This window comes from Homo sapiens, chromosome 1 (genome assembly GCF_000001405.40).
Source record: "Homo sapiens chromosome 1, GRCh38.p14 Primary Assembly".
In the NCBI taxonomy this organism is placed as follows: Eukaryota; Metazoa; Chordata; class Mammalia; order Primates; family Hominidae; genus Homo; species Homo sapiens.
Window position 1 is genome coordinate 236,345,989 of NC_000001.11, and position 287,005 is coordinate 236,632,993.

Genomic DNA, 287,005 nt, shown 5'->3' on the forward strand with positions numbered 1-287,005 from the left:
TCACTGTGGGATTACAGTGCCTGGAATCTGAACATTTTCAGAAGCCCAGGTAGCAGAATCACTTGAAGCCAGGAGTTGAAGACCAGCCTGGTCAACAAAGCCAGACCCCATTTCCACAAAAAAAATTTAAAAATTAGCCAAGTGTAGGGGCACATGCCTGTAGTCCCAACTACTTGGGAGGCTGAGGTGGGAAGATCCCTTGAGCCCAGGAGTTTGAGGCTGCAGTGAGCTATGATTATGCCACTGCACTTCAACCTGGGTGACAGAGTGAGACCCTGTCTCTTAAAATAAAAAACAAACAAATTGGCCGGGCGCAGTGGCTCACGCCTGTAATCCCAGCACTTTGGGAGGCCGAGGCGGGTGGATCACCTGAGGTCAGGAGTTTGAGACCAGCCTGGCCAACATGGTGAAATCCCATCTCCACTAAAAATACAAAAATTAGCCAGGGATGGTGGCAGGCGCCTGTAATCTCAGCTACTCAGGAGGCTGAAACAGGAGAATCGCTTGAACCCAGGAGGCAGAGGTTGCAGTGAGCCGAGATCACGCCATTGAACTCCAGCCCAGGCCAACAACAGTGAGACTCCATCTCAAAAAGAAAAAAAAAAAATGTAATTAAATCCTGTGGCACCCACCTCTCTTTGCACACACTTGGGGGAGGGGCAGATCTGTACAAAGAGTGGAAAACAGGCTAACAAGGAATCTCAGGTACAGAAATGGGACATAACCAGTCACAAACATTTGAGGAAAACCACAAGCGGAAAGAATAACCTTATATATTTTTCTTTCTTTTTTCTTTTCTTTTTTTTTTTTTTTTAACAGAGTTTCACTCTTGTTGCCCAGGCTGAAGTGCAATGGCACTGTCTTGGCTCACCGCAACCTCCGCCTCCCAGGTTCAAGCAATTATCCTGGCTTAGCCTCCTGAGTAGCTGGGATTACAGGCATGCACCACCACGCCCAGCTAATTTTGTATTTTTAGTAGAGATGGGGTTTCTCCGTGTTGGTCATGCTGGTCTCGAACTCCCGACCTCAGGTGATCTGCCGGCCTCGGCCTCCCAAAGTGCTGGGATTACAGGTGTGAGCCACCACACCCGGCCTCATTTTTTTTCGAAAGGAGAACCTGCACTTGGAAAAAACAGTTTAAAAGAGTGAAAATCAGTGTAACTAAAATATGTATAGGGATAAGCAAGAATATCACAGCATGAAATGAGAGCAGGCAGTTATGAAAAGAAAGCCAGGCTGGGCCAGGTGGCTCATGCCTGTAATCCCAGCACTGTGGGAGGCTGAAGCAGGCCTCACCTGAGGTCAGGAGTTCGAGACCAGCCTGGCTAACACGGTGAAACCCTGTCTCTACTAAAAACACAAAAAGTAGCCAGGTGTGATGACGCGTGCCTGTAATCCCAGCTACTCTGGAGGTTGAGGCAGGAGAATCGCTTGAACCCAGGAGGTGGAGGTTGCAGTGAGCCGAGATCTCACCACTGCATTCCAGCCTGGGCAACAGAGCAAGACTCCATCTAAAAATAAGAATAATAATAAGAAGAAGAATTAACTAGAGATCTTGGACACACAAACAGCTACTGAAAGAAAAAGAAACCCTCAAGAGGTGGGCAAAACAGCAGAGCGGGCACTGCTGAAAAGCAAACCAGAGAGCTGGAATAAATACGAAGCCAAGGAATTCTCCCAGAAGGTAACTTAAGGGATAAAATGATCAAAGCTTTATGAAAGACAGACAAAGAATTATGGAGGACAGATTTAAACGCCGCAGCATAATCCACAGACATTCATCCCATTGATTTGGCTGTAGTCTTTCCTGCCATCTTCTTAGCCAAAATTAAAGCACCTTAGCGGCTCTGCTTTTTCCCAATTACAATCGGCTTCCGCCCCGTGGTGCTGGTTTGGGCTTGGGGGTCCTGGGTGGGGACCCCCGGGGTTGCCCCGTGGTTCCCCTCTTAGCACTGTAACTTCCTGGGCGCCAAACAGGCTGCCCAGGCAGCCCGGAGGAGCAGCAGCTTCAACGCAACCCAGTACCCAGCCCTGCGACTCCCCAGCCACTCTGGAACATGCTGCCCGTCGAGCAGTGGTCCGAGGTGACCTTCGGGGCGGTGAGAGAGTCCAGAGGTCAGAGGAGGAGGAACCCGTCGGGCGGTGAGAAAGCTTTACCCCGCCCCCTGGAAGCCCACCGAGGGCAGGCAGATGCCAGGCGCGGCGACTTCATTTGCGTCTCTGCAACGCCCACCCTGCAGTGCCACGCCCCCGAGCGCGAAGCCTTCTGGGAGTTCTGATCCCGGACGACCGTAAGGTAGGGCCCTACAGACTGACTGGGGAGCCAGTTGGGGAAACTCGTGAACAGCAACTGCGGTGGCGGCTCCGCCTCCTTGGGGCTGGAGCTCCCCGACGGCCAATGAGGCGGGACACGTGGGCCTCCAAAACACCCTGAGGTGCCTGCCGGGCTGCTGGGCGCGCTCTTCTTGGCCCAGCCAGCCGTCGCCGCGCCCCTCCCTGGGTCCTCCCACATCCCCGGTTACAGCCTCTAAATGTAGCATTTGCGCCCTCACCCTGCACAGCCTTGATTTTCCAAAGATAGGCCTGGACTTTTGCAAACAGGGGGCTCTCCTCCTTCATGAGTCTTTCTGTAGCCTCATACCTACAGGCTATGTTAGAAATTACACCAGTGACTTGTAGGATCCTGGAGTAAACAGAAGCTGCTTTCGGAAATCTGGTACCTTGCTCGGTCCGCAGGTGCAAACTCAAAGACCTACTTCCAAGCTGCCGTCCATGTGCTGCCCAATGAAGCTGCAACACGTGAACCTCTGTGGAAGGCGCCCACCTTTTCTCCAGTCCTTCTCTCACTGAGTGCCCTATCAAAATGGAAGAATCCCTGAATGAACCCATTTCAAGTTTGAATTGTGGTAAAATATTGCAATCCCAAGTGTTGGTTGCCTACAGCTTCCTACTGATTTTGGCTGGTGTCTAAAAAGAAGGTACCCCCAAAATAAAATAAAAATAAAAACAAGGCCCAGAAATGTCTCCTGTGTTAGCCCAGTAAATAGTTGATTTTCTTTTCTTTCCTTTTTTTTTAGAGACAGGGTCTTGCCATATTGCCCAGACTAGATTCAAACTCCTGGGCTCAAGTGATCCTCCTGCCTCAGCCTCCCAAGGAGCTGGGACTACAGGCAGGCACCATGGTGTACTCAAAATTTTTTTTGAGAGGGAGTTTGCTCTGTCACCCAGGCTGGACTGTAGTGATGGGATCTTGGCTCACTGCAACTCCATCTCCCGGGTTCAAAGCGATTCTCTCCTGCCTCAGCTGCCCCAGTAGCTGGGACTACAGGCGTGTTGCCCAAAAGAGTCAAACTCTGTAAAATATTTTAAGAGATTTATTCTCTTAAATATGAGACGGCCAAATATGAGTGGCCATGTTGCGTGACATGTGCCCAAGGTGATCAGAGTACAGCTTGGTTTTATATATTTTAGGGAGGTATGAGACATCAATCAAATACATTTAAGAAATACATTGGTTTGGTTCAGAAAGGCGGGACAACTCAAAGCGGGGTGGCGGGGGTGGGGGTGCTTCCAGGCTATAGGTAAATTTAAACATTTTCTGGTTGACAATTGGTTGAATTTATCCTGGAATCAAGAGAAAGGAAATGTTCAGGTTAAGATAAAGGATTGTGGAGACCAAGTTTTATTGTGTAGAGGAAGTTCTCCGATAGCAGACTTCAGAGACAGCAGGTTGTAAAATGTTTCTTATCGGACCTCAAAGGGTGTCTGGCTCTTAGTTGATTATCTCCTGGATCTGGAAAGGAAGGAAGGAAAAAAAAAGGGCAGTGGTGGGGGAGGGTGGTGGCAGGCGCGGTGGCTCACGCCTGTATTCCCAGCATTTTGGAAGATTGAGGCAGGCAGATCGCCTGAGGTCAGGAGTTCAAGACCAGCCTGGCCAACATGGCGAAACCATGTCTCTACTAAAAATACAAAAACTAGCCGGGTGAGTTGGTGCACACCTGTAGTCCCAGCTACTCAGGAGGCTGAGGCAGGAGGATTGCTTGAACCCAGGAGGCAGAGGTTGCAGTGAGCCGTGCCACTGCACTCTAGCCTGGCGACAGAGTGAGACCCTGTCTCAAAAAAACAAAAACAAAAAAGAACAATGAAGAAAAGGGGGAAAGAGGATTCTCTGTAGATGTGGATTTTTCCCACAAGGGATGGCTTTGCAGGGCTATTTCAAGATGTGGCAGAGAAACACGTTTTGGGGTAAAATATTTTGATTTTCTTCCTTGTTATGCCAGGGTCAGATTGGAAAGTAAGTCATGATATATAGGGTCAAATAAAACCCATGTGATGAGAATTTATGGTTTGTAGGGCATATCCCTTAGATAGGAATTTGGGCAAGATTAAAACAAAAAATCAGGTCTTAGTCCTCAGGTGTGTGCCACCACACCCAGCTAATTTTTTATTTTATTTTTTGTATTTTTAGTAGAGACAGGTTTTCACCAAGTTTGCCAGGCTGGTCTCGCACTCCTGACCTCAGGTCATCCTCCCGCCTCGGCCTCCCAAAGTGCTGGGATTATAGGCGTGAGCCACCAGGCTGGGACAGAATGAGAGTTCTGTTGAGCTGAGCAGAGGCGGTTGGCTTGGTAGACAGAAAAAGGCTGAGGAAAGTATTAGTAGAAGCTGAGAACAAAAAGCAGATTGGTCCTTTCAAAGTTATTTTCCTCCTACAGCTTTGAGAGAAGAAAAATAGCTCCAAGCATTCTGAGCTCTGTAAAGTACTCGGGACCAGAGAGACAGGAGTGTGAGACTTCAGTCATGCCTGCCTCCAGCCCTCCCCTGCCCCATACCTGGGGTCAATTGTTTAAGGTAATTTTGTTCCTGACTAGCTGCCTCACCCAGTGTCTTCCTGTTCCTGGAATTTGTGATACAAAGAATAATGTATAGCCAATCAATAGCTTATATTATTTTAATGTGAAATCTTGGTAAACAATTTAGGAACTGCCTCTTCTTTTCCTTTAAAAACCTCAAGGTAGTAGGTCCCTGCATTCCCAAGTACTTGGGAGGCGGAGGCAGGAGGATTGCTGGAGCCCAGGAATTGAAGGCTGTGGTGAGCCATGATTACACCACTGCACTCCAGCCTAGGCGACGGTGAGACCCCATCTCTAAACAAAACAAAATTTTAAAACCCTACTTGTAATTGTTACTAGTCCCAGTGAATATTCACTGGGCAGCTTGAATCTATGCTCTCGGGAAGCAATCTCAAGCTTGGCCCAAATAAACTATTTACATTAATTTTGCCTCAGCCTCTTCCTTTTAGGTAGACAGGTTAAAGCAGAGGGGGCTTCCTTATCATGTTGATACCGGTGGGCCAGAGGAGGTCTCCAAATACCAGTGGGACCTTGACCGTGGCCGGTGTCCAGGCTCTTGACACCCTCTCAATAAGGAATTCAAGGATGAATGAGGAGGCTGGGCGCGGTGGCTCATGCCTATAATCCCAGCACTTTGGGAGGCCAAGGCAGGCAGATCAAGAGATAGAGACCATCCTGGCCAACATGGTGAAAACCCATCTCTTCTAAAAATACAAAAATTAGCCGGGCGTGGTGGCGCATGCCTGTAATCCCAGCTACTCGGGAGGCTGAGGCAGGAGAATCGCTTGAACCCAGGAGGCAGAGGTTGCAGTGAGCCGAGATCACCCCACTGCACACTAGCCTGGCAACAGAGCGAGACTCTGTCTCAAAAAAAAAAAAAAAAGAATGAGTGAGGAAATAGTGAAAACAGGGAGATTTATTGCAGAGTGAAAAGTATACACTCAAGAAAAGGGAATGTATGTGTACTCACTAGAGAGTCACACACAAGGGGGTTTGGGGGTGCTACCTTTATGGGTTTTTTTAATCAAGGGGCTGAATATTCATGAGAATTCCTGGAAAAAGGTGGAGGTTTCTCGGAACTGTGGTGCCACTCATTTTTACACCAAATATGGATGTTCCCAGAACTGTCATGGCGCTGGGGGGTGTGTGTTTGGTATGTTAATGAGTGTATAATGAGGTCCCAGGTGAAACCTAGGTCACTCCAGTGCCATGTTGGGTCCAGTCAGTCTTAGCCAGCTTGGCCCACACCCTGGTTTTTTCAGGGTCTTATCAGCCCATAGCTTCTGTAGCTATTTACAGTTTCCTTTGGCTGCTCATGTGAAACTGCCGCCTAGAATATTCTATTCTCCTATGACCACCCTGTATTATTTCCGTCTCAATGCCCGCTAAAACTGGCCTTTTAGTTATTGGTTAGGTTATTATCTCTGTCTCTCCTGATTTCTTGGAAGATCAGATAAACAACTTAGGTTTGGCTTGGTGGTGTGGAACTTCAGCATGAATGGCTCCATTTTAGTTTGGTCTGTTGAGCCAAGTGCAGGAGCTCAGTCTAAACCAATAGCCTCCCGTAAATTTTATCTAATAGACTGGGTTCAGTGGCTCGTGCCTATAATCCCAGCATTTTGGGAGGTCTAGGCAGGAGGATCATTTGAAGCCAAGAGTTCAAGATCAGCCTGGGCAACAAAGCAAGAACCCCATATCTACAAGAAATAAAATAAATTAGCCAGGGCCAGGTGTGGTGGCTTACGCCTGTAATCCCAGCACTTTGGGAGGCCAAGGCGGGTGGATCACTCGAGGTCAGGAGTTCAAGACCAGCCTGGCCAACATGGTGAAACCCTGTCTCTACTAAAAATACAAAAATTAGCCGGGCGTGGTGGTGGGCACCTGTAATCCCAGCTACAGGGGAGGCTGAGGCAGGAGAATCGCTTGAACCTGGAAGGTGGAGGTTGCAGTGAGCCAAGATTGTGCCACTGTACTCCAGCCTGGGCGACAGAGTAAAACTCCATCTCATAAATAAATAAATAAGCCAGGTGCAGTGGTGTGTGCATGTAGTGCCAGCTACTCGGGAGGCTGAGGCAGAAGGATCACTTGAGTCCAGGAGTTCAAGGCTGCAGTGAGCTATGACCATGCCATGGCACTTGAGCCTGGGCAACAGAGCAAGACTCCGTCTCTAAAAAAAAAACAACAACAACAAATTATCTAACAGTAATAATGGTACTAACAGTAGTGAATTTAGGGCAAGCACACCACATGCCTCATGGCTCATCCTTTCTTGGGATTGTCACAGGACTCCAGCCTTGAACTGAGGCAGCCTCACTTCACAGGCCAGGGTTGTTACCTCTCATCCCCCACAGACCTGGGATTTGTTTCAGCTCTGCAGGAGAGAACTGTGTGACCTTGGGCAAACTCTTCCCCTCCTGGTCTCCCTTATCTGTATCTGCACACAGCTATGATAAGTGGTGGTAAAAGTCGTTCTAGCTCTGAGTTTGTAGGATTATTGGACACCCACTGTGCATGAGGTGACTGCTTACACAAGGAGATGTTACATTAAGATGTTGGACAGCCAGGCGCGGTGGCTCACACCTGTAATCCCAGCACTTTGGGAGGCCAGGGCAGGTGGATGACGAGGTCAGGAGTTCAAGACCAGCCTGGCCAACATGGTGAAACCCTGTCTCTACTAAAATACAAAAATTAGCCGGGCGTGGTGGTGGGCACCTGTAATCCCAGCTACTCAGGAGGCTGAGGCAGATAATTACTTGAACCCGGGAGGCGGAGGTTGCAGTGAGCCAAGATCGCACAACTGCACTTCAGCCTGGGCAACAGAGCGAGACTCCAACTCCAAAAAAAAAAAAAAAAAAAAGATATTGGACTAAGGTTGGTGTTTAAATGGACCCTATTTGGTAGTTACTCGACTGTGTGTAATATTTTAGTTGTTAAATGAGGTGGCATCTTTTCATCATTTGGCTTTTCTACCTTTTACCCAGAACAGGCACCAGATAATCAGCTTCTGGTGTTGCTTAGCAAAATGACAGCTCTTTCCTTAAAAAAAAAGTTTTTTTTTGCAAGAGAAAAGACAGATTTGTATTCATGTATCTATGGGAGTTCAGGGGAAAATGTGACTCTAGCTCTTTCATTTAAAGCTCGTTAGTTCTCTTGTAGCTGGAGACATTTTTTCTCTTCTGCTCTTCGGGTTGCGAGGCTTAGGGATTCTAAGACACTAAGCCTTGCCTTTGTAATCCTGTTTTATAAGGCTATTTTCTCCTTTGAAGATGAACTCTCAATCATTTAGATACTTAAAAGCCTAGACACAGCACAATTTATTCCTATAATGTACTGACCTCAAATACCAAGTAGGTATTGCAGCGCCTACCCAGGAAACAAACCTTGGCTTGTGCACAAATGACTTACACACATGAAAGTGCCAGGATAAACCCAGGGGTTTTCAGAGAAAATATCAGAATGAGGGAAAAGGCTAGAATATAGAATGTCAGATATACTTGGGTTCGAATCCAGCATTCTCCCTTCTTGGCTCTGTGACCTTGGACAAATTAATTAAACTCTCTGAGCCTCAGGTTCCCCAGCCATAAGATGATGATAACATCTGTGATCTGGGAGAGCCAAGTTGGCATCCCTTTATCAACTAAGACAAACCTTTAGGTTACAGAAACAAAAGTTACCAACGAATGAAGGGTTCAGGGCTCAGCTGGCATGGCAATTTCCTAAATTCCTGTGGCTACAAGAAAAACCACACTCTTGCTAAACTCCCTAACAGTAGGAATTATCAGGCAAATTGTCAGACACTTCCTAAGTCTGATGTACAATCCAGACCACTACAGCCCTGATTGGACAGAGACCTGGCCTTAGAAACACTTTCCTGATAAGTAACTGCCAACCTCAAGCCAGTTTCAGCAAATTGTAGAGACTGCACACACAAATTATCTCTGTGTCCTGTAGGTCACCTTTAACGTAAAGAGCCAAATTCCATCTCAGTTTAAAGCCAAAACCCTTCCCCAAAGTGAACATGGGATGGATATTACATATATGTGTAGCCATTGTGCATGCATTTGGCTCCCCTCATAAATATGTACAGCTTTCCTCCAAAACCTGAATATATATGACTATTGTGTAATACAGACCCTGTGAGGCACAAAAACCATCCTGCCCTTTCCCTCTTTGAAGAGAAAGCACCTTTATTACATGCCAAAACTGTCTCTTCCTGGTTTGCAAACCGATATCACAAAGCTCTCCTTTCTACTGTTAAGCCATCCTGGTGGTCTTTTGGACCATACATCTCATAGATTAGTTTTAAAGACTAAGTGAGAAACAATACAATATGAAATACATTCAGTATATCTGAATTGAGTGAAGTAGATGGCCCATATTTACTGCTACGTTGCTGTTGTGATTGTTATTTTCTTCCTCTTGTTGTCATCCACTTGTGTATTTTTCAAAGTACTTTCACTCATTCCATCACTTCTTTTTCTGTCACTCTTTTATCCTAGATTAAGACATGTTCAAACCATGACTAGCTTCAAAATGTATTTGTGTGTTAGACTGTTAGCCCTCTCTAATCTCTCTTTGATGTTTTGCTAATGCATCCTGTGCATGCTCTGTGCTTATTCTTACATTTCCCATCCACTCATTCTCTTCTGCTTCTTCTTCTTTTTTTTTTTTTTTTTTTTTTTTTTGAGACAGAGTTTCGCTCTTGTCACCCAGGCTGGAGTGCAGTGGCACGATCTCGGCTCACTGCAACCTCAGTCTCCCGGGTTCAGGTGATTCTTGTGACTCAGCCTCCCAAGTAGCTGAGATTACAGGTGCACACCATCATGCCTGGCTAATTTTTGTATTTTTAGTAGAGACAAGGTTTCACCATGTTGGCCAGGCTGGTCTCGAACTCCTGACCTCAGGTGATCCACCCACCTCAGCCTCCCAAAGTGCTGGGATTACAGGCATGAGCCACCACTCCTGGCTCACTCATTCTCTTCTGGACCTCACAGCTGATTGCTCCTGTCTTCATCACACCAAACCCATGACCGGTTCTAAGGCTCCTGTCAGTGGATATTTGTCAGGCTAAACTCTTAAAAACATGGGGCACATGTTCCCAGGACCTCCTGAGGGCTGTATCACAGGCAAAAAATATATATGTATATATTTTAAAAATAGAGTTTATTTTATGCAGATAAAAAACTCATCAGTGTCTGCCTGCAGCATCTTATCAGACTCCTGAGACTGGATTTCAGATCTTCCAAAATTTGGGAAGATTGCTTGACAGGCCAGCAGAGAGTAGGGCAGAGAGGAAAAACTTAGCAGTTATTTTATGGCTTTCAGGGCTCAGTGACTTCATCTCAGGATACCAGCAGTAGCCTCTCCCTAGTCCTTCAACCCAGAGCTCTGACATGAATTCTGGATGAAGGTTATGGAGCAGGGGAGGAAGGGAGGAGATGAATATTTCTGGAAACAGTAGAGATTCTCAATGAGCAATCAAAATAGCCTCCTATCAGAGGAGATGCACTGATAAGAACAAGACAGCCCTTTATGCCATTTTCTGGAGCAATTATGTTTACCGGGCACTCTGGCTTAGCCCGGAGAACAATGATTCTCCCCCAGGGATCCCCAGACCCCAGTTTGAGTATCAGTGTTCTTGCAGCTAGGCCAGAGGACCTTTCTGCAAGGGGCCTGTGAGGTCAAAGCTATTTTCATAGTATACCATGATATTCTTTGTCTTTTTAACTGTGCTAACATTTGCACAGTTAAAAACAATGGTGGGTAAAATGGTAAAATTGATAAAATGGCAAAATAAATTAAATGATATGTAAATGGTGGGCTATAGCAAGAATCAAGGCTGTGGCTTCAAACAGTACGAATAATCATAGTCTCTACTACCGTGTACTTACAGCCCCTTTAAAACAAAACAAAACAAAAAAAAAAACCACACCAATTTGGCTTAAGAATGTTCTTGATGAGGCCAGGGGTGGTGGCTCACACCTGTAATCCCAGCACTTTGGGAGGCCGAGGTGGGCAGATCACCTGAGGTCAGGAGTTCGAGACCAGCCTGGACAACATGGAGAAAACACGTCTCTAATAAAAATACAAAAATTAGCCGGGCATGGTGGTGCATGCCTGTAATCCCAGCTACTATGGAGGCTGAGGCACTAGAATTGCTTGAACCCAGGAGGGGGAGATGGCAGTGAGCCAAGATTGCGCCACTGCACTCCAGCCTGGGCAACAAGAGTGAGGCTCTGTCTCAAATAAAAAATAAAAAAAAAAAGTTTTTGATAGAGCAATAAAAATGATTGATTTCATTAAAACTTAATCTTTGAGTACATATCTTTCTAATATTCTGTGTGACAAAATAGGAAGAATGCAGAAAGCACTTCTGCTGCAAATCCAAGTACAATGGTTATCTTAAAGAAAACAGTCATCTGGTTCAGCTGTGAGCTGAATCAGCAGGCTTTTTCACAAAATACTGCGTTAGTCTGTTTGTGTTTCTATAAAGGAATGCCTGAGGCTGGGTAAGTTATGAAGAAAAAAGGTTTATTTGGCTCAGTTCTGCGGGCTATACAAGAAACATGAGAACCAGTCAGTTATCTTTCAGTTGTTCTGTCTCCCTGTCCTTGCCTGTATTAGGCCATTCTTGCATTACTATAAAGAAATACCTGAGACTGGGTAATTTATAAGAAAAGAGGTTCTTCCAGCTTTACAAGCGTGGCACCAGCATCTGCTTGGCTTCTGGGGAGGCCTCAGGGAGCTTTTACTCATGGTAGAAGGTGAAGCAGGAGAAGGCACTTAACATGAGGAAAGCAGGAGCAAGAATGAGTGCAGCAAGAGGTGCCACAGACTTCACAAACCAGATCTCCCGAGACCTCACTCGCCAGTGTGAGAATAGCACCGAGACGTGAGGGATCTGCCCCAGTGACCTAAATACCTTCCACCAGGTCCCACCTCCAACATGGGGATTACAGTTCAACATGAGATGTGGCGGGGATGTATATTCAAACTATATCACCACCTTACAAGGAAAGTAACTTTATTTTATTTAATTTTTTTTTTTTGAGATGGAGTTTCGCTCTTTTGCCCAGGCTGGAGCGAAATGGCATGACCTCGGCTCACTGCAACCTCTGCCCCTTAGGTTCAACCAATTCTCCTGCCTCAGCCTCCTGAATAACAGGGATTATAGGTGCTGCCACCACACCCGGCTAATTTTGTATTTTTAGAAGAGATGGGGTTTTGCCATGTTGGCCAGGCTGGTCTCAAACTCCTGATCTCAGGTGTTCCACCCAACTTCACCTCCCAAAGTGCTAGGATTACAGGCACGAGCCACTGCACCTGGCCACAAGGAAAGTAACTTTAAAATGACCAGTCTGCTTTTTGTTCTTTGTTTCTGATTTATTCAGCCCTTTCTGTTTATAAAGACAATTCCCTTTGCTCAACTCATTGGAATACTTATTCTATTTTATGGAATGAACTGTTGCCCAATTCTACAATCACAATAAAGCCAACTGAGATCTTTAACTAAATTCATTATGAGTTTGTCTTTTGACAATATGCAAAGAATTTTAAAAATATTTTTGGTTATTTCTTGTCTTCTGCTAGCTTTGGCATTTGTTTGCTCTTGGTTCTCTGGTTCTTTTAGTTGTGATGTTAAGGGGTCAATTTGATGTGGGCATTTAGTGCTATAAATTTCCCTCTTAACACAGCTTTAGCTGCATCCCAGGGTTTCTGGTACATTGTCTCTTTGTTCTCATTGGTTTCAAAGAACTTCTTGATTTCTATCTTAATTTCATTATTTACCCAAGAATCATTCAGGAGCAGGTTGTTCAATTTCCATGTAGTTGTGTGGTTTTGAGTGAGTTTCTTAATCTTGAGTTCTAATTTGATTGTGCTGTGGTCTGAGAGACTGTTTGTTATGATTTCAGTTATTTTGCATTTGCTGAGGAGTGATTTACTTCCAATTATGTGATCAATTTTAGAGTAAGTGCCATATGGCACCAAGGAGAATGTATATTCTATTGTTTTTGGGTGGAGAGTTCTGTAGATATCTATCAGGTCCACTTGATCCAGAGCTGAGTTCATGTCCTGAATACCTTTGTTAATTTTCTGTCTTGATGATCTATCTAATATTGATAGTTGGGTGTTAAAGTCTCCCAATATTATTGTGTGGGAGTCTAAGTCTCTTTGTAGGTCTCTAAGAACTTGTTTTATGAATCTGAGTGCTCCTGTATGAATTAGTAGATGGTCCTAAGCACAGTTGTAAAAGAGGTAAACTTGATCTTCAAATTCTCCACATCTTTTTGGAACCTTTTTGTCCTACTAGGATCCCTTTCCTGATGTCATCTCACCCTCACTCTCTAGATATTTAGTCCCCTATTGGCTGCACACTGTCCTTTTTAACCACTGCTGTGGTCTGAATGTATCCCCCAAATTCCTATATTAAAAATGTAATTCCCAATGCAACAATCTTAGGAATTGGAATGTTTAGGGAGGTCATGAGGGCTCTGCCCTCATTAATAGATTCATTCCATTATAAAAGGGCTTGACTGAAGGGAGTTTGAGCTCTTTTGGCCTTCAACCTTCCGCCATGTGAGGACATAGTGTTTAAGGTGCCATCTTGGGAGCAGAGATCTGATCTTCATCAGACAGCCAACCCTGGTGGCACTTTGATCTTGAACTTCCCAGCTGTATTAGTCCATTTTTACACTACTGATAAAGGTATAACCTAGACTGGGCAATTTACAAAAGAAAGAGGTTTAAGGGACTTATAGTTCCCAGTGGCTGGGGAAGCCTCACAGTCATGGCAGAAGGCAAGGAGAAGCAAGTCACGTCTTACGTGGATGGCAGTAGACAAATAGAGAGAGCTCGTGCAGGGGAACTCCTCTTTTTAAAACCATCAGATCTCATGAGACTTACTCACTATCATGAGAACAGCATGGGAAAGACTTGCCACCATGATTCAGTTACCTCCTACAGGGTCCCTCCCACAACACATGGGAATTCAAGATGAGATTTGGGTGGGGACACAGCCAAACCATATCACCAGCCTCCTGTTAGAAATAAATTTCTGTTCTTTATAAATTACCTAGTCTGTGATATTTTGTTATAGCAACACAAGTGGGCTAAGACAACTACTAAAATCTTCCCCTAAATAGATATCTATTTCTCTAGAAAGCCAACAAAGCATGACATTAAGACTGTGGGGCCAGGTGTGGTGGCTCACTCCTGTAATTCCACCACTTTGGGAGGCTGAGGCAGGAGGATGGCTTGAGGCCAGGAGTTCAAGACAAGTCTGGTCAACATAGCAAGAGCTTGTCTCTAAAAAAGAAAAATTAAAAAAAAATTAGTTAGATGTGGTGGTGTACACCTGTAGTTCCAGGTACTTGGGAAGCCAAGGCAAGGGTAAATTGAGCTCAGGAGGTCAAGGCTTTAGTTAGCCATGATTGAGCCATTGCACTCCAGCCTGGACAACAGAGCTAGATCCTGTCTTAAAAAAAAAAAGAAGAAGAAGAAGTGGGGATTTCAGGTACTTAGGAGACTAGAAGGAGAAAACAGGTAGCCTTATGACATCCATCCAAGGTCACACAGAGATTCATCTACTGGCCTGGATAAATTATTACTGTGTGGTTACCAAATATATCAGACAGGATCTATCAGGTAAATAGAAGCAACCTCAAATATTCAGGACAGAGGGATTTTAATTCACGGTTTTTTTTTTTTTTTTTTTTTTTTTTGAGACAGAGTCTTGCTCTGTCACCCAGGCTGGAGTGCAGTGGTGCCATCTTGGTTCACTGTAACCTCCACCTCCCAGGCTCAAGTGCCACTTCCACCTCAGCCTCTCAAGCAGCTGGGACCACAGGTGTGAGCCACTGTGCCCAGCTAATTTTTGTATTTTTTTGTAGAGACAGGGTTTTTCCATGTTGCCCAGGGTGGTCTCAAACTCCTGAGCTCAAGTGATTTGCCCACCTTGGCCTCCCAAAGTGCTGGGATTAGAAGTGTGAGCCACCACACCCAGCCAGGGGTACTTTTTTACACTAGTGATGAAGGAATTGGGAAGCCAAACTGGATAGTGAGGTGAATCAGAGATCAGCCAGAGTAGGAAGGCAGCCAACATTAAGGACACAAGGAAAGAGGCAGCATTGCCAGGGCCTGGAAACAGGTGTTGGAGTGACACCCAAAATAGTCTCATTTTAAGGTTTTTGTAAAAAACAAAAACAAAAACAAACGAACCTGCTGTATTGACATACAGTTGACACACAACAAAGTGCACATATCTAAAGTATAAAACTTGATAAATGTTCATGTATGTGTACATCTGTGGAAACATTACCATATTGAAGACAGTGAACAAGTCTATCATCTCCAATGGTTTCCTCACAACCCTGTGTAATCCCTTTCCCCTACGCCACCAGTCCTTAAGCAACAATGATCTACTTTATACCACTGTCAATTCCTTGGTTTTGTTTTATATTTTATCTTATTTTATTTTATATTTAATTTTATTGAGATGGAATCTTGCTCTGTCACCCAGGCTGGAGTGCAGTGGCGCGATCTCGGCTCACTGCAACCTCCACCTCCGGGTTCAAGTGATTCTCCTTCCTCAGCCTCTCCTTCCTCAGCCTCCCGAGTAACTGGAATTACAGGTGCCCACCACCACACCCAGCTAATTTTTGTATTTTTAGTAGAGACAGGGTTTTGCCATGTTGGCCAGGCTGGTCTCGAACTCCTGACCTTCAGTGATCTGCCCACCTCGGCCTCCCAAAGTGCTAGGATTACAGACGTGAGCCACCACGCACAGCCAAATTTTATATATATATATATTCCTTCATACCATAGGTATTCTACTTTTGTCTAGCTTCTTGCATTCAGAATAATTATTTTCGGATTCATCTATGTTGTTAGTATCAGTGGTCCCTTTTTATTGTTCCATAATACTATGGCTTTTGTGTGGCTATACCACAATTTGTTTATTCATTCACCTACTGTTGGTCGTTTGGGTTGTTTCCAGTTTGGGGCTATTACAAATACTTTTCTGAACATCCGTGTATACGTTTTTGTATAATTATATGCTTTCTTTTATCTTAGGGAAATATTTAGGCATGGAATGCCTGGATTGTATGGTAGACGTATGTTTAACATTTTAAGAAATTGTCTAATGGTTTTCTAAAGGGGCTTTGTCACTTTACAGTCTCACAAGCAGAATAGGAGAGTCCCAGTTGCTCCAATATTTACCCGCAATTGGTATTGTCATCTGTTTCTTTTTTGAGACAGGATTTCGCTTTGTCATCCAGGCTGGAGTGCAGTGCTACAATCATAGTTCACTGTAACCTCAAACTCCTGGGCTCAGTGATGCTCGCACCTTGGCCTCCCAAAGTATTGGGATTACTTGTCATCTTTTTAAATCTCTGCCATCTAAAGAGTCTGCAGTGGCATCTTGTTGTGGCTTTAATTTGCATGTATGGAACAACCGATGATGTTGAGCGTCTATTTGTGTGCCTCCTTGCCACCCATATATCTTTCTGGTGAATTGCCTGCCTAGATCTTTAGCCTAGTTTTAATTGTGCTGTTTGTTTTCTTATTGTCAAGTTTTGCGAGATATTTATTTATGATGGATACAAATCCTTTATCAGGTAGATGCTTTGCAAAACACTTCCCCAGCTTGTGGCTTGTCTTTCTGTTCTTTCAGCAGTGTCTTTTGTAGAGCAGAAGTTTTAATTTTGATGAAGTCCAAGTTTTCCTTTGATGTTATTATTTTATGGATTCCACTTTTGGTGTTGTACCTAAGAAATGCCTAACCCAACGTCACCAAGGGTTTTCTCCTTTGCTTCTTCTAGAAGTTTTATAGTTTTAGGATTTATTAGATCTAGAATCAATTTTGAGTTAATTTTTGTATATTGTGAAGTATTCAAATTCTTTTTTTATTCCTAATCAATATCCAGTTATTCCAGCAACATCTGTTGTAAAGGCCATCTTATCTCTGCTGCCTTGCCTTGTGCCCTTACCAAAAACCTATTGTCGATTTATGTGTGGATCTACTTCTTAAAATTATTTGTGGGCTGGTTGCAGTGGCTCATGCCTGTAATCCCAGCATTTTGGGAAGCTGAGGTCAGAGAATCGCTTGAGCCCAGGAGTTCAAGACTCTGTCTTCTTTTTTTAAGAAAAAAAAAAAAAAAAAAAATATATATATATATATATATATATATAAAATTTGTGTACAGACAGAGTCTTGCTATGTTGCCATGTTGTCTAGACTGCTCTCAAACTCCTGGCCTCAAGTGATCTCCTGCCTTGGCCTCCCAAAGTGCTGGGATTACAGGCATGAACCACTACACCTGGCCCAGAGGCCCAGATCTATTTCTGACATCTCTACTCTCTTTCATTGATCCATGTGTCAATTTTTGTTTGTTTGTTTTATCATCTGATATGGTTTGGATCTGTGTCCCCACCCAAATCTCATGTCAAGTAGTAATCCCAATGTAGGGGGTGAGGCCTGGTGGGAGTGATTAGATCATAGGGGCGGATTTCCCTCTTGGTGCTGTTCTGGTAGTCAGTGAGTTCTTCTGAGATCTGGTTGTTGAAAAGTGTGTCACGTCCCCCACATGTTCCTTCTCCAGCCATGGTTCATGCCTGTAATCCCAGCACTTTGGGAGGCCAAGGCAGGAGGATCACTTGAGGCCGGGAGTTTGAGACCAGCCTGGACAACATAGCAAGACTCTGTCTCTACACAAATGATTTATATTTATTTATTTATTTATTTTTACTTAAAAAAATAAGACGGGGTCTTGAACTCCTGGGCTCAAGCGATTTTCCTACCTCAGCTTCCCAAAGTACTGGGATTACAGGCATGAGCCACCACAACCAGCCCACAAATAATTTTTAAAAAGAAGTAGATCCACTTTAAAAAGGAGTAGATCCAGCTCCCCTTTTGCCTTCTGCCACGGTTGTTTCCTGAGGCCTCCCTAGAAGCCCAGCAGATGCCATCATTGTGTTTCCTATACAGCCTGTGGAACCATGAGCCAAGTGAACCTCTTTTCTTTATAAATTACCCAGTCTTGGCCAGGCTTAGTGGCTCACACCCGCAATCCCAGCACTTCGGGAGGCCAAGGTGGGCAGATCACTTGAGGTCAGGAGTTCGAGACCAGCCTGGACAACATAGCAAGACTGTCTCTACAAAAAATTAGCTGGGTGTGGTGACATGCACCTGTAATTCCAGTTAGGAGGCTGAGGCAGGAGAATCACTTGAACCCAGGAGGTGGAGGTTGCAGTGAGCCAAGATTGCACCACTGCCCATCTCAAAAAAATAAAAAATAAAAAAATAAATTCCCCAGTCTTGATAGTATTTATAATATTTAACTTAATTACTATAGTTAAAGGAATTAACAACAGTTTTCATTTTATAGCAATGCGAGAATGAACTAATATATTATCCCAGATATATGTCTATCTTACTGCTAATATGAAGCTATTTGGTCTGTCATAGCCTTGTCTTGAAATCAGGTGGTGTCAGCCCTCCACCTTTGTCCTTTGGCAGAGTTGTTTGCCCACTCTATAAACTCTGCATTGCCACCCCACTTTTTAAATAGCTTCTCAATTTCCACAAAAAAAACTAGCTGGGATTTTGATTATAATTACTTTGAATAGATAGATCAACTTGGAGGAAACTGACATCTTAACAGTATTGAGTCTTCTAACCCATGAACAAGGTATACTTCACCATTTATTCATATCTTCTTTAATATAGCTCAGCAATGTTTTTAGTTACCAGCATACAGGTCTTTCACATCCTCAGATTAATCCTTAAGTATTTCATCATCTTTTAGAATTCTATTGTAAATTGCAGTTCTTAATTTCCATTTCTGATTGTTTGTTGCTGGTAAACAGAATATAATTCATTTGAGTATGTTGATTTTGTGCTCTGCAAACTTGCTAAACTCACTTATTAGTTCTAATAGCTCTTTTGTAGAATCTATCACATTTTCTACATAGATATCATGACATCTATGAATAACAGTTTTAATTTCTTTCCAATCTGATGCTTTTTATTTCTTTTTCTTGGCTTGATTCCACTGGCAAGAACCTCTAGTGGAATACTGAATAGAATTGGTGAAAGCAGACATCCTTGTATTGTTCCTGATCTTAGGAGGAAAATATTCATTTTTCACCACTGAGTATAATGTTAGATGTAGTTTTTTGGATTTTCTATATCGGTTTGAGGAAATTCCCTTTTATTCCAAGTTTACTGAGACTATCAGGAATTGGTGTTGGATTTGGTCAAAAGTTTTTCTGCATGTATTGAGGTGATCACATAGGTTTTCTTTTCTTTTTTTTTTCTTTCTCTCTCTCTCTCTCTTTGAGACAGGGTCTTTCTCTGTCACTCATGCTGGAATGCAGTGGCACAATCAGGGCTCGATGCAGCCTCAACCTCCCAGGCTCAAGTGATCCTCCCACCTCAGCCTCCCAAGTAGCTGGGACCACAGGCACGTGCCACCACACCTGGCTAATTTTATCTTTTGTAGAAACAAGGTCTCACTATGTTGCCCAGGATGATCTCAAACTCCTAGGCTTAAGCAGTCCTCCAGCCTTGGCTTCCCAAAGTTCTAGCATTACAGGCATGAACCACTGCACCCAACCAATTTTTAAATTTTTTATATTTTGTAGAGACAGAGTTGCTCTCGCTATGTTGCCCAGGCTGGTCTTGAACTCCTGGCCTCAAGCAATCCTCCCACCTTGGCCTCCCAAAGTGCTGAGATTATAGGAATGAGCCACCATGCCTGCTTGGTTTACTTTACTTCATGAATCTTGGGTCTGATTTCTTAGATTTGTAGGTGCATAGTTTTAATCAAGTTTCGAAAACTTGTCTGTTCTTCCTCCAAATAGTTTTCAGTTGGCCTCCCTCCTTTGGAGACTCTTTTTATCTATATGCTAAGTAGCTCTAAGTTGTCCTACAGTTAACTAGGGCTCTTATCATCCTTTGTTATTCTGATTTTTCTCACAGTATGTCATTTGGTTTAGTGTCCACTGCTATGTCTTCAAATTCACTAACCTTTTTTCTGCAATGTTTAATCTGCCTTTAATTCCATCCAGTGTATTTGTCTTCTCATAATTTGTCATTTCTTCTATAGAACTTTGATTTGGGTATTTTAAAAATACATCCCATATTTCTACTTTAACTTCTTGAACACATGAAATGCAATTTTGATAGCATCTAAACATAATTCTAAATGTAACAGATATAACGCTAACATCGGTGTCAGTTCTGGGACAGTTACGATTGATTACTCTCTCATTATGGGTCATATTTTTCTGCCTCTTCGCATGCCTGGAAATCTTTGGTTGGCTGCCAGACATTGTGACTTTATCTTGCTGGGTGCTGGATATTTTTATATTCCTATAAATCTTCTTGGGCTTTGCTTTTTGAAAACAGTTGGATCTTCTCGTGTCTTGCTTTTAAGATTTGTTAGGTGGGTGTGGAGCAGTGCTCTGACAGAAGCTAATGACTCCCTACCACTGAGCTGAGACCTTTTTGAGCATGCTACTCAATGCCCTGTGAATTATGAGTTTTTCCAGTCAGCCTGGTGGGGACAGGCACTGTGTCCTTTGTCCTCTGTGTACACTGGGCACCTCTAATCTTTTCTGATAGTTCCGTCCTTGGCCTTGTGTAGATTCTCTCCACACTTGTGATGATTAGCACTCCACTGAGTACTGAAGGAAACCCTCCACGGATCTTTGTGCAGCCCTTTCCTGTCTGATGTTCTGACCTATGAACACTAACTGCTTCGGTCTCCCTAAACTCTTAGCTCTATTTCTTCAATGCAGGAAGTCGGCCAGATTTGGCCTCAGTTCTTCTTTCCTGCATCTTGGCCTGGAAGCTTTCTCAAGGCAGTAACCTGGGTCAGAGAGCTCATCTCTCTCTTTTTTTTGTCTCTCAGGGATCATTTTTCACCTTTGCTTAATGTAGAGTGTCTGGCCAGGCGCGGTGGCTCATGCCTGTAAATCCAGCACTTTGGGAGCCCGAGGTGGGCGGATCACCTGAGGTCAGGAGTCCGAGACCAGCCTGGCCAACATGGTGAAACCCCATCACTACTAAAAATACAAAAATTAGCCGGGCATGGTGGCACGCACCAGTAGTCCCAGCTACTCAGGACGCTGATGCAGGAGGCAGGAGAATTGCTTGAACTCAGGAGACGGAGGTTGCAGTGAGCCGAGATTGTACCACTGCGCTCCAGCCTGGGCGACAGAGTGAGACTCCATCGCCAAAAAAAAAAAAAAAAAAAGTAGAGTGTCTTGAAAACTACATTTTCACAGATCTTCCCTGTTTTTTGGGTTGTTTCAGGCTAGGCAATACCTCCAGTTCCTGTTATCTCATCTTGGCTTGAAGCAGAAACTAAGTGTTTTATTTATTTTATTTTATTTTATTTTAGACGGAGTCTCGCTCTGTCACCCAGGCTGAAGTGCAGTGGCACGATCTTGGCTCACTGAGACCTCCGCCTCCCAAGTTCAATTGATTCCCCTGCCTCGGCCTCTCCAGTAGCTGGGATTACAGGCGCCTGCCACCACGCCCAGCTATTTTTTCTGTTTTTACTAGAGACGGGTTTCACCAAATTGGCCAGGCTGGTCTCAAACTCCTGACCTCAGGTGATCCGCCCACCTCAGCCTCCCAAAGTGCTGGGATTACAGGCATGGGCCACCGCACCCAGCCCATTTTATTTCATTTTTGTAGAGACGAGGTCTCACTATGTTGCTCAGGCTGGTCTCAAACTCGTGGGCTCAAGCGATCCTCCAGCCTTGGCCTCCCAAAGTTCTGGGATCATAGGTGTGAGTCACCATGCCCAGCCACAATATTTTTCAAACCCTAAAATGAGACATTTGGGCTAAGATGTTTTGGCTTATTTATTTATAAAAAGGGACCTACTCAGACACAGGCTACTGTTGATATACATTTCATAACTGACTCTAATGAAAAATAAAGAGGAAAAGCATAATCGGAGTATACTCTTGATTGGGCATTGTGGCTCATGCCTGTAATTCTAGCACTTTGGGAGGCAGATGCTGGAGGATCACTTGAGCCCAGAAATTCGAGACCAGCCTGGGCAACACAGCGAGACCTAGTCTCTACAAAAGATTAAAAAATTATTCATTTGTGGTGGTGTACACCTGTAGTGCCAGCTACTCGGGAGGCTGAAGCAGGAGGATCACTTGAGCCCAAGAGTTTGAGACCAGCCTGGGCAACATAGTGAGACACTGCATTGCAGCCTGGGTGACAGAGTGAGACCCTGTCTCAAATAAAAAGAAAAAATCCAATCCCAGTAAGTAATATAAAATATTGGGAATCCAGTCAAAATTAAGTTCTATACCTCCAAAAAGTCATAAAACTTTCATCATATAACTCATAATATTTGCCACCATCAGCATCACAAGGAAGCCTCTGGCCGGCATTTAAGGTCTTCAGTCGGGCTTTTCCACCTCTTTCCAACCTTATGTCCCGTAGAAATCTTTACTTCAGCCAAGTGTTATTTAGCTATTGTTCGATTTCTCATTGTATAACCATTCACATTATTCTCTTGTCTTCATAATCTTTGTTCTCTCACCCCAGCCCCAATCCAGTCTTTTCTTTTTTTTTTTTTTTTTTTGACAGAGTTTCACTCTTGTTGCCAAGGCTGGAGTGCAGTGGCGCTATCTCAGCTCACTGCAACCTCTGCCTCCCGGGTTCAAGCGATTCTCCTGCCTCAGCCTCCCCAGCAGCTGGGATTACAGGCAGGCGCCACCACACCTGGCTAATTTTGTATTTTTAGTAGGGAAAGGGTTTCTCCATGTTGGTCAGGCTGGTCTCGAACTCCTGACCTCAGGTGATCCATCCACCTCGGCCTCCCAGAGTGCTTGGATTACAGGCGTGAGCCACCGCATGCGGCTTTTATCCAGTCATTCTTACAACACTTTTACCTCTTGTTAGTCTTGTGAACTTTACAACTCTAAAAAATCTTTCTCTTATATTTCTATTTCTTTTAAGCTTTATAGTACTTGCTTTCTGTATCAATCATTTGACAATCCATGATCCAGCTATGTATTTTTCTTTTACTATCTGTGTATGTCTTCCCAAGAATATGTAAATTTTTGAGGTAAGGAATATGCCTTTTTAAAACAAATTTTTAGAGACAGAGTCTTGCTATGTTGCCCAGGCTGGTCTTGAACTCCTGAGCCAAGTGATCTGCCTGCCTCAGCCTCCCAAAGTGCTGGGATTACAGGTGTGAGCCACTGTGCCCAGCCTATAGCTAGCTTTATAGTAAGTCTTGAAGCAAGGTATTGTCAATCCTCCAAATTTGCTATTCTTCTTCAATATTGAATTGGCTCTACTAGGTCTTTTGACCCTTCACATACATTTTAACATCAGTTTGTCGATATCCACAAAGTAACTTGCTGGGACTTTGACTGAAGTTGCATTAAATCTATAGATCCAGGTGGGAAGAACTGTCACCTTGATGATATTGAGTCTCCTTGCCCATGAGCATGAAATATCTTTTCATTTATTTAGTTCTTCTTCGAGTTCTTTCATCTTTTCTTTTATTGTTTTCCTTATACAGATTGCAGAGGCCAAAGCAACTTCATTTGGATCCTCATCTGCCATTTTGGCTTCTGATTAACCCCTGTTCCAGGAAGCCGTCTAAGATTTCCAGTTTATCCATTGTTTTTTGTATAAGAGCCGGTACTTATCATAAAATTGTTATCATACATCGGCCAGGTGCGGTGGCTCATGCCTGTAATCCCAGCACTTTGGGGGGCCGAGGCAGGTGGATCACCTGAGGTCAGGAGTTCGAGACCAGCCTCAACATGGAGAGACCCCGTCTCTACTAAAAATACAAAATTAGCTGGGCATGGTGGTGCATGCCTGTAATCCCAGCTACTTGGGAGGCTGAGGCAGAAGAACTGCTTGAACCTGGGAGGTGGAGGTTCGGTGAGCCGAGATTGCACCATTGCACTCCAGCCTGGGCAACAAGAGCGAAACTCTGTCTCAATAAAAACCAAAAAAGCAAAAAAAAATTGTTATCATATTTCAACTATCCTTGATGTTATCATACTTCAATTGTCCTACACATCCCTTCTGAACCACCACTTCTCTTTGGTATGTAAGTGCTGGGTCTAAGGGATAAGGTTGCAGGGATCCACCATCTTGTCTCACTGCCACCCAAGACACAGTCATGGCTTCTGTTCAGAAGTCCCTATTAACTATTTCTTTCTAAGAAACATGTAACCACCCAAAGGGTTCATCTTGCCCACTGCCTAGACAGAGCCGATTCATCAAGACGGGGGAATTGGCCAGGCACGGTGGCTCACACCTGTAATCCTAGAACTTTGGGAGGTGCAGGCGGGCAGATTGCCTGAGCTCAGGAGTTCAAGACCAGCCTGGACAACATGGTGAAACCCCCTCTCTACTAAAATACAAAAAATCAGCCAGGTTTGGTGGTGTGTGCCTGTAGTCCCAACTACTCAGGAGGCTGAGGCATGAGAATTGCTTGAACCCGGGAGGCAGAGGTTGCGGTGAGCCAAGATCATGCCACTGCACTCCAGCCTGGGTGACAAAGCAAAACTCTGTCTCCAAAAAAAAGGCAGGGGAATTGCAGTAGAAAAAGAGTAATTCACACAGAGCTGGCTGTGTGGGAGACCAGAATTTTGTTATTACTCAAATCAGTCTCCCCCAGCATTTGGGGAACAGAGTTTTTAAGGATGACTTGGTGGGTAGGGGGAGGCCAGTGAGCCAGGAGTGCTGATCAGTCGGAGATGAAATCATAAGGACTCAAAGCTGTCTTCTTGCACTGAGTCAGTTCCTGAGTGGGAGGCCACAAGATCAGATGAGCCAGTTTATTGATCAGGGTGGTGCCAGCTGATCCATCAAGTGCAGGGTTGGAAAAATATCCCAAGCACACTGATCTTAGGAGCAGTTTAGGGAGAGTCAGAAGCTTGTAGCCTCCAGCTGCATGACTCCTAAACCATAATTTATAATCTTGTGGCTAATATTACTCCTACAAAGGCAATCTAGTCCCCAGGCAAGAAGGAGGTCTTTGTTTAAACTGTAAACTATAAACTAAGTTTCTTTCAAAGTTAGTTCAGCCTACACCCAGGAATAAAGAAGGACAGCTTGGAGGTTAGAAGCAAGATGGAGTCGGTTAACTTAGACGTCTTTCACTGTCTCAATCATAATTTTGCAAAGGCAGTTTCAATCTGAGTTTGTCAGCCTCTTTCTTCAGCCTCTCAGCTTCCTTGGACTTTAGGGGTAGGTTTGCATAGTACCCCCCAAGAAACATAGATCTTGTACATATTTTGTTAGATTTATACCTAAGTATTGCATTTTTAGAGGAGCTAATATAAATGGTACTGTGTTTTTAATTTCAAATTCTACTTTTTCATTGCTGGCATATGAAAAAGTGATTGGCTTTTGTATATTAATGTTGGATTCTGCAACCTTGCTGTAATTGTTTATTCGTTTCAGGAGGTTTTTTTGCTGTTGTCATTGAATATTTCAGATTTTCTACATAGACCATCATGTTATCTGCAAAGACAGTGTTAATTCTTCCTTCCCAATTAATATATTTTATTTCCTTTTTTTGTCTTATTGCCTTAGCTTGGACTTCCAGTATGATGTTGAAAAGGAGTGGCAAGAGAAGACATCCTTGACTTGTTATTGATCGTATCAGAAAACTTCTAGTTTCTCACTATTAATGGATGTTGGCTGTAGGTTTTATTAAGATTTTTTTTTTTTTTTTTGAGATGGAGTTTTGCTCTTGTCGCTCAGACTGCAGTGCAGTGGCACGATCTCGGCTCACTGCAACCTCTGCCTCCCGTGTTCAAGCCATTCTCCTGCCTCAGCCTCCCAAGTAGCTGGGATTACAGGAGCCTGCCACCATGCCCAGCTAATTTTTTTGTATTTTTAATAGAGACGGGGTTTCTTCATGTTGAGCAGGCTGGTCTCGAACTCCTGACCTCAGGTGATCTGCCCGCCTTGGCCTCCCAAAGTGCTGGGATTACAGGCATGAGCCACCGGGCCCAGTCGTAGATGTTCTTTATGAAGTTGAGGAAAGTTTTGCTCTATTCCTACCTTGCTAAGAGTGGTTTGTTGTTTTTTTAATTTTTATTTATTTATTTATTTTTTTGAGATGGAGTCTCGCTCTGTCTCTCCCAGGCTTTAGTGCAGTGGTGCGATCTCGGCTCACTGCAGCCTCTGACTCCCGGGTTCAAGCAATTCTATTGTCTCAGCTTCCTGAGTAGCTGGGACTACAGGTGTGTGCCATCACACCTGGCTAATTTTGTATTTTTAGTAGAGACGGGGTCTCACCATATTGGCCAGGCTGGTCTCAAACTCCTGACCTCAGGTGGTCCACCAGCCTTGGCCTCCCAAAGTCCTGGGATTACAGATATGAGCCACCATGCCCAGCCCCATTTTTTTCTTTTTTATCATGAAAGGCTGTTGGATTTTGTCAAATGCTTTTTCTGTATCTATTGATGTGATTACTGATGTTTCATATTTAACCTCATGTTGCAATAGGTTACATTAATTGATTTTTGGGTGTTAAATCAGTCTTGCATATCTGGGCTAAATCTGCTCAGTCATGGTGTATAATTCTTTATATACATTGTTGAATTCAATTTGCTAATATTTTGTTGAGTATTTTTGAATCTATGTTCACAGAGATATTGGTTTGTAGTTTCTCTTCTTGTAACACTTTTGTCTGGTTTTGGTATTAGGCTAATGCTGGCATCATAGAATGAGTTAGGTTCCCTCCACTGCTATCTTCTGGAAGAGAGAATTGGTATAATTTTCTTCATTAAATGTTTGGTAAAACTCACCAGTAAATCCATCTGGGCCTGGTGCTTTCTGTTTTGGAAGGTTATTAATTATTGATTCAATTTCTTTAATTAATAGATAATAGGCTTATTCAAATTGTTTCTCCTTATGTGAATTTTGGTATAGTATTTATTTAAAGGAATTGGCTCATTTCATCTAGGTTATTAAATTTATGGGCATAGAGTTGTTCATAATATTCCTTTATTATGTTTTTAATGCCCATGGGATCATTGTGATGTCTCTTCTTACATTTTTTTTTTTTTTTTTTTGAGACAGAGTCGCTCTCTGTTACCCAGGCTGGAGTGCAGTGGTGCGATCTCGGCTCACTGCAAGCTCCGCCTCCCGGGTTCATGCCATTCTCCTGCCTCAGCCTCCCGATTAGCTGGGACTACAGGCGCTTGCCACCACGCCTGGCTAATTTTTTGTATTTTTAGTAGAGATGGGGTTTCACCATGTTAGCCAGCATGGTCTCGATCTCCTGACCTTGTGATCCGCCCGCCTTGGCTTCCCAAAGTGCTGGGATTACAGGCGTGAGCCACCATGCCCAGCCTTCTTTTTTGAGACAGAGTCTCCCTCTGTTGCCCAGGCTGGAGTGCAGTGGTGCCATCTTGGCTCACTGCAACCTCTGCCTCCCTGGTTCAAGCGATTCTCCTGCCTCAGCCTCCCGAGTAGCTGGGATTATAGGCATGCTTCACCATGCCCAGCCAATTTTTGTATTTTTAGTAGAGATGGGGTTTCACCATGCTAGCCAGGCTGGTCTTGAACTCCTGACCTCAAATGAATCACCTGCCTTGGCCTCCCGAATTGCTGGGATTACAGGCATGAGCCACTGTGCCCAGCTCCTTCTTACATTTCTGATATTAGTAATTTATGTCTTCTTTCTTTTTCTAGGTTAGCTTTTCTAGACACTTATTGATTTTACTGATCTTTTTAAAGAACCAGCTTTTGGTTTTGTTGATTTTTTTCTATTGATTTTCTGTTTCCAGTTTTATTGTCTTGGGCTCTAATTTTTATTCTTTCTTCTCTTCTCCTTTCTTTGGATTTAATTTGTTCTCCTTTTTCTGTTTTCCTAAAGTGGAAGCATAGACTATTGATTTAAAATCTTACTTATTTTCTAATATATACATTCAAACTATAAATTTCCTTCTAAGTACTGCTTTTGCTGAATCCCACAAATTTTGATAAGTTGTACTTTCATTTTCATTTAGTTCAAAGTATTTTTAAAATTTATCTTTTGATTTCTTCCTTGATCCATGTGTTATTCAGAAGTATGTTGTTTGATCTACAAGTACAATATTTTGAGATTTTCCAGATATCTTTTTATTATTGGTTTCTAGTTTAATTCCACTGTGGTCTAAGAGCAGATACTGTGTAATTTCTATTCTTTTAAATTTGTTGTGGTGTGTTTATGACCAAGTCTGTTTGCTATCTTGGTGAATGTTCATGTGAGCTTGGAAAGAGTGTGTGTTCTACAGTTGTTAGATGAAGTAGTCAATAGATATCAATAATATCAAGTTGATTGATGGTGCTATTGAATTCCACTATGTTCTGTTCCTACTCATTTTCTGCCTGCTAGGTCTGTTCCCTCCCTCCCTCCCTCCCTTCCTCCCTTCCTCCCTTCCTTCCTTCCCTCCTTCCCTCCTTCTTTGAGACAGGGTCTTGCTCTGTTTCCCAGGCTGGAGTGCAGTGACATGAATCTCCTGGGCTCAAGTGATCTTCCCCACCTCAGCCTCCCAAGTAATTACAGGTATGCATCACCATGCCTGGCTAATTTTTTTATTTTTAGTAGAGACAAAGTCTTGCCACGTTGCCCAGGCTGGTCTCAAACTCCTGGGCTCGAGCTATTTCCAACCACAATAGTAGATTCATTTAGTTCTCCTTGCACTTCTGTCTGTTTTTGCCTTGTGCATTTTGATGCTTTGTTGTTAGGTGCATACACATTAAGGATTGTTATGTCTTCTTGAATAATTGACCCCTTTATTATTATGTAATACCCCTCTTTAGCTCTGATAACCTTCCTTGCTCTGAAGTCTGCTCTTTCAATATTAATATAGCTATTTTCACTTTCTTTTGATTAGTGTTATCATGGTATGTATCTCTCTAATTTTTACATTTAATGTATATGTGCCTTTATATTTAAAGTGGGTCTCTTGTGAACAACATCTAGTTGGGTCTTTTTTTGATCCACTCTAACAATCTCTTTTAATTGGTGTATTTAGATCATTGATGTTTAGAGTGATTATTGATATAATTGGTATCTACCATATTTGTTACTGTTTTCTATTCATTGCCTTTATTCTTTGTTCCTATTTTTGTCTTCTACAGTTTTTCTGCTTTTTGTGATTTTAATGAAGTATTTCATATAATTCCATTTTCTCTTCTTTCTTAGTATATCTGTTATACTACTTTTTTAAAACTTACTTTTTCTTTAGTTGTTGTCCTACAGTTTGCAATATACATTTACAGCTAATACAAATCCACTTTCAAGCAGCATTATACCATTACACAGGCAGTGCAGGTACCTATAATAACAAAATAATCCTTATTCTTCCCTCCTATTTCTTAAATCATTATTGTAATTCATTTCACAGATACATAAGCATACGTAAATATATATGTATATAAGCATACATAATTGAGTACATTGTGGTGTTATTATTTTGAACAAACTGTTATTGTTAGTTAAATTAACAATAAGAAAAATAACCAGGCCAGGCGCAGTGGCTCACGCCTGTAATCCCAGCACTTTGGGAGGCCAAGGTGGGTGAATCACCTGAGGTTAGGAATTTGAGACCAGCCTGGCCAACATGGTGAAACCCCATCTCTACTAAAAATACAAATATTAGCCAGGTGTGGTGGCTCATGCCTGTAATACCAGCTACTTGGGAGGCTGAGGCAGGAGAATCGCTTGAACCCAGGAGGTGGAGGTTGAAATTTGCTGAGATCATGCCACTGCACTCCAGCCTGGGCAACAGAGTGAGACTTGGTCTCAAAAAAAAAAAAAAAAAAGATAAAAAAAAATAACCAGCCTGGGCAACATTGCAAGACCCTGTTTCTACAAAAAATTTAAAAATTAGCTGAGATTAGTGTTGCATGCCTGTAGTCCCAGCTACTTGGGAGGCTGAGGCAGTAGGATTTTTTGAGTCCAGGAGGTCAGGGCTACAGTGAGATATGACTGTGCCACTGCATTCCAGCCTAAGTAACAGATTGAGCCCCTGTCTCTAAAAAGAAAGAAAGAAAAAAAAAAGAATGTTTTTATTTTACCTGCACCTTTTTTTTTTTTTTTTTTTGAGACAGAGTCTCACTCTTACCCAGGCTGGAGTGCAATGGTGCGATCTTGGCTCACTACCACCTCTGCCTCTGAGGTTCGAGCGATTCTCCTTCTTCAGCCTCCCAAGTGACTGGGATTACAGGCATGCACCACCATGCCCAGCTAATTTTTGTATTTTTAGTAGAGACGGGGTTTCACCATGTTGGTCAGTCTGGTTTTGAACTCCTGACCAAAGGTGATCCAGCTGCCTTGTCCTCCCAAAGTGCTGGGATTATGGGAGTGAGCCACCATGCCCGGCCTACTTTCACTTTTTTCGAAAGATCTTCCTTTCTTTATGTAATCTGAGTTTCTGACCTATGTCATTTTCTTTTCCTTTAAAGAACTTCTTTTAGCATTTCTTCCAAGCGTGACTACTGGCAAGAAATTCTCTTAATTTTTGTTTATCCGAGAAGCTTTTTATCTCTCCTTCATTTGTGCAGGATAATTTTGCAGGATATAGAATTTCAGATTGGTGCCATTTTTTCTCTTTCAATAACACTTTAAAAAGTTTCACTTCACTTTCATCTTGCTTACATGATTTCTGAAGAGAAGTTGGGTGTCATTCTTACTTTTGGTCCTCTGTAAATAAGGTGTTTTTTCTCTCTGTCTTTTTTCGAACTTTTTTCTCTGTATTTGATTTCCTACAGTTTGAACATGATATGCCTACATGTAATTTTTTGGCATTTATCCTGCTTTGCATATTCTGAGCTTCCTGGATACGTGGTTTGGTGTCTGACATTATTAATATGGGGGGAAATACACAGTCATTATTCTAATAGTTTTTCTGTTCCTTCCTGTCTTTTCCTTCTGATATTCTCATTATGGGTATGTTAAACCTTTAGTAGTTGTCTTACAGTTCTTAGATATTCATTCCAGTTTTTTCCAATCTTTTTTCTCTTTCTCTTTGCTTTTCCATCTTGGAAGTTTCTATTAACATATCCTCAAGCTCAGAGGAGATTTTTTCCTCAGCCATGTCCAGTCTACTAATGAGTCCATGAAAGACATTCCTTCATTTCTGTTACAGTATTTTTATCTGTAGCATTTCTTTTTTGATTTTTTCTTAGAATTTCCATCTCTCTGTTTACATTGCCCATTTGCTCTTTCATGCTACCTACTCTATCCATTACAGCCCTTAACATATATATATTTTATATATATATATGTTATATATTTTGTTTATTTATTTATTTATTTATTTTGAGACAGAGTCTTGCTCTGTCACCCAGGCTGGAGTACAGTGGCATGATCTCGGTTCACTGCAACCTCCACCTCCTGGGTTCACGCCATTCTCCTGCCTCAGCCCCCCGAGTAGTTGGGATTACAGGGGCATGCCACCACACCCAGCTAATTTTTATATTTTTAGTAGAGATGGGTTTTTGCCATGTCGGCCAGGCTGGTCTCAAACTCCTGACCTCAAGCTATCTGCCCATCTTGGCCTCCCAAAGTGCTGGGATTACAGGCGTGAGCCACCACGCCCAGCCCAGCCCTTAACAAATTAATAATAGTTATTTTAAATTCCCATTCTGATAATTCCAACATTCCTGCCATATATATATGAGTCTGATTCTGATGCTTGCCCGGTCTCTTCAAACTGTATTTTTTTGGCTGAGCGTGGTGGCTCACGCCTGTAATCCCAGCACTTTGGGAGGCCGAGGTGGGCAGATCATAAGGTCAAGAAATCGAGACCATCCTGGCCAACATGGTGAAACCCCGTCTCTACTAAAAATACAAAAATTAGCTGGGCATGGTGGCGCATGTCTGTAGTCCCAGCTACTCGGGAGGCTGAGGCAGGAGAATCGCTTGAACCCGGGAGGCAGAGGTTGCAGTGAGCCAAGATCGTGCCACTGCACTCCAGCCTCACGACAGAGTGAGACTCCATTAAAAAAAAAACAAAAACAGAAAACAAAAAGCAAACTGTAACTTTTTGCCTTTTAGTATGTCTTATAATTTTTTCTTAACCTGCTGGACATGATATACTGGGTAAAAGGAACTGATATTCATAGGTCTTCAGCAATGTGCTGTTAAGGTGTCGGGGGAGAGAAGCTTTCCCTAGTGCTATGGTTACATCTCAGTCTTTTGTCAGCCTATGACTCTGAACTGTGAACTTCACAAGTGTTTCTCAGTCCCACCCACCCCCCTTTAGGTGGGATCTGATGGTTAGAGTGGGTTGGAGTTGGGTATTTTCCTTCCTCCAGGCCAGTTAATTTCTCATAAAATAGTTTCTTCTAAGATCAGGCCTTGTTAAGAAGAATAGAATGCTCTGGTATATTTCAAAATGGTTCTTTCCCCTCCCTCTTCTACAAACACAAGGGGATTTTTCTCCAGGAGTCACTGTGTGAACCTGGGGGAGCTTCTAAGGTGAATACAAAAGTGTGGTGAGGGAGCCTGAAGTTTTCATTGCTCAGAGAATTGCTAGCAACTCAGCAATTCTTCAGTTACAGTTCAGGTTTTCCTACCCCAGAGCTGGTTCCTGGGGAGGTTTCTACTCCCATCAGTTGTGGGTCTCTATATCCACCTGTCTGTGTCTCCAATTCTGGGGGTAGGAATTTGCCCTATGACCTTACTTCTCTGACAAATGTAAGAAGAGTGTTAGATTTTTCAGTGTGTGGAGCTTTGTACTTGTTAGGACAGAGTGATGACTTCCAAGCTCCCTGCGTGCTGGCCATTATAAAGTTTTAAGTATTTGAGAGCAAAATAACTATTTTATTGTTGAATTGATATATTTTGCAATCTTCATTAATGCAGCATGATTCAACCACTCTACAACTTCAACCACCTACTGAAGTTTTAGATACACTTTTTCCTTATTTATCTCTGAAGTATTTATACTTCAGCTAAAATGATCATCTTGTGTACTTAAAATTCTTCTTTTTTGGATTATTTTCTTTTTATATTCAAAATTTAGATCCATAATCCTCAATCCCAAACTCTATTTTTTAAAAAAGACTACAGTGTTTGTAATTGATTAGATCACTAGATGTGGAGAGGGGATGAGGAGAGAGGGATAAAAATTATTCTTTCCAGAGCTACAAGTCTCTGACTGATTGAAGTAAAAAAAAAATCTGAGGAAAACTCAGCATTATTGGAAGTTGCCCGTTTAAACAACTAAAGTCAGTCGGGCGCGGTGGCTCACACCTGTAATCCCAGCACTTTGAGAGGCCAAGGCGGGAGGATCACCTGAGGTCAGGAGTTCGAGACCAGCCTGGCCAACATGGTGAAACCCTGTCTCTACTAAAAATACAAAAATCAGCTGGGTGTGCTGGCGCATGTCTGTAATCCCAGCTACTTGGGAGACTGAGGCAGGAGAATCGCTTGAACCTGGGAGGCGGAGGTTGCAGTGAGCCCAGATCATGCCACTGCACTCCAGCCTGGCTGCCAGAGCGAGACTCCATCTCAAAAATAAATAAATAAATAAACAACTAAAGTCACAATCCCTGCCTTCTCAAGAAAACAGATACCCTTGAAACTGAGAAAGCTTCTATTGAAATACCGGTGATAGGCAGTTCTAAAATTCAGGGTCAGGGCCAGGTGCAATGGCTCACGCTTGTAATCCCAGCACTTTGGGAGGCCGAGGCGGGCAGATCACCTCAGGTCAGGAGTTCGACACCAGCCTGGCCAACACGGCGAAACACCATCTCTACTAAAAATACAAAAATTACCCAGATGTGGTGGCGGGCACCTGTAATCCCAGCTACTTGGGAGGCTGAGGCAGGAGAATCACTTGAACCCCGGGGGGTGGAGGCTGCAGTGAGCCAAGATGGTGCCACTGCACTCCAGCCTGGGCGACAGAGTGAGACTCCATCTCAAAAAAACAATAAGTAAAATTAAAAAATTAAAAATTGAATGCAAATTCTTAATGATCACAAGAGAAACGTAAATTAATTTGTTAACCTATGATAAATTATATTCCAAATACAATTGAGCTAAATTTATCTCTGTGCTAAAGGTACCAGGTATAACTTGCTTATTTTAAGTAGGCGTTTCTGCCACTAAAATTGCTGTGTTACAGCTATTAATAACACAACAGCAGTGCTGGTTTGAGGTTGCTGATGTGCAGGTCCTCTGAGCTGCTGTTTGCCTTTGGTGCCCGTACCTGCCTCTCAGTGTACTTCCATTTCCTTGTTGCTTTCATTATTTCCTTCCTTCATAACGCTCCCATGCCTTCTAGAGAAAACCTGATTGGATAAAACTTAATAGCATAAGACTATTTGCGTCTTGAAAAGGATTAAAATAGTGTGACACAAAGGCATAAAGTGCTAAAGGTGTAAGTTGAGATAGGAAAAAGTCTGAAGTCACTTCACATATGCTAACCACAACTCTGTAAAATGGAGGAAAAATCCATTTTACTTTCATTTTTTTTAAAGGAAGCAAGTGTAAATTAATATTACTTTTGTTTTTATTTGAACAATTCATAGTCTGGAAAATAAGAAGACTGAAGGGAAATTTTTTAGGTGACTAAATGTTTGGAACAGATTACTGTGTGAAACATGGTTTGTTGGGGGACAGGGAAGGTCAAGACTTATTTTGCTAAGCAGGTGCCTTTGTAAAAAATCATTTCTAAATTTGCTATTAAAATTTTTTAATTACATAAAAATACATAAATAAGTTATTTATTTTAAATGAAAGAACATTACAGACAAAGCTAAAGTCCCCTTTAAGCATTACTTTCTCCCAACCCTAGTCCTTTCCTAATTGCCCAGAAATAGCCATTATTAGCTATTGTTATGAGCTTGGCATGTATCTGTTTGTTTGTTGTAGAAATGGGGTTTAGCTATGTTGCCTAGGCTTAATGCAGTGGCTATTCACAGGTGCCATCATAGTGCACTGCAGCCTTGAACTCCTGGCCTCAAGTGATCTTCTCGACTCAGCCTCCCCAGTATCTGGGACCACAGGTTTGTGCCATCAGTGCCTGGCTATTTATTTAAAGTAGCTTTATTGGGGTATAATTGCCATAGAATCAACTGCACATATGTCAAGTGCACAACTTGATCAGTTTTGACATACATATAGGCCCATGAAACTATCATCATGAGCAAAAGAATGAACATGTCCGTTAGCCCCCAAAGTTTACTCATCTGCCTTTGTAATCCATCCTTCCCGCCCCACCCTCAATCCTGGGCACCCATTAATCAGCTTTCTGTTATTATAAATTAGTTTGTGTTGCAATAGATTTATTATCAGTGGAGTCATACAATACGCATGCTTTTGTTTTTTTCTGGCCTCTTTCACTCAGCATAACTATTTTGAGATTCATTTGTGTTGTTATGTGTATCAATAGTTTGTTCCTTTTATTGGTAAGTAGTATTCCATTCTAAAGATACACCATTCATTTTTATTTTTATTTTATTTTATTTTTTATTTTTATTTACTTTTTTATTATTATCATACTTTAAGTTCTAGGGTACATGTGCACAACGTGCAGGTTTGTTACATATAAGCTTGTGCTATTTTAGTGTTTACTTTAGCGTTTATCATATACATCTTTAACATGTCAGAGTGTATTTTTAAGTGATATTACAACAATTCATGCATAAAAATCCTTAGCTTCCATATCTCCCTTCTAGGCTTTTGAACAATTGTTTTCATTAGTTTTATCTCTACATATATCATAAGCCCTAAATACATTGTTACTATTTTGATTTAAAATATATTTTTTAAGCTGGGCATGGTGGGTCATACCTGTAATCCCAGACATATTTTTCTGTCAATTCTTTAAAAAAATAGCTCCACTGCCTCCTGCCTTACATGGTTTCTGATGAAAAATCTGCTGTCATCCTTGTTTTTATGCCTCTGTAATATGTCTTTTTTTTTTTCTTCCTGTGGTTGCTTTTTTTTTTTTTTTTTTTTTTTTCAGAGTTGGATGGGATCTTATGTTGCTCAGGCTGGCCTGAAACTCTTGGGCTCAAGCCATCCTACAGTCACAGCCTCCAGAGTAACTGGGACTACAGGCACATGCCACCATACCTGGCTTAGTCTGTTAAAATTTTATCTTATCCATGGCTTTGAGCAATATGATTATGTTGGGTTTTGGTGATTTTTTTTTCATATGTCTTGTGCTTGGTGTTCATTGAGCTTCTGGTCTGTGAGTTTAAGGTTTTCCTCAAATTTAAAAAATTTTTGGCCATTATTTCTTCAAACATTTTTGTCCTTCCTCTTTACATTTCTGGGATTCCAATTACATGTATATTAAGAGATTTGAAGTTACTCCTAGCCCTTTTCATTTTCTAAAGTTACTTTTCCCTTCAATTTCTATGTCTCCAAGTCACTAATATTTTCTTCTGCAATATCTTATCTGCCATTAATTCCATCCAGAGTATCTTTACTCTCAGGTATTATAGTTTTAATTTCTAAAAGTTGTAGTTTGGACCTTTTTATGTTTTGTGTGTCTCTACTTAGCTTGTTGAACCCATGGACTACAGTTACAATAAAAGTTTTAATGTCCTTCTTACTAACTGTATCATCTGTGTCCATTCTGGGTCTGTTTCAATTGACCAGTTTTTCTCCTTATTGTAAGCTATGTTTTTCTGCTTCCTGCAAGTCTGGTAATCATTGTATTCCAGATGTTATGAATTCACTTCATTGGATACTGGATATTTTTGTATTCCTATACCTCCTCTTTAGCTTTGTCCTTGAGCAGTTAAGTTGGTTGGAAAGAATTTGAAACTTCCAGGTCTCACTTTTAAGGTTTGTTAGGTGGAACTGGGGCAGGGTGTGCTCAGTCTAGGACTAATTATTCTCCACTATTCAGGCAAGACCCTTTTGTGTACTCTACCAAATGCTCATGAATTATAAGGTTGTTTTCCAGTCTGGTTGGCACGAACAGGCACTATTACTAGCCCTGAGTGAGCACCAGGCACGGTTCCCTCTGAAGTTCCCACATGGTTCTTTCCCCAGCCTTGGATAATTTCCAGGATGCATGCGCTGATCAATAAGTGTTCTGCTGGGTCCTCAAGGGGGACATTCTATAGATCTCTTAGGATCTCTCTGGGAAGTCTTTACCCTACAGTATTCTGTCCTGAGACTTCTAGATGTTTTGATTTCCTCAGACTCTCAGTTCTAGCTCCTCAAACCAGGGAGTCCAGCAGTCTCTGTCTGAGTGTCCTTTCTCTGCGCTGCAACTTAGAAATCTCTCAAGGAAGGCCGGGCGCAGTGGCTCACACCTGTAATTTCAGCACTTTAGGAGGCCAAGATGGACATATCACCTGAGGTCAGGAGTTTGAGACCAGCCTGGCCAACATAGAGAAACCCTGTCTCCACTAAAAATATAAAAATTAGCCAGGCATGGTGGTGCATGCCTGTAGTCCCAGCTACTCGAGAGGCTGAGGCGAGAGAATCACTTGAACCTAGGAGGTGGAGGTTGCAGTGAGCCAAAATTACACCACTGCACTACAGCCTGGGCAAGACTCCGTCTCAAAAAAAAAAAAAAAAAATCTCTCAAGGCAGTAAGCTGAGTGCAATCATAGGAATCCCCTTGTTTGTATTCCAGCTCCCAGAGAGCACCATCCTTCTTCACCTGGTGTGCTGTCTTAAAACCTGTTGTTTTATATATTTTGTCTGGGTTTTTTGTTGTATTGTTTCAGGCAGAAGGGAAAATCTTGTTCCTGTTACTCTATCTTGGTTGCAAGACAAAGTTGACATGTATCCATTTACAAAGGAATTACATGTAGTTATAGAAAATATACAGACTGGATTTTTTTTCTACCTCTGATATTAATCTGCAACTTATTTGGTCATTTAAAAATGTTTTGGCTGAGAATAGTGGCTCATACCTGTAATCCCAGAACTCTGGGAGGCTGAGGTGGGAGGGTCATTTGGGGTCAAAAGCTGGAGACCAGCCTGGGCAACGTAGTGATACCATATCTGTACAAAAAGTTTAAGAACTAGCCAGGCAGTGGCACATGTTTGTGGTCCCAGCTACTCAGGAGGCTGAGATGGGAGGATCACTTGAGCCCCGGTAGGTCGAGGCTGCAGTGATCTTTGATTGTGCCACTGCACTCTAGCCTGGGTGACAGAGTAACACCTTGTCTCAAAAAAATAAAATAAAATAAAATAATATTTTTGAGTTTATATCGTGTAACTTCTGTAAAATATTCTATTACATGAATGTGTTGTATCATATTTACCCATACCCCATTGATGAATGCTTATGTCATTTCCAATCTTTGTTATTACAAACAATGCTGCAACCAGTGTCCTTATGCATGTCTCCTTGTACCCACATGTAAGAGTTTGCTTAGGGAAAATACATCGGTCAAATTCCTCTACAGTGTAATCATATCAATTTATATTCCTACAATGTATGAGGGTCTATGTCTCTGCAATCTTGCCAATATTTGATATGAACAAGCTTTAAAAATTTGCCGATCGGTTAACTCATTAGTATTTTAATTTGCATTTATCTTATTTCTAGTGGGTTAAGTACCTTTTTCAATTTTTTTGTTTTTAAAAGATGGGGTCTTGCTCTGGAGTGCAGTAGTGCAATCATAGGTCACTGCAGTCTCAAACTCTTGAGCTCAAGGGATCTGCCCACCTCAGCCTCCCAATTAGCCTGACTACAGGTGCATGCCACCATACTTGGCTAATTTTTAAATTTTTTTGTAGAGACAGGATCTTGTGTATTGCCTAGGCTGGTCTCAAACTCCTGGGCTCAAGTGATCCTCCCACCTCAGCCTCCTGAGTAGCTAGATTACAGGTCTGTGCCACTGCATCTGGCTAATTATTATTATTATTATTTTTTGTAGAGACAGTGTCTCACTATGCTGCCAAGGCTGGGCTAATCTCAAACTCCTGGCCTCAAGCAATTCCTGGACCTTCCAAAGCTCCTGGCCCATTTTCAGACAATAATTTCATTGCCTATTTTTATTTCTTCTAGAAATTTTCTGTTTAGTCTTTGTTTACACTTATATTGAATTATTTTTATTATATTTTAACTTACTTGAAAAAATGCTTTAAAATTTGGATACTCACCTTTGTTATATAGCAAAGATTAATAATTAATATAAATTAATTTATCCAAGTCTATTCCCTGCTTTAGAACTTCTCTTGTCTTGCTGCAGATAATTTAAATTTGTATCTGGTTGGGTTTATCAGATTTTTATTCTATGCCTTTTGATTCTTTTTTTTTTTTTTTTTGCCTTAAGAAAGCTCTTCCTGGCCGGGCGCGGTAGCTCACGCCTGTAATCTCAGCACTTTGGGAGGCCGAGGTGGGCAGATCACAAGGTCAGGAGATCAAGACCATCCTGGCCAACACGGTGAAACCCCGTCTGTACCAAGAATCCAAAAAAATTAGCCAGGCGTGGTGGTGGGTGCCTGTAGTCCCAGCTACTCGGGAGGCTGAGGCAGGAGAATGGCATGAAGCCGGGAGGTGGAGCTTGCAGTGAGCCGAGATTGCACCACTGCACTCCAGCCTGGGCGACAGAGCGAGACTCCATCTCAAAAAAAAAAAAAAAAAAAAAAATGCTCTTCCAGGCTGGGCATAGTGGCTCACGCCTGTAATCCCAGCACTTTGGGAGGCTGAGGTGGGCAGATCATCTGAGGTAAAGGGTTCCAGACCAGCCTGGCCAACATGCTGAAACCCCGTCTCTACTAAAAATACAAAAATTAGTTCGGTGTGGTGACAGGTGCCTGTAATCCCAGCTACTTGGGAGGCTGAGGCAGGAGAATTACTTGAGCCCAGGAGACAGAGGTTTCAGTGAGCTGAGATTGTGCCATTGCACTCCAGCTTGGGCGACAAGAGCGAAACTCCATCTCAAAAAAAAAAAGAAAGCTCTTCCTTTTACCAAATTGTTAAGAGATTCTCTTGTATTCTCTCTTAATAATTTGAAAGTTAGCTCTCTCCCTCTCCCTCTCCCTCTCCCTCTCCCTCTCCCTCTCCTCCCTCTCCCTCTCCCTCTCCCTCTCCCTCTCCCTCTCCTTTCCCTCTCCCCTCCCTCTCCCTCTCCCTCTCCCTCTCCCTCTCCCTCTCCTTTCCCTCTCCCCACGGTCTCCCTCTCATGCGGAGCCAAAGCTGGACTGTACTGCTGCCATCTCGGCTCACTGCAACCTCCCTGCCTGATTCTCCTGCCTCAGTCTGCCGAATGCCTGCAATTGCAGGCACGCGCCGCCACGCCTGACTGGTTTTGGTGGAGACGGGGTTTCGCTGTGTTGACCGGGCCGGTCTCCAGCCCCTAACCGCGAGTGATCCGCCAACCTCGGCCTCCCGAGGTGCCGGGATTGCAGACGGAGTCTCGTTCACTCAGTGCTCAATGGTGCCCAGGCTGGAGTGCAGTGGCGTGATCTCGGCTCGCTACAACCTCCACCTCCCAGCCGCCTGCCTTGGCCTCCCAAAGTGCCGAGATTGCAGCCTCTGCCCGGCCGCCACCCCGTCTGGGAAGTGAGGAGTGTCTCTGCCTGGCCGCCCATTGTCTGGGATGTGAGGAGCCCCTCTGCCTGGCTGCCCAGTCTGGAAAGTGAGGAGCATCTCCGCCCGGCCGCCATCCCATCTAGGAAGTGAGGAGCGCCTCTTCCCAGCCGCCATCACATTTAGGAAGTGAGGAGCCTCTCTGCCCGGCCGCCCATCGTCTGAGATGTGGGGAGCGCCTCTGCCCCGCCGCCCCATCTGGGATGTGAGGAGCGCCTCTGCCCGGCCGAGACCCCGTCTGGGAGGTGAGGAGCGTCTCTGCCCGGCCGCCCCGTCTGAGAAGTGAGGAGACCCTCTGCCTGGCAACCGCCCCGTCTGAGAAGTGAGGAGCCCCTCCGCCCGGCAGCTGCCCTGTCTGAGAAGTGAGGAGCCTCTCCGCCCGGCAGCCACCCCATCTGGGAAGTGAGGAGCGTCTCCGCCCGGCAGCCACCCCGTCCGGGAGGGAGGTGGGGGGGGTCAGCCCCCCGCCCGGCCAGCCGCCCCATCCGGGAGGGAGGTGGGGGGTCAGCCCCCCCGCCCGGCCAGCCGTGCCGTCCGGGAGGGAGGTGGGGGGGTCAGCCCCCCGCCCGGCCAGCCGCCCCGTCCGGGAGGTGAGGGGCGCCTCTGCCCGGCCGCCCCTACTGGGAAGTGAGGAGCCCCTCTGCCCGGCCAGCCGCCCCATCCGGGAGGGAGGTGGGGGGGTCGGCCCCCCGCCCGGCCAGCCGCCCCGTCCGGGAGGGAGGTGGGGGTGTCGGCCCCCCGCCTGGCCAGCCGCCCCGTCCGGGAGGGAGGTGGGGGGGTCAGCCCCCCGCCCGGCCAGCCGCCCCGTCCGGGAGGGAGGTGGGGGGGGTCAGCCCCCCCGCCCGGCCAGCCGCCCCGTCCGGGAGGTGAGGGGCGCCTCTGCCCGGCCGCCCCTACTGGGAAGTGAGGAGCCCCTCTGACCAGCCAGCCGCCCCGTCCGGGAGGGAGGTAGGGGGGTCAGCCCCCCGCCCGGCCAGCCGCCCCCTCCGGGAGGGAGGTGGGGGGGGTCAGCCCCCCTGCCCGGCCAGCCGCCCCGTCCGGGAGGTGAGGGGCGCCTCTGCCCGGCCGCCCCTACTGGGAAGTGAGGAGCCCCTCTGCCTGGCCACCACCCCGTCTGGGAGGTGTGCCCAACAGCTCATTGAGAACGGGCCAGGATGACAATGGCGGCTTTGTGGAATAGAAAGGCGGGAAAGGTGGGGAAAAGATTGAGAAATCGGATGGTTGCCGTGTCTGTGTAGAAAGAAGTAGACATGGGAGACTTTTCATTTTGTTCTGCACTAAGAAAAATTCCTCTGCCTTGGGAATCCTGTTGATCTGTGACCTTACCCCCAACCCTGTGCTCCCTGAAACATGTGCTGTGTCCACTCAGGGTTAAATGGATTAAGGGCGGTGCAAGATGTGCTTTGTTAAACAGATGCTTGAAGGCAGCATGCTCGTTAAGAGTCATCACCAATCCCTAATCTCAAGTAATCAGGGACACAAACACTGCGGAAGGCCGCAGGGTCCTCTGCCTAGGAAAACCAGAGACCTTTGTTCACTGGTTTATCTGCTGACCTTCCCTCCACTATTGTCCCATGACCCTGCCAAATCCCCCTCTGTGAGAAACACCCAAGAATTATCAATAAAAAAATAAATTAAAAAAAAAAATAATAATAATAATAATTTGAAAGTTAATGTTTTACAATTAGATCTTTAATCTATCCAAAGCTTACTTTTGTGTATAGGGTGAGACAGAAATATAAATTGCATTGTGTATGTGTGTGTGTGTGTGTGTATCCTCCCAACACCATTTGAACTGTCTTTTGACCATTTAAATGTGTCTATCATTTATCATATTCCAAACACATACATGAGTCTGTGTCTTACATTTTTGTTCTGTTCCATTAATCTTTTTTTCACTTTTCTTGTACCAATATTCAGTGTTTTAACTACTGTTGTTTTATCATATCTTGCTATATTGTAAGACAAATCCTTGTTATTCTTTCTCAAAGTGATCTTGAATTTACTCTCCCATATGAATTTTGCAATCAGTTTTATGTTCCAAGAAAGTCTTGTTAATTTGGTTGAGTTAGCATTGAATCTGTAGATTAATTAAGGAATCATGACTATCTTTACAATATTGAGACATTTTATCCATTAACATGGTATAGCTTGCTATTCCGTCAGATTTCTTTTTATGTTTTTCACTAAAGCTTTGTAGTATTTGCAATAATGCTCTCACACAGTTTTATTGAATTTATTTCTAGTTACTTTATAGTTTTACTTGTTGATTTAAATGGGACCTTCCCCCCGCACCCAGTTGGATATTGTTGTCATATAAGAAAGCTCTTGGTGTTTGATAACTCCCCACCAAGCTATATTCACTTATTAGTTCTAATAGTTTCTCAGGTGACTCACTTGGATCCAAGTCCACCTTCTTGTCTTAGCTCAGAATAAGTTCTAAATGACAATTTGTTAAATGAATTTTTAAAGTGATTGATCATTTTGTAGATTCCTGAGTTACCAGTCTGAGCCTGTGTTCTCCATTCTGGGAGTAGAAAGATACTGAACGCTAGCTATGGTCACTGATAACACTAGATTGTTTTTCCATTTGTCCTTTTCTTGCAACAGCAATAACCAAAGCAAACATCCCTCAAAAAACTTCTCTAGCTGAATTTCATTACTTGGGTTTCAGGTTTTAATATATGAAGTTCATCTTTTGGAACAGATTTTATCTCAAAATCTGAAGCAAGAAATAAATTGCTATGTATGAAGGCATTCACTAAAAAAGCAGCTGGAAATGGTGCTGGGTGTGGGAGCACCCATGATCAAGGCACCAGGAACACCTGCAAGGTTGTGAGTGAGGATCCCGAGGCTACAGGAGGATATGTAGAATAAAAGTGCCCTCTGCACAGCCACACTTTTTCACCCCATCCCATCCCTCCTCTCTGCTCTGCACCTACCACTCCCCACCCAGGGCATTCTAAGTGTGTTTAGCAATACACCATACTAAGAATCACCCACACTTTGCCATTCTGTTTGTGGGAAACCAAACACTGCTCATGCTTCTAGTGAGTAAACAATTCAAAGTAAACTGCAAGTAGACAAGAGAGATTTAATCTCCTGTGTGAGGAAGGGTATTGCATAAGTGAAGAGAGGAACTTAAGATTCATGCTTAAATACACGCACTGGAATGCTGTGTCTCTGACAAACAGAAATCAAATCAGCACAAAGGTAATATTTTACTTAAGCTTCTGTCCCTCTGTTGACATTTTGGAATAAAACTTTCCAGATAATTTTATGTATGTATGCAAAATCTACAAGGCAATTGACTCCTGTATAATAATGAATGCTTAAGAAGGTAACAAGACTAGGCATGGTGGCCCACACATGTAATCCCAGTACTTTAGAGGCCAAGGCAGGTGGATTCCCTGAGCCCAGGAGTTCGAGACCTGCCTAGGTAATGTAGTGAGACTCCTGTCTCTACAAAAAATAAAAATAAAAAAATTGGCCAGGCGTGGTGGGGTACATCTGTAGTCCCAGACACTCAAGAGGCTGAGGTGGAGGGACTGCTTGAACCTCAGGACGACGACGCTGCAGTGAGCTGTGATCATGCCACTACACTTTGCACTCCAGCCTCGGAGACAGAGCAAGACCCTGTCTCAAAAACAAGAAGGTAGCAAAAGAAGATTTAATATTTTCTGATAGGAATGGAAAACCAAACATCGTGTGTTCTCACTGATGTGTAGGAGCTAAGCTATGAGGATGCAAAGGCATAAGAATGATACAGTGAACTTTGGGGACTTGAGGGAAGAGTGGGAGGGGGCAAGGGATAAAAGACAACCAATATGGTGCACTGTATTCTCCTCGGGTGATGGGTGCACCAAAATCTCACAAACCACCACTAAAGAACTTACTCATGGCCGGGCGTGGTGGCTCATGCCTGTAATCCCAGCACTTTGGGAGGCCGAGGCGGGCGGATCACGAGGTCAGGAGATCAAGACCATCCTGGCTAACACGGTGAAACCCCATCTCTACTAAAAATACAAAAAATTAGCTGGGCGTGGTGGCGGGCGCCTGTAATCCCAGCTACAGGAGGCTGAGGCAGGAGAATGGCGTGAACCTGGTAGGCGGAGCTTGCAGTGAGCTGAGATCCAGCCACTGCACTCCAGCCTGGGGGACAGAGCGAGACTCCGTCTCAGAAAAAAAAAGAACTTACTCATTAACCAAATACCACCTGTACCCCAATAACGTATGGAAAAAAAATTCTGATATGTTTCTCCTGCATTTGGATGAGGATGTAAATTCAACTCTAATAAATTACAGTGTATCAAAAGGATTAAAGGGTCTCTCCCTGCATTCTCTCCTAGCTCTGTTCCATCCTACACACAGCTGCTGGATTAATCTTCCAAAACACCAATTTTCTCATGCCACTTTTCAAAAACTAGCTTCCTGGCTTCCTGTTGTCTAAAAACTAGTTTCAGATGCTTTTGTCTGGCATTCAAGAAGGTCAGTAGTCTAGAGCCTCCTAAATGTTTCACTCCTGCTCCTTCCTTCTACCACTTACCACCTGTGTGCTCTTGGGTTAGTTGTTATTATTATTATTATTTTTTGAGATGGAGTCTCACTCTGTCGCCAGGCTGGAGTACAATGGTGTGATCTCAACTCACTGCAACCTCCCCCTCCTGGGTTTAAGTGATTCTCCCACCTCAGCCTCCTAAGTAGCTGAGAGTACAGGCGCCTGCCACCACGCCCAGCTTGGGCTAATTATTTTAAGACCGGTCCCCCTGTCCCTGTAAAGATCCCACGCACCTCCTCCACTCAGTGGCTCACTGTAGCAATGCCCTGAAAGGCTGTAATTGAGTCATATTCCAGCCCCTGGACTCAGGAGTCAGGGGTGATGTCGCCACCACCTAATTGCTTGGATTGAGGATGGGAACAGTGATTCTCAAGAAGAAAACTTGGACACTATTACCAGAAGTTAGTACAACTGCCTTAAAGCACTCTGGGCAAAATTTAACAACTGTCTGTTCCAAAAATGCAGAGACATGGAAACTTAGTAACTCTTGTTGGGGCATCTTCCATCACATATGATTCACTAAGGGTATATCAAGCAAATTCAACTGTAGGAACTGGCACATTCTGAGGCATAGGGTCTCTTATGTTCCTAAATTTATATTTTACCATCGTGGTTCTAGCCACTTTTCTGTAGATCAGTCCCACTTGAGCAGCCCAGTTTGCTGGGTTTTATCTGTATGGAATGTACATATCCTTTGAAGTAAGACACATGTGGTTCAATAATGTAACTTTTTAGATTGCAGAAATTTCACTGTAACACTTACCTCAAATGGCATAAAATAAGCAAAAACATGTATTCTGTGATGAATCAAACAAAATATATTTTGAGTTGTTGTTTCCCCCATTTAAAACAGCACATTTCTGATCATTGTCATCTGTTTGTGAAAAGACATGAGACCAACAGTCCTTTCCACACTTACGGCTGCAGCCTTGTGCCCATGAGTTAAAGCCTCGGAATTTGCCTGAAACTTTCCCTGTCAATCCGAGATGGTCATGACCAAGCCACTTTGCTTCCATACATCTTCAGTGCCTCCTTCCACACACACATCTTTCCTGGTTTAAACTTTCATTTCTCCAGTACTATAGCAAAACAGTATTTGCAAATCTCTTTTGACCACAAACTCCTAACAGTCAGGGACTTCTCATTTGGATTTCCCCAGGGCTTGGAATTTTGTTTTGTTCATGGGGAGGGGGTGAGATTTTTAAAATTGCATTAATGAATGAAACCAATCAATCCATTGCTCCATGCTGTGTACAAACACTGTAATAAATATTGGTTGACTTCTTATAACTAAGGCAATAGGAGCTTCTCTCAATAAACTAAATTCCAAGGAAAGAATGAAGGTAGGAAAGTAGCTGGTTTATTTGCACCTACTATATGACAGGCCTTAGTTTAGGTTTGTTTGTTTGCTTGCCTGGAGACAGGGTCTCATTCTGTCACCCAGTGGTGTGGTCTGATCATAGCTCCCTGAGGTCTGTAACTCCTTGGCTCAAGTGACCCTCGTGCTTCACCCTCCGAGAGTAGCAGGGACTACAGGCATGTACCACCATGCTCAGCTAATTTTTTTTTTTTTTTGTCAGAGTCTTGCTCTATCACCCAGGCTGGAGTGCAGTGGCACAATCTCAGCTCACTGCAGCTCTGCCTCCCAGGTTTAAGCGATTCTCCTGCCTCAGCCTCCCAAGTAGTTGGGTGCCTGCCACCACACCTGGCTAATTTTTGTATTTGTATTTGTATTTATTTATTTATTTATTTATTTTGAGATGGAGTCTCACTCTGTCACCCAGGCTGGAGTGCAGTGGCATGATCTCAGCTCACTGATCCTCCACCTCCTGGATTCAAGTGATTCTCCTGCCTCAGCCTCCCAAGTAGCTGGGATTACAGGTGCCTGTCACCACGCCCAGCTAATTTTTGTATTTTAAGCAGAGACGGGGTTTCACCATGTTGGGCAGTCTGATCTCGAACTTCTGACTTCAAGCGATCCACCCACCTTGGCCTCCCAAAGTGCTGGGATCCAGCTAATATTTAAATTATTTTGTAGAGACTGGGTCTCAAAATGTTGCATAGGCTGGTCTTGAACTCCTTGCCTCAAGCAATCCTGCCACCTTGGCCTCCGAAAGTGCTGAAATTGCATGTGTGAGCCACCATGCCCAGCCAGTATTTTCACATAAACATTATTTCAGTGAATTCTCACAATCCTGCAGACACTTGCAGACTCAGTTTTGGTTTCTTACTTAATGTAACACAACCTTAGAGTGACAGGTCCATCAGCGAAATCCAGCATATTTGACTCCATGATTACCAAATGCACTATCTCCATTTATTGGAAAAGGAAAATTGGAGGTCACTCAAAGAGCAGTGAAGTTATGGAAATATGAAATTTTTCACATGACTCTGAGATTGAGTGTTTGGGTACTATCGGGAAATGTTAAAAATGTCCATTTTCTTTTCTTTCTTTCTTTCTTTTTTTTTTTTTTTTTTTTTTGAGACAGAGTCTCACTCTGTCGCCCAGGCTGGAGTGCCGTGGTGCAATCTCAGCTTACTGCAACCTCCACCTCCCAGGTTCAAGCGATTCTTTTGCCTCAGCTTCCTGAGTGGCTGGGAGTACAGGCATGTGCCACCAATCCAGCTAAGTTTTTTGTATTTTTAGTAGCGGTGGGGTTTCATCACATTGGCCAGGCTGGCCTCGAACTCCTGACCTCAAATAATCCACCTGCCTTGGGCTCCCAAAGTGCTGGGGTTACAGGTGTGAGCCACTGCACCCAGCCCAAAAATGTCTATTTTCAATAGTGGTTTAAAACACTCTTGGACAGCAAAAGAAATAAAAGTTGAAGGACATTGTGACAGCAAATTGATTGTATGGGAACTCTGGTGAATGCGAATCATTTTTAAATTACTTTTTTTGTAAAGTGCAAAACAACAATAGCACCCATTTGCGTCATACTTTATAGTTCGCAAAGCACATGGGAAAAATAAAGGTAATGATGGGGATCGTTGCAATTCATAGGAAAGGAGGCACGAGGAAATGAAAATGAAAGGGAGTAATAACTACGTAACTAGTCAATCTTCCTTAAAAAAAAAAACCCTTAAAATATACCACCATCTTCTATTTGATATAATGCAGAATGGGAATGATAAAAACATGAATTACATTTCAGAGTTTCAAAAAGCAAACCAGCTTTATAGCAATGCTTGAGGTTGGGCTGCTAACAAGCTCACTCAACTAGTGTTTCCTGACGGCCAACGTCAGAATAATTCCATCTCCATGAGAAGTACAGAAAGAACCACAAACCAAACCTCCAAATTGATTCTAAGATAAAATACCCTTAAAAAAAATTTCCCTTCCTATCCGAAGGCAGACCAAGAGGAAGTTTATCCTCCCACCTACAAATTCCCCAGAGAGCTTTCATCTAGAAGGTTTGACTCTGGCCAGACAACCAGCGAGCATCTTCTCGCAATCTGTTGCTTCTTCCATGGCAAACTCCAGAGAATTAAGAAGCCAAACTCAACATCGCCATGGGCCTCAGGACGACTAAACAGATGGGGAGAGGCACTAAAGCTCCTGGTCACCAAGAGGGTATGTAGGCATTTGCTGTCTTCCTGGATTTCTCAGAGCTGAGTTTTTAGCCAGAGGTTGCTTATTTACGATAATTCTTGGATATATTATACACTAAATACTATTATTATCTTTTTCGACCCGACTTTTATCTTTCTGTTCTTATGTGTGAAGGCAGAGAAAGATTATTTAGAGCTCTTCAAAGATTCCTATTTAATTTAAAATGCCTGTCGCCTTCCTATAATAGGCTTATGATGGATGATAGCTTTAGTTAAAATGTAGCAATCTTAAATATATTCTTCATAACCAATTCCAACGTGTTCTCACTTAAGTAATGGGTATAAAACCCCACTTAAGCGTAATATTTTAAATATTTGAAGCCATCTTTTCTGAGAGAACCCGAAGCTGTTTTTTCTAGAGAAGCTGTGAGTGTGTATTGGGCGACTTCTGTTCACTCCTTTTCTGCAGCACTCACCCTGGAGGTCATGTAGTAACTAATGCCAAAGAAAAATCAAAATAGAAAGTACCAGCGTGTGCCATCATGCAGCGGCAGAGCCTGCTTAAAGATCAGGAAATTTGTCTAAATATCAGATCGCCGGCGGGCATCTCAGCCCAGGCCTGTGTAAGGGGAGTTCTGGTGTCTCAGCTGAGGGCGTGAGTAGGGAGCCAGGAAAGCGACCCGCGACTGCAGCCGTTTCTTAAGGCCAGTCCTTCGCTCGCAGTCTGTCCCGGGCGGCAGTCGTGTCAGCCCCCCGCTAGGACCCGCCCAGGGGGACGTGGGTACCGGGCAGGACGCGCGCTCTGGGCGCTGGGGACGCCCGGGACACTCGGGGCCCCGCCTTGCGTCCCAGCCCCGGGTCGCGGCACCCCGGCTCCCGCCCCGCGCCTCTGGAGGGAGGTACCGAGGGACGCGCAGCGAAGGGGCTTTGCTAATTGCCAAAGCAGGAAGTGAGCTCGTGGAAGAAGCGAAGGAGGAGAAGAAGAAGGGAGGGGAAGGCGGAGGAGGGCAGGGGCGCGCAGAGCCACGGTTTGCTCCAGGCGCGTCGGAACCGCAGGACTTTTCATCCCCGTGGTCCCACGGTCCTCCCGCGCCCCGGAGGCCTGCCAGCCCCGCTCGGACGCTCGTTTGCCCCTAACCCGCCGCCATGGCTTCACCGGACGACCCTCTGCGCGCAGGTAAAGGGACACAGCGCCGCGCCCGCTCCTGGAGCGAGCACCGCGGGGCGGGAGCTCGGGAGGCGCTCGCAGCAGCCGCAGGGCTATCGAGGCCGGGCCTCGGCGACCCCCGAGGGAGGCCCGGGAACCACCCCCGACCCAGGCGCCAGACCCGGAGTCGCACGGGGCTCCCAGTCCAGCCCCGCGAGCGGCTGCTGACCGCCCCTCCCGCGCTCGCCAGGGCCCCTGCCCCGCGTCAGCCACCGCGCGCCTTCCCCCTGCCCATGCCGCAGCCCCCGTGGCTTTTGTTCTGGACTCGGGATGCCAGGTTGAGACACGTCCTGCAAACCTCTGGCAGAAATGGGCGCAAGGGGGTGGATTTCGTTTTCGCCTCCCGGGCTTTTTCTTTCTCCCCGCTCACATGCCTTCTCATTACTCCTCTTCCTCTCTCCCATTGCACTTTGATGAAATGGTTTTGTCTGTCTAAACATTGGCCCTCGGAGCTATTTCATCAGATAGTATCCGCAGAATCGAGAGGCGGATCCCACCTGTGGGATCCCATCTGTGATTAGAATGGCCTCTAGTTCTGTCTTTATTTTAAAATATTGTGTGTTGGTACCCGAGGTCGGAGTGGAGATTTTTCTCTATTCTCTCACGTGAATCTAAAATCCGTCCCAGACCTCGCTTTCCTGGAGTTCTCTCTCTCCGCTGTCCTATAACCTAGACGGTGACATCCGTGGGTGTTTCTTGAACACACGAATGAATGATCTATCCCTCAGAGTACACTGGGGCTTTACTTGGTTTTGTTGAGGTTGGAAACACTGAAGAGAGTTACACAGAACCTGATATAACCGTTTAGATAAACGCGTTTCCTATTTCATTTCTTGAGCTTGGGCAGGGGCCGAGTTTGAATGTTCCATCCTTAAATTGTGGCTTCAGCAGTCAAAAGGAGACAGTGTGTCTGCAGGTGGTCAGAAGACTACACCCAACAACTAAGTTGGCATTGTGATGGCTGGGTTTGGGGGCGTTTCTTGGAAACTTCAAAGAAAGATCTACCTTTTTTTTTTTTAAGTGGGGATTGTTAAACATTTTATCAATTGGATGCGGAAAATAAATACATTGTCTAGATATTCTTCCCCATCCCCATACCTATTGTTTGAAAAAACAGAAGGGGAAACAAAGGGAGAAACCCTCCTACTGCCCCATCCCACTCCACTCCTACCCTAGCATCCACCTCCTTTTCTGAGAACTGAATTGACAAGGTGCCAAGGGGTGTTTTAGGCTGGATTTTACTACTAGTGGCCTCAGATCTCATTAAATGATGATTGCAGGGGTGGGGGGTGGGGGAATTCAAAAAGATCTTGAGAGAGATACACTGCATGGAGATAAAATGTAAAATCTACTTGGGCTCCCCTAAATCGACAGTACCAGGCAAGATGGGGGCTGGGAAACAGCTCAGCAGTGACCACAGTGTGTAAAAAGCTCAGTGGCTGGGTGCAGTGGCTCAGGCCTGTAATGCCAGCACTTTGGGAGGCTGAGGCAAGAGGATTGCTTCAGGCCAGGAGTTTGAGATCAGCCTTGGCAACATAGTGAGACCCTGACTCTACAAAAAATAGAAAAATTAGCCAAATGTGCCAGTGCATACCTATAGTCCCAGCTACTCGGGGGGCTGAGGCAGGAGGATTGCTTGAGTCCAGGAGGTCGAGGCTGCAGTAAGCCACTGCACTCCAGCCTGGGTGACAGAGCAAAAACCTGTATCTCAAAATAAATAAATAAATAAATAAAAAGCTACAGGTTCCAGATTTCCCAAGATGGTGTTCTTAGTCTGCCCAGCCCAGCCAAAATGGATGTGCACAACCTGGAACAAATGGGCAACATGGAACAAAGGGATTTCAAAATCCCAGGACATGTGGAGGAGTGAGAGGACAGAGGATATGATGATAAGAGGGCGTCATGTGGAAAGAATCTGTCTCTTTGACTTCAAGAGGTAGAACCCAAACCTGTCGGTGAAAACTTTAGAGAGAGATGGATTTGGGCTTCCTACAAAGAGAAAGGAGGCCTCCTAAGGGTGAGAGCTCCCCACCAGTTGGCAGAGGATGCTGAAGAACATACTTGACCATCTGAAAGATGATCCAAATGTCCATTCCCGCTCTGGGACTCTATTCTGTCTATAAAATGAGCGCTCCTCCATTTAAACACAGGCGCACACACACACCCCAATTTCCCCTTCCTAACATATTGTTTCGTTTCTGCAACCCACAGGAGACATCCCCTTACTCCTATTTCTGTAATGAAACCATAGATGGTGCCCATATCTTGAGCTCGCTTTACCCCAGACCAAGTGACCATACTCTCTCGCCTGATTTCCCACACTCTTCTCCCGCCTGGTGTTTTCACACCATTCCAACGTAGGTTTTCACACCCACTCTTGCCTTCTGGTAACCTATTCTGCAAAAGGTTGCCAGGGCCATCTTTTATTTTATTTTTATTATTATTATTTTTCAAGATGGAGTCTCACTCTGTCACCCAGGCTGGAGTGCAGTGGCGTGATCCCCACTCACTGCAACCTCCGCCTCCCGGGTTCAAGAGATTCTCCTGTCTCAGCCTCCCAAGTAACTGGTATTACAGGTGCACACTACCACACCTGGCTAATTTTTTGTATTTTTAGGCTGGTCTCGAACTCCTGACCTCAAGTGATCCACCCACCTCGGCCTCCCAGAGTGCTGGGATTACTGGTGTGAACCACTGTGCCCAGCCAGTCGTCTTTTAAAAACAAATCGGATTCTGCCATTTGTCTGTGCTGGCTTTGAATCCGGTGCTGGCTTTCCAACACTCCGACAGATCCTCAGTCCTTGAGGCTTACACACTCTGTGCAATCAATCCCTACCTGTTCCTTCACTTGCCTCACCTGACACCTAGCTTGACCCCTGCTCTCTGCACGCAGCCGTGCTGCCTCCTTTCATTTCCTTGAAGCCTCTTGCACCCTCGTGCCTCCTGGCCTTTGCAAACTTTGTTCCTGCGGCCTGGAAGGACCCCTGCATTCCAGCCCTCACCCCATCCTCCACCCACCCGTTTCCTTCTACTTAACCTCCAGATTTCAGCTCATAGGTCACCGGGATCCAGCCCGATGTTATACATGCTCAGCAAACCCTGTACCTTTCCTTTCTGGCACCTGTCACAATTTCTAGCTGTGATTATTTGGCCACCGTGGCTATTTCCAGTAGGAAATAAACTCGTGGACAGAGGTCATGTCTGTGTGGTAGCTCTCCCTAACACTCAGCATAGTACTCCGCACATAGTAAGCCCTGGGCAAATACCACCTCAGTGAATGAAGGAAGGTTATAAAATTTAACCACAGGCTCTTTAAAGAGTTGGGGGGAGAAAAAGCTCTTCCCGTATTGGCATTTTAGGAACTTACTCATCGAGTTAGCCGTATTAACTAAGTTTTCTTTGTAAAGTTAAAGTAAGATGTTTGTATATCCACGTGCATATAACAAAAGTATGTATATGATTATAGTATATTATGAGTTAATTGTATTTATTTATTTATTAATTTTTTTGAGACAGAATCTCACTCTGTTGCCCAGGCTGGAGTGCAATGATGCGATCTTGGCTCACGGTGACCTCCACCTCCTGGGTTCAAGCAATTCTCCTGCCTTAGCCTCCCAAGTAGCTCGGATTACAGGGGTGTGCCACCACCCCTGGCTAATTTTTGTATTTCTTTTTTAGTAGAGACGGGGTTTCACCATGTTGGCCAGGCTGGCCTGGAACCACTGACCTCAAGTGATCTGACTGCTTCAGCTTCCCAAAGTGCTGGGATTACAGGCATGAGCCACCACGCCCTGGCCACACCCTGGCCATGAGTTAATTTTAAGTGACTTTTTACATTGAGAAAATTCACAAGACTGTCACAGTCACATGGAAGGAAAACAATGATGGTGGTTATAGTGTAGCTATCACCCTGTGTCTCTCCCACTGAGAAACAGTCTCACAATGGATGAGCCAGATTTGTCTGTCAAATGTTTGTAAAATCTGTTTGTTCATGATTGTTCATACAGATAGATTTTACAGACAGAAACAAACAACCGGGCTTTGAAGGTCTGGGTCAAAGGTGGCACAATTCCTTGCTTCGTTGCAGTAAGGCAAGTGCCGACGGCCACAGAGCATTGCAAAAGAGCACATTCTCCCTTTGTTCTGAGACTCCACACCGCAGGGCTGTTTCCTGGGGGAACCCTGGGCCTGGGCCACCAACTCAGGACAGCCCCAGTGGTGGCATTCACCTCTCACTGCCCCTCCTGTGGGCTTCAATGGGTCCAAGGTGGCAACCTACCCTCCTGTGGCATTGGGCGCAGTACCCAGGACTAAAGGATAAACCACTTCCTGGAGCACTCATATGTGCAAAGCTGGACCAGCCAATTCTTTCTGCAGATACACCAAAGAGAGGGATGGCAATCTGTGGTTTTCCCTTCTCTGCTCCTTCTGCCCTTTCTCTTTCTCCTCCACGTGGGTTTTCCCAATGCTCACTTCATTTCTCTTCCTTTCTTACAACGCCTCTGCTTTGTGAGTTTCCTTCTCTCTACCCAAGCATTTTCCCTGAGCTTTATCTCTTTGTTTGCTGTCTTCCCTCATCCTCCCCTGCCCTCTTCTGTTTGATCCCCCGTCAGTAGCCTGGCTGACACACTTAATGCTCGGCTGCCCTCCAGAGAGGTTGCTGTAGGGATGTACTTCTGTGATCCTTGCCCCTTTCCCAGCTTGTTCAGCCCCTGCTGCGGGGTCTGAGGTTGACAGAGTAGCCGAGGTCAGGGTGAGGTGCTGAAAAGACAGAGGAAGCTCAATGAAACAGTGTCAGCACCACCACGCAGCAGCACCCCTGCAGCTCTGAGAGCTTCTGGAATCCTGAATATGTCTCAGGACTCCAGAAAAACTTCCTTTTGTTTTTTCTGTCTCGCTCTGCACTCAGGCTGGAGTGCAATGACACGATCTTGGCTCATTGCAACTTCCATCTCCTGGGCTCAAGCAATCCTCCCACCTCAGCCTCCTGAGTAGCTGGGGCCACAGGCTTGTACCACCACACCCGGCTATTTTTTTTTTTTTTTTTTGTATTTTTAGTAGAGATGGGGTCTCGCCATATTGCCCAAGTAATCTCCTGAACTCAAGCAATCTGCCCTCCTTGGCCTCCCAAAGTGCTGGGATTATAGGAGTGAGCCACCACACCCCACCTCCAAGCCTTTTTTATATCCAATAATGACAATAGCAGTCAAAAGAAAAGTTATGGGCTGGGAGCGGTGGCTCACGCCTATAATCCCCAGCACTTTAGGAGGCCGAGGGAGGTGGATCACCTGAGGTCAGGAGTTCAAGAACCAGGCTGGCCAACATGGCGAAACCCCATGTCTAATAAAAATACAAAAATTAGCTGGGCACCTGTGATCTCAGCTATATGGGAGGCTGAGGTGGGAGAATCACTTGAACCCAGGAGGCAGAGGTTGCAGTGAGCTGAGATCACACTGCTGCACTACAGCCTGGGCGACAGAACAAGACTGTCTCAAATAAAAAAAAAAAAGCTATGGTACAAAACAACACACAAATAACAAATGAGAAAGAAATTAATCCTGCAATCACACATTCAAATAATTGCCTGTAATTCTTCACTAGAAAGCACAGTGACTGCACTTTTCTGGCTCAGGATGCTTGGGAAGGCCAGGAAGTCCTGACATACTTCCTTGTTTTCTCTGAAAGGACATCTTTAGAGATGTTTGAACTTCCTTTGAGAAACCGTCTCTAGGAAGCATTCACCGCTATCTGATGTCAGAATGCGGCAGTGCAGTCCTCGGCCGCCCCACCAGTGTCTGTTTCGGGTTATGTGCTGAGGATTCTTTCTGGAGAGGCTGTTGCATACAGTACGTGTTTCCCAGCATTCCTGAAGAGGCTCTGATTTGGTAGATGATGGGATTTGAGTCTTTGAGTTGAAGAAGAGTAGATGAGATTTAGGATTTAGAGTGGATGCTGGAATGATTAACGCTTTTGGGGATGTCGGGAGGAGGCAAATAGATTCTGCATGTGGAAAGGATGGGCAGGGGGCAGAGTGTGAACTGTTACGGGTTGAATTGTGCCCCTCTAAAAAGATATGTTGAAGTTGGAATTCCTAGTACCTCAGAATGTAACTTTCTTCGGAAACAGAGTCTTTCCAGAGGTAACCAATTCAAAATGAAATCATCAGAGTGGGCTCTAAACCAATATGATTGGTGCCCATATAAAAAGGGGAAATGGGACACACAGACACTCACCTTCTCAAGAGAGTCTGTCGGGTGGTCAGTGTATGAACCACTTCTATTTTATTTTGAGACCAAGTTTCGCTCTTGTTGCCCAGGCTGGAGTGCAGTGGTGCTGTCTCGGCTCACTGCAACCTCCACCTCCCGGGTTCAAGCGATTCTCCTGCTTCAGCTTCCTGAGTAGCTGAGATTACAGGCATCCATCACCGTGCCCAGTTAATTTTTTTATTTTTAATAGAGATGGGGTTTTCCCATATTGGTCAGGCTGGTCTCAAACTCCTGACCTCAGGTGATCTGCCCGCCTCGGCCTCCCAAAATACTGGGATTACAGATGTGAGCCACTGTGCCCAGCCCACTTCTATTTTAAATTTTATTTTATTGGCCAGGCGTGGTGGCTTGTGCCTGTAATCCCAGCATTTTGGGAAGCCAAGGTGGGTTCAGGAGTTTGAAACCAGCCTGGGTAACATAGTGAGACCCCCATCTCTACAAAAATAAAAATAAATTAGCCAGATGTGACAGCACATGTCTTTAGTCCTAGCTACTCAAGAGGAGGTGGAAGGATTGCTTGAGCCCAGGAGGTGGAGGCTGCAGTGAGCTGTGATTAAGCCACTGCACTCCAGCCTGGGTGAGAGAGTGAAACCCTGTCTCAAAATTTTTATTTTATTTTTTATTATTTTAAATAAGTAGAAATGAGGTCTCACTGTGTTGCCCAGGCTGTTCTCAAACATCCTGAACTCAAGCAATCCTCCCACCTTGGCTTCCCAAAGTGCTGGGACTACAGATGTCAGCCACCACACCTGGCCATGAGGCACTTCTAGAACCTGATTATACTGGAAAACAGGCAGATTATGAAGCCAGAAAGTCCCAGATACAAGTTCTGGCTTTTCCACTTACCTCTTACCCTGTGATCTTGGATACTCAATGTGTGAAAAAGGGGATGCCTAATGCCTTCCTCAGGGTTACTGGAAGGCTTAGCTGAGACTGTGTGTAAGCCATGCCATGCAGAGCAGACGCTAGGGAAGCTTTTAAACTTTTCAAACTTGTCTTGTCTTTTCTTTTTTTTTTGAGACAGAGTCTTGCTCTGTTTACCAGGCTGGAGTGCAGTGTTGAGATCTTGGCTCACCGAAATCTCCGCCTCCTGGGTTCAAGCGATTCTCCTGCCTCAGTGTCCCCAGTAGCTGGGATTACAAGCATGTGCCACCACGCCTGGCTAATTTTTGTATTTTTAGTAGAGATGGGGTTTCACCATGTTGGCCAGGCTGGTCTCGAACTTCTGACTTCAAGTGATCCACCCGCCTTGGCCTCCCAAAGTGCTGGGATTACGGGCGTGAGCCACCTGTTCGAACTTTTCTAAGTGAGAGCTTTGAAAGCTTTTTTCTTTTCTTTTTTCTTTTTTTGAGAAGGAGTCTCGCTCTGTCGACCAGGCTGGAGTGCAGTGGCGTGATCTCGACTCACTGCAACCTCCGCCTTCCGGGCTCACACCATTCTCCTGCCTCAGCCTCCTGAGTAGCTGGGACTACAGGTGCCCGCCACCATGCCCGGCTAATTTTTTGTATTTTTAGTAGAGACGGGGTTTCACCACGTTAGCCAGGATGGTCTCGATCTCCTGACCTCGTGATCCGCCTGCCTCGGCCTCCCAAAGTGCTGGGATTACAGGTGTGAGCCACCACGCCCAGCCTAGAGCTTTGAAAGTTTAATTGTGAACTTTCAGCTTGGAGGTGCTCTTTGACCCATGTGGATACTACTACTCACCACTCACGGACTTTTAAAGCAGGAAGGGGATGCAGAGGTGCTCTGTTCACCTCCTGAGATTTAAGTTGGGGATTTAGGACCCACAGAAAGAAAATGAGGGTGCAGCCCGCCCTGCCTGCTCTCACCCGCAGCCTCTGTGAGCCAGGCCAGGTGCCCTCGCCAGCCCTGATGCATCAGTTCACCAGGTTTCTCTCATGCCTTTTGAGGAACTTTCCAGAATATGCTTGAGGGAGTTACACCTCATTCTCACTGCCGGCAGAGATATCCCCAGCAGTCAGTTACCAGCTAATTTGAGGTGATCTGAGCCTTGTGCAGAGTCACCGACCTGGGGGAGCCCAGGCAGCTTTGGCAGAAAAGCACAGCCTGGCATAAGATGGCAGCCATGAGCAGAGGACAGATCCCGCACCGGCCCTGGCGAAACCACTGGCCTTGTCTCCGATGGGCTCACGTGGCCCCGCTTCTCCTCTGCTCCTCTGCCCGTCCTATTAGATATCAGAGCCTTGCCTGAAGGCTCAGCCTGCTGTTAGGCGGGGGCTGGGAAAAACAAACATTTTAAAGCTTCTAGATAAACGATTTGATTTTACACTTAATAGTATCGTAAACATGCAACTCCAAGTTCCTAAGAAAGACCTTAGGGCAGCTTTCCACTTCTGAATCAGTCTCAAATAACCAGGATCTGCTCTCCTCCAAATAACTTCCCTGGTACACACTCACATCTGGACCTGTGAGAACAAAAGGAGTCTGCCAGGATCTAAAATAAAGGCCAGGGAGAAGGTGCAGTTTCAGATACAGTGCATGGGCGCCACCGTGGGCCTGGGTCAATGAGTGTATTTGGCAGTAACATGTATGTAAGAACTTAATCCACAGCTTGATATAAGGCAAAGGCTGATAAAGTCAGAACCGCAATCAGAAAAATCATAAAAGACCTGACTAGCCTGGGCAATATAGCGAGACCCCGTCTCTACAAAAAACAGAAACAAAATCCCCCATACATTAGCTGGGCATGGTGACGCATGTCTGTGGTCCCAGCTACTTGGGAGGCTGAGGTGGGAGGATCGCTTGTGCTTGGGAGGTTGAGGCTGCAGTAAGCGGTGATCACATCGCGGCACTCCAGCCTGGGTGACACTGTGAGACGCCGTCTCAAAAAAAATGTCTGGCGCGGTGGCTCACACCTGTAATCCCAGCACTTTGGGAGGCTGAGGTGGGTGGATCATCTGAAGTCAGGAGTTTGAGACCATCCTGGTCCAACATGGGGAAACCCCATCTCTACTAAAAATGCAAAAACAAATCGGGCATAGTGGTGGGCACCTGTAATCCCAGCTACTCAGGATGCTGAGGCAGGAGAAACGCTTGAACTCAGGAGGCGGAGATTGGAGTGAGCCGAGATCACGCCACTGCACTCCAGCCTGGGCGACAGAGTGAGACTCCATCTCAAAAAAAAATTAAGTAATTAATTTTTAAAAAAAGACCTGAAAATGCCTCTAACACCTGTTCTAAAAGTAGTGCCTTTCCCAGTTCCCCTCTCACTTCATTGTTGTGCTTCAGAAAACAAAAAAACCTAAATTCTCTGTGTCTTTCTCATCTTAAGTTCCATTTATTCTGAGATGTCAGACCGAAGCAAGAGACTTTGTGCCTATAAACCTGTGATGTCTTCTGTCTCTATCTTGTTGGCCTCATAACCCTCCAACACAAGCCCTGGGATCTCACAGAACTCGGTCAGAGTCTGAGGAGTGTTGATTGAAATTCACCCACCCAGGTGGTTCCCAAATCCAGAATAATGGTAGTAAGCTGAGTGTGGGATCCGGAGACCTGGAACTCCTCATGGTGCAGAGGAAGAGCCCGAGGCTTAGAAAGCTTACGTGACTTCTCCAAGGTCACACCTCTAGGCTTGTCCAAGGCCACAGCTCTAGACTTGTTTAAGGCCAGACTGCTAGCTCTTAGTGATGTGCCACTGAGGACCGGTCCTTCCTTGCTTTTAACTGTCCTGTGTGTGTCCTCAATGATGCTTTTTTTGTGGCTCTGCCTTTCCCAGCGATCTACTGCATTTTCCTCTCCTTCCTTTCTTTTTCTTTCTTTCTTTCTTTCTTTCTTTCTTTCTTTCTTTCTTTCTTTCTTTCTTTCTTTCTTTCTTTTCTTTTTCTTTCTTTCTTTCCTTCCTTCCTTTCCTTCCTTCCTTCCTTCCTTCCTTCCTTCCTTCCTTCCTTCCTTCCTTCCTTCTTTCTTTCTTTCTTTCTTTCTTTCTTTCTTTCTTTCTTTCTTTCTTTCTCTTTCCTTTTTTTTTTCTGCTCATTCTAATTTTCCTGTAGGAAGCAGGATTAACTTGTCCTGGACGCAGCGGGCATTGTTTGCAGAGGATGGTGTCAGAGCATTTAAAGCCCCCAGCCTCACCCCACCCCTGGCTCCACACTCCAAACCCATTTACCTGAAATTTCACTGTGTTGATGCTATTAACAAGCCACACTCCTGGCAGGATGGCATTTTTAAGCCGTATCCTCCAGGTACCCTGTAGTGAAGATGAAATATGTGAGACTAGGCTGTGATAGGAGGAGGGAGAAGGGACTTCGGGCTATTTTGTGGTGGCTTCTACCACCCCCTCCCCAGCTAGGAACCAGCGTGTGAGAAGGATGGGAAGGAAAAACTGGAAAACCGAATGCACGTGTGTCCGGCTGTAAGGACTCATCTGAAGCATCGTCATATGTCACTTAACAACAGGGATACACTGTGAGACATGCATCACTACATGGTTTCGTAGTTGGTGAGCGTCATAGAGTTCACTTACACAAACCTAGATGGTGTAACCTACAACACTCCTGGGCTGTTTGGTACAGCCCATTGCTCCAGGACTACACACCTGCCCAGCATGGGACCACCCTGAATACAGCAGGCGGCTGTAACACAGTGCTATTTGTGTGTCTAAACATATCTCAACATGGAAAAGGTATGGTGAGAAGATGGTGGTCTAATCTTTATGGGACCACCATCATATACATGATCTGTCCTGTGACTGTACGTTAATGTGTCATGTTCTCTCTCTTCTCTGTGGCTGTGCTATTCCCTCTGCCTAGAATGCTTTTCCCTCGCTACCATGTCAACTCATCCTTCCAGACTCAGCCCTCAGGCCCTCTGCAGGCTCTTCTCCCACCCCTCCTCTCTCCGGGAGCTCCCCAGGCTGCGAGTGCTGGGTCTGGGTGTCCCCTGGTTGTCCTGCACTGCCACTGCCTTAGCACTAAGGGCTCTGTATCATTACTTGTTGCTTGGGCAGTAAGAGTTCTGCCATCTCAGGGAGGCATTAGCAACACAATTTGTTTTTCATTTTCTTTCTATCCATTTAAATCCAAATCTGAGTGTGTATTGCACTGGACTGGCAGGAAATTCCACTTCAGTCAGAACTGGGGCTCTGTCCCTTAGGGCCACACAGGAATCTGAGGGGTTCATGTGGTGCTGGGAAAAACTAGGAAAGGACCTCAAATTTGTAGTGCATCAGGGAGGCATTGCTGTCTTATGGTCCTGGCCTGAGAAGTCCCTTGAGACCCAGCAGCCCTCTGTTTCTGTGCTGGACACAGGGCACAGGTCTCTTTGCTGGTGCTGGGCCGCGGTCCCCGGGGGTTAGGCTGCTCTGTGCTGTCTCTGATGCAGTCTTGCCACCTTCATGCTCTGCAGATGTCTGTATCCTGCTCCATGGGAGGCAATGGCAAAGGCTCTCTCCATTCGTCCCCATTTCTCTTCAGTGACTGGAGGCTGCATAAAACAAAGAGATGTTGCCTTCTCGAAACTTCTTTGGGCATTATCAACACCTGCAGGGCAAAGAAACTGTGGAAAGTTCAGACACATTCTCAGCTGGGAAACACCTAGGAAGAACACACACAAATTATTATCTTGACAAATTGTCCTGCTGTGCTTATTTGGATCCCCAAAGGCATTCCCAGGACCTAATTCCTAGTCTGCAATATGTACTTAATGAGGATTTGGATCAAAAGTGAATGCTGACTCTTGGCGGACCCACGACTGCCACTTAGGGTACTGCAGGTCGTTCACTGCACAAATCTGGAGGATCCCACGCAAAAAGATTTGATTATTTACTGAGACAGCTCTCTGGCAGATGTCTTATAAAGCATTTTGGAGATGGGAAACTTTTCTAATTTGTACTAATTAGGTCCTGACTGAGGTCTGTGCCTTTTTCCGTATTTCCCCTTTAAATTCCTTCAATGCATCAAGTGATAAAGTATCAGAAACAAAATATTGAGAAATCAAGATTATTTTTGATAAAAAACTATGGTTTTTTCTTTATTAGTCCACATAAACAACATTCAGAAGATTAAGAAAAATGAGTTGCAGCAAAATAGGAAATCAGGAAAGAAGTAGATTCAGAATGGAGTCATTCCTGCCGAAGGTAGTGTCAAATTCAGTAGGCAAGAGAGTCATTAATGTGATGCCTGCATAGTTTGTGGTTGTTTGTAACTCTGGGTATTTGAAGATATTTATAGGTAACCTGTTCCAAAATATGGTGGGGTTTTTTATGTAGTTACTTTTTATATTTTTAATTAATTAATTTATTTTTTTGAGATGGAGTTTTGCTCTGTCACCCAGGCTGGAGGGCAGTGGTGTGATCTCAGCTCACTGCAACCTCCACCTCCCAGGTTCAAGCTATTCTTCTGCCTCAGCCTCCTGAGTAGCTGGGACTACAGGTGTGCACCACTATGCGAGGCTAATTTTTGTATTTTTAGTAGAGATGGGGTTTCCCTATGTTGGACCAGGCTGATCTTGAACTCCTGACCTCAGGTGATCTGCCCGGCTTGGCCTCCCAAAGTGCTGGGATTACAGGCGTGAGCCACTGCGTCTGGCCTATAGTTTCTTTTTATTAATCTATTTCTTGATGCAATCTGAATCTGTTCCTCTTTATTTTGTCTCAACTAATAATTGGAAGTAAGACTTTCAGGCCAGGTGCGGTGTCTCATGCCTGTAATCCCAGTGCTTTGGGAGGCTGAGGTGGGAGGATCGCTTGAGGCCGGAAGCTCAAGGTTGTAGTGAGCTATGATTGTGCCACTGAGTGTACTCCAGCCTGGGCTACAGAGCAAACCCTATTTCTTTTTTCTTTCTTTCTTTCTTTTTTTGAGATGGAGTCTCACTCTGTCTCCCAGGCTGGAGTGCAGTGGCACTGTGTTGGCTCACTGCAACCTCCGACTCCTGGGCTCAAGCGATTCTCCTCCCTCAGCCTCCTGGGTAGCTGGGATTACAGGCGCCCACCTAATTTTTATTTTTATTTTATTTTATTTTTTAGTAGAGACAGGGTTTTACCATGTTGACCAGGCTGGTCTCGAACTCCTGACCTCAAGTGATCCACCCGCCTTGGCCTTCCAAAGTGCTGGGATTACAGCATGAGCTACCTCACCCAGCCAATCCTATTTCTTAAAAAAAAAAAAAAAAAAAGGAGTAAGGTTTTCTTCAGCCTAAGTAAAATTACTTGCCTCTGTATAGAGACAGTTATCAAAGGACTCATTTGTGGTTTTAAATTAAAGCAAACCCGCTCTATTTGTTTGTTTTTGTTCTTTTTACAGATCATATGGTAAAGGAACCAGTGGAAGACACAGACCCTAGCACTTTATCCTTTAATATGGTAGGTGACAAATTTTACACTAATGGTGATAATTATTGTTTTGCTTTTTTTCTTTGTTATTTCTTTACGTTTTTATTACTCAGTATTTACATGTGCATCAGAAACCCCAAAGTAAGATTTTTCTAAGATAACTGCTTTATCTTGGTATTCTACGTGATAATAATAAACTTTGGGTTTCTCCAGGCTAAAAATGGCGTTAGATTCTTTTCTTCTTTTGCTCATGTTGGAGGTGATATTACATTATGTGAGGGCTTTACCCACTTCCCTGGTTTTTTTTTATTTCATTTTTCATTTTTATTTTTTTTTAGACGGAGTCTTGCTCTCTCACCCAGGCTGGAGTGCAGTGGCGCGATCTCAGCTCACTGCAATCTCTGCCTCCCAGGTTCAAGCGATTCTCCTGCCTCAGCCTCCCAAGTAGCTGGGACCACAGGCATGTGCCACCATGCCTGGCTAATTTTTTTTTTTTTTTGGTAGAGTGGGGGTTTCACCATGTTGGCCAGGCTGGTCTTGAACTCCTAACCTCAGGTGATCTGCCACCCTCGGCCTCCCAAAGTGCTGGGATTACAGATGTGAGCCACCGTACCTGGCCTACTTGCCTGTTTTTAATACTACTGGTCTGGTAATGGAGCAGCCTGGGATGCCAGATGGACACACGCTATTGGATTTACCTCAGTTACAGCGTTTAGTTCTAGCAGCTGCCTTCTGAGCCACATCCTCTCCCCACCCTCCCGTAACCATTCTGAGGCTATTGCTTTAAGGGTATCCAAAGATTTCACATATATTGGTTTTTTAAAATTCATTTTATGGTTTTATTATTATTATCATTTTAATTTCAGATTCCATGGGTACGTATGCAGCTTTGTTACGTGGATGCATAGCATAATGGTTAGGTTTGGGCTTCTCATAAATCCATCACCCACATAGTGAACGCTGTACCTAATAGGTAATTTTTCAACCCTGAGCCCTCCTCCCACCCTCCCCCCTTTTGGAGTCCCTAGTGTCTGTTATTTCCATCTTTATGTCCATGGGTACCCATTCTTTAGCTCCCACTTATAAGTGAGAACATGCAGTATTTGATTTTCTGTTTCTGAGTTATTTCACTTGGGATGATGGCTTCCAGCTGCATCCATGTGGCTGCAAAGGAGAGAATTGTGTTCTTTTTTATGGCTGCCATCATTATTTTTCAACCTCCCAAGATCCTCCCAACCATCCCTTGAGATGGTGGGGCACGTACCCCCATCCTACAGATGCAGAAAGGACAGTTAATGGAAGTGTGCCGCCACCTAGACCGGAGCCCTGTGCTCCTGCCCAGCACTGCTTCTTGCTGAGGGCCAAAGCGGTGCTCTCTGTCAGGCAGCGTGTGTGATGGGCATATTGTGTAGGACACATTCCTTCTGTTCCAGATCCTCAGAGGATGGGATCTACCAACTCATGAAAAGTTTTGGTTAACTGATTTAGTTACAGCGACACAGAATACACTTCATGTAATTCAACTAAATGTCTTTAAATCTTAGGTGTCTTGCGGACCTGAGGTGTTTGTTTTCCTGTCCTTTAATTACCCCTGGCTTGGTAAATTGTAGACAGCGTAGGGGGTCAAGCTTTGATACCCACTGGAAATTCCTATGAAAAATTCTCAGTCTCTTCACTCTGATCAAAATGGAACGAAGAACAACCCTGTGGCCATGGCTTATATGTCTCTGGAGTAGCTTGTTACTAAAGCCTTTGGTTTCTATAAAGTGTTATTCAGTTTGCCTTCTTTCCCTTCCCACTGCCCCCACCTGTGACTCTCCAGTTCTCCCTGGTATCCTGCTTACTTCCTGATACCAGGTTTTCTTTCCCTCCCTTGGAGCTATGTCCTTATGCTCACCTTGGGGCTCAGCTACCTCTAATTACTTCTCCATGCTGGGGACAAAGTGATCTTTCCAAAGTGTCCCTCTTACTAGTTTCTTAGGGCTGTCGCAACAGAATACCACAGACTGGGCAGCTTTCACAATAGAAATGTATTTGCTCCTGGTTCTGGAGGCTGGAAGCTTGAAATCAAGGTGTCCTCAGGGCCATTCTCCCTCTGAGACCCATAGGGAAGAATCTTTCCTTGTCTCTTCTAGCTTGTAGTGGTTGCCAGCCATCGTGGAAACTCCTCAGCTTATAGAGGCATCACTCCGTTCTCTCACTCGTTAGCACATGACCATCTTCTCCCAGGGTGTTTGTGTCTCGTCTCTTCTTCTCCTTCTCCCTCTCCTTCTTCTTTCTTCTTCTTCTTCCTCTTCTTCTTCTTTTTTTTTTTTGAGATGGGGTTTCACTCTTGTCGCCCAGCTGGAGTGCAATATGCAATGGCGTGATCTCGGCTCACTGCAACCTCTGCCTCCCAGGTTCAAGTGATTCTCCTGCCTCAGCCTCCCAAGTAGCTGGGATTACAGGTGCCCACCAACGGGCCTGGCTAATTTTTTTGTATTTTTAGTAGAGACGGGGTTTCACCATGTTAGTCAGGCTGGTCTCGCACTCCTGATCTCAGGTGATCCGCCTGCCTTGGCCTCCCAAAGTGCTGGGATTACAGGCGTGAGCCACCATGCCTGGCCCTCGTCTCTTCTTTTAAAGATACCAATCATATTGGGTCAAGGGCCTACCCTCCTCATAACTTAACTAATTACCTCTACAACTACCCTATTTCCAAATAAAGTCATATTCTGAGGAACTGGGGGTTAGGACTTCAACACATCTGGTTTGGGAGACAGAATTCAACCCACAGTATTCCCGCTGGGTACAGGATTTAGTATATACCCCTTGACATGGGAGATGAGGTCCTCCATGGCCTTACCTCAGCATCCACTGCTCACCTGCTGACCCAGCCCTGTGTAGCTGTGTGGTGCTTCTTAATACGCCATGCCCTCTCACCCTCCCAGGGTAGCAATAATGCTGTTCCCTCTGGCAAGGAAAATCTCCCTGCATCTTTACCTAATGAACTCCTGTGCTTCTTCCCATCTCACTTCAAGTATTCCCCTGATCTACAAAGCCTTACTTGCCTTGGGACTTTCAGGTGCTCCCTTCTCCGTAGCCCAATCCCTATTTGCCATCTCAGAGAATTGTCATTGCCTGCTTGTCTGACTTCTTGCAAGACTGTGTTGACCATCTTCCCTCATGCAAAGTCAGTGCAAGGCAGGTAGCAAGTTTCCCGAGAACCTAGAAGGGCATCCCACCTAAATCCCTTTGCTTATCTTTCTTGGTCTTTCTTAGAAACTGGGTCCGTCATTTCTCATCTAATCCCGCCTTCCTCTGTCCACCTCCAACAGACTCTCTGTTTCAGTTCTATACCCTCCGCTCTTCCAGCCACCTGATCCCTTCTCCTGCCATGCCTGCCACCAGCAACTACTTTGCTGCTTCTTCTGAGTTCATCCAATTCTCAGCCATTCTCTAGGGCTAGCTCCAGCATCGTCTTTCTAGGAGCCCTGAACTTGCTCTGGCTTCTGTGTTCTTCCATGCAGACTTTCAGTGGATGTTTACTTAAAACTATGTTACAATCTGGGAATGCACAGATTGTAATTCCATCTCTGGGAAAACTCAGTCTATCTGAGGAAATAGACAAGTACTGTTTATTTTTATTTATTTATTTATTTTGAGACCAACTCTTGCTCCGTTGCTCAGGCTGGAGTGCGATGGCACGATCTCAGGTCACTGCAACCTCCGCCTCCTGGGGCAATTCTCGTAACTCAGCCTCCTGAGCAGCTGGGATTACAGGCACGGGCCACCATGCCCAGCTAATTTTTGTATTTTTAGTAGAGATGGGGTTTCACCATGTTGGCGAGGCTGGTCTTGAACTTCTGATCTCAGGTGATCTGCCTGCCTCAGCCTCCCAAAGTGCTGGGATTACAGGCGTGAGCCACCGCACCCAGCCTCTTTTTGAAACAGAGTGATAAATGTTCTAGTACAGGTTTGTGTTCCTCGGTCTTGGGAGTAGAATGATGAGAACTAATTTGATCTGGGGTAGAACTGTAGGACTATTCTGTGTGATTAATTTTTATTTACTAATTTATTTTTGTTGGGAGAGGTTGGAGGCTTCTAGAAGTTTTAAAACTTTACTGCCCAGCTCCAAAGAAACTCCCAGGAAAGGCACTTAAAACAAAACCCTCGATTCTCCATTTCTTTCTCTCTCTCCTCTCTTGGAGGAAGACATGGGTGGAGAGCTACAGGAAATTGTTCAGGTGTAATTTTGTTCAGGCTGAAGGACAGGGCTGAGTGGAGTTGGGAGCTGAGCAGGGGTTAGGGGACAGGGTTGGGAAATTAGGCTCCTTTTCATTCCTCTCATGGACGTTTTCAGAAATGGCTACATTGTTTAGTCTGAAATAAGTTTCCGGAACTTTAGATATCGGCATGTAAGTATGAATAAATGAAAAGAAATATATGTGATTGTGAGAACATTTGCTATTTTGAATTCCTGTAACAGTATTACTCTCAACTGATGCATTGAGGAACTGTGCTGAATTCTGCATAATTACTGATTTTTAGATCTTTGTGCAGTCAGTAGGGAAGGGATCTTTTGAATCATCCTGTCTCAGTCGACCCAGGCCAGAGCTCTGCAATAGTGAGTACTGCCCAGAACACATGCTTATTGACCCCAGTGACTATTGCAGAAACGGTGAGAAGAAATGCATCTGTCCTCATAATTCATGACAACAAATGCTCCTCAATTGTAAACTGCAGGAGGCTAGCACTGCAGAAAAGAGAGGAAGTGTAGTTTCGTGGTCCAAGCTGTGGAAATTTGGAAGCCTTATTCTGTTTCATGTTCCAGCATTAACCTCTTGTCAACCTTGATTTCATTCCTGTCGACTGAGAATAAACACAATCAATGGATAAGGCCAGTTGATAAGTTTGAGGTTAAACATTTTCAAGTTTTTAATTGAAGTCATAACTTTCCCAAGACAAAGCTTTCTTTTCACTTTGATCTTACATGGCATTTAAAAATAATTCTCCTCTTTTGTTGGTTTCTACAGTCAGACAAATATCCCATTCAAGATACGGAACTCCCTAAAGGTATGTACAGTTAAAATAACTACTTGAACATGTGATTATTTTAATATTGTGAACAAAGCACTAGTCGACCTAATTTTTCATTATTTAAAATTGTAAAGTAGAAACATGCCCATAGATTAGCTCGTGACTTGTGACATAATTGTCTCAGAAATTAATTTTTTTCTTTTTTAAATAGTATCTTTTAACCTTGCAATAGAAATGAATTTTCTTATTAAAAACTGTAAATTATTCCATAACAAATTATGCGTTAAATTCCTGTGGTGTTTTTAACAGGCATAAAATGAAGACAGCTGGGACTTTGGGTTGCAAAGGGAGAGAAATCTAACACTAATTTGTTTAAAAAGCGGGAACTGGCCAGGCGCGGTGGCTCGCACCTGTAATCCCTGCACTTTGGGAGGCCGAGGCAGGTGGATAGCCTGAGGTATGGTGTGGGCGTGGTGGCAGGCACCTGTAATCCCAGCTACTAAGGAGGCTGAGGCAGGAGAATCGCTTGAACCTGGGAGGCAGAGGTTGCAGTGAGCCAAGATCGCACCACTGCACTCCAGCCTGGGCAACAAACTCCATCTCAAAAAAAAGAAAAAAAAAGTGGGAACTTGCTGACTTTGGGGTCTTTGGGCCCTGCTGCATCCAAGCATCTAAGTGAGGCTGTCAGGCTGAGTCCATCTCATGGCTCTGTCTTCTTCCATGTTGGCTCCATTCTTGGGCAGGATTTCCCCCCGTGGAGGGAAAGATGATTACTAGCGCCTCTTGCTTTAGATGGCGTTCTCAAGGTGGTGGAGGAAGAGGGAGCCTTTCCACCAGCACGGATAGCACAATTTTAGAGATGATTGTGATTGTGGCAGTTCAGGTCATGTGGCCATCCTTAAATCAGCTATTGTCATCAGGAGGATGGAGGACATTGGCCAGGTCTGAGCCTTGAGATCGGGTCGGGGAGGAGGGTCATGGAGTGGATTTTGCCCAAACCACTGTTCTGTGGCTAGACAAAGGGGTGAGGGATGCTTGTTAGGCCCAAAAGCAAACTAAAAAAGCTATCTTTGATAACCCATACACTTATGCTTTAGGCATGGTGCAGACCATAGGGGTGGCTAGACCCTAGCCTTCCATAACCTCTCCTGCTGGGTGGTCAGCAGGGCTATGTTCCTTTTTTATTATTATTATTTTTTGAGACAGAGTTTCACTCTTGTTGCCCAAGCTGGAGTGCAATGGCTCAATCTTGGCTCACTGCAACCTCTGCCTCCCGGGTTCAAGCGATTCTCCTCCCTCAGCCTTCCAAGTAGCTGGGATTACAGGTGCCTGCCACCACACCCGGCTAATTTTGTATTTTTAGTAGAGGCGGGGTTTCACCATGTTGGTCAGGCTGGTCTTGAACTCCTGACCTCAGATGATCCACCTGCCTTGGCCTCCCAAAGAGCTGGGATTACAGGCATGAGCCACCCACTGCACCTGGGCCCTGTGTTCCTTTATGGAGGCCAAGTTGCAGGTTGTCACAGTGGGGCCTCTACCTTGTAGTCTGCTGACAATCCAGAGATGAGGGGTGGGATGGGGTGGAGTTGGGGACAATCAGATCTGACTAGTTTCAGAGATGGCAGGGGCACCTGGCATCCTGGTCACCATGGAGGGGTAGGCCTGCCCAGCACGCACTAACGTGAGTCTCCCCAGCAGTTCTCATGGTAGTGGATAATCGTAGAGAGATCCCCAGGGCCAACCTGTCCAGAGTTTGGCCAAAGCTCTCCTCCTCTTCTCCCCCTACTATTCCAGACCCTTCTCCCTGCTCCCTGAAATGACACCATTAGAGTGTCCTTTCTTTTCTGTCCAAAAAGGCTGTGAGTGGCCTCAGCAAGTGGCTTCAGGTCTCAGGGTCTCTGTTTCCTCCTCAGCACAGCGGGGAGGACAAGGTTACCGTCCACCTCCCAGGGTGCTGGTGAGAATTCAGTGAAATAAATCGAGAATGGTGCCTGGCACTTGTGAACACCAGACAGGGGTGCAGGGAAATCCAGCCGAAGAAGTGTGAAAAATCAAGCTTAAAATCAAGCCTTCAGTCAGAATGGCAAAGTGAAACTGTCTTAGAAAAAGACGGAGCTGTAATGGCCCTAGCATTGAATGTCGTGGTGCCATCAGGCTCAATATCTTTTTTTGTCACTCTTAAGTGTGATTTCCTGTTTTGAAAGAAAAAGATTGTTGCTTAGCAACCTGATACTACAGTAATTGTATTATCAGATTTCTCCTAGAATTTGAGTTCTACAAAAATCTTAATGAATTTATAAGTAACGTGAATGTGAAAACCATACCCTAGGTCTTCCCTTTGTCCTTATTCATGCTGAATAGTATTTTTTTCTTAGATCAAGGAACAGATTGGAGTGAACATTATTATTAAGTGCATAATTTCTTATCTCCAAATGAATACATCATTTTATATGTAAATGAACCATGTCTAGAAGTTTAAAAACTTACTCCTACATTTGCGCTCAACAATATAACAACTTGATGTCTGCTAGCATTTTTCTTTGATGTCACTAGTGGGACCAATACTATCATTAGACATTGTGGTAATTTTCTCATTAAAGTTGTTTATGGCCGGGTGCCATGGCTCACACTTGACTCCAGGAGTTCAAGACCAGCCTGGGCAACATGGCGAAACCCCATCTCTACAAAAATATATAAAAAATTAGCTGGGCGTGGTGACATGTGCCTGTAATCCCAGCTACCAGGGAAGCTGGGGTGGGAGGATCACCTGAGCCTGGGAGGTTGAGGCTGCAGTGAGGCATGAACTTCCTGGGCTACACCCCAGCCTGGGTAACAGAATGAGACCCTGTCTCAAAAATAAATAAATAAATAAATAAATAAATAAGTTGTTTTCAGGGAAAGAAAAATCCACGTGAATTAACGAAGAGACTGATTTATAGACTTAAAAGCAATTGTAATTTAATTCTATAAAGGAAAGACTAGGACGCCAACGTTTAAGTGAGTTTTAAGGAGGCCAGCTTTATTTACTAGAAGCATCATTTGTAATTAGCGTTAAGAGTTTCACAAAATCTCTTACATACTGCTAACATATTCCTACTTCATTCACAGAGAGTATAAACCTTTAACAGTGGCCAGAATAGATTGGTTTTGAATAATGTGGTTTTAATAATCAGCTGTGGAAATCTAGTGTAATTTCATTTGTCAGCATCTGTTTTTGAGGTGAAATGTGTTGATATAAATTATATCTGTTTTCTCATAGGGCATAAATGCAGAACTTCCACCTCAAGCAGCCACCCCCTGATTTTACAGTTTTTGGGGGTTCATTTGGTTTGGGGCTCTTTTCTGATGGCTGTTCTGTGAGTCTGCGGGTACTAAGAACTGGTGAGATTGAGGTTTATTTTCCATCACGTGATTCCCAGTATCTCGCAGAAGCTGCTGCTTGATTGTTCTGAAGAAAATGTGACTGTTCACATTTTCGAGAGAAAAATGTGTTTGGAAAAGGAATTTTGATTTTTGAGCCACTATTTGTAATGGAAGAAAATTACACTTAAATACACGAATCTAACAAGATTTTATCATCTTCATTTTCTCTCGTGTCCCTGCTCTTTTCTTTGATTATTCAAAAAAATGTTATAGTGTATTTAGAAGTTAAAGAGAAGTAAGGTAGACTTTTTTTTTTTCTCTTCTTTTCTTTTTTTCTTTTTTTTTGAGACGGATTCTCGCTCTGTCGCCCAGGCTGGAGTGCAGTGGTGCGATCTCGGCTCACTGCAAGCTCTGCCTCCCAAGTTCACGCCATTCTCCTGCCTCAGCCTCCCGAATAGCTGGGACTATAGGCGCCCACCACCACGCCCAGCTAATTTTTTGTATTTTTAGTAAAGACGGGGTTTCACCGTGTTAGCCAGGATGGTCTCGATCTCCTGACTTCATGATCCACCTGCCTCGGCCTCCCAAAGTGCTGGGATTACAGGCGTGAGCCACCGCGCCCGGCCTCTTTTCTTTTTTTCTGAGTCTTGCTCTGTCACCCAGGCTAGAGTGCAGTGGCATGATCTCGACTCACTGCAACCTTTGCCTCCCAGGCTCAAGCAATTCTCTCACTTCAGCCTCCTGAGTAGCTGGGACTACAGGCGACCACCACCACACCCAGCTAATTTTTGTATTTTTAGTAGAAATGGGGTTTCACCATGTTGGCCAGGCTGGTCTCGAACTCCTGACCTCAAGCGATCCATCCACCTCGGCCTCCTAAAGTGTTGGGATTACAGGCGTGAGCCACCGCACCCAGCCAAAGTAAGGTAGACTAATGCTACCCTTAAGAAGTCTGAGGAACTTGAACTTAAATATAGATGCTGTTTGGGGGTGCCTTTTAGAACAACGTGTTAATTAAATGTAGAAGTAGTTCAGTTTGAACACGTGAAGAGAAAACAAACAAGTACTAGGAAATCACTAAATAATTCAAAAGTAGAAAGGTCTGTCCTAAAACTAGGAAGCCAATATGTTGTATTTGATATGATTTCCTACCTCACGGATTGATAATGATGCCATGTGAAGAGTTGTCCCTGTTCCCACGGGAAACTCCTCATCCTCCCACCTGTGTGGTTTGCTCTGTGTTCTCATCCCGCTTGTTCAATAAATACACTCCCCGCCCCCGCTCCCCAAGCCTTGACAGAGACCCTCTTGGGAATCTTCTGTTACAGTAAACTAAAAACCAACCTGCCCTCCCCTCCCAGTCATGGCAAGAATACAATGGTAACAACTCTCCAAAACATTTTTTAATCTTTTGTGCATAAGAGGATAGAGGGGACGGAGAGGACTATGACCATGGGAGCATTTGGAAAGCCACCTGAGAAAAGTCGCTGTTAAATTCAAGTTCTTTGCCAGTGTTTCAAGAGGCCGAGGCAGGAGGACCACTTGAGACTAGGAGTTTCAGACCAGCCTGAGCAACATAGTGAGACTCCTATCGCTCCAAAAAGAAAAAAAAAGTTAATTAGCTGAGTGTAGTGGTGCACACCTGTAGTCCCAGCTACGTGGGAGGCTTAGGCTGGAGGATCGTTTGAGCCTGGGAGTTCGAGGCTGCAGTGAGCTATAGCTATAATTGCACCACTGCACTACAGCTTGGGCAACAGTGAGCCCCCATCTCAACAAAAACAAAACTAAAACAAAACAAAAAACTCAACTTCTCGTAGTGGGAAAAAAGCACTTTAAAGAAATCTGGGTTAATAATTTTGACATTGTGGGGATGACTGTGATTGAAGTCACACACCTATTACGTTGGGCTGTGACGAATGACACTTCAGTGTGCATCAGAATGTGGGGATGCTTGTCAACAACGCAGACTTCTGGGCCCCTGGAGATTCCAACTAAGGCGGTCTGGGGGAGAGCTCAGCACTCTGACTGACAGGCAGGAGAGCTGAGAGCGAGGCAAGCCTGGGTCAGATGGTGACCGCTCTAGCTGTAAAAAGATAACATACACAGCCTCAGGCAAAGACCACACTTTTAGCTTCAGTTTCCCAGATAATACTATTATGAAAAGAAAGTCTTTTATTCCAGTCAGAATTGTGTGTGAGACAATGAATATACATGGTCCCTTATTTGAACCAATCTAGCAGCTCAGCGCATAATAGGTGAATGAATGCTAATGCATGGACGGTGACTCGCGCCTGTAATCCCAGCATTTTGGGAGGCCAAGGCGGGTGGATTACTCGAGGCCAGGAGTTCCAGACCAGCCTGGTCAACATGGCGATACCCCGTCTCTACTAAAAATACAAAAATAGAATTAGTCAGGTGTGGTGGTGGCACGCACCTGTAATCCCAGATACTGGAGTGGCTGAGGCACGAGAATCGCTTGAACCTGGGAGGCAGAGATTGCAGAGAGCTGAGATCATGCCACTGCACTCCACCCTGGACAACAAAGTGAGACTTTGTTTCAAAATAAATAAATACATAAAATAAAAAGACTGCTAATGAAGGTAAAAATCAAATGGCTTAATCAATCAATCCCTCACTTCATCCTGACTTTTCAACCCTGAGTTAAATGGTTCTGTATTTAAGGCTAAATAACTTTAAACATTTACATGGTGCTAAAATTTCTGTTATAATATATTTCTGCCAACCTTAAAGTTTAGAGTATGGCCTTGAATTCTGTGACTAAAGATTAGAATCTGATGGAACAAAATCAGTTTTTAAGCTATTTTGTACCATCTTCACCACAGGTGGGAAAACTGTGAAGTTAACACAACTTTGGAATGGAAGTTGCTTCCTAGCAATTCATATGGAAAGATGTTAAATGTTTAACATGAATTTCAAGTTCCTTTGCTTTTCACTGGCAACCTGAACTTGAACAAGAGAACCAAAATGGTTTAGGTTTGACCTTTAGGAGGGTGAGCTGTTGGGACAAGTATAATCCCACTCTCTACTGTCTGAAAGGCTTAGTAAAATGACAGACGAATGAACACACTGGAATTTGATATCACGTTGTTAATCAGGGGAGAATTTTTTTTTTGAGATGGAGTCTCGCTCTGTCACCTAGGCTGGAGTGCAGTGGCACGGTCTCGGCTCACTGCACTCCTGAGTTCAAGCAATTCTCCTGCCTCAGCCTCCTGAGTAGCTGAGATTACAGGCACCCGCCACCACACCAAGTTAATTTTTGTATTTCTAGTAGAGATGTGGTTTCACCATGTTGGCCAGGCTGGTCTCGAAGTCCTGACCTCAGGTGATCCACCTGTCTCGGCCTCCCAAAGTGCTGGGATTACAGGTGTGAGCCACTGTGCCCTGCCAGGAGAATGTGTTTTGATTGTCTCCTCTTCACCCTGTTGGTGAGGGAGGGATTCCATCTTAGGGTTACAGGGATGGCCAAACACATGACACTCAACACTTAACAGATGAGATCGACAGGAATTTATGAGTCATGTATACTCAGTCCAGGAGGGGAGGACACTGTGCGTCATGCAGGGCCACATGGAGGTTGCACTTAGGAGCAGAGCAAACAACAAGGGGCTGTCAGACAGGCTTTATGGTATTAAGCAAGTGGGGTGCCTCCTGGTTGTCAGGATGTGATTGGCTTGTTTGAGTTAAGTCCATGGAATCAGGGGAAATGAAGCCCATTACAAAAAGAGAACAAGGACTGTGCGTGGTCCCCTTGGTAAGGGGCGTTGTTTGGCTAGGGGACTTTGGCCATGGGAGCAGAGTGGGAAGGAGACTTGTGGTTAGGCCATTCAAGACCTTCCCAGTTCTTTTTTTTTTTTTTTTTTTTTTTTTTGAGACAGAGTCTCACTCTGTCGCCCAGGCTGGGGTGCAGTGGCTCAATCTCGGCTCACTGCAACCTCTGCCTCCCAAGTTCAAGCCATTCTCCTGCCGCAGCCTCCTGTGTAGCTGGGATTACAGATGCCCGCCACCACGCCTGGCTAAGTTTTGTATTTTTAGTAAAGATGGGGTTTCACCATGTTAACCTAACCTCTAACTGGTCTCTAACTCCTGACCTCAGGTGATCTACCCGCATTGGCCTCCCAAAGTGCTGGGATTACAGGTGTGAGCCCTTCCCAGTTCTACCAATGTCAAGGCAGCACATAAATTGAGTCTCAATGTTAGGTCTTATACAACAGTTCACCCCTAGATGCCATGGCATAAATTTAAACCTTAATGATGGCTGAGACTTCTAGGGAATAGAAGTGCCCCACTAAGAAGCAAGGAAGGCACTTGACCAGGAGGGAGAGGGCCACATGGTGAGATGGTCATCAAAAACAGGAACTTTAGAGGTGTCCCCCTGATGGCCAGTAAAGGCAGTTGAGGAACCCGTGTGGCATTGGTGTAGGGAGTACATGTCTCCAGAGGTTGTGGATTTAGATTCATTAAGGCCTGTGACAATAGTGACACCCAGTAACTTACATAGGAGTTTCTTGAAGATTTCATTATGCCTCTCAATCGAACCTGCTGCCTGATATGAGAGGGGAGGTGGAAGTTTCATTGAATGGCTTAAGAGCCTGGCGTTGTATGTTCTTAGAAGAGAAATGAGTGTCTTGCTCACTGTCAGTAATAAGTGGGACTCCAAAGGAGACTGGAAATGTTCTGCTGAAGCCTTGTATGGTGGCCTTGCTGTACATAGAGACATCTGTTTCTTTATTTATAGTTTGGGTGTATTTGAGGCAAGAGATTCTGAGAGTTCTTTACCACAAAGGGTGCAACTCTTAGGCAATGGTCCAAAAATTTATAAAAACTGTGCAGATGGGGCGATTTGTTGGCCAGGACATCCAGCAATAAGATGACTGCCTGAAGTTTGGCCAGTTTTGCTAATCTTGGGTCCTTCCTTTATCAGGGATATCCTGGTTAAGGGATGGAAAGCAGCAACTGTCTGCTGAGCTTCATCGTGTATGATGGGGGTGATGTCATCTGTAAAGTCTACAAATTCCCATTGCTCTTCACTCAGTTGCTTTGAAGGGGCTCCCCAGATAACCTAGGAGTCTGCAAGAGGGGTGACTTTTTCCAGCACTATGGGCTCTGGTGAGGGATGGGGGAAGCCACCCCTTCCTGCAGATGGAACATGCCAGAGTGCCCGGGTTTAGCTCCATCCTGTATCAAGGAGGCCTTGGTAACCATGCGGAGCTTCCAGGATTTTGCTTCCATGACCCAAGGCATAATGGACAGCGCAGTATGGAGGGTCACAGCTAGTGTTTAATGACAGCCTCTATTTCCAAGAGAGCCCAGTATGCAGCTAGCAGTTGCTGCTCTAATAATGTGTAGAACAGGGCCTGGGAGGGCAGTTTCTTGCATCAAAAGCCTGTGGACAACTTTCAGCTATCGTGGGTGGTCCAGAGACTTCAGGAGGAATGAGAGGAGGTTGCTGAAGCTCCAGAAATCTCTGGGGGTCCTAGTGGGACTGCCTGTTGTAGACTTTTATTGGAGGGGCCCAAATTTACATTGAGCTGACTTGCAAGTACTGGCATCAATGAGATTAAATTTGTAAATGAGAAATATGTTGCCACCAGAACCCAAAAAAGAGCTAAAAATATACTAGACTTGTATTCACATTGTGGGTGCAGAGAGGGTCAATAGCTATTTATTGACAGTGTCTGGGTGGGAGCAGCCCTTAGTTTACCAAGTAATTTTTAGGAATTTCACCAAGGTGGCAGGGCCTTGCGCTATGTGTGGGGCAGTGGCCCATCTCTTTCCGTGAGCATTGTTGTGAGTACTGTATTCCGTGGCCTGCATGAAAATGTCAAGTGAGAATGTCCTCAGAGGAGGATCTCATCCATGTAATGTCATCACACTCATGAGACTGAGAAAGTAGGATGCAGTTAGATCTTGCCTGCAAAGCCTGTGTGTGATGACCAGGCTCTTGAAATGCCCCATGGGTGCCTTGTAAAGATATATCATGTCCGTTTGCAGATGAAGGCAAACTTTGATTGAGAGACTATTGAGATAGTCACTGAACAGAACATATTAGGCAAATCTGTAATAGCAAAATATTTTCTAGTCACTAATTGGATGGAGTCAGTGTTTTCCAATCATTTTAGGCATGGGGTATGGAAGCCTTAAGGGATGAGACCACAGCAGTAAAAGTGTAGTAATCTGGCTAGATGCGGTGGCTCACACCTGTAATCCCAGCACTTTGCGAGGCCGAGGTGGGCAGATCACTTGAGGTCAGGAGCTCAAAACCAGCTGGGACAACATGGTGAAACCCTGTCTCTACTAAAAATACAAAAATTAGCCGGGCGTGGTGGTCGGCACCTGTAATCCTAGCTTCTTGGGAGTCTAGGGTAGGAGAATCACTCAAACCTGGGAAATGGAGGTTGCAGTGAGCTGAGATCGCACCACTGCACTCCAGCCTGGGTGACAGAACAAGACTCCGTCTCAAAAAATAAATAAATAAAATAAAATTGTAGTAATCCACTGTGAAGCATCTTTTTTTTTTTTTTTTTTTTTTTTGGAACAGGACGTTGCTCTGTCACTCAGGGCTGGGGTGCGGTGGTGTGATCATGGGTCACTGCAGCCTTGACCTCTGGGAGCCAAGTGATCCTCCCACCTCAGCCTCCCAAATAGCTGGGACGATAGGCATGTGACACCATGCCCAGCTAATTTTTAAACTTTTTGTAGAGATAGGGTCTTACTGTGTTGCCTGGGCTGATTTTGAACTCTGGGCCCTCAAGCAACCCTCCCATCTTGGCCTCCCAAAGTGCTGGGATTACAGGTGTGAGCCACCACACCCAACCTGTCTTCTCCTTTGTGTCCAGGTTTCTTTTTATCTTTCTTTCATTCCCTTTTTATGGTCACTGGATATACTTTTGGCAGGGGCAGTCTTCTCTACTCTGCTCATATTGATAAATTTCTTCCCCCAGAGAACCTCAAATCAGTATCATCAGGGGTGGGGCCTTCCCTGTGGCAGTGGTTGCTCTCATATAGTTTAAAAACTGTGGGCTTGTGTCAGGGTGAATTAACCCTTTTACTGTGCCCCGGGGCTACTAGGAGTTTTCCCTACAACTCTGAGGATCAGGATCTTTGCTGCAACAGGGGCATAAGCTGCAGCGTGGTCCAGCCCAATGGAAGAGTGCTGGCCTATAACCCAGAGGTGGAGGGACTCTGCTACAACTTTGTCTTTTCTGCCATGAGGGTTTTCCTTAATTAATTAACTAATTTGTTTATGGATTTTTTCCTGTCTTGTACAAATGCCCTCAGAATATTTTGGATTTCTAGCCACATAAAGTTGTGGCTTTCAGTTTTTGTCTCCATATGTCCCAAGGGACCTTCTGGGAGGTTACGAGCAAAGTGTTGGGAGCCAGGTGGCCCCCGTCGCAGGCAGCCACCTCTTCCTCCAGGGAATACCAGTCGGTCTCCCTGGGGATGGGGTCCTCATCCAGCCAGGTGGTTTTGTCTGTGGCCCAAGTGGGGACATTAAACCCACTATGGCAAGATGAGCTCTTTGGCGTGTTGGAAGCAGCAGCGCTAAGCACAGCTGGGTGCGCTCGCCAGGGGCTCTGTGCCGAGAGAGCAGTTGAGTACCAAATGCTTTTTCCCGTTTTCTTTCTTCATTAGCACCTGGGCCACAGACTGCCATGGCTGTGTACCTCGATGCCCCTGGGGGTCAGGAGAACACATGGGCAGCAGCAAGGGAAGCAGCAGCTGAGGGGATGGGCAGGGTCACTGCCTTTGCCTTAGCAGCAACCAGGGCACCAGGGAAACTCCCCTGGGGAACTCCCTGGTCTCTCTCCTTCCTTTCTGCAAACCTCTGTCTGCAAAGGACCGCCCCCGTGGCTGACCTGGGGATGCACTTCACAAACAGTGCCTGTACAGCTGCCCCAAGTGGCCAGTGATGGTCACCAAGCTAGTTGTATTGCTAAGAGAGCTTGCACCTGTCCCTTGATAAGTGGGACTTAAGCAGCAACCGGTTAGGGGGATGTGCTACCACCGTCTTTACAGATGGGAGCCTCAAGAGACCACCTGCCAAACACAGGCCCAAACTGACAGCTCTGGGGTCCAGTCAGTTCACAACAGTTTTCATCTTGGGATGAGATACCAAACAATCAACAAAGACAACACAGCATTGCATAGGCCAGAGTGCAAATCTTCCAGTAATTGTCAATTCTATCCCAGGCAGCCTGCGTGGTATTAGTGAAGTTGGTTAGCCGAGAGCAGTTAATGAAATCTGACCAAATGTCCTTGATTGTGGTTGGGTCATCCTGTTCATTATGCCAGTTGTTTCTTTTCTTTTATTTTTCTTATCTTTTTTTTTTATTTTTTTATTTTTGGAGACAGGGTCTCACTCTGTCCCCCAGGCTGGAGTGCAGTGGCATGATCGATCAGAGCTCACTGCAGCCTTGAACTCCTGGGCTCAAGTGATCCTCCTCTCTCAGCCTCCCAAGTAGCTGGGACTACAGGCACACACCAGCATGCCTGGCTAATTTTTAAGTTTTTTGAGACTGGGTCTCACTGGGTTGCCCAGGCTGCTCTTAAACTCCTGCCTCAAGTGCTCCTCCTGCCTCAGCCTCCTGAATAGCTGTCATTACAGGCGTGAGCCACCACTCCTGGCTATCATGCCAGTTGTTTTGATCACCTTCTCCTCACCCCTGCTCTAGGATTATGGGGATGGACAAACACACACATCCAACACTGGAGAGACAAGATCAGCAGCAGTTTATGAGTCACATATATGCACAGCCCAGGGGAGGAGGACACTGCCCATCACACAGAGCCACGCAGGGGGACACAGATGTTGTACTTGAGAGCAGAGCAAAAAACCATGGGCTGTGTGAGACAAACATTGTGGCATCAAAAGGGTAGGCTGCCTTCTGGTTCCCATGTGAGTTCGTGATCAGCCTGTTTGAATAATTCCACATGTTGGTAGGAAACTGAAACCCACTACCCAAAAAATAAGCAGGGGGCAGTCACAGTGGCTCACACTAGTAATCCCAACACTTTGGGAGGCCAAGGCAGGAGAATCACTTGAGGCCAGGAGTTCAAAACCAGCATGGACAACACAGTGAGGCCCTATATCTTACTTAGCTTGGTGTGGTGGCACATGCCTATCTTCCCAGATACTTGGGAGGCTGAGGTGGGAGGATCACATGAGCCTAGGAGTTCCAAGTTACTGTGAGATGCACTCCAGCCTGGATGACAGAGTGAGACCCTCTGTCTCTTATTTTTATTTTTTTGAGACGGAGTTTTGCTCTTGTTCTCCAGGCTGGAGTGCAATGGCGTGGTCTCAGCTCACTGCAAACTTTGTCTCCTGAGTTCAAGTGATTCTCCTGCCTCAGCCTCCAGAGTAGCTAGGATTACAGGCATGCGCTACCACTCTTGGCTAATTTTGTATTTTTAGTAGAGACGGGGGTTTCTCCATGTTGGTCAGGCTGGTCCCAAGCTCCCAACCTCAGGTGATCCGCCTGCCCCTGTCTCTTATTTTAAAAAAATAAATAAAAAATAAGCAGGAATTGTGCCTAATCTCTTGATAAGCAGCATTGTTTAGCTGGGGGATCTTATCCTTAAGAGCAGAGTTTGGAGAGGAATTTGTAGTCCAGCCCTTCTGATTTTACCAGATGCCAAGGCAGCATGTGACACTGAACCTTAATTTTAGGTCTTACACCACGGAGTGTGTGCTTTTTAAAATCACACTTTGTTTCTTTCTTTCTTTCTTTTTTTTTTTCCTAGCTGAAGAATGTGATACAATTACTTTGAACTGCCCACGAAATTCAGATATGAAAAATCAGGTAAGAATAATTTCAACTATATTTTACCCTTAGGTACATGATAATCCACCTAAAATTTTTTGAGATTTATAGAGTTTTACAAATAAAAAATGAAAAACAGGATTTCTAGATCATAAACAGGGTTTGCAAATGGTCTCTAAGCATCCCAGTAAGGTAGCATATCTTTAGAACTTTTTTACTTCTAATAAATATTATAGCTTTCATTCATTCTTTGAAATACTCTTCTACATGCCAACAACAGAAAATCAATGCTGGTGAGTTAGAAAGGAGAGTTGTTTTCTTTCTAATGCAGTTGGCACTCTGTGGATGAGCAAATTCTTTAAGGCACAACAAAACTAGATACTCTAATATAATACTTGTAATGCTTTATTAAACTTTAATTTTTTTAGATATCAGAAGTCAAACTTTAACATATTATTTCTATTATCTTTTTCCAAAAAGGAAATATGTTTATTGTTTTATGATTATAAAAGAATTCATATTTTTTAATTGTAATTTTTTTAATTTATTTATTTTATTTTATTTTATTTTTTTAGTATTTATTGATCATTCTTGGGTGTTTCACAGAGAGGGGGATTTGGCAGGGTCATAGGACAATAGTGGAGGGAAGGTCAGCAGATAAACAAGTGAACAAAGGTCTCTGGTTTTCCTAGGCAGAGGGCCCTGCCGCCTTCTGCAGTGTTTGTGTCCCTGGGTACTTGAGATTAGGGAGTGGTGATGACTCTTAAGGAGCATGCTGCCTTCAAGCATCTGTTTAACAAAGCACATCTTGCACCGCCCTTAATCCAATTAACCCTGAGTGGACACAGCACATGTTTCAGAGAGCACAGGGTTGGGGGCAAAGTTATAGATTAACAGCATCCCAAGGCAGAAGAATTTTTCTTAGTACAGAACAAAATGGAGTCTCCTATGTCTACTTCTTTCCACACAGACGCAGTAACAATCCGATCTCTCTTTCTTTTCCCCACACTTCACCCCTTTCTATTCGACAAAACCGCCATCGTCATCATGGCCTGTTCTCAATGAGCTGTTGGGTACACCGCCCAGACGGGGTGGCGGCCGGGCAGAGGGGCTCCTCACTTCTCAGATGGGGCGGCCAGTCAGAGACACTCCTCACTTCCCAGACTGGGCTGCCGGGCAGAGGCGCTCCCCACATCCCAGACATGGGCGGCCGGGCGGAGACGCTCCTCACTTCCTAGACGGGATGGCGGCCGGGAAGAGGCGCTCCTCACTTCCCAGACTGGGCTGCCGGGCAGAGACGCTCCTCACTTCCCAGACGGGGTGGCGGCCGGGCAGAGGCTGCAATCTCGGCACTTTGGGAGGCCAAGGCAGGCGGCTGGGAGGTGGAGGTTGTAGCGAGCGGAGATCACGCCACTGCACTCCAGCCTGGGCAACATTGAGCACTGAGTGAGCGAGACTCTGTCTGCAATCCCGGCGCCTCGGGAGGCCGAGGCTGGCAGATCACTCGCGGTCAGGAGCTGGAGACACGCCCGGCCAACAGGGCGAAACCCCGTCTCCACCAAAAAAATACGAAAACCAGTCAGGCGTTGCGACGCGCGCCTGCAATCCCAGGCACTCGGCAGGCTGAGGCAGGAGAATCAGGCAGGGAGGTTGCAGTGAGTCGAGATGGCATCGGTACAGTCCAGCCTCGGCTGGGCATCAGAGGGAGACCGTGCAAAGGGGAGAGGCGGCAGTACAGTCCAGCCTCGGCTCGGCATCAGAGGGAGACTGTGCAGAGGGAGAGGGAGCGGGAGCGGGAGAGGGAGAGATTTTTTTTTTTTTTTTTTTGAGGCAGTCTCACTCTGGAGTGCAGTGGTGCGATCTCGGCTCACTGTAACCTCTGCCTCCTGGGTTCAAGAGATTCTCATGCCTCAGCCTCCTGAGTAGCTGAGATCACAGGTGCGCGCCACCATGCCCGGCTACTTTATTTATTTATTTATTTTTTTAGACAGAGTCTCGCTCTGTCACCCAGGCTGGAGTGCAGTGGTGCGATCTCGGCTCACTGCAAGCTCCACCTCCCAGGTTCACGCCATTCTCCTGCCTCAGTCTCCCGAGTAGCTGGGACTACAGGCGCCCGCCACCATGACCCGCTAATTTTTTTTTTTTGAATTTTTAGTAGAGACGGGGTTTTGCCATGTTGGCCAGGCTAGTCTCGAACTCTTGGCCTCAAGTGATCTGTCCACCTAGGCCTCCCAAAGTGCTGGTATTACAGGCTTGAGCCACTGCACCTGGCCAGAATGTTCATTATTTTAAAGTTCAAGTTGTGCAAAAAAGTACACACAGAAAGTTAAGAATTGCCTGTCATTCCACTGTTCCACCTTTTGATATACATCTTTCTGGGGACTTCCTTGGTCAGTTACTTCTTGTACTGTCCAAGCCACCTCTGTTCTCTCTCCCAAAGCTCATTAGCAGAGTTGCTTAACTATATTTACAGCATTCAGTATCTCAAAGGCATGTTTTGCCTCAAATAGGCTGATTCAATTCTGCTCCTTCTATATATAACATCAAGTTAATTTGTAACAAGTTTTGCCTAGTCTTGCTTTAAAACATCACTCTGTAATAAAGTCTTTAATAGTAACATTGCTGGGTAGTCAAATCACCTCTGTAAGAAAGAGAAGTTACACAATAGTTGATAAAATAAGCAGTTTAAATTAAAACACATAACTGTCTTGAAAATGGTCAGTGGTGCTAGTTTTAACTTTGTTTTGGGGAATTTTCAACCATTAATTGTGAATATCAGACTTCACTCTTTACTCCTGATACTCAACATTTTCCTTGAAATTATAATCTAATAATGGGCTTCTGTGCTTACTGAATTTAAACTAGTTTAGTAAACTGAAAGTATAAATTTGTTCTTCTCATAATCCTAATTTTTAAACAAAATTTTGCTCCTCACATTTTTTTGGTAACATGTAGACTTCCTTGAAGATAAAAGAATGCTAAGTTTTTCATGTAGTTTACTTTTAGGGATTTTCCAAAACCACTTAAGATGAGGTACAGAATATATGTTAGCACACTGTTCAGCATTTTTCCTAATTTCAGTGTTATAATTTTGGCTATATCAAGTAAATACTATCCTAAAAGGTGAAAATATATTTATCAACTAAAAAAATAGGGGAAATACCTCTTTGAGATTTTTAAAGTTCTATTTTAAAACAAAATGTCTTCTTCTCCTATAAAAAGTAGTACTATAGGCAGCTGGCTGCTTCCGTTGACTATTTCTTTGTATAATCTATAGGATTTGTTTTAACTGCTAGATACTCAGAAGGATTCTTTGAAATGAACTTGGCAGTTAGAACAAAGAAAATTCACCAGGGAGAAACGTTTAAAAGAAGAAAACAACACACACTCCATTCTATAGTTCAGACATTAAAAGCAAGCTGGAGGCCGAGCTCGGTGGCTCACGCCTATAATCCCAACACTTTGTGGGGCTGAGGCAGGTGGATCACGAGGTCAGGAGTTTAAGACCAGCCTGGCCAAGATGGTGAAACCCCGTCTCTACTAAAACTACAATAATTAGCAGGGTGCAGTGGCAGGCGCCTGTAATCCCAACTACTTGGGAGGCTGAGGCAGGAGAATTGCTTGAACCAGCAGGTGGAGGTTGCAGTGAGCTGAGATTGTGCCACTGCACTCCAGCCTAGGTGACAGAGTGAGACCCTGTCTTAAAATAAATAAATAAATAAATAAAATAAAAGCAAGCTGGAAGTATGTTCTTTAGAATAATTATTATCTGCCTTTTTAGTGATTTTTATAATTTAAGACTAAAATCTGCTTCTACTAAGGATTTATTTGAGCTTCCTTTTTCGAGTGATGCCGAGGAAAAACATCATAGTGTCCTAGTGTCAAAAATTAAAGTCTAAGCCAGGCATGCTTGTGGTCCCAGCTACTCAGGAGGCTGAGGTGGGAGGATCGCTTGAGAACTGGAGTTTGAGGCTAGTCTGGCAACATAGCAAGACCTGTCTCTTAAACAAAACAAAACATTAAGGTCTGACATTTCAAGTGCAATTTCAGAAAGAACCCTTTACTTTTAGTTATTTAAAATCAATACCCCATCTACTAGAACTATTCAACTTCTACAACTTATTACAACTGGTATTTATTGAGGATATACTCTAAGACCAATCTGAACTGGGTATTCTTGGACATAAAAAATACAGGAGGAGGAGGTGGAAGTTAAGACCCCAGGCAGGGCCGGGCGCGGTGGCTCACGCCTGTAATCCCAGCACTTTGGGAGGCCGAGGCGGGTGGATCATGAGGTCAGGAGATCGAGACCATCCTGGCTAACAAGGTGAAACCCCGTCTCTACTAAAAATACAAAAAATTAGCCGGGCGCGGTGGCGGGCGCCTGTAGTCCCAGCTACTCGGGAGGCTGAGGCAGGAGAATGGCGTGAACCCGGGAAGCGGAGCTTGCAGTGAGCCGAGATTGCGCCACTGCAGTCCGCAGTCCGACCTGGGCGACAGAGCGAGACTCCGTCTCAAAAAAAAAAAAAAAAAAAAAAAAAGACCCCAGGCAGACCTTATAGACTTGTTGGAGAGGCAGTGCACACAGTTTGATTCTCGGATGTGTGTAAGGCTCAGATGTGTAAACAATTTCCATGATACTTTAAGGAAAACATTTCCTAGGACCTTTATCAATCAATAAAGTTTTAATTACTTTAACGACATGCATAAGCATATGGCAAATGAAGATAAAGCAAAAATTTGTTCCAGCTGGGTACGGAGGCTCACACCTGTAATCCCAGCACTTTGGGAGGCCAAGGTCAGCAAAACCTGAACTCTACAAAAAATACAAAAATTAACCACACCTGTGGTCCCATGGTCCCAGCTGCTCAGGAGGCTGAGGTGAGAGGATCGCTTAAACCTGGGAAGCAGAGGTTGCAGGGAATGGAAATCGTGCCACTGCACTTCAGCCTGGGAGATAGAGCCAGACCCTGCCACCAAAAGAAAAAAAAAAAAATTGGGTTCCAGTTTGTAGCCAAGAATCCATGCCAAGAGGAGTCTAAGGTAATACAATAAAAATAAGAAAAATAATAAATATTAGGATACTAAGTTGGAGTTAGAAGTTATGAAAATAATGACATTGTCTTCTATGTTGTTTATTTGGATTACAAAACAAGTTTTTTTAGTTTTAGAAACTACATTAAGAAACTGCAGACCAACTCGGTGGCTCATGCCTGTAATCCCAGCACTTTGGGAGGCCGAAGTGGGCAGATCACCTGAGATCAGGAATTCTAGACCAGCCTGGCCAACACAGTGAAACCCCGTCCCTACTAAAAATACAAAAATTAGCTGGGCATGGTGGTGGGTGCCTGTAATCCCAGCTATCTGGGAGGCTAAGGCAGGAGAATTGCTTGAACTCAGGAGAGGAAGGTTCCAGTGAGCCGAGATCATGCTCAGCTTGAGCCTGGGAGGCTGTGGCTGCAGTGAGCTGTGACTGTGCTGCTGCACTCCAGCATGGATGACAGAGCAAGACTCTCAAAAAAAAAAAAAGAAAGAAAGAAAGAAAGAAACTACAATACCATTAAGTTATTGGCTCATTTACTTGCGACAAATGTATCCCACTAATGTAAGATGTTCATAATAACAGAAACTGGGGATAGGATATATATATAGGAATTCTTTACACTGTCTTCTCAAATTTTCTGTAAATCTAAAATGATTCTAAAATAAAAGCGTTACTTTAAAAAGCATACTAAATAAAATTTAGATTCTAGATCAATGAAAGGCGCATCGCCCATTCCACCACTCGAATACAATTATTTTTGTCACTTCGTTGTATTCCTTTGTACATTTTTGTATGCATAATTATAAAAACAGCAAATAACCCTGGGCGCGGTGGCTCATGCCTGTAATCCCAGCACTTTGGGGGGGGCCGAGGCAGGTGGACCACCTGAGGTTAGGAGTTTGAGATCAGCCTGGCCAACATGGGGAAACAGAAACCCTGTCTCTACTAAAAATACAAGCGATTCTCCCGCCTCAGCCCCAGAGCAGCTGGGATCACAGGCACCCACCACCACACCCAGATAATTTTTGTACTTTTAGTAGAGACGGGGTTTCACCATGTTGGCCAGGCTGGTCTCGAACTCCTGACCTCAGGTGATCCACCCACCTCAGTCTCCCAAAGTGTTGGGATTACAGGCGTGAGTCACCGCATCCAGCCTAACTCATATAGTTTTCAAAATGACCTTATGCAGGACGTACCATTATTATGCTCACTTTACACATCAAGATCCAGAGTGGTTAAAAAATAAAATAAAATAAATATAAAAATTAGCCAGGCGTGGTGGTGGGTGCCTGTTATCCCAGCTACTCTGGAGGCTGAGGCAGGATAATTGCTTGAACCCAGGAGGCAGAGGTTGTGGTAAGCCGATATCGCACCACTGCACTCCAGCCTAGGCGACAGAGTGAGACTCCATCTCAAAAATCAAAAACAAACAAACAAAAAAAACAAAAAAAAAAACCCTGCAAATAATTTGATATTGTTCTATATCCTGCTTTTGTTGTTTAATAATTCAGAAACATTTTATCCAGTTTGCTCCATGATTTTGCCATCCTGTTGCTCCATGGTCATGATGATGTCATGGTCAATGGCAGCACGGTATGCCCATCTGACACAGAAATAGATTCTAGGATGCGAGTCTGAGGGCCGGAGCCAGAACCCTCCCAGTAGATGGAATGATATAGCCCAAGCTTGTCCAACCCATGGCCTGCAGGCCTTATGTGGCCCAGGACAGCTTAGAACACAGCCCAACACAAATCTGTAAATGTTCTTAAAACATTATGAATTTTTTTGCTTTTTTTTTTTGAGATGGAATCTTGCTCTGTCTCCCAGGCTGGAGTGCGGTGGTGTGATCTCAGCTCACTGCAACCTCTGCCACCTGGGTTCAAGCAATTTTCCTGGCTCGGCCTCCCTGGTAGCTGGGATTATAGGTGCACGCCACCACACCCAGCTAAACTTTTTGGATTTTTAGTAGAGACGGGGTTTTGCCATGTTGGCCAGGCTGATCTTGAACTCCTGACCTCAAGCGATCCACCCGCCTCAGCCTCCCAAAGTGTTAGGATTATAGGCGTGAGCCACTGTGCCTGGCCTTTTTGTGATTTTTTTAAAGCTCTTCAGCTATCATCAGCATTAGTATATTTTACGTGTGGCCCAAGACAATTCTTCTTCTTCCAATGTGGCCCAGGGAAGCCCAAATATTGGACACCCCTGGTATAGACAGAGGATCTGAGGGGAGATTCTGTGACAGAGTGAACTTGGCCTGAGAGAGCTTAGGTGATGAGGCTGGAAGGTAAGTTGAGACCAGGGCCCCAGAGCCTTGAATGCCGGAGAGGGGTGGGTGGTGGAAGGTATTGGGGATTTTCAGTGATTTTCTCATGACCTTATCTGGGATCCTAAGGGGACTTGAAAGAAGATGAGACAGGCTTAAAAGCCTGTGCCTGGGAGATGGATGCTATTGACAAGATCAATAGAGAATTCAGGAAGAAGACCATCAGATGTGTGTGTGTTGTTAGGATTGAGTTTTCTTTGTTGGTTGGTTCAGAAAGAGGAGATAAAGGTGTGTGGAGTTTGGGGTATGTGAGATTTGTTGTGCCAGTGAGACTGCTTGTGTAGATGACACAGCACTAGGTACTGTGCTTAGGATTCATGCATTGGGAGGTTATAGTTGAAGCCCTAGGCATGGATGAGACTGTCAAGGAAAATCGTCCTTATAGGAAAGCGGAGAGGTTAACCAAGATGAAACCTTGAGGAACACTTACTCTTGGAGGTCAGAGGAAGAAAGGAGCTCAGAGGTAACTAGAGGAATAGCCAGAGAAGAAAACCATCTGTGCTCAAGGCAACGATTCTTTCCTTCATAGCACTGATCCTAGTTCATAGTCACATGTTTGCTGACTATTTCATTGTCTTCACCCATTGATTAGGCTATGCCCCTTGAGGGCAGGGACTCCTGTGTCTTTTTGCTCATAATTGTATCTTCAATGCCTACTACATAGTAGGTCCCAATAACTGTGTATTGAATAAAGAAAGGGAAAAGCCAGGGGAGGGCATCGCTTCACATGTCGAGGAAGGAATGGTCACCACCCTCAGGAGGCACAGCGTGGTCAAGAGGGAGACCTACCAAGATGTCATTGGATTTACTTGCAAGAGTTAAGAAGTGAGTATGAGAATGTTTATGCAGTTCTATCCAGAAATTCATTAAGGTAGCAAAGAAAAATATTAAAATGTTATTTGAAGATATTGGAAAGTACAGAAAAGGCTTCCTTTCTACTTTTCAGGATGAGAAACTTCAGGATTTTAGAAAGAAAAAGGATCAGCAGGAGTGGAGGATTAAAAATAATAGAGAGAAGGGGGATAATACGTGGGATGTTTTCCTATAGAAGGTAGAGGGGATTCATTTTCTTAGCAAATATTTATTGATAACATATGTTTGGTAGAAAACACACAGCACTAGATTTTCCTCAAGGAATCTGTAAGCTGGCAAGGAAGTCAAGATATATGCACACATAATTTTGATAAATAAGAGTCGTCAAAGGCATAGAGAGATGAATTTGCATTTTAAAAGTAAAAACCTCAGCCAGGCATGGTGACTCAGGCCTGTAATCCCAGCACTTTGGGAGGCCGAGGCAGGAGAATTGCTTGAGACCAGGAGTTCAAGACCAGCCTGGGCAATAAAGTGAGACCCCATCTCTATTAAAAAAAAAAATGTCTTTCTTTCCTTTTTTTTTTTAGATGGAGTCTCACTCTGTCGCCCAGGCTGGAGTGCAGTGGTGTGATCTCAGCTCACTGCAACTTCCACCTCCTGGGTTCAAGCGATTTACCTGCCTCAGCCCCCGAGTAGCTCGAACTACAGGCGTGCACCACTGCACCCGGCTAATTTTTGCATTTTTAGTAGAGACCACCATAGGTCTCACCATATCGGCCAGACTGGTCTCTAACTCCTGGCCTCAGGTGATCTGCCCTCCTCGGCCTCCCAAAGTGCTGAGATTACAGGCGTGAGCCACTGCACCCAGCCAAAACTTTCTTTTTAATTAGCTAGGTGTGGTGGTGCACACTTGTAGTCCCAGCTGCTTGGGAGGCTGAGGCAGGAGAATCACTTGAGCCTGGGAGGTTGAGGCTGCAGTGAGCCGTGATTGTGCTACTGCACTCCAGCATGGGTGACAGAGCAAGATCTTGTCAAAAAAAAAAAAAAAAAAAAGTAAGAACCTTAACTCTTTTTTAGAGGCAGGACTCAAAGAAGGTTGGATGGGGAAAGATAGAAATATACTTTTTAGATGCAAAGTCAAGAAGTTGAGTTAGTTGATGTGAAACTGGTGTTGTGCCTTGAATCACGGCATTTGGTTGGGACAGTTGGTTGGGACAGGAGGGAGGAAATGGAGCAGAGTTATTAGGGGGCTAAAGAGTTTGCTCTGTTCATACAGCAGGGAGGCAGAGACCTGCGTGAAATAGGCAATGCTATGACAGTATTTGATAAATGTGAAATAGATTGCCAGATGGTAGATGGTGAAACATCCATTCATCCCTCCATCTTTCAAGTATTTCAGTGCCAAGAATGTATTACCAGCACTCCCTTAGGGTCTCCAGATACAATGGTGAATACCTAGAGCTTACAGTCAAGTTTGGCATTGAAAATCTCCAACTGGGAAGGGTGAGTGGAAGTGTTTGTGGATGCTCCAATCACAGAAGCTCCGTAGGCAAGTACACTAAGAAAATCCCCCTCTTAGAGAAGCTCAGCACATATCCCTAAAGGCAAAAGATAGAGAGGACACCTGATCGACAGGTAAGCTTAGTTGAACAGAGAAATACTTGTTTTTCCCACCCCTGGGGCATACCTGTTAAATGTCCCCTGCATCTCATGTTTCCTGTAAACACTACTTTGGGAAGAGTTGTTCAAATGGAAGTCTTGAATGCCAGGATGGAAGAGTGTGAACTTGATGTCCCACACCCTGGAAAGTTCCCGAAAGAGTCTGACGGTGGAATGATGGGGTAAAAAGGCAGAGTTCTAGAAAGGTCATCCTAGCAGGGGATGGTCTAGGGGTTAGATAGGAAGAAAGACTGAGGCCAGGAGAGCCTGAGGGCTATTGCAGTCACCTAGGGATGTAATCCCAAGGGCCTGGATTTGGGTTGTGGCAGGGAGAAGGAAGAGGGGAGACTGCAGTTCTAAAATGTTGGTGTTGGTGTATTAGGGCTGCCATAACAAAGTGCCACGAATGAAGTGACTTAAACTTACCATCATCTCATAGCTCTGGAGGCTACAACAAATCTGAACTCAAGGTGTCGGCAGGGTTGGTTCCTTCTTTTTTTTTTTTTTTTTTTTTTGAGACTTGCTCTGTCACCCAGGCCAGAGTGCAATGGCGTGATCTCAGATCTCAGCCCACTGCGACCTTTGCCTCCTGGGTTCAAGCGATTCTCCCGCCTCAGCCTTCTGAGCAGCTGGGATCACAGGCACCCACCATCATGCCCAGCTAATTTTTGTATTTTTGTAGAGACGGGGTTTCACCCTGTTGGCTAGGCTGGTCTTGAACTCCTGACCTCAGGTGATCCGCCCACCTTGCGCCCTGCCCAGGGTCGGTTCCTTCTGAGGGCTGTGAGGGAAGGACCTGCTCCAGGCCTCTCTTCATGGCTTGTAGCTGGCTGGCTTCTCCCTGTGTTTCTTCACATAGTTTTCCCTCTTTGTCTGTCTGTGTCCAAATTTCCCCTTTCCATAAGGAAGCCAGTCATATTGAGTTAGGGCCCACCCCAATGACCTCATTTTAACTTGATTACTTCTGTAAGGACCCCATTTCAAAACACAGTCACATTCCAAGGTACTGAGGGTTAGGATTCCAACATGGGAATTGTGTGGAGACACAGGTCAATCCACAACAATGTTTGAAAACAAAGCAAAACAAGAACCTTACAATAATAATAACAGCGCATTTTGAGGGAGAGATGAAGATGATTTGGTGTCTGGCAGACTCTGGGACAGAAGTGGAGGGAAGGGCTGAAGGTCCATTTCAGAGAACCCCGGTGGTGACCAGGGCTGTGGTGGGTGCCACTGTTGAAAATAGAAAAACCACTTGTTTGGGCAGTGGGAAAAGCAAGTAGAGAGTCTGATCAACAAAAACTGAAGACCCCATGTCATTTTATCCTCCGAGGGCTGATTGTCTAGTTGGTGGATTACCTAATGCTATCATTTTCCCACTCCCTGCAAATCATCCGTAGTTGATTCTTTTATTATTATTTTTAATACGCTTTACGTTTTTGGAGAATTTTTAGGTTCACAGCTGAATTGAGCAAAAGGTGCACAAATTTCCCATTCACTCCCTGCCCCCACTCATGCACAGCTCCACCCCCATTGTCAGCATCCTGCATCGTAACGGTGCGTTTGTTATGATTGATGAACCTACGCTGACACACCATTATCATCCAAAGTTCAAATTGGTTTAAATTAGGGTTCACCCTTGGTGTTGTACATTCTATAGGTTTGGACAAACGTCTGATGACATGTATCCACCATTCTAGTATCTTACAGAGGAGTTTCGCTGCCCTAAAAATCCTCTGAGCTCCACCCATTCATCTCTCCCTCACCACTAATTTCTGACCAACAACTGACCTTTTTACTGTCTCCATACTTTTGCCTTTTGCAGAATGTCACATAGTTGGAATCATATGCTATGTAACCTTTTCAGATTGGCTTCTTTCCCTTAGTAATATGAATTTAAGTTTTCTTGCTGTCTTTTCACTGCTTGATAGTTCATTTCTGTTTAGTGCTTAATAATATTCCACTGTCTGTATGTACCACAGTCTATTTATCTATTCACCTACTGAAGGATGTCTTGGTTGCTTCCAAGTTTTGGCAATTGTAAACAAAGCTGCTGTAAACATTCACGTGCAGATTTTTGTGTGGCCATAAGTTCAGCCCCTTTGGATAAATCCAAGAAGCATGATTGCTGGCTCATACAGCAAGAGGCTGTTTAGGTTTCTAAGATGCCGCCAAACTGTCTTCCAAAGTGGCTGTACCATTTTGCATTCCCACCCAGCAATGGATGAGAGTTCCTGTTGCTCCACATCCTTGTCAGCATTTGGTATTGTCAGTGTTCTGGATTTTAGCTATTGTAATAGGTATGTAGTGGTATCTTATTGTTGTTTTAATTTGTATTTCTTTGATGATATACGATGTAGAGCATCATTTTATAGCTTATTTGCCATTTGTGTATCTTCTGTGATGAGGTGTTTGTTAAGGGCTTTGGCTCATTTTAAAATCAGGTTATGTTCTTATTGTTGAGTTTAAAGAGGTTTTATATATTTCAGATAACAGTCCTTTATCTGATATGTCCCTTGCAAATATTTTCTTCCAGTCTGTGTCTTTTCTTTTCATTCTTTTGACAGTGTCTTTCACAGAGTAGAAAGCTTTAATTTTAATGAAGTCCAGTTTATCAATTATTTCTTTCTTGGATTGTGCCTTTGGTACTATATCTAAAAAGTCATTGTCATGCCCAAGGTTAACTAGATTGTCTCCTATGCTATCTTCTAAAAATTTTATAATTTTCTATTTACTTCTAGGTCTGTGACCCATTTTGAGTTAATTTTTGTGAGAGTTTAAAGAGTTTAAATTTTGTGAGAGCTTAAGGTGTGTGTCTAGACTAATTTTTTTTTGTTATTCCAGTACCATTTGTTGAAAAAACTATCTTTCCACTATTATATTGCCTTTGCTCCTTTGTTAAAAATCAATAGACTATATTTATGTGGTCCTATTTCTGGGTTCTGTATTCTGTTTCATTCATCTATTTTGCTTTTATTTGTCTCTTGTTTGCCAATACCACACTGTTTTGATTACTGTAGCTTTCCAGTAAGTCTTAAAGTTGGGTAGTATCAGTCTTTCAACTTTGTTCTTTTCCTTCACTGTTGTGTTGGCTATTCTGGGTCTTTTTGTCCCTCCATGTAAATTTTAGAATCAGTTTGTTGACATTCACAAAATAACTTGCTGGGATTATGATTGGGATTGCATTTAATCTATAGATCAATTTGGAAGAACTGATACCTTGACAACATTGAGCCCTCCTATTTATGATCATGGAATATCTCTCCATTTACAGGGCATGCCTCTTTTTATTGTGTGTTATGTTATTGTATTTTGCAGATATTGCATTTTTTTTTTTTTACAAATTGAAGGTTTGTGGCAACCTTGTGTCAAGCGACTCTTGCTGCCATTTTTCTAACAGCATGTGTTCACTTTGTGTCTCTGTGTCACAATTTGGTAATTCTCACAATATTTTGGTATTTGTTATGATGATCTGTGACTCGTGATCTTGATGTTACTATTGTAATTGTTTTGGGGCACCATGAACTGCACCCATATAAGACAGTGAACTTAACTGATAAATGTGTGTGTTCTGACTGCTCCAATGACTGGCCATTCCTCTGTCTCCCTCTTCTTGGGCCTTCCTATTCCCTGAGACACAACAGTATCGAAACTAGGCCAGTTGATAACCCTACAATGAGCTCTTAAGTGAGGAAGAGTTGCATGTTTCTCACTTCAAATCAAAAGCTAGAAATAATTAAGTTTAGAGAGGAAGGCATATCAAAAGCCAAGATAGGCTGAAAGCTAGGTCTCTCATGCTAAACAGCCAAGTTATGAATGCAAAAGAGAAGTTTTTGAAGGAAATTAAAAGGGCTACTCCAGTGAACAAACAAATGATAAGAAAGCCATTATTCTTATCTTATACTTATCTTATTGCTGATATGGAGAATGTTTTAGTGGTCTAGATAAAAGATCAAACTACCCACAACATTCCCATAAGCCAAAGACTAATCCAGAGTAAGGCCCTAACCCTCTTTATTTATATATATATATTATATATATATAAATAATGTCATATATAAATATATATAAATGTATATAAATATAAAATATATAAATATAAATATATATTTATATATAATATATGTATTATATATATGAGATATATGAGATATATATAGAAGAAAGCCCTAGATGGCATCTTCTTCCAGGAAAGAAGTAAAAGAAATATTATATATTATATTATAAATATGTAAATATATATTTTATAATATGTAATATAATATTTATATATTATATATATATATTTTTTGAGATGGAGTCTCACTCTATTGACCAGGCTGGAGTGCAATGGTGCGATCTCCGCTCACTGCAACCTCCACCTCCTGGGTTCAAGCGATTCTCCTGACTCAGCCTCCTGAGCAGCTAGGATTACAGGCACCCCTCCCGCCCACCACACGTGGCTAATTTTTGTATTTTTAGTAGAGACAGGGTTTCACCATATTGGCCAGGCTGGTCTTGAACTCCTGACCTCAAGTAATCCACCTGTCTCGGCCTCCCAAATTGTTGGGAATACAGATGTGAGTCACCGCACCCGGCCTCCTAACCCTCTTTAATTCTATAAAGGCTGAGAGAATTGAGGAAGCTGCAGAAGAAAAGTTTGAAGCTAGCATAGGTTGGTTCATGAGCTTAAGGAAAGAAGTCGAAGTCATCTCCGTAACATAAAAGTGTGAGATAAAGCAGTAAGTGCTGATAGAGAAGCTGCAGCAAGTAATCCAGAAGATGTAGCTACCATCATTGATGAAACTGATGAAGGTAGCTATACTAAACAACAGATTTCCAGTGTAGACGAAACAACCTTTCACTGGAAGAAGACGCCATCTAGGACTTTCTTTCTTTCTTTTTTTTTTTTTTGAAACCGTGTCTCATTCTGTCACCCAGACTGGAGTGCAGGGGCACCATCTCAGCTCACTGCAACCTCCACCTCCGGGGTTCAAGTGATTTTCGTGCCTCCACCTCCCAAGTAGCTGTGATTACAGGCATGCACCACCTTGCCCAGCTATTTTTTGTATTTTTAGTAGAGACAGGGTCTCACCATGTTGGCCAGACTGGTCTCAAACTCCTAACCTCAAGTGATCCTCCCGCCTTGGCCTCCCAAAGTGCTGGGATTACAGGTGTGAGCCACTGTGCCTGGCCATGAGCCACCAAGCCTGGCCATCTAGGACTTTCCTAGCTAGAGAGGAGAAGTCAATTCCTGGATTCAAACTTTACAGGACAGGCTAACTCTCTTGTTAAGGGTTAATGCAGCCGATGACCTTAAGTTGAAGCTAATGATCATTGACCATTCCGAAAATCATAGTGCCCTTGGAATAAGGCTAAATTTACTCTGTCTGTGCTGTGCTCTATAAATAAAACACCAGGCTTGGATAACAGCACATCTGTTTATAGCATGGTTTACTGAATATTTTAAGCCCACTGTTAAGACCTAGTGCTCAATAAAAAAGATTCCTTTCAACACATTACTGTTCATTGACGATGTTCCTGGTCACCCAAGAGCTTTGATGGAGATGTACAAGGAAATTAATGTTGTTTTCATGCCTGCTAACACAATATCCATAGTGCAGCTGCTATGGTTTGAATGTTTGTCCTCCCCAAAACTCATGTTGAAATTTAATCCCCAAGGTAGTAGTTGGGAGAGGTGGAGCCTTTAAGAGGTGATTGGTTCGTGAAGGCTCTGCCATCATGAATGGATTAATCTGTTCATGGATTAATGGGCTTATGGATTAATGAGTTATCGTGAGAAAGGAACTGAAGGCTTCCTAAGAAGAAGTTACCATATTAGCATGCCCAGTTCCTTTGCCATGAGATACCCTGCACTGCCTCAGTAGAGTCCCCACCGGCAAGAAGGCCCTCACCAGATGCAGCCCCTCAACCTGGGACTTCTTTGCCCCCAGAACTGTAAGAAATAAATTCCTTTTCTTTATAAGTTGCCACGTTTCAGATATTCTGTTATAAGCAACAGAAAATGGACTAATACAGCACCCCATGGACCAAGAAATAATTTTGACTTTCAAGTCTAATTTAAGAAATACATTTGGTAAGACTAAAAATAGTGATTCCTCTGATGGTTCTGTGAAAAGTAAGTTGAAAACCTTCTGGAAAGGATTCACCATTCTAGATGCTATTAAGAACATTCATGATTCATGAGAGGAGATCAAAATATCAACATTTACGGGAGTTTGGAAGAAGTTGATTCCAACGCTCATGGATGACGTTGAGGGATTCAAGATTTCAGTGGGGGAAGTAACTGCAGATACAGTAGAAATAGCAAGAGAATTAAAATTAGAAGTGGTGCCTGAAGATGGGGCTGGATTTCTGCAGTGTGATGATAAAACTTGAATGGATCAATAGTTGCTTCTTATGGATGAGCAAAGAAAGTAGTTTCTTGTGATGGAATCTGCTCCTGGCAAAAATGCTGTGAACGTTGTTGAAAAGACAACAAAGAGTTTAGAGTAGTACATAAATTTAGAATAGTACATAAACTTAGAATAGTACATAAACTTAGTACATAAATAATGCACGAAGCAGGGGCAGGGCTTGAGAGAATTGACTTCAATTTGGAAAGAGTATCTACTGTAGGTTAGATGCTCTCAAACAGCATCATACGCTCCGGAGAAATCTTTTGTGAAATGAAGAGTCCATTGATGTGGCAAACCTTATTATTGTATTTTTAAAGAAATTGCCATTTCCACCCTAATCTTCAGCAACCACCACCCTGAGCAGTCAGCAGCCATCAGCATCAAGGCAAGACCCTCCATCAGCAGAAAGACTACAACTTGCTGAAGGCTCAGGTGATCATTAGCATTTTTTAGCAATAAAATATTTTTAAGACGTACTTTTTTAGACATAATACTATTTCTAGACTACAGTATAGTGTAAATATAACTTTTTCGTGCACTGGGAAACCAAAAATTTATGTGACCTGCTTTATTGCTATATTTGTTTTATTAACTATGTTTTATTATTATTATTATTTTATTTTATGTTTAGTTAAATCATATTAACTAATATAGTTTACAAAATGACCCTATGCAGGATGTACCATTATTAGGCCCACTTTACACATCGAGATCCAGAGAGGTTAAATAATTTAAGGTCATACAGTACTGAGTACTGATTCTCCTGTCTTGACTCTCCCATCTTTTTTTTGAAATGGAGTTTCACTTTTGTTGCCCAGGGTGGAGTGCAGTGGCACAATTTCGGCTCACTGCAACCTCCGCCTGCAGGGTTCAAGCGATTCTCCTGCCTCAGCCTTCTGAGTAGCTGGGATTACAGGCATGCGCCACCACGCCTGGCTAATTTTTGTATTTTTAGTAGAGACGGGGTTTCGCCCTGTTGGTCAGAGGCTGGTCTTGAACTCCTGACCTCAGGTGATCCGCCCAACTCGGTCTCCCAAAGTGCTGGGATTATAGGCGTGAGCCACCGCGCCTGACCAACTCTACAATGTTGATTCTATCACCATGGTCACTGCACAATTACCTGATATGGGCAGTGCACTCTAAGCTGAATTTTTGCACCTGCCCCCAGCAGCCAACCCCACCTCTTCAGTCTGAAACTGAACCCACAATAATTCTGAGATATGCCTGTAGTTTTTATTTCTTTCATCAGAGTTTTTATAGTTTTCCTCACATAGATCATATATGTATTTTGTTAGATTTCAACCCAAGTATTTCATCTCGGAGGGAGTTAATATGTTATAAATGGTATTGTGTTTTAGATGCCAGGATCTACTTCTTCATTGCTGATATATAGGAAAGCAATTGACTTATTTGTATTAATCTTGTATCCTGCCACTCTGCCATAATCATTTACTTTTTTGATGACTGTTTCAGATTTTCTACATAGACAGTCACATCATCTAAGCAAAGACAGTTTTATTTATTCTCCACTGTAACGTTTATTTACTTTTCTTGTGTTATTGCATTAGCTGGGACATAATAAATTCTTTTTTTTTTTGAGACAGAGTCTTGCTCTGTCACCCAGGCTGGAGTGCAGTGGTGCAATCTCAGCTCACTGCAACCTCCGCCTCCCAGGTTCAAGTGATTCTTCTGCCTCAGCCTCCCGAGTAGCTGGGATTACAGGCATGTGCCACCACGCCCGGCTGATTTTTGCATTTTTAGTAGAGATGGGGTTTCACTATGTTGACCAGGCTGGTCTTGAACATCTGACCTTAGGTGATCTGCCTGTCTTGGACTCCCAAAGTGCTGGGATTACAGGCGTGAGCCACCGCACCCAGCCCATAATCAATTCTTTATTGACTGTCCTCTACATCTAAGGATGAGCTAGGCAGGAAGGAGGAGCACACTACAGCAGGGATCTTTGCCACTGGCCAGTGTCACAGGAGGTAGAAATGGAGGAAGAAGAAGATTAAATTGGTGACTAATAAACTTTTCAATATAGTTGTAAGTCACATGACAGTCTTCATAAATGTGCATGCCCATATTTGATGCCTCCAAGAGTCTTGGGAGGTGAGATATTACCTCCACTTCATAGATGAAGAAATGCAGAATAGTTAGACCATCTGTTCATGTTCCAGAAGAACGAAGGTGGGAGCCCAGGTTTTCTGTCTTCAGGCTCCCCCCTTGCCTGCCTTTGTGCCTTTCCTTTTTCTCAGCAGTTCCACCCCTGTTGGAACCAATCACTGTGAGCACCCATACACAAAGAATGCTTTCAGGATTGGCAGGTCTAAGTATCGGAGTGTCAATTGTCGGAGAGTGAGAAGTCGTGATTCATTATTGATGTCTGCAGCGCATGGCACTTATACTTTGAAAGACATAGAAATGCTTTATATGAAAAATGCAAGCTCCATTTTACTCTAAGAGAAGAGCGGGCCATCTTCCTACTGCCATTTTTTAAACAAAGACACAGAGGTCTTGAGTCCCTAAGGACCTTCTCCTTCTCCCCTCTGTTACCCAGACCTCCTGTACAGCCCTTGGCCTGGCTATGATTGCTTACGCCCAGTCTGCCTGTAGTTCAGTATTTTTCAAACTTTAGACGATAACATAGATTAGAAAGTCATAAGGAGGCCGAGGCAGGTGGATCACAAGGTCAGGAGTTTGAGACCAGCCTGACCAACATGGTGAAACCCCGTCTCTACTAAAAATAAAAAAAATTTAGCTGGGGATGGTGGCGCACACCTGTAATCCTAGCTACTCAGGAGGCTGAGGCAGAAGAATCACTTGAACGCAGGAGGTGGAGGTTGCAGTGAGCCGAGATCGCACCACTGCACTCTAGCCTGGGTGACAGAGCAACACTCCATCTCAAGAAAAAAAAAAAGAGAAAGTCATAAAAGCTTCTTAAGTCTTGACCAGCATTTCTACCAATGAAATGAGTAGTATACAATACAAAAAATTAGAAAATGTGTCAAAATGCTGTGCATGAAATAGAATTATTTTTGTAAATTTTTGGTTTTGAGTATATATTTTTTAAAAACACGTATATTTATGCAAAATAGTGTTACATGTTTCATTTCTGTAGGTTGTGGTCAAAAAGTTGAAAGAGCCCTGCACTAGACTGTGAGTTGCTTAAGGACAGAGAGGCTGTCCTGGTCCTGTTTGGTCCTCAATGTCATGCATGAAGTGTGCACGCACTGTAACGCATGTGAATATTTAGTGTCCACATTTGATCAGGTTGTCCCAGGTACTGCTCAGAGTGCTGAGATGTGGTGGTAAACAAAAGACAAGACCTCTGTCATCAGGAGCTGACAGCCAATGGGCGAGGAGGGGGCATAGCAGGGCAGGGCAGGTCACCAGTGCTGGCACCAGAGCACCTATAGCGAAATCTCTGTGACCCTGGGCAGTGCCTCTTCTTTTCTTTTCTTTCTTCCTTCCTTCCTCTCTCTCTCTCTCTTTCCTTCCTTCCTTCCTCCCTCCCTCCCTCCCTCTTTCTTTCTTTCTTTCTTTCTTTCTTTCTTTCTTTCTTTCTTTCTTTCTTTCCTTTCTTTCCTTTCTTTCCTTTCTTTCCTTTCTTTCTTTCTTTCTTTCTTCTTGATGGAGTCTCACTCTGTCACCCAGGCTTCAGTGCAGTGCTGCAATCTCGGCTCACTGCAACCTCCTCCTCCAGGTTCAAGCAATTCTCCTGCCTCAGCATCCCCAGTAGCTGAGATTACAGGCACGTGCCGCCACGCCTGGCTAATTTTGTGTTATTAGTAGAGACAGGGTTTTGCCATATTGGCCAGGCTGGTCACACATGTACCTCTTACCCTTCATTTGCATGTCCTCCCGCCATCCTACCCTTCTTAGCTGTTTTTGGATAATCCCTGAGCCTGCTGCATCACTTTGCACATAGAAAGTGCTTCAAACATCAGCCCTGTTAAGCGGGAGGGGTCAGCAAGCTTCAAGTGGCCACCCTATGAGTAGCACATTAGGCAGTAATGAGAATCCCTAAGGATAGATTTGAAAAAAACATGGAAAGTGCCTATTAGTTAGTGGCCCAAAGAAAACAGATTTAAATTTTGTTACTAACAGTATTAGTACCCATCTATGATCTGCTTAAACCAATGGTTCTGGTCCTCGACTGCACATTGGAATTACTTGGAGAACTTTTTTTTTTCTTCTTTTTTTTTTGAGACAGTTTCACTCTTGTTGCCCAAGCTGGAGTGCAAAGGCGCAATCTCGGCTCCCTGCAACCTCCGCCTCCCAGGTTCAAGTGATTCTCCTGCCTCAGCCTCCTGAGTAGCTGGGATTACACCTGCGTGCCACCATGCCCGGCTAATTTTGTACTTTTAGTAGAGACGGGGTTTCTCCATATTGGTCAGGCTGGTCTCAAACTTCTGACCTCAGGTGATCCGCCTGCCTTGGGCTCCCAAAGTGCTGGGATTACAGGCATGAGCCACCGCGCCTGGCCCACTCGGAGAGCTTTTATGAAGTACCAGTGCCTGGGCCCCTGCCCCAGAGATTCTGGCTTAAGTGGCCTGGGGTAGACTCCAAGCATTGATCTTCCTTAAATGTCCTAGGGCTTTCCCAGCACAGCCAGAGTGAGGAAGGCTGGCTTAGACCACGCATCCACAGGGCAGAGGAATGCAGACACGTTCACTGCTGAACTCTTCATGTGGTCTGCATGTGGGCTGCTCCTCCTGGCTGCCATGGAAGGCCTGCTGGGCTGAAGTTGAATTGGGCAGCCTGGGAGGGTCTGATCCTAGAGTCAGCCCCACCATGGCGGTCAGGGCAGGCCCACAATGACAGCCCCAGCTGCTGGGGAAGAGCATGAGAGAGCATATTCCCTGACTCCCAAAACCCTTTCCCCATTTCTAATATATTAACTCCCCCCAAAATAAAAGACTTAGGTTGAAATATAACAAAATACATATATGATCTATGTGAGGAAAACTATAAAAACTCTGATGAAAGAAATCAAATAACTAACTATAGGTGCTCCGGTGCCAGCACTGGTGACCTGCCCCGCCCTGCTATGCAAATTTCTTAGGCCAAGGAACGCACATTGGGAAATGCCGTCTTCACCTAACCAATGTGCATTTCTGATACAGAGATTGTGTAGACTTATAGGACATTAGAAGTGGAAGGAGCTGTATCATTTAGTTCAGATTTCTTTGCAGATACAAAAACAGAGGCCCAGAGATTTCTTCTTTTTCCTTTTCAGAAGCAACTGACATAACCATGTGTGTCTAGTCTGCTTGGGCTGCCGTAACTAAGTACCACAAAGTCGGAGGCTCAAACAACAGAGATTTATGGTCTCCCAGTTCTGGAGGCTGGAAGTCTGAGATCAAGGTGCCAGCAGTGTTGGACTCTCCTGAGGGCTGTGAGGGAGATTCTGTTCTATGCCCCTCTCTTAGCTTCTGGTGGTTTGCTGGCACTTTTTGGCATTCCTTGGCTTGTAGAAGCATCATCGCAACCTCTGCCTGTTCTCCCTGTGTTCAGGCCTGTCTCCAAATGTCCCGATTTTATAAGGACACTGGCCATATTGGATTTTAGAGCCCACCCTAATGATCTCATAGTAACTTGCTTACCTCTGTAGAGACCCTATGTCCAAATAAGCTTACATTCTGAGATATTGGGTATCAGAACCCCAACATAGGGATTTTGCAGGGGACACAATTCAGTCCGTAACAGCACACAATAATTTGGTGATGATTATATTGCAGAATTTGTCTCGAAATCTGATACTTAGTAGACGTTTATTAAATGGAATGGATGGATGAATACATAAGTCTTAGCATCCAGGGTATTGTGTGTTTATCTGTATCAGAAAACATACACCTTGATGGTTTCCATTCTCCTCTGAGCAGAAGGCTGGAGTTTTCCAGACCAGCCTCCACTGTCATGAATCATTTTGCTTTATTATTCGTTCTGGCTATATCGGTTATACTTACATCTTTTCCTATGCATTCTCTTTTGTTCTACTTCCCATCCGGGATATGGCTGCATATGCTTACCTACCCTTTGCTAAATCACAAAGCCTTAGCTGTGATAGGTACTCGTTATTTGTTTAAAACTGTTAATAGTAACAGCAAGCTAGGGATACAGAATTCTTTCTGTTACATGATTACTTTTCTATTATAAAAGTAATAGGCGGCTGGGCGCGGTGGCTCACGCCTGTAATCCTAACACTTTGGGACGCCAAGGCAGGTGGATTGCCTGAGCTCAGGAGTTCGAGACCTGCCTGGCCAACATGGCGAAACCCCGTTTCTACTAAAAATACAAAAATTAGCCGGGTGTAGTGGTGTGCGCCTGTAATCCCAGCTACTGGGGAGGCTGAGGCATGAGAATCCCTTGAACCCGGGAGGCGGAGGTTGCAGTGAGCCGAGATTACACCACTGCACTCCAGCCTGGGTGACAGAACGAGACTCTGTCTCCAAAAAAAAAAAAAAGTAATAGGCTTATTAAAAGATGATGAATGATGAGGGCCCAGTGTGGTGGTGCAAGTCTGTAGTCCCAGCTACTTGGGTGGCGGTGGCTGAGGACGAAGGATCGCTTAAGCCTAGGCATATGATCGATATAATCGTGCCACCACACTCCCACCTGGGCCACAGAGGAAGACTCTGTCTCTAAAATAATAATAATAATAAAGAAAATGAAGGAAGTATGATCTTCTCTTTTTTCCCTTTGCATGGGTATAATTTTTTTTTGTATAGTTATAGTCACACTGTATAGACAATGGAATGTCTTGCTTTCTTCACTTACTACAGTATCATAAACATTTTGTATAAAGAGTTAATTTGATGTGATCAAATGAATAATCATTATTAATTAAAAATTTTAAGGCCAAGTGCTGTTCTAAGGACTTCCCTTCTCCCCCCAACCCCCCCTTTTTTTTTCTTTGAGACAGAGTCTTGCTCTGTGGCCCAGGCTGGAGTGCAGTGGTGCAGTCTCAGCTCACTGCAACCTCCGTCTCCCAGGTTCAAGCGATTCTCCTGCCTCAGCCTCCCGAGTAGCTGGGATTACAGGCATCTGCCACCACACCTAGCTAATTTATGTAGTTTTAGTAGAGACGGGGTTTCACCATGTTGGCCAGGTTGGTCTCAAACTCCGGACCTTAGGTGAGCCACCCTCCTCGGCCTCCCAAAGTGCTGAGATTACAGGCGTGAGTCACTGCATCCAGCCTAACTCATATAGTTTTCAAAATGACCTTATGCAGAATGTACCATTATTATGCTCACTTTACACATCGAGATCCAGAGTGGTTAAATATTTGTTTAAGGTCATACAGTACTGAGTACTGATACTACTATCTTGACTCTACCCTCTGGATTCTATCACCATGGCCACTGCACAATTACCTCATATGGGCAGTGCACGCCCAGCTGAATTTTTGCGCCTATCCCCAGCAGCCAACCCCAGTTCTTCCTCTCCCAGGGGTACACAATGCAAGTCTTGACTCTGCTACTCAATACTGTATGACTGGAAACATGATGATAGAATCTACTATCTTGATTCTATCGCCATGGCCTCTGGAGCTAGATGGACCTTCTCAGTCCCTAGCTTTGCTACTTTGCTGTGTCACCTGGAGCTGGTTCCCAATCCCTCTCAGTCAGCTTTCTCCTCGGTAAAATGGACATCTTAATACTGATCTCCTAGCACACAGTAAGTGCTCAATAAATATCTGGTTAACGTTATATTTACATGAAACAAACTCAGTGGAGTATTTGTCTGTCATCCAGTTCAAAGCTTCCTTCCTTTCTTTTTTTTTTCTTTGGAAACAGAGTCTTGCTATGTTGCCCAGGCTGGAATGCAGTGGCATGATCTTGGCTCACTGCAACCTCTGCCTCCCAGGTTCAAGGAATTCTCCTGCTCCAGTCTCCTGAGTAGCTGGGACTACAGGTGCCCACCACCATGTCTGGCTAATGTTTGTATTTTTAGTAGAGATGGGGTTTTGCCATGTTGCCCAGGCTGGTCTTGAACTCCTAACCTCAAGTGATCTGCCTGCCTTAGCCTCCCAAAGTGCTGAGATTACAGGCGTGAGCCACCACACCTGGCTCAGAGTTTCTTTCCTCACCTTCAGCTCAGGCCTGATCTGAAATTTGGAGGCCTTAAAGTTAGGCGGTTGGACCTGGCTCTCTCCCTCCTCCCCGGAGATGAGAATTTGGCCACTGCACAATTACCTGATATGGGCAGTGCACTTCCAGCTGAATTTTTACACCTCCCCCCAGCAGCCAACCCCAGCTCCTTCTCTCCCAGGAATACACCTTGCACCTCTTACCTGAGCAGGTAAGAGGCCTGCGTGCTTTCCAGAAGGCACTGGTGCATGTGACCCATGGAAAACATGCCCCACTGTGCCATCATCCAGGGCGGCTCCAGCTAGCATCTTGCTTCCTCATGCCCACAGGTTAGGTCTTCCAGTGGCAGAAAGGTTGGGCCTGTGAGTACCCACAGTCCACAAGAATCCAGCTGGGGAGTGAGAGGCTGGTCCCCGCCCCTGCTGATAAGCACCCCCTAGTGGTGATCTTGACGCCCTCATCACTTGGCTTGGATGGGGCAGAGAGCAGCCCTGTTTCTCCTTATGAGCAGAGGGAGGGCAGCAGCCCCAGCTTTCACTCCTTCCGTGAATTTCTTCTAAGAAATCTCTTTCTCTTATTGATATGGTGTGGCTCTGTGTCCCCACCCAAGTCTCATCTCAAACTGTAATCCCCATGTGTCTTAGGAGGGAGCTGGTGGGAGGTGATTGGATCACGGGGGTGGTTATCCCCATGCTGTTCTCACGACAGTGAGTGAGTTTGCACGAGATCTGATGGTTTAAAAGTGTGTGGCCGATCCCCCCTCTCTCTCTCTCTTTCTTACTGCCATGTAAGACGTGCCCTGCTTCTCCTTCACCTTCTACCATGACTGTAAGTTTCTTGAGGCCTCCTCAGCCATGTGGAACTCTGAGTCAATTAAACCTCTTTTCTTTATAAATTACCCAGTCTCAGGCAGTTCTTTACAGCAGTGTGAAAATGGACTAATACACTTCTATAAGCTGAAGGTGGGGCTTGGGGCAAGGGTCATACCACCACATTTGACCCACCCTTAGCTGGTCTTGGGGTTTAAACAGCACCTCTCTGTGGAACATGTACACACCACTGTCCTCACTTGGGCCCAATCAAAACTCCTATGACACTAAAGACATCCCATCTCACATCCTCCTATAGGATGTCCCATTACAGTCTCCGCCGTATAGCTACGTAAGGGTTTCTTTATGTTTATTACGGGACTTGGAGATTGTTTCAACTATTTCACTGTTCTAAATGCTGCTTCGGTGAATGTCACGATGTGAGTACTTGCCCCCCACTCCCACATAAGGTTGTATCTTTCCTACAACTACCCTGATGTCTGTATTTGTAGACTAGACCTAAGGCTGATTGCCAGTTCGTTCTTCCACTAAGCAACCCAGAGGCACTCAAAGTCCCTTCCTAGTGATAAGTGCCACCAAATAAAAGAAATGATGCTGTTTTATCTGTTGAAAGCCTAGCAGTAACTACAGTCTTGTGCTGCATAATAAAGTTTACTGTCAACAACAGACCATGTGTACGCCAGTGGTCCCTTGAGATTCTTTTTTTCTTTTTTTTTTTTTTTTTTGAGATGGAGTCTCGCTGTCACCCAGGCTAGAATGCAGTGACATTGTCTCAGCTCACTTCAGCCTCCACCTCCCAGGTTCAAGTGATTCTCCTGCCTCAGCCTCCCAAGTAGCTGGGATTACAGGCGCGCACCACCGTGCCAAGGTTAATTATTGTATTTCTAGTAGGGATGGGGTTTCGACACATTGGCTGGGTTGGTCTCTAACTCCTGACCTTGTGATCCACCCGCCTTGGCCTCCCAAAGTGGTGGGATTACAGGCATGAGCCACCATGCCTGGCCGAGATTCTAATACCATGTTTTTACTGTGCCTCTTCTGTGTTTAGATATGTATTTACCATTGTGTTGCAGTTGCCTACAGTATTCAAGTCAGTAACATGCTGCACAGGTTTGTAGCCCAGGAGCAATAGGCTTTACCACCCAGCCTAGGTGTGTGGTGGGCTACACCATCCAGGTTTGTGTAAGGGCACTCTATGATGTTCACACAACGAAATCACCTAAGGACGCATTTCTCAGACCATATCCCCATTGTTAAGGGACACATGACTGTAATTGATTTCTTTGATATCTAACATGTCTCTCAAAAATTTAAGTTCTGCATTATGTTATACAGAATAAATGGGGAACTATCTTAGTTAATGATTGATGCTAAAGTAGCCACCCAATACATAGTGACTAGTTTTATCTTGTTTCCTCATCAAGGAAACAGAAATCTATTTCCAAGGATGCAGAGTTTGTATCTTTTTCTTTTTCTTTTTCTTTTCTTTTTTGAGACAGAGTCTCGCTCTGTTGCCCAGGCTGGAGTGCAGTGGCGTGATCTTGGCTCACTGCAACCTCCATCTCCCGGGTTCAAGCAATTCTCCTGCCTCAGCCTCCTGAGTAGCTGGGACTACAGGCGTATGCTACCACACCTGGCTAACTTTTTGTAGTTTTTTTAGTAGAGACAGGGTTTCACCCTGTTAGCCAAGATGGTCTCGATCTCCTGACCTTGTGATCTGCCCGCCTTGGCCTCCCAAAGTACTGGGATTACAGGCGTGAGCCACCGTGCCCGGCCTAGAGTTTGTATCTTCAGTGGGACACGCCCCTTTGTCTTTGACCCCTCACACACCGCCTGCACCTTCCTTTTAGAGAGCTGGATTCCTCCTTCCTCCTAGCCCCCATGCATACTCTGTCATTCAGAGACCAGGGCCCCATCTATTGTGCTTTATTTCCTAGGCTTGGTGTCATCCAGAACTAGAGCAGGGGGATGACTCGGCTTTGCTAGTCTTGACAATTTAGAAAGAGCCTGGGGCCTAGCTGCCCAGTTTGACAACTTGGCATCTTAAAGCCGAAGGGAACCTTAGAAATCACATTGTTCAGCCTCCTTGCTTTACAGATGAGGGAACCTGGGACAGTGGATGAGTAGCAGAGTTGGCCCGGGGCCTGGCCCAGCACCCCCGCCAGATGCCCAGCTTGTCTGAGTTGGTAGCAGTTGTTACCACCTGCTGCTGGGCCTCTTGCCTTGCCTAAATCTAGGGAGATATAGACTTTTCCACAGTTCTGAATGATACTCATCTGGCAGAATGGTACAGATAAAAGCTACTGGAACAAAACTGGGAGATGGAAGGGTTGCTCCTTTCCTTAAATTGGATGGAAAGGCCGTGTGTGGTGGCTCACGCCTGTAATCCCAGCACTTTGGGAGGCCAAGGCGGGCAGATCATGAGGTCAGGAGTTCGAGAGCAGCTTGGCCAATATGGTGAAACCCCATCTCTACTAAGAATACAAAAATTAGCTGGGCGTGGTGGCGGGCGCCTGTAGTCCCAGCTACTTGGGAGGCTGAAGCAGAAGAATCGCTTAAACCCGTGAGGCGGAGGTTGCAGTGAGCCGAGATTGTGCCACTGTACTCCAGCCTGGGTGACAGAGCAAGGCTCTGTCTTAAAAAAAAAAAAAATAGTGGATGGAGAGGCAGTGGGCAGAATCCCATCCAACAACTTCATTGGCTTGGCAGGGCAACCAGCTCACCAGACTCTCTGCAGACCCGAAGTCATTACATACAGTATGATAACAGGGAATGGACCCGACCAGCATTTGCTGGAGATGATATCTGGTGTCAGCCCGACAGGCCCCTACCTGCTTCTCTTGATATGCAGGAATCCCTTCAAGCTCCAACAAGATCTGTTTAATAGACTGGAGAGTCCTTTAGTTCCTTCCTCTAAGGGAAAATCAGATCGTTCTGGTTTGCTTGGTAACTCCTTACTTCATCCCTGATGGGAAGTTTATAGAATGAGGAACCAGGGCTATTACATGAAACTATAAAACTGCCTAGAGCACATACTTGGTATTTTTAACATTGTTGAGAGGGACTCACTTAATTCAGCCTTGCAGCTATTGCATTCCAGTCCAAACCAACGGCAGGTTCTCAAAACAAGCGGTGAAAGGGTTCCTGTTGCAGAGCTGTCTGGACATTAAAAGAAGGGAGAGGAAATCTCAAGGGGTCGGTTGCACTGGAATAGAAATCGCCTGTTCTTTTTTTTTGAGACGGAGTCTCGCTCTGTCACCCAGGCTGGAGAGCAGTTGCGCGATCTTTGCTCACTGCAACCTCTGCCTCCCGGGTTCACGCCATTCTCCTGCCTCAGCCTCCTGAATAGCTGGGACTACAGGCGCCCGCCACCACGTCTGGCTCATCTTTTGTATTTTTAGTAGAGATGGAGTTTCACCATTTTAGCCAGGATGGTCTCGATCTGCTGACCTTGTAATCCGCCCGCCTCGGCCTCCCAAAGTACAGGGATTATAGGCGTGAGCCACCGCGCCCAGGTGCCTGTTCCTTTTTTAAGAGTCTCACTCTGTCGCCCAGGCTGGCGTGCAGTGGCGCGATCTCTGCTTACTGCAGTCTCCGTCTCCTGAGTTCAAATCAAGCGAGAAATCACTTGTTCTCTTCTGTGAACGGAAGCATCGCGGATCTCCCTTGGCCTCACACTCCTCCATCTCCCTGATTCCTCTGTTCTTCATTTACCTACCTTCCCAGCAGTCTGCAGAGCTGGCCGCTCACTCACCTCTAGTAAGGGGATGGAGGGTCCTGTGTTGGAATAACTCACTGACCGCTAGAAAGTTAAAAATAAATGGGTAATGCCAGGAGAACTTGGCTGGTGCCTTAAAAGCCATAGAACTTCTCTTTCCATCTGTAGATAACTGTAGACAATTTTGTCCAAAACAGATAATGATCTGATTCTACCTCCCATTGGTATTTCCCTTCCTCGGCCTGTGACATCTCACTTTCTCTAGACTGAACTTTATCCCAGACTGTGACCTTGCCATGACCTTCCTCCTGCGTGTGCCTCTGCCACCACAGGAATGGCCACGCCTCAGATCATGTCACCGCTGGGAACAAACCCTCTACCCGCGACTCTGAAGTTCCCTCTCTGACCCTCTTTTCTTTCTTCCCCTCCCCCCTCCCCCTCACTCCCTCTGCACCTGTGTTTCGCTGTCACGCTCCCAACTCATCCCTGTAGAGCTGGTGAAGAGATGCTGATGTAGTTCTTGACCTTGAACCCCGGCCCTGCAGCCGTCCTGTGGCCTCACTGACCCAGCGTCATGCCCTGGTCAAGCATTTTGGTGATGCTCTTGGTGATTTTCAATGGGACCTGCCTTGCCAAGCCCGGGGCTTAGGTGAACCAGGACCACCTGCATTCTATGTTTTTGATTGCTGGAAAAAAATCATGAAATGTCAACTGTTGTTCTCATTTTTCCCACTGCCAGTTCCTGCTACCCAACCTCCGCCCTCATTTCAAGGCCTTGAGTACTTTTTTTCTATAGTGAAGTCTCCCAAAAATGATATTTTTTAAAAAAAGAAAAGCCATAGTACTCTGATTTGATGTGGTCTGTTAATACCTATGGGCTTTGACTTGTTTCTGCTTTTAGACCTAGACAAAATAAAATATCTGTGGTAAAACATATTCAAGTTTACCGGGCACGGGGGCTCACGCCTGTAATCCCAGCACTTTGGGAGGCTGGGGCAGGCAGATCACTTGAGCCCAGGAGTTTGAGACCAGCCTGGGCAACAGGGTGAAACAACATCTCTACAAAAATACAAAAAATACCTGGGCATTGTGGTGCATGCCTGTAGTCGCAGCTACTCGGGAGACTGAGGTGGGAGGATGGCTTGAGCTCTGGAGGCGGAGGTCATAGTGAGCCAAGATCGTGCCACTGAACTCCAGCCTGGGCAACAGAGGCAGATTCTTTCTCTCTAAAAAACATAAAATAAAAAAAGGCCAGGCGCAGTGGCTCACACCTGTAATCCCAGCACTTTGGGAGGCTGAGGGGGGCGGACGAAGAGGTCAGGAGATAGAGACCATCCTGGCCAACATGGTGAAACCCTGCCTCTACTAAAAATACAAAAATTAGCCGGGTGTAGTGGTGCATGCCTGTAATCTCAACTACTCAGGAGGCTGAGGCAGGAAAATCGCTTGAACCCAGGAGGCGGAGGCTGCAGTGAGCCAAGATCGCACCACTGCACTCCAGCCTGGGTGACAGAGCAAGACTCTGTCCCCCACCAAAAAAAAAAAAAAAAAAAATCAGGCCAAAGGGCAAAAATGCTTGCTTTTTAGCACTTAGTAGTTATTTCCCCAAGAAGAGCGGGAGAGAAGTTTATTAATAATGAAACTGGACAGTTCTTTATCAGCTCTAATTGTTTGACTCAATGGCTTCTCTTCTCATTACCATGCAGTGCTCTGCTGGCTGCAATGCCTTTGAACTTCACAAGAAGGTTAGAATTTCACTGAGACATTCGGATGGTGTGGGTGTCAGGGTGCAGCTCTCACACATAGTTGAGAGTGTAAATTGATACAACTTTATGGAAAATTAATTGGGAGTACCCATTCACACTCCTGTCTAGCAATCTCACTTTAAGGACTTGATCCTACAGAACTCATTACATGGTGCAAGGTTCACAGTGCGGCATTCAAAATAGAGAAGAGCTGCGGGTAACTCCCATGCCCGTTGGCAGGAACTGGTTGAATAAATTATGGTGCATCAGTGCTGTGGGGTATCATTAAACCATTAAAAAGAAGAGAGAGTCCTGGCCTTAAAAAACTTATCTGATGTATTGTTAAACAGATAAAGCAAGTTGTAGATCAATATGATTTGGGGCTAAAAAAATATTTCTATATAGGTGTGAACATGGCCATGACTAAGGAATCAGGAAGGAAGTACCTAGATTGTAACCAGTAACATGTGGGGAGTGAGATGGGATTGAGAGACGTAATAATAGATTGAGAGAAAAAGATTTTCCCATCTCTTTTTGATTTTTTAAGAAAACAGCATGATTTTCAGTAATTTTTACTTTTGTGTGTTTTTGGTATTTTTTCTTTTTCTTTTTTTTTTTTTTTTTTTGAGACGGAGTTTCACTCTTGTTGCCCAGGCTGGAATGCGATGGCCCAGTCCCAGCTCACTGCAACCTTCACTTCCCAGGTTCAAGAGATTCTCCTGTCTCAGCCTCCCGAGTAGCTGGGATTACAGGCCCCTGCCATTACGCCCAGCTACTTTTTGTATTTTTAGTAGAGATGGGTTTCACCGTGTTGGTTAGGCTGGTTTGAACTCCTGAGCTCAGGCGATCTGCCTGCTTCAGCCTCCCAAAATGCTGGGATTACAGCCGTGAGCCACCGCCCCCAGCCGGTATTTTTTCAAATCAAAGAAAAAATAATAGAGTAAATCATCCAAAACTTTAGATGGTATTTAGACTCAGTAAACTTTTCATATATGACAGATGAAGCCAAATGGTCTTTCTGTGCAGTCAGCTAGCACACAATTGTGCACCCGAGGAAAATTAGAGACTGAACCGGGGTGTCTGTGGATGCATTTCCTCAGCATTCAGCCTTCCTTTTGCCCGTGTTCTAGCATTACTTCTGTCCTACAGCCTGGGATTTGTGAATGAAATAGACAGGTGCAAAAACTCCCTGCCTGTCTGTAATATCCATAGCCCCGTGCTCTACTTGTATTTGCATGTACAAACCATAATCTCCTGTAAAATACTCTGTGATATTTCTGAATAATAATAAACTCTACATCCTACACAAAGGCAAAACCCCTGTATCTTTCATCTTTGAAACCATAGCAAAGGTATGAAATTACACCTGAGCATGCCTGGCCTCAAAGTCCTGGAACGGTTATGTCTTTGACCCTCACTTCAACTCAACTCCAGAAGAAGCAGGTCTTCCTTGTAATTGGATAGAAAACTCATTGTAGAGAAGAAAGATCTACAGGTCAAGAAACCCACAGGTTTGCTGTAATCCGAGCAAAGCACTGTAGCATTTATTTTATATTTTCACTCTTCTTATTTAGCTCTTTTTTTTTTTTTTTTTTTTGAGATGGAGTTTCATTCTTGTCACCCAGCCTGGAGCAATGGTGCCATCTCGGCTCACTGCAACCTCTGCCTCCCAGGTTCAAGTGATTCTCCTGCCTCAGCCTCCTGAGTAGCTGGGGTTACAGGCTCCCACCGCCACACCCAGCCAATTTTTTGTATTTTTAGTAGAGACGGGGTTTCACCATGTTAGCCAGACTGGTCTCAAACTCCTGGCCTTAGGTGATCCACCCGCCTCAGCATCCCAAAGTGCTGGGATTACAGGCGCACCGGCCTTAGCTCTTTTATCCTTAATGAAATGCTCCTCATTCCCTGAGGTCTCACTTGAATTCTTGCCCACCTCTGGGTTGCCTTCCTCTTCTGTCTGTGCTTTGTAACACGTGGTTCCTTATGATGTCAATATTTATGCATATGTCTTCATTCCATTACTGGATTATAATCTTGAAGCAACAGATTTTTGTCTCTATATCCCAGAGCCTAGAATGGATTCTTACACTGGGCAGTAAGTACTTAATAAATGTATCCCAAATCAAATAAATACATTTCTTCTTTTTCTTTTCTTTTTTTTTTTTTTTGAGACAGGGTCCCACTCTGTCACCCAGGCTGGAGTGTAATGACATGATCTCAGCTTACTACAGCCTCAATCTCCTGGGCTTAAGCAATCCTCCCACCTCAGCCTCCCACATAGCTAGGACTACAGGCGCTCACCACAACACCTCATTTTTGTATATTTTTTGTAGAGATTGGGGGATCTCACTACGTTGCCCCGGCTGGTTTTGAACTTCTGGGCTCAGACAATCCACCCACCTTGGCCTCCCAAACTGTTGAGATTACAGGAATGAGCCACCATTCCCTGGCCAAATACATTTCTAAAAGCCAGTTTCTGGAGTATACTGTCAAATAATAGATATATGTCCACATTTTTATACGGACTTATATTGTAAGAAAAAGTAAAAATAAGTGTGAAGTTATTACAGTAATAGTAATTATTTTGCAGAAAAAGAACTGAGTTTAAACAGGCTTTTTAGAAAAACCCAACAGGAGATTCACAGTCTGGTACTAACGTTTAGACATGGATCATCAGTAAATGTGTTCCAAAGAGTTACACAGATACCAGCTTTGTCTTGGGAATTCTTACCCCTGAAAATTGATTGACTATCACTGACTGTGTGACATGAGAAAGTTTTGTGGGGTTTTTTTTTTGTATTTTTTTGAGACGTAGTCTTGCTCTGTCACCCAAGCTGGAGTCCACTGGCGCGATCTTGGCTCACTACAACCTCTGCCGCCTGGTTCAAGCGATTCTCCTGCCTCAGCCTCCAGAATAGCTGCGATTACAGGCACCTGCCACCATGCCCGGCTAATTTTTGTATTTTTAGTAAAGACGGGGTTTCATCGTGTTGGCCAGGATGGTCTTGAACTCCTGACCTCAGGTGATCTGCCCACCTCAGCCTCCCAAAGTGCTGGGATTACAGGCATGAGCCACCGTGCCCAGCCTGAAAAAGTTTTGAACGGTCTAAATCCATATGCTGTGAATCCTATTACCATCACACACTTAGGCATTTAAAATCATATTTTCAAGGCCAGGTACTGAAATATTTTCTGCAAGCAGAGAGATCAAACTTTAGCATTGTTATTCTTGTAGTAGTTTCATAGTTTGAGGTCTTAGATTTAAGTCTTCCATTGATTTTGATTTGATTTTTGTATATGGAGATAGGGGTCTAGTTTCATTCTTTTGCATATGGATATCCAGTTTTCCCAGCACCATTTATTGAAGAGACTGTCTTTTTCACCAGTGTATGCTCTTGGCACCTTCGTCAAAAATGAGTTCCCTGTAGGTGTGTGGGTTTGCTTCTGGTTCTCTATTCTGTCCCATTGGTCTAAGTGTTTGGTTTTATGCTACTACCATGCTGGTTGGTATAGCTCTGCAGTATAACTTGAAAGCAGGTAATGTGATTCCAAAGAAGCTAGTTAAGTAATTGAGCTAAACTGGAACCTCAGGTGTAGAAGTCATAAGCGTGGGGAGCGTTTCTTCTCAGGTTCTCTGCCTATAATTTAGTTTGCCACACCAGATGAACAGTGACAACTTGGTCTTGGTGTTCGTGGTGGTTTCCAACCAAACTTTGGTCATAACAGGTGAACCAGCCTGGGGCATGCTTTCCCATTCGGTTATCCTCCCCATAGTTTGCAAAGTAGCAAAGATGAACTCTTCATGAGTTGGCTAAGCATAGACATTTCAAGACCAAACTAAACGTCCTGAAGAGCATGTTTCACATTAAACTAGCCCCTAAGGGACCAGTGGGGGCTGTCAGAGAACAAGGTTTCAACGTACTGAGTTTTAAAGATCTAATTGGCTTTTAATAACAATTCATGAACCAGGCACCATAGTCTACAAAATAGACAGGGTTTCTGCTGGGCACTGCAGGACAGTTGGTTTTTGGAAGGTGGCTTGAGCAGGAACAAGGAAAAAGCACCGTGCCAAGAGTGGATTGGTTAACATCAGGGGACTTCGGGTGACTTTCCTTCTATGGGTTAAAGCAAAGGGGACTTCCCTAGCATGTCAGCTCAGGTTGACTGGGCCCCTTTGGATTGGTTGCTGTGAATCTCCTAGTTTTTTTTGTTTTGGTTTGGTTTGGGTCTTTTGGGGAAAACGGGCCAGTTTGGAGATTCAGCTATTATTTCTCTCTCCTGATATCAGAAGATCAGATCTTATGAGTACACAGCTGAGGTTTTGGGTTGGTGATGTGGAACCCTGGTGTGAGTGACTCCATTTTGGGTTGGTCTATTGGGGTCTCGGTGCAGGAGCTCAGTCCAAATCAGTGGCCTCTCCTCATTTTTATTTGACTTCTCCATCAATCTATCCGTGTCTCCCGTCACATCAGTCCATTCCCCCGTGGGCTGCACATTCAGCTCGGAGCTGAGAGCTTTTCCCAGGGTGTGCCCTGGGGTTTCTGCTGCTTGCAGCCTGATATTAAATCTCAGGTGTAAATCTTCAGAGGCAACTGTTCCTTAGTACCCAGAGCTTTCAGCTCCCTGAGCAGAAATGGGACTTGACTGTCAGTTTATAAACTAACCAAGGTGTGAAATTCATGCAACTTAGCCGACTTTCTGTTCAAAGAATTCTTGGCAGCAGTTAATACATTTTGCCCAAATATAAGATAATTCCCTTGTACTCACAATGAGAAAGTTTTACAAAATGGGGGTTTTCTTTAGTTTACTTGAATATAAAACATAGGTGTTCCACTCTGCAGTACCTTAACAGTTCTTAAGGAGATGTTTGAAACAACCCATGTCCAGGCCTCACACCTCGCCAATTAAATAAATGAGAAGTTCTTCCCAGCCAGTGTTAAGAAAAATTAACATCAAGTTTTAGGAAGGTAGACAGATTATGCAAATGCATACCTATATGATTTAAGTTATTACATTAATTTACACACACATTTAAAATCATAGATTAATCTAATTTAGAGATGCTGCATTTTTTCCATCTCTCCTGTTTCATAAATGTTATTCACACGGCATTTCTCTGCTATCCTCGGAATAGTGTTTGTATCGTGTCACTCTGGCACGGGGCTCTACAGAACATGTCGAGCGTGTTGCCTTCCCTACTGCCCACATCGTTTGAGAGAACACATTTTAAACATTTTTTTATTGTGGTAAAATACACATAACATAAAAGTTACGATTTTAACCTTTTTTAACTCTGTCATCCAGGCTGGAGTGCAGTGGCGAGATCTTGGTTCACTGCAACCTCCGCCTCCTAGGTCCAAGTGATTCTCCTGCCTCAGCCTTCCGAGTAGCTGGGATTACAGGTGCACACCACCACGCCCGGCTAATTTTGTATTTTTAGTAGATGCGGGGTTTCACCATGTTAGCCAGGTTGGTCTCGAACTCCCGACCTCAGGTGATCAGCCCGCCTCGCCTCCCCAGTGCTGGGATTACAGGCGTGCGCCACTGTGCCGGGCCCATTTTAACCACTTTTAAGTGCACAGTTCAGTGGCATTAAGTATATTCGCGGTGTTGTGCGACCGTCACCACCATTCACCTCCAGAACTTCTCTGTCTTCCCAAACTGAAATTCTGTACCCATTGAACGGTAACTCCCCATTCCCCATTTCTGCTTCCTAGGCCCTGACATGGAGGCTGGGCCAACGGATATCTCACCTCCCTTCAGGCTTCTCCAGATTTGCCCCCGTTTTTCTCCCTCTTTGTCCCATCTCCAAAGAAATGGTGTCTTTTCATCATCAAGGTCCATCCCTTGCTCCTTGAATACACTCCAGGCCCAGTGGAACAGGCATCCTGTGGGGTGCACGGACAGGGTGCCTGGGGAACACCCAGGGCACAGAACCCAGACCGGGGGTTTGGAGAAGGTGTCCTAGCAGAAGTGATGTCTAAGCTGAGGCCCTACAGATAAGAGAAAGTAAGCAGATGAAAGGGCTGGGGAGGGTGGCATTTCAGGCCTACACAACCACACGCGTGTTCTTCAGCCATCTCCATGGCCTCACTGCCCACCTGGTATCAGCCGGCCACCACCCGGCTAGAACGGCTTTCAAAATCGCTGCTCGTCTACTCCTCACCAAATCTTGTCTTCACTTGGTGCTCAGAGCCCATCACCTTTCTGCAAGTATTATTTTTTTTTTTTTGGAGATGGAGTCTCGCTCTGTCACCCGGGCTGGAGTGCAGTGGTTCAATGATAGCTCACTGCAACCTTGAACTCCTGGGCTCAAGATCCTCTTGCCACAGCCTCCCAAAGTGCTGAGATTACAGGCACAAGCCACCATGCGTGGTCCTTGCTGCAACTTTTTTTTTTTTTTTTTTTTTTTTTTTGAGACAGAATCTCGCTCTGTCGCTCAGGCTGGAGTGCAGTGGTGTGATCTCGGCTCAATGCAACCTCCGCCTCCCGGGTTCAGGTGATTCTCCTGCCTCACCCTCCTGAGTAGCTAGGAACACAGGCGCTCACCACCACATCCAGCTAATTTTTGTGTTTTTAGTAGAGCCGGGGTTTTGCCATGTTGGCCAGGCTTCTCTCAAACTCCTGACCTCGGGCGATTGGCCCGCCTCGGCCTCCCAAAATGCTGGAATTACAGGCATGAGCCACCGTGCCTGGCCATTTGCTGCAACTTTTGACACTGCTCCCCCTGCTTTTCTTCCCCTCTCTGACCTCCTTTCTCTGCTGTCCTTTCGTTCCTTCCTCTGCCACTGAAGTGTCCTTCTCAGGTCCTTCTCAAGGTTGTGACCTTACAGCTGTCTCTTCACTTCCAGTCATTTCTTTCATAATCACTTTGACATCCTTATTTTCATCTCCTGCCCTGGCCTCTCCCAGGGACCAGGACCATGCATTCAGCTCCTGGGGGCATCTCAAGCTTGTTGTGTGTGAGCCTGCCCTTGTTGTCTTCTCCGTCACCTCTTCACAGCTTGCTCTGCATTTCACCTCCTTTCCTGTTTTCCCCAGTGATCGCATCTCTACAGCGGCTCTCACTTCATCCCCTTCTCTCCTAGAGGAGTGATGCGGAGTCTCATTAATCCTTGCTTATGTCATTCTTCCCCCTTCTCTGTCCATCACCTCCACATGTCCTGTTCCCCCATGCGTCCTACACTGTAGCCAGGTGGGTATTTCCTGTGCTGGTCTTAGACACCCCCTGAGGATACCCTGCTTCAGGCGAGAGCCCCTCAGTGACTCCCTGTTGTCCGGAATGACGTCCAGCTCCTTGGACAGGCCCCAGTGTATTCACCTGTCTCATCTCCTTCTTTTCGTTTTGTTTGTTTTTCTTAACTTCCAGCCCGATTTCTGAATCATCTCCCTCTTGCCCCTCCCATTGCCTTTGCTTAAGACTAAATGCTCCTTCCTCCCAAGTCCCCACTGCCCAGATTTCAGCAGGGTCCATCTCAAACATGTCTGTCTCCAAGAAACTGCCTCTGATTTTTTTCATAAGAAGACACCTGTCCTCTCTGACTTCATCTGTACCCCTCTCTTGGAAGTCACTATCTTGTGCCTTGCATTTTCGTTGTTTAAGTGGTCTCCATTTCCCAGCATATCTTGAGGTCAAGGGTTCAGGTCATTTTATCTTTGTCTATGCATTGCAATATGGGGGTTTTTACATATTAGCTGCTCAATAAATCGGTGTTGAATAAAGGCATGTGTATGCTTTCATTAAGACTATGAAACCCACAAAAATCAGTGGTTTTCCTATTTCACCCTTAGAAAACAAACCCACAACATAGCACAACCTGATAATCAGAGCTAAGAACAAACATCATGCATATTAATCTAAATTCTATCTTTATCAACTTTCACAAGTAATTCGTATTTCCCTGTCTGCATCACGGGGATGATTCTGGCCAGACATTGACCTTGGTAAAATTTCCTCCAGATTATGAGAAATCAAGTCAAATATGCCAAGTAACATAGTTTCTACTTAGAGTCAGGTTCATGTTTTAGCAGGAACCTCAAATACCACAAAATCTGTCAAGTTCTAACATTTGTATCTCTCGACAGTACCTGAAGTTCCTGTTTCTGTTTCCTCAGCCCAGGTTTCCAATTCAGTGAGCAGAACGGTGACTGTGTTGGTAAAAGAGCCCACATACCTGCCCGATCCTGCAGGAGTGTTGCAGATGCAAACAGGCGGGTCTCCACATGACCTGCGGAGTAATGACTAGTGTCCCTAAAGTCATGGGGCTTCTGGGGTTAGCCTTGAAAAAAGCTAAAGGTTGCATAGAGAGAGATTTCTATCCGTTCAGAGACTCACTATAATTCTCTCTTTCTGTCTCTGTCCTTCATCTGTTTCTCTCTTTCTCTCTCACTCTCTCTCTCTGATAAACACACACACACACACACACTCACACTCACACACTCCTGAGTAAGGGAAATGTGAGAAGAAGGTAAAACTTCAACTAAATGAAAAGAAATTGTATGAATTATGGTAAGCAGGTTGGTTTTTAGTTCCAGTAAAGATAGAAATATTTAGATTACTTAGGAGAAAAGTCTAGCTGGTAACACATGGGAATGTGCCTGTGTGAAAACAAAACAAAACAAAAAATCTAGGCTTGTGGTTAGGTGAAGGTATGTACACTGCTGAGACATGGCGATGGGTGAGCTTGGGATGAGGAGAAAGGCTTCTCTGAGAAGATTAAGAGAGAAAGATTGTTTAAAAATGTTTAAAACATGCTGGGCACTGTGGCTCACACCTGTAATCCCAACACTTTGGGAGGCCAAGGTGGGCGGATCATGAGGTCAGGAGTTCGAGACCATCCCGGCCAACATGGTGAAACCCTGTCTCTGCTAAAAATACAAAAATTAGCCAGGCGTGGTGGCGGGTGGCTGTAGTCCCAGCTACTTGGGAGGCTGAGGCAGGAGAATGGCGTGAACCCAGGAGGCGGAGATGCAGTGAGCCGAGATTGTGCCACTGCACTCCAGCCTGGGCGACAGAGCAAGACTCCGTCTCAAAAAAAACAAAAAAACAAAAAAAAAACACACATTGACACCAGGACGGAGTTAGCACATCTTTACAGGTGAGACTCTCAGACCCGAGAAAATAGAGGCACTTTAGAGCTGAGCTAATCCCACAGCCACCTCAACACACAAACGGGGAATCTGAGACCCGCATTGGCACCGTGCCTGAGGTTCTAAAGCCCAGGGCTTCTGACTCGCCTCTTGTGCTTCTTCAGTACTGTGGGTGGGGGTGGGGTGGGGGGTGACATTAGCTGATGAGAAAGATTTTGGTTTTAGAAAGATGGAGTTAACATAAACGAAGGTGTACTGGGACTGGTCTCCTCTGCTGACTTCATGGGAAGCACACACACGCGCACACACACACACACACACACACACACACATACACACACCTGTCCAAGATCAGAAAAAATCCCTCACATCCCTGTAGCATGATCCTGATTGTAAAAATGGAGCCCTAATCAGAAGGGCAGAAGCATGATTGCCTCTCAAGAGATTTGGACGCCACTTTTTCATAGTTGGTTTTAGCTGCTTTGCGATATATACTGAAATAAATAGAAAAGGGAAAGAATTGTAACCTGGATTGACAGACAACAAGCCCTGACAGACAAAAAGCAGATAAGAAATAAAATAAGGAAGATAACCCATAATGTAAAATAAAAATAGCACATTGTTGCATGCATTGATACCCTTTTTTTTTTTTCTTTGAGATCTTGCGCTGTCTTTCAGGCCGAAGTACAGTGTCTCAATCATAGCTCACTGCAGCCTCCAGCTTCTGGGCTCAAGCAATCTTCCCATCTCAGCCACCCAAGTAGCTGGGGCTGCAGGCACGAACTATGGTGCCCAGCTGATAATTTTTAAAAATAGGGACATTAGTGCATTTAGCAAATTTGAGTGTCTGCTGTGTATCAAGCACTGTTCTGGGCACTGGGACAGCACAGGGAGCAAATAAACAAAAGCCCCTGCGCTCAAGGTGCTCGTATTCTAGAGGGAGATGCTGAGTTCACCTCCCATTAAAATGCCATTCTCAAGATCCAGTCCCTCCACCCACCCCAGCCCCCAGGGTTTTGGTGGAAATTTAACTAAGTTGGAAGATTGATAATATCTCCATTCACATTTGGATATGATTTTAATGAAGGTTGCTTTTTGGTTTTTAGGGAGAAGAAAATGGCTTTCCAGATAGCACTGGAGATCCTCTTCCAGGTAAATGATTGATTCTAAAGCTATCTGGGCTAATAGCTAGTGTGGCTGAATAAAAGATAATTTGAGGCCAGGGTCGGTGACTCATGCCTGTAATTCCAGCACTTTGGGAGGCCAAGGTGGGCGGATCACCTGAGGTCAGGAGTTCAAGACCAGCCTGGCCAACATGGTAAAACCCCGTCTCTACCAAAAATACAAAAATTAGCTGGTTGTGGTGGGCGCCTGTAATCCCAGCTACTCGGAGGCTGAGGCAGGAGAATCGCTTGAACCCGGGAGGCGGAGGTTGCAGTGAGCCAAGATCACACCACTGCACTCCAGCCTGGACAACAGAGCGAAACTCCATCTCAAAAAATTAAATTAAATAAAATAAATAATTTGAGACTATGTTTATCATTAACTTTAAAATCTGTACTGCAGAATAGAGCAACTTTCTACCTGCGGTGCACTGCAGGGAAAGCCGTATCTTACAAGACTTCACAAAAGCCTTCAAAGAGTATTTTCTCTGCACTAACCTTCCTTTGCATGTGAGGGGCACGGCAGGGTTCTGAATGGGGCAGGTTTAGGATCAGGCCAGTCGGGACTGAGTGGATTCTTCTTCCCTCTGAGTTCTAAGAGCCATAGCATTGGTGGAGAACATGCTGTTTGTTGCTTGGTGGAAGGGACCAGAAGCCAGCTGGGTCATCTCTCTGTTTGTGCCTTGGCCACTTAGGTAGCCAAAGGAGCCCTCCTGACATTAGGTCAGGTGTTAGTCCCTCTCCTTTTCTGCTTTTAGTGTGTTTAAGCAAATAAACATTAAAGTTCATTTCTCCCCGCTCCCCTTTTTTAATCATAAGACAGACATGTTTGCAATGTTTAAATTTCTCATTAATCAGAAGGGATAGGGAGTGAGGGAGTAAGCATTAAAATAAGCTAGCAAATGGCCAGGTGTGGTGGCTCACACCTGTAATCCCAGGACTTTGGGAGGCCAAGGTGGGCAGATCACTTGAGGCCAGGAGTTCAAGACCAGCATGGCCAACATGGCAAAACTCCATCTCTACTAAAAATACAAAAATTAGCCAGGCGTGGTGATGGGCACCTATAATCTGAGCTACTCGGGAGGCTGAGGCAGAGAATTGCTTGAACCCGGGAGGCAAAGATTGCAGTGAGCTGAGACTGCACCACTGCATTCCAGCCTGGGTGACAGAGCAAGACTCCATCTCAAAAAAATGCTAGCAAAATAATAATAATAATAATAATAAAACATACCTCACCAACATTTTCTACATCTTGTAAAGCATACATTGACTGACTGAAGTCACCAGAGTTTTGTTTCTTTCTTTCTTAAGCAGGGTGGGGAACCCGTAGAGCCCTCAGGGGCAGCTATCATCAGCCCAGGTAACCAAGCTGAAAAACCAGAAGGTGCAGTGCGTACTCAACTTTTTCCCCTTAGAAACACGATATTAGAAAATACACCAATACCAACATGTGAGCAACAGTTCTCTCTGGAAGGTGCAGTTCTGGGTGATTTTTTTTTCATTCCATAGATTTTTTTTTTCTTGAGACGGAGTTTCGCACTCTTGTTGCCTAGGCTGGAGTGCAATGGTGCGCCACCACGCCCGGCTAATTTTTGTATTTTTAGTAGAGACGGGGTTTCACCATGTTGGCCAGGCTGGTCTCGAACTCCTGACCTCAGGTGATCCACCTGCTTCGGCCTCCTAAAGTGCTGGGATGACAGGTGTCTCACTATGTTGCCTAAGCTTTTCTCGAACCCCTGAGCTCAAGCCTCCTCCCACCTCAGCCATCCAAAGTGCTGGGATTACAGGCATGAGCCACCACGCCTGGTGAGTTTTTATTTTCTTTCCACTATCCTATATTTCTAAAATTTCTAACATGAGCTGGTATCAGAACTGCCCCTCCGCATTTAATCTGTGTATACAAATGTATATATAACAAATGATCACATGTTGGTAAGTATACCTTGCTGCATGGTGAAATAACCAAGGAAACTTCTAAAAGGTTAACTGTGGTTGGCCTGGGTAATGGGAGCATTAATTTTTTCCATATGCTCATCTGAATTTTCAGATTTGCTATGACAAGCACATATTTATTTTCTAATTTTAAAAATCTATATTTAAACTCTTTAAAGACTAACACCCTACACACTAATGTGGCACGTTAGCTAAAATAAAAATAAATACAGAAATTTGTTTAGAAATATTTGTAAACCCTTCAAGGACTCTTCTGAATGATAGTCATTATTAATTAGCAGGTTAATTTTAATCAGGCTTCTGGTCATCTTCAAACATTTTTTACTTGTGTCAAAATGAACCACCAGAGTGTGGGTTTTTTTGTTATTTTTTTTGTTTTTTTGAGACAGAGTTTCACTCTTGTTGCCCAGGCTGGAGTGCAATGGCGAGATCTCGGCTCACTGCAACCTCTGCCTCCTGGGTTCAAGCAGCTCTCCTGCCTCAGCCTCCTCCTGAGTAGCTGGGATTACAGGCGCCCACCACCACACCCAGCTAATTTTTGTATTTTTAGTAGAGATGGGTTTTGCCATGTTGGCCAGGTTGGTCTTGAACTCCTCACCTCAGACGATCCACCCACCTCAGCCTCCCAAAGTGCTGGGACTACAGATGCACACCACCACACCCGGTTAATTTTTGTATTTTTAGTAAGGACGGGGGTTCCCCATGTTGGCCAGGCTGGTCTCAAACTCCTGACCTCAAGTGATTCACCTGCCTTGGCCTCCCAAAGTGCTGGCATTACAGGCCTCCGCCACCGCACCCAGCCCAACCTGGGTCCTTTTGTATGTGAGAGTTTGCTTGTTTTTTTCACGTGCTTTCTCTACTCCAGTTTTATTCTATGACAAAATTGAGGCCCAACATGATTTACTTGCCTGGATCCACCCAACCTGTCAGTTACTTCCCAGTGCTGCTGCCAACTTAATGTCTCCTTAAAAGGATGCTTTAGAGAAAACGAAATCATGTTGTTTTTCCCCTTTGGTTAAGAGATCAAACGCCCACCAAAAGCCCTTGGGTCAGTTTCTTAGTAGATAAAAATAATTCTTCGTCACTTTCTGAAAGCGGCTAACATATAACCCTTATGATGAATAATGTGGTGTGTGTGTGTGTGCGCGCCCCAAATTCCAATGAGTTATCAAAGCCAGAAACTTATATTTTAAATATGTTTATTTCCCAACCACACTGGAAACCACACACAGAAAAAAAAAAAAGCATGATTATACCCCCTTAATAACCGTTACTGCAGAAGGATGTGACTCTCCTTCAACACTTGTTGGTATTTTACAGCCTCCAAATCTGACCATGTATAACCACCTGGGATAGAGTTATTTTATTTCAGAACCATAATACTTAGCTATCTCGGAAGTTGCCAATATAAAATGTTTACTCTCTAATGGTTTTGAACTAACTCAAGACCTGGTTATCCCGGGGAGCATCCTTACAAATGATCTGAGAGCTAACAGTCCTCTTGCAGCAGTGGAGGGAAACACTCCCGTGGCAATCACTCTCCAAAAGCCAGAATGTGCAAGATAAAAGGGCACCTTCCCTGCAGGGAGGCACATTAAGTCAGTCTGTGATCTGCTGCCAACATCCTGACTGGAGCCGTTTCTACGCCTAACTAATCATGACGTTTGTGAATTGTGAAGCTTGTTGCAATTCACAATTAACTGTTAATTGACCCATATTTTATAACCCGCCAGCCATGAACTTACAAGTTAGATACAGACACTACCAGACATTCACTATTTTTTTTTACAATTGTTTTAAATGACATTAATGAGCATGCTTGATTCCTGAACTCTTCTTTACAGTATAATTTTAAAATATTTGAGTGGGATACGATGGAGAGGAGGGAGGTGGGGGAAGAAATGCCCCATGGAAAACCCACTCATCAGGTTGAGAGTGTGGAGAAGCCCTGTGTATCTGAGAACTCTTAATCATCCACAGACATGGTATCTCTCAAAGAGAAGTGGGTGTAATTCCAAAATCTAATTTTGGCAGGCGCTCCTGACTAAATACTTAATCTGGAGATGTCTTCAAGGCAGGCGGAGGTTTTCAGTCCTGGCTGCACATTAGAAGTCCCAGGGGAGCTTTAAAAAATTCCCACGTCCTCCCTGCATCCCAGACTAATTAATCGGGATCTCCGAGGGTGGGACCACACATCAGGGTTTTGTAAATTTCCCTGGGGGTTTGGTGGGGTTGGGGGTGGAGGCGTCTATCCTATGGCCAAGGTTGAGAACCACTGCTTTTTAAAAGACTGTTTGCTTGTTTTTGAGATGGGGTCTCGCTCTGTCACCCAGGCTGGAGTGCAGTGGCGCAATCTCAGCTCACTGCAACCTCTGCCTCCTGGGCTCAAGCAATTCTCCTGAAAAAGGCTGTTGGTTATTAATGCTTCCCCACAGCTATTCTATTCATTGTTGCATGCTTCTTACGTGTGCTAGGATGGGAGCTTTAAAGGATTACCTCATTTAATCCTCACAACCACCTTGTGAGAGAGGTGTCATTATCCCTGTTTGGAGAGTGAGACAGGGGCTTAGCAAGCTCAGTAACCTGTCCAAGTCACACATCTGCATGGGGTTAGCTGCTGCTAAAGCTCATGCCGTTAATCTCCATGGTACACGGTGTCCTCTCCATAGCAATCTTGCGGCTGCCTTGTTAACACCAAAAAAACTTGCATCAGCTGGTTTGACAATTTCTAGATAAAGAGCTCTTTTCGGGCTGCTAAGAAGCCTAATTTTTCATTTGATTTTCTTCTTGAACTGTGTCACACTCCTCATTCATTTGATATATTCATCAAATACTTATTGAGCACCTGCTGTGTGCCTGGTGTGCAGCAGTGACACCAGACATCCAAAGTCCTTTTCCTCTTAGAGCTTATTCTATCTGGGAGAGACAGATAATAAACACAAAATCAGTAAGTCATTTTATATGGTGGTAGGTGCCTTGAGGAAGATGAGCCAGGTTAATGGGATTAAGCCTGGTAGGGGGAGGGTGCCACTTTAGCTCGGAAAGGGTAGCGAGACCCAAACAATGCAAAGGACCCGGCCCGTGGAGATCTAAGACAGGAGGATGCCAGGGACAGGAAGTTGCTGGGGCAAAGCCCCTGAGGCTGGACTGAGCTCAGTGTTCTAGGACGGGCGTGGGCAGTGAGGAGCAGCAGAGGAGGTGAGCTGGGAGATAGCCTGGGGACTCTTTCTTCTGCCTCCTTCAAAAAATAAAACTAGCCAGGTGTGGTGGCTCACACCTGTAATCCCAACAATTTGGGAAGCTGATGTAGGTGGATTGCTTGAGTCCAGGAGTTCGAGACCAGCCTGGGCAACATAGTGAGACCCCTCCCCCATTTCTACCAAAAAATCAAAAAATTAGCTGGGCCCGGTGGCGTGCGCCTGTGGTCCCAGCTACTCAGGAGGCTGAGGTGGGAGCGTTGTTTGAACCCGGGAGGTGGAGGCTGCAGTGAGGCGTGATTGTGCCACTGTACTCTAGCCTGGGTGACAGAGTGAGACTCTGTCTCTAAATAAATAAGTAAATCTAGAACCTAACATCTTGGAGTGCAGTGGCACCACCATGGCTCACTGCAGCCTCAATCTCCTGAGCTAATCGAGCCTCCCCTTCAGCCTCCTGAGTAGCTGGGACTATAGGCGTGCACCACCATACCTGAATAATCAAAACCTAACATCTTTAAAGAACATTGGCATAAGACTTGGCAAAAATGGCATCTTGTCCCTCATCTCATTTAGTCCAAGCGATACAGGAAATGCTGCCACCTCCATTTTATAGATGAGGAGTCTGACGTTCCTAGAGGTTCAATGCCCTGAAACGTCAAGCCTTGAGGAAGTTGGAGCACTGGGATTCGAAGAGCACCATCCAATACAGACCCAGAATCAGGATGATTTGGGATTATGCTTGTCAAGGACTCAGGGCAGGGCTACCATACATTAGGCACAAGAATTTTGATAGTGATAATTACTGTGTTCATTGTCACTTCATCATGACAGTTACCGTGATGATAAGAAACCTGGCCCTTCTTCACCTGACAAAGGCTTTCTTCGTTTGAGCCACTGCTCAAACGAGACTGACCAAGAATAAATCCTCGGGGCTTTGGCCTTTAAAATAGGAAGTCATCATAAATGACTTGATGTGGTGTGTTTCATTCTTGCTTTGCACCAGTGGAAAATATACAGGTCAAGCATCAAAACATGGCAAATGGGGACCCCAATTATTAGAGAATCTAAGTTAATTTTTATGTATAATTAATTATTCAACAACCCTCTCCTCTCCAAACCAATAATTAATCCATCTTTTGTATTTTAAGACCAATTCTGTAGTATTTTCCATCAATATCTATTTACTGCTAGCAGATATCAGCTACATTCTTTCTCCTTTAATAGAAGTTCCCTCTTTAGGTATTAAGATTCATTAAACAACAATAACAAATCTACCTTGCCTCCCAGGGACAATGCACAGTTCTCATTCATTTGTTCATTTAGCAGATAATTTTTGAATTTCCACTGTACAGCAGCCCTGTGCTTGTGGTTGGCCTGTTATTTGAGAAGCATCAAATAATAATCTCATTTTTTGGCTGGGTGTGATAGCTCACGCCTGTAGTCCCAGCACTTTGGGAGGCTGAGGCGGGTGGATCACTTGAGGATGGGCGTTGGAGACCAGCCTGGCTAACATGGTGAAACCTCGTCTCTATTAAAAATACAAAAATTAGCCAGGTGTGGTGGCAGACACCTGTAATCCCAGCTACTCGGGAGGGTGAGGCAGGAGAATCGCTTGAACCTGGGAGGCAGAGGTTGCAGTGAGCCGAGATCGCCCCATTGCACTCCAGCCTGGGCAACAAGAGCGAGACTCCGTCTCAAAAAACAAAACAAAACAAGACAAAAAAAAACCCAACAAATAAAATAAATAATCCCATTTTTCTCCATTTTTGAGAAAGATTTCTTTGGTCTGAAGTCTTTCTCTCCCCTCTCCGAGGCATTACCCAGTTTAACCTTTCATGTATAATATATATGATAGTTATTTAAAGTATAGCAGGACAAAATGTATTTGATAGGAGAAAACCTTGTTTGCTCTGTGTTAAGTCCTCCAGAGAGCTAATTAGAGTTTGTGATTCTAAAAGGCAACTATAGATTCACTTATATTAGCAGTTCATGTAGATTCCAGTTAAGGAAATGGTTTGTCACTTGTGTTATTGAAAACACACACAGGGCGAGCACTGTGGCCCATGCTGGTAATCCCAGCGTTTTGGGAGGCTGAGGTGGGCAGATCACGGGGTCAGGAGTTTGAGATCAGCCTGGCCAACATGGTGAAAACCCGTCTCTACTATAAATACAAAAAATTAGCTGGCAGTAGTGGCAGGCGCCTCTAATCTCAGCTACTCGGGAGGCTGAGGTAGGAGAATCGCTTGAACCCAGGAGTCGGAGGTTGCAGTGAGTCGAGATCGCACCATTGCACTCCAGCTTGGGCAACAAGGGCAAGACTCCGTCTCAAAAAAAAAGAAAGAAAACACACACACAAAAAAACTTTAGTAGATCTTTCGGCATATTATTTTTTAAAATAAACTGATAATGGTTGATATGATTGTTCAAAGAAATAAGAGCTTTTCATAAACTCAGTTTAAAGAAACTTTACAGGCCGGGCGCGGTGGCTCATGCCCGTAATCCTAGCACTTTGGGAGGCCAAGGCGGGTGGATCACCTGAGGTCAAGAGTTCGAGACCAGCCTGGCCAACATGGTAAAAGCCTGTCTCTATTAAAAAATACAAAAATTAGCCAGGTGTGTTGGCTGGCGCCTGTAATCTCAGCAACTCAGGAGGCTGAAGCAGGAGAATCGCTGGAACCTGGTAGGCAGAGGTTGCAGTGAGACAAAATCGTGCCATTGCACTCCAGCCCCAGCTGACAACAGCGAGACTCCATCTCAAATAAATAAATAAATAAATAAATAAATAAATAAATAAAGGAGCTTTACAGAAACCTTCTGATGTTTTTTTCTTCTTGACGATAACATTGCCAACACTGAATCTTACAAAGATAAGACAAGAAAGGGACCTTCAGACACCATTACATGTAATTCTGGACTTAGTGGTTTAAATCCTTATTTTTCTATGACATTAAAAAAATGTATATTTTAGGCCAGGCACAGGGCTCACACCTGTAATCCCAGCACTTCGGGAGGCCGAGGCAGGTGGATTGCTTCAGCCCAGGAGTTCAAGAGCAGCCTGGGGAACATAGTGAGACCCCTGTCCCTACAGATTTTTTTTTTTTGTTTGAGATGGAGTTTTGCTCATGTTGCCTAGGCTGGAGTGCAGTGGCACGATCTCGGTTCACTGCAACCTCTGCCTCCTGGGTTCAAGCAATTCTCCTGCCTCAGCCTCCCAAGTAGCTGGGATTACAGGCATGTGCCACCACACCCGGCTAATTTTGTATTTTTGGCAGAGACTGGGTTTCTCCATGTTGGTCAGGCTGGTCTTGAACTCCCAACCTCAGGTGATCTGCCTCCCTCAGCCTCCCAAAGTACTGGGATTACAGGCGTGAGCCACCTTGCCCAGCCTACAAAAAGTTTTAAAAAATTAAAAAATTAGTTGGGCATGGAGGTGCATGCCAGCTACTCGGGAGGCTGAGGCAGGAGGATTGCTTGAGCCCATGAAGTGGAGGCTGCAGTGAGCCATAATTGCAGCACTGCACTCCAGCCTGGGCCATAGAGCAAGACCCTGTCTCAAAAATATATATAGTATCCAAATAAACACAATAATTACAGAAAATTGAAAAGTGCCCATAAGCAAAAAAAAAAAAAAGAAAAAATTAATCACCTGCGTTCTCATCACCCAGAATTAACCATTGTTAATATTTTTGTTATAGATCCTTCCAAACTTTTCTCCATGCTTGTGATTGTATTTATTATACATGATTTACAGGGATATAAACGACTGTATTATTAGTCATTAGAAGAACTGGATTATGGCCGGGCACGGTGGCTCACACCTGTAATCTCAGTACTCTGGGAGGCTGAAGTGAGCAGATCATGAGGTCAGGAAATCGAGACCATCCTGGCTAACAGAGTGAAACCCCGTCTCTACTAAAAATACAAAAAATTACCTGGGCGTGGTGGCAGGCGCCTGTAGTCCCAGCTACTCGGGAGGCTCAGGCAGGAGCAGAGATACCTATCTGTTCTCAGGATTTTAAGGTGTTGCGCGGAAATAAGAAAACCGTACAGTGTTTCTCACTACAAAGCAGGGTCAGGAGATGCAAACAAACTGATGTGGGGGTTCCAAGTGAGGTGGAATTCCAGACAGGGGCCGGGAAGACTTCGTGGAAAGGGAGAATCTGAGGTGGGTTTTCTAGGATGGGTAAAGTTCATTAGAGGAAGAGAAGTGCAACAGAGGAAGTTCGGTGAGAGGTAGAGGGAAGGCGTTCTGATCATGAAGGAAACACTAGAAAAGGTATGGAGATAGAAAAAGATAAGGCCTGATTTTTTAACCTACCACTTAAAAAAAATCCTTGAAAAGAGATTTTTAAAACGAATACTTGGTGCTGACAAAGGTGAAATGACCGGGCGCGGTGGCTCACACCTGTAATCTCAGCACATTGGGAGGCTGAGGCGGGCAGATCACTTGAGCTCAGGAGTTTGAGACCAGCGTGGCCAACATGGCAAAACTCCATCTCTACTAAAAATATAAAAATTAGACGGGTGTGATGGTGGGTGCCTGTAGTCCCAACTACTCAGGAGGCTGAGGCAGGAGAATTGCTTGAACCCGAGAGGCGGAGGTTGCTGTGAGCTGAGATTGTGCCACTGCACTCCAGCCTGGATAGCAGGATGAGACTGTCTCAAAAAAAGAAAGAAAAGGAAAGAAAAAAAAATCCGTACTGTAAACTGGTAAAGGCTTTCTTTCTGGAGAGCAATTTGGGGCACATGCACCAGTAGCCTTAGAAGGCTCATGCTTTTGACCTAATTATCCTATTAGTGGTGAGATGATTAAAGATGTGGCCCCAATTTATGTGAAAGGTATGCATCACATCTTCACTCATAATCAGGAGAGTTGGGGAAAACCCTAGCTGTTAATAGTTTATCCAAAATCCATATATATATGTGTGTGTGTGTGTGTGTGTGTGTGTATGGATTTATATATATATATAAATGGATATATATATATATCTGGATGGATATATAAATATGATATATATATGTGTGTGTGTGTATATATATATGTGTATATATGTATATATATATGATGGAATACTATTTAGCCATAAAAAGGAATGAATTAATGGCATTCGCAGTAACCTGGATGGACTTGGAGACCATTATTATTTTATTTTATTTATTTATTTTTGAGACGGAGTCTCGCTCTGTCACCCAGGCTGGAGTGCAGTGGCTCGAGCTCAGCTCACTGCAAGCTCCACCTCCCGAGTTGACGCCATTCTCCTGCCTCAGCCTCCTGAGTAGCTGGGACTGCAGGCGCCCGCCATCACGCCCAGATAACTTTTTGTATTTTTAGTAGAGACTGGGTTTCACCGTGTTAGCCGGGATGGTCTCCATCTGCTGACCTCATGATCCACCCGCCTCGGCCTCCCAAAGTGCTGGGATTACAGGCGTGAGCCACCGCGCCCAGCGAGACTGTTATTCTAAGTGAAGTAACTCAGGAATGGAAAACCAAACATCGTATGTTCTCACTCATAAGTGGGAGTTATGCTATGAGGACGCAAAGGCATAAGAATGATACGATAGACTTTGGGGACTCAGGGAAAAGGTGGGAAGGGGGTGAAGGATAAAAGATACAAATTGGGTGCAGTGTATACTGCTCGGGTGATGGGTGCACCAAAATCTCATAAATCACCACTAATGAACTTACTCATGTAACCAAATACCACCTGTTCCTCAATAAACCATGGAAATTAAAAAAGAAAAAAGAAAAAGTACCCTGGAAAAAAAATTTCTCCCTGGCCAGTCACGGTGGCTCATACCTGTAATCCCAGCAATTCGAGAGGCTGAGGCAGGAGGATCACTTGAGCCCAGTAGTTCAAAACCAGCCAGTGCAACATAGTGGGACCCTGTCTCAAATAAAATCTAAAAATTAGCCAGGTGTGTTGGTGCATGTCTGTGGTCCCAGCTACTCAGGAGGCTGAGGTGAGAGTATTGCTTGAGCCTAGGAGGTTAAGGCGGCAGTGAGCCGTGATTGTGCCACTGCCATCCAACCTGGGCAACAAAGCAAGACCCTGTCTCAAAAAAAAAGAAAAAAAAAACCTCTCTATTCGCCTTTTAAGAATACCTGGGCTTCTCTGTGTACACTTAAGCTTCATTGGAGTCTTTAGACTTTTTTTTTGCTGTATCTGTCCAGTTACCAAGTCCCAGCTTCTACTCCATGCTCCCCATGCTCTCTTCCTATTTTATTTTCCATGACTGCCTCGGTATAACTTGTGCTCAACCAAACTGGACTACTCAATTCCCTGCATTTTCTTTTTTAAAGTTTAATCAAAAAAAAAAAGAAAACTGGCTGGGCACAGTGGCTTCTGCCCACAATCTCGGTGCTTTGGGAAACTGAGGCAGGAGGATTGCTTAAGGCCAAGAGTTCAAGACCAGCCTGGGTAACATAGCAAGACCTCCATCTCCACAAAAAAATTTAAAAATTGACTGAGTGTGATGGTGTGCACCTAGTCCCAGCTGCTTGGGAGGCTGAGGCAGGAGAATTGCTTGAGCCCAGGAGTTCCAGGTTATGATGAGCTATGACTGTGCCACCGCACTCCAGCCAGGGTAACAGAGTGGGACTGTCTCAAAAAACAAAACAAAATCCCTAATATAATCTCAGTGTGCCTTTTAAGTATGCCATATATATATATATATATATATATATATATATATATATATCACATTTTCTTTATCCACTCATTGATTTTCATGTAGTTCTAATCGTAGAATTCATACATTCTTTCTATCTTCCATCTTTCACATAACATCACAAACATTTTCTAGGTTGCCATATTGTCTTCATAGTTACTTAAATAATATTCCATCAAGTAGCACAATCATTTATTTCACTAGTCCTCTAACTGTAGACATTTTGGTTGTTTTTGAAACTTAATAATGTAAATAACACCGTGATAACAATGTTTATGTAAATTCATATTTTGGATTATCTCCTTAGGGTGGATTCCCAGAAGTCACATTAGTAGGTCAAAGAGTATGAGCCTATTTTCAAGGCTCTTGTTTTATTACCTTTTAATTTCCACTTGCCTCAATATTGCTGGTTTGCTCCCTTATGATCACCAGAGTTACTCCGTCGGTCCAAATTCTTTACCTTCCGAAACTGGGAAGGCCATGACTCAATGTTATATATATAGTAAAGGCTACTATAACCTTCCCCAGAATTTTCCAAGCCAGTGGTCTCTAAAGTGACCTTTGGCTGTTAAAATCTGAATTCAGAGGGTTCATGAGACTCAGTGTTGTTGTAGAATTTAAGCTCCTTAATTTGCCACGTTGTTTAGACACCACTTAATACTTTATTGCAAATGACTTGTCAACGCCTCTCACCTACAAACTTCATCCTCCTACAAATATACCTCCTGCTAATCAAATGAGGCTACAGTTGAGTCTTTAAGTTTCAGTAGAAAGATGGCCCTTCCTCTGGGGTAGGCGCATGCTCTTCATGCTGAAGCTCAGCTGAAAAGCCTCCTGCTGAGTTTTCTGCCTCTTTCCCTCCCACTGCACACACCCCAGGGTGTTGGCGCCACTTCAAAGGGAGCCTGTGGATGAAGAAAACACAGGTAAAGGCAGAGGGCTCATAAGGGGGCCATAAATTTAAAAAGTTAAGATTCCTGGCACTATCAACTCTCACTTGTTTTCAAATATGCATATGGAGTGGATATTCCAGTTTTCATGTCTGTGTTGTTGTTTTTAAAAAAAGACCTTTCAAAGAACTGTGCATTTTTTACAGGCTGACAGGCTGTGTTTGGTGTTAAACTGTCAGGGCTGACTGGTCACTTGGAAAGGGCAAGGGCTGAGGTGCATGCAAGTGTCGGCTGGTTACTCACAGACACAGCAGCCCCTTTTACCCCGGAGAGAGTTCTGTTTGCTGGAGCCCTTATTCTGGCCAGCAGTGTCACAAATGCACACTGTAAGACATAGACAGTCTTGGAAAGAAAGGGAAACTGGCTTTAAAAATTCTTACTCCTTCTAGCAAAGCAATTCATCTTTGGCTATAAAGAATAACACAGCCAGGTGCGGTGGCTCATGCTTGTAATCCCAGCACTTTGGGAGGTCAAGGTGGGCAGATCACTTGAGTCTAGGAGTTCAAGACCAGCCTGGGAAACATGGTGAAACCCCACCTCTACCAAAAAAAAAAAAAAGAAAGAAAGAAAAGATTAGCCAGGTTTGGTGGTACGTGCCTGTAGTCCCAGGTACTCGGGAAGCTGAGGTGGGAGGATCGCTTGAGCCTGGAGGGCGGAGGTTGCAGTGAGCCGAGATCATGCCACTGCACTCCAGCCTGGGCAACAGAGTGACACCCTGTATCAAAAAAAAAAAAAAAAAAGAACAGTAACACATTATTAGAAATGAGCATTCTGAGGCCAGGCACGGTGGCTCATGCCTATAATCGCAGCACTTTGGGAGGCCGAGGCGGGTGGATCACAAGGTCAGGAGATCGAGACCATCCTGGCTAACACGGTGAAACCCCGTCTTTACTAAAAACACAAAAAATTAGCCGGGTGCAGTGGCGGGTGCCTATAGTCCCAGCTACTCAGGAGGCTGAGGCAGGAGAATGGCGTGAACCCCTGGGAGGCGGAGCTTGCAGTGAGCCGAGATAGTGCCACTGCACTCCAGCCTGGGCGAAAGAGCGAGACTCCATCTCAAAAAAAAAAAAAAAAAGAAAGAAACGAGCATTCTGAAATAGTCTTCCATATGATGCTTTTGACAATTCAGCAGGAAAATAAAGGATGTAAGAAATGAATGCATATGTTAGGCCTCTTGTTGACCTGTGGACTAAATTGTTTCTCCCTGCAGAGATCAGCAAGGACAACTCCTGCAAAGAAAACTGTACTTGTTCCTCCTGCTTGCTCCGGGCCCCCACCATAAGTGACTTGCTCAATGATCAGGACTTACTAGACGTGATCAGGATAAAGCTGGATCCGTGTCACCCAACGGTGAAAAACTGGAGGAATTTTGCAAGCAAATGGGGGATGTCCTATGACGAATTGTGCTTCCTGGAGCAGAGGCCACAGAGCCCCACCTTGGAGTTCTTGCTCCGGAACAGTCAGAGGACGGTGGGCCAGCTGATGGAGCTCTGCAGGCTCTACCACAGGGCCGACGTGGAGAAGGTTCTGCGCAGGTGGGTGGACGAGGAGTGGCCCAAGCGGGAGCGTGGAGACCCCTCCAGGCACTTCTAGAGCTCTTCTTCTTCCTTCATTGGCCTCTCCGGATGTTGAAACAACCACAGGTCAAGAAGGAATGTGAATCTGTTGTTTTATAAGAGTTTAGGACAAGGACGTGGAACAGTGGACACTGGTTTTCCCCAAAGCTGGCAGTTTTGTGGAGGGGTAGCTTGTTTCGGTGGTGGATCTCTGTTTATTTTTGCACATCTGTTATAATTTAATATTCAAATCTGGAATTAAGAAAACATATTTTCTAGTATCCTCTAAGGGCCAAAGTCCTACAATCGGAATGGATTCATGCCACGTTGAAGATAAAATTATCCTCTCTCTGAAATACGGTAAAGATTTAAATAGGTCCTGAGACTGTTGATAGCCCCAGACATACCCACAGCATTATATGTAACATCTCTCCTGATCAGTGCCATTCCCACGGTTTCAAAGAAAACAGCTACAAGGAATGCTTACCTGAGTGTCTGCAGCACCCTCCACTTCTCTCCTAGGCAATGAGACCCAGTGGCTAGAAATTCACCATGTCTATTCTCAAGATCCATGCCAGGGAGCTCTTTGACTCTCGTGGGAATCCCACTGTTGAGGTTGATCTCTTCACCTCAGAAGGTCTCTTCAGAGCTGCTGTGCCCAGTGGTGCTTCAACTGGTATCTATGAGGTCCTAGAGCTCCAGGACAATGATAAGACTCGCTATATGGGGAAGGGTGTCTCAAAGCCTGTTGAGCCCATCAATAAAACTATTGCACCTGTCCTGGTTAGCAAGAAACTGAACGTCACAGAACAAGAGAAGATTGACAAACTTATGATAGAGATGGATGGAACAGAAAATAAATCTAAATTTGGTGCAAATGCCATTCTGGGAGTGTCCCTCGCTGCCTGCAAAGCTAGTGCTGTTGAGAAGGGGGTTCCCCTGTACCACCACATCGCCGACTTGTCTGGCAACTCCAAAGTCATCTTGCCAGTCCCGGTGTTCAATGTCATCAATGGCAGTTCTCATGCTGTCACCAAGCTGGCCATGCAGGAGTTCATGGTCCTCCCAGTCGGTGCAGCAAACTTCAGGGAAGCCATGCCCATTGGAGCGGAGGTTTACCACAGCCTGAAGAATGTCATCAAGGAGAAATATGGGAAAGATGCCACCGGTGTGGGGGATGGAGGCGCGTTTGCTCCCAACATCCTGGAGAATAAAGAAGGCCTGGAGCTGCTGAAGACTGCGATTGGGAAAGCTGGCTACACTGATAAGGTGATCGTCAGCATGGACGTAGAGGCCTCCGAGTTCTTCAGGTCTGGAAAGTATGACCTGGAATTCAAGTTTCTCGACGACCCCACCAGGTACATCTCACCTGACTGTCTGGCTGACCTGTACAAGTCCTTCATCAAAAACTACCCAGTGGTGTCTACTGAAGATCCCTTTGACCAGGATGACTGGGGAGCTTGGCAGAAGTTCACGGCCAGTGCAGGAATCCAGGTAGTGGAGGATGATCTCAGAGTGACCAACCCAAAGAGGACAGCCTCGGCCGTGAATGAGAAGAAGTGCAACTGCCTCCTGCTCAAAGTGAACCAGATTCGCTCTGTGACTGAGTCCCTTCAGGCGTGCAAGCTGGCCCAGGCCAATGGTTGGTGTGTCATGGTGCCTCATCATTCTGGGGAGACTGAAAATACCTTCATCACTGACCTGGTGGTGGGGCTGTGACCTGGGCAGCTCAAGACTGGTGCCCCTTGCTGATCTGAGCGCTTGGCCAAGTACAACCAGCTCCTCAGAATTGAAGAGGAGCTGGGCAGCAAGGCTAAGTTTGCCGGCAGGAACTTCAGAAACCCCCCAGCCAAGTAAGCTGTGGGCAGGCAAGCCCTTCAGTCACCTGGTGGCTAATTAGACCCCTCCCCTTGTGTCAACTCCGGCAGCTCAAGACCCCCGAGCAACATTTGTAGGGGCCGCTGCTAGTTAGCTACCCTTGCCCACCGCCGTGGAGTTCGCACCTCTTCCTTAGAACTTCTACAGAAGCAGGTTGCAGTGAGCCGAGATTGCGCCACTGCACACCAGTCTGGAGACAGAGTGAGAGTCCGTCCCAGAAAAAAAAAAAAAAAAAAAGAACTTCTACAGAAGCCAAGCTCCCTGGAGCCCTGTTGGCAGCTCTAGCCTTGCAGTCATGTAATTGGCCCAAATCACCGGAGCCACGTGACCCTCCAGTGTCATCTCCGGGGTGGCCACAGGCAAGATCCCCAGTGATTTTGTGCTCAAAATAAAAAGCCTCATTGACCCATGAGAAAAAAGAAAACAGCAATGAGAAGTGACCCTGTCTTGTTGGTTTATTACTTTTTTTGTTATAAAGTACTTTGGTGAATTAACAGGATGCTAGTATTACATGGTGATACTCTTCAGAACACCTGCCCCATCTTTTTTATGCAAGTATGTTTACAATCAGTGGACTATCAGTAATGTCATTTGCTCAAATATTTTTTAAAGACCTACAGAAACTGATGGTTATTGGGAAAACAGTCAGGAAGTAGTGAGGTAATCAAGGCCATGGGAATAGTGTTTGACAAAGAGAGTACTCCAAATCCCTTTTGGTTACCCAGGACTTTAAAAAAGAGAGTACTCCATCACACCTGTAATCCCAGCACTTTGGGAGGCCGAGGCGGGTGGATCACGAGGTCAGGAGATCGAGACCATCATAGCTAACATGGTGAAACCCCGTCTCTACTAAAAATACAAAACATTAGCCGGGTGTGGTGGCGGGCGCCTGTAGTCCCATCTACTCAGGAGGCTGAGGCAGGAGGATGGCTTGAACCCAGGAGGCGGAGCTTGCAGTGAGCCGAGATAGCACCACTGCACTCCAGCCTGGGCGACAGAGCAAGACTGTGTCTCAAAAAAAAAAAAAAAAGAGTGCTCCAAATCTCCTTTGGTTACCCGGGACTTTAAAAAATTTAATGTGATAGTTAGGCCGGGTGTGGTTGCTCACGCCTGTAATCCTAGCACTTTTGGAAGCTGAGGCGGGTGGATCATTTGAGGTCAGGAGTTGGAGACCAGCCTGGCCAACATGGCGAAACCCCGTCTCTACTAAAAATACAAAAATTAGCCAGGCGTGGTGGTGGGCGCCTGTAATCCCAGCTCCTCGGGAAATTGAGGCACTAGAATTGCTTGAACCCAGGAGGTGGAGGTTGCAGTGAGCCGAGATTGCGCCACTGCACTCCAGCCTAGGCAACAGAGCGAGGTTCCATCTCAAAAAAAAAAATTGTAATAATAATAATAACAATGTAATATTTACTTTTTCATCCTTTATATAAGGCTGAGTGCTTCACCCCTGAGATGAAGCTCAGTTAAGAAATAAATGAAAATCCCGTAACCTATTGGTGAAAGGTAACCACCCCCAGCTCCTACTAGCCCAACTTAAAACAGGACCCCATCACACTACACAGCAGTTTAGCCAAGAAAAGGGGGTCTTTATGTGGACACTGGGAGGGAAGGGATTCCTTCAAATCCAAACTTTAAAGGATTTTAAACAAATGAAACATTTGGTTCAAAGAATAGCTGATGTTTTTATTTGATGATTTTGGAGAAAGGAAAGTGTGGGGCATAATGGGGTTTGTTATTGGAAAGATCAGATTTTCTAGGTAATTTGGGTGGAGAAAGACAAAAGGCAAAGCTTTGACTGACAATTCCATGAAAGTGCTATTTGGTTTTGGTTATGGGCTTAGAAAATTAAGACACTTAGTTCAATTTGGAAGGATTCTGTATAAGTCCCTGATTAAAATAAGCAAAAATGATGAATAACACTGATTCAGTGCAACCGAAAGATTAGGATTAACTCAAAAGAAAGTTATTTTCTAAACCACCGTGATTTTTTCCACTGACAATTACAGCGGTTTTCATTAGGTTGCTGACACATGAAGTCAGCCTCACCATCAGTTGCAAACTCTAAACTAGCAAAATCTATTACAGAGACATACTTATCACTTCTGATTTAGTGCTAATCTCACCCAGCTCATCTTCTCTTGTCAGATTTATGAGATAAATGTCAGATTTATCACCAGATATATTGAAAGTAACAGCCAGTAATAAAATGTGAGATTTTAAAAAATAGATTCTTTGGCAAATTGGTGTTCAGTGAGGCAATTATTAAACATTTTTGTCAGCCAGGTTCCAGGCACTGTACAGAAGCTGTTAGGAGTTCTCACCATCTACGAATTTGATTTGATGTATTGTATTCTCATTAAGCTATGTGTGACACATTGTCATTTATTAGCCCAGAATTTAAAAAGCTGTGGTTGTTTAGTGTTGGTGGTAGCAGACCCCAGCAGTCTGATGGTCTGCACTCCTTCCATCCTGCCACCCCCTGGGGATGCAAAGACTGGATCTCAGGGTGACAATCTTCTTGCGCACGACTGCCTGGCCAAGTGCCTCCAGAAAGCCCCTTCCTTCCCCCATTTCCACCCAGGCCCACTTGTCACCTCAGCCTAACACCAGCCTGCACAGTCTACGGCCACCATCCAGGCAGTGGGAGAGGGAAAGGGGAGGAGGGTGGAAGGGAAAACCCCTTTCTATACCTCTCCTCAGCCTGCTCTTTCCTCCTCCCACCTCTGAGCCTCCGCCTCCCCCAGACAGAGACAGAAAAGATGGAAGAACAGGTGGGACCTCCACCCCCACCCCAAGCCTTCATCCCGGTGGAGGGGGATGGGAAGATTTCTCTCATTTCAAGAGACTCCTCCACCTCAGACTGACAAAAGGCAGAGGCCTGGCAAGAAGAAAGGGCACCCTGGGGAAGAAGGGCATTGAAATAGCACCTGCCGGGCCGGGCACGGTGGCTCACGCCTGTAATCCCAACACTTTGGGAGGCCGAGGCGCGTGGATCACGGGGTCAGGAGTTCAAGACCAGCCTGGCCAAGATGGTGAAACCCCGTCTCTACTAAAAATACAAAAAGTAGCCAGGCGTGGTAGCGGGTGCCTGTAGTCCCAGCTACTCCGGAGGCTGAGACAGGGAACTGCTTGAACTGGGAAGGTGGAGGTTGCAGTGAGCCAAGATCGTGCCATGCACTCCAGCCTGGGCGACAGAGTGAGACTCCATCTCAAAAAACCAAAACAGAAATAGCACCTGCCCCCACCCCCTGCCCGCCCTCCTTCCCGCCCCCGTCCTTTCCTAGACTTCACTCAAGTCCTCTGCTCAGAGGAAGCCCTGCTCTACTGAAAGCCACAAGGCCATTCTCGGTGGCCTGGGACAGCAGCCCAAGACGTGGGCTTCTAACTGCCTCCGAAGGGGCCACAGCAGCAAACATAAATAAAAATAGTAAAATGTTCTTAAATTATAAATTTAAAATTTGGAAAATTTAGTGAGCACAGCTTCTAGGGGGCATGTTTCCAAAATTCCAACCACAAAAGTGCAGTCTCAAAACTGACTGTAAACCGAACATACCATCTCATCTCAGACACAGCTATTGTTCACGAGTGTCAGTGGAACTTTCCTCCCTTGAGATGGACCAAAAACGTCAAGCAAGATGACATTTGCTGATTTGCAGGCTTCAGGCAGATAAGATACGGGCAGAGTTGAGTGTGCGCCTTTACCCTTAAATTCAGGAATAGCAGGAACAGCAGGAAAAACGTAGGACCACAGCGTACGTCCCACTTGTCTTTCATTTTGATATCATTATTTCCAGAGTCCTGATTGCTAGTCATGTCTAACACTGGATTTATTATCATCTCATTGCTAGCATGGCTAGGAAAGCTTTGAACATCCTTATCATTCTATTTTAATTCCTATTATAATTGCATGGGGAAGTTCCAGGGTGGAAAAATTTCCTTTTCTTTCTTTTTTTTTTTTTAATAGGAGAGTTGGCTGGGCACGGTGGCTCACGCCTGTGATCCCAACACTTTGGGAGGCCAAGGCGGGTGGATCACCTGAGGTCAGGAGTTCGAGACCAACCTGGCCAACATAGTGAAAACCTATCTCTACTAAAAATACAAAGTTAGCTGGGTATGGTGGTGCACACCTATAGTCCCAGCTACTGGGGAGGCTGAGACAGGAGAATCACTTGAATACGGGAGGCAGCAGTGAGCCAAGATCATGCCACTGCACTCCAACCTGGGAGAGACAGAGTGCCATCTCAAAAAAAACAAACAAAAGAGTTGATATAAATTTGCTGTTATAATTTGACTGTACTGTTTCTTGCACATGTTGACATCTGTAATGACTGGAGTTTATGAAAATTTTTGATGAGTAGGAGCATACCATTAACAGAGAGAAATTTAATCAAAAGATTTTTAAAGTTCCTTCAGAGTCCAGACTTTGACTAAGTGTAGTATGATTTATATCTATGTTGCATACAAAAATATCAAACAGTAATTCCCAACTGAAATACAAGTATCAATCAATTGTGTAACAATGCAAAATCATTTAATTTAAAGTTAATTTATAGCAAATGAGTACTGTAATAGCATAAGCATGCCGATACTTTACAAAGGAGAGAGTGGAAAGGTAGGATATTATAACTAATTGATCAAATCATTGTTAAAATTTAAGTTTATTAATACTTTTACTTCTGTCCGTAGGGATCCATGTTAAATTGGGTATATTATAAACTTAACTGCTAATGATGAGGTCCTTTTGCTATTAGAAATCTATTTTTTATTTTTCTTTATTATTTTTTGAGGCAGGGTCTTGCTCTGTTGCCCAGGCTGGAGTGCAGTGGTGAAATTATAGCTCACTGCAGCCTCAACCTCCTGGGCTCAAGGAATCCTCCTGCCTCAGCCTCCCAAGTAATGGAAACTGCAGTCGTATACAAGCACACCCAGCAATTTTTTTTTTTTTTTTTGGTAGAGATGGGGTTTAGCTATGCTGTCCAAGCTGGTCTCAAACTCCTGGCCTCAAGTGATCCTCCCACCTTAGCCTCCAAAGTGCTGGGATTACAGGCGGGAGCCACCATTCCCAGCCTAGAATGAAATATCTTTAGCTAAATTACAGGGCTGGATGTGGTGGCTCATGCCTGTAATCCCAGCACTTTGGGAGACTGAGGGCGGGAGGGTCACTTGAGATCAGGAGTTTGAGACCACCCTGGGCAACACAGTGAGAATTCTGTCTCTATTTTAAAAAGAGAAAAATCTAGGGTATATTCTCTTAAACAAAACTTTCATCTATAATGGTAGTTGATGAGGTCCTATGTAATATGCATTTCCTTGGTTGCAATAGCAAATTACTACACACACAGAAAGGAAAGCCACACTCCCCGACACATCTACACACAGGAGGACTCACACAGGAGGGAGACTCAAAGAAGGCACGTGACTTTTACATTGTTAGGGCTTACATGGTCCTGGGATTTCCCACCAGTACTCAAAAGATCAATTGTATGAACAAGTCACCTATTTTTACGGCACTAAATAATTATTATTCAACAACATGGAAAATATGTGGTAGCAGACCTGGATTTTCCTTAAGAGTTATTTTTATGTGGTACTGCCCCCTGCTGGAATATAACATCTATACACATCCTTTCTGGCTGGGCTGACATCCTAAAACCAGCCCAGGACCAGCCTTTTATTAATATTAATTCTTGGCCAGGCGCGGTGGCTCGCCTGTAATCCCAGTACTTTGGGAGTCCAGGGCGGGCGGATCACGAGGTCAGGAGTTCAAGACCAGCCTGGCCAACATGGTGAAACTCCGGCTCTACTAAAAATACAAAACTTAGCTGGGCATAGTGGCACATTCCTGTAATCCCAGTTACTCGAGAGGCTGAGGCAGGAGAATTGCCTGAACCGGGACCCGGGAGGTGGAGGTTGCGGTGAGCCGAAATCGTGCCACTGCACTCCAGCCTGGGCTACAGAGCGAGACTCCGTCTCAAAAATAAATAAATAAAAATTAAAATTAAAAAATAATTCTTGGTTGTATGCTAAAAGCCTTGCAAGTAGCCCCACTGGAAGATAGGAAGAGTGGGGCTGTTTTACAAATGAGCACATATAAGCAGAACGAGGCCGCCATAATTGAAATGAAGGTCCCCGTCCCGTGGATGTGTTCATCGCTACTTCACCCTGTCATTCGGATCCAATGTGTGACCAGCCAGCTCCAATAACAGTTCCATACTCTGGGAATTATTTTTAACACTCGGCAGGATGCTTTCTTCCTGTAGTTTTAGGCTTAGCCCTTTGTGCACTTTTGGTCTCTTTCCCTTTCAATTTAGCATCCAAGGAAGCGGCTGTGACCAAAGGTAGCTGTCATGTTAAAGGACAAAGTTCATAGTTACAGCAAATATTGACCCAGAGCACTATCCTTGCCCCTTCCTCTATAATGTGCAATGCAAAAATATGTTCTTTTAAGTACAATATTAATAAGTAAGGTCTAGGAGATTTTCTTCCCCCTTCCTTTCTCTTTTAGATGAGTAAATGTTTTATCTAGTTTTGAGGAGACTATCCTTCTTATCACATCTCTTTCCACTTCTGCTCTCCTTGTTTTATAATTTTCCTCTCCTTTGGGTCCGTGTCATTATTTCGTGTCGCTTGTTTTCGAGCCATGCACTCATTTATCAAATCAGATTTCCTCCGTATGCCGACGGCCTTCCTCTCCCTGCCACGGGCTTCCTTTTTCCCTGACTATGCAGAAGCAATTTGTTCGCTTGTGTTTCTTTTTTTTTTTGAGACAGAGTCTCGCTCTGTCACCCAGGCTGGAGTGCAGTGGCGACATCTCGGCTCACTGCAACCTCCGCCTGTCAGGTTCAAGCAATTCTCATGCGTCAGCCTCCAGAGTAGCTGGGATTACAGGTGTTTGCCACCAAGGCTGGCTAATTTTTAGTAGAGACGGGGTTTCACCATGTTGGCCAGGCTTGTCTCGAACTCCCAACATCAGTTGATCCACCCATCTCGGCCTTCCAAAATGCTGGGATTATAGGCATGAACCACCGCATCTGGCCTTGTCTTTCATCCTTAATGACACTTTAGTCCTAATAATGCTAAAATCATTTTCTACTCTTTGAATTGAAACACAGCTTATCTACATGAGCCCAAGGCAGTAGCAACATTCACCTCCATTTCTTCTCTGATCTCTACCTTCTGAACCCTGTGGACTTGGTTGTAAATGGATGAGGGCAAGTCTTGCTTCCTTCCCCTGTGTTTACAGAGGATCGTGGCTGAGATGCTGGGCCACACTCTGGGCCTGCTGGCACCCCTGGGCCGGTGGCTGCTGCCCCTCAGGGTGCTCACCACCTAGACCAGAAGAACCAAGGTGAGGGAGAGCCTGTTTTCTTTCTTCCTGTGGCTGCGGGGGCTGTGAGGCATGGGTCTAGTGGCTGTGTTTAGCTGGGGATGCCTCCTAGAAATCAGCTCCACCGTTGAAGAGATCAAAGCAATGCACAGTGCCACTTGAAATGAAACGATTGAGCTTATCAGCGCTTTTGCAAATGTACAAGAGGGTAGCTCCCCCGGACATCCTGAACTGAGCCATGCTCTTCTATTTTGTGTAACAGCCCAGTGACCCCTGAATCTTCCCCTGAGGCAGGTCCCCGAAGCTTCATGGAGGATGTTCCTCAGCTGACCAAGGTGAGGCTCTTGAGCTCCTAAATCTTTGTGATACTGTTTATACATCTTTGTGCTGTACTTTTTAAGCTGACTTCGTGTTATCACCTGTATGATTTTATGTTTTGCTTCTAAATAAGTACAGATTATTTTAAACTCTAATAATGGGTGCTACAAAATTAAAGATTATGTCAATCACTGTCTCTGATGAGTTATTTTATGTAGATTTCAACACAATCATTGATTCATGTGTACTCTTGGTCAGTCATCAGTCATCTGAGTACCTAGTGGGTTTCCAAAATGGGTCCTGGATGCTGGGGATGCAAAGATAAGCAACACATTTCTATCCTCAACAGCCTGTAGATGAGGGAGAATCACTGCGGACAATCAGGGAAGTTACCGGAGAGAGCAGTGCACATGTGGTCTAGAAACTGGTGGAACAAAGTTGAGAATCACTGAACTAGGAGGAAAGACAGGTCACTGACAATCCAAGGCACAGTGACTCACACTCTAATCTCAGCACTTTGGGAGGCCAAGGCAGGAAGATCCACTGAGCTCAGGAGATAAAGACCAGCCTGGCTGACCTATGGAGACCCTTCTCTACCAAAAAAAAAAAAAAAAAAAAAAACATTAGCCTGGCATGGTGGGGTGTGCCTGTGGTACCAGCTATTCAGGAGGCTGAAGTGGGAGGATCGCTTGAGCCCGGGAGGTCAAGACTGCAGTGAATCATGATCACACCATTGCACTCCAGCCTAGGGAAGAGAGCAAGAAAGACCCTGTCTCAAAAACAGAAAAAAATCCAGTAAAATGTTTCAGATGTTGTTAAAGGTGATTTCACTGTTACTTTTCACCTCTCCTCATTTTACATCTCTGACCTATGCTTGTCCTCTGACTTGCCAGACATTCCTAGCTATGGACTTGATGTCTCGACATGGAGGCTCACAGGCACCCCAAACTCAGCCTGCCCTAAGCTGAACCCATGATCTTTCCTTCCAAACTTGTTTCTCACCAGAGTTCCCATCTTATCATCCACCTAGTTGTTCAAGTCATCCTTAAGACCTCCCTCTCCTTCACTGTCTATTCTACCTCCCTAATATCTCTTAAATCCTTCCCTCCTCTCCCACCTCACAGCCACCATCCTAACCTAAGCAGCCACCCTTTCTCACCCTATAATGACCTCCTGGCTGTTCTCTATAGAGTTGGTGAATCCTTTCGTCTTCAGCCTGAACCCCCTTTCGAGGGATTCTTATATATATACATAGATATACACAAATATATATGTACATATGTACATATGTGTGTATATATGTACATATGTGTATGGATATACATATGTACATATGTGGATGTACATATGTACATGTGTATGGGTGTACATATGTACATGTGTATGGGTGTACATATGTACATATGTGTATGGGTGTACATATGTACATATGTATATGGGTGTACATATGTACATGTGTGTATGGGTGTACATATGTACATGTGTGTATGGGTGTACATATGTACATGTGTGTATATATGTACATGTGTGTATGTACGCATGTACATATGTGCATGTATGTGCATGTGTATGTGTGTGTATGTACACGTGTGCATATGTGTGTATATGTGTACACGTGTACGTGTGTATATATATATATATATATATACTGGCTGGAGTGCAGTGGGAAAGTTTTGGCTCACCACAAACTCCACCTCCCAGGTTCAAGTGATTCTCCTGCCTCAGTCTCCTGAGTAGCTGGGATTACAGGCGTGCACCACCATGCCCAGCTAATTTTTGTATTTTTAGTAGAGACGGGGTTTCACCATGTTGGCCAGGCTGGTCTTGAACTCCTGACCTCAGGTGATCCACCCACCTCGGCCTCCCAAAGTGCTGGGATTACAGGCGTGAGCCACCGTGCCTGGCCGGATTCCTATCTTGAAGACGAAGCCCCAGACCATCGACACGGCCTCAAGGCCCTGCATGACGCCTCCTGCCCCAACACCTCGTGTCATCTTGCTCTCCTCTCCCGCAGCTCCTGAGGCTTTAGCCACCCTGGAATTCCAAGTCCCCATGGTCATTTTTTTTTCCTGCTCAAGATATCACCATGTGCTGTCCCCTCTGCCCTTGTCTACACCCACGTGTCCTTCTCCCGCCCCGGCCACACTCATGGGGCACACTGTCCTTCCCTGGCTAATCCTCCCACACTCGATACCACTTTCTCTGGGATATTGCACCCGATCTTCAGCCGCAGTTGTCTTCCTATGACCCACTCCCACAGCTCTCGCCACAATGGTAATTGTTTGATTCCTACTTGTTGTCCCTGTGAGACTGCAAACCCCAGAGGACAGGGGCCCTGGGTTCTCCTTCGCCTCTGGATCATCAGCACTAACTGAATACCTGGCCTAGAAGAGATGCTAACGATGCTGAATGAATAAATAAGTGGAAAGACTCTCAGTAAAGCAAAACCTTTCTTTACCATTTTATGGCCGTCAAGGAGGAAAACACATTATCAGTGGAAAACGCAAAATGAGGGGATTTGCTTAGCAAACGATGAATTCCTCTGGCACCCTGGCAGCCTTGGTTTCTTTTGATGAGGTCCACCCCCTTCCATCCATCTTCTGGGCTTAAGAGATCAAAGCAAAACATGCTGTGGAATTCGATACTGGTGCAGGTTGCACAACATTGTGACTGAACTAAAAGCCACTGGATGGTACAACTGAAAATGGTGAATTGCGTGTTGCATGAATTATAACCTAACTGGGGAAAAAAAGGCTTAAAAAGAGACAAAGCTTCCCCCACAATGGAAAGGAAGGTATAATAGAAACAGCAGCTCTCAAACCTTGGCAGGATAATGAAACCCCGTTTCTATTTTTAAAAATTAGCTGGGTACAGTGGCACGTGCCTGTAGACCCAGCTACTCGGGAGGCTGAGGCTGGAAGATCGCTTGAGCCCAGGAGTTCAAGGCTGTGGTAAACTATAATCACACTACTGCACTCCAGCCTGGGTGACAGAGAAAGACCCTGTCTCAAAAAAGGAAGGAAAGAAGGAAGGAAGGAAGGAAGGAGGGAGGGAGGGAGGGAAGGAGGGAAGGAAGGAAGGAAGGAAGGAAATAGCAGCTCTGAGCTTAGAAATAGGAGTCTATTTCTAAGTGGGAGATGGGGAGAAGGAGGGAACTGGGGAGGTGAGGAAGAAGCAGGTATTGTCACCAGTGAGGACTGTGCTGTTGTGAGCCCAGCTAGGCAACTGGCAATTCCATTCTGTTAGTGACAGCTACAATAACCCAAAGCCCTCTGGAGCCCTGCTTTCCTCTGCTCTCTTCGTGGCTTGACTAGGAGCTGAAGATCCTGTACCTCTTAGAGCATCTGGGGCGCTGGGCCCTGCAGCAAATCCCATCCTCCACCCACCCCGCCTCCCTCCACCCTCCACCCACCCCACCTCCACCCTCCTCCACCTGCTGCCTCGAGGCCCCTCCCACTCCCGGGGTAGACAAAACAGTTTAGAGGCTGAAGTCACCGGGGCTGTAACTGTTGGATTTGCACATGTCATAGAAAATCATCATATGTTTTGTGTGGACTCCATGCATAACAACAAGAGAACCAACCAGACCCCATAGACAGAAGGGAGTGTGAATTGGAGACAAAATTTAAATTATGAGTTGCCTTCTATTCAGATTTCTCCCATTTTTAACAAAAAGGAGCCCAAATTCCTAAATGTTATGGTTGTTTGCAGCAACTTATCATCTTTCTCCTTTCCTTCATAGCCAAGGTTTTTGAAAGAGCTATCTGAGGCCGGGAATGGTGACTCACGCCTGTAATCCTAGCACAGAGGCTGAGGTGAGTGGATCACCTGAGGTCAGGAGTTCAAGACCACCCTGGCCAACATGGCGAAATCCCGTCTCTACTAAAAATACAAAAATTAGCCGGGCATGGTGGCGTGTGCCTGTAATCCCAGCTACTCAGGAGGCTGAGGCAGGAGAATCACTTGAACCCAGGAGGTGGAGGTTGCAGTGAGCCAAGATCTCACCACTGCACTCCAGCCTGGGCAACAGAGTGAGACTCCATCTAAAACAAAAAAAAAAGTAGCTGTCTGTTCTTTCTTCTCGAACTCTTTTTCCCGCTGGAGTCTGTGACCTGCTGCCGTCTGCCTCAAGTGAGAGGGACTAGCAGATCTGGTGAATTACCTTCTAATGCCCGTACCCTGCCCATACCAGCTTCAATCTGTATGTAGAAGCTTAGCTTGCTCCATGCATGGCCTCCAGCATCCACTGGTCACAAAATAACACAAAATAGCATGAGAGAGAATGGTCGCATGGAGCGGAGGAGCTGCTGAGACTGAACCCAAGCCAGGGCTACTGCTGGGTGGAACTGGACATGCCCAGCCCATGGGAAAGTCTTCCCACAGAAGTCATATTTGCAGGGGTCTCCCAGGAGACAGCACATTCTGAGCAAAGGAGTGAGGCAGAGATAACTATTCAGGAACCAAGAGACTCGCTGGAAAGAAGCAGAGATTTTCAGCCCAGCGTAGTGGATGTTTCTTGAATCTTCCCCTGTGGATGCCCCAAACCTTGAGATCCTTCCAACAAATAGCACACTACTAACAAACTGTGACTCAAAGAGAGGGAAACATGGTCCCCTGCTCTGTCACAAATCACTGTGAAGCTTTGGCACCCTGACTGCTCAGGTGGCCACCAACACAGAAGGACCACGAATGGCTGAGTCAGGAAGTCACAGCCGTGTGGCTGGAAGAGGCTCTGCCTTGCTCTGGGAGAAATGCCTATCCCCAAGGAAGCCTTAGTATCCATGGGAGAGAAACACTGTAGCAATGGCCCCCAGGACTCTCGGGAAGCCACTTCTGGTGGGAGGGGACTCAAAGGGTGCTGGGGGACCTGTGTCTGCATCTGGAAGTGAGGAGCCAGGAAAATTTTCTTTCAGTTTCTTTCTTTTTTCTTTTCTTTTTTTTTTTTTTTTTTTGAGAAAGGGCCTTGCCCTGTCGCTCAGGCTGAAACATAGTGGTGCGATCTCGGCTCACTGCAACCTCCACCTCCCAGGTTCGAGTGATTCTCCTGCCTCAGCCTCCCGAGTAGCTGGGACTACAGGCATGCACCCCCACCCACGCCCAGCTAATTTTTGTATTTTTGGTAGAGATGTGGTTTCGCCATGTTGGCCAGGCTGGTCTCGAACTCCTGGCCTCAAGTGATCCTCCCGATGTGCTGGGATTACAGGTGTGAGCCACCACGCCCGGCCTCTTTCTGCTTCATTTAACATTAATGGTCATCCCACAGCATGGTGCTGTGCACCTGTAGTCCCAGCTACTCAGGTGGCTGAGGTGGGAGAATCACTTGCGTTCCAGCTGTAGTGAGCCTTGATTGTGTCTGTGAATAAATGCCACTTCTCTCCAGCTTGAGCAACATAGGGAGACTGTCTCTTAAAAAACAAAACAAAACAGGCTGGGCTCGGTGGCCCACGCCTACAATCCCAGCACTTTGGGAGGCCAAGGCAAGAGGATTGCTTGAGCCCAGGAGGTCAAGAGCAGCCTGGGCAAAATAGGGAGACCCCATCTCTACAAAAAGATAAAAAATAAAAAAATTAACTGGGCATGGTGATACACCTGTAGTCCCAGCTACTCTGGAGGCTGAGATAGGAGTATTGCTTGAGCCTGGGAGGTCGAGGCTGCAGCGAGCCATGATCATGCCACTACACTCCAGTCCAGGCAGCAGAGTGAGATCCCGCCTCAAAAAAATAAAACAAAACAAAACTCATCTCTCCCTTGGCTCCTGAGACTACAATCCCTCACGGTTCTTTTCTACTTCTCTGTTTTTCTCTTCTTGTCTCCCTTTTTTTCTGGTCTCTCTGTCACCCAGGCTGGAGTGCAGTGGTGTGATCATAGCTCACTGCAACCTTGACCTCCTGGGTTCAAGAGATCCTCCCACCTCAGCCTCTCGAGTAGCTAGGACTACAGGCTCACACCACCATGCCTAGCTAATATTTGTAGATTTTGTAGAGATGGGGTCTTGCTATGCTGTCCAGGCTGGTCTCAAGCTCCTGGCCTCAAGTGATCCACCCACCTCAGCCACCCAACGTTCTGGGATTACAGGGGTGAGCCACCGCGCCCAGCCGATAATTGTTGAAAAATCATTTTCAGTTAAGGTATCCAGTCAAGGTCAGAAAATGAGAAAATGTTAAAAAAAAAAAAGCTATAAGTAAAACAGATTCAGTCGGGACATGATGGTTCACGCCTGCAATCCCAGCACTTTGGGAGGTTGAGGTAGGATAATCACTTGAGCCCAGGAGTTCGAGACCAGCCTGGGCAACATAGCGAGACCTTATCCATACAAAAAAATTTAAAAAATACCCAGGCATGGTGGCATACTCCTGCATTCCCTGCTACTTGGATGGCTGAAGCGGGAGGATCCCTTGAACTCAGGAGTCAGAGGCTGCAGCGAAATATGATTGTGCCGCTGTACTCCAGCCTGGTTGACAGAGCAAGACTGTTCCCCCACCCCCCTGAAAAAAAAAAAAAAACCTAAATCCAAATTTTAAAAGTTTCCTTGACTCTTCAACTTGCTCACCCTCCACCAAATAAAATAACTACGAAGGAGGCTTATTTTTTACTATTTCCAGGGATACGATATATGTTTGTCCTGAAAATATACATCATGGCTTTACTCAAGCCACAGTGATGAGGCCTCATTGTCACTGTAGCCTAATTACGATTTTATAACTCCATTTAAAATTCAATTTAAACACAGTTTAAAAATTCAGTCCAAGTCAAACATGCTCTCAGTAGCTAGAAGCAAAACTCTGTTCAGGTCCTTGATGGATCTATTTGTACTTTCTTTCATGAAAACAGAAAGTCCTTTTTTACACACCATGCAACAGGAAAATTCATAACGGACATTGTTTTACCTGTTCTTGGCAAAGACAAGTGAGCTCTTAACAAGCAAGGTAACTATGGAGATGATGTTTTGCTCCAAGTTAACACTTACATATTTAATTAGAAAGATTTCAAAGGTGGGCAGATTCACTGGAAAGTTTCCAAAAGCTTCACTTGTTCAACAAATAATGTTAGAGAGGGAGCACCGTGCCCTCGGGCCCCTAGGAATTAGTTCCACATGGTCCGGTCCTCTGTCCAGTGTGCCCAGCATCCACTTGGGAGAACAGCATGGCCTTCTGTCCAGGGCAGCCCACGCCAGCACTGCCTGCCCTTTCAGGCCCATGGCTCCCATTAAGTGCCATTTCGAGCATACTTAGCCAAGTTTCCCTACCATGGCCAACAAAGAGGTTGTTCAAAAATGCTTGTCAGGTCGGGCATGGTGGCTCACGCCTGTAGTCCCGGCACTTTGGGAGGCTGAGGCGGGTGGATCACCTGAGGTCAGGAATTCAAGACCAGCCTGGCCGACATGGTGAAACCCCGTCTCCACAAAAATACAAACATTAGTTGGGCATGATGGCGGGTGCCTGTAATCCCAGCTGCTCAGGAGGCTGAGACAGGAGAATTGCTTGAACCCGGGAGGTGAAGGTTGCACTGAGCTGAGATCACACCATTGCACTCCAGCCTGGGCGACAGAGTGAGAATCCATCTCGAAAAAAAAAAAAGTTTGTCAACGGTTTCACTGAATCCAGAATACTTTTCTAAAATGTCAACCCTATAGAATACATTTTATAAAATTATGAAGGCCTGGTCTGGTGTAGTGGCTCACGCTTGTAATCCCAGCACTTTGGGCAGCCAAGGCAGGTGGATCGCTTGAGGCTGGGAGTTTGAGACTAGCCTGGCCAACAAGGCAAAACCCTGACTCTACTAAAAAATACAAAAATTAACTGGGCGTGGTGGTGCACACCTGTAATCCCAGCTACTCAGGAGGTTGAGACAGGAGAATCACTTGAACCCAGGAGGTGGAGGTTGCAGTGAGTGGAGATTGCGCCATTGCACTCTAGCCTGGGTGACAGAGCAAGACTCTATCTTCAAAAAATAGATAAATAAATAAAAATTAAAACAAAATAAAATTATGAAGGCCTTAGGTCAGAGAATTACCGAGGGAATATTCAAAGTTATACCTCCAAGTATCTACAATGAAGATACTTTCATCAGAAAAAAGGAGTTTACGGCCAGGCCCTGTGGTTCATGCCTATAATCTCAGCACTTTGGGAAGCCAAGGCTGAGGCAGGAGGATCACTTGAGGCCAGGAGTTCGAGACCAGCCTGAGCAAAAACGTGAGATCCCATTTCTACCAAAAATAAAAATGTAAGGTAGGCATGCAACTGTAGTCCCAGCTACTCGAGAGGCTGAGGCAAGAGGATCGCTTAAACCCAGGACTCCAGCCTGAGCAACAGAGCGAGACCCTGTTTATAAAAAAAAAAGAAAAAAAAAAAGAAGAAGAAGAAGGAGAAGAAAGGAAATAAAATTTAAGAAAAAAAAAAGGACTTAATAAGGTTGAATGAAGGCAAGAATATTCTTAGCTCTGTTTAAGTCAAGACCTGAGTAGTAGCTCTACGTAGCTGTATGTCGATAATGTTTTTGAGACAGCACTACTGATAAATTGTTACATAATAAACTGTTATGGCTGGATGCAGTGGCTCATGCCCATAATCCCAGCACCTTGGGAGGCCGAAGTGAGTGGATCACCTGAGGTCAGGAGTTCGAGACTAGCCTGATCAATATGGTGAAATCCCATTTCTACTAAAAAAATAAAAATTAGCTGGGCATGGTGGCGCACCTGTAATCCCAGCTACTCAGGAGGCTGGGGCAGGAGGATTGCTTGAACCCAGGAGACAGAGGTTGCAGTGAGCCGAGATTGCGCCATTGCACTCCAGCCTAGAAGACAGAGCGAGACTCCATCTCAAATAAATAAACTGTTAAATTAAGTTTAGCCTAAAGCTACCCCCTTACATATTTTAAGTTCAGTCTAAAGGTTTCCCTGCACATAGTGAACTGTAACCTAACTGGATGCGTAAACAGACTATAACCTACTCTTGGGCCAGTCACTGAGTTTTGGTCAATCAAAGGCAGCCAACTGTTCAAACCAGGTTAAAATAAGGCAGATGCTGAGCTCTAACCAGTCCAGCCATTTCTGTACCTTGCTTCCATTTTCTGTCCATCACTTTCCCTTTTCTGTCCATAAATCTTCCACCACGTGGCTGTGCTGGAGCCACTGTGAAACTATTCTGTTTCAGGGGCTGCCCAATTCATGAATCATTCCTTGCTCAATTAAACTCTGTTCATTTAATTTGTCTAATATTTTTCTTTTAATCAAAGTAATTTGGCCGGGCACAGTGGCTCACGCCTGTAATCCCAACACTTCGGGAGGCCGAGGTAGGTGGATCACCTGAGGTCAAGGGTTCAAGACTAGCCTGGCCAACATGGTGAAACCCCGTCTCTACTAAAAGTACAAAAATTAGCCGGGTGTGGTGGCGGGCGCCTGTAATCCCAGCTACTCGGGAGGCTGAGGGAGGAGAATCGCTTGAACCCGGGAGGTGGAAGTTGCAGTGAGCTGAGATTGTGCCATTGCACTCCAGCTTGGGCGACAGGGCAAGACTCTGTCTCAAAAAAAAAAAAAAAATTAATTCAGAGACCTACTCATGTGAAGTTGTATTTTTTTATTCTCCATATTACAAAACAGAACAATTGGCACAGGGATGAAGAAATACTTTGCAAAACATCTAGAGAGGTTAAATGCCATGAGTCTTTAAAATGTAAGACTGCTTTCACCTGAGCAATCTAGTGTCCATTTCTAGAGCTAGCTTAAATGTCCGTGTAAATCCCCGTAATTGGTTGGGATAACAATTACCTATGTTGTATAACTTGAGTCAAAAACTACGTTTCCACTGCCTGCCACCCCTATGGATGGTTTTCTCTTAAGGTATCAAATTTTACTGGGAAAGACCTAGATAAAATACAGCGAAAATGAGGCGGGGCGTCCTGGCACATGCCTGTAATCCCAGCGCTTTGGGAGGCTGAGTCAGAAAGATCTTTGAATTCAGGAGTTCAAGACCAGCCTGGGCAATATAGTGAAATCCTGTCTTTACAAAAAATTAAAAATTAGCCAGGCATGGGGGCATGGGCCTGTAGTCCCAGCTACTTGGGTTGGGTGACTGATGTGGGAGGATCACTTGAGCCCAGGAGGTTGAGGCTGCAGTGAGCTCTGACCATGCCCCTGCACTCCAGCCTGGGTGACAGAGCAAGACCCAGTCTCAAAAAGAAAAGAAAAAGAGTAATGTTAGGTCAAGGTAGAACCTACCTTGACTTTCTGTTACTATGGAAGATATTCTGGGGTATCTCTGAGATCCAAGTATTATGGCACTTAAGTAATTCCTATCTATTGTTCTACTTGGTTCCTCGGGAGTAAAAGTCATATTCAAACCAAAAAGGCTGTGGGATTTCCAGAATTTTAAAAGCAATAATAGTTAATGTTCTCCCATGGGAGTTACTCCACATTTTTACATATGTTCCATATGTTAACTCATTTAGACCTTACCTTTATGAGGTAAGTCCTCTTCTTATCCCCACTTTAGAGGTGGGAAAACTGAGGCACAGAAAGAGTAAGTTGCTTGCCTAAGGCCCTGTTACTAGCAGGTGGTGAAACCAGCATTCCAACCCGGGAGTCTGGCAAATGTGTGTGAAGAGCACACGTTTGGAAATGACAGTCATGAGGACACTGTAAGACTTCTGGAATGTTTATAATTTCACCTTTGCTTGTTATTTTTCCTGTCTGTTTCCCTAGAGTGAGCTGAGTGAAAAAAGAAAGAAGAAAGAAAGAAGAAAGAGAAAGAGAAAGAAAGGAGAGAAAAAGAAAAAAGAAAAGAAAAACAGAAAAAGGGAAAGAAAGAAGAAATGAAAGAAAGAAAAGAAAAGAAGAAAGAAAAGAAAGAGAGAAAGGAAGGAAGGAAGGTGGGAGGGGAGGAAAGGAAGAAGAAAGAAAGAAGGGGGACAGAGGGAGGGAATGAAGGAGGGAGAGAGGGAGGGAAGGAGGAAGAAATAAAAAGATGAGGATCTGTATGCTTGAGGGGTGGAGGTGGGGGGCTTGGGTGGGAGTGTGGGATGGGCAGAAAGCTGGAGGGAGCCCTGGACCGACTGCATTCCACAGAGGATTGTGGGTGCAACGTAGGTGGCAGATTGAGAAAAGCAAACAAACAAGCTCAGCCTTTGGAGCTTCGGGGAAGAAAAAAAGCTGAGCAGTGAATGCTGGCTTCCCACGGAGAAGGCAGGCTGCTTCGCCAGCTCACATCCTTCCGCGCACCCACTTCCTCTTTCCGGAGGTCACTTTAGATTGCTTTATGGCAGGATCTCCAGGTCACAGGAATGTTATGTTTCGACTGGGGTTTCCCCCTCCCCTGGGATGCCTGGGCCAGCTCCCCAAGGGCTAGTCTCTGTCCCAGGCCCCACACTCCCATAGCACTCAGCAAAAGCCTAGAGAGAGCACCGCAAAATGCCAAACGCAACAGGACCGCGTAGGAAGAAGACGCTTGGAATGACAGGGACACTAGAACTGCCCATGGTCGTGGTCTCAAATTTTTGTTCCATGGTCTGAAATACTAAAAGTTCTTAAACAGCTACTTGATTTCATACTATTGTTTTGAAGAAAACAGTGTTTGTTTGTTGTTTTGTTTGTTTGTTTGTTTGAGACAGAGTTTTGCTCTTGTTGCCGAGTTTGGTCCATGTTGGTCAGGCTGGTCTCGAACTCCTGACATCAGGTAATCCACCCACCTCTGCCTCCCAAAGTGCTGGGATTACAGGAAAACAGTTGTTTCTTTAAAACAATTATATAGGCTGGGCACGGTAGCTCATGCCTGTAATCCCAGCACTTTGGGAGGCTGAGGTGGGTGAATTACCTGAGGTCAGCAGTTCGAGACCAGCCTGGCCAACATGGTGAACCTCCGTCTCTACTAAAAATGCAAAAAATTAGCCGGGCGTGGTGGTGCATTCCTGTAATACCAGGTACTCAGGAGGCTGAGGCAGGAGAATCACTTGAACCCAGGAGGTGGAGGTTGCAGTGAGCTGAGATGGCACCACTGCACTCCAGCCTGGGCAACAAGAGCAAAACTCCATCTCACAATCTCAAAAAAATAAAATAAAATAAAATAAAATAAATGGTTATATAAGCTACCTTATTGATGCAGTTACAAATGAGCCGCTGAAACATATAAATTTTAAAGAACAAGCCACATATCTTTCATCACCCACAGCTTCACCAACTAAAGGTGTATGTAGTACTTTTGTGGAAGGCATTTCCACATGCTTTGAGGGACCTTGAAATACTGCTATGATTACATGATTTTTCTAAAACCAGACTACTCCTACATTACAAGAATTGAAAAGTTCAGAGTAAATATTTGTAAGACCTAGAAAAGATGATGTTCTTTAAAAAAAACGATGCCCATCTTTGTAGCGAAAAGAAAGAGAGATCAGACTGTTACTGTGTCTATGTAGAAACAGAAGACATAAGAGACTCCATTTTGAAAAAGACCTGTACTTTAAACAATTGCTTTGCTGAGATGTTGTTAATTTGTAGCTTTGCCCCAGCCACTTTGACCCAACTACTTTGACCCAACCTGGAGCTCACAAAAATATATGTTGTATGAAATCAAGGTTTAAGGGATCTAGGGCTGTGCAGGACGTGCCTTGTTAACAAAATGTTTGCAAGCAGTATACTTGGTAAAAGTCATCGCCATTCTCTAGTCTCAATAAACCAGGGGCACAAGGCACTGTGGAAAGCCGCAGGGACCTCTGCCCTGGAAAGCGGGGTGTTGTCCAAGGTTTCTCCCCATGTGGTAGTCTGAAATATGGCCTCGTGGGATGAGAAAGACCTGACCATCCCCCAGCCCAACACCTGTAAAGGGTCTGTGCCGAGGTGGATTAGTCAAAGAGGAAAGCCTCTTGCAGTTGAGATAGAGGAAGGCCACTGTCTCCTGCCTGCCCCTGGGAACTGAATGTCTTGGTATAAAACCCGATTGTACATTTGTTCAATTCTGAGATAGGAGAAAAACCGCCCTATGGCGGGAGGCGAGACATGTTTGCAGCAATGCTGCCTTGTTATTCTTTACTCCACCGAGATGTTTGGGTGGAGAGAAACATAAATCTGGCTTACGTGCACGTCCAGTCATAGTAACTTCCCTTGAACTTAATTATGACGTAGATTCTGTTGCTCACATGTTCGTTGCTGACCTTCTCCTTATTATCACCCTGCTCTCCTACTACATTCCTTTTTGCTGAAATAACGAAGATAATAATCAATAAAAACTGAGGGAACTCAGAGATGGTGCCGGTGCAGGTCCTTGGTATGCTGAGCGCCGGTTCCCTGGGCCCACTGTTGTTTCTCTATACTTTGTCTCTGTGTTTTATTTATTTTCTCAGTCTCTCGTCCCACCTGACTAGAAATATCCACAGGTGTGGAGGGGCAGGCCACCCCTTCACATCTTGTCTCCACTTCCTTGATTAAAAAAAAGAAAAGAAAAAAAAATTTGCCGAAGTTGGATTCATTCACAGAATTCTACACATTAAAAATGTTGCAGGTCGGGTGTGGTGGCAGCTCCCAAAGCTGCCTATAATCCCAGCGCTTTGGGAGGCTTGAGCCCAGGAGGTCAAGGCTGCAGTGAACTGAGATCGCACCACTGCACTCCAGCCTGGGCGACAGAGCAAGACCCTGTCTCAAAGAAAAAAAAAAAAACAGAAAAAAATAACGTTACAGAAAAAGTACAATATTTTTAATATATATATATATATTTTTTTTTTCTGAGACAGAGTGTTGCTCTGTCACCCAGGCCGGAGAGCTATGGCTCGATCTCAGCTCACTGCAACCTCCACCTCCCGGGTTCAAGCGATTCTCCTGCCTCAGCCTCCCGAGTAGCTGGGATTACAGGCACCCACCACCACGCCTGGCTAATTTTTGTATTTTTAGTAGAGACGGGGTTTCCCCATGTTGGCCAGGCTGGCCTCGAACTCCTGACTTTATGATCCGCCTGCCTTGGCCTCCCAAAGTGTTGGGATTACAGGTGTGAGCCACCATGCCCAGCCAAAAGTACAATATTTTTAATGACATATAAAGATGTTCATTCTTTGTGGTTGCCCTGGGTGAGAGGGACTATTGATACTCAATAGTGTTTCTTTTGTTTCTACATTGTTTCTATAGTGAAAATACGCATTGGCTTTGTATTAAAAAATGTATAGTAAAAATGGTTTTATTAAAAATAGCAAATAACTACAAAAACTCCATTGCAATGGAAAGCAGCCCTTGGATTTTCTAGTTGAATGAAACGAGTAATTTATCCAATGTTAGAAATGTCTAAAGGCTCGCTCAGGTTTCATGAGCAGAACAGGAATTGTATATCCAATTAAATGTGAAATTGCAATGCCTGGTGCGGTGGCTTATGCCTGTAATCCCAGCACTTTGGGAAGCCGAGGCAGGGGATCGCTTGAGCCCAGGAGTTCGAGACCACCATGGGTAACATGGGGAGGCCCCATCTCTACAAAAAATAAAAATCGTTAGCCGGGCAGGTTGGTGCATGCTTGTGTTCCCAGCTACTTGGGAGGCTGAGGTGGAAGGATCCTCTGAGCCCAGGAGGATGAGGCTGCAGTGAGACATGATCGATGCACTCCAGCCTGGATGACAGAGTGAGACCCTGTCTCAAAAAAAAAAAAAAAGAAAAGAAAGTACAATCGCAATTAAATGTCTTTGCGTTGGTGGCTCCTGACCAAATTCCCTAAGCAAGCAGTATGTTAATGAGCAGAGGGGCCACAGCTCACCTTGCTCAATTAAAGGCAGGAGCAGGCCGGGCGTGGTGGCTCACGCCTGTAATCCCAGCACTTTGGGAGGCCAAGGTGGGCGGATCACGAGGTCAAGAGATCGAGACCATCCTGGCCAACATGGTGAAACCCTGTCTGTACTAAAAATACGAAAATTAACTGGGCATGTGGCATGAGCCTGTAATCCCAGCTACTCGGGAGGCTGAGGCAGAAGAATTGCTTGAACCCGGGAGGTGGAGGTTGCAGTGAGCCGAGATTGCACCACTGCCCTCCAGCCTGGTGACAGAGCGAGACTTCATCTTAAAAAAAAAAAAAAAAAAGGCAGGAGCAAGTATGGGCCAGACAGAAATCAAGGTGTAAATTGGGCAGATCCTCAGGCCCAGTGCTGAATTTTGGTTTGATGAAATAAAACATTACATTTCAAGGTTGGCAGAGAGGAATGAAGGTGGAAGAGGAATCTAGGGCCATTTAGGGAAGCCATGAAGCCTCCTGCCCACACTAGTGGGTAGAGTGGAGCCAGGCGTTTTGCTAGGGCTTGCTATATCTCTTGGCAGGGTGCTCTGCTGCCAAAGCCAAGAATTCTAAATTAGATTAAATAGCCAGAAAGAATGTTAAACATTTGGACATGATATCCTCCCTCACAGATTAGCTAGAGTGTAGTTCTGCTGTGCTAGATACTTAAATAAATACCTCCCTAGCTGTGAAGCCTGCTTATCACAGTACTATATTTTAGGATGAGGTCATTATTTTCCTATGCATACACATGCATTGTATAATCTTGCCAATGTAGGTCAGCCCAAAAGAAGTGACAAATGTGTAGAACACACATTGGACTAGCTTGGGACAAAATTAGTATACCTAAAGATGACAGATTTCTTAACTAATTTTATGAGCCATGCAGCTTTGTATTCTAGCAGAGACAGACATTAGGAATCTTATAAAATCAAAAATTTTAATTTTTGCCTGAATAGCTCCAAAGGGCTAAGATCTCAAGCAAATGCGTGTAGGTTTTGTTTTTGTGGTTGTTGTTGTTTTTAGAGACAGGGTCTTGCTCTGTCACCCATGCTGAAGTGCAGCGGTGCAGTCCTAGCTCACTGCAGCCTTGACCTCTCAGGCTTAAGTGATCCTCCTGCCTTAGCCTCCCGAGTAGCTGGGACTACAGGCGCATGCCACCACCCCGAGTAATTTTTTATTTTTATTTTTACTTTTGTAGAGACAGGGGTCTCAATATGTTGCTCAGGCTAGTATCTTTTTTCTTTTTGAGACAGTCTCGCTCAATTGCCCAGGCTGGAGTGCAGTGGTGCCATCTCGGCTCACTGCAAGCTCCGCCTCCCGGGTTCACGCCATTCTCCTGCCTCAGCCTCCCGAGTAGCTGGGACTACAGGCGCCCGCCACCATGCCCAGCTAATTTTTTTTGTATTTTTAGTAGAGACGGGGTTTCACCGTGTTAGCCAGGATGGTCTCGATCTTCTGACCTCGTGATCCACCCGCCTCAGCCTCCCAAAGTGCTGAGATTACAGGCGTGAGCCCTCGCGCCCGGCCCAGTCTTGTAACTTAACTTTAAAGCTACTTATTCCCAAATGAAGATGGGATGGTACACAGATTTTAAGTATTAGCTGGTTTGGAGCTTCTGTCTTTTAAAGCAACATTTTACTTTGCCACAGGGTGGTGGGGCGGGGGCCATCCTAGAAAGAAGAGTGTGAGTTTCATGGGATAGGGTCTGGGGAGGTGGCTGGAGGAGTTTAGGTTCTTTTGATATCTGTGGCTACACAGACAGATAACCAAGGAAAATGTCCAAACAGTGAAATTAAGTGCTCACTGCACTAACACAGAGAAGGACCCTGATGTCTGGCCGCAGGCCTTTGTTCTCATTGGCTTCAAAGAACTTCTTGATGTCTACCTTAATTTCATTATTATTTACCCAGGAGTCATTCAGGAGCAGGTTGTTCAATTGCCATGTAGTTATGTGGTTTTGAGTGAGTTTCTTAATACTGAGTTCTAATTTGATTGTGCTGTGGTCTGAGACACTGTTTCGATTTCAGTTCTTTTGCATTTGCTGAGGAATGTTTCATTTCCAATTATGTGGTCGATTTTAGAGTAAGTGCCACGTGACGCTGAGAAGAATACATATTCTGTTGATTTCGGGGGGGAGAGTTCTGTAGATATCTATTAGGTCCACTTGATCCAGAGCTGAGCTCAAGTCTTGAATATCCTTATTCATTTTCTGTCTCGTTAATCTGTCTAATATTGACAGTGGGGTATTCAAGTCTCCCACTATTATTGTGTGGAAGTTTAAGTCTCTGTGTAGGTCTCTAAAAACTTGTTTTATGAATCTGGGTGCTCCTGTATTGGGTGCATATGTATTTAGGAGAGTTAGCTCTTCTTGTTGAATTGCTCCCTTTACCATTATGTAATGCCCATCTTTGTCTTTTTTGATCTTTGTTGGGATAAAATTACATTTTATGTCCCCCTTCCTATAGTTTGTCACTGAGGGTTGGCAGAAGTTGAAAGGAAGAAGACATTTGGGTGTTTGGTTTGGGGTTATATTAGGTTATAAGGTTCATTGCCTCCACCTCTTTCAAAACATTTAGTTTCTAAATGAATCCAGCTTTAAATGACTGCAGGAGTGCCCATGCACAATTTTGTTTCTCAAATCTTTGGGATTTTTCCTTGAAGAATATTCACAGGGAATGGGGCTGTCTTGCTTCATAGTTACTCTTTTGTATACATGATCTCAAGAATCGCCTGATCACTGCTAGAGTTAAACCAATACACTAACTGCCTGAAGTGCTGAAAAGTCAAATGGGGGCTTAGAACCTCACTCCAGATCCTACACAAGCTGATGGTTCTGTTCCCAGAAACAACCCAGCTTCCTCATCATCTATGGCCAGTGCCTTGTAGCGGAGCTGGAGATCACCCTTTAGTGGGCTCTTCAGCTGGATCTAGAAATCAAATTGACACCAGGCAGATTAACAAGAGAAAAGTATACAGATTTTATTGCTTTTATATGTACTTGGGAATCTGCACAAGGGCAAAGTCCGAAGAGGTGGCCAAAGCAAGGTGCTTTTATACATTTTTAGAAAAAGAGCCAAAAAATTGGAGAAGAAATGATAGGACAAAGAAAATCTAGCCAGGCAGTAAATTTTCTAGGAGAATCACTAGGACATATATGAGGAAGGGTGTGTAAAACAGGTGAAAGATAAGGGCTAGTTCATTAAACATGTTTACTCTGGTCCATTGTAGCCTCTACGATAAGGAGTATTTTCTCGCTCTGGTGTGGACAGGGCACGCCTCCCAGAGCAACCTTTATCACTTACTGCATGCAGGAAGAGACAGGTCAGCCCGCCCTTCCTGAAACTACAATTTCTTCAGTGTTTTCAACTCAAAATAATCAATACCCCCCATCTGGCATATCTGGGGATGGCACGTCCTTTACTCCTTCAGGCTCTTCTCCCTGAAGGTCCTTTGCATAGTTGGGAATCTCCACCAGGAGGGGTAGCTCTTTGGTCTAAACCCATGGTGGCAGAGTTTCGACAATATTCCCAACTTAAATGTTTCTGATTCTGAGTGGTGGTTAGATCCCTTTGTACACCCCTGTCCCCAGTGCCTACAGAATGGGCATGTTAATAAGTGTTGGCTGAACATTCAATGATGGATAAGGAAGAATAGGAGGCAAGAGAGACGGTGGTCTCCAGTGCCAAGCCCCAGTGCTAACTGGGGTGATTTTTTTTCATGACTCATTTTCCTAAAATCACCCTCAAGGGTCCTACAAAACTCTTCCCAACAGCTAAATCACAGACTAATCTGGCCCATCGACGTCTTCCCTGATTATACTAATTTTTTTGTGTTTTTTTTTTTGAGATGGAGTCTTGCTCTGTCACCCAGGTTGGAGTGCAATGGCACTATCTCAGCTCACAGCAACTTCCACCTCCTGGGTTCAAGCGATTCTCCTGCCTCAGCCTCCTGAGTAGCTGGGACTGCCAGCATGCGCCACCATGCCCGGCTAATTTTTTTTTTTTTTTTTTTAGTAGAGATGAGATGGGGTTTCACCATGTTGGCCAGGGTGGTCTTGAACTCCTGACCGCAAGTGATCCGCTTGCCTCGGCCTCCCAAAGTGCTGGGATTACAGGTGTGAGCCACTGCGCCCGACCATATATTAATGGTTTTTGATGAATTTGTTCCATAGATTAAAATCTTGTGCCCCATCGCGTGTGGGGCTCCATCGCATGTGGGGCACAGGGTTCCTGAGTGTTTGTGGCTGTCAAACCAAGATGATTTCTTGCTTAATCAAGCAGATTTGAAAGTTCATCTCTGCTACCAGGAAGCACTTGCTCAACTCAGAAGACAATGTCCTATCAGTCTTTCACTATCACGCATCTGTTCTTCAAGATCCGTCAAATTAGCTCCAGTGAAACGGAGGCTAAAGTGAAACTTTTTCTCTTATATAGATTTTTATTCATAACTAGGGAAAAATTAGGCACCCACAGAAAAATAATAACCTAAAAAAATTAGGCTGAACGTAAGAAAAATTTGTGATGAAATAAACATTTCAATCAACAGAAAATATTTTTCTGACTTTTTATGTGCCACCATTAGTTACATCATTGAGAAAACAATATTTGTATTAAAAAAAGAGCTGGTGAAAATCTGGCAATTGGTCGGGCATAGTGGCTCGTGCCTGTAATCCCAGCACTTTGGAAGGCCGAGGCAGGCGGATCACTTGAGGTCAGGAGTTTGAGGCCAGCCTGACCCACGTGGTGCAACCCCCTCTCAACTAAAAATACAAAAATTAGCTGGGCGTGGTGGCAGGCGCATGTAATCCCAGCTACTAGGGAGGTTAAGGCAGGAGAATTGCTTGAATCTGGGAGATAGAGGTTGCAGTGAGCCGAGACTGAGCCACTGCCTTCCAGCCTGGTGACAGAGCAAGACTTCATCTCTCTCTCTTTTACTTTTTTTAAAGACTTCTTCTCAAAAATAAAAAGAAAGAAAGAAAATCTGGCAATCCAGTAAAAACTGGCCACTATGGCATGCATGTGCTATGCATAAACGTAAATTGATGCATAAACTTAATTTTAGAACTGGAAGGAAATCTGGAGTTCTTTAGGAGCCAGGTTTTACACATGCAGAAACCTAACAGCTTCAGTTTCGATTCGATAAAATTTGACTAACTAAACTTAAGATAAGCATAGTTACGCATTAGAGTATTAACTCTCAAACTTTTAAAAAAGAATTCTTCCTTTGCTTGTTAATTTTCTTTCTTTCTTTTTTTTTTTTTTGAGATAGGGTCTTGCTGTCGTCCAGGCCGAAGTGCAGTGACGTCATCATAGTTCACTGCAGCCTCTACCTCCCCGGCTCAAGTAATCCTCCTGCCTCAGCCTTCTGAGTATCTGGGACTACAGGCATGAGCCACCATGCCCAGCCTTTTCTTTTCTTTTCTTTCTTTTCTTTCTCTCTCTGTCTCTCTTTCTTTCTTTTTTCCTCCCTTTCTTCTTTTTTTTTGATGGAGTCTTGCACTATCGCCAGGCTGGAATGCAGTGGTGCGATCTTGGCTCACTGCAACCTCCGCCTCCGGGTTCAAGCAATTCTCCTGCCTCAGCCTCCTGAGTAGCTGAGACTACAGGTGTGTGCCACCACGCCAGCTAATTTTTTTATTTTTCTAGAGACGGGGTTTTACCATGTTGGCCAGGATGGTCTTGATCTCCTGACCTCATTCTCCACCTGCCTAGGCCTCCCGAAGTGCTGGGATTACAGGCATGAGCCACCGTACCTGGCCCTTTCTTTCTTTTTATCAAGACAACAACATGTCTTTATAGTGCTCCCAAGGCTAAAGTATACCTTACGTCTATGTAAACACTCAACCTGAGCTTTGCAATGGCCCATGTTGGCAGTAGTGCAAACAAAAACAATTATGAAACCCATTTTCCTTTGACAAAGAGAAATAAGTGGCAAGAATTGGTTCTTTCTCTTAGTATGGGTCTCTGAAAAGAACCAGATCAGTCAAAAGGGGAATATTTTTCTGAAGGGATAGGTTTGGCCTAGTGGCTTCTACCTCTTTTAGATGACTGCTGTTTCTCGTTTTAATGTTAAATAGACACTAATAGGAGAAATCACATTAATTCAGTCAACAAACATTTACTGAGCACTTCCTGTAGTCAGGCCCTCTGTTAACTTCTGGGAATACAATGACAACTCTGACAATCCCAACCCAAGGAGCCAACAAGTCCGGGAATAGAGACAGACAAGAAAACAGACAATTACAACTCTACCGTTAGAATAAAGGTACATTGAGAACTTGCAACAAATATTCCTCATCCCTTATCTTAATTATTCATAACATGTTTACCACCAATAAGAATAGCAATAACAATAAATGCCCAACTCAGACAGCAATGTCCATTTACCCTGTGTTTACACAGCATAATACAAGCAAGCTGTGGACAGAGATTCTCTTGTTTAGTCCTCACAACTCTGCAAGGTGGGTTTTATTACTCTCCATTTCTAGATAAAGGATCTCACCTAATATTACATGGGCCAGTGGTCTTCCAGTTGGGGTATGCACAACCCTAGGGGTAGGTGAGGACCCTGCCTGGGGTCTTCAGGTGGGGACCATCAACCTCCATTTGTACTCTTTTCTGAACATTGGTCTGAGACAGAAAGTCCCTGCAATTAAGGCATTAAGCTGGCTCTTTTTCTATTTCTCATTTCATAATTGCCCTTCTCCTGCTTTACCAAAATCTTTCACCCCCCATCATATATATATATCCCCATACATATTCTATATATACATACCCTACATATGCATGCACACACATCATATATATGTATGCATATATGATATATACATATATGCTATGTAAACATATATAGTGTGTATATACATGTGTGTATGTGTATATGTGTGTATATGTGTATATATACACGTGTGTGTGTACATATATACATCATATATGTGTGTCTATATATGTATATATGGGTGTGTCTATATATGTGTATATGTACGCAAATACGTATATGTGATGTATATATATAAGATGTGTGTGTGTATATATATGTGTTTGCATGTGTGTGTGTATATATATATAGTATATACATATTTTTTGAGACAGCATCTCACTCTGTCGCCCAGGCTGAAGTTCGGTGGCTGATGACAGCTCACTGCAGCCTCCCGGCTCAAGTGATTCTTCCACCTCAGCTTCCTGAATGGCTGGGACTAGAGGCGTGTGTCACCACACCCAGTTAGTTATTTTATTTTTCGTAGAGATGGTGGTCTCACTGTATTGCCCAGGCTGGTCTCGAACTCCTGGGCTCAAGCGCTTTTCCACCTCGACTTCCCAAATTGCTGGGATTACAGGTGTGAGCCACTGCACCGGCCCATCCTTTATTTTAATATTATGCAGTGCCCTGAGACATATAAAAAACCCACCTTCCCAAGTAAAGGAAATTCAAGCTGATGCCTGCAGAGCCTTCTTTAACAAAGGCTCTGAAATACCCTCTCTCATTAAAATGATACTTTCCAATAAAATTTTGTTTAACAATGATTTACAAAATGATAAAATTTATTTATTTTGATTGTGTATGGATCATGGTAACAATAAAAAGACTTGTAAAAATAACTAAATTGAAAGAATCTTGAACATTTAGAGCCTTAAGACTGTAGGAATTGAAGACCACAGAATTATTAATTTATATTAATATTTTTGTTGCAGAGACATAATGAATGATCAACGAAAGGCTTTTAAGCGTTAAAAATATATTACACTAGATAAAATTATTTGCGGGAATGGGATGGAAATACATTTTCAAGAGAGAAAGGAGCAATGTAAAATGAAGATGTAAAATCCTTCTGCTGGTTGTCCTTGGGGTTTTCTTTTAAAGAAAAGCTTGGCAGTGTTTTTCTTTTTTTCCATTGGATGATGGTGAATATCAAATCACTTTGGTGCTAATATTTCATTTAATACATTAATTTTAAAATTTTCTGTAGAGGTGGGATCTCACTATGTTGTCCAGGCTGGTTTCAAACTCCTGGCCTCAAGCAATCTCCCTGCCTCAGCCTCCCACAGTGCTGGGATTACAGGTGTGAGCCACTGCATCCGGCCCCATTTAATACATTTAAAAGAGTGGTGTAACAATTTTTATTTAAAATGTCATATTTACAATATTCTAGAATGTATATCTTTTCAACTCATTAAACCTAAACATCCTTGTAAAAAGTGTGAAAAGTTATATAGTTTTTCAAAATTCGATTAGCAGTTACATAAGCATAAATGTTTAAAGTATGTATGGTACAGCCAGGCTTCAGTTCCCTGTCTTAAACACAAAGATCCATATCAATTCCAGATACTGCAATGGTTTGCTGTTTTTCCTGCTTCCCCCATCTCCAAATAAACTAAAGCATCAACATGCCTCACCTCACATAACCCTAAGTTTTCAGCAGTTGGCAGTTACACCTGGAAACCATTTTTCTAAAATAAACAACAACTGTTTGCTTACGGATCAAAATGCAAAGGACCATAACATTTAGCCTCACCTTCCTACTACAGATCGAGTTTAAAAGTGCCATGGTATAGCTAAATTATGAAGAAAGATATGAATATAACTGCAAAAGTGGAAGGAGATTTGGGATAATTCTTGCCCATTTTGTTAGGCCAAATGCATCTTTGTGCAAATTAGAAAAAGGTGGTCTTCATCCCTTCACTCCTATCCTTTTGGGGGTGGAGGGGCAGTGGCTAAAGTACAGACTAGGTTTCAGCTACCACATCCTCCTTCAGTTAGCTGCCCTCGGCGTGACAGAAACATGTGCAAACAGCCCTGTGCCTTTGTCTTATGTTCCAGCCAGCCAAGAAAAATAGTTGTAAAAGAGCAGCTGCTGTTTGGGGTAATGACCTTGGACCCTCCCCAATTTGTTCCAAGCCTGTTTTTGTATTCATTTTTCCCACATTTATGTTCCTGGATGGAAGCTTCCATATCTGCTCTTGGCCCTATTTGAAATTCCCCAGATTTCCTTCCTGGCTCCTGGCCTTTGGTTTTTCATGTGGCTCCTGATCCCACACGCTCCCTGAATTTGGATTCTCCTGTCATTTCAGGTGCGAGGTTTCCCACTACAGCCTCTTGGGCCTCACCTCCAATACCTCTTTCCCATCAGAACAGCCCGGACCTTCCCCTATGGTAGAGCAGAGACAGAATTTAAATGAATTCTCAAGAAGTGCTTGGACTCATATCTAGCAAAATTACATGGCATTTAACCTTTGACACAAAAAATGCAGCTTCTAGGAATCTATCTAAAGATACACTGTGGCAAATATACAAAAAGAAGCATTATTTATCAAGCACTATTTCCTAATAAAATAATTCTTAGGTCAGGCGCAATGGCTCAGGCCTGTAATCCCAGCACCCTGGGAGGCTGAGGAAGGCAGATGGCTTGAGCTCTGGAGTTCAGGACCAGCGTGGGTAACATGACAAAACCCCATCTCTAACAAAAATACAAAAATTAGCCGGGCATGGTGGCATGCACCTGTAGTCCCAGCTACTCGAGAGGCTGAGGTGGGAGGATCGCTTGAGCCTGGGAGGCACAGGTTGCAGTGAGCCAAGATCGCACCACTGCACTCCAGCCTGGGTGACAGAGTGAGACCCTGTCAAAGAAAGAGAGAGAGAGAGAGAAAGGAAAGAAAGGAAGAAAGGAAGAAAGAGAAAGGAAAGAGAAAGAAAGAGAAAAAGAAAGAAAGAAGGAAAGAAAGAAAGAAAAAAGAAAGAAAAAGAAAGAGAAAGGAGAAAAAGAATTCTTACTAATAAATGCAGGAGAAATGATAGAATTGAAATATCACCATTTTCAATTCCTAATGAAATAACGTATCTAGGCAATGACCATCAATAGCTAGATGCTAAAATCATCTGATCAAACACTGATGGGAACTTCGTAACAGATGGATCAGGCTAACAACATCTGAAACCACTAACTGGTTTTGATGTCATAAAAAGAAAAACAACCAGATATTTTCTGTCTCCTGATGAGTTGCAATTGGAGCTACATATCACCTGTAAAGTCTTCTGGCCAAAAAATTAAGCCCAGCCGGACCTTATTAAACCTTTAAATCTAACAATTAGTTTTGAAGCTTTTACAGATTAAATGAAGTCTGAGATTTGCTTCAAAATGAACCAGTGGTGGGGAGGAAGTGGGTGAGGTGTAGGTGAAACAAGATTGGCCACGTCGATAATTGCTGGAGCTGGGCGATGAAAGCACAGGTATTTATCACACCATCTCTCTACTTTTGTGTGTTTTTTTGTTTGTTTTTGGTTTTGGTTTTAAGGAGCAGAGAGTCTAATAGGCAAGAAAGAAAAGAGAAGGCTGAAGGAAGACGCTCCCCCGTACAGAGACAGAGGGAGGGGGCTCCAAAGCCGAAAGAGGAGGTCCTCTTGTGTATGTTTTAAAATACTCCCAGATAAAATATTTTTGGAAGAGTACTTGGTTGGATTCAACAGCTTTTTTTTAATTTAAAAAAATCACCTCAATTTTTTTGCTTGCTCTAACGTGCCATAGAAATTCCTGAGGTTTTACTTGTTGCTTTACAATGAACTGTGTAAACACAAGCTGGAAGAGATCAGCTATGCGCTGGAAGGGTTGGTTAAATATTGAGACTGCCTTGCTGAGGGAAGCCTTTTAATGAATCTCAGTAATTTTGCAAGAGAAAAGATAACAATGAACACTACATTAAACATCATTCTTTTGCACTTTGCTAAATATGTGTATGTAAATTACTGTCTGACTGTTACTGGATATATACAGCATATACATATGCACTTTTTTTACTGTTTTTTTTTTTTTTTTTTTTTTTTTTTTTTTACAGAGCTTGCTCTGTCACCTAGGCTGGAGGGCAGTGGCGCAGTCTCAGCTCACTGCAATCTCCGCCTCCCAGGTTCAAGCGATTCTCCTGTCTCAGCCTCCAAAGTAGCTGGGACTACAGGCGCCTGCCACCGCTCCTGGCTAATTTTTGTATTTTTAGTAGAGACAGGGTTTCACTATGTTGTCCAGGCTGGTCTCGAACTCCTGACCTCGTGATCCATCTGCCTCGGCCTCCCAAAGTGCTGGGATTACAGGCATAAGCCACCGCGCCCGGCCCATGTATACTATTTATACATTTTTAGTATCATTTTGTCTTTACATTTTACATAATTTCAGATACATTTTCCTCATATCAAATAATTCAGCATTTTTTAGTACTAACATCATAGTCTGTAAGCCATTCAAAAAATGTATTTCACAAAATAGGCTATCTCATCCTTTGAGCTATTGAGATGAATTAATTTATACTCCTCCTAAGATCCCTCTCGTCACTAAGATTCTTTTATTTTATGACAAAACCATAGTTCTAGAAGCTTGTTTCTCCCACCTGAAAAGACTGGATTTGGGACATGATCCTGTAGAACTTCGGAGGTAAGCCTGGTGAATCAGATCATAGGGGGTCTGGAGGGTGAAAAAAAAGAGTTTGGTGCTCATGGATGGGGCTAGTATTGGGGTGTAGGGGAGATTAGGTCAAAGCAAGAGGATTCAAAGGAGAAATGAATTCCTTTAGATTGGGGAAGATAATCGGAAGAGGTAGAAGACACCGTCCATGACACTTCCTGGGGAAGCAGATGTATGTATAAGGATGTGAGTATTGTGGTTTTGTAAAGAATGCATTCCTGAAGATGTTGCATAATTTAAAACCTACATATTTTGATTAATTTTCTCATGAGAATAGCAGGGTATGTGTTCTCGGCGCTCACAAATGTATAATCCATTGTGGCAAATTTTTGCTTTCACATATTTTTTTTTATCATTATTGTCACAGGTTCTGTGACGGAGTTCTGGTTTCTAAATTCACAGCATACCAAGGCAGTTCTTTAAAGTTCTTGATACTCTTTTATCATATCTAACTTGTATTCCAAAATTATTGAGTTGGAGCACATTTTCCCAGCACTTAGCACCGCTATTTCATGGATGGTTGGAGAGGGGGTCCAAAAATTTTACAATCATGTTAACAAAAGTGACACAGCAACAAAACAATAAGCAAAATCACTGCCAGAGTATTCCTTAGCTTGAAACAATACGGTTCACATCGATAGAATATGGCATCTATTTCTGTTTAATCAGTTAACCCTGCTAAGTAGCAAGAGCTTACAATTCATGTCTAAAATCATGATTTTTTTACTAGTTTTTTAAAAAATGTGGGCTCTATATATATAATTTAACATTTTGCTTGTAAGACTTAATTTTGCCTGGGTATGGTGGCTCATGCCTGTAATCCTAGCACTTCAGGAGGTTGAGGCAGGAGGACTGCTTGAGCCCAGGAGTTCAAGACCAGCCTGGGCAACACAGTGGGACCCCATCACTACCAAAAAAAAAAAAAAATTAGTCAGGCATGGTGGTGTGCACTTGTAGTCCCAGCTACTTGGGAGGCTGAGGTGGGAGGATCACTTGAGCCCAGGAGGTCACTGCTGCAGTGAGCCATTATTGTACCACAACACTCCAGCCTGGGTAATAGAGTGAGACTCTGTCTCAAAAAAAAAAAAAGACTATTTCTAAATGTGTGGCTATATTATACCATATAAATGTGGCTTCTTGGGCAAGGAAAGAGGACAATATAGATGAAAAAGAAATTGATCCTACCAGAAGTGATCCTTTTATCTGCATAACTCTCAGGCAGTTGTGGCAAATAATTGGCAATATCTATTGTTCTGAAACTGGTTTTCGCAACTTTTATTGGGAACACCATCCCCTCTCCTGCATGATCAGTTTCTCCTCTCCACGGATCATTCACATGAGTAAAGTCAGTAGCGTGCTGGTAAATGTTTAAGATCTTGTTCTTTGGGGGAAAAAGTTCCTAAGTTCTAGCAGTTGCCCTGGATAACTTCAAGGTATCAACATGGAAGTTATGTACAAAAATGGCTGTCACAAGCCAGTATGAGCTAACACCAACATACTACCCAGTGTTCTTCAAACTTCAGCTCACAGCCCATTAGTGGGGCTTGCAAACATTTTAGTGGACTATAAGCAGCATTTTTTTAAAATGAAAAAGTAGATTGTTTTACACATAACAGGAGTATTGTTTTGTACAATTTTTTTTTTTTTTTTTTTTTTTTTTTAGACACAGTTTCACTCTGTTGCCCAGGCTGGAGTACAGTGGTACAATCTCAGCTCACTGCAACCTCGGCCTTCTGGGTTCAAGCGATTCTCATGCCTCAGCCTCCCGAGTAGCTGAAATTACAGGCATGCGCCACAAGGCCCAGCTAATTATTGTATTTTTAGTAGAAACAGGGTTTCACCATATTGGCCAGGCTGGTCTCAAACTCCTGACCTCAAGTGATCCACCTGCCTCGGCTTCCCAAAGTGCTGGGATTACAGGAGTGAGCCAACGTGCCTGGTCAAAATTTTTGTTTTCGTAATTTTAAGTATGTGTGTAGTAAGTCTCAATGGAAATGTAATTCTTATGGCAGGTCACTTGAAAAAAAAGAAGTCTAAAAGTCACCAATGTAGTATCTTCTCTTTAAAAAAAAAAAAAAAACAACAGGAGAAAACCTGAATCTGCCCTTTGCTCCACTCCTTCCTCAGCTATAATGCTGCTTCTCCATTCCTCCTCACAGCAAACCTTTCTGAAATCTTTATAGTCATGGTTTCCACCAGTTCTTCACCTCCCATTTCTCAACACACTTCAGAGTCAGAGTCAGCAATGACATCCATGTTCCTAAGCCCATTGCTTACTTCCGTCCTCCTTGGCCTCTCAGCACACTTGGCACACAGGCTGTTTCTCTTTCTTTGGCATCTGTGACACCACTCTCAGCAAATTCCCCTGGTTGTCCCTTCTCAGTCTCATTTATTGGCGTTGTCTTATCTCCCCAGGGCTGTCCGAGGTGATTTTCTCCCACTACTCTCCTAGGTGGTGCCATCCAATCTCATGATGTCATATCATTCTTCCCTCATGCTTCAGCCATACTGGTTGGTGGCCTTTGTTTCCTGAACACATTTAATGCATTCTCAAGACCCTCAGGGACTTTGCAGCAGCTGCTCGCTAAGGCTGGAATGCTCTTCCCCACCATCTTCATATGGCTGTTTCCTTTCTTTCACTCACCAGCAGCTTAAACTTTGACTCCTCTGAGAGACTTTCCTTGTCACCCAACTAAGGTTGCCACTCAGGTGCTCCCAATTTAATCTTCTCTAAAACACATCACTGTATGTGTCCTCAACTAGAGTATAAGCTTCCTCGAAACAAGAACAATCAAAACTCCTTGCCCTCATGGAGTTTATAGTCTTATGATGGGTGAAGTAACATAAAATAAAAAGGCACCTTATATAGTATATTAGCATGACAAATGTTAGCCAGAAATAAAGCAAGGAAGAGTTGCTAGGGAGTGTGTATGAGTGTGTTTTGGGAGAGTGTTTGCAATTTTAAATATTGGTGGTCAGGAAGGGCCCCACTGAGAACTGACATTTGAGTAGACTTGAAAAGGGAAAAGGAAATATTGAGTAAAGATTTTAGGATGGGAGTGTGACAGGCCTGCTAGGAGAATAGCAAAGTCGCTGTGGCTGCTGCAGAAAAAGTGAGAAGGAAAGTAGTAGGAGATGAAATCACAGTGTGTGAGGATTCGGGCAGATCAGGAAGTGCTCGTGTAAGAACTGGATCTTTACTCAAAGAATGAGCAAAAATTAGTAGACGGTTGGCCGGATGCAGTGGCTCACACCTGCAATCCCAGGTTACAGGAGGCCGAGGCGGGCGGATCACTTGAGGTCAGGAGTTCAAGACTAGCCTGGGCAACATGGTGAAACCTCATCTCTACTAAAAATACAAAACTTAGCTGGGCATGGTGGCGCGCACCTGTAGTCCCAGCTACTCAGGAGGCTGAGGCACATGAATCACTTGAACACGGTAGGCAGAGGCTGCAGTGAGCTGAGAATGTAACACTGTACTCCACTCCAACCTGGGCAACAGAGTGAGACTGCCTCAAAAAAAAAAAAAAGTAGGTTTTAGTAAGGGATTAACATGATCTGAATTATGTTTTGTCATGACTTCTCTGGCTGTTGTGTTGAGACTACATTGCAGAGGGGCAAGGGCAAATATAGGGAGACCGATTAGGATACTGCAGTAATAATGTAAGAGATGTGGGACTCTATCTAGAAGGGCCCATGAGGTCCTTTGCATGCTAGTATTCTTTACTGCTGTGCCTGGCCATGATAGGCATTCAGTGAATATTTGCTTATTTAAAATAACACACTGGGCTAATTGAACAACAGTGCCAAATGAGGGAGATATTTCTAGGAATAAGTTCTTAGGATTTATGAACATTTTAATCCAGATTTTCTTTGTTAACTCTGCTCTCTGGCCCTTTCACTCAGCCCCGTTTGCACCTAAATATGACTTACAAAAGAAACACAGCATTTATGTGTACTTATTTCAACTTATTTTAGCTTTGTAAAGAAGTACAAGGTTGACTCAGGGCCCAGCTTGGTGTCTCATGCCTGTAATTTCAGCATTGTGGGAGGCCAAGGCAGGAAGATATTGTGAGCCCAGGAGTTTGAGACCAGCCTGGGCAACACAGTGGACCCTGTCTCTACAAAAAAAAATTTTTAAATTAGCTGGGCATAGTGGTGTGCGTCTATAGTCCCAGCTACTCCTGGGGCTGAGGTGGGAGGATCACTTGAGGGAAACCCTGTCTCAAAGTGGCGGGGCTGGGGGGAGACTCAGGCAGAATTGTGAAGATATTCAATTGCTCCTGACTTTATCAATAATCTAACATTTCAACCTAACATTGATATCTATTTTATGCAAAGCATTACACTATGCACTGGAGACTGTATAAGACAAGTTCCTTTTCTCAAACTACAGTCGAGTTGGATAGATAAAACACACAACACATACCAAAAGACAGCTATAAATCCAAGGCAGTGTATGTCAAGGGTAAATTCACCTATTCAGATTGGATCTTGAGAAGTGCATCAGGCTTGGAAAATGGGTAAGGAGGAGAGAAAAGCAACAGTGAATCAGAACATGAGTTCCCAGTTATGGGACTTGTAATGAATTCCTCAATTAAAACAAAAAATAATGAAAACAAAAGCCAGGGAGGAGAAAGCCCACGTTAATGACACTAAAATATATCTTTCCAAACAAATGTGGATAAAAGCCAAGTAGAGAAGATGAGAACTTTGAGGTCCCTAACAGAAAATAAACAGTAAGCAGCCAGCCATTCCAAGTGGCTGACATGACTTTGTTTAACTTTATTTGTATTTCTGGCTGGTGTGTTTACAGCCAATAGGTCAAACTATCAGTCAGTGTAGGGCCCTGAGAAGTCGGGTATTTAAGAGCATCTAATAGGCACAGAATTGTGCTCCATACTGCTTAAACTGTTCCCTAAGTGTCCAATTTGGAGAAAACACCCACACGCAGGATAACTGGCGAGTGACGCGGAGTGGCTGCGAGTCCAAGTTATCACTAACGGATGGGGAGCTTGGGCTGGGCACAGTCCAGCGTACTGAACCCTTCCCCCACCGTTTCACCTGCATACAGAGGTGTGTACTGTCAAAAAGCAGCGCCTCCAAGTCTCTTCTGGCACTGTCTGGACTTGGATCCGAGGCAGACGAGGAAGCTGAGAAAACCCTGGCGTTGACCCCGTGGACCTGGGCGCCCCGGGAAGGCCAGCGCTTGGTCCAGGCAGGCGGGGCCTGTGCGGTGACCACCCTGGTCCTGAAAAGTCCCAGCCCCGAGCGCCCTCCCTCCTAGACCTGGAGGCCTGGAACAGCCAGGTGGACGTCGGCCCACCTTTCTTTTCTTTCCTTCCCATTTTCCTACCACCTCCCACCCCACTCCGCCTTCCGGGCAAAGGCAGCCAGATCCACCCAGGACACATTCTTTGTCCTTATCCCTCTGTGCTCGTCCCACAGCAAGCCAGTCGCGGTCCAAGGCTCCAGAGGCTGTGCAGGAGGCCGAGCTGGGTGGCGATCAGCGGCGGGTCCCTGTCCAAAACCCAGCAGAGCCGCCAGGGACGCCCCAGACACAGAAGGCGGGGCGCGGGGAGGGTGGGGAGACCACAGCAGTGAGGCGCGCGAGCCGGGAAGTGAACGAGGACTGACTCCTGTCGCTTCCCGTAGCCGCCCACGGACGCCAGAGCCGGGAACCCTGACGGCACTTAGCTGCTGACAAACAACCTGCTCCGTGGAGCGCCTGAAACACCAGTCTTTGGGTGAGTCGCGCGACCCCCGGCCTCGGGTGGCGGGGCAGTCGCTAGAGGCGTGGCTGCTCTGAGGGTCTCGCCAGTGGAGGATGGCATTCGGATGTCACGGCTCCTAAATCACCATTTGATGGGTGGGACAGTGTCCAGTCCACCCCGACCCGCCGGTCCTCACCGCGGCAGAGCCGGGGCTGGGTGGCGGGGACGCTGCCTCTGCAGGCGAGGCGCTCCGGGGCATAAGGGATTATCAGGAGTCGCGGCCTTTCTTGGACATCCCTGGCTGGGGTCAGGCTGTTTGCCCTGGGGTGTCTCCTCGCTGCAAACCCACCCCACCTGGGCTGCTTTCTCACCTGTTCCCTCCTAGCCTGAGGCCGAGCGCCACCTCCAAGTGGAGGAATCTGGGGAAGTTTCCTTCCCGGAATTTGTAGTGACAGTGGAGTGACCTCCATTGCGTTCCCTGCCTCTAACACGCTCTTTAGGATGCCGAGTCATTTGACTGCAGTGTTAAACATTGCAAAGCGCAAGTCATGTGACTTCCTTTGACCGTACGTGAAACTTAAGTGATGGCTGCTTGTGATGCATACGAAGTGTTCATGCTGGCGGGACCTGTCCCTGGGGATACTTCGGGGGTTGCGTGATTTAATGCAAGCAGATGGCTTAAATTGGGTCACTGGCTTGTTATTATACATGTGTATGGCAACTCGGCATCCATTCTTTTTGCTCTTGTTCTTACTTCCTGAATTGAGTCACGGAGCCAGAGTTTTGAGGTTTTGACTAACGAATTAAGTTAATGACATGGGGCTATATTTAGGTGGTAAACCAAGAGGGATACAGTTTTTTTTCTTAATAAAGAAAAAGTGATAGATTTGATCGGTGTGTATTGTTGGTGTGCAGTATAATGACAGAATTGCTGGAAGTAAAATACAGGAAGCTCTGGTTTCATTTCCCCTTTAGTTCTGCTTAAAGTCGAGTTTTTCCTGGAGCTATTAAATGTAGTGTAGTGTCCATGAGTGCTTTTATCTTAAAAAATGTGGCTGATGCTTTCCAACACTCCCCTGCCCTGTGATTATTATTTTTTTAAGCAACAGAGAAAACCGTATCTTAATAGTATTAAAAGTATTGGATTTTTCCCTACTTTGATTTGTTTAAATTGGAGGAGGAAGAGCAATTCTTTCTATTCACAATAATAATAGCTAACATAGCGCTTACTCTTTCGCTGTTTTATTAACTCAATCCTCAGAACAAACCAATGATGTGAATACTGTAATTCTCATTTTATGGAAATGAAAATCTAAATGAATACCTCTGGTAATTGTACGGGACTGTTTGATTAGTATTTACCATTAATTAATTAAATTTTTTTTTTTTTTTGAGATGGAGTCTCGTTCTGTTGCCCAGGCTGGAGTGCAGTGGCACAATCTCGGCTCACTTCAACCTCCGTCTCCCAGGTTCAAGCAATTCTCCTGTCTCAGCCTCCTGAGTAGCTGGGACTACAGGTGCATGCCACTACGTCTGGCTAATTTTTGTATTTTTAGTAGGGATGGGATTTCACCATATTGGTCAGGCTGGTCTCTAACTCCTGAACCTCAGGTGATCCACCCGCCTTGGCCTCCCAAAGTGCTGGGATTACAGGTGTGAGCCACCATGCCTGGCCTATTTTAGTATTTTTAATAATAAATTCCATGTTAGAAATTTTCTACTGATGTATTTTTTAAGTCAATATTTCCTACACTCACAATCCAAAATTATTTAGTATATGAGCACACTGGTAAGAATGGGAGGCAGATCGTTGATTGTAATAATATTCTATTATTTGGTAAATATCAGTAACATAATATATAATTTAAATTTTAAAATAGGATATGAAGAAAAATGCTACATGCTTACTTTTCTTTTCCTCTATTTTTACTTTACACAGGGCCAGTGCCTCAGTTTCAATCCAGGTAACCTTTAAATGAAACTTGCCTAAAATCTTAGGTCATACACAGAAGAGACTCCAATCGACAAGAAGCTGGAAAAGAATGATGTTGTCCTTAAACAACCTACAGAATATCATCTATAACCCGGTAACTGATTTCTATAAGATAACTTTTTACCTATGCCAGGACAGATCCAATAGAATATTAATTATCCATTGGGAGACAGGGCAAGAATAAAAGCCAGTGAACATATTTAAAGCACCTACTATGTAATAGAGATGGTGGTGGGTGCTGATTACAAAACAGCTCTTGTCCTCTAGTGGAGGAAGAAGTCACAATGATAATATGACGTGATGAAACAGTGTTATGAACAGGGAACGTCTGGGTAGAGTGGAGGGAATGCCAACTTTTGGTGATGGGAGGAGGCTCAGCTAATCATAAATTGTAGTTTTTAAAGGAAAATGGATTTCTTACTCTACAAGTTTTTCATTTTCTTTTTTAATTAGAGCTGTCCATGAGAAGTTAATGTCTCGATCTTTCCCTCAGCCTTTCAAATACTGCTTGGCCCTTGAGCAGGGAAAATGTCAAAAGCCAATGGGGAGATGGAGAGTGTGAAGTAGTAAGGGTCTCGTGCAGTTCAGGCAGGTCCTAGAATCCCTGAATGACTGTAATTGCTGGAAATTGCCCTGTAATCCTGAGCAGTAAAGAGCTTGTTTTAGTTTTATGTGGTGGTGAGAATCTTTAGGAATGTCTAGTTTCCACGTATCTGAAGCTGAATCCTGAATCGAGGTCTGAAAAAGGACAGCCACTTTTTTAGTAAACCGCCTAGAAGATTCTTGGGCAAAAGGAAGGGTGAGAATCCTTAAAATGAGGCCCTAAACCAGTTTTGTTAGTGTGTGTGGGTTCAAGTTTTTGTCATTTACTTTATAGCTGTATTTCCTTTTTCCCTAAGTTTTAATGTCATTGTGTAAGAATGAGGTATCGCTGCTGTATCAAGCAAAGTCAGTTTTAGGAGAAATAGCCTTTCAGTGGTAGTAAGTTTAAAAAAGATGACTTCCTGAAGCGGAAGCTTGTGAGACATTTAAGATGACTTTGCGCATGTTAGAGTTAAAAACATCCCAAGGTTGTAAACTGATTTCCTGCAAAGATCTTAACAACAACAACAACAACAAACTAGGCTGCCTGCCACGGGTGTCTGAAGTATCATCTTGGCTCAAGCTGGGAGAATGGATAAAGGTTACACTGTTCATTTCTGCCCTTCACACAGAAAAGAAGATAATTTTATAGGTAAAATTCGTGCATATCTTGATTCTAGCATACTGCTGATTCCTGTAGTTTCTGGGGTCAGTACTCTCAACTATTGAGGTGGAACAAAAATAAGTAGACTTCATTTCTTGAGGAAGGGGATCTGGAGAAGTAGTTCTGCGCTAGAGCAGAAAATGCCTTCAGTCTTGTGGCATGGGCTGGATGCTGTTCTGAGGATAATGCATTTCCAAGGGAGATATTTTTGGCAAATAGCTTTTTTTTCTTTCTTTTCAAAATTCTCTGTTTTATTATCAGTTCTCACAAAAGAGTCGGAAAGGTTAGAGGTAGACTGAACTGAATGGCAAAAACATTTTGCGCTCTCTTTACGTTTCACTGCTGTAAAATATTTATAGTATAAAGGGCCTGTATTGCACTGAATTTCTCTCATTTGTAGCTAGTTGCCCTTTCAATGTTCCAAAAAAAAAGGCTGTAAATAACTTATTTTATTTATTCAATTAATTTTTTTTTTTTAATTTTTTGAGATATAGTTTCCCTCTGGTCACCCAGGCTGGAGTGAAATGATGCAATCTCGGCTTACTGCAATTTCTGCCTCCCGGGTTCAAGCAATTCTAGTGCCTCAGCCTCCTGAGTAGCTGGGACTGCAGGCACGTGCTACCATGCCCGGCTAATTTTTGTGTTTTTAGTAGATATGGGGTTTCACAGTGTTGGCCAGCCTAGTCTCAAACTCCTGACCTCAGGTGATGTGCCCACCTTGACCTCCAAAAGTGCTGGGATTACAGGCGTGAGGCACCATGCCTGGCCAACTTAGTTATTTAAAGATAATCAATTAGTATATTTTATAAGCTAGACTTAGGAAAACGGTTTTCAGCTGGGCATGGTGGCTCACACCTGTAATCCCAGCACTTTGGGAGGCCGAGGCAGGTGGATCACGAGGTCAGGAGTTCAAGACCAGCCTGGCCAAGATGGCGAAACTCCGTCTCTACTTAAAAATACAAAAATTAGCCAGGCGTGATGGCAGCCTCCTGTAATCCCAGCTACTCGGGAGGCTGAGGCAAGAGAATCACTTGAACCTGGGAGGCGGAGGTTGCAGTGAGCCGAGATGGTGCCACTGCACTCCAGCCTGGGTGACAGAGCGAGACTCCATCTCAAAAAAAAAAAAACCCCCCCACACACAAAACCTGTTTTCTTGAATCATGGTTGTTTTGTTACTGATAGGTTCAATAAGTAAATATATTTATTGTCTGTTGTATTCTTTATTAGGCATTATAAACACACCGCCACTTTTTAATTTTTATTTCATTAATGTTTCCAATTTTTTTTTTTTTTTTTTTTTTTAAGACAGAGGCTCGCTCTGTCATCCAGGCTGGAGTGGAGTGGTGCAGTCTTACCCCACTGCAACCTCCACCTCCTGGGCTCAGCCTTGTAAATAGCTGGGACTACAGGCATGCACCACCATGCCTGGCTAATTTTTGTATTTTTTTTGGTAAAGACAGAGTTTTGCCATGTTTCTCAGTCTGGTCAAGCACTCCTCCCGCCTCGGCCTCCCAAAGTGTTGGGATTACAGGCATGAGCCACCATGCCTGGCCTATTTCTAATATTTTGGTCCACATTGGTGTTAGACCAACTGTCCACATTAAGTTTTCTTGGAAAAGATGAAGTAAATATTGCAACTGGCCTATGTATTTTTTTCCCTATTTAGTATATTTCTTTGACTAGTTCAACTGATAGAATTCCAAGACTTAAAAAAGTCAGGCTCTAAGGCTGGGTCCAGAGGCTCATGCCTGTAATTCCAGCACTGTGGGAGGCCAAGGCTAGTGGATCACTTGAGCCCAGGAGTTCAAGACCAGCTTGAGCAACATAGTGAGACCTTGTCTCTCTATAAAAATACAAAAATTAACTGGGGATTGTGGCGCATGTCTGTAGTCCCAGCTATGAGGAAGAGTGAGGTGGGAGGATTGCTTGAGCCCAGGAGGTTGAGGCTGCAGTGAGCTGTGAGTTTGACACTGTGCTTCATTCTGGGTGACAGAGCAAGAACCATGTTCAAAAATAAAAATAAAAAGTCAGAGTCCGGGTGCTGCGGCTCATGCCTGTAATCCCAGCACTTTGGGAAGCCGAGGCGAGAGGATCACTTGAGGTCAGGAGTTCGAGACCAGCCTGACTAACACAGTGAAACCCCGTCTCTACTAAAAATACAAAAATTAGCCGGGCATGGTGGCGGTGGCCTGTAATCCCAGCTACATGGGAGGTTGAGGCAGGAGAATCACTTGAACCCGGGAGGTGGAGGTTGTAATGAGCCAAGATTGCACAACTGCACTGCATCCTGGGCGACAGAGTGATACTTCATCTCAAAAAAAAAAAAAGAAAAAAAAAGTTAGGCTTCCTTTTCTGTTTTTTTTTTTTTTTCTTTCTTCTCTTTTTTTTTTTTTTTTTAAGAGATGGAGGCTTGCTCTATTGCCCATGCTGGAGTGCAGTGGTGCAATCTCGGCTCACTGCCACCTTTGCCTCCTGGGTTCTAGCAATTCTCCTGCCTCAGCCTCCCGAGTAGCTGGGACTACAGGCGCACACCGCCACGCCCCGCTAATTGTTCTTTTGTATTTTAGTAGAGACGGGGTTTCACCATGTTGGCCAGCCTGGTCTCGAACTCCTGAGCTCAGGCAATCCGCCCGCCTCGGCCTCCCAAAGTGCTAGGATTATAGGCGTGAACCACCGTGGCTGGCCACTTACTTTTCTTTCTATTGAATTTGAATGAATAATTTGGAAGACAGTATCTTTACTTCATACCAGGAATGCTGCCAGTGAAATTTCTTGTTTGGCAGTTCATTATCTACCTATATATTTAATTTTGCTATTGTTTATAGAGTTCTTAAGATATGATTAAATGCTAGCTGGTTAAGAAATCATTTAGAAATGAAACAGAATTGGTTGTTACTCCAAGTTAATAAGTTGCTTGTCAACATAAATCCTACCTGGTACCCAGTTTTCTTAGGAACCTTGCTTCCATGTTTATCCTTTTCTGCTTAGTATTCTAAGTACTCCTTTTTTACCTTACAATTTAGTCTTAAAACACAACACAGTCAAGTCTTTCTTTTGTAACCTGTGAGATACCTTCTAGCCTTTGTGCTGTTTTTCTTCTCTTTTTGCTGCCTGCCTTCCTGACTGAGAGTGGATTTCCTCACTAAGGCTCTGCCCTCTGATTTTTCACTCTCTTTTCTTTTTTGGTTTTACTAGTGAAATTTTGTCTTTAATGTCTCTTTCTTTTATGTCTTTACCGATCACTCATAGATTTTTTTTTCCATATGTATCCAGTTCCAACCTTTCACCTAATGTGAACCCCCAACTCTCAGTTGCTCAGCCAGCCCTTCAAGACTAGGAGTTCAAAACCAAACTTGCATCTTCCTTCCCAAACCAGCTTTCCTCTTGCAGTTTTCTGCAGCAGGATCCTTCTGCTGTTTAACTTTTGCCTCCTCCCTTGTTTCCTAGCACCCAATAGTTGGAAGATAGTCTGTCTTCAAAATTTTAAACTACATTTATGTCCAAACCAGTGGCTTTTCCTTTTAAAAAAATTTAAAGATAATATGTGCAAATCATTTTTTTAAAATTCAAACAGTATTTAAGAGTTTCAGTGAAACATGCATTTTCCTTCTACCCTGGTACTTAGTTTTACTCCCCAAGGGCAATCACTTTTTACTGGTTTTTAGAAATATATCCTTCCTGAGATACTTATGAATATCCAAAAGTGTGTGTGTTGTGTATATCACCTTTTATATATCCTGTCTCTTTACGTGCATGCATTTTACCGTATAAACTGTTTTCTACCCTGCTTTTTCTATTTGACCTATTTTGGAAATGTCATTTTATTTAGAACTTCCTCATTTATTTTAACAGCTGCATAATTAGCAGTAAAACTTATGTAAGCAGTCCCTTGTGAAGGGCTGTGTCTTTTTGCGATTATATCCGGTGCTATAGTGTACATCCTTGTGTGTGCATCTTGGTGTGCCTGTGCTACGTATTTCTGTAGGATAAATCTGTAAAAGTGGAATCACTAGGTCAGAGGGTATGATCCATTTTCTTTACTTATTTATTTTATTTATTTATTCATTTATTTTTGAGACAGAGTCTTGCTCTGTCGCCCAGGCTGGAGTGCAGTGGCATGATCTTGGCTTACTGCAAGCTCCGCCTCCCGGGTTCACACCATTCTCCTGCCTCAGCCTCCGGAGTAGCTGGGACTACAGGCGCCCGCCACCCACGCCTGGCTAATTTTTTTGTATTTTTAGTAGAGACGGGGTTTCACCATGTTAGCCAGGATGGTCTCGATCTCCTGACCTTGTGATCCACCCATCTCAGCCTCCCAAAGTGCTGGGATTACAGGTGTGAGCCACCGCGCCCGGCCCCATTTTATTATCTTTATTTGCTTGGATCCTTCTTAGCTTCTTCAATGTTAAAGATATTGACAGTTTTCCTCTTACTGAAATTTATAAATCCATTGACTCCCTTGATATTATTGCCCTGGCCTGACTGATTCTTCTCTCTCCTTTCTCTTCTCACCCCATGTTGAGGTCCCCAAGGTCACACCCAGTTTTGATGACTCACCAGCATAGAGTTGTACTTGTGCCTATGATTTATTGCGGTGAAAGGATATAGAGCAAAATTGCAAACGGAAAGGCACCTGGGGTGAATTCCAGGGGAAATCCAGTGCAAGTTCCAAGGTCGCCTCCCAGTGGAGTCACATAGGATGTGCTTACATCCTCCAGCAAGGAGTTGTGACAACACTTGTGAAATGTGGACTGCCAGGGAAGCTCATCAGAGCCTCAGTGCCTAGGGTTTTTACTGGAGGCTGGTCACATAAGCACCCTCACACATATCAAAAAATTCTGGTCCCCCAGAAGGAAAGCAGGTGTTTAGCATAACCATATTATTTGCATGAACAGTTCAGGTACAGGAAATCCCCGTTACCAGTTAGGTTGGTGGGTGCCCTTCCCAAATCCCAAGTTCCCAGACACCAGCCAGGGGCCTGCCTCGTAAGGAGGCCTTTCCAGGACAGCAGTCAGGCCTGCCAATGTTAATTCTTTTCTGCATACCTCCTAATTTTAGAAACCACCGAGCCTTTGCTGCCTGACCTGTCCTGCTTTTCGATTTCTTTATCTACTTTGATATCTTTACAAATGATCTTTACCCTGACTTTTAAATGTGTGCTCTGGCCATTCACCTAGCGTGTGGTTCTGAGTCTCCAAGTCTTAGCAGATTTGCTCTCAGATGCTCTGCCAACGCTTCACACCAAGTATTACAAACTAAACTCGTCATCTTCCTCCTGAAACCTGTCTCCCAGGCCAGGCGCGGTGGCTCACACCTGTAATCCCAGTACTTTGGGAGGCCGAGGTGGGTGGATCACCTGAGGTCAGGAGTTCGAGACCAGCCTGGCCAACTTGGTAAAACCCCATCTCTACGAAAAATACAAAAAAATTAGCCAGGCGTGGTGGCAGGCACCTGTAATCCCAGCTATTCAGGAGGCTGAGGCAGGAGAATCGCTTGAACCCGGGAGGCGGAGATTGCAGTAAGCCGAGATCACGCCATTGCACTCCAGCCTGGGCAACAAAAGTGAAACTCCATCTCAAGAAAAACAAAAAACAAAAAACAAAAAACCTGTTTTCTCCCCAGCTTTGTCATGTATTTAGTGGCCTTATGTAGACAGTTTCCTTTGAAACATCTCTTGGACTTCTCTGCTCTTCCAGGGCCATTGCCACTGACCTGGAATGTGTCCTTATCGTTTCACGCCAGGCTTATGGCAGCAGTCAGTCACCCAGATGACCTCCTGACCTCTGGCTTATTTCACCCCCACTGGACTGTTGTTCCTAAACACTTCTTTCGTATGTCACTCTAAAATCTGACCCTGGCTGTACCTTTCTTTAACTACTCCCTGACTGCGTGCTGAGAGAAGATGGGTCTTGTCTTTTCCTGCCTCTCTGCTTTTGTAAACTGCCATTTCTACCTGAAGTGGCAACTGAAATCATATCTTCTTCATAAACTGTCTTTGGCTACCTCAGTTAGAATTCCTTATCCCATTTTCCTGAAGCATTTCTTTGACTCTTCTTTACTGCTCCCCCACCCTTTTTTTTTTCTTTGAGACTGAATTTTGCTTGTTGCCCAGGCTGGAGTGCAATGGCCCGATCTCGGCTCATTGCAACCTCCGCCTCCTGGGTTCAAGTGATTCTCCTGCCTCAGCCTCCTGAGTAGCTGGGATTACAGTCATGTGCCACCATGCCCGGCTAATTTTGTATTTTTAGTAGAGATGGGGTTTCTCCACGTTGGTCAGGCTGGTCTTCAACTCCCAACCTCAAGTGATCTGCCCACCTTCGCCTCCCAAAATGCTGGGATTACAGGTGTTAGCCACTGCGCCTGACCCCCATTTTTTTTTTTTTTAAAGATGTTGAATTGGTCAGGGTTTGTAGTTACAAGCAACAGAAGCCAACTCTTTAAGCAGAAAAGGAATTTGCTAAATGATAGTGCAGAGTTCTCAGAATCTCTAGCAGGATGAAGAACCAGGCTTGGAGAATAGGTAGCCACAGATACACAAGCATACTGTAGGACGGTTCCCATGAAGAGGCATCTGTTGTCACCACTGGACACAGATGGTACTGTGTCTCTGCTACTCTACCAATGCCACTGCTGTCTCTGACCCCAGATGTAGCTCCCTCTGACCCTGGATGCAGCTCCCTCTGACCCTCGATATAGCTGCCCCTGACCCCGGATGTAGCTGCCTTTGACCCCAGATGTAGCTTTCTCCAAACCCAGATATAGCGGCTGCCCCCTTGCCAGAGTGAATACTGCGTCATTGTGGCTTCTTCTTGTCACTGGTTCTTACTTAAAAGCTGAGCTGGAAGTTCTAATGGGCAGTTTTGTCACCTGCTCTTACCTTGTTGCAGTCTAGATGAGGTCTAATGTTCATAAGCTAGGGGATTTTCAGATATGGAAAGGGATACCAATTTTCAGCAGCCAAATAGAGTATCACATTTTCACTCCATGTTTCCTGGGTGTCTGTTATGTTTCCTGGGTGTCTGACTCTTAGGCTTCTTTCAAGCTGCAGTCTGCCTAATAGAGAGCCTTGCATTTAATCATCAAAAAGGCAAAGCAATATGAATCAGCAAGGGTGTTTTGGGAAATAACAGCAAACCTGACTGTGGCGTAAGCTTGTGGTATTGTCTCCAGTGTGATCAGATCTGTATTTTAATTTTTTAAATGTAAATTAATAATGATCTGTGAATCACCAAAGTAGCTTGGAGTAGCCTAGAAAACAATGTATGTCCTCCGTTTTCACAGAAGCCACATAGTCGTGGGTTAAATGAGTCAGCGGCAGGGCACTGTGTCTCATAGTTAAAAAAAAAAAAAAGTATTACTGAAGTAATGCAGGATCTTTTCTGAAGTAGAAGGCATGATGAACCCAGAAAACTAAAGCAGCAAGTGGCCACCGTTCTTAGCATAGTTGTTTCTCAAACTGGAACAACCTATAAACAGTTGTGAACAAGGTATTAGAAGTGATGGGGGCCGGGTGCGGTAGCTTCTCCCAAAGCTCATTACCTCCCAAAGCAACCCCAGTACTTTGGGAGGATCACTTTGAGCCCAGGAGTTCCAGACCAGCCCGGCCAACATGGCAAAACCCCATCTCTCTAAAAGTACAAAAAATTAGCTGGGCATGGTGGCACATGCCTGTAGTCCCAGCTACTTGGATGGCTGAGGCAGGAGAATCGCTTGAACCCGGGAGGCAGAGGTTGCAGTGAGCTGAGATCACGCCACTGCACTCTAGCCTGGGGGACAGAGTGAGACTCTGTCTCAAAAAAAAAAAAAAAAAAAAAAAAGTGATGGGAATAGATTGTTTTGTCTCAAAAAGCTCTTTCCAACACTAAAATGAAACATATAATTAAAAATATTTTTCTGGCTATAGAAATATCGATGCTTATTATAGACATCTGCAAAGTATGAAAATATATGAAGAAAAAAATTAAAATCCCATCATCCCCCATGAAAACTATTGTTATCATTTTTGTCTGATTTCTTTAGTGTTTCTCTTTTTCTTTTTTTAATTTTTAATTTTTTTGAGTATGTAGTAGGTATATCTATTTATGGGGTATATGGCATATTTTGATACAGGATACAGTGTGTATTAGCAAGGTTTTCTTTTTAATGTTTATATTTATTTAGTTGAGATCATACTATATATGGCTCTATAGATTACTTTCTCACTTATATTACTAACTTGTGTTATTAAATATTCTGCATAAAGATAATTTTAAGATGAAATTTGATGTTATAAAAACTTCTCATTTTATTAAGAGATTAACGCTATGAAACCTGCTGCTATATATTCTTGGAACCAGCTGTGACCCAAAAGATCAATGTAGGGATGTAGGTCCTTCCCCATTCTCTACACACAAAATCAGATACTCTGATGTGCAGCTGTAGCCCCAGTCTACACTGTCTGTTGTATTTTTTGTTTTCTGGTGTCATGTGCCTCCCACCCTGCTCCTAGCAATTGCCATGACAACAAATAGATAATTGGCTTCCGTAATTTCTCATCTTATTGCCTAAGGCAACAGAGAGCTTGTGGGCTCAGCTTGCGGTTCAGCAGCTGCTTTGTTGCCTCTCCTCTGTATGTGTGAGGCCTGCCAGAGCCCACTTTCCAGACAGGTGAGAGTTCATTCATTCACCATGCAGTTACCGATCGTCTCTTGACCTGTGTCCTGGGGAGGTAAAGGTGATGAGCCAGTTCTGCCCCATGCAGCTCACAGTCTAGGCAAAGCTACATGCAAACAAACAGAATCCAAAGTGCTATCATGAACCCTCTGAGAGGGGCTGACTCAGCAGCCCAGGGAGCTTGAAGAAGGCTCCACAGAGGAGGCTGTGCCTCAAGGCGATTTCGGTTTAGGAGCCACCAATTTATAACCACTTTTCTGTGGCCCGTCTTATTTTATTTCTTATTTCTTGACAATCAGAAGTACCTTGGGTAGGTTTTACCATGCACATCGTAATTTGAGTGAGCTTAGTGTGAGGCTTAACGGTGTGTGGGCTGTACATCCTGGTCAGATGCTCTAGATGGAGGCAGATGGTTGTGATGCAGGAGAGGCAGCCACATAGCACAGGTCCCCAGCCAGTGGACTGGGAAGACAGTGTAGTCATCTCTGGGGAAGGGGAATGACAAGATCTGGCAGTGTGGCAGGTCCCAGAAAAAAAGGGCTGGGTTCTGGGCAGTGAGGGTGCAGGTTGAGACCTGAATACTGGGTGGAGCCAGCTGTCAGAGTCCACGCCTGCAGACTGGACTGGTCCACGGCAGGTGGATGCCATGTCTTGAAGACCCACAGGCACCCACTCATCCTCATGATCATGCAGTTCTCTGGTTTCTAACAGTGCAGTCTGGGTTGCAGTCTGGGAGTCCAGCAGAGAAGAGCAGGCCCTGGAATCCCAGGTGTGGGGGCGTGGCTTAACGTGGAGTTTCCTTCAGAGGCAGTGAGTGCTTGTCATTGTCTCCGTCAGCATTGGCTTTGGGCCTAGTGTGGCCTCGAACCTTCTGTTGGGATCAGCAGTGGAACAGTAGGAAAAGGAATGAGTAGACATGGCATTGCAACAAGTCTTTTTTTTTTTTTCTGTTAGAATTATCATATTAAGCAGAAGTTTTGCTTCACAAACTCTCAGCCAAATACAAAATACTATGAATAGTATTTACCTTGTGTCTCTTTCCAAAGAACTCATAGTGGTTTGCAGCTATTGCAGATATCCTGGCCATGAGGTATGCAGTTCCTTTTTTTTTTTTTGAGACGGAGCCTTGCTCTGTCGCCCAGGCTGGAGCATAGTGGCGCGATCTCGGCTCACTGCAAGCTCCGCCTCCCAGGTTCGTGCCATTCTCCTGCCTCAGCCTCCCGAGTAGCTGGGACTACAGGCGCCCACCACCACACCCGGCTAATTTTTGTATTTTTAGTAGAGACGGGGTTTCACCGTGTTAGCCAGGATGGTCTCGATCTGCTGACCTCGTGATCCTCCCGCCTCGGCCTCCCAAAGTGCTGGGATTACAGGCGTGAGCCACCGCGCCCGGCCGCAGTTCCTTTTTCTAGCTGTTTGAATAGGAAAGATGACTTGGAAAATGCTGGATTCTGAGCAGATTTATGTGCAGCCTTAAAAAGTGTAGTTTTTCTCTATCAATAATGAGTGTGGGTTGTAATTGCTTAGTAAGTAATTTTGTTTATGTAAACGTACATTTGTTAAATTTTTTTTCTTAGGTAATCCCGTTTGTTGGCACCATTCCTGATCAGCTGGATCCTGGAACTTTGATTGTGATACGTGGGCATGTTCCTAGTGACGCAGACAGGTAAAATCACTGTGCTAAAGGAAGGAGCATGAATAGGCTGTCTTTTTGTGATTGTGGAATGATAACAGAGTAAGGCGGGAGAGACCATTTGATACTTTGAGGCCCAATTAGCTTTCATCAGCAGCCCTGGCCAAGGTGCTGAGGAGATTGGAATGAATGACTAAATAAAGGTTATTGGGATTTATTTCATTGCTGTAAGTCTGATTTCAGTATAAAAAATTAGAACTATCAGCTGGATGTGGTGACTTAAACATACTTTTCCAGCACTTTGGGAGGCCAAGGCAGGAGGATTGTTTGAGGCCAGGAGTTTGAGACCAGCCTGGGCAACATAGTGAGACCCCCCATCTGTAAAAAAAAAAAAAATTTAAAAATTAACTGGCTTGGTGGTGTGCGCCTGTAGTTGTAGCTACTCAGGGGGCTGAGGTAGGAGGATTCCTTGAGCCCAGGAGTTTGAGGTTGCAGTGAGCTGTGATCGAGCCACTGCACTATAGCCTGGGTGACAAAAAAAAAAAAGAAAAAGAAAAAGAATTAGGTATGTCATTAAAGAAAGGAATTGTGGTCAGATGACAGGGACAGTCTAGTTTTAGTCTGACATTCCCACAGCATTACAGATCTAGTTCAGATGGTTTTACTGAATACCTGCTTTGGATACAAGCTGTGGTATCATTAGTGTTGGGCTCAGCTCTGTGTACCTAACACCTGAAGAGCAGTGGTTTAAGATGTGAAAATTAAGTCTCAAGGAGACAGCCCAGGCCTTTTCAGTTAACTCCTTCAAGTCGTTAGAGAAGTAGACTCCTTCGAGCTCACCACTCTGTTATCTTGAGGGTGAGGTAAGGTCCCCTTTCCCGTTTTCCTTGGCAGCCAGATTTCCAGCCCTCACTTCTGTGCTTTGGGTAGCTGGATGGGTGCATGTGGTGTTTGCGGGGAAACAGAGCTGGACAAAAGGCAAGTGCTTGCTGACTTCTAAGGCAGTTTCCAGTAGCCTTCCCTGAGCACTTCACTTCCATCTTACCAGCAGAGCTTTAGCTGCACAGGCAGGCCTAGCTGCGAGGGAGGCTGGGAAAGGTAGGTTTTTATTCTGGGCAGATTCAGACCCAGTTCAAACTCAGGGGCTATTTTACTGAGGAAGACAGAAAAGATTAGACAGTCAGCTCTTTAGGCCTCATAGTGAATGAATGAGGAGGGATTGGTCAGTCCCTTGTCACTGGGCCTGGAGTGTAGTGCCTGCTGGTCCTTTACTGGTGGCTTTCCTTTCTGAGCACTCATGGGGCCCCTGTGTCTTCCCTCATATAGATTCCAGGTGGATCTGCAGAATGGCAGCAGCATGAAACCTCGAGCCGATGTGGCCTTTCATTTCAATCCTCGTTTCAAAAGGGCCGGCTGCATTGTTTGCAATACTTTGATAAATGAAAAATGGGGACGGGAAGAGATCACCTATGACACGCCTTTCAAAAGAGAAAAGTCTTTTGAGATCGTGATTATGGTGCTGAAGGACAAATTCCAGGTAGGTTTTGGAGAGGGACAGGTTGAGTCCTCATTAGTGAGCAGGAGTGCACAGGGGTGCTTTTCACATTTGTGAGCCCAGCCTTATATTTCCTACACCTGAGATATAGTTTGTTTGGCTTTGTAGTTTTTCTCCATAAAAGGACCAGGAAGGCACCTAAATGTGAGGTATGGCACCACTACTCTCCAGCCAGTTGTTGCCATGCAGAAATATGGTCCACTGTGACCAGATCTTTTTATTAGATCCTATTTCTCCTAGCAGGGCTGAGTTCCGAATTGACACAGTATTATGTTCATGATGGGAGGGTAAGTTATAATATAACCGCCACCACCCGAAGAGCTAACAAGGGCAATCCCAGCGAAGAAATCAGAAGGGTTTTGTAAATTCAAGTCTTGCCACAAGACAGTTCCGTAGGATCATGAGATTTTAGACCCAGAGGAGATCCTAGAAATCCTTGATGTCAGTTCCATCTCTGGCTTCATGGAGTGTCTTGTACCTAGCGTGTATGTGTACGGTTGAATTTGGTCCCAGAAGCTTACACCTGCTGGCCCTCTGGCCTGTGGAGCTTGCCCACAGTAGAGGTATGTACCAACGCGAGAGAAGACTCGAATGCCTCTGGCGCAGATCCTTTCTGATCTTCGGGATACTGCTCCTGCCCGAAAGTCTTTCTGAATCTCCCAAACTCCATTCACCTCTCCCTTCTCTGGCCTTTTGAGCCCGTGTCTGTATCATTCTTTTTCACAGTTTTTAACAGTTGTGCTTTGGCTTTACGTGTTTATTTTGCCTCCACAATGGGATTTTAAGCTCCCTGAGTCAGAGACTATATTGTATGCTGCTCGCGTTTTCTGCCTATAACCTAACGTGGTACCTGGCATTTGAGAGGGAGGGAGGAGGAGCCTCGTAGCGTGCCGAGGACCTGCAGAAGCTACTTTCTCGTCATCTTACTGTAGTCTGTTGAGGTAGAGACTGTTCCTACTTCAGAATAAGAAAACCGAATTCAAATATGTTGGGTAACTTGTCCATATTAATTTATTTAGCAAATACAACAGATTTTGAGTGTCTGCCACATGGGTGGTCTCCAGGGACAGTGTTGTGGGGAGCTCGCAGGCAGATCTTTAACCTGGGTTCACAATCTCCAGGGCACCTGTGCCTGGGCTTCCAGGCGACCTTCGAACCCAGATGTCTCACATGTATGCAGAGGCGCACACAAGCACACGCACATATACTTATGACTGCCTGTTTGTCTGGGGAGAGACAGTTCCTGGTGCTTAATCAAATCAGGAACTCAAAAGAAGTTTGGAAGCACTGCTAGTGTTTTGGGTGCTTTCGGTTACCATTTGGTCATGTGTGTGGAGACCTGTGGGAACAGGTATAAAACTGGACGCAAGGAAACATTTAAATTTGGATAATAAGTTAATTTATTAACTGTTTTTTTTTGGTGGCGGGGGGGGCTCTGTCTTCTGTATCTCTCTAGGTGGCTGTAAATGGAAAACATACTCTGCTCTATGGCCACAGGATCGGCCCAGAGAAAATAGACACTCTGGGCATTTATGGCAAAGTGAATATTCACTCAATTGGTTTTAGCTTCAGCTCGGTGAGTGACCTTCCACAGCTTGGGGTCTTTTATGAGGATGGTTTCTGATGAGATGGTAGAAAAAATCTTCAAATAACACTTCTATTGACATAAAAAGGACGTATCTCCCTGACTGTAGTATTAATTTTTTGGAAGTGAACTGTTCACACTAGCAGAAGGCTGTTTATCAGCCAGGGCTTCATTGTCTGTAGGATCTCAAACCTAGTGTGGTTTTAATAAAACACACACAGTTTTTAGCTGGGTAGCAGCTATTTCCTTTGCATGGGCATAAAATGGAGTATTTCTGTAAGACAGGTTCCTAGGCTGGGAGTGCCTGAGTCAAAGAGCACAGTCATGTGTTGCATAAGGACAGTTCAGTCAAAGATGAACCACATATACAACCGTGGTCCCATAAGATTGTCATATACTGTATTTTTACCATACCTTTTCTATGTTTAGGTAAGTTTATATGCACAAATACTTACCATCCTGCTCTGGTTGCCTACAGTATTTGGTACAGTGCCTGCTGTACAGATTCACTGGCCAGGAGCTATAGGCCACACCCTACAGCCTAGGTGTGTAGTTGGCAGTACCATCTAAGGTTGTTAAGTAATATTCTGTGATGTTTGCACGATGACAAAAGTCATGTAAGGACACATTTCTCAGAACATACCCCCTTCGTTAAGCAACACATGACTGTCTTTGCATTGAAAATTTTGATAGATACTAACTCGCCCTTCACAAGGGTAAAAACAGTTTGCACTCTCAACAGCCATGCTCCCACCTTCTTGCTGACATTACATCTTATTCTCTGTAATGTTTGCCAATCTGATGGGGGGCGGAAAGGACCACAGTGTCAAGTGTATTTTTGGATCATAGTTTTCAAGCATATTTTTAGTACCATTTATAATTTTTTTATATGTCAATATAAAATATTTAGAAAATATTTTCTACTGGATGTTACAAATTAATCTTTATTATCTTTTCTCAGGACTTACAAAGTACCCAAGCATCTAGTCTGGAACTGACAGAGATAAGTAGAGAAAATGTAAATATTAAATCTTTTAATGAGCCACTGGTTTAAAAATGTTGTTTTAGCTGCCATGTTAATGAAATGGCAAGAAGGCTGGGTTTTTGAAAATTATGCTTTTAGAACGCAAGTAATCACTTGAAAATTGAGATACATACTTGTGGTGCCAGGCACGCAGTAAGTTTTTGCTGATGATTCACCTGTCAGTTTCTGTAACTGCCACTCACTGTTCTTATGTAAAAAGCACTCTCTCACTCTTAACTGCTGAATAGTACTGTTCTGGGGTATTTCCAAATATTGAACATCAGCCAGTGCACTGGCAAATGAACTTCCATGTGTATCTTCAACCCCTGGGAGAATAACTGCAATTTAAAAATGCGCTGTTATTAATGGAGAAAGTGAGGTCTTACCGACTGGCACGTTCACACCTCACAGACAGAACAGAATCTTAGCATTCTGGGGGCACCCTGGAAAGGACAACTAAGACACGTTTGAAGTTCATGTAGTGCTGGGTGAAGGTGGTGGCTCAGGCCTGTAGTCCCAGCGCTTTGGCTGAGGTGGGGGGATTGCTTGAGCCTAGGAGTTTGAGATCAGCCTGGGCCACATAGGGAGAACCCCATCTCTACAAAAAATTAAAAAATTATCTGGGCATGGTGGCGCATGGCTGTGATCCCAGCTTTGGGTGGCTGAAGTAGGCGGATGACTTGAGCCCAGGAGGTTGAGGCTGCAGTGAGCCATGATTGAGCCACTGCATCCCAGTGTGGATGACAGAGTAAGACCCTGTCTCTTAAAAAAATTTCATATAGTTCTATGAAAAATTATTAATTTATGGTGGAGGATAAAGGACTCAGATGAACAGGGATATCAGACTCTCTTCTCAACCCGTGTAGCCCTTCACAACACCATACCATTCCGTCATAAAGCACCAGCTGCCTGGAGGTCACACCAGAGTGGAGCAGGAACATCCCAGGCTCCGGCCAGGCTCAGCTCAGCACAACCAAGACTTCAGATTATAAACTATAATTCTTCCCCTTCTAACATTGTTGTGTTTTGTTTCTTTTCCAATAGGTTCCAAAGTCTGGCACGCCCCAGCTTGTGAGTATTTTTGCCTGGGTTATTTCATGTGGAATATTTTATAAAGTTGCATAGAAAATGAACAGTTTAAACCGTGGAGGGCAGCTTCATTCATTCCATTCCTTACTGTAGAACTGTTTCCCTACAGCCTAGTAATAGAGGAGGAGACATTTCTAAAATCGCACCCAGAACTGTCTACACCAAGAGCAAAGATTCGACTGTCAATCACACTTTGACTTGCACCAAAATACCACCTATGAACTATGTGTCAAAGGTTTGAAGAGCACCAAATTTTCTTAACTCTATATAAAAATTAAGTTGTAATGAGCTGTTACGAGTAACCTGTATCCACAATAGAGGCCCAAAGCAGCCCCCTCTGCATTTGTGTGCCGTCCCTGGACGGATTCGAGAGTCAACCAGGCCTGCCTCTGAGCCATTCCTGTGTATTTCCTCAGCACCTCCCTGCTTGGCTGCTTCCCCTTCAGGCAGAACACAGTACTGCCTCAGACCCCAGGCACAGGGGGCCTTCCTGGCGTGTTTCACTCATACAGAGGGCATCGGGTCCCACCCTGTCACTCATTTCATCGTCTAAAATGTAATCATGTGTGTTTGCTTCGAGCCAGGGACAGTGCTGCTGCAGGGGACCCAGCTGGGACCAAGGCAGACTGTCTCTCCCCTCCTGGGATTTACAGGGTCATGGCTCTGAAACATTCCGTAGTGTTCTTTGGACACGAGTTTTCCCTGGAGATCGCTTTCTGCAGGCCTCTTGGTCCTGACTGTGGCTTCTTTTCAGAGGCTGCCATTCGCTGCAAGGTTGAACACCCCCATGGGCCCTGGACGAACTGTCGTCGTTAAAGGAGAAGTGAATGCAAATGCCAAAAGGTCAGTATCCTTCGGTACCAGTCACAGTGCAGATACTTCCGTGCCTGTTACCGCCTTCCACCCGTGAACGGTCCTGTGAGCTGGAAGAAGGGCTAGCGTCAGAATCTTCATTTCCAAAGTGAGATGATTCAAGCAGGAGGTGGTTAGATTGTGAACAGCCAGTGGGCAGCAGAGCCGACTAAGGCCGTGTTCTGACCTCGGCTTTTTCTGGCCAGACAAGAGAGTAGCATTTTTGTCCACGAGGCCTATCCTTGCCTTGTAGAACTCCAGAGCAGCCCCGTAAGATCAGGCAACATCTTTTCTTTTTTTTTTTTGAGATGGAGCCTCACTGTGTCACCCAGGCTGGAGTGCAGTGTCACAATCCCAGCACACCACAACCTCCGCTTCCTGGGTGTTCAAGCCATTCTCCTACCTCAGCCTCTGGAGTAGCTGGGATTACAGGCGCACCACCACGCCCAGCTACTTTTTGAATTTTTGTATTTTTAGTAGAGACAGGGGTTCACCATGTTGGCCAGGCTGGTCTGGAACTCCTGACCTCAAGTGATCCGCCCACTTCGCCCTCCCAGTGCTGGGATTACAGGTGTGAGTCACCACGCCCAGCCCAGGCAACATTTTTTAGGGCCCCTCTTGTCATGTGATTTAGAAAATTTCTGCTTTAACAACTTTTTCCACAGACGTCCAGCCTTCTGAAAGCTTGAAATTAGAGCTATTTCCTAGAAAGTGGCATACTTTCAAGAAGGAAGGAACACGGGTAGATGATGAAAAGAGAATACCTGCTTGAGAGGATCCCAGGCTCCTGCAGCCTGAAGTAGTCATTCAGTTTAGCGTTAAACCTTCCATTTCTGTCCAACCACATCTCAGCCTCAACGCTGATTTTAAAGGGTTTTTTTTTTCGTATTTTTATTTTGCAAGTAACGAATTAGTGGAATGCTGACTGGGTTTAAAATTTCAACTTCACCTGCATTCCCATGTCCATGTGGATACGTGTGTTTCATAGAGTTAGAATCATAGTTCAAGTCTGGTCACTAACATTGCTGAAATTGCCACTACTCTGTCCTACTTGGTTAATTAAGGTTTTTTTTTTTCTTTCTTTCTCAAAAGCTTTAATGTTGACCTACTAGCAGGAAAATCAAAGGATATTGCTCTACACTTGAACCCACGCCTGAATATTAAAGCATTTGTAAGAAATTCTTTTCTTCAGGAGTCCTGGGGAGAAGAAGAGAGAAATATTACCTCTTTCCCATTTAGTCCTGGGATGTACTTTGAGGTGAGGTTACAGTTTTTGAAAATGGGACAGCAATAAGAATCCTGGGAGCAGGGGTGGGATAAGTGGTCCATTTAAATCAAGTCCTAACTCAGTATGTGGAAGTTGTGTATGTTTTTTGTTTACTTGGAGATTGTAATTTGCCCCTTTTTATAACGTGGGCAATCAGTATAAATGGCAAAGCCAGTAGAGTGTCAAATTATGCACATTGGAATTGACATTTGTCATCATATTAAAATTCCTGTGTAGCCCCATATTGATAGGAATTTAACCAGGAAGCTTGTCTCAGGACTGGAGTCACACATTTAATCATATAAGCAGACTTGAGGACGTGGAGACCCTAAAACTGCTTGCTTGCACTGGCCATCATCTCCCATCAGGGTAGACGGTTTCAGGTGGCAGTCCTTTCTCCTAAGGAGTTAGTCTTGTTTGTATGTATTCAAGGAAAAATACATCAGTCCCTTGGAACTAAAAGGCATGCAGTCCTGAGTCCCCAGATAGGTGAATATTGTAACACATACCTTTCCCGAAATATGTTTCTGGGATGCTGAGCAGAGAATAGTCTCCTTGTGATGCGGATGCCGGGTGTTTGGCCAGCCTCAATCACCAGCTCAGGTGCCACTGCCTCACACAGTCACTTAGGGTCATTGGTTTAGGTTATCATTCTACAGCATTTTAAACTGACACATTGTCTGGACCATGTGGGTTCTTGAGGACTCATCAAAACTCGTTACTAAAAGCATGAATATCAGGCGGAATAGATAGCAATGTGACATTCATATTTATCCCTAAGTTCCAGTCTAATGCAGTGCCCTGGTATGTGGAGTGTAGACAGATGTGGGCTAATCATGGAAGGTTCCCTGAAGTTGTGGATATTGGTTTGGAATTCAGAAAGCTGGGAAGGATGTGGAAGGCTGAAGGTTGGCTTTTCTAGATTTAGGGCATGATTTGAACAAGTCCTTAGAGGTGGGAAGGGCAGCACAGGGTTGTTAGCTTGGCAAGAGTCAAGGCGCAAAGGGTGACTTGGGGTTCACTGGAGGGAAACAGAGGTGAGTGCTCTAGAAGGAAGTTGAGCCTTGTGGTGGGTGACAGGAAACCAATGATGTAACTTGTTTTTGACCTATCTGGGCCCCAAGTTTGGATCTGCTATATTAATATAAAAAAGGATAATAATGATACATTCAAATAATGCTGAAAAATACTAAGATGAAAATACCTCCAACTTCATAATTCAAACCATACCATTAGGATTAGGTGAACCACATTCCAGGCATTTTTTTGCAGAGACAGTGAAAGGGATGGCTGGCTGAAGGAATGAATAGATGAATGTTATATGCTTTTGAACAATCGTCTTTTCCATTTAATTTTCTAATTCAGGAGCAGTAATTATCCTTGTGTTGATCACTGCTGACGATTTTCTATACTGATAGGTCCTTTCCGGGGGCTTCCATCTCTTGCCTTTTAAATATGCTTGCATTGAGATTATCTCAGGTCTTTCCATTATGCCATTACTTTCATTTTAAATCTTCTTGCTCTTTCAAATACACTTTAGTTGTATCTACAGTTTTTTAAAAACAATCTCATTCAGTGTTGTAATTTCATCTGTGGGCTCTTCCTCTGGATGAAATCCGTGTTCCAGCTGTTCGGCAGCATCAGATGGTTGTGAGGGATTCTGTTGTTCTGTTTTCTTCTAGGCAAAGGATGTGCCTTCTTTTCATTTGCAGTAGTCTGCTCACCCGGAAGCATGTCATTTCTTTGCCACTTGCTTGTAATTCACTGGCTTTGCACTTGCTCTGATACAGTACAGGTAACTAATTGACTCCCTCTGCTGCCAACTTGGTTTTCCTTCTGAGCTATAGCATCAGGCTGTGTGTTTTGTGTTTTCTTGAGATTTTGTTAAATATATCTGGGGTCCCTTCTACCTGGTTGGAACTGGGATTCCCACCATTCTTGTGGGGATAGAATCTCAGGTTACACCTATTTCCCCAATCCTCTGTAGCCACAGAAGCTTCATCTTGGCCAGCTGTTATCAGAGTGCAGGACTTGGGCTGAAATTTCCTCCCCTTCCTGATTTTCCTTGACAGTCCTTTCCACTGCTCCTATCAAAAGAATGGAAACCCTCAACTTGCTGCTTTGCAGATTCAGGTTTTGTGCTTCATTCTGGCCTCTCGGGGTGGGGCCGGGTTAGCAGCAAGGCTGAGCTGCCCCTCTTTCTTCTGAAGCCTTCATGGGGGCGAGGAGCACAGGGAGAGCTCAGTGCAGGGCCTCCCAGTGGCCTTCTCAGAGTGGGTGGAAACCCAGCCTGGCACTGGCAGCGTGGCACCAGAAGTATGAAGTGTAGGTGTAAAGGTGATGTAAAAGGCTAGTAGGTTTTTTGGTTTTTCATTGTTTGAGTTTTGGGCATAGATGACTGTGAAGGGCGAACACTGCCGATGGATCTGAATTTGTAGTATGTGCACCACTTCCAACTTACGGGATACCCAGCTTTGACGGCTTTGGACAAACACACTGAGGCCAAGATGTGCTGAGCTTATCAGGATCAGGATCACCAAGCAGCTGTAAAAACCCTAGCAAGTGCCTTAAGCTGCTGAAATTTCATATTAATTGTCTGGTTTGTTCATGGTCCTAGAGTTTGAGGCAGAAAAGTCAGTCAGGATCCAAGTCCCTTGGTTCCAGGCTACAGCTGGAAACAGCATCTCGGTGAACTAAAGCAACCATATTAGGAGTGAGTTTTCCTGCTTTAGGAGAGTCCCCAGCATCGGCGAGGAGGGGCAGCACTCTGGCTTTCCAGGAGCAAGGGGCAGGATGCGGCCGAGGGAGAGGGGCTGTGTTGAGGAAAGGAGGGCCGCAGGCCCTGGGGATGGTGTGAGGCTCCAAACATGTCCGAGTCACTTCCCTGGGTGGGATGAGGCAGACAGTGCCACCACCAGGGACACTTTAGTTAGATTAGGGTCTTGGAAGTCAGAAGGAAGTCAGCAGCAGCAGGCTGGAACTTTTCTATGTATAATCAAATGGTTTACTCTGACACCGTTAGCATGTAACAAACACAAAATTTTAAACTAAGGGGAACCACTAATGGCATGTATCCTTTCCTTTCAGATGATAATTTATTGTGATGTTAGAGAATTCAAGGTTGCAGTAAATGGCGTACACAGCCTGGAGTACAAACACAGATTTAAAGAGCTCAGCAGTATTGACACGCTGGAAATTAATGGAGACATCCACTTACTGGAAGTAAGGAGCTGGTAGCCTACCTACACAGCTGCTACAAAAACCAAAATACAGAATGGCTTCTGTGATACTGGCCTTGCTGAAACGCATCTCACTGTCATTCTATTGTTTATATTGTTAAAATGAGCTTGTGCACCATTAGGTCCTGCTGGGTGTTCTCAGTCCTTGCCATGAAGTATGGTGGTGTCTAGCACTGAATGGGGAAACTGGGGGCAGCAACACTTATAGCCAGTTAAAGCCACTCTGCCCTCTCTCCTACTTTGGCTGACTCTTCAAGAATGCCATTCAACAAGTATTTATGGAGTACCTACTATAATACAGTAGCTAACATGTATTGAGCACAGATTTTTTTTGGTAAAACTGTGAAGAGCTAGGATATATACTTGGTGAAACAAACCAGTATGTTCCCTGTTCTCTTGAGCTTCGACTCTTCTGTGCGCTACTGCTGCGCACTGCTTTTTCTACAGGCATTACATCAACTCCTAAGGGGTCCTCTGGGATTAGTTATGCAGATATTAAATCACCCGAAGACACTAACTTACAGAAGACACAACTCCTTCCCCAGTGATCACTGTCATAACCAGTGCTCTACCGTATCCCATCACTGAGGACTGATGTTGACTGACATCATTTTCTTTATCGTAATAAACATGTGGCTCTATTAGCTGCAAGCTTTACCAAGTAATTGGCATGACATCTGAGCACAGAAATTAAGGCAAAAAACCAAAGCAAAACAAATACATGGTGCTGAAATTAACTTGATGCCAAGCCCAAGGCAGCTGATTTCTGTGTATTTGAACTTAGGGCAAATCAGAGTCTACACAGACGCCTACAGAAAGTTTCAGGAAGAGGCAAGATGCATTCAATTTGAAAGATATTTATGGGCAACAAAGTAAGGTCAGGATTAGACTTCAGGCATTCATAAGGCAGGCACTATCAGAAAGTGTACGCCAACTAAGGGACCCACAAAGCAGGCAGAGGTAATGCAGAAATCTGTTTTGTTCCCATGAAATCACCAATCAAGGCCTCCGTTCTTCTAAAGATTAGTCCATCATCATTAGCAACTGAGATCAAAGCACTCTTCCACTTTACGTGATTAAAATCAAACCTGTATCAGCAAGTTAAATGGTTCCATTTCTGTGATTTTTCTATTATTTGAGGGGAGTTGGCAGAAGTTCCATGTATATGGGATCTTTACAGGTCAGATCTTGTTACAGGAAATTTCAAAGGTTTGGGAGTGGGGAGGGAAAAAAGCTCAGTCAGTGAGGATCATTTTATCACATTAGACTGGGGCAGAACTCTGCCAGGATTTAGGAATATTTTCAGAACAGATTTTAGATATTATTTCTATCCATATATTGAAAAGAATACCATTGTCAATCTTATTTTTTTAAAAGTACTCAGTGTAGAAATCGCTAGCCCTTAATTCTTTTCCAGCTTTTCATATTAATGTATGCAGAGTCTCACCAAGCTCAAAGACACTGGTTGGGGGTGGAGGGTGCCACAGGGAAAGCTGTAGAAGGCAAGAAGACTCGAGAATCCCCCAGAGTTATTTTTCTCCATAAAGACCATCAGAGTGCTTAACTGAGCTGTTGGAGACTGTGAGGCATTTAGGAAAAAAATAGCCCACTCACATCATTCCTTGTAAGTCTTAAGTTCATTTTCATTTTACGTGGAGGAAAAAAATTTAAAAAGCTATTAGTATTTATTAATGAATTTTACTGAGACATTTCTTAGAAATATGCACTTCTATACTAGCAAGCTCTGTCTCTAAAATGCAAGTTGGCCTTTTGCTTGCCACATTTCTGCATTAAACTTCTATATTAGCTTCAAAGGCTTTTAAACTCAATGCGAACATTCTACGGGATGTTCTTAGATGCCTTTAAAAAGGGGGCAGATCTAATTTTATTTGAACCCTCACTTTCCAACTTCACCATGACCCAGTACTAGAGATTAGGGCACTTCAAAGCATTGAAAAAAATCTACTGATACTTACTTTCTTAGACAAGTAGTTCTTAGTTAACCACCAATGGAACTGGGTTCATTCTGAATCCTGGAGGAGCTTCCTCGTGCCACCCAGTGTTTCTGGGCCCTCTGTGTGAGCAGCCAGGTGTGAGCTGTTTTAGAAGCAGCGTGTTGCCTTCATCTCTCCCGTTTCCCAAAAGAACAAAGGATAAAGGTGACAGTCACACTCCTGGGTTAAAAAAAGCATTCCAGAACCACTTCTCTTTATGGGCACAACAAAGAAACGAAGGCTGAAGTTCGCCTACCCAAAATGAAAAGTAGGCTTTACAGTCAAAAGTACTTCTGTTGATTGCTAAATAACTTCATTTTCTTGAAATAGAGCAACTTTGAGTGAAATCTGCAACATGGATACCATGTATGTAAGATACTGCTGTACAGAAGAGTTAAGGCTTACAGTGCAAATGAGGCGTCAGCTTTGGGTGCTAAAATTAACAAGTCTAATATTATTACCATCAATCAGGAAGAGAATAATAAATGTTTAAACAAACACAGCAGTCTGTATAAAAATACCGTGTATCATTTACTCTTTCTGCAGCTCTATACGATAGGCAGGAGAGGCTTATGTGGCAGCACAAGCCAGGTGGGGATTTTGTAAAGAAGTGATAAAACATTTGTAAGTAATCCAAGTAGGTGTATTAAGGCACCAAAAGTAACATGGCACCCAACACCCAAAAATAAAAATATGAAATATGAGTGTGAACTCTGAGTAGAGTATGAAACACCACAGAAAGTCTTAGAAATAGCTCTGGAGTGGCTCTCCCAGGACAGTTTCCAGTTGCTGAATAGTCTTTTGGCACTGATGTTCTACTTCTTCACATTCATCTAAAAAAAAAAAAAAAAAATCAAAATTAAAATCTGAGTCAGTCCGCCTGCCTCGGTTCTCATTAGTTTAATTCTTAATGCCTTGCACTTTCCGGCAATCATTCAATCAAAAGAGTGAAATGAAGCACATTAACAAAGCAGGAGGCGCCACGGACCGCCTCCCTCCACACCGCTCCTTCCGCCTTCATTCCTTGCCCACAGGCTTGCACTGGAAGCTGAATAAGAATCCCCAAAACTCAAACTTCCTAGGGATGCCACCCCTTTAGTAGCTCACACCTCCCCCCTCCAAGAGCTAAGAAACAAAGGAGAATGTACTTTTGTAGCTTAGATAAGCAATGAATCAGTAAAGGACTGATCTACTTGCTCCACCACCCCTCCCTTAATAATAACATTTACTGTTATTTCCTGGGCCTAAGACTCTATGTTCCAGAACTGTCACAGCTCCCCATGTCACACTCACTAGCTTGTGATCTTTGTCAAATAACTGAAATCTTTTAAGCCTCTAGTTTCTTCCTTTGTAAAACAGAGATAAAATGTTGTGGTTTTTAAGTGAGATAATCCAAGTAAAGCACCTAACATGGAGTAGTGAATGAACATCGGTTGCTACTAAAAGTGGACATCCTACTGCATCCTTAATGCCACTAGGCATTTCCATACAATCTGGGGACCAAAACTTCAATCATATAAATGTATGAGGTTAATTAAAAACACTACTGTAATCTGCTTGTATGATCACAAACCACCACAAAAGAAAAGATCGTGAAGATTACACTGTAAACGGACTCTCAAATGATCAGGAGGTGGTCACTTCGCAACTTGCTCCCTCCACCCAACTCAAAACAGGAGCTCGAGCCTGCCTGTATTTGAGACTGGAGCTGCCTGTATGAGGACTGGATCAACTGCTAGTCACGTTATATCCAAATCTGCATTATCATTGGGCACATTTTCACAGAATTTTACTGAATTATTCCTTAATTGTTTAATGGTTGGGAATAGTTTGGGAATTACCTTCCATCAACTCTGCTAAGAAAGGAATGGATTCTGGTAGCAAGACAATATAATTCTCCTTTAGTTTTTCAGCCAGTGCTAACACAGTAATCAAAGCAGCAAATCGAACCTGAAAGGGATAAAAGAGCAAAGAAATAAAAAGTAGTGTTACTGTATTTATTATCTTAAGAGCTGTACTGACTTGAGACAAGCTCTAACTTTTTAAACATTAGTTCACATGCGTTTATTCACTTCATTATGTTCATTAAGCTTTCATCTTAGAATACCAGTTTCACCATTTGGGAGCTGTTTGTAATATGTGCAACCTTATAAATAGTGTTTTCCAAACTGTGTCCCAGGACTGCAAATCTTTAATGTGAAATGTCTTTTTATAATCTCTTCCTTTAAAAAAAACCAATAAAATAAAATGCCGCATGCAAACTCAAGTGTGTCACCAGATTTTACTTCATTGGCGCTCGCCAGCCCGCCAGGCTGGCAATAAAGTGCCTCCAGCCACCTCTGGCAGGTCTCCTCACCCACAGCCCCTGACTGGTCACCACTATAATTGTATGAGGGGCCAGGACAGTCGCTTGGGATAAACTCCCATCTCAGCACTGAATAAAAAACATTCTGTGTCACAATATCCTAGTTTTGGGGCTTTAAAAACGTCTAGGTGTTCCTCACATGCCTTGTCTATAATAAGGAAAGCAAGCAGTAGTTGGGTATTGTTAGCTTTTGAAACAAAAGCCCTACTGGTCTTCTAATTTTGGATATTTTAATTAAAGAATATCTGGACAGTACAAAGTGAATTATTAAAAAACCATTTGTAACTACCTAGATTCAATCAGGATTTCCTTGATTTGTGCAAAGTAAAATATTACAATAAATTTGATACTGCTACTTGTATAAAAACCTATGGTTTAAAATGTGGGGGTTCATCATAATAGTCTCATTGTTAGCATATCCTAATAAAGAATTTGAACTAATAAATCCTATTAATAAAATTCTGCTTTGGTCTGTTATAGCCAGTAAAGTTCTAATACAATCATTAGTTTGAGAAATGGTGACTCATTGCTAAAACAGTTTGAAATTCGTAACACTTGGGTGTCAAATTTTGACTTCCACTCAACCTACCCATGTTTTATTTCCACTGCCACCACTTACTCAACAAGATCATAAGCCTAGTATCTATAAACAACAGAATGTATTGCTCTAACTCAAAAGACTATAGTGTGGATAAATTCAATGCATTTCTCTCTGGAGCACAATGACATTTCAATGGCACTTAAAAAAGAAGGAATTACTTCAAATCTTTGTTATTTAAAAGTATTTAGAAAGTATTTTAGTACTTCTGCCCAACGCACCATTGGGGTGGGGATAGGGCATTGCTATTCTTTACAAATAGCCTGTAAGTAAAAAACAAAATTTTCTTAGGCACAAATTTCTGCCTAATACAAAAGACCGGACCTCTAGTACTGGATGACAAATAGCAATGTTCTTCCCTGCCAGTTTACTAGGGGGCCTACATCTGTGACCACCTGCAGGCTGTTTAGGCTATGCAGTGAAAAGATGCAGTTTCAGTACTTGTCACGCAGTTCCTAACCTTAGGCGAGGAGTCTCTCGTCTTTAGCAGAATCTGGTAGTTCAGTGGTTTCCAAAGAGAGTCATCCGCCATGGCCACCGAAAACTGTGCGATGCATGGTATCAGGTGCTTTGTCACCCGTTCCTGGAATTTCTCTTCTCCCCCAAGCCTGTTTTCCAGCTAGGAAGAGTAAGACAAAGACTTTGAACAACAAGTCTCATTTCTTTCTTCTGTTTGAAAAAATATCCAACATACAAATATTTTACTATCTTTCATGATATTAGCAGGTTCAAAAACCAGGCATTATTCTAATACTCTCTAGGGCAAATGTATTGCCTTCTAGAACTCAAATGGAATCTCATACCCTTTATCATCGCCCCTTTCTCTCCAGCAGAACATCTCAGAGGAGCTCTTTGCTCCAGAGGACAGCCATGCTCTGACGCGTTCTCAGTGAGGCCCAGTTAAAACAAATGAATACATTAACCATGACAGCTTATATCATGTCTGTCTTTTGAGCAGTTTAAAAAATAAAAAATAAAAAATAACTCAGGGCCAGGCATGGTGGCTCACGCCTGTAATCCCAGCAGTTTGGGAGGCCAAGGTGGGTGGATCACTTGAGGTCAGGAGTTCGAGACCAGCCTGGCCAACATGGCAAAACCTCATCCCTACTAAAAATACAAAAATTAGCCAGGTGTGGAGGCGGGCGCCTGTGATCCCAGCTATTCGGGAGGCTGAGGCACAAGAATTGCTTGAAACCGGGAGGTGGAGGTTGCAGCGAGCCGAGATTGCACCACTGCACTCCAGCCTGGGTGACAGAGCAAGACCCTGTCTCAAAACAACAAAACAAAACTCAAATTCCACAATGAAGTTATATCTTTGAAAAAACAATTTTCAAATAAAACATTTCATTAAAAAGACCAGAAAAAACAACCTTACAAAGAAAAATCCTAGCAAGCTGTCATTTGAGCAGATCTAAAACCTGCCAAGCTCGAACAGTGATGGCTTCCTCAGCAACGAAAGATGATTCTGTTTGGTTACCTGATCCACCAGAGGCATCATCAAGGCTTCTGCTCTCTCTTTACTTATAAAATGCTGGGTATCAAAAAGGAAGATTTTGTATAAACAGTTCAAAATAAACTGCAACAGCAAGCAGCACTTTTCAGGGTCATTTTCAGAGTCAAAAAATGCTTCATCTGTAGACGTGGGAAGAGTAAAAATGAAAAAACACTGAACTTAACCATTTAATCTCCAATGTTTACATTGAAATCACTATTAAAATAACTAAATCAGAAGAGTCTAAAATGATCTAGAAATCATAATCAGGACGAAGGCAGAACACAATGGATGGTCTCTCGAAGAATGATTCCTTCTTTTAGAGTTAAGATTCTAACACTCACTCTGGCAAGTTAAATTCCCTCAACTGTCAAGTGGGTCACGTATTAGCATTAGAGAATAAACTAATCTTAATTTTTGCGTTTTAAAGTTACTTCCAGTAACTGACAGTAACGGCCATTTACTTTATTCTTTCTCCCAAGTGAGGTGACTTATAACATTCGCTCATGATGCTAAAACAACACTTCACTGTCTGACAACAATGAAGTAAAAAATTCACCCTCCTTAGCTTAGGACTTAAGAACCTCTAAAATCTTGCTTCCAAGCACTAGGTTGTGTCTTACTGGTACCTTGTATAAGGCACACAGGGCAAGGGTGACAGCTGAACTGAAGCGACCACCCACCTGTTTTGGAGATGTTCACCTGGTTCAAGGTGTCAGCAAAAGGCTTCACTAAGTGGCCGGCAAACAGAGTAAAAAGCCCTTTCAGCTTTTCAGCAATGCAATCTGCCAAGTTGTAAAATGTCAACAACCTGTCCTTTGGGGCATCTTCTGTTTTAGCCCAATCAAACAGCTGAAAGGATAAGACAGTATTAGTTTCTTCGACATCTTGTCACTTAAATCTGAGCACAAAAGAGAGGAAGAGGAAGAAAGCGTCACCTTGAAGAACAGGGGCCTGAATGTGACCTCGGAAAGTTTGACAACCATGGCTACTAGACAGTCAATGATACAATTTTCCGTTTTTCCAACTTCCTCCAGATCGTTCTGAAAACAGAAGAGCCCATTTATTAGAGTGCTGATACCTGACTGTAAATTATTTTGGCAAGTACCACTGTTACACGGCTAGATTGTTCTCGGACTCTTCAATAGGTGGATAACAGCTTTAGGATTTGGAGGAGTGAACCTGAGCTTACCTCAGAGTGCTGGGCTCGGAAGTCCAGGGCTTCCAGGAAAAAGGCGGTTAGCTGAGACTGATGGGAGGTGAGCTCTTCCTTCTTCATCACCCCAATATGCTCTTGCAAGATGCTCATAAACGGACCCATGTGATTCTACCAATAACACAGGAAAGAGATGTGCCATTTTCAAATGATTCCTAGAGTTCAGCGGTGTGTATTTTTAAAAACTAAATCTTCTTCTTTAAGTCAAAGTTTACACATTGCAGTACCACCTCTCCCTTCTCCAAAGTCTTAATACCCAATAAGATCTAACCTTCCAGTTCTTCTCAATCTGCTTGTAAGTTTTTTTGATGGCGGGCAACAGGACTCGGGGTGCAAGTGTGGTAGCCAGTGTCTTTTTAAGAGATGTGAGACGGATATTAGCCTGTGACGCAGAACCCATTTCACTAGTGATTTTCTCCAGATGAATCACCTACAGGAATATAAAAAAAGTGATCAGGGCCACTGCAGATCTTCGCTGACAAACACACACTTACAGAGAGGCTTCATGATGAGGTACTAGTGTTTGGAAAATGCTTAGCACTTTTTAACTACACACAGAATTCCTTTTAAAGTCAGCCCTAAACGTCAGTGGATAAAACTGGGCAGACACCTCTTGCCCAACTTGCGATCAGGGACGAAGGCCGATGGTAGACGCAGACGCACACACAGCACCCAGACAGATGATTTTCTTAGAGGACAGGAATGCAAGGGACCACGGCAAGAGTCAAGTTGCTAAAAAACTGAGAAAGCTCCTCAGAGCACAGGCCCCTTTCTCTGAGAAGGCTACTTTTAAACCCTGGCTGTGGTGTAAGTGAAGCGGTTTAATCATTTGCCCCATGGTAATGAAGGCTCCTAACCTTGTAAATGGCAAATGATCAACACAATGGAACAGCCAGGTCTCAACATTCTTGAGCATCTTCAATCATAAATACCACTGGCCCCTAGCGTGTTGACAGGAAACCGCTGACGTGCAATACAAAAATTCTGCTTTGCAAGATGCCTTAGGATTATACCTCTCACAGTAGAAACAGGGCCCATCAATTTCCACAAGTAATAAAAGGCGGCTCTACCAGCCCAACTCCAAAGATCTCACAGAAGAAAAAAAAGCCAGAATACATTCCGCACAATTAAAGAAGAGAAGCATCTCGCTAAAAAGTGACCCCCATATCAATTTCAAGATTAAGTGGCAAGGATGATGGAAGAGAAAAAGTACACATTTAATAAAAGCAAGCACATCTCTTCAGAAATAAGACTCCTTTCTGTCAAACGGAAACTAACCCTTAAAGAAAAAACAAAATCACTACATTTGTGATCTTTTACCTTCCCCAGCCACCCTGCGTAGCATGTCGTGGCTATCGTGGCTCACCTGGGAGAGAATGCCTTCCAGATAGGGGCTGATGAAGTGCGGGAGAGTCTCCACAACCTTCTGCAGAGCAGCCAAGGCACTGAGCAGGTAGACCTCGCTGGAGACCAGCTCGCTGGTGTTCTTCATTGTTGTCAGCAACGATGGCATCAGGCTAGAAACAAAGTAAGAGCTTTAGAAGAACTTGAAGCAGAAACAGAGGCTAGGGAATGGAGTAGAGGGCATTATGAAAAAAACCAGCAAACTGTGCCTATTACATCGCTATCTGCTTCATAGCCTAAAAAGCAGTGTCTATACATTTTATGTGGCTAAGCACAAGAAATCTCCCAGTGCTAACAGTACGGACACAACAGTAATTTAAAAAATAACAATGTCTTTCATTAACTGAACACTTACTATGTGTCAGGCACTATGCAAAACTCCTTGCAAGCACTGCCCTACAGAAATCCTATGAGGTAGATACTGTCTCTGTTTTATAGACAGCAAAGCTCTAACAGGTTAAGGAACATACTGGCTGTACAGTAAGGAACTACCACAGCCAGGAGCTTCTAACTTCCAAATTTGGCAGCAGAAGGCAGCTTTGGCCTTGCCTAACTGGGTGGGCCCCTCTGCCAAGAACCTTCACCCACTGCTTTTTGACTATACTAGACAAAAGGAAGGAAGAATGGAGGACGATTAACACTGCAAAGTAGTGCATCTGAAGATAAACGGGAAGGCTGCATCTTTCTGTTTGAAGATTAATTATTTTTATTATTATTTCTTTAAGAGACAGGGTCTCACTCTGTTGCCCAGGCTACAGTGCAGTGGTGCAGTCATAGCTCACTGCAGCCTCAAACTCCTGGGCTCAAACGATCTCCCTGCCTTGGCCTCCCAAAGTGGTGGGATCACAGCCGTGAGCCACCACACCCTGCAAGATCAATTCTTTAACAAATTCCAATTTTATGCAACGTCTACTCAGAGGAAAAAAAAAAAAAGTCACCAAAGTGTTATTTTTCAATGTGTGCCAGGCGGTAACAGCTCCTGTTCCAAGTCTCCGGCCGCATACCTGGGAAGCTGGGGGATGGCCAGCGCCTCCAGGGTGGAGGTCACCTCTGCTATGCACAGCAGCGCGCTTCCCAGGACATTCTTCTCCTCCTTTCTCTCTGGAGCAATCAGTTTCACAGCAGTGTTCAGCACTGGGACAAAAGGATCTGGATTTTCTGCACCAAAATTCTTGCATAAAAGCTTTAAGGTATACAACGCTGTCTGTCTGTTGATTGCTTGTTCTTCTTCCCCTTCCTTTTTCTTACGCTGCACAATGGCCAAAAGGTCTGGAACCAGTTTTAGGAAACGGGTAACCTGAAGGGGACAGCCAGAATCCCCAAATCATTAAAGCTGCAAAAAATGTTTGTCCATTTTCCCATTGTCACAGCTTGAGATTGTCTAAATGGAAATCAGACTCGGGGGTCCTGAGTCACACAGTCATGCTAAGCGATGTGCATGTTCTAGCCAGTGTTTCACTTATACAAAGCACCCACTGATCTGGAGTAAAAGGGACTTAGAACTATGCTAAGGCTAAGGCCACGTAAGCTCTGTAGTAAGCAAGAATTCCACTAGGCTGAAATTCCATTCTAAGAGCTCTTACAACACACATATATTCCCGTTAGAATTAACGTCACATTTTAAAACATGTCATGGTATTATATTCAGAAAATAATATACTTCAATTTGAAATTGTACCACTAGAGAAATTGAAGGGAGTTAAATGCAGCTCTTTGATAAAGCAAAGTACAGTAAATGGGTGTGTCCTGGGTCTTCACTCACTATTGTCTTCTTCCAGGATATATTTTGCTGCAGCTTGTTATTCAAAAGGTCCAGCGCTTTGCGGCGAACAGATGGCAGGGGATTGCCCACCAGCCCTCTGATCACAGGAATGAATGTCTCTGTGGGCAGCAAGGCATTGACCTAAAGAGAAATTTTATATTTAACATGAAAAGAAAAACAAATTAAAAAAAAAACCAACTTCAATTAAGACAGACTGCTGTCCACTGCACACCTCCAGGCACCAGGCACTTCCACACACATTTTCTTATTTAATTCTTAAAATAACCTTTCAGGTAGGCATTACCAACCACACATTATCGAACAAAACAAAAGCCTGATGTCAGGAGGAAGTGCCAAAGGCATGCAGCTAAATGACTGAGCTAGATTTGAATCAGCAATCCTAACTTCGAGGCCAGTGATATGTATGTAATATACTTCATACTTTTATTTTATTCCACTTGAATAAAGTAGAACAGTATATATTATATGACTTAATTATTAAAATATACGAGGTACATGTTCTCATAACTGGTAAGGAAACAATTTTTTCCAGACAAATCTATTTCTAGTCATCAAGAGATTGTTTTCTAAGAAAAATCTGAGCTTCATTATATTCATAAAAGGAATTGCTAAGTTTATTCTTAAAAACTTTACATAATTTCACAATAATTTAAAAAACAGCAACAAAACAGTAATTCCAGGGAGAAATGAACACCTACCTTATCTAACAGGTCGTAAGCTTTACTAAGGAGCGCGCGCCAGAACTTCACGGTGAGTTTGTCTGCGTTCCTTTCCATGGACTGTGCAACTGCACTGATATAGCCGAGAACGGTCTCCAGCAACCTGAAACACAGAGGCTCGCTCAGCAAACGGCAGCTGAAGGCACTCAGAGAACTTGTTCATGTCTACCTTATGCTAAATGTTTCAAGTAGAAAGACGAGTTAAATAATTCTGTACTAAATTATTTCAAAAACTACTCGGAAAGAAAGGAAATGAGGGATTATTGCCATAGACAGAGATCATCAAGAAGTAACTAGGCGCTTCTGTGCAGAAGCATCGACCTCGCTCAGACTCTGTGAGGTGCTGAATAAGCAACAGATGCTGAAAGCGTTTAAGGAACTCACTCATATCTAGCTCATGCTCAGTGGATCTCACTGGGCTGTCCAAGTGGGGTGTTCAGGGAGTTATGGCCCTAGGTTAATGGCAGGTGTGTGCGCGCACACACACACAGGCACACACACGCACACATACACATGCACACACACCATACACCATTTATATAAAGAGAAATATTAATAGAAATGAACATATAACCCACTTCTTTCACATTATTAGGAGACAAAAAAAAAAGACTACAAACTTCAAATAACTTGTAATTAGAAAAGCACACACCAAATTCCAACACAGCTGCCACTGGAGATCCCCCCACTGCTGCCAGCCTGAGGGGGGAGCTAGAGGGAAGAGTGGAGACAGAAGTTGACACCGCACAGCAGAGGAGGGGAGAAGGGGGCGCAGACAAAATCAGCTCCAAAAACGAAAGTCCTACGCATAGCGCTACAAGTCAGCCCACAGGACTGGAACTCAGCAGCTCACATTCCTGGCTGCAGGGCAGGCACTTTCCAGTGGAAGGGGCAGGACAGTGGCCCTGGGAATGCCATGCATCTGAAAAGGAGGTACACAGCAAGGCCAGGAGGCAAACCCCGAGGACATGGGAGAGAAAGGAAAATTCCTGCACCCAAATATATAATGGCAGCATATGGATTAGAATCCACAGAATAAAGAATTCATGAGCCCATAGAAATCAGGGCCAGATTAAGACACTAAACAGATACTGCAACTCAATACAATACACAGACTTGACATGGATCATGATGCAGAAACACATGCGGTGTAAAGGAGAGTGTTGGGATAATTAGGGAGACTGGAGTATGAACTGTAGATTACATCACTGGATTGGATCAATGTTAAATTTTCTGAATTTGATCAATGTACTGTGGTTTTATAAGAACATCTCTTATTCTTAGAGACATAATGTATATGATTTACTTTCAAATGGCTCAGAGAAAAAACCCTACATAGGGAGAACGCTAAGGCAAATGTGGCAGAAAGTATTATCAAATGGTGAACCTGGTTGTAAAGAGTATATGAATTTTCTGTACTGTTTTTCCAGGTTTTCTATAAGTTTGAAGTCATTTCCAAATAAAAAGTAGAAAAAGAAAAGGAAACATACCTCTCTTCAAGGCCTTTTAAAATCTCAGGACCACCACTCTCAACTACCTAATTTTTAAAGAAGACGTCATTAGAACGGTAGGGAAGTCAATAATAAAAGTCATTTCAAGTCAGTTCAATGAAACTCGGACCATTCACTGAAACCTTCCACAGCAACTGTTTTCTGACATTACAATTTAATCAGGTTCATATCATCTTCATTATACTGTAGTAACTCTATTTCTCTTAATTTATTTTAATTACATTCTACTGGTAGTATCTAAAAAGTACTACAATGGTTCAGAAAAATACAGCAATCAACACTCAATTAGCACTACCGAATTCTATGACATGCTGAGCTGGTGAGCTCACATATCCTTTGTTGAGAAGTTAAACATTACAGATTCAGCTGGAATCCCCCAAGTACTGCTCCTTGGTCCTATTCTCCCTCTACCCCAAGCCCCACAAACAAAACCATCATCCCAAATCTGCTTCCAAATGTTTCAAACACTACATATCACGGAACAACATGTTTTTCTGGAAACATATTTTTGAGATCTATGCATGGTGACTTATGTTCTAGTTCCTTCATTTTAACTGCATATGATATTCCTCTATAAATACCACTTATCTATCCATTTGCCTCTGTTGTTAGATGTTTAGTTTATGTCCATTTTTTCCCCTTTTACTAATAATGCTAGAGAAGAACATTTTTATGTCCCTTTGATCATCTTGGGAAGTTTTTACAGCATATATACCTAAGGAAGGGAATGACCAGATCACAGGAATTACTGGAACTTTCAACCTCATGGGATCCTGCCAATTGCTTTCTAAAGTGGTTGGAACAATCACACTGTCTGCCACTACGTACCCAATCCCTGGTACTAACGACTTCAACAGTTTTGCCAATTTGATGGGTATCACATTTAATCACATTTCCTGCTTACTGGAGGCTAAATGACATTGTACATTAACTGGCCATCTGTAATTCCTCTTCAGTGAATTCATATTCTTTGCCAGTTGTTCTAATGGAAACTGAGGCTTTTTGATTTATGCAGAGCAATAATCTTCTCTCAGCCTGTGGCTTTCTATTGAATCAAAATTTTAAAGGAATTCTTTCCTATCCTCCAGTCACAATCATGTTCTCCTTGATTTTCTTCTAAACATTTGAACTGTTGTTTTTTACAATGAAGTTTTTACTCTGACTAAAGTTGTCTTTTCTACAAGGTGTGACATCAGACTTTTCCCCAAATGGGAAACAAATCATGCCAGGGCCAGCACTTGGACCATTCTCTCCCCCAACTGCTTTGTAAAATCACCTGCTGCACCTCTTACCTATGCCTGCATGTGTTTCTGGGCCTACTGTTCAGTCACATTGATCCATCTGATTACTCCTGCACCATACCACTGTCCTTGGCCCCTTACAGTTTGGTATCAATGTATCAATATCATTTCTTAAAATGATATAATTGAAAAAGCACACTGAGTTTCTAGACCAATCTGGGCAGATCTGCCACCTTTAAATAGTGAGGCTTCTTCATGCGTAAACACAGTGTCTCTCTATTTCTTCCAAGTTTTCTTCTGTGTCCCTTCATATCTTGCACATTTCCCCTGTAATATTTGTGCACATATTTTTGTCAGGCTTATTCTTGGTACCTTATAAGTTTATGTTTGTATTATACAGGAAATCTTTTTTTCTACTCTGTTTTCTAATTTGAGGAATAACAATATTATATAACAGTGGTGAGACTAATTAGTTCAGCCAGCCTGCTTGATACAGATCACAACCTACACTGATCTCTAGATAGTGTCTACACTGATCTCTCTTAAGCAAGCTTACTGAACTCATTATTAGTTCTAATTGCTGATTCTCTTCTTTCCTGATTCTTACACTTCATTTCTTTTCCTGAATAGAAACAATGACAGAGGAGATTCTTGTCCCTGACTGTAGCAGGCACACCATTAATATTTCATCATTAGGTATGATATAAACCACAAGCTTCAGATTGTCACCTTTATTAGGCCAAAGTAATTCCCATCTATCCTGCACTGCTGAGAGGAGTTTTTTCCTTTTTTTTATTTTTTTTATTTTTTCAGACAGAATCTCGCTCTGTCACCCAGGTTGGTGGAATGCATTGGCTCGATCTTGGCTCACTGCAAGCTATGCCTCCCGGGTTCACGCCATTCTCCTTCCTCAGCCTCCCGAGTAGCTGGGACTACAGGCGCCCACCACCACGCCCGGCTAATTTTTTGTATTTTTTAGTAGAGACCATGTTAGCCAGGATGGTCTCGATCTCCTGACCTCATGATCCGCCCGCCTCGGCCTCCCAAAGTGCTGGGATTACAGGTGTGAGCGAGGATTTTTCTCTCTTAAGTTGTGAATAAGCATTGAGTCTGCTGAATTATTTCACTGTGAAATGTAAAATGATCATATGGTTTCCCTTCTTCATCTGTTAACGCATTATAGGACCTAATGGACTTTACAGTACTCTAATGTCAAACCATTTTTGTATTCCTGGTCGTATTCCTTTCTTTCCTTCCTTTTCTCTCATTGTTTAAACAAGTTTAATACACAAACAGAGATGTATACAAATCATACATGCAGAACTCACTATATCCAGGTAAAGAAAGGCTGGGCATGATGGCTCATGCCTGTAATCCCAGCACTATGGGAACTCGAGTTGGGAGGATCGCTTGAGGCCAGGAATTTGACATCAGCCTGGGTAATAGAGCGAGACCCTGTCTCTATAAAAAAAGTTTTAAAATTAGCCAGATGTAGGTGGCACACGCCTGTAGTCCCAGCTACTTGGGAGGCTGAGGCAAGAGGATTGCTTGAGCCCAGGAGTTTCAGGTTGCAGTGAGCCATGATTGCTCTACTGCACTTCAGCCTGGGACATGGAGTGAGACCTGTCTCAAAAAATAAAATAAAATACAGGCAATTTATCTACTCTGCTGGTAGACACTGGAGTTGTTACCAGTTTTGTGCTACCATGAAGAATGTTATGAATATTATAAAGATTCTTGTAGTTTTTTTGGTGTACAGGTTCATAAACTTCTGATGGGTACACAACACTTAAGAATGAAACCACTGAGTCACAGAGTTTACATTATGTTCCATCTCAGTAGATCATGACGAACGGCTTTTCATGGTGAAACGTACTTTCTTGTTCTATTATCTTTAAAGGCGTGCCTCCCATTTTCATGAGCCATTTACCAAGCTACTTCTACTGGTTGAGAACAGTTCCTTGGAGACAGCAGAATACCTTTTTATAAACACATTTAAAGAACACATTACCTTTTTCAGAAAATTATTGGAAGACAGGAGCTGAGACATGAAGGACACTGACAAAAATTTAAAATGCCGCAGTTGCTTGCTAGTGTGAGTCTCTACATTAAAAACCTGTAGCATTTCTTCTTGTGATTCACTCTTATTAAATGACACTGCTTTGGGAATGGTTTCTGAAACAGCAATAAAACAAGTGACCTTACTCATTTTCACCTGAATCCTTCATACAGAATTAACAGATATAACCTTTCAAGTAAAGGACAATTAACGGGATAACATTTTCCCAGAGAAATGTGTTCATCTATTACATCCAGTTTCTCCTCTTCTAAATTAGTGAAAAACGTGAGTGTATTTGCCAAGAAAGTACCCAGTGGCCCTGAGAAGCGAGTGTTTAAGACAAAAAACAAAACAGGGAAACTGGACAATCAAATGGAAGAAACCACATCACGGAAGGAGTCTCTGAACTTCCAACTGCAGGTGTAGATTTCTTTATTCAATGTGTCTAATGTAAATGGGGTTGGCAGTGCAGTGTTAAAAACCACTAGCCTATAGAATGACTTACTGCTAAGACACTTCCTTACCCACATCACCACATATACCACATACACCACATACTGTCCAGGGACCTCCCTCGTCTGTCCCTGCCAAACCTGAGCTGACTGCAGGATGGGACAAGTTACTGCCTCGCCAAACAGGGATGACAGGGCCAATGGCTGGCCACGCAGAAAACAGTCTCTGCGGAGCTCTTAGAGTACCTTCCTTCTAACGTGCCTTGTCGTTCTGCTTCGAATTGTAGAGAACTAAGAACTATCAACACGTCAACCCTTTCTTAATGAAAAAAAGTTTTTTTTAGAGATGGCGTCTTACTATGTTGCTCAGGCTGGTCTTGAACTGCGCTAAAGTGATCCTCCTGTCTCATTCTCCTGGGTAGCTGGGACCACAGGCTAACACCATCACACCTGGCTTCATCAACCCTTTCCTAAGCCAGCCTCAGTGGTGCTGCGGTTCGTGGGATTTTCTTCAAGGCTCTGCTGCATGGTACAATTTTAATATTTTGCTGCCACTCCTGTGGTACCTACTTTTTTTCTTTTCATGTAAATGTCTTCAGATATTTTAATGAGAAGCTGAGAGACAGCTAATGAGGTCCTGATCATTTACTGTCATTTGAACCTAACTCATCCTGGATACCAGCAACATTCCACAGCCAAGACGTCAGCGCAGAGCACAGAGGTATAAAAGACAATGTGTGAGGAATGGCAAATGGAATTCCGACTATTTTCCATAAGGATTCAAGAAACTACACAATCAAATTAAAATGATTAACTTACTTTAAAAATCCTTCTGAAGATGTACTAAGGATAACCTGCATTCTCTTCTGTTTCTCTTTAGCTTTCAGATTGAACAGTAAGTGACACCCGATCTACGCTTACCTTCTTTTTCCTCTGGCAGCTTTAGTAAGTACTGGAGGATATTCATCAAGCTTTGTATCTGATGCTGGACACTAAACTCACAACAGACTGAAAACCAAAATTCAGTGTCTGCTTCTAAAATAGCATCCTGTGTAGAAAAAGAAAAAGGTAACAAATCTGTACTTAGGAATTGTGAAGGCATAATTTCAGGATAATGTGCGTTAGGATTTCTAGCAGAACAGAGTATACTACTTTATTTAGAGTGGGTCGAGATCTACTCCCAGATCCCATGTCTAAGAAGTCATTTAAAAATGGTCCTCGACTTATCCAAACAGGGCTTTATCCAAACAATCACCTGTGTTTGTGTCTTACTGACTTCAGGGACACGGACGCTCCTCTATTTCCCCACAAACTGCCTTCAAAACCGCTTTGAAGAGACACTGTTTCATTACTCTTCAGCCATACTCTGCTGGGCTTAAAAGAGAACCACTTGCGTGGCACCAGAACTGTTTCTCAGAAAAGTTAATTCGCCTTCAGATGTTTTGCTGCAACTGAGGATATTCAGAGTGCTATGGGCTCTGAATGCAATTTTTTAAAATGCCAAAAACCTTTTTGAAAAAGGTTCTGAGCAAAAAGGTTCTAAATAACACACATTAGGCATCATCAGCCCCATGTTTAAACTGGACAATATCATAAAATCTGTGTGAGAAATCACCATTTTCCTTATCTTCCCACCCTAGGTTCTGACCTTTTCGCCATAGGCAGCCGCCAGCACTGTTTTTGTGACATACTGTTCAAAAAGCAAGATGAGGAGAATCCAGAGGAATTTCTCTGCACCCAGTGTATCAACAAGTTGAACAAGGATGGGCAGGCGCCTGTGCTCCGGGACGTGTGGCAGCGCATCCACAAATACACTAATGATTTTTACCACAATCTCTTCAACGTTTCTTGAAACTTCTATAGAATCTCCACTATCAGACTGCAAAACAGCAAGCAGAGACAATGAGTAGGTGCAAGTAATCTTCCACAAAACAAGTTTAGGTGAACAAGATAAGGCTTTTAGATGGGCCCCAAGAAATTGCCAGAAGAATTTTATTTATTTTTTTAGAGACAGGGTCTTTCTCCATGGCCCAGGCTGAAGTGCAGTGATGTGATCATATCTCACCGCAGCCTGGATCTCCTGAGCTCAAAGAGATCCTCCTGCCCCAGCCTCCGAAGAAGCTGGGACATCCCAGGACCCCACCACCACTTTTTAAAAATTTTTGTAGAGACGGGGTTTTGCTATGTTGACCGGGCTGTTCTCAAACTCCTGGCCTCAAATAATCCCACCTCAGCCTCCCAAAGTGCTGGTGTTACAGGTGCATGCCACCACACTCAGCCACAAGAGTTTTAATAATCAAAGGCCTAACAATAAATATTCAGTAAGTACCTGTCATGTCCCAAGCGCTACTTAGCCCCAAGGGGAATACAAAGTGTACGATATGAGCCCTGCCCCAAAGGAGATTTATTTTCTGTATGAAACAGGATACATGGCTGGGCGCAGTGGCTCACGCCTGTAATCCCAACACTTTGGGAGGCCAAGCTGGGCAGATCACCTAAGGTCAGGAGTTCAAGACCAGCCAGGCCAACATGGTTAAACCCATCTCTACTAAAAATACAAAATTAGCCGGGCGTGGTGGTGCGTGCCTGTAGTCCCAGCTACTCAGGAGGCTGAGGCAGGAGAATCACTTGAAACCAGGAGGCAGAGGTCGCAGTGACCCAAGATCATGCCATTGCACTCTAGCCTGGGCAACAAGAGCAAAACTCTGTCTCAAACAAACAAAAGAAACAATACATGTGTGAAAAGATAACAGGAGGCAGTAATGGCACATGCCAAATATGTGACACTGATAGCAAGTCTGCTTAGACTGCCTGGGAAGGCTGCACAAATCACACAGGATTTGGGTTGTGCCTCAAGAAGAATGAAGATAAGCAGAGCACAGAAAAGGCCAACAACTTCCTGCTGCTTTCAGAATAAAGTTTGAACCATTTTACTCCAGGTATTGGTGATCAAAATATAGTTGTTGAATAAATGACAGAAAGAATGACAGAAAACACTTGAATGAATGAATAAACCAATGTCTACCTGTCTCAACCCTCTGCTCTCCATCAATCAATCACCATTACATTCTTCAAACATGCTGTGCACATTCCTAGATCATGCCTTTTCTCATACTATTGGCTCTGCCATCACTGAACAAATCCCATCCTTCTTTCACACCGGTACAAATTCTATTTCTTATAGAACTTTCTGGTCATCCTGGCCCATATAGACTTTCCCCTATTCTGAACTCTTTAGCATTTACTTATTCGACTGGCACTGATCATATGAATGCATATTATTATTTTTCTTTTTAGGTATATATCCTATACTTGCCAACTTGGTGGACACTGAGAACACCAATCTAATACTAAGGTTAAAAGAAGGTGCTGAATATGGTCATCCCTCAGAGGGTCAATAGCATGAGAAAAGACATTAATTAACAAGTGAAGGGTACATAGACAACTCAAGTAGATGAACAAGCTCTTTTACTCTTGAGGCTACTTTTAACTTTTGAATTGTTCATTCCTTACTGGGAGAGAGAACATCTCACCTCTCTCTCTGAGTTTAGCTCTTAGAGAATGCTTGGTAAACATTTGCTAAACTGCATGTTAACAAATTTGTCACTGTAGCTCTAAAAGTTCCTAGCCTCATCAACATGTAAGAAGGTATTATCAAACTGATGCAATGTCCTGAAATAGATGGTGGATGTCAATTTACCCCACCCGAATGATGTTAAGACACTTACAGTTACACACTCACAGCACAGCAGAACCAGCTATAACACGTTTGTTTATATTATTGAGAAAGACATTGCCAAGACTGCTTCTTAGCTTCAATGTTCTAAAACTTAAGGGCAATGTACTTCAGCATTTCAGAAAGGCTTTTATACAACTGTTGAGGATATTAAAAAAAAAAAACAAAAAAAAAAAACTAAAAAAAAGGCTTTTAATGTCATTTATATGCAAAATTTTTAAATTAAAAAAAGAAACCCCACGATGGTATAAAGAGACCTTACCTGAATAAGTGCGGGAATAACCATTTTCACTGTCTTGTTAATAACTTGAAAACTGTAAGTATCATCTAGGCGCATGACATTGGCTCCCATAAATGTAAAAATAGACATGATATTGTGTAAAACTTTATCCTGAAAGAAAACACAACTATCAACATTTTTTATTTCTGTTAATTTCTACTAATTTTTTTTTCAAGAGATAGCGTCTCGCTCCGTCATTCAGGCTGGGATGCAGTGCAGTTGTGTGATCACAGTTCACTGAAACCTTGGACTCCTAAGCTCAAGCAATCCTTCCACCTCAGCCTCCTGAGTAGCTAGGACTACAGGTGCATGCTACCCTGCCCAGCTAATTTTTTTTCCTTTTCTGTTTTGTAAGGGTGGGGTCTCACTATGTTACCCAGGCTGGTCTTGAACTCCCAGGCTGGTCTTGAACTCCTGGCCACAAGTGATATTCCTGCTCAGGCTAACATTTTCCATTTCAACAATTCATTACAACTCACCAATAAAAAGAGAAATAACCTGATTAAAAAACAGGCAAAGGATTTGAAAAGACATTTCTTCAAAGAAAAAATTCATACGAAAAGAATATAAGCACAAATACTACTTCACACCCACTAGAATGGCGATAAAAAAGACAGTAACAAGTACTGGCAAGGATGTGAAGAAATTGGGAACTTTACAGGCTGCTGGTGGAAGCAAAATGGTGTGGCCACTATGGAAAATAGTCTTGCAAGTTACTCCAAAGCTAAACATAAAATTCCGTGTGACCCAACAATTCCACTCCTAGGTATATATACCCAGGAGATATGAAAACATGTCCACACAAAACCATGTCTACAATATTCATAGCAACATAATTTATAATAGCCCCACAGTTGAAACAACCCAAATGTCCATCAACCGATGAACAGATAAACAAAATGTGGCATACACATACAACAATATTATTCAGTCATAAAAGGAATACGGATTCAAGCTTCAACAAGAATGAACCTCAAAAACATTATGCTAAGCAGCCGGGCACGGTGGCTCACGCCTGTAGTTCCAGCACTTTGGGAGGCCGAGGCGGGCGGATCATGACATCAGGAGATCGAGACCATCCTGGCTAACACGGTGAAACCCCGTCTCTACTAAAAATACAAAAAAATTAGCCGGGCGTGGTGGCGGGTGCCTGTAGTCCTAGCTACTCGGGAGGCGGAGGCAGGAGAATGGCATGAACCCAAGAGGCAGAGCTTGCAGTGAGCTGAGATCGCGCCACTGCACTCCAGCCTCGGCAACAGAGCGAGACTCCGTCTCAAAACAAACAAACAAACAAACAAAAACATTATGCTAAGCAAAAGAAACCAGACACAGAGGGCCACATATTGTATGACTCAATTTATATGACATGTCCAGCATAGGCAGATTGAGAGAGACAGAAAATGGATTACTAGTGGCCAGGAGCAGGGTGGTGGTCATGGTGGTGGTGGTGGTGCTGGTGGTGACGGTGGCAGCGGCAGGGAGGAGGGAGAGGAAGAGTGACAGTTAATGGGTGTAGGGTTTCTTTTCTGGGGTGATGAAAATACTCTTCAAGTAGATCGTGGTGGTGATTACAGAAACTTCGTGAATATACTAAAATCACTTAATTGTATACTTTAAATGGGTGAATTTTATGGCATCTGAACTATATTTCAATAAAAACAGAAAAAATATTAATGATTCTTAACTGTTTCTGGATTATCAACCCCTTTGAGAAGCACAGACTCTCTTACAAGAAAAAAAGAAATCCCATACAGATAAAACTTTGCATATGATTTCAGTAGATTAAGATCCCCTAAAGCTCATGGAGAACCCCAGGTTAAGGAGCTCTGACTCAAATCCTCAATATGAAAATAGCTTCAATCTCTTTACAAATGTTTAAATGATATTTTTCATAAAAGGGACATGATTTCTTTAAATGACATAGTTTATGATCAAATTAATTTTCTGAAGTCACTGGTTAAAGGTTACTTTGAGGATTACTTGAGGATAAATGAGATATTAACTTTTCCCAATTAACACCAATACCTACTGTTTTATTAGATAGATAGTGTGCCAGGTATTATGCTAAGTACTAACCACAAATTATCCAACTGAATTCCCCCAACAATCCAGTGAAGAAGGTTATTATTCCCACTTGATAAAAAGGGAAACCAAAGCTTAGCAAGATCAACTGGCTTATACAGTCCCAGCTATGAAGAGGCAGGGCTGAGAGTCTCACCAGTGCTGGAAGATTCCAAAGCCTAATTGATTAAATTTAAAATCAACAGGTGCCAGTGCATTTCTGTGGAAGAAAAATATCTGAAATATCTGCTAAAATCTTATATCATTAACGCTTACCGGAAATATTCCAGCAACAGTGCCCAAAAGTAAAAGGGCATGGTGATGGGTCTGCGGCATCTCCGAAAGGCGGATGCACTGAACTATCAACTCCACGTTGAACTTCTCCTCATCTAAAATATCTACAATGGTGAGAAAGACAAAAACCCTAAGTGGCAGGTACACTCACGCTCAAAGTAGATAATTTTTCTAACCTTTCCTTCCAAAAAGTACCTACCTTTGGGTATTTTGCCACCATCTGGAGATAGTTTTTGGCAGATGTTGAGCAGACAACTAAGAATTAATTGTTTGGTGTATTCCATATTTCCCTGCTCTTGTGGCAAGGGTTCTAAACATCTTCAGGACACCCAAAAGAGAAATGATGGGAAATGTAAAAGTTGTACAATTCATTGTTACATTAATGGCCATTGTCCAGAACTCATTCAATAAGGAACTCATTCAATAAGGAATAACTAAAATACTATCATTAAACATCAAGTCTAGAAATAAGATATAAGATTTCTAACTCTAATTTTCTCTCATATAGACAGGCGCTATGTCAAATTCCACGTCCTCTCTATTGCACTTTCCATTAGCCTATCTGGAATCTTACAGGACAACCTTCAGAATTACTTTGCCTTTCACATGAAAGCACACGCTACAATTCATACTCAATTTACACACACACATACACAAATCTACGTATATAGAATATATACATCTATATATATGAAAATATATTTAGATAGCAAACACTATATACACACATATCTATATCTATATAAATTCAACACTATATCTTGAAATGCAAGTAATGACGTCCCAGGCACGCTACTGAAAAGTTCAGAGGAAAGTAGGCTGTACAGTGAGTGGCCATTTACTACATGACACAGGACACTAAGGTCAGTTTGGGGCACCAGCAATGGATACCTAAAACCAATCTTTTAATTTCACCTATAGTACTTGCTTTATTTTACAGACTATCTAAACAAGAGAAGAGTATGTTGAAAAGAGAATGTTAGATAAGATGGGCAAGAATTAGAGTCCTATTCTCTCACAGATCAAAGCCAAGTGTCATTACCTTGATAGCAAGTTAAAAAGAGTTGGCACCAATATCTGAGGACTTCTGAGCTTCTTTTTGTGCTGCAGTAATTCCAGGATGAGAGTTACTCTTTGCCAGTAAGAACCTCCAACTTCCTGAACAGATTCTAGATCTTGTGATTTTCTGGAAAATGGAGAAGACAAAACGTTGGAAAAGCAAACTCTATCATGTGCTAAGTAAAAACCATTGTGCCTGATTATAGCAAATTGATGAGTATCAAAAAGTTCCAATGGTTTCATAACATTCAGAGTCAGGGAACAACAGCATGTGCTCAATGCATTTGTAGCTCTTACTTCTGCTGCATTTTTTGCCTTCTTTTTTGCTGAACTGTGCCCAAGGGTTTAGCTTTATCTGGTGGCTCCAGTTCTATTCGGACTTGTTCAGCATTAACGGAAATCTGAAATATTGAAGGAAGAAGAGTTGATGATATAATCCATTGGGATAAAATTAGAGCAATAAATGTTAACCCCTAGGAAGGATTTATTCAATTAAGAGGGAAGAATGACTTACTGGATATGCATCTGAACCCCCCCCAGCATTGGATGCTACTACCTTGTTACAGACTTCTTGAAAAACCAGAATGAGAAGAAAGCAAAGTAGGGAAGAGTATACACTAAAAGCTCTAGCCAACATAAATTCAACTTCAGATTTTCATTTTAACCAAGCTCTCCTACTACCATGCACTTGCTTTCTATACAATTTGTCTTGGGAGTCTCAAGTTACAGCCCTGCACTTGTCTTGATTATGATACAGTATCACTTCTCCAGTCCAGAGTCACTCAATTTCACGCTCATCCCTTAGAGTGGACAACTAGTAATGCAATACAGAATCATCCATACCGATTGTTTCCAAGTGCCGGATCAGATATGTATATTCTAATCAGCTAGGAAGGAATAAGACATATACACACATGCACAAAAACAGATTTACTGCCCCAGAGATTCTTTAGATATGGGGTGGGATCCAGATATCTCTTTTTATAAGGTTCTAACATCACAACTAAATCTTTGGATTCTGATTCAAAGAAAACAACTATAAAAAATACTTTTGTGATAACCATGGAAATATGATTATGAACTAGGTATTAGATAATACCAAGGAATTATTTTTTTTTTTACTTCTAATGGCATTGTAGTCATATCCACTTTTCAAAAGATGCACACTGAAGTACAGAGGGATGAAAGTGCATGACATTATGAGATTTACTTTAAAATATTTCAGCAAAGAAAAAGAAGGAAAAAAGATTAATATGTTAAAATTCTGAGAACTGCTGAATCTAGATACTAGAACTTTGTATTATTCTATATTCAAAAAAGAGAATAACCAGGTGGCTATTCTGATAATAACAAGGTTTCAATATACGTATAAAACCAACAAGCAGAATTTCAATTCCATTATATGTCATTAAACAACTATTTAAATTAAGTAGAATAATGTTACCCAGTTCAATACTGAGCCATTGACTCATTCCTATTCCTTGCATAAAGGAATAGGTAGATTCCGTCTAATATGAGAAAGATCACACACACACATATTCCTACACATCCTATCTGGTTAAAATTATCAACAAATACTTCATAAAATAAAATAATGGTAAAGATTTAAAATTTTTATTTTATGCCTCTCTCTGACTTACTTTTCCATGATTTTTGTTAATGGTAACATCTGACCTCTTACAAGCACTATAAAATACAGGACTCTTAAACATGGTGTCCCTTGGAAGAGACTATAAACATTAATAAAAAAAATTACAAGAAGTTTGCAGCTTACCCCTTTAAAAACACTGCTGACAGTCTGAGCACAATGTGAGTTTTTACAGTTCACCAATAAATCAAACAACATTCTTAAAAGCTTCTGCTGAACTTTTTCATCTGATATGGCTGCAAAAAATGGTTTTGTAATCTAGAGGGGGTAGAAAAAAGGCAACTGAGTTCAGTGAACAAGTTTAAATTCCAGAAATAATTTTTATATCAACCTCTCTCAAAATACAAAATTGTTTCCCACTTAATTTTGTCAGTTAAAATGCAATTCTTTTTAATGACCCATGTACAACGTTCAGTTTTCAAAAATGGGTCAAATACATCATTTTCCTTTAAAACGTCTAGTCCACCTGTAACTATCTTCTCCAAATAAAATATTAATCTTTTTTTTTTTAACGCTGTTCCTGTTGCCTTCTACCTTTAAATGCTTGAACATGCTATGCCTTAGTTTCTGAAAGAAATCACTGACCTTTTCAAGGGCTGTGATCTGAATGGTTGGCATTCCCGCGTAAAGTTCCTTTGTTGTGTGCACAGCTTTTATAAATATATCTAGACTCTTCGGATCCTCATTTAAAAGGGAAACTGAAAATTCATTATACTTTCCCAGAGTGAGATGCAGAACCATGGCCTCATCTTTCAGCACAGCTGTGGGCTCCTTCTGGATCTTTTCTAGCAGTTGTTCAGCCATAGGCAATAGCTGAGAAAGCACCATCTAAAGATCCAAAGACTTAGTAGTAAATAGTTATGTATACTGATATGTTTTTGCTCACTCTACAGAGACACTCAAAGCCTGCTGGAAGATGGGAGTTTAGCCTGGAGGAAAAAACCCAATGATGGTAACTTCTTAGACATGGAGACAGCTATTAATTCACACTAAGGCACTCAGGTCCTTTCTGACAGTTCATGTGTAATGCTCAAAAGTGCTAAACCCTTCAGAGATGAGCAGAAAGATAATCTGTGAGCATTCCTCAAGACTTGAGAACAGAAAACACAAACTAAAACTTTAGAGAATAAAAATAAAGTTTAAGATTCCCTAAAACACTGTATGTGTCCTTCAATGTTTCCAACTTGGTATAATTAATATTAATTCAAATTATGTATGTAAATCTTTAACTGCTAAACTAGGGGCCAGCAAATTATGGCTTGCAGGTCAAATTCAACAGACCACCTGTTTTTGTAAATTTTATTTACTGAAACACAGCCATGCTCATTTGTTTACACCCTGTCTGTGGCTGCTTTCCTGATACAACTGCAGAGATGAGTAGCTGCAACAGAGACTGTGTGGCCCCAAAAGCATAAAATATTTCCTATCTGGTCCTTTACCCAAGAAATTTGTCAATTATTAATTTAAACTATACCAGGGACAACTAAGGGCTGAATGCAACCTGTTTGTTCCTACCAAGAAAGTGTAATCAAATGGTCTTCAATCCATTTGGCTCATTTTAGTTCTCTAAGCCCACAGTCAGTCTAGGACTGATGAAGCACACAGGCATTTCTGTAACACTGGGATGAAAGAACCTTTTTTATGTTGGTCAGCACATGCCATCACATCAACAAGTGTTTCACAACTGCTTTCTTTTGTAACACAAGCTTCTTCGAAAACACAATGAAAGCTCTAAATATATATAATAAACGAGCAAATGATTTTGGAATTTTCATAGACTCGTGTCCAAATATATTCCTTTGTATAGAATTTTCACTTGAAAAACAGAGATGAACCAACAGCTTCTTTCAGCAGTGCAGCCCCATGAGACACGAGACTGTTAAGTTCATTTAAAATAAACTTAATGATTAGACAGGGACAACACATTTAATTTTAAAATAAAAAGAAACTCACCAGTACTTGTCTTTGTATCTTGTATCTGTTTTTCTCTACCTCAACTCATCCCCCTCTCAAATTAATATTACATTTATCTCTTCTGAGCGCACACATGCAACTCTTACAATTGTCTTCTTCACCCACAAGCAGTTACAACAATTCTTTAGTAACATCACAGGAATGTACAATCCACTTAAATGGCACATACCTCACCGTTGACTCCCTGAAGTACTTTCATCAAATCTTTTGCTATATAAGATGGGCAACTATACACACAACTAAGTAAGTTTTTCAAAGTTTCAGACAACTTCTGATGAGATTTCAGTTTCTTTTCTCTCTGTAGTTCCTCAAATAAAGTAGCCAAATCCTAAGATACCAAAAAGAAAATTGGATAAAAAAGGGTTAAGAAACTACAAAGGCTAAATATATTAATTACGGAAGACTCTTACCCAAATGATGTGACATTGTTTATAATTTTCCATTTCTCCTTAAAACCTTAATAAGAAACGTTATTAAAAACACACAGCTGGCTTACTATGAAAAGCTACACACTAAACCTTTATCCAATGAAAAGAACTAAATTGAAATATGACATTGCTATCTTTTCAAAAGTAGGGGGACACAGATGTACAGATATTGACCTATCAGTTCCTAAATCCAATGACTTAGTCCATCAAAATCCCTACACAGTGAAATGTCGAGAATGGAGAAAATTGCTCCAGTACACAGAGGCATGAACACACTCAATCTTCTTTGCTAACGAGCTTACCTGAATAACATAGGCAGCATCTGAAGTGATCTCCTCTGCTTTAGAAATCAAATGATCTATTATCAGATAAAACGGGGATGCCACTCCACTGAGGGCCTGGAGACACTGAATGGCAGCCCTACGAACTTCTTTTACGGGGCTTCCCAGGTTAATGAGTAAAGATGTCACCACTAAAATCAAAGGAAAAAAAAATTTAAGAAACAATTTTAAAAACTGAAACAGTACAAAATTTACATAGTACCAAAGGTACTTGATAAAAAGTTTCCCTTCGAATTCAAACTCCTTCTCTGTTCACTGTTTGAATATTTAATATTCCAGAGAAAGGTTAGGCATATGTTACCTGGTGCATTCTTTTGAAAATACACAAGAGCATACTATAAACTCTGTTCTACACCAACTGCTATCACATATGAGCTGGACATTGCGCAATGGTGCAATCTCGGCTCACTGCAACCTCCGCCTCCTGGGTTCAAGCAATTCTCCTGCCTCAGCCTCTTGAGCAGCTGGGATTACAGGTGCACGCCACACGCCTGGCTAATTTTGGTATTGTTAGTAGAGACTGGGTTTCACCATGTTGGCCAGGCTGGTTTCGAACTCCTGACCTCAAGTGAGCCACCCACCTTGGCCTCCCAAAGTGCTGGGATTACAGACACATCTAAACTCTTGCGAATGTTTTCCATAAGTACATACATATCCAAATTACATCATTCTTTTTTTTTTTTTTTTCAGATGGAGTTTTCCTCTTGTTGCCCAGGCTGGAGTGCAATGGCACGATCTCGGCTCACTGCAACCTCTGCCTCCTGGATTCAAGCGATTCTCCTGCCTCAGCCTCCCAAGTAGCTGGGATTACAGGCACGCGCCACCACATCCGGCTAATTTTGTATTTTTAGTAGAGACGGGGTTTCTTCATGTTGGTCAGGCTGGTCTCGAACTCCCAACCTCAGGTGATCCGCCCACCTCGGCCTCCCAAAGTGCTGGGATTATAGGTGTGAGCCATCAAACCCGGCCAAATCATTATTTTTTAATTGTATACTCCAATGTATTTTCCATATTTTAAAAACCGGTACCTTACTGGTAAAGTTTAGGTTGTTTCTATTCTTTTGTCATCAAAACAATGCTGCAACAAACACCGCTGCACATACAGCCTTGTACAAGCGTGCACGGGAAATTACCCACCTGTGCATCGTACTCTACAAATATTTGGTCCCAGACTGGTGTGTTTTGATTTTACTTTTTGATAGAGAAATGTTAGAGTCAAGTTTTTCTTCTACTTTTTTTCTGGTGCTTAGAAAGGCCCTCCTCACTCTAAGTGAATTTAGAAAGTACCTCTCTCTATATTTAGAGGGAGAGATCATATGTACCTCATGCTTTCTTCTAATGCCAGAGCTAAGTTTATGTTAAATCTTTAGTTCACATGAAATTTCTATCTAAGGAATGAGGTTGGAGTCAAACTTCCTAATGTTTCCAAATGGATAGCCAGATGTCCCATTTAACAATCCACATAACCATCTCACAGATCTTTGATTTTGCCTTTATTATATTCATACATTCCATAAGTATTTGAAACTTGTCTATTTCTGCCGGCTAGTACTTCTAGAATCATGTTCAATGAGAGTGATGATTTCAGCAGGAATGCCTTTGTTTTCCCAATTATGAAGTGAAAACGCTAGCTTTTGATTTGAGGAATTTTTGATCATGTTACTCCTATTCTGCTGTCAATCAGGATTACTGATTTTTGGCTAATGCCTTTTCAAATCTTTGGACACTTTATGGGTTTTGTCCTTCACTGATACAGTCAATTATATTAACATAGTTCCCTTTACTGAACCAATTTTATATTCTGGGCATGAACTCTAGCTAGGTAAATGATTTTTATAAATATGCTGCTAGAGCCTATTTGCGAATATTTTCTTTAGGATTTTTACATAATATTATTCAAAGCAACATGACCTATAGTTTTTGTCTGTAGGCTTTCTCAATTTTCAATGTTATGCCAGTTTTAAATAAAGAATCTGGAAGCTTCCCTTCTCTATGCCCTGCCCAGTTCAACAACATTGAAAAAATCTGCTTCAAAGATCTAGTAGGAATGCATCTGTGAGACCAACTGCGCTAGGGTTTTTAAAAAGATGTCTTTGGAACAAAGAGATATCTAAATTCCTTTTACAGTAATTAGTTATTTAAGCTTTATTTCATATCTACTGCAGCAAACTACGGTCATTTATATTTTGCTAGAAATTTTCCATTATACTTTCCATTTCTGAAATACTAAGATAAAGCTTGACAAGGTTTCAAACCTGCCTAAGAAGTTCATACAGGTTGAGCAACCTTGATCCAAAAATTCCAAAATCTCAAATTTTCGGAGCACCAATATGACACAAGTGGAAAATTCCACACCTGACCTCATGTGACGGGCTGCAGTGAAAATGCAGGCATACAACTGTTTATTCAGTGTCCCCACAGAAAAAAAGACCCTCCCAGCCCCCTGCAGCTGCAATGTATCTTTTTCACAAAGCCCAAATTCTTCCACACAAGCATGCCCACAAAGGGCAATACCAATGGAAAACTGAAGTTCTTCCATCTTGCTATTTACAGTCAAAATGACATATATGACTCAGAGGCCACTGTCAAAGGACAGTAAACATTTAATACCAAATTGGAAAACAGAAATAGTTATCTCTAAATAAAATATATGTACCTTTTTGAAAACCCACAAGTTTAGCAGAAAATAACTATTTTAATAAATTGCTATCTCCATACAATGGAATACTCTGCAGGCAGTTGTAAAAAGATAAATTTTTCCATTTATTAATATGGAAAGATGTCCATATTAATTGAAAAATTAAAGTTAAAAAATGTATAGAGTTGTTCTTATCCAAATATAACTAGAAAAACCTTAACAGTAAACTCACCTAAAATAAAGACCGAAATTTTGTAAGCGAATAAAAAATTACTTTTGTGGAATTTTATTTTAGAAATAAAACTTGAAATTACATATCTACTTTAAATGTAACAAAATTTGGTTACAAATGTAATTATGTGCTCTTTCAAAGAACTAACAAAAAATAAACACTGAGGAATTGTTCAGGGAAAAGTATACGATCATCTAACTTGCTTTCACAGAACATTTACAAAGAGTAATTTTGGAATTAAAAAAAAAACAACAAGAAACAAAACAAAAAAAAACCAAGGACATCTTCAAATTTCCCCAGGGCCACTCCTATGCCTCTGATATTAATAACATTACAGTTTGAAGCATTAATCATGTCCATTATTCTAATCAATTTTTTCATCTTCAACCATTCTTCTCTGATCTAATTCTGCCACATCCCCTCATGTCAATAGCTCTGTAAGTCAACCCACTTTTCAATATCGCATTCATTGTTTCATGAAATTCTGCATCTTTTGCAAAATTTGCAATTCTACATTATAAAAAAACTTAACTTTCAGTTATTTCATTAGAGAATGCCGAACCTGAATATGATTTATGCCCGATAAAAGAGATAAATGCAGGAGGGTTTTGTTTTTGTTAGCTCATTATTAAATTGTATTATGATGATCTGACTTCCATATCTAACCCATTGCTGCTACAGCTCAGAAAATGAATAGCTGATTATTAAGAACTCATATAATCACCTGCCATTTCTATTATTAAACTTTTGTGTTTGGTGAGATTTTGCTAGTGCCAGTAACTTAAAAGCAATACTTAGAAGTGACCAGAAATATGTATAGATGTACAGCCCTTTTTTTTTTTTTTTGAGACAGGGTCTTGCTCTGTTGCCCAGTTTGGAGTGCAGTGGTGCAATCACAGCTCACTGCAGCCTTGACCTCCCAGGCACAAGCCATCTGCCTACCTCAGGCAACTGAGTAGCTGGGACTACAGGCACGCACCATCACGCCCAGCTAATTTTTGTATTTTTTGTAGAGGCAGGATCTCATCACGTTGTCCAAGCTGGTCTTGAACTCTTGGCCTCAAGTGATCCTCCTGCCTTAGCCTCCCAAAGTGCTGAGACTATAGGTGTAAGCCACCTCGCCTGGCCTTTATCGATTTTTTTTTTTTTTGAGATGGAGTCTCGCTGTGTCACCAGGCTGGAGTGCAGTGGCACAATCTCGGCTCACTGCAACCTCCAACTCCCTGGTTCAAGCAATTCTCCAGCCTCAGCCTCCCAAGTAGCTGGGATTACAGGCACATGCCACCACGCCCAGCTAATTTTTGTATTTTTAGTAGAGACGGGGTTTCACCATGTTGCCCAGGATGGTCTTGATCTCCTGACCTCATGATCTGCCTGCTTCGGCCTCCCAAAGTGCTGGGATTACAGGCGTGAGATACCGCGCCTGCCCTCTGCTATTTTTTTTTAAGTTATAATTTTCCAAACTACATAAACCATATAGAGAAAGCATGAACAGTTGGTCATGACAAAACATAACAATGCTACTTTTAATACCTGGAGAAGATATGGATGCCAGTTGGTGTTTACACTGTGTCTTCTGAGAAGAAAGCATTGCACAGCCCACATAAAGAGCTTGAGTCTGCAGCACTGTTTTCACACTGCAGTTTAGTGGATTTGAAAGGCTAGAACCATAGGTCCATAAAACAGAACAGAACTTGAATAACTGAAAAACATCTTCTAGATGCACCTAATTAAAAAAAAAAAAAAGCAAACTTTTAATTCTTACTCAAATAAGCTGGTTCCAAATCCTCTTCTCACTAGTGTACAATTATAAAGAAACAAATAATTTAAGGCAAAGTTTTGCTTTGTCTAATCATTTCAAATTATTCCATATTCCATGTTTTAATGAACTGGGAAGATGTCAATGAAGAGTGATATTCAGAAGCCTCACTATAACCTTGCACTTGAAAACACAGAACCAAGACAAGAGCAGTATCTGGGACGCCTAATTAAGAAAATACTTCAACAATGTGCTGAGCAATGCCAACTCCATGTCAAATGCTGTAGAGAGAACAAGTCAGGCAAGAACAGGAACTGACCACTGGGCCTGGCAACATGGAGGTCACTGGTGCTGGGGATGAAATTTCCTGAGTAACTTCACGTGTGCTAAATAACCTCTCTGAACACCAGTATTCACATTTTTAAATGGTATTAACCAATCAAAAAGACTGGGCTGTTGTTATTTTTAAATATAGTAATGGGCCTAACATATTAGTAGGAGTGTAGCAATGTTAGTTTCTATTCAACCTACCGATTAGTATTGTGATTGTACTCTTTTACAGGGCCCGTGCTATTATATACTCTTCACTGTTTACAAGTCTACTTTTGTTTACATTATAAACTGTCATAACCCAAATAACCCACAGTATCTTTTTATTTATTTATTATTTTTTTTGAGATGGAGTCTCGCTCTGTCGCCCAGGCTGGAGTGCAGTGGAGCGATCTCCGCTCACTGCAAGCTCCACCTCCCAGGTTCATGCCATTCTCCTGCCTCAGCCTCCCGAGTAGCTGGGACTTCAGGAGCCCGCCACCACACCCGGCTAATTTTTTTTGTATTTTTCGTAGAGACGGCGTTTCACCATGTTAGCCAGGATGGTCTCGATCTCCTGACCTCGTGATCCACCCACCTTGGCCTCCCAAAGTGCTCGGATTATAGGCGTGAGCTACTGCGCCCAGCCCATCTTTTTTTTTTGAGACAGAGTCTCACTCTTGTCACCCAGGCTGGAGTACGGTGGTGTGATCTCGGCTCACTGCAACCTCTGCCTCCCGGGTTCAAGCGAATTCTCCTGCCTCTGCCTCCCAAGTGGCTGGGATTACAGGCCCCATCACCATGCCTGGCTAATTTTTGTATTTTTAGTAGAAATGGAGTTTCACTATGTTGGCCAGGCTGGTATTGAACTCCTGACCTCAAGTGATCCGCCTGCCTCGGCCTCCCAAAGTGCTGGGATTGCAGGCCAGCCATATCTTCTTTAAGGGTAGAGTACGCCTGAAAAGGAGGAGGCTTGTACCTTTATGAAAAGTTTCATCAGAACTCTGAAATGAACAGCATCGGCACCATTGAGCATCATCTCAAACAGCCCAATGAGCAAGTGCAGATAGTCCCTGCTGTCTTCTTTCAGTTGTTCAGGATTCCACCATATATCACCTACAAGGACATGGAAAGAGAAATGATGCTAGATCCTACATGAACATGCTGGGAGCTTTTTATTCAAGACAGTCATTGTGGAGTCAATCATTCAGTTTTGCAGAGTATCACATTTAAAAGATTCACAGCTTGTATCTTACCTTTAGGAAAAGATTTAGGAGCTTTCAGTGCATAAATAAATTTTTTCAAGGAAAATACAAGAAAAACCGAGTCCTCCACGGCCACCCTCTGAGTGCTGTTGAGCTCTTCTACATAATGTGCCCACAGCTCCACTGGGATCCCTCTGTCTAACATCAGTTCAATGTGCCATTCTGAGGGGATTTCCTGAAATGTTAAAGGAAACAAAAACTAGTACAAACTAAGGGTTCTGAACATGGGTTATATGAATTCCTCTGCATAATATGCAAAAGTTTTGTTTATGTGTGCATTTTGGTGGGGAAAGGATTAACAGAACTGCTTTGGTCGGATTTTTAAAGAGGTTTATCACTATTCACAAGGAAAGACAAAGTTAAATTTTATCTATGTCTTACCTTGAAACATTATCTCTAAAAACAAACTTTATTCATATGAACTGTTTATCCAATAAAGGGTAGGAATAAATAGGCATATTTCTTTTTTTTTTTTTTTTTTTTGAGACGGAGTCTTGCTCTGTCACCCAGGCTGGAGTGCAGCGGCACAATCTCAGCTCACTGCAACCTCCGCTTCCCAGGTTCAAGCAATTCTACTGCTTCAGCCTCCCGAGTAGGAAGGATTACAGGTGCCCGCCATCATGCCTGGCTAATTTTTGTATCTTTAGTAGAGATTAGGTTTCACCATTTTGGCCAGGTTGGTCTCGAACTCCTGTCCTCAGATGATCCACCCGCCTCGGCCTCCCAAAATGCTGGGATTATAGGCGTGAGCTACCGTGCCTGGCCAAAATAGGTATATTTCAAAACAGGAAGATAAACAGTTGGATTGCCAAGACATAGTTAAAGGGAATTCTTTGATTTCACTGTTTTACCACTAATCTGAATAAGGTACATGGCAAAAATCTCCAAACCTGCAGATGATTTTAAACAAGCAGCAAAATGTTAGGTGTTTAGAAATTATACTGTAAGTGCCAAAAGAATGCAGAACAGGTGTAAGAAAATGACAAATATGACTCTGTACAAGCAGTACAGAGTAATAACTTAGAAGGAAAATAATCCAAAGCCAGATTTACAATGTAACGTCTCCAGTGAGGGATTTGATTAACTCAACGTGCTGCTACAGGCGAAAACATGCTCATGACCTCGAGAAAGGTATTAAAAGTAAAGCAATATAAAATAACCTGTTATCTACATATGTATAATAAAACACTCTATTTGTCCATACTTTTAACACTGAGAACCAGTATAGTTCAGGTCATCATACTTCACAAAAGACACCAAGAAACTAAAAGTTAAGAAGGGCCTATCTGGACTATTTTTCAAAATATGAAGATTTTACTCTTTTTAAAGTTTACACATTTTAGCTAACAATGGCCATGATCAGAACTTATAAAATCCTGCGGGTATACGTAAATGTGAAAAAGATATAATTCATTTAGTAAATCCTATAATGAGAAGCCCTCTAAAATTTGGAGGACAAATAAAAACAAAATCCTTACATATAGCAGATATTAAAAAAAAAGTCTTGCTACCTCAAAACATGTCAAATGTAAACAGCTGAAACATGTCCTTTAGTAATACTATGAAAGACAGTAGTAGGCTGGAGGGATACACATCTATGTAATATTAAAATTATTTAAAGCCTAAAAGATCTATTTTTAGTAAACAATTGAATGAAATAGTATTTTGTTCAAGCACTAACACACCAAGTGAATTCTTCATCGCTAGAGGTAGTTAGGTGTAGCTTGGGTAATTATCCAATAAAGACAATAAAAGAGAGGAGAGTCAGGCATCAGATACAAAATATTGCAACCCTAAAATTTTATAATTCAACTAAACTTTCCGCAAAAGCAAGGGAGTGCCTAGTTGACTATCTCACTGCTACCCAAGACTGCTTCACATTTCATCCAGCTACTATCCACAGACTCAACATCTCGCCTCTGATTTTCAGTTTTGCTGTGACTAATAGGCCAGGCTGTTGTTTTATTCAACATCCCACTTTCTGGAGATTCTGCTTTCCTTACCACTGCAGTAATGACACTTTCAAGCTTCTTTATTTTTTTCTGCAACAAACTGAAGACTCTTATCGCAAATGGAAAGTGGGTTTCTTTTAAAGATGAACAACAAGAGACGAGCACAGACAGGATCACATGAAACGTTACTTTCTGCTTCAGGTTAAAGGACTCCTCCTCACCCACGCTTATTAAATCCTCCACCTTGAAAAATAAACACACTCTATTACCAGTTGCTCTTGATTTTCATAAAACAATTTTTTCAACTCAGGTCTATCTAGGTATTATGTGTTTTACATTTAAAGTGAGATGACAAACAGAAAGCCTTTATAAAGTACTAAGCACTGATTTCTAAGTAATTATAAGAATAATTTCAGAAACTGTAATGAACATAATTGCACTTGCCAACTGGTTAATGTATTTAAATCACACATCTAATCCTTTACAAAGGTTTATTTAATAAGGCAAAGATAATTTTCTCCTCTTTGGGATTATATTTTGCTATTTTAACAACAACAACAACAAAAAGACTAATATTTTAAATGGGAATGAGAAAAAATGGTGGTAAAAAGGATATATTATTCTTATGGGTGTGATATGGATCCACATTGAAAAAATATATAAAATGTTAAAAGATTTCAAACATTGCACAGAATATATTAAACAACACTGCAACGTTTAAAGTAAAACCAAGTACTCAAGAATAAAAGAAATTTTTTTTAAGAAAAATCTAGTAAAGCAAAAGCTGAGAATTTAATAAGAGTATGAGAAAGAAATCCAGGGGGTGGACTTTCAAAGCATACTTACCATCTTTAACATTGAAGAAGGATCTCCTAAATTTATATTATCAGCCAACAACTCAATCATCTTCTGATTTGCTACACCGATTAGTTTTCCTGGCTTTGTGCTTTTAATTACATTTTCAAGAGCTGTAAAGTAAAATCGAATGCAGAGAGCTCTTATGTCACCAACACTCAAAGAATCACATGAAGAATTCAGGCAAACATTTTACTATTGTTTATGAAGGTTTGCTTTCTATTTTTCCTTGTATCCGATTCTGAATTTGTCTATGAATTGGCTTCCTTTTCACTGTATACTTTTTATCTTGGCAAAAATTTTAAAAGACCTTACTGGCATATAAGCATGACCAACAATAAATTTTAAATTTTCCTTGTTTTCTTTTGTGTTATCTGTTCACTTTTTCTAAAAAAACAACTGAATTTTTTACCTTCTTCCCAGCCTCTTAATAGAGGGTGCAGGGAGCAGATTCCTGATTTTGATAAATATATAGCAATTTTCATCTCAGCAGATTCCGTATCATCATTATTGATAACCATAAATGGCAGCAAACATACAACCACCTGATTTGACAACTGATCATTTTCACTCAGTATCTCTTCTTTAATTAATATGTCAGCGGCTATCTTAAGTACCTCGTACCTAAAAGACATGCAAGCACACTTGGTTGAAAGACACATTGGAAGGCTTCAATTGGGCAAAAATTCATCATTACATTACTCCAGCTTAACTGACAATATCCTGGTCTCCTGACCAAAACTATTATTCAGATACACTAAGACACCACTTAAAATCCATGCCAATAACAGAGTTATCTGTGACAATATTTTTATTTATTTATTTTTTGTACAAGTGCTGGGATTACAGGCATGAGCCACTGTGCCTGGCCAACAATACTTTTAATCTGCTCATCCTGTCTAATCTTAAAAAAAAAATAATAATTTTTCTTAGAGAAATCACTAGAGGTTAACTATAACATAAGACATATCACACTAGATGTCTCAACTCTACCGGAAATCAGGTTCACTCAGGCACTCAAAAAAAATGAACCAAGCACATCCTACATGATAGATATCTACCCATACGATAGATACAAAAACACGTAAGACACACTCTCATCCTCTATGGAGCTTGCTTACTTTTTCTTGCAAAAAGCTTTGGTGCCAAAAATGAAATAAACAGAGCTCATTAAAAACTTACCACAGATGGTATCATGTGTCTCTGAACTTATTTTTTAATTTGTTTAACACATTGGTATTTGTTTTTAATTATAAAGTAAAAATTACATAAAGCAGCAAATTAGAAAGTCCTACCCATCTTACTTCCCAGAATGCAATATCATACATTATATACTTCCTTTTGCATTTTATTAAGAGAAATTCCAAACATAGAGAACAGTATAATGAACACACACAAACACAAATTAATTAACTGTATAATGAAAGAGAGTATTACAGTAAGATCTGTTCTACTACCACGACAAAAGGGTCATGTAATCAAAGCCTTAAAAAAAAAAAGAAGAAGAAATAGAAAGAACTTGATATAAGAACTTCATCAATTCAAAATAGTATGAGGAGAAATGAATACATACCATTCTCCATTCTTTGAAAGTTCTGCTCTTTGAAAGAGATTCAGAAGATTTGAAATCGTCACTTCTGAACTGAAGTGTTCTTTGAAAATCTAAAGGGAAAAAAATATCCAGAGTAGATTTGTACTTGCTTCAAACATGTATGGCGCTTTTTAAATGCGAATTTTAAAAAGAATGAATTATAAGGAATTTCTCCCAGGAATCCTAGTACAAATTAAAAGTTTTAAGATCTATTTCTCAAAAGTGGCATTCATAAGACAATTTCCACAGGTCCCAAGGTATTTGCTATTGATAAAAATATGTTAAAAGCAATATAAAAATTCACAAAACATTTTTCCTGTTTGAACAACTTCCATATATATTTAATATATCAAATTGTGAATTTCTGTGAGTTTCTCCTAACCAGACTTAAGTCTGTGCTCTCCAGAGAACAAATTTCCCATGGAAAAATAATTTCCAAAAATATTCTAGTCTCAAGCAGAGAATCAAGTGAGAAGGGCAAGGAAATTTACAAAATTGTATACCTCAACAAATGACAAATTCACTCACCTCAAAAGCACTTATAGCCGACAAAACAACATCTATATTATCATCACCTAATCGGGCTAAAACAGCTTCTTTTATGAAAGATTCATCAACACCCTCCTGAGCAATAAAAGAAAAACATTAATTTAGCTGTTGCCAAAAATCTCTTAAGGCTTTGCACTAGAAAGGAAGTATGGTTTTGTGAAAAACACTCCAGAATGACAGTCTAACACAGGCTCTGCTCTGGATGAGGACTGAAACACACTAGAACTAGATAATCGCTAAAGGGCCTTTTGAGATTAATAATTGTTTGGTACAAATCCTTTTCAAGTTTTCAGTGAAAATATAGTAAATATGGTATACTCCAAATATAGTTTTTGTAGTTAAGGAGTTCATCTTATTAAAGTGAGAGCCCAGATATTGACGGGATATAGACTAAAGAATAAGAATGTCTAATTTAAATCCTAGCTCTACCACTTACTAGTTGTGTAACTTTAGTCAAGTCACTTAACCTTTCTGGATCTCACTATTCTCACCTATAAAACAGGTTTGCTAATAAATAATACCTACCTGCAAGGGTTGTTAGAAGATTAAAAAATACATGTCAGTCTGTAGCACAGTGCTTTACACATAGTACTGTTAAAAGCTAGCTAGTATTATCTAAATTTTTACAAGGATAAGGACATGTACTACAAAGCCAGTCTGCCAAAAATAGAGATCATTTTTTAAATATAACAAATAAAAGAAAACAATGTATATTCATTCACAGAGAAAGAAAACTAGGACTGCTAATCAACCTGAATATATCCCTATCTATATGTGGCAGGCAACTAAATAATATAAAAAACATAGGTCACTCTGTTGGGAGAAAAATGAAAATTCACAGAATTCACAAAAATTAAGTTAGTCAGGCACAGTGGTGCATGTCTATAATCCCAGCTACTCTGGAGGCTGAGGTGGGAGGACTGCTTAAGCCCAGGAGTTTGAGGCCAGCCTGGATAACATAGCAAGACCCCATCATTTAAACAAATCCTCAAGAGCTAATAAGCAGCCATATATCTGAACCTGGAGTTTAGAATAAAACCTATGTCCTGTCATCAATGGAGAAAAGAAAATGAAACATGGTATGCAAAGGAGGACATCAACTGCAATTACAATCCTCAAGCCTGTAAGTTGAATGTATGCAGGGCCGGCCCTTCACCGAAAAACGAACCAAACCCAGAGAACAGGAGAGAAAGGCAGTAAAAGAAGGAAGGATGAGAATAACTTCAGAAACAGAAGATTCCAGGACTCCCCTTTATTCTAGAAGAATTTCTTATCACTGAAATCCTCCTATCACAACAAAGACTATTATTCAATGAATTTATTTAACATATCGACAAAATAAACCTATTGGCAGTTTACAAAAGCAGAATTCATGTCAGATCAAATAAAGCAACATTTCTCAAACCTGAATATTACATCAGTCACTTTCAAAGAAACATTCTCAAAGATCTAAATGTTGTTTGTTGTTTATATATCAACTTAAAATTAAGTATAACTCCTTCTTAAAATATAGATGACATAAAACAAAAATTTTTTTTTAAATCTACAAGGGAAATACTAAAAACTCTATAAAACCAATAAAATTCAAATGAAGATGAACTTAGTGTGATTAGTTGTAATTAGCTGAAATTAAATTTTACTGATCATATGATTTTACTTGTAGTAAGAATCTGCTTCTAATTGCTATGACACAAGTTCTAGAGTTCGGCACGTTTACACTGCCATGTGCTACAAGGAAACTAAACTCTGTTAACCGCTTTACTCTGTTCCAGAAATTTCTCAAATATGCAAATCACGGTGCATAATTTTAGATATGACACAGATGGAGCATTCCTATTTTAATTATAGTAACTATAGTAAAATGCATATACAATTAGCACCTCACACCCACAATTTGAAGGCTATGTAAAAAAATAATGAGTCCATCTGAAATAAAGAAAAATTGTGAGAAAATAATACTACTATCAGTGGTAATTTGTAATTTAGCAAAAATTGTACAGGGACTGCTTGAATGACTAAAGTTTGGAAACTACTATTCTATGTGCATCATTACCAAGTCTTCATACCAATGCCTTTTGGTATAAATGCAAATTAGACCAAATTATTTACAAATAAAGTCAGCCTCAATACATATTTGAAACCACTAACATTTTAAAGACAAACGAAACTGCAGGCACCAAAATCATGGAACAGTGTTCAAAAGTTATCATTCAAATGTCCCAAAATATGTCTTCATCTAAAATTAAGACTATCAAAATCAAATTTCTCGGTTTTTTTTTGAAAGAGTCTTGCCCTGTCACCCAGGCTGGAGAGCAGTGGCGTGATCATGGCTCGCTGCAGCCTCAACCTCTCACACCCAAGAGATCCTCCTACCTCAGCCTCTCAAGTAGCTGGGACCAAAGCGTGTGCCACCAAACTTGGCTAATTTTTTATTTTTTGAACTTTTTTATAGAGAAGGGGGTCTCCCTATGTTGCCCAGGTTGGTCTCAAACGTTTGGGCTCAAGTGATCCTTCTCACAGAGTGCTGGGATTATAGGCATGAGCTGCTGTGACCGGCCCAAAATCAAATTTCAAAACTAAAAAAATTCTCAGATAATTAATGAACCTACGTGAATTAATCTACAAATTCCAGTTTGAAAAACACTAAAGATAAACAACTGTCAATGTGGAAACATAAAAGTAGTTGTTATTAGGTTATTGTTAAAATGGGGACAACTGGCATACACAGTCCTAAATATTAGTCTAAGGTACTCTCATGAGGTTTATTCAACTCATCTGTATCATTACCCACTTAGGTGGTAACTTCAATTTCTTATTCAGAATTACACTGCTCATCATAAGAAAAAAAAACCATATAAAAAAGCGATCTGAAACAAACCTTTGATGTTTTCATGATCTTTTTCAAATGATTCATGGCCAGAATTCTCACAGGAGCAAGTGGATGATTCAGGCTGAGCATCAAAGAAGTATCAGAATCTGCTAAAAACTACAGGGTTCAACATAGTTATCAAATGATTTCACTTAATCTGAACAGTCTATGATCAAGAATAAAACCCAGAGAAAACCACCCCAAATTGCCCAACATTTTCAGTAACAACCATCTAACTACAGAAAACAAACAAAAAAATGCAAAATCTTTGTTTCTAGAACATCACATGAGTTGATGAAAAAATTTGTATTGTTAATGGTATGATTTCATGTATACTTGTGTCTATGTGTAGGTTTAATTTAGTCAAGTAATTCTACAAAGTAATTTTGTATTTTGTATGCGTATCTGATAAATCACCTAAGATAAATCCCTGTTTTAGCACCTTCCAGAAGACAGAATGCAACTCATCTACATGATATAACAAATAGTGACACTCAAATTCGTGACAACTTAGTTCACTTACGCAATTAGACTAAAAAGAAAGTCTTATCCATCAACCTAAGATTTGGAAATGCAACACCATTAAAAATGAAAGTCTAATTATGGAAGAGAAATACTAAAACAATCATATTTCTCTTCATAATTATCTGTTTTTAAGGCTAAATATAAGAACTCCTGCTTAAATGTCTAACCTCTAGTATAAAGCTTTAGGCTTGAATCACCAGAAAATTTCTCAAGTTTTAATGTGATCATGAAATAGAACCCATCTCCCCCTTGCTAATCAATAATATAAATAGCCATCTGTGGCTGGTACACTGGAAAGCATAGACCTAGATGAAAGACAGAGAATGCTAGAAACCTACATGAGGCCGTCCTCTGATGATTCTTAATGAATATCCCATACAAAATTCTCAAACAATACTTTTCCTGAAATAAGTATCACGTTCATAGTTATGTACAAATTATTGTACCTTTCTCCAATTATTCTATTCCTGCCTCAGAGCCGTACTTCAGGCAACTAGGCAAACTGTAGAAGGTTATCTCTGTAAAATTTTCCACACAAGGGAAAAAAGTGGCAAATTTCCTTCTGGAGCTCTTCACATACCCATACAAATGTACCCCAAATTGTCATAATTCCTTTGGAGAACAACATACCTGATACTTTCCTCCACTTGTAGAAAGAGAAACAAACTGATGGAAAAGCTCTTGTTTTTTCAGATCTGCAATTTCCTTTAAGTGTTCCTCTAATACAACATCTAATGTTCTGGGGTATCTGGGAAGCAATTAAAAAGTGAATTCATTATTCTTAATAAATTTATTAATCTCATACACCATACACATATAAAGGAAAGACATAAAATCTTAAAAATTACTGAGACTGTGACTTAAATTTTAACAAATGTTGTAGGTAAAACCAAATGACATTGGTCAAGTGTGTTACTATGACTACTCCAATAACAAAATAGTCTCTCTATAAAAAATTATACTCTCCATAGCCCCCACACAACCACTATTTCCTCTTATATTTCAAATATTTTTGATTCCGATACTCGCCCCTTCTTGAAGAACAAATTTAAAAAGGACAGTCTCTGTACAATTCAGTATATTAAGATGTGACTTGTGAATCATATCTTTATAGAACAGGAAGTACTTTAGAAGAGCATAAACATACACACGTAACTTACTTGCTTTCTAAAAGCCTAATGAGTGGAAGAAATTGTTCATTAAGCAAAGACACTTTATTAGAATCCATTTCTTCCTGTGAACTATATGAAATATACTCTTCAAATAGAAGGCTGTAAAAAAAAAAACAGAAATATCAGCATACATAAGAGTTACTATTTATTGAGTACCTACTATATTCTAAGTGCTTTAGAAATATTATCTCTAATTGTCATACTTATACAAGGTATAGTTTAATACTTATTTTACAGATAAAGAAACTAGAGGCCTGGTGTAGTGGTTCACACCACTGGCATTATAATCCCAGCACTTTCGGAGGCCGGGGCAGGAGAACTGCTTAAGGTCAGGAGTTCGAGACCTGTCTGAACAACATAGTAAGACTACATTGCTATTTTAAATGGTGCTGGCTCACGCCTGTAATCCCAGTACTTTGGGAGGCCAAGGTGGGCGGATCACCTGAGGACAGGAGTTCGAGATCAGCCTGACCAACATGGTGAAACCTTGTCTCTACTAAATATACAAAATTAGCTGGGCATGGTGGCACATGCCTGTAATCCCAGCTACCAGGGAGGCTGAGGCAGGAGAATCGCTTGAACCTGGGAGGCGGAGGTTGCAGTGAGCCGAGATTGTGCCATTGCACTCCAGCCTGGGCAATAAGAGCGAAACTCCATCTTAAAGAAAAAAAAAAAAGGAAAAGAAACTAGAGTGTAAGTCTTCCAATTTGCTCATGAGAACAGCAATAAAAGGCAACATTCAGTAAGCCCTTCTGTGCCACAGAGTGGGGTTTCACATTTTAAGCCCCAGTCTGATTCTAGAGCCTATGTTCTCAACATTACTACACGTGTATACTCTCCTTTAATTCACAAACCAACCCTCTGAGCAAAGGGGCATGAATGATGCACACCAACACACAGGCACTCTCTTGATCCTACAAAATGGCAAAGCTACATCCAGACTAACCTCCAAAACTTACTATAGCCCTGGAAGTGGTAGGCGCAGAATTTACACCTATGTCTGACCACAACGCCTACATCTTTTCACTGTATCGAGTTGCCCATTAAGAGAAAAAAAAAAAAAAAAAAAAAAAGACTGAATTATCTTTAAAGAAATAATCCTTACTCTATGCTTACCTTCAATATTGTTTCTAAATGACATTTACTGCGTTTTAATTGTGATGTGTTATTTCAGATATTATGGTCCATTTACTAAGAGAAAACTTCAAACGGCCACAAACTGCATTTAGTTATTACCCAAATTTGTCTTAACCACTAACTTTCCATTTTCATCTATAAGCACTAAAGACATGCAAGAAAAATTACTTTTGCTTTTAATGCTGCCAGTTACTGGATTAAGTACTTATAGTTAATGAAATGATACAGACAAAACAAGATATACATTAAAAAGGAATGCTGGGAAATTTCTAACCAATCTTGAAAATTATACTGAGTCACAAAAATGTAAATCAAAAGCATGTCAAAAATAATAGCTTACCTAGCCAACAAATGGTCTAAGTTGTTCTTCAGTGATATTTTTGTAAGTATAGCTTCTAAGTGTCTCTTGTAGATTTGACCATCCATTCCTTCAGTTTCTTCTCCTTAATATGTAAAAATTAAAATTGTGTTGGGAAAAATTTATTTTGCAAGCTAACATTATTAAATTCACTTATAGCAGAAAATCGTTCTCAGAATAAAACACACACACTGATATCCAGCTTTTTATCTATTTGCACAAGTGCATTCCACTTATTTAGTCATTTATATTTTTTAAAGCTCTTTTGTATAGATCACCTTCATTTTTCTTTTATCTAAAATTCTCTATTTTTAACAAGTACTATCATGCTTATAACAATAACAAAACAAAAGTCCAAAATTAGTCTTTCCCCAGGTCACATTACAAATTAGTTGTGATGGTGCCAATCAACTATCTCTGAAAAGAGGTTAAACTTTTATCTCAGTACCCACCCCCTTACTGAACCAAAAGCTGTCATCTATTTCAGATTTATAATAAACATATGAATCTGATCTTAGCCCTTGCTTTCAAAGACTGGGACATTACTCATTACCTTCAGAATAGGAAGAATACATTTTCATTTTGCTAGTCACTTTTCTAAAATGCATGTTCAAACCAAGATTTGGTTACAAAAACCTCATTTTTCAGTAGACTGACATAAGTTTAGAGAAGTCTTTCTTAGTATTCTCCAAGTAGCAACAGAACCAAATGTTTCTTCCTAGCCTTTCTGTATTTATTAAAAGACATAATGCAAATAATCACTTTCTAATTATTATTATTATTTTTGAGATAGGGTCTCACTCTGTCGCCCAGGCTGAACTGCAGTGGCACAAACACAGTTCCCTGTAGCCTCGAACTCCCTGGACTCAGGTGATCCTCCCACCTCAGTCTCCCGAGCAGCTGGGACCACAGTTGCATGTCACCATGCCCGGTTAATTTTTGTATATTTTTGTAGAGACGGGGTTTTGCCATGATCTGCCCATCTCAGTTTCTCAAAGTGCTAGAATTATAGGTTTGAGCCACCTGGCCCTCTAATTATTACTTTTTGCTTTTTGCTTTGTTTCATAATTTGGATTTTTATGTATAAAAATTTTCTTGGTCTTATATTTTTAATTACTCTAGGGAAAAAACTTTTTTGGCAACTGGATGAGATATTCATTATAAATGAATCACTAAAGTTCATTAAATACCTAAATGAGAAGGCAAAGGTTTACTCAGTAATAAATTTTAAAAGTATTCCAGTCTTTTTCATGTAGAGACTATTTAAGTATTTAAGAACACAGATCTTAAAAAAAGTAAAATTCTAAGAAATTACTCAATTAACAATGATCTTTCTTCAACCAACCTGCTCCCCACCCCAGATGTTTCTCACTTAAGAAATAGACAAGTTACACAAGAACAACTGGAAAACAGAAATTTTAAATATTTTGAAGCTGTTAACCAGGATATGGTTACTATTTTAAGATCAAATCTTAGAAAATTTCTGGACAAAAAATATAAAACCACACACCTGTAACATGATGAATGATGGAGACGACCAGATGGGGAAGCATGTAATGCAGAAGAGGACTGACATCGTAAGTTTCAGAAATCCCATGAAGTATTGTAATAAGATCAGGAACATTACATAAGTGAGGGAATGGCCTTTGAAGAAGCAAAAGTACATATCGTGTTGACTTTACAAGTTAGACAATGAGTAACAATATAAGAAAATATATAATCACTTATCTTACAAAAAAAAATTATTCAAAATAATTTTATTCACCTCTGACTAGCACCATTTCTCAATTCAATTGTACATACTTTTTCCCAAGGCTCTCTGGCTTCTGTCTCTGCAGGAGCACTATCAAGCAACTTAACCCATCCTTGATCAAAGAGGGAATCTTGGTCAATGTTTTGATGATCTGTGATGCCAATGAATTCACAAAGGTATTTTCCATGGTCACTTTCACAGAAATCTGACATATTATCATGTATGTTGCAGCTCTGTAATCTGGTAAAGATGATTTCAATCCCTAAATATTTTTTAAATATAAGGAAAAATGATAAACCATATTATTTTCTGCTACTTTAAATGTTAATCTGACAAATTAGAAATGTCATAGAGATTAATACAACCTAATGCATAGTCAATCACTCTTCAGACATAAACAATAAAGGAGCTGACCCCTTTTTCAGAGTGGATACAGAGATGAGACAAGTCTGTTGAACGAGACAAAGGATCTCAGAAAATTTCCCAACTCAAACATCTACCACATGTCCTGACAGGAGCCAGTAAGCTCTTCTTTTATACATAAAATCCTACTTATAGTAGGGAGACCTCAATCAGATCACTAATGGAAGAAACAAGTCTGATGAAAGGTCACAAGTTGGGACACTGGTGGGAAGTGAAAGCAGTACCTCCACAGGGCACCTGGGAAGGCAGCAGGCAAGAAGGCACTTGGGAAGGAGAAACGCTGAGAGGCAGGAGCCAGTGCACAAAGAATACTGAGAGGTTGCTTACGCCTCAAAGAGACTGTCTGCTCCGTCCTCCTTCCAGTGAGGTACAAAGACTGCTATGGAAATCAATCTAGGAGATGGCCGCAGGACCAGACAGCCAATATTTATTCTTAAGAGTCCTAATTAAGGTCCCAGGCCAGTGAGTTTCTAATAAAAAAGTGTCATATTTTCAACCTAAAGGCTAAATCTCAGCTATCATCTGAAATAAACTGTCAATTTAAAAACACTTAAATCTAAAAAAACTTTCGAAAGCAAGAAAATTCCTTTAAGTACAAAATAATCTACTTAACACATCAGCAGTGCCAACCTTTTGGATATAGGGAAATAGTTTGGCGATGATATTGTCTGATACGTCCTCTGCAGCTACCAGCGCCGACACTATGGTAGAAGCATAGAAAGCCAAGAGCACCCTCAACTGAGCTGAGCTGCCCGGGTACTCAGCAAAAACCTGAAACAAGGAACACAAACAAAACACATTTAACAGTGAAAGGGAGGTAGAAGGATTGCTTGAGGCCAGGAGTTCAAGGCTGAGATTTCAATGAACTATGATGGCACCACTGTACTCTAGCCTGGGCGACAAAGCAAGTCCATGTCTCCAAAAAAAAAAAAAGTGAAAGGCCAAATAAATATTTACAGCTCTCCTGAATTACCATATGCAACAATGAATACACAATGTGACAACAATTAACTGCCTAATGATATTCCTAACATTTTTATTTAAAAAAAAATTTTTTTTTTTTTTTTTTGAGATGGAGTCTCTGTCGCCCAGGTTGCAGTACAGTGGCATGATCTTGGGTCACTGCAACCTCCGCCTCCCAGGTTCAAGCGATTTTCCTGCCTCAGCCTCCCGAGCAGCTGGAATTACAGGCATGCCCCACCATGCCCAGTTTATTTTCGTATTTTTAGTAGAGACGGTGTTTCACCATGTTGGCCAGGCTGGTCTCAAACTCCTGACTTCAAGTGATCCGCCTGCCTTGGCCTCCCAAAGTGTTGGGATTACAGGCGTGAGCCACCGCACCTGGCCTTAAAATTTTTTAAACAGCTTTCCCAGGTTGAATATTCCCGACATTTCTAGACACTCTCTTTGAATAGTCACTGTAACTAGAATCTGGCAAGGAATAGACATTTATTTTTGTAGAAAAACACCTTTGGTGATAAAAGACTGATTCTTAAAAAAAAAAAAAAAGATACGGACTCTCAAACTGCTCCTGCTTCAAAACACCAGACCATTTAACAAAATAAATTTATCCAAAGTATCATTGTTATTAGGGAATGTTTTAGTATGTTTTCTTCATTCAAAGCAAGCAATCTTTTCATAAAATTATATACTCATGAAACAGACTGCTCACCTTCACAGATTTTGTCACCAAACTGCAAATGAAATCCATGAATCCAAGATCTTTGTAGCAGTGGGTAATCAAAGTTCCTTTAGCTAACGGCACTCCAGATTGCTGTTATTGATGGAAAGAACAAACTACTAGCAACATTCATCAACTGATCCTTATTTTAAAGCATTTACCCTAGTAATGTCTTCATACTGCTACAATTCATAAATAAAAAATATAATCTCTCCTTATAACTGGTGGTGGTGATGAAATTAACACATAAAATCATGTAAACTTAGAAATTCAAAAGAGAAGGTCAGCAATGAGGGCAGAGGTATTTAGTGAAAGATGTTTGCTTATCGTATGTCACATTTTGAAAGGTATTTATCAAAATCTGGATTCTCTAGATTCTTAGTAACTTTACTGGTTCGATTTGGTTTCTGAGCCACTATGATACGCTTCTGTCATTGCTTTACAATAACACTAAGAACAGAAATAGACTAGGAAACTGCACAACTTATACCACTATTCCCACCATCTAGCGTTGTACATGGTATGTAATAGATGCTCCATAAATACTGATTAAATAAATGAAAGGAGAATTTTAAGTGAACTTTAGTAGGTGAGTGGAGTTTGGCTACCTGCAATAAGAGTGCCTAGGGAGCAGCAAGATCCAAGGTAGATTAGAGGAAGAATAATTTTGATGCTATGGGCAGAGTGAATGTTGGGAAGAGCAGTTAATGAGCTTTATCAAAGGCTGGCCTTCTCCAACATTCTTTAGTTCAAGTGCTTTACGTTCAGATTCTTAAATTCTCCTTCTAATTAAAAAGTCCTCATTACTCCTATCTTACTAATTCTGAACACTGACCCCACTACCATCATCAGCCTAATGTGCACAGCCTCGTGATCTGTTAGCTTACCTTCATCCCCATTTGCCTCCCCCCCTACCCTGGATCACCATGCCCAACATGCAGTCAAGTTCCTGCTAACAACATACATCTACTTTCCTCCACCATATGTTGCAAACAAAGTGCTAACGGTTAGTCAGTTGGTTTTCCTACAATAGCATGCTGTCTTTTCTTACCCAGACCCTTCCTGTTATACAAGCATCCTTTTCTTAGTCTGTAAATTAACTCCTAGCATCTTCCTCACAACTTTAGTAAATTCTTGAAACCCCTGAAGTTATCCTTATCCTTTTAATTTTTGTAAGTATTTTCTGCCTTTCTTCACCTTCAACTTTTTTTTAAGTTCTCAGTTCCAAATTTAAAATGCCAAACGGCATGGTACGATACAAAGGCACAGACTCTGGAATCAGATTTGGGTTCAAATCTCAACTCTGCCACTTTATAGTTATGTGAACTTTGGCAAGTAGCCTGTCCTCATCTGTAAAAATGAAGTTTTGTGATAATCCAAGATAATATAATGTACATTGCCTAGCCTGATGTCAGATACTAAATAAAAGCTAAATATTATTAACATTAATAATAGTTTCAATTGGAAGTCAGGAAATAAAAATGATGGAGGTAGTTATCTGGACTATCCCCAGGAGCAATGACTTATTTTTTCCTAATTAAATCCCTTAATCAAGATCTGTAATGATTACAGACATATGTCATTCAGCAATTATACCTTAACTGGCAACAACCAGAACCATCTGTGCTTTGAATTATTAATTTTTAGAAGCTGTATGACTCGCACAAATATTCTTGTCTCGTGGTATGGCAGAACACAAGCAATGAGGCTATCTTGATTATAGAGATGTATATGGAACCTGGGGAAAAAAAGCAAACAGTCCAACTGAACACAAAACTTAATAATAAGCACCTATTTCCTCACATGCCCAAACTGTATTATTAATAAGCTAAAACAACCTAGAACGAGTAGCAGTAAAAATCACAAAATTATAAGATACAGAGCATTTAAAAAGTCCCCAATTTTGCATTCACATATCCCTCAACATGGTCCAGCCAATTCCTATGCAATATCTTTGAATATTCTACATCAAAATATACATCCCATTAACTTTCTCTCAGCTTTACAATTTTTATTTAATTTTTTGAATAGAGTCTTGCTCTGCCACTCAGGCTGGAGTGCAGTGGCACGATCACGGGTCACTGCAGCCTCAACCTCCCAGGCTCAAATGATCCTCCCACCTAGGTCTCCTGAGTAGCTGGGACCACAGGGGAGCACCATCACAGCTGGCTAATTTTTTATTTCTGTGTAGAGACTAGGTCTCCCTGTGTTGCCCAGGCTGGTCTGTCAACATTTTTTTTTTTTTTTTTTTTTTTTTTTTTGAGAGGGAGTCTTGCTGTTGCCCAGGCTGGAGTGCAGTGGCACAATCTCGGCTCACTGCAACCTCCACCTCCAAGTTTAAAAGATTCTCCTGCCTCCGCCTCCCAAGTAGCTGGGACTACAAACTCATACCACCATGCCCAGCTAATTTTTTTTTTTTACTTTAGTAGAGATGGGGTTTCACCATGTTGCCCAGGCTGGTCTCCAACTCCTGAGCTCAGGCAATCTACCTGCCTCAGCCTCCCAAAGTGCTAGGACTACAGGTGTGAGCCACCATGCCTGGCTAAGATGTTTTTTCTAATTCTGCCAACTGATCCCTCTTCTGTGAAAACTCTCCTATCCTTTTACATCGTGTACTTTTTTTAAACAGTACCATACATTGCCTTTTATTAGATTTTTTTTTTTTTCCAGAGTCTACTTGGTCACCCAGGCTGGAGTGCAGTGGTGTGATCTCAGCTCACTGCAACCTTCGCCTCCCAAGTTCAAGCGATTCTCATGCCCTAGCCTCCCAAGTAGCTGGAATTACAGGTGCACAGCACCACACCCAGCTAATTTTTTTTTGTATTTCTAGTAGAGACAGGGATTCACCATGTTGGTCAGGCTCGTCTCAAACTCCTGATCTCAAGTGACTGGCCTGCCTCAGCCTCTCAAAGTGCTGGGATTACAGGCGTGAGCCACTGAACCCAGCCTCTTAGTTTGACATACGGTTTTAGCGGTTACTTTTTCCATGAAGCTTTCTTCAACTATTCCAGGCAGAACTATATCCACAAAACTCTGCTTAATCCTTTATTATGGCATTTATTTCAAAACAGTAATCAACGGCAACCTACTTATCTATGTACTGAACTTAGTATTTGCTGAATAAATAAGTTATCTGAAGACATAAAATGAAAAATCAAATGCAAAAAGTATTCCTTACATTAATGATCTATTTGGGGGTAAAGTTAGGTGCTAGAAAACAGATGGAAATATTACAGACTTTTAAATATTCTTTGTCTGATTGCCCTAATGTTCTGACAATCAGAAGACCCAAGTTAAAATCATGTTTTCTTGATGACTCACTTGCTTCTTGAAAAAAAATTAGTTTATCCCCACGTCTCCATTTTTTGTTTTTTTTTTTTGATACGGCGTCTCCCTGTTACCCAGGCTGGAGTGCAGTGGCGTGATCTCAGCTCACTGCAAAATCTGTCTCCTGGATTCAAGCAATTCTCCTGCCTCAGCCTCCCAAGTAGCTAGAATTACAAGTGCTCGCCACTGCGCCCAGCTAATTTTTGTATTTTTCACACAGACAGGTTTTACCATGCTGGCCAGGCTGGCCTTGAAGCCATGTCTCCAATTAATGGAATAGAAATCTACTTTTAAAACATGTAAGTTGGACTGGATGTGGTGGCTCATGCCTGTAACCCCAGCACTTTGGGAGGCCGACTCGGCAGGAGGATCGCTTGAGGCCAGGAGTTCCAGACCAGCCTGGGCAACAAAGTGAGACACTGTCTCTACAAAAAATGGAAAAACAAAAACAAAAACAAACAAACAAAAAAAAAACTAGGTGGGCATGGTGGTGCATGCCTGTAATCCCAGCTACTTGGGTGGCTGAGATCGGAGGATCATTTGAGCCCTGGAGATCGAGTGGGCCACGATCACACCACTGCACTCCAGCCTGGGTGAGTGAAATCCTGACACTCAATAAAATAAAAATAAAAAGACAGCCGTGTGCAGTGGCTGTGGTGGCTCACACCAGCACTTTGGGAGGCTAAGACGAGTGGATCACGAGGTCAGGAGTTTGAGACCAGCCTGGCCAACGTGATGAAACCCCATCTTTACTAAAAAAAAAAAAATACAAAAAATTAACTGGGCGTAGTGGTATGTGCCTGTAATCCCAGCTACTTGGGAGGCTGAGGCAGGAGAATTGCTTGAACCTGGGAGGTGGAGGTTGCAGTGAGATGAGATCGTGCCACTGCACTCCAGCCTGGGCGACAGTGCGAGACTGTCTCAAAAAAAAAAGACATACATATTGGGAGAATAAATAAAACAAAAATGTGTATGCTGTGATGTGACACCAATATGTGAGAAAATAAACTAAGCTTACTGAGACAATTCCCAAAGCAGATAAAAGATCAGACCTTGGAAATAAACTTCAGCTGTATCCTAGCTCTGCCACTTACTAGCTGTGTGACTCAAGAAACTTAATCCCTCTAAGCCTCAGTTTTCTCAACTGTAAAACAAGGATAATACAAATAATCTCACCAGAGGAATGCTGTGAGAATTAAATGAGATAATGCAGATAAAGTGCTTACCAGGGCCTAGTGTATAAATGCTCAAAAACACATTAGCTATCATTGTTTTTCTCAAGCAATGGTATTTCAGAGGATAACATTGCCTGCTTCCCCAACCATCTTGTTATTTTGCCAAGAAAGCAGCTTAGTACTCACTGCCTCAAGTGTGCAGGAACAAGCTGTAATGGCAAAGTAGCATGGGCTCTTCAGAACTAACGAGGTTAGGCTGGGCGAGGTGGCTCACACCTGTAATCCCAGTATTTTGGGAGGCCGAGGCGGGTGGATCACCTGAGGTCAGGGGTTAAAGACCAGCCTGGCTAACACGGTGAAACTCCATCTCTACAAAAACACAAAACTCATCCAGGCATTATGGCAGGTGCCTGTAATCCCAGCTACTTGGGAGGCTGAGGTGGGAGAATCACTTGAACCTGGGAGGCAGAGGTTGCAGTGAGCCAAGATTTCAATATTGCACTCCAGCCTGAGTGCCCAGCAAGACTCTATCTCAAAAAAAAACTAATGAGGTTAGACCATTTACTCAAAATCACCAGTAGTTCTACTTTTCACTATCAACAAAAAAGAATTTAAAGGCAGAAGAGCATGCTTATCTCACACAATGGACATTGTATCAATCTCTTAATATACCTAATTTTTCAGCTTTAATTTGATAAGTTCTCAACTACTTAATTTTTTACAAGACCAAAGTGATTAACCCATAGTTATTTCTGTAATTCTATTAGCTACCTGTGAATCAACCACTCCAGACACTTCTGTGCTGGCTTAAGCAGGAAGTAAGGCGACAAGTGAATAAGGAATAATGAAATGTTTTCATCCAACTGTTTGTTTACTGCTTTGGTCTGAACACTTCGCTCCAAGGTTTTTGCTAGCTGACTGAACAACGGTGCTTCAAACTGCTCAAAGGAAGGATCAATTCCAAGCAACTCTTCCAGGCCAGTACATCCTAAATTTCAAAAAAGGCCAGTTTATTTAACAATTCTTCGTAAGCAAATTCATCCCACCCCTCTTTTACAGTTTTACTTACCCCTAAGAAGTTTCTGAATTCTTTAAGTACATATAATTTATAATACAGTCCCAAACACTGATTTCTAGTTTTCAACTTTTAGAGTAAATCCTATCTCATCTACTAGAACAGAAAGTACTTCGTGGCAGGGAACACTTTTTTTTTTTTTTTTTTGGATATCCCCTACAATAACTAGGCCAGTCCTCTGAGAGGACTTCTCCGTCACCCCAGTCACTGCCTCCATCCCCCTTTTAGCTGTTCTTCTCTTTGACATATTAGTTGACCTCTCTAATTTTGTTTCTTCATCTGTGAAATCCAGATACCTCTACTCATAAACATTTCAAGCACCAAGCACCTGACTGTTATGTTCTCTTTCCCTTAAAAATATACATCAACATGCTAGAAACTGCTAAGGAAGAGGACGGGACAGAAGAGAAAACAAGGGGAAAAAAAAAAAACAGTAACATCCAGAAAACAAACGCTTCCAAGAGCTTTTCTAAGTTAAAAGATGGCTCACCAATGGCGAAGGCGGTGTCCCTGTCGATTGTGGCCGCTTCCTTAGGGTCAAATAACAAAGAAGCAACTTCATCTCTAGATAAGAGGCTGGCATCACTTTGAGGGAGGGCGAGTCGTTGCAGCTGCTGGGCTAAGGACGTCATCTTTCACGCCAGCGGAGTTTTAATGACACGGGCTAAAAAAACGTAAGCACTTTGATAAGTTTCTACGAAATTATAAGGCGCCTCGTAAACAAACAATTCTCTTCTGCACTCAGCACCGTCATGGACACACAACGCGGGTGTCCTGAGATTTGTGGACCCCGGAGATGCAAAGACGATGGCAGCAGCGTTAACAACTAATTACAGTAGCGGCGACCGCGCCAAGGCTTTCCTTCAACCCTGATTCCGCAGATATCCGGAAAACTCTTACCCTCCCTCGATATGCCGCCCCCATCCGCAGCCACATCAAGCGGCTCTGTGCCGCTTACCTGGAACTGGGAATTTGGGTATATCTTGGAAGGCAACAACTCTTCACAGCGCTTCCCACATGGTACCAAGGAGCCCAACCCTCACCCGGAAACCTAAGGCATGCTGTAGAGCAACTTCCTGCTGCAGGCGCTACGGCAAGTGAAGAGGTTCAAGCTTGCCGGGAATGCGACGAGACAGCTCCGCCTCCCGAGACGAAAGCCCGCCCCTCAGCCCGCCGGACTCAGGCTCAAGTCTGAGCTTCGCCTCTGTAGCTCCGGTTTAGCGGTCTGCTCTGCGGCTTGTGTCTGAAGCTTTCGGTCTCTGGATGGGCCTTCTGTGGGCTTTAAGGATCCGTAGCCAGAATCATTCATTCAGTAGTGATCCAGCCTTTACTAGGTGCCAGCAGCACCGCGTAGTGTTGAAAGCTATGGGTTGTGAAGTCACGTGGTTTGGGTTCAAATCCTGGCGCTGGCGCCTGTCGGCCGGGTTAACGCCACCAAATTATTTCATCTCTCCGAGCTTGTTACTCACTCTACAAAGTGGGAAGAGGCCGAGATTGTCGTGAAAGGAGCTTCTGCTCCTAGTGCAAACCGATCTATAAATGCTGGACTCCACCGCCCCAGAGCTTGGGGGAGATCTTGTCACTCCTCTATGTTTCCATTCCCGAGGGGTAAATGGCATATATTTTTTTCTTTCAAAACGAATCATAGTCAGGCGCGGCCTGTAATCCGAGCACTTTGGGAAGCTCAGGCGAGCTGATCACCTGAGGTCAGGAGTTCGGGACCAGCCTGGCCAACATAGCGAAACCCCGTCTCTACTAAAAATAAAAGAATTAGCCGGACGTGGTGGCGGGCGCCTGTAATCCCAGCTACTAGGAAAGCTGAGACAGAAGAATCGCTGGAACCCGGGAGTCGGAGGTTGCAGTGGGCCAAGATTGCACCACTGCACTCCACAGAGCGAGACTGTCTCAATAAATAAATTAATCGAATCCTGTTGAGGTATAATTTACAAACAATGGTTACACCCACGTCAGTGGAAGAGTTTGATGACTTTTAGCAAATGCATGTATAGGTGTAATGACCTCCCCAGTCAAAATGACAGTTTCCATCGCCCCTAAAAATTGTCTCTTGCCTGTTTGCGAAGATTCCCGCAACCACTGGTCTTGGCCTCACTACAGATAGTGTTGCGGAAGAGTATCCTTATGTATGAATATAGCTAATCTGTTTCCAAAACACCGGTATGCGCTAGAACTAGGATGAACTGACGTCTTCCAGACGAAGGAGTGAGATCTGATGCTCTGTCTTTTCTGGATGCATTAATTTCTCTGAAGAGCTCTGCGGGGCCAGGGGGTCAAGTCTTTCTGTAACCGTCTTCCCTGGAGAATGTCAGAAACACAGCTACAAATTTGGAGGCCCTGGTTGTCTATACCTCATGCAGATTCTCTCCCATTTACAAACAGAATCTTTTGTTGTTGGTTTGCTTTAAAAGCATTTAAAACAACCAAATATTTTCTTCAGTTATTAGTATTTCTACTGACTGTTAATAATCTTCTTTTCATGTGGTGTTGAGTGCCTTGCAGAGAATAACATGAAAATTCTAGTAGTACCTATTTCATTCTTACAAACATATCTCTCAAAGGAATTTTTTTTTTCTTTCTAACATGTCACAGGAGTTTTACCTTTACAGAAGCAATCAGCTTTCGGTACTTTAAAAGAAATGAACACCAGGTCTGTTTCATTGATAAGATAATTTGCTTTTTTTGCTTAAAAAATACCCTATATATTTTTTAAAAGCTTTATTTAAGTGAAACTTGAAAAAGTGCTACAAAGATTTGACTCAGTCCTTCCTATGTCAGCTGTGATGGTGTATAGTGCCATGCCGAATTTTACTTTGGAAAGTAAAAAGGAAAACAAGTCAGATGTTCATAAATGTAATTTTTTTTTAAAAAAAAGCTTTGGTTTTAAAAAAAATGTAATAATCTTGAATTATATATTTTTATCTGACGGACAGATGTACCAAGCTGGTATTTTCTTCATAGCCATTATCACTACTTGAAATGACCTGATTTGTCTGTTTGTTTACCTGTTTATTTCTTGTATTCCCTCACTATAATATTGGCTTCAGCACGTTGGCATAAAGCCCATCCCTAAGACTTATGGAGCCTGAGAAAGAGTACAGATGGACTCACTGCTGTAGGTGTAAATATTTAAAAGTTATAAATTAACTTAACACATTATTAACTAGGATATGCTATAACTCTCAATATTGGTGAGTAAACATTTATAATGGCAAAATAAAAATGTTTTTACATAGATGAAAATCAGCAAAATCTGATTGCATTTAATTATATCATTCCTGTCCGGGTGTCCTATTGATTGGCTGATTATTTTGGATGAGTGATAAAGACATCTATAGTTAATACATTTCCTATATATTTAGCCCATGAAAATTTACCTTCATTTCAGCAAAATTACCATGTATGCTGTTTGATCAAGATTTTCATGTAATTGTGTTCTATCAGAAATAATGATCAAAAAGGATTAAAAATAAAATTTAATTATATTCCAAACATATAGTTTGAATGTTTCAATAAAAATATAAATTAAATTAAAAAGCAATACATTAAATCTTTTTCACTTTTTTCAAAAGATTTACCTTTCTTATAAGATGTAAAGTATAATTAGTGACAATATTTTTTTTTTGTTTTGAGATGGAGTCTTGCTCTGTCGCCCAGGCTCGAGTGTGGTGGCGTGATCTCAGCTCACTGCAACCTCCGCCTCCCAGGTTCAAGCAATCCTCTGCCTCAGCTTCTCAAGTAGCTGGGATTACAGGTGCCTGCCACCACACCCAGCTAATTTTTGTATTTTTAGTAGAGACGGGGTTTAATTAGTGACAAAATTTTAAGTAAAATAATTTAAATAAATCTAAAGTTGTATTTGTTTTTTTGGTAAATATTACTTAATGAAATTGTTCATTAAAGTAAATTACTCACAAGCGTATCATTCAATGTCCACCTAGTTGCCAGTGTAAAGAATTGGTATCACCCTTTGTTCATGTTATGTCTGTATCTACCTATTTTCAAATTTCAGAGTCATGTGAATTGTTTAATATTGTTAAATGTTCCTCAGCAACCATATCTGATTGTTGAGAATTCTACACTAATTCCTGAGTATATCCAGAACCATAAATTGGGGGGAAAAAAAGGAAATAAGAAATTCCATGTTTGGAACTACTTAGATATAATACTTTATAATGCAAAAATATGTTCATGTAGTTTGAAAGGAAAAGTGTGACAAATTAACTTTTCTTTTCTCTTACCTAAGCATTTCTGTATTCAGCATCCTGGTCGGGTCCCGGCCAGGTGCGGTGGCTCATGCCTGTAACCCAGCACTTTGGAGGCTGAGGCGGGCGGCTCACCTGAGGTCAGGAGTTTGAGACCAGCCTGGCCAACATGGTGAAACCCCATCTCTACTAATAATACTAATCCTGACTCTACTAAAAAAAAATTGGCCGGGCGTGGTGGCGCACGCCTGTAATCCCAGCTACTAGGGAGGCTGAGGCAGGAGAATCTCTTGAACCGGGAGGTGGAGGTTGCAGTGAGCCGACATCGCGCCGTTTGCACTCCAGCCTGGGCAACAAGAGCGAAACTCCGTCTCAAAAATAAAACGAAACAAAAAACAAACAAAAAAACAAATTCTCCCTATGCTCTTAGGCAGCGTCCGGAAACAGTACAATCCACGGATATTCAGTGTATTCAGACAGGGTTGTCTTTTACTTTCAGGACAAGGGACAAGAGACCTATTTCCCACAAACTTAAATGCATAAATCATGAGGGTCTATGTTTAGGTTTATAGGTTATGCCACAGTAGTGCTAAATGGCAGGTTTTGAAAGGCAGGTTCCCACATTTTTAAGCAAATTTATTTTGTATGATTTGTGATATGCAGAGATCACGATCTAAGGATGATGTTGAAGACTTTCTCGTGTTTACTACTAAATCCTAACTACCAAATAAAGTACCTGGAACGTGGTTAACAATACATATTTATTTATCGAATGAATGAATGAATATAAATGTGCATAAGCTGTATCTGTATCTCCTTCCTGTTCAAGAAATGTGTATCAGAATTCAAGTGAATAAGTGTAGCATTATTATAGGAATAACTTAGAATTATTCTAACTATAATAAAAGTAAAATTTTCACAAACTTCAAAGTTTAATTATTAGTAGAGTGTTTACATCATATATCACAACTGATGGGATACCATCCACTTGAAAATATATCTGTTGCTGGGCTCAGTGGCTCACGCTTGTAAACCCAGCAGGTTGAGAGGCCAAGGCTGGCATATCGCTTGAGCCCAGGAATTCAAGACCAGTCTGAGCAACATGGGGAAACTCCACCTCTGCAATGAGCACAAAAATTAGCCGGGCATGGTAGCACGCCCTGGGAGGCTGAAAATGGGAGGATCAGTTGAGCCTGGGAGGATCAATTGAGCCTGGGAGGCAGAGGTTGAAGTGAGCTGAAATTGCACCACTGAACTCCAGCCTGGGTACCAGAGGGAGTCGCAAAAAGTAAAAAGAAAGAAAGAAAGAAAAATAACGAGAAAAGAAATAGGATGTGTGTAATTAGCAATGTAAAGTCAACATATGAAATCTACATTTTGGCAATATGCTAAAAAAAATTGACTAGTTAAATGATTGAGAAGTATGTGTTTCGTCATATTGCATCCCAAACAAATTTATTTGCATTTTTATAAGCTTGAGCACTTGTGCTCTTGCTACCAAAAAATTTATAATTTTTTTTTTTTTTTTTTTTTTTGGTTATTTTGAAATGTACTGGGAGGGAGCTAGGAATTAAAAAAAAAAAAAAAGATTTGGAAATCAACAGGAGCAAGTTCCTGAAACATCTTTGGAAACCGGCAGGTGGCACCAAAGCATTTTCCTGACCCCAGAGGGCATTCAGGGTATCCCCAGTTGCCTCATGGAAGTATCAGTTTTCACACTTTTTAAAATGGAAAATTATATACAATTATCTAAAAATTGGTTCATGAAAGCTTCCATGTGTCATAAAAATGCCATAAAAATAATGCCTTCGAAGGTTGTTTAGAGAACTACAGGACTTAACAATATTTAGATATTCTTGGCTAATGAGAATCATTCAAAGTCATTGTTTAATAAATACATTAAATTTAGATGTGGGTAGCCTGAATCCCTTTCTTCTCTCATCCTCACCACATTCTAAGTTAGCTTCTATTGACTATTTGCCACTGGGGACACTTCTTATTGATGAGGGCAATGGTGAAGTAGAGAACTGGGAAAGCCAGCAGGTGAAACCAGCATATTTATCATATAAATATGGTAGCAAAGAATTATCCAGGACAGTTTTGGGGAGGAGATGAGGGACAAAGGACTTGGTTCTATGTGAGATGGTTTTGAAGGGAAATTTGGGACAGAAAGAGTTTTGGGAGGAAGTTGGAGAGAAGGGCAACTCCCTGTGTGAGATAATATTACATACTAGATGGATAGGAAATAGAGAGAAAAAAAGATTTTTGTTTTATGTTTGGATTCTTCCTTAGGTATTCTTAAAAGACTTATGTGAAAATTTCAATTTATTTTTAGTTCTATTTGAGAGTGACTAGTATTTCTTTTTTTCTTTTGAGATGGAGTTTCACTCTTGTCCACCAGTGGTATGATCTCAGCTCACTGCAACCTCCACCTCCCAGGTTCAAGAGATTGTCCTGCCTCAGCCTCCCAAGAAGCTGGGATTACAGGTGCCCACCACCACCCCAGGATAATTTTTGTATTTTTAGTAAAGAAGGAGTTTCACCATGTTGGCCAGGCTGGTCTCAAACTCCTGACCTCAAGTGATCTGCCTGCCTCAAACTCCCAAAGTGCTAGGATTACAGGTGTGAGCCACCGTGCCCAGCCACTAGTATTTTTTATAGTGAAATTCTATGTTGTGGCTGGTTTCGAGACCCAGTAAGCCAGTCTAGTTTTATGTGGGTTATTGGAAGAAAGAGACAAAGATATCAGTATTTCCTAGTTACATGATTATATACCTAGAAAAGCCAAGGATTCCATTCTATAAACAGCTGGAATCAGTATGGAATATAGGAAACTAGGCAGCGCAAATATACACACACAGATACATATATAATGTGCTGCCAACATTTATCTACAACTGTAGGAAAATAAGCTGACCAGAAAAAGAGCCAATTTCCAATAGCAACACACACACACACACACACACACACACACACACACACACACACACAGAGTACCTGAGAGTAAATTAAACTTATAAGAAGATCTTCATGAATAAAACTATAAAACCTTATGGAAAATTAAAACAAAAGATTTTTGAGTGAGTGGAGAAGATGGATTGTTATATCAGATGGATTGTTATATTATGTTCCTGGATAGGAAAACTAACGTGTAAAATGCTTATTTGCCAACCCTAAGTTAATTTACATATTTAATTCAGTCTCAAGAAAAATCCCAGAGTGGTTTTTTAAATTTGACAAAATGATTCCAAAGTATATATAAAAGGATAAGTATAGTAGAATACCTTTAAAAAATTCTCGGAGAAACATTTAATGGAAAAATATAACAGGGTATATTAGCATTATCAGATATTAAAAATATGTGGCAAAGCAGCGGAAGGTAAAGGAGTATAGTTCCAGGGTAAAAACTGACAAATAGATCCCCAGGACCAAATAGTTAATTCAGAAATGGACTCCAATATATGTGAGTATTTAATATAGCACAAAAGAAGCATAAAAAAACCATCAGGGCCGGGTGCAGTGACTCACGCCTGTAACCCCAGCACTTCAGGAGACCAAGGTGGGCGGATCACCTGATGTCAGGAGTTTGAGACCAGCCTGGCCAACATGGCAAAACCATGTCTCTACTAAAAATACAAAAATTAGCTGGTTATGGTGACCGGCGCCTGTAATCCCAGCCACTGGGGAGGCTGAGGCAGGAGAATTGCTTGAAACCGGGAGGTGGAGATTGCAGTGAGCTGAGATTGTACCACTGCAGTCCAGCCTGGGTGACAGTGAGACTCTGTCTCAAAAATAAAGAAATAAAAAACCATCAGGGAAGAAAATGTTCACTAATTAATGTTAAGTAATTAACACTAATTAAGTTAAGTAATTTTGGTGGAATAAAAATACAACAATAGATATCCATCTCAATCTATACACAAGAATGGAATCCAGAGTACCTAAATAAATTACGGTTTTGAACAGGATGGAATAACAGAGATCATATTTATTCTCCCATTGGAAGTAACCAAAAAATGGATGCAATATATGAAACAATAGTTTTTAAGACTCTATCATCAGGCAACTAAGTTACTAGTGAGCCCACACAGATATGAAATAAATGAGGTGAGCCTAGGAGTGCCCCAGTTTACTGCCTTGGGAGAGTTTCCAGACAGCCCAAGGAGGAAACCCAGGCAAAGCACAATCAACCCTCTGAGCTGAAGAATATTCAGCCGAGTACTAGTCAGGTCTTCCTTGTGGGAACACTACCCAAAGCTGAGGAAAGAACCATCTGAAAGGATTAGAGGAAGCAATACCTACATTCACAGAGCTGGGAATAGAGCCTGTTCCTACCAGTGAGATTGAAAATCTCATGATTCACAGTGTTGTGCAAAGTATACTGAAGGGTCTGGCCTCACAAGTGAGGAATAATTGGCTCTAGACTGAGCACTGCTCTGGACCCACCTAATACATCTCAAAGCAAAACCTGAAAGATAAAGCCATTTTCAAGACCTAGCCACATTCTAGAACAATGCTCAAGAATATCTATCTGTAGGATATACAAAAATATCCAACACCCAACAAGGTAAAATTCCCCAGTGTCTGGGATCCAATAAAAAAATTACAAATCATGCACAAACCTAAGAAAATACTACCATCATGAGGAGAAGCACCCATTGAAACGGACCCAGAACTGACACAGGTGTTAGAATTAGTCAACAAAGACAATTAGTATAACTATATTCCACATGTTCAAAAAGTTAAATAGAAACATGGAAGGTTTTTTTAAAGAGAACTACATTGAACTACCATAGAAGAAAACTATAATGTATGAGATGAAAAATACACTAGATGAGAAGAATAGCAAAGTAGATATTATAGAGGAAAATATTAGTGAAGTTGAAAGCATAGCAATAGAAACTATCCAAAATGAAACATACAAACACACAGAGAAAAGAGAATTTTTTTGAAATAAACTAAGCAACAATAAATTGTGGGACAACTTCAATGGACTAATCTATGTGTAACTGGAGTGCCCAAAAGAGGCGGGGGGACAAAATATATTTAAGGAGAAAATGGCCATTTTCCAGACTTGAAAAAAAATGACCAATCCATATATCCAAACAACTCAATAAGCACCCACACAAGAAACAGGGAAAAAACGACCTTGAAGCTCATTATACTCAAAATGCTAAAGAAGTTAGATAAAAACTTAAATAGTAGAAAAAGAAGAAATAATAGAATTGCATGTTTATCAATTTTAAGGAGACTATGAGAGACGACGTCCTAGAAGTTTCAGAAAAAAAAATATTGAGGAAAAGATCAGCAGATGTAACTACATATAAACTAAAAATTCAAGTATGTTCTACTTTTTAAAATAGTGCATAAACAAATTAAACAAATTGAAGAGACAAGCAATAGAGTAGAAAACAACAAATGTAGAAGATAAAAGGATATTACATATGCTTATTTGTATGTATATAATACATATCACATAATAATATAATATAATACATGTATAATATAATACATATCCCATAATAATAATTAAAAACACTAAGATTTTAATAAACTGCCAAAACAATAACCAAAAGATTCACATACAACAAATCTAACTATTAAATTTACAGGAAAATGTTCAACCCTGTTAGAAAGAATAATGTAAAGAATAATTTGTAGATTAGAATAATGCATTTTATACCAAAGAAATTAGAAAATTTTTAAAGCAATAGTTTTATAAAGTAATGTTATTTATTATTTCATAATGATAATTTAAGATTTAGTAATATTATTTAAAGTAATATTATTTATTCCTGGAAAAGGCATATTTTAATTCATATTTTCATGCATTACCAGTGATAGTATAAAGTGGTATCAACCTTTCAGAAGCAATTTGGAACTATGCGTCAAGGACTCAACATATGTTCATACCCATGAATTTACTGATTCCATTTCTGGAAATCTTTTTTTTTTTTTTTCTGAGACAGAGCCTTACTCTGTCACCCAGGCTGGCGTGCAGTGGCACAATCTCGGCTCACTGCAACCTCTGCCTCCCGGGTTCAAGCAATTCTCCTTGCCTCAGCCTCCCAAGTAGCTGTGATTACAGGTGCCTGCCACCACATCCGGCAATTTTTGTATTTTTAGTAGAGACAGGGTTTCGTCACGTTGGCCAGGCTGGTTTTGAACTCCTGACCTCAAGTGATCCACATGCCTCAGCCTCCCAAAGTGCTGGGATTACAGGCGTGAGCCACCGTGTCTGGCCTCATTTCTGGAAGTCTTTAACAAGCCAGCATTCCATAGCTGGCTTGTTAAAGACTGTATGGGATGGTGAATTTTAAAAATATATGGTTATATACAGCTAAGTATAAATACAATTTATGTAAGTATATATATTTAAACATAAACTTATAAAAACAATAGTTTGACAGTTTTAAACAAAAATAATCAAGGATTCTTTTTCTAATTTATCTATTGGTACCCATGATTTTTTTACATGATGTCATTTTCCCTTTTAAATCAGCCTCTAATATTTAAACCTTGATATATATAGTTTAAATTTCTTTCCCATAAATGGCTCCACATAAATTACTTGCTAGAGACTATATATTAACAATTATTTAAATACCAATGCACATTTTGGTTTATGCTATTTTAAAGACTTTTTTTTTAGACTGAAATCTAAGGGCTTACTTTGAAGAAGACATTCAGTTCTAAGAGCCAGGTTTCTATAACAGAAGACATAATGGAATGAATTTACTCCTTTAAATTTACTTATAAAGACATTTGGAAATTTTTTATTATGTATGTCAGAGGACCTGTCTGTAAAAGTCATTGTACATGTAAAAATTTTGAGTTACAAGTGAATTGCAAACTTTGAAGAATTTAAGGTCTTAATTAAAGGGTAATATATTTATATCTAATGCCATTATTATTTTTACTTTCAGAAAGTTAAATGGAGGGATATATCACATCCAAAAACTTCAACATTGGACAGGTCAAAATTATTTGAACATTTTGAAGGTTGGAAGGATGATGGTATACCTTTAAGAAACTACTTTGATGGGTACTAGCAAAGTGAGTCCTATCATACTTCACACATATCATTGGTTTTGTGTTTTCATTGAATGTGCTTTCAAATGTTTCAAAAGGTCTCAGAATCTTTAGGGAACCGTGGTTATTGTACAAGCAGCATATCAAAGAAGACTATACAAATAACGATACGATACCTCTCATGCCTCGTTCTTCCAGTAATAAGGAGTTTGGGATCCCTGTGCCCATTGACATTTTTCCCAGAGACGTGATTTGTTAGTAGTTTGCATAATTTGTAAGTGTAGCTTATTTGACAAAGCAGTACTTTGTAGTAATCTGTGCCAAGATCACCAATAAAATGAGTCTTCAAGTAATTTCAGATTCATCACTATGTCATTCAAGGCAAGTCAATTCAATGAACCTTAACTACAGTTCTACAAAATGCCTGGCACTCTAATAAATGATAGAAAGATGGCCAATATACAGGGCCCATGGTTAGCCAGAAAGAAGCCTTAGGAGAGTCTGGTTCAGAAAGGAGGCAGGTCAGATAAACCATGCCAACCATCAGGGTTATAGAGATTGAGGGCATGGAGGGGTCAACCTTCCCTGGGGAGTTCATCTTTCCAGGGAAGATGACATTTGAACTGCATCTTGAAAGGTTGACTAGAAACAAGCCAGGGTATGATACTCCAGGGAACAAATCATTCCGGGCAGTGGGTTGGCATGTAAAAGGCACAGAGACATGAAGCAGAGCATTCGAGGAACTACCAGACTGATCGCACTAGTCCATGGGGTGTGCTAGAAGGAAAAACCAAGGAACCAGTTGGAGCAAGTGATGGAGTTTGGAAATGGAAGATGTTCTAAATTGCAGGTGGTTGATTCTGGCCAAGGAGCGGAGGTTACGTTGGAGCGGCGAAGGCTGATGACAGAGAGACCAGTAACGTGGTGATCGCAATAGTTCAGTACCGGTGTTATGTTAACATTTCAGTAAGTTTCCCTACAGATATCATTTTAAAACAATTTCTTCCATTTTATAGTATAATTGATTGAAATTAAAAGTGTTAAGGGTTTTAAAACTGTGCAAGAAATTTATGAAATAAAAAGAGCTATCAGAAAGGAAGGCACTACACAAAAACTAATGGCAACTAAGAAAGGCTTTGCAGAGCTTAGGGGTAGCTCACCAGTGTCTTAAATCTAAGCCAAACTGCCACTCAAAAGACACTGTAACACTAAATGGAAGAACTGCGTGCTCAAGCCAGAAGGGCACATCAATCAAACTAACTTTCCCCTGGTAGATTTTCCATTGCTCTGTCATAATCTTTTTTTGTCCCCCTTAGGGCTAACTGAAAGTTAGATTAGCATTAGTGCAATATCTATGTGTCCAAAATGTAGACAGAAAGAAGACATTAGCTGAGATGGTTTCATCAGCACAATTATTATCGTTCCTTATAGAGTCCCTGCCAAATGCTGGATTTTGCAAAGCGAGAACTTTTTAGATGAAATACCAAGCTTCTGTCCTTGCTTTATAATAAGCAGTGTTAAACAATTAAATATTTTTAGACTTTGGGTGTGTGTGTGTGTTTGTGTGTGTGTGTTATGTTTTCTCTATTTTAGCTAAACTTGCTGAAAATAGCAACATTTGTCTTCCTTCACTTCAGATAAGATTGACAGGTGGCACTGTCTACATCTCGTCTACCTGGATGCCTTCTACCCCACCTCCTCTGGAACTCGCAGTAGAAACTCTCAGGTCTGGGCATTGTAGCTTCACAGATGGGTCAGGAAGGGCCCAGAAGAGTCCACTGCAACACCAGCCATTTGTGTCTTCAGGTAAAGCAATTATGTTTTCCACAGTTCTGCAGCATTTTCGAAGTGTAAACGTCCTTAGAGACCATGCTATTCAGCTCTTCATTATATAGATGAAGAAAGTTTCAGTAAAATTCCATTTTCACTGATTAGATTGGCAAAGTATAAAAAAGATTTACAATATTCAGTGGTGGTGAAGGTGTAAAGGGGAGCATCTTCGTTCCTGTTGAGGAAAACATCAAGCTGTACATTTTTGGAGGGCAGTTTGGCACTACCTGTACAATAGTTCTTTTGAGACAGGGTCTCACTGTGTCATCCGGGCTGAGTGCAGTGGTTCAATCACGGCTCATTGCAGCTTTGACTTCCCAGGCTCAAGTGATCTTCCCACCTCAGCCTCCTGAGTAGTTGGGACTACAGGTGTGTATCACTATGCCCAGATAATTTTTGATTTTTTGTAGAGATGGGGTCTTGCTATGTTGCCCAGGCTGGTCTAAAACTCCTGGACTCAAGCAATTCCCCTGCCTCAGCCTCCCAAAGTGCTGAGATTACAGGTGTGAGCTACCGTGCCCTGCCACAAATTTAAAATACATATAGACTTTGACTCAGCAATTCTATTTTTAAAAATTTATTTATTTACTTTATTTGATGTTGAACAGGGTTTCGCTCTGTCACCCAGGCTGGAGTGCAGCGGCGTGATCATGGCTCACTGCATCCTTGATCTCCCAGGCTCAAGTGATCCTTTCAACAAGTGATTCTCCTACCTTAGCCTCCCAAGGAGCTGGGAGTACAGGTGTGTACCACAATACCCGGCTAATTTTTTAATATTTTGTAGAGATGGGGTTTTGCCATGTTGCCCAGGCTGGTCTTGAACTCATGAGTTCAAGCAATCTGCCCATCTCAACCTGCCAAAGTGCTGGGATTACAGGCATGAGCCAGCAATTCCATTTTCAGAAAGCTATCTTAAAGAATCCTAATACATATGCATGAGGATATATGTATAGTTGTGCTTATTGAAAAATTTTTAGATGGTAAAAATCTAGTGTCAATCTAAGTGTCCATCAGTGATGGGAATTGTTAAATAAATGAAAGTATCTCTGTGTCATGAAATATAAGACTGCAGCAGGAAAGAATGTCCATGATATACTGTTAAGTGGAAAAAGCAAGTTAGAGGACAATAGTCTGATTCCATTTTTATAAAAAATATTTAAATGCTTATAGAGAAATATACAAAGTGATATATACCAAATTTTTAACAGAGATTATATTATGAGGTAGACTCAGAGTGAGGCAAAGTACATTTTTACTCTATATATTTAAATATTGCTTAAAATTTTTGTAATAAGCATGTATTACTTTCGTCCTTTTTTTAAGGAAGAAAAATCTGAGACTCAGATAAATGAAATAACTTGTTCAAATCACTCGAATGTTTAGTGACAAAGATAAGACCAGCCCCCAGGTTTCGAATCCCAGTCCAGTGCTTTTTCTACCAAACCAAGATCTAAGAGACATTTACCTGAACCTCTGGCTTTCTGTAGATCTAGTCAGATTTTGTATTTCTTCATAAAGTAATTATAAAATAGATAATTTACTGCTTTTATCAAGACATATAAATTTCTGAACCTCTAAACCAACAGTGTATTCCTCTTTAGATTTTTTTCTCTGTATTCTTTGGTTATTCCCGAAGAAATATTCACTTATGGTTACTAGAATGACCAATTTTGACCACTTCCCTAACCACTAATCCACAAACACAGGATTGAAATCACACATTGGGGCCAGGCATGGTGGCTCATGCCTGTGATCCCAGCACTTTGGGAGGCTGAGGCGGGCAGATCACCTGAGGTCAGGAGTTCAAGAACAGCCTGGCCAACGTGGCAAAACCCCGTCTCTACTAAAAAATACAAAAATTAGCCACGTGTGGTGGCAGGCGCCTGTAATCCCAGCTACTCAGGAGGCTGAGGCAGGAGAATCATTTGAACCCAGGAGGTGGAGGTTTCAGTGAGCCGAGATCATTGCACTCCAGCCTGGCCGACAGAGCAAGACTCCATCTCAAAAACAAAAACAAAAGAAAAAAGAAAGAAATCACACATTGGATATTATTCTCTAGCGGAACAGAAGACCCAGACTTTTCCAACAGAGTACGGATGTCTATTTGCAAACTACAGAGGAATTTGCTGTCATGTTTCCTCATCTGTTCTTAGACTATCTTCTGCAGTCTTACTCAACCACAGTCGTTATTTTTAGCCGCATTTTGGTATTCATGATGGATAGCACCACTGCTCTCCATTAAATTAAATTCAATACATGAACTTTTGGTTTACCTTAAAATCTACAGCAATATTAGCTTTTCCCATATGTGTGTTTTTTAAGTTTAATTTTGCTGATTCAAAAATTCAAGTGTAGGGTTAGATTTTTCAAACCTTAGGAATGACCATAATTATGGGGTTGATTTTTTTTTCCCAGTTAATAAATGAGGGGAAACATCTGAAAGCAATTCAAAGGCAGACTTAAAAAATAATGTGTTTAAAAGACTATTTAATTATGTGGGAATATGTTACAACACCACGCTAAATAAAAAGAGATACAGGAAAATGTGTATCCAAAATTATCCTTCTTCAGCAAATATATATATATATATATTTTTATATAATCATACATGCATAGATTAAGGTCTTGAAAGAAATAGATGTGGATATTAACAAGAACTCTGGGTGAGGAGACTGATTTCTATTTTCTTCCCTGTTTTCTCAAATGTTGTCAAAAAATGTTTACTTTTGACATCAGAAAAAGAAAGTTAAAAGATGGTGTACAAACTAATATAATCTAAAATAATACTTCCCAAATGTATTTTTCTGGGAATAGCAGTCAGTGATAGATACTCCTAAAAGAGAATGGAACAACCTCATCTTAATTTGCGTATACAGTTGCTGGTGGAGAAGGGAGCTGAAGTTTGACTTTGTAAAAGAAAAAATGGACTGCAGTAATCAAGAGAGAAATGAAGGAGACCAAGGGCAAGCGGAGAGAGGAAGGAGGTGCAGAGGCTGACTACTGATTTGCTTGGGTGGAGCTCAGATTTCAGACATGGAATGTACCAAGCCAGGGTGACTTCCAAGAGAGGACTTGGTAGAAAGTGGAGAAAGGGACGTGTGTTATCGAACGAAAGGGAAATTAAAACACTCCTCTGGGCACAGGAAAGGAACAGCATAGCTGGACTGCCTCTACTCACCCCTAACTTTCAGCCAGGGCTTGGCACAGTTTTCAGCACGTGTCAGCCTCTCCATTTTTCAGGAAGGTAAATGCAGGAAGATGTGGCATCTGAGAGACTGAGGCTGAGGCCACAATTATAGGGGAAACTGAACAAGCTGACATATACCAGTGAAGTCTTGCTGGCATCATGACCTTGGTGGAGAGCTTTGTTACTCAGATGAGGCCAGAAGATTCTGTAATTGAAAGTACTCTCTTGGGTCTTGACATATTTCTTGTGCAAATAGTAGGTTAAAAAAGGGATACTGATCTAATCATCATAAAATATTAGAATCACATGAGTTAAAAAACCTGCAGGAAGTAAAGAAACAGGGCCAGGCACATTGGTTTATGCCTGTAATCCCAGAACTTTGGGAGGCCGAAGAGGGTGGATTGCTTGAGCCCAGGAGTTCGAGACCAGCCCGGACAACATGGCAAAACCCTGTTTCTATAAAAAATAACAAAATTCACTGGGTGTGGTGGCGTACACCTGTAGTCCCATCTACTCAGGAGGCTGAGATGGGAGGATCACTTGAGCCTAGCAGGTTGAGGCTGCAGTGAGCTGTAACCATGCCACCGCGCTCTAGCCCGGGCAACAGAGTGAGACCCTGTCTCAAAAAAAAAAAATTAGATTCATAGAAAAAAGAAAACCCTACAATGCTCTAATTTAGTTATTTGTAATTTTATTTTCTTAGGGATCAAGATACTGGTGAGTAGGAAGTAGAAGAGTCCTGGCTAAATTTACAGAGGGAGATCAATCAGAAATGTTGATATATATTATTTGATGGGTCACTGACTTTACAAATCATCCTGTAAAATTTCTTTAGCCTCTTTCTGTACTTCAATATTCCCCTCTGTAAAAGAAAATTCAAATTATACTTGCCCCCATTATCCTTAAAAATAATGTAAGCATTAAGGTGCAATGCTGAAATAATAACATAAACATACCATGACATGTTCCTGCTTAGTATTCTTCGGAAAAAAATCTCTTACTCACTCACCTGTGGTGAGTAACAGTTTATTTTGGGTGAAGTAAAAAGCAGCAAAGATTTACTTATAGTAATTCCCCAGTACTACAAGGGTCACTTAATTGGCTCCTTATTTTTCCTCCTCCTCCAATCTATAAAACTCAAAATAAATTAAATGCTCATTACCAACTCCTATAGTGGTGAAATAAAGCAAGAAGTGTAATGATAACTCCATTAGTTTTCATCCTTACTAGTACCCATTTCAAAAGTCATATTGGGAAAGACAGTTGAAACGATAGACTAAAACAAGAAATATTAAATTACCTGTAAATTTCACCATACTTAACCAACAACCCTACCATTGGCGATCTTTACCTCCTGGTCCCTTGTGGTATAATAGTTAACTGCATTATGAGGGTAGGGGGGTGGATTTGGTCTCTAAGGAGAAGTAGAGGCCAGGTTTGGGGGACTTCTTTGTTGCTGTTTATAATAATGCAAATGAAGTAGTACCATCTGCATATTCCCAGAGAATATCTATATTAGTTTTAAAACTTCTGAAATGCATGTGTTTATTCAAAAACATTTATTAAGAGCTTAATATGTCCAGAGGAGTTATGCTAGGGGCTAGAAACACAAAGATAAATAACATAGTCTGCAATCTCAAGTAGCTCCCACTGTAAAATAAAAAAAAGCAAAAACTTCTAAAGCTTTTTCCTTTAATACTAAAATGATAGATTTCATTATATTTTTCGATAACGCTAAGTTAAAGAAGGTGATATAAAATCATCCATTATCTTTACCACCTAGAAATAACCACTTTTAATACTTTTTAACATTATATATGCATATATTTAAAAGGAATGATATTTGAAATATCTACTGTTTTGTAAACTGCTTTTTTTGCCCCAGGAACATTTTTCCATGCTAAAATTTCTGTGAATACCTACAAAATTGGTACTATAATTTATAGGTATCATAATTTATTTAAATATGTTTATTTCTAAACAGGCTGTGGAAAATGACCAAACACACACACATACACACACACACACACACACACACGCGCGTGAGGATTGTGGGATTGCGGCATCCAAGTAAGACTCACTTTTAATTTCATTTTCTGTGCTTCACCTGATCTAGGCAGCCACAGGTAAAGCCTTTGCTCTCTCTAAGTTTTGGTTGTCTCTGTGTGCCAGGAAGGAGCATGGAGGCCAATAACATCATGGTACTCTTTTTTGAGACCATAAGGCAGAGGAACCTGGGTGGAACATGCATTGCTAAAATGTACACATCCTCCTATGTAAGTTGACTTTGAATGCATGAGTGGGTCTAGTTTCCCTGACCTCAAGATGCTAAGAAGAAACTGTGACAGATGGACTGTAAGGCAGACCCCATAACCTCTGTGCTGATTTCCATGCCTTTATCGAATCCCCTCCTCTTGAGTGTATGTGGGACCTGTGATTTGCTTCTAACCAATAGATTATGGCAAAGGTGACAGGATGTATGGGATTATATATATGGGATTATATTACATAAGCATGTAATATCCATCTTGCACAGAGTCTTTCTCCCTTGCTGGCTTCAAGAAAACAAGCTACTGTTTGGAAGCATTCTTCAGCCTCCAGCTAGAAAGATACTGTGACCCTCAGTCCAACAGCCCACAGAGAACTGAATGCTGTCAACAACCACAAGAGCTTGGAAGCAGATCCTCTCTCAGTTGAACCTGTAGTTCTAGCTGATGCCTATTGTAGCTTTATGAGACCCTGAAGCTGACGACCCAGCTAAGCCGTGCCTGGACCCACAGAAACTATTAAACAATAAATACATGTTGTGTTAAGCCATGAAACTTGTAGTAATATTGTTACACAGCAGTGGACAACTAGAACAGATTTCAGTACCAGAAGTGGGGTGCTTCCATAACGAAAAACTAACAATGGAAAGTGACCCTTGCACTTATTTGCTTTGCAAACAAGCAGGGGATGGAGGCTGGAAGTATTTTGAGGAGAATGCTAAGGAAAGCCTGCCTTGTAAGTAGAAATCTAGACACAAAGGATGCTGCTAGTAAGGGCTCAAAAGGAAGTAAGGAGGTGATGAGTATAGTATTGGAAACTGGAGGAAGGGGGAATCTATGTCACAAAGTGGCAGAAAATTGTTGCCAGTAATTATGTGAAAAGCAGAGCATGCAATTGATGAACTTGGTTATTTAGCTGATGAGATTTCCAAGCAAAATGTTGAAGGTGTCTCCTGCCTTATTCTTGCTGCTTATAGCAAAATGTGAGAGGAGAGAGACAAACTGAGGGAAGAATGATTAAACAGAATGGAACCAGGACTTCATGATTTTGGTAAACAGAATGGAACCAGGACTTCATGATTTTGGAGACTCTCAGCGTTTCCAGATGGCAAAGATGTTAAGATAAAGAAATGGCTTCTGAGAACAGTTAGGACTGTAAGGTATGAAGATAAAGCTGAGGATGCTACTGTATCATCTTTTGTTAAGACCTCAGAAAGATCAGAGGATCAGAGAAGCATTCAGTCACACAAAGGACTTTCAAGAAATTAAGCATGTGCCTCATGGAACCTTTCCATCAAAACTGAGAGCCTCCAGGCAGCTTAAGAGTGTTGTCTTTCAGCCCTCTCATCAGGGACCTACAATTGAGGTCTCGACAAGGTCTGTGGATGTGATCTTTGCCTGATAGAGTGAAAACCAGGAAAATTCACAGGAAACCCACTAAGTATTTGAGGAAAGAGTATTTCAGCAAGACACTGCCAGCTTTGAAGGGACAAAGAGTACGAAATGAGAGGAGGATGTCAGTCCTTCCAAATCCTACTGGCAGGAAGCAGACCAATAAAACTATTCAGTTGCAAACACACGTTACCTTTCATGAAAAAAGGATGACTCAGAGGGTAGAACCAAGAATCCGATGGGTGGAGCCAAGTGCTACAAAGAATTATTCTCAAGCCTTGAAATCTAAAAAAGAAACTCCCAATATTTGCTTGATTGGATTTCAGAATTTCTACTCACAAGTCACTTATTTATATCTTTTATTTTGGCTCCTTTTGAATGGGAATGTTTATAGCTGTTATAATAGATCTATACCACCATTCTATGTTGGGTGTGGGGAGTGGGGACCAGATAACTTGCCTCTCATGGGAAACAGAACTTAATCTAATCTTCTGAGGAATGTTGATGGATATGACTAACCATATGTACTGTTAAGTAGACACAGTGCTCAAGATAACCCTAAGCAGTACTGATAGAGAATTATGAAAACAGGACATCAAGCCAGGCAATGGTGACTCATACCTGTAAACCCGGCATTTTGAAAGGCTGAAGTGGGCAGATCACTTGAACCCAGGAGTTGAGACCAGCCTGGGCAACATAGCAAAACCCCATCTCTACCAAAATAAAAACTAAAAAACAAAAATTAGCTGGGCTTGGTGATGTGTGCCTGTAGTCCCAGCTTACTAGGGAGGCTGAGGTGGGAGGATTGCTTGAACCCAGGAGGTTGAGGCTGCAGTGAGCCATGATCATGCCACTGCACTCCAGCCTGGGTGGCAGAGTGAGACCCTGTCTCCGAAAAAGGAAATAGGACATTAGAGTAAGCTTAATGTAACTACTGATGCTTGTTGAATAACTGATGAGTATTTACAAAGGTAGAGATGAGGTATAACAATTGTAGATTTAATTCTAGATAGGTAGAGCTGAAAATTCCCTAGAAATTTATAGCCACTCATGACTACCTGCATGCATGCATTTTGGATGTTTTTTGTGGATGCATGCGCTTTTGCTTGATAGTGAATTTAGCTAATTCTGTATTTATGAACTGGCATACTTTTGTGGATCTTGATTTCTTTTTCCCCCAACTTCTAGTTTTATAGACTCACAGATGGAGAGGAACCAGATCTAAAGAGCCTCACCTGCACCTGGATCTTATTTAGATTTTGAAATTCTGAATTCAAGCACACATTGCAGTGGGATGAGACTCTTAGGAACCTTAAGAGGGGTGAATATATTTTCATGTGGGAGAGGCATGAATCACTGGGAATCAGGGCAGACTGTGGCATATTGATTCTAAAAATGACCTCCGTAATCCCTGCCTCCTGGATTTAATCCCTTCCCTTGAGTGTAGGTGGGACCTGCGACTTGATTCAATCCACAGAATACAGCCTGCATGACAGAATATGTGTGATTACATGTAAGTGATTACATTACATATGATTGTAACATCAATCTTTCCAGGAGACTCTACTTTGCTGGCTTTGAGAAAACAAATGATTCTGGAAAGATTAATATGGCAAGGACCTAAGGAACTCCTTCAGCTAATACCCAGCAAGAAACAGAGGCCTTTAGTCCAATGGTCCACAAAGAAACAAATGCTACTAACAACCACATGAGCTCGGAAGCAGATCCTTCCCCAGTCGAGTCTCAGAAAAGCCTGCAGCCCAGATGACATCTTGATCACAATTTTGTGAGGCCCTAAGACAGAGGACTCAGTCTAGTTGTGTCTGGAATCCTGAACCTCAGAAACTGTGAAATAATAAGTTTATGTTGTTTTAAGCCAGCAAGTTTGTGATAATATTGTTACACAGCAAAAGAAAAAACTAATATAAAGTTTAACAATGCCTCGAGTGTTTACTGATCCTGTGACAAGGAAAGTAAGAAGAAACAGAACAGAAGACTTTGTCCATGATCCTTACTGGAATTGTTAACTTGCCTGCTTCTACACTGCCAACCACAGGAGTAGAGACAGCTTTAGCTTTCATTACATGAAAAGTACTGCCAACTTGGGTAATTCAATATAAGACCAGAGCCTTCAGGGAGCCAACAAAGAAAAATACATCTTATTTAAGGAGAACGACCAGTCAAAAAGAAGAATATAAGTCAAAACTAACAGAACATTTATTAATCAGGATAGAGTAGCTGAAAAAGATAGACAACATCTTGAATTGTAAAAAATAGTAAAAGTGAGCTAGGCATGGTGGCTTTTGCCTGTAATCAGCTACTTGGGGGCTGAGGTGGGAGGATCACTAGAGGCCAGGAGTTCAAGACCAGCCTGGACAACATAGAAAGACCCAGTCTCTGCAAAAATTTTTAAAAATTAGCCAGACGTGGTGGAGTGTGCCTGTGGTTCTAGCTACTCAGGAGGCTAAGGCAGGAGGATCCCTGGAGCTCAAGAGTTCGAAGCTGCAGTAAGCTATAATCACACTACTGTACTCCAGCCTGGGTGAGTGAGCAAACCCCAACTCTTAAAAAAAATAGTCAAAGAAGCCTCACTTTTAGTAATGGTGCAATAGCTTGATTGAACTTACTCTCTTGCAGATAAAAAATAGTAAAATCTTCACAAAATATAAAAAACTTAAGGTACTAAAGAATGACCCAAAGCAGTCAAACAGCGGTGAGAAGTGACCCTTGCACCAGTAAAGATCTTTTATTGTGATCTCAGATTTTTTTCTCATTTATTAATTCACTGCAAGAAGCCAGCTAGTCTCTGCTAAACCTCTAGGACTGGAGTTTGTTCATTCCCTCCCATGTCCTGGCCTTCCTTGAATCTTCTTTTCCTTATGGACCTAGGATCTCTATGTTCCTGCTTCATTGGCCAAATCCCTGGCCCTAGTAACATGGCCCTTGCCCCGACTGTGGTTGTTTTTTTCTTTTTTTCTTTTTTTTTTAAACTTAATGGTAATTTTATTTTCCTAACAGCTTTATTGAGATGTGATTCACATATGAAAATCATACATATTTGAGATGTACAGCTTGATGTTTTGGTATTGCAGCATGCTGTTCTTAACAACTCAAATGACAGCCATCTTTCTTTTCTACACATATGGCAACTTGGCCTCTGAGATCCACGATACCAAATTAGCACAGCTGACATGTATATCTGACAAATGACTGATATGCAGAATATTTAAGGAACTGCTTCAAATCAAAAAGAAAAGATAGACATTCAATAGAAAAAAATGGGCAAAAGACTTGAACAAGCACTTTTAAAAAGACAATATCTGAATGTGTTTAATAAACATGTAAGTATGTTCTCTGCATCATATTGAAGGTCAATGACCTATAAGACCTTACCTCTTTTATACCTCTTTGACTTCTTCCCCTATTGCTTTCTGCTCTTCTTATAACAGCTATAACTATAATTCCATCTACATCTCTTGGATGCTTGCTGATTTTCTTTTTCTTTCTTTCCTTTTTTTTTTGAGATGGAGTCTCACTCTGTTGCCTAGGCTAGAGTGCAGTAGTGCAATCTCGGTTCACTGCAACCTCTGCCTCCCGGATTCAACACCTCATACCTCATTCTCATACCTCATGCCACCTGATTCTCATACCTCAGCCACCTGAGTAGCTGGGATTACTGGTGTGTGCCACCACACCCAGCAAATTTTTTTCATATTTTTAGTAGAGACGGGGTTTCACCATGTTGGCCAGGCTGGTCTCGAACTCCTGACCTCAAGTGATCCACCTGCCTTAGCCTCTCAAAGTTCTGGGATTACAGGCATGAGCCACTGTGCCTGGTTCTGCTTGCTGTTTTTCCAAACACTAGACATGTTTTCACCTCAGGGCCTTTGAATTCACTGTTCCTTCTGTCTTCGATGCTCTTCCCTGAGATAATGTCATAGCTATCTCCTTTTTTCAAGTCTTTGCTCAAACATCACCTTTTTGGTGAACTCTTACCTGGAAGTCCCTCTAAAATTACTAACAACCCATTACCACCATCGGACACTCCTATATCCCTTCCCTTAGCACTCATTACCTAACATACTAACTGTGTTATTTATTTAGCTTGTTTACTACCTGTTTCTCCATCTAAAATGAGTGCCATGTGTGCATAGATTGGTGTCTGGGTTTTTTCCTTTTTGTTACTTCTGCAATATTTAGAACAGTGACTGACACATATCAGGCACTCAATAATTATTTGCTGAATTTCTCAATGTCTCGATTTGGCATAAGGATTTCATTTTCCCATGGTATATTTTCTTCTGTGGATTGATGGGCTAGTACTAATTTGCACGGGTGTCTTGGTGATTCACAATCATGATTTTAATGTCCCAGTCCCCTTTGGCTACAGGAGGTACTTGATCCTAGGTGACTAAGGCAGAAATAAATAGAATGTGTAGGACTCCTCTGGTGTAAAAAGTCATGGGTTCCAAAAGTTCATTTATAAGTCAATTGTTTGGACATCCTGAACTTATTTTCAGAACACGATTGGGCACAGCTAGTTAACTGCAGGGAGGCCTGAGGAGACTGGAAGGTGCCAGAACCTGGAACCAGATCTGCCCACTAGGACAGGACCAGCCCTGGAAGGACAGGAGCAGGTGCACTGGATTCTAAAGGTGTTCAGTGCAGCCGGCAGGGGACATTGCCCTGAAGGCAAGATTACAGGCAGCAGTCAGCATTAGAGAGGGCCCAGAGGAAATGGGGAGACCCTATTGGGAAGCAGAGTCTAGCAACTGGCAATGTAGGAGTAGTGATGGGCTGTTTACCAAAAACATCATTAGTGCAATAGTAACTGCAAAACAGAGAAAATATTTGTAATTCATATGTATCTGACAAATGACTCATATGCAGAATATTTAAGGAACTGCTTCAAATCAAAAAGAAAAAATAGACATTCAATAGAAAAAAATAACAAAAGACTTGAACAAGCACTTTTAAAGAGACAATATCTGAATGTGTCTAATAAACATATAAGTATGTTCTCCACAGCATTTGTAACCAGTCAAATGAAAGCCACAGTGAGATTTCACTACACACCCACCAGAATGGCTAATATTAAAAAGACAGGCAATACCAAATGTTGGTAAAGATGTGGAACAACTGACATTTTGTTATACTGCTGGTGGAAGTACAAATTGGTACAAATATTCTGTAAAATTATTGTTTTCTCATTACTGAAACTCTCAGGTATGCTATATACTCAACAGAAATGTTGAGAAATGTGTGCGTACGAACACCGAAAGGCATGTTTGAGAATGTCCATAGCAGCATATTTTGTAATAGCATAATCTGCTTCCGATGCAGATGTTTATCAACAGAAGAATAAACATATACATTGTGAAACTGTCATACAGTGGAATACTATTCAGCAATGAGAACAAACAAACCATTGCAACGCACAGCAATATGACAGACTCTTACAAGCCTAATATCAAGCAATAGATGTCAGATGCAAAGGAATACAAATAGCACGATTCTATCTATATAAAATTCAAACCCAGTAAGAATTAATCTATAATGAAGGGAATAATTTGTGCAGCAGAGATAGGTAGTTACTGGGAGGAGGCATAAGGGTTTCTGGGGTCACGGGAATGTTCTGTTTCTTGATTTGGGCAGTAAATACACAGGTATGTTCATTTTGTGAAAACCATCAGGCTATAAACTATATATACTTTTCTGTATGTATGCTGTATTATAGTAGAATATGCACTTAATTTTTTTAAAAGGCAAGAAGTCATGGGATCAGCAGTACGAAGCATCTTGGCATGTAGCATGACCCAAAATCCAAGCAGGGGTCAGGAGTTAGAAGCCACTTCAGGTAAGGGAGACTGATGAGAGTTATGCAATACCACAACCCAGGAAGAGTTTGGGAGTTACATAGACAGGTTTTAGCCCAGACCATCTGAGCTGGTCGGGCTCAGTCTGCCACTTACTACCATGAGCCACCTAACCAACCTCTCTGGATCTCAGTTTTCTCATTTGCAAAATGAAGGTAATATGAAACTCTCCAGGTTTGCTTGGTACAGAGAACAAGTTTAACAAATATTTGCTATTAATAATAATAGTCATTTTACCTCAGCAGGTGCAAGAAGGAGATTTAGTTACTGCCCCTGCAGTATAGAGTTCAAGCTTTGGGTCTCAGGAACAATATAGAAACCCGCTAATGTGAACCAGGGGTCAAAGTCAGAGCTGAACACATATTAAAAGGCACTCAAGTGACTTCCTGAGTCCTGGGCTAGAAATGTTCAAAATTCTGTAGGACAAATCTGCATCACGCGAGGAGAGAGAAGAGATGCAGAGAGTGGGCTGGACCCGACAGAGTAGTTTGTCCCACAAATATGACTGCTGACAATTTCTCCTATCTGTGCATACTCCAGGAGATGGAGTCTAGTTTCCCCCTCCTTGAAAGAATGTTGGCCCTGGGAGGCACTTTGAACAGTAGAGTGAAAATAGCAATGATGCTATCTATACCTGGCAGTTTTTGCTTTGCTTCCTTGGAAACTGGTGGTCATACTGTAAGGAAGTCCATGCTATTCTGCTGGAAAAAGAGGCCACGTGGAGAGGACATGGAGGATGTAATACCACATGGAGAGAGAGGCCATGAGGAGGAGAAACAAGGCACCCCTGCTGAAGATTGAATCAAGGTCCCAGATGTATGAGAGAGACCTTTCTTCCAGAAAAGCCCAGCCACCTGCTGAATTCAGTCACGTGGGTGAGCCTTGGCCAACAACTGGTAGAGTGGAAGAGTTGCCCACTCAACCCCACAGAACTGTGAGAAAAAATAAGTGATTTTTGTTTTAAGTTCTGGATTGGTTTGTTATGCATTGATAGATAACTGATACTGCTTTGGGAGACTGAGGCAGGAAGGATCACTTGAGCCCAGGAGTTCGAGATCAGACTGGGGAACAAAAATAAATAAATAAATTAGCTTGGCATGGTGGTGCACACCTGTACTTGGGAGACTGAGGTGGGAGGGTCACTTGAGTCCAGGAGTTTGAGGTTACAGTGAGCTATGATCATGCCTCTGCACTCCAGCTGATTGAGTGAGACACTATCTCTTGAAAAAATAATGGCAGCTGGTACCAAAATGGGTACCCCAAAGTTGGGTGCTGTCATATAACAAAAACCTAATATGTGTGTCATTGGCTATAGGATCAGGGAGATGGAGGCCAGAGAAGTGATAGGAATACAGAAGTGGAGGCTGGAAGAACAATGAAGAAACTCCATGGGAAGCTGGAGGAAGGGCCACAAGCGCTATAGGTGGCACTAAGTTAACATGCTAAGTTAAACATGGGCCCGTGTACTTGTGGGTTTGCCAAGGAGATTTTCCAGCAAATTATGAAAAGTGCCAATTCATTTATCTTAACTCACTGCCTGTGATAAGGTAAGGGAAGAGAGAGATGAGCTAAAGAAGGAACTGTGCAGTTTTCAAGCAAACGTTAGAGGATGTATTTCCAACCCAGGATTTATTGGTTTGGAAAATAAAACCACTTTCTCATTCTCAGCATCTCCAGCTGGAAAAAGGTTTTATTGTTTGTTTGCTTTTTTTTTTTTTTTTTTTTTTTTGAGACAGAGTCTTGCTCTGTCATCCAGGCTGGAGCGCAGTGGCGTGATTTTGGCTCACTACAACCTCCACCTCCCCAGTTCAAGCAATTTTTGTGCCTCAGCCTCCCGAGTAGCTGGCATTATAGGCACATACCACCAGGCCCTGCTAATTTTTGTATTTGTAGTAGAGACGGGGTTTCACCATGTTGGCCAGGCTGGTCTGGAGCTCCTGACCTCATGCGATTGCCTGCCTCGGCCTCCCACAGTGCTGGGATTACAGGCGTGAGCCACCCACTGCACTGGGCCCTGAAAAAAGATTCTTGAAGTAAGAAATAGTCTCGGGGAAAAGATCAAATCCAGGATGCGACTAGTGTAACAGGGCCTTGGAGCAAGATTAAAACAAAGTGTCCCTATAAGACTCTTTGTCAAGGTCACATAAAAATTTAAAGTGGCTTCACAGATCCTTTCTCCTATGCTTCTGAGAACCTTTGGAACATTGTTCCACAGTACCCTGACTTGTAGCCCTAAGTGGAAAGGAGCTTATCTTGAAGATAATTGTGATTGTGGCTTTTGTTTATGGAAATGGATTGGAATTTGATAAAAGACTTTAAAGGAGTTGTACCAAGTTGGACTCAAGGGAAGCAGAAAGAGTTCAAAATGCAAAGAGACTTTGGGACTCCCGCTCCCTTTGGTCAAAAGCAGAACCAGGTGCAAACATTACTCAGTCACTATGGAAAGGGGCAGCAACACAGGGCAGACTCAAGAGCTCAGATGGTGGAACCAAGAACAATGGAGAATACTAGATCAGGAAACCGAAGCCAGAGAGCAGTAACCTGTAAACAAGGACCCTAAGCGAGGAGCTTTCTGTGTCTTCCTGCCCTTGACTCTGGAGTCAAGGGAACTCATGATACGTGTTTGGTTGATTTCCTAACTGCTATGAAACAGTCACTGCTATGGACCAGAGATAGCAGCTACCCCTGTCTCACCCTTAGATGTTGGGTGGAGGAGAGGTAGATACTCAGGTAATTCGCAGGTATCGAGAGCCAGAGGCCTCACCTTTGAGGAGACTTTTCTACATTTGGACCTGATGCAGATCACAAGAAACTGGACTTCAACTCATGCGCCATAATTGGATGAGTCTTTGAGAAGTATTGGGAGAGGAGTTTATTTTGACTAATAGTGAGTAATAGGTGTAGTAGAAGTGACATTCTAGGACTTCTGTTCCCAGACATTGTAGCTTCTGTTTTCATCTTTTTGCATTCCAGTTGCCGTGAAAAGGAGTTCAGGATAGACTACGAAATCACGAGAAACCACACAGAAGTGGAAGGCCCAGTGAGCCTCCAGCCATTGCAGCCACCTTGGCTGAGGTGCCAGGTATGTTAGGGAAGCTGTCTTTGCTGTTCCAGCCCCAGTGAAGCTGCCAGCTGAATGTAGCTGCAAGTATGACCTCAGTCAACACTGCGAGAAGCAGAGTCAAGGTATCCCCACCAAGTCCTGAGCAACTGCAAAATCATGAGTAAATAAATGGGGACAGTTGTTTCAAATCACTAATTTTGGGGGTGATTTTTATACAGCAAAGGATAACTGACACTAGCCAGCACACAGAAGATGATGAAGTTTTCATGTTCCACATTACAATTCACAATCCTAAAAGATCTGTTCTCCTGCCTGCTATTTTTACCTCATCTGGTGTTCCCTGAACCAGCTTGGGGTTTCATAACAAAATACCATAGACTGGGTGGCTTAAACACAGAATTTTACTTTCTCACAGTTCTAGAGGCTGGAAAGTCCAATATTAAGTTTCCAGCAATGGTTGGTTTCTTCCTGCTGGCCACTCCCTGATGTCCTTTCTTTTTCTTTCTTTCTCTTTCTTTCTTCTTTCTTTCTTTCTTTCTTTCTTTCTTTCTTTCTTTCTTTCTTTCTTTCTTTCTTTCTTTCTTTCCTGCTTTCTTTCTTTCTTTCTTTTCTTTCTTCTTTCTTTCTTTCCTTCTTTCTTTCTTTCTTCCTTTCTTTTTCTT

At 42.9% G+C, this 287,005-nt stretch overlaps 3 protein-coding genes, 1 long non-coding RNA gene and 1 pseudogene across 15 annotated transcripts, besides 20 other annotated features; 3 read left to right on the plus strand and 2 right to left on the minus strand.

Annotated features, from left to right (window-relative positions):
- Positions 1 to 2,270: 2,270 nt before the first annotated feature.
- Positions 2,271 to 138,942, plus strand: EDARADD (EDAR associated via death domain). Of its 3 annotated transcripts, NM_001422628.1 has the most exons (8): positions 2,271 to 2,296; positions 2,737 to 2,978; positions 4,716 to 4,851; positions 63,228 to 63,286; positions 68,272 to 68,311; positions 81,404 to 81,462; positions 122,243 to 122,288; positions 136,279 to 138,942. In NM_001422628.1, the coding sequence occupies exons 4-8, from the start codon at positions 63,233 to 63,235 to the stop codon at positions 136,659 to 136,661; spliced, it is 582 nt and encodes a 193-aa protein (NP_001409557.1). In that variant the 5' UTR covers positions 2,271 to 2,296; positions 2,737 to 2,978; positions 4,716 to 4,851; positions 63,228 to 63,232; the 3' UTR covers positions 136,662 to 138,942. The 3 variants fall into 3 exon arrangements, with proteins under 3 accessions (NP_001409557.1, NP_665860.2, NP_542776.1); NM_145861.4 differs by lacking the exons at positions 2,271 to 2,296; positions 2,737 to 2,978; positions 4,716 to 4,851 and adding an exon at positions 48,298 to 48,517; NM_080738.5 differs by lacking the exons at positions 2,271 to 2,296; positions 2,737 to 2,978; positions 4,716 to 4,851 and adding an exon at positions 49,425 to 49,672.
- Positions 19,453 to 20,233: an enhancer, noted in NCBI's record as "NANOG-H3K4me1 hESC enhancer chr1:236528741-236529521 (GRCh37/hg19 assembly coordinates)". NCBI's record gives its function as "activates a minimal SCP1, AML or CMV promoter by ChIP-STARR-seq in primed H9 embryonic stem cells {active_cell/tissue: H9 hESC(primed)}" and the evidence as "EXISTENCE:reporter gene assay evidence [ECO:0000049][PMID:30033119]".
- Positions 32,187 to 32,236: an enhancer, noted in NCBI's record as "active region_2822". NCBI's record gives its function as "activates an Ori minimal core promoter by ATAC-STARR-seq in GM12878 lymphoblastoid cells {active_cell/tissue: GM12878}" and the evidence as "EXISTENCE:reporter gene assay evidence [ECO:0000049][PMID:35858748]".
- Positions 35,807 to 36,007: a silencer, noted in NCBI's record as "peak784 fragment used in MPRA reporter construct". NCBI's record gives its function as "represses an SCP1 promoter by STARR-seq MPRAs in K562 erythroleukemia cells {active_cell/tissue: K562}" and the evidence as "EXISTENCE:reporter gene assay evidence [ECO:0000049][PMID:32103011]".
- Positions 43,836 to 44,012: a silencer, noted in NCBI's record as "fragment chr1:236553124-236553300 (GRCh37/hg19 assembly coordinates)". NCBI's record gives its function as "represses an EF-1alpha promoter that drives an FKBP-Casp9 reporter gene in an ReSE screen in HepG2 liver carcinoma cells {active_cell/tissue: HepG2}" and the evidence as "EXISTENCE:reporter gene assay evidence [ECO:0000049][PMID:32094911]".
- Positions 48,920 to 48,969: an enhancer, noted in NCBI's record as "active region_2823". NCBI's record gives its function as "activates an Ori minimal core promoter by ATAC-STARR-seq in GM12878 lymphoblastoid cells {active_cell/tissue: GM12878}" and the evidence as "EXISTENCE:reporter gene assay evidence [ECO:0000049][PMID:35858748]".
- Positions 49,170 to 49,579: a silencer, noted in NCBI's record as "silent region_2002". NCBI's record gives its function as "represses an Ori minimal core promoter by ATAC-STARR-seq in GM12878 lymphoblastoid cells {active_cell/tissue: GM12878}" and the evidence as "EXISTENCE:reporter gene assay evidence [ECO:0000049][PMID:35858748]".
- Positions 78,735 to 79,236: an enhancer, noted in NCBI's record as "H3K4me1 hESC enhancer chr1:236588023-236588524 (GRCh37/hg19 assembly coordinates)". NCBI's record gives its function as "activates a minimal SCP1, AML or CMV promoter by ChIP-STARR-seq in naive H9 embryonic stem cells {active_cell/tissue: H9 hESC(naive)}" and the evidence as "EXISTENCE:reporter gene assay evidence [ECO:0000049][PMID:30033119]".
- Positions 78,735 to 79,483: a biological region, named in NCBI's record as "H3K4me1 hESC enhancer GRCh37_chr1:236588023-236588524".
- Positions 79,164 to 79,483: an enhancer, noted in NCBI's record as "active region_2824". NCBI's record gives its function as "activates an Ori minimal core promoter by ATAC-STARR-seq in GM12878 lymphoblastoid cells {active_cell/tissue: GM12878}" and the evidence as "EXISTENCE:reporter gene assay evidence [ECO:0000049][PMID:35858748]".
- Positions 120,021 to 120,120: a silencer, noted in NCBI's record as "silent region_2003". NCBI's record gives its function as "represses an Ori minimal core promoter by ATAC-STARR-seq in GM12878 lymphoblastoid cells {active_cell/tissue: GM12878}" and the evidence as "EXISTENCE:reporter gene assay evidence [ECO:0000049][PMID:35858748]".
- Positions 125,565 to 126,139: an enhancer, noted in NCBI's record as "NANOG hESC enhancer chr1:236634853-236635427 (GRCh37/hg19 assembly coordinates)". NCBI's record gives its function as "activates a minimal SCP1, AML or CMV promoter by ChIP-STARR-seq in naive H9 embryonic stem cells {active_cell/tissue: H9 hESC(naive)}" and the evidence as "EXISTENCE:reporter gene assay evidence [ECO:0000049][PMID:30033119]".
- Positions 127,064 to 127,588: an enhancer, noted in NCBI's record as "H3K4me1 hESC enhancer chr1:236636352-236636876 (GRCh37/hg19 assembly coordinates)". NCBI's record gives its function as "activates a minimal SCP1, AML or CMV promoter by ChIP-STARR-seq in naive H9 embryonic stem cells {active_cell/tissue: H9 hESC(naive)}" and the evidence as "EXISTENCE:reporter gene assay evidence [ECO:0000049][PMID:30033119]".
- On the plus strand, positions 137,110 to 138,917 carry ENO1P1 (enolase 1 pseudogene 1; annotated as a pseudogene).
- Positions 157,181 to 157,475: an enhancer, noted in NCBI's record as "tiled region #2344; HepG2 Activating DNase matched - State 5:Enh, and K562 Activating DNase unmatched - State 1:Tss". NCBI's record gives its function as "activates a minimal TATA promoter and a strong SV40 promoter by Sharpr-MPRA in HepG2 and K562 cells {active_cell/tissue: HepG2 | K562}" and the evidence as "EXISTENCE:reporter gene assay evidence [ECO:0000049][PMID:27701403]".
- Positions 170,313 to 170,491: a silencer, noted in NCBI's record as "fragment chr1:236679601-236679779 (GRCh37/hg19 assembly coordinates)". NCBI's record gives its function as "represses an EF-1alpha promoter that drives an FKBP-Casp9 reporter gene in an ReSE screen in K562 erythroleukemia cells {active_cell/tissue: K562}" and the evidence as "EXISTENCE:reporter gene assay evidence [ECO:0000049][PMID:32094911]".
- LGALS8 (galectin 8) lies at positions 172,226 to 206,993 on the plus strand. 10 transcript variants are annotated; one of them, XM_047420410.1, is made up of 13 exons: positions 172,226 to 172,296; positions 172,436 to 172,512; positions 177,982 to 178,073; positions 179,980 to 180,127; positions 191,509 to 191,597; positions 192,891 to 193,101; positions 194,576 to 194,695; positions 195,666 to 195,722; positions 196,773 to 196,799; positions 196,927 to 197,052; positions 197,572 to 197,660; positions 198,762 to 198,927; positions 202,024 to 206,993. In XM_047420410.1, exons 4-13 carry the CDS (start codon positions 180,083 to 180,085, stop codon positions 202,171 to 202,173), a joined length of 1,080 nt encoding a protein of 359 aa, XP_047276366.1. In that variant the 5' UTR covers positions 172,226 to 172,296; positions 172,436 to 172,512; positions 177,982 to 178,073; positions 179,980 to 180,082; the 3' UTR covers positions 202,174 to 206,993. The 10 variants fall into 10 exon arrangements, with proteins under 10 accessions (XP_047276366.1, XP_047276367.1, NP_963839.1 ...); XM_047420411.1 differs by having other exon boundaries at positions 172,436 to 172,498; NM_201545.2 differs by lacking the exon at positions 177,982 to 178,073.
- LGALS8-AS1 (LGALS8 antisense RNA 1) lies at positions 177,081 to 178,520 on the minus strand. Its single transcript, NR_034040.1, has one exon. It is a non-coding gene; the product is annotated as an LGALS8 antisense RNA 1 (long non-coding RNA).
- Positions 178,287 to 178,336: a silencer, noted in NCBI's record as "silent region_2004". NCBI's record gives its function as "represses an Ori minimal core promoter by ATAC-STARR-seq in GM12878 lymphoblastoid cells {active_cell/tissue: GM12878}" and the evidence as "EXISTENCE:reporter gene assay evidence [ECO:0000049][PMID:35858748]".
- Positions 189,921 to 190,215: a silencer, noted in NCBI's record as "tiled region #1811; K562 Repressive non-DNase unmatched - State 14:Gen5'". NCBI's record gives its function as "represses a minimal TATA promoter and a strong SV40 promoter by Sharpr-MPRA in K562 cells {active_cell/tissue: K562}" and the evidence as "EXISTENCE:reporter gene assay evidence [ECO:0000049][PMID:27701403]".
- On the minus strand, positions 203,017 to 258,528 carry HEATR1 (HEAT repeat containing 1). The gene is made up of 45 exons (NM_018072.6): positions 258,434 to 258,528; positions 257,966 to 258,139; positions 257,172 to 257,388; positions 253,495 to 253,636; positions 251,890 to 251,991; positions 250,848 to 250,988; positions 249,845 to 250,056; positions 249,552 to 249,685; positions 248,024 to 248,126; positions 246,535 to 246,645; positions 246,005 to 246,122; positions 244,859 to 244,966; positions 241,960 to 242,055; positions 241,414 to 241,502; positions 240,253 to 240,464; positions 239,832 to 239,953; positions 239,037 to 239,228; positions 237,025 to 237,208; positions 236,748 to 236,884; positions 235,234 to 235,426; positions 230,792 to 230,961; positions 230,231 to 230,389; positions 228,673 to 228,915; positions 228,214 to 228,345; positions 226,737 to 226,840; positions 226,423 to 226,566; positions 225,580 to 225,698; positions 225,363 to 225,484; positions 223,008 to 223,136; positions 220,658 to 220,888; positions 219,931 to 220,057; positions 218,510 to 218,673; positions 215,237 to 215,283; positions 213,726 to 213,849; positions 213,007 to 213,147; positions 212,249 to 212,541; positions 211,207 to 211,357; positions 210,112 to 210,270; positions 209,817 to 209,951; positions 209,563 to 209,667; positions 209,308 to 209,476; positions 208,610 to 208,764; positions 207,593 to 207,751; positions 206,011 to 206,119; positions 203,017 to 205,002 (listed from the first exon to the last, which is right to left on the minus strand). The coding sequence occupies exons 2-45, from the start codon at positions 258,105 to 258,107 to the stop codon at positions 204,914 to 204,916; spliced, it is 6,435 nt and encodes a 2,144-aa protein (NP_060542.4). The 5' UTR covers positions 258,108 to 258,139; positions 258,434 to 258,528; the 3' UTR covers positions 203,017 to 204,913.
- Positions 207,047 to 207,247: a silencer, noted in NCBI's record as "peak785 fragment used in MPRA reporter construct". NCBI's record gives its function as "represses an SCP1 promoter by STARR-seq MPRAs in K562 erythroleukemia cells {active_cell/tissue: K562}" and the evidence as "EXISTENCE:reporter gene assay evidence [ECO:0000049][PMID:32103011]".
- Positions 252,787 to 252,987: a silencer, noted in NCBI's record as "peak786 fragment used in MPRA reporter construct". NCBI's record gives its function as "represses an SCP1 promoter by STARR-seq MPRAs in K562 erythroleukemia cells {active_cell/tissue: K562}" and the evidence as "EXISTENCE:reporter gene assay evidence [ECO:0000049][PMID:32103011]".
- Positions 258,469 to 258,728: an enhancer, noted in NCBI's record as "active region_2825". NCBI's record gives its function as "activates an Ori minimal core promoter by ATAC-STARR-seq in GM12878 lymphoblastoid cells {active_cell/tissue: GM12878}" and the evidence as "EXISTENCE:reporter gene assay evidence [ECO:0000049][PMID:35858748]".
- Positions 273,627 to 273,827: a silencer, noted in NCBI's record as "peak787 fragment used in MPRA reporter construct". NCBI's record gives its function as "represses an SCP1 promoter by STARR-seq MPRAs in K562 erythroleukemia cells {active_cell/tissue: K562}" and the evidence as "EXISTENCE:reporter gene assay evidence [ECO:0000049][PMID:32103011]".

Bases quoted from the DNA above. Each gene is read 5' to 3' on its own strand.
- EDARADD (NM_145861.4), top strand. From the start codon at position 48,457: ATGGGCCTCAGGACGACTAAACAGATGGGGAGAGGCACTAAAGCTCCT. The intron at 68,312-81,403 runs GTATGTACAGTT...TTTTTTTCCTAG, and splicing joins AGATACGGAACTCCCTAAAG to CTGAAGAATGTGATACAATT. The intron at 122,289-136,278 runs GTAAATGATTGA...TTCTCCCTGCAG, and splicing joins CACTGGAGATCCTCTTCCAG to AGATCAGCAAGGACAACTCC.
- LGALS8 (XM_047420410.1), top strand. From the start codon at position 180,083: ATGATGTTGTCCTTAAACAACCTACAGAATATCATCTATAACCCG. The intron at 193,102-194,575 runs GTAGGTTTTGGA...GTATCTCTCTAG, and splicing joins TGCTGAAGGACAAATTCCAG to GTGGCTGTAAATGGAAAACA. The intron at 198,928-202,023 runs GTGAGGTTACAG...CTTTCCTTTCAG, and splicing joins GTCCTGGGATGTACTTTGAG to ATGATAATTTATTGTGATGT.
- HEATR1 (NM_018072.6), bottom strand. From the start codon at position 258,107: ATGACGTCCTTAGCCCAGCAGCTGCAACGACTCGCCCTCCCTCAAAGT. The intron at 209,477-209,562 runs GTGACGCTTTCT...TTATCCTTTCAG, and splicing joins TCAGGCCCCTGTTCTTCAAG to CTGTTTGATTGGGCTAAAAC. The intron at 207,752-208,609 runs GTAACCAAACAG...TACTCTTCCTAG, and splicing joins TGATGCCTCTGGTGGATCAG to CTGGAAAACAGGCTTGGGGG.